Source organism: Budorcas taxicolor, chromosome 5 (assembly GCF_023091745.1).
Source record: "Budorcas taxicolor isolate Tak-1 chromosome 5, Takin1.1, whole genome shotgun sequence".
Lineage (NCBI taxonomy): Eukaryota > Metazoa > Chordata > Mammalia > Artiodactyla > Bovidae > Budorcas > Budorcas taxicolor.
Genome location: NC_068914.1, coordinates 125,775,575 through 126,009,163, shown reverse-complemented (window position 1 = coordinate 126,009,163; position 233,589 = coordinate 125,775,575). Strand labels below are relative to the sequence as shown.

At 40.4% G+C, this 233,589-nt stretch overlaps 3 protein-coding genes and 2 pseudogenes across 5 annotated transcripts; 4 read left to right on the top strand and 1 right to left on the bottom strand.

Moving 5' to 3' along the window:
* The first annotated feature begins 7,396 nt into the window (after nucleotides 1–7,396).
* LOC128047313 (histone-lysine N-methyltransferase SETMAR-like) lies at nucleotides 7,397–8,392 on the top strand (annotated as a pseudogene).
* Nucleotides 8,393–21,947: 13,555 nt separating this feature from the next.
* On the top strand, nucleotides 21,948–62,807 carry LOC128048211 (histone-lysine N-methyltransferase SETMAR-like; annotated as a pseudogene).
* On the top strand, nucleotides 28,951–228,351 carry PPFIBP1 (PPFIA binding protein 1). Of its 3 annotated transcripts, XM_052641465.1 has the most exons (30): nucleotides 28,951–29,063; nucleotides 96,388–96,484; nucleotides 158,021–158,115; nucleotides 162,877–163,082; nucleotides 175,971–176,057; nucleotides 178,183–178,296; nucleotides 180,098–180,229; nucleotides 184,711–184,803; nucleotides 185,886–185,978; nucleotides 187,369–187,483; nucleotides 190,922–190,983; nucleotides 194,271–194,355; nucleotides 197,468–197,622; nucleotides 205,066–205,181; nucleotides 205,750–205,794; nucleotides 208,766–208,826; nucleotides 209,154–209,183; nucleotides 211,712–211,883; nucleotides 212,360–212,392; nucleotides 214,518–214,668; nucleotides 214,927–215,055; nucleotides 217,113–217,263; nucleotides 218,193–218,304; nucleotides 218,449–218,537; nucleotides 222,105–222,227; nucleotides 223,308–223,433; nucleotides 224,027–224,215; nucleotides 225,418–225,597; nucleotides 226,317–226,382; nucleotides 226,509–228,351. In XM_052641465.1, the coding sequence occupies exons 3-30, from the start codon at nucleotides 158,052–158,054 to the stop codon at nucleotides 226,593–226,595; spliced, it is 3,066 nt and encodes a 1,021-aa protein (XP_052497425.1). In that variant the 5' UTR covers nucleotides 28,951–29,063; nucleotides 96,388–96,484; nucleotides 158,021–158,051; the 3' UTR covers nucleotides 226,596–228,351. The 3 variants fall into 3 exon arrangements, with proteins under 3 accessions (XP_052497425.1, XP_052497427.1, XP_052497426.1); XM_052641467.1 differs by lacking the exon at nucleotides 185,886–185,978; XM_052641466.1 differs by lacking the exon at nucleotides 209,154–209,183.
* On the bottom strand, nucleotides 116,018–117,495 carry C5H12orf71 (chromosome 5 C12orf71 homolog). Its single transcript, XM_052640609.1, has 2 exons — nucleotides 116,989–117,495; nucleotides 116,018–116,320 (listed from the first exon to the last, which is right to left on the bottom strand). Exons 1-2 carry the CDS (start codon nucleotides 117,493–117,495, stop codon nucleotides 116,018–116,020), a joined length of 810 nt encoding a protein of 269 aa, XP_052496569.1.
* A 921-nt stretch (nucleotides 228,352–229,272) lies between the features above and the next one.
* On the top strand, nucleotides 229,273–230,488 carry REP15 (RAB15 effector protein). Its single transcript, XM_052641514.1, has 2 exons — nucleotides 229,273–229,941; nucleotides 230,450–230,488. Exons 1-2 carry the CDS (start codon nucleotides 229,273–229,275, stop codon nucleotides 230,486–230,488), a joined length of 708 nt encoding a protein of 235 aa, XP_052497474.1.
* The last annotated feature ends 3,101 nt before the right edge of the window (nucleotides 230,489–233,589 follow it).

Here is a 233,589-nt window from a genome sequence, read left to right as displayed (position 1 = left end):
AGGAGTGGGACAGGAGATAGGAAGGATGTTTAAGAGAGACGGGACATACGTATATCCATGGCTGATTCATGCTGATGTATGGCAGAAACCATCACAATGTTGTAGAGTAATTATCTTCCAATTAAAAATAAAATTAAGAAAAAAACACTAGAGCATGTTTTGTGAAGGACATTATAGTTATGCAGAGATTGGCTGATAAAAGATAGAAAAAAATGAAAGCAGTTATTTTTACCCTCATGACTCACAATGAATCTTTGCACACATTTTTAAAAACATTCCTTTCAAACTACTAGCCTCTCTTCTCCCCCAACCGTGTGGACATTGAGACTACTAAGTATTACTTTCATGGGTGGTTGTTTCCCCCATTTTGACCTCTGATATCTCAGAAAGGAAAGAACAGAATTCTCTCCAGTTTTACTTCAGTTGAATTGGGGCCTTACTATGGTTGTCTAGGGAGGCCTTATAAATAGCTGAGAAAAGAATAGAAGCTAAAAGCAAAGGGGAAAAGGAAAGATGTACCATTTGAATGCAGAGTGCCAAAGAATAGTCAGGAGAGATAAGAAAGCCTTCCTCAGTGATCAATGCAAAGAAATAGAGGAAAACAATAGAATGGGAAAGGCTAAAGATATCTTCAAGCAAATTAGAGATATGAAGGGAAAATTTCATGTAAAGATGGGCTCAATAACAGACAAATGGTATGAACCTAATAGAAGCAGAAGATACTAAGAGGTGGCAAGAATACACAGAACTATACAAAAAAGATCTTCATGACCCAGATAATCACAATGGGGTGGACACTCACCTAGAGCCAGACATCCTGGAATACAAAGTCAAGTGGGCCTTAGGAAGCATCGCTACAAACAAAGCTAGGGGAGGTGATGGAATTCTAGTTGAGTTAGTTCAAATCCTAAAAGATGATGCTGTGAAAGTGCTGCACTCAATATGCCAGCAAATTTGGAAAACTCAGCAGTGGCCACAGGACTGGAAAAGATCAGTTTTCATTCCAATCCCAAACAAAGGCAATGCCAAAGAATGTTCAAATTACCACACAATTGTACTCATCGCAAACGCTAGCAAAGTTATGCTCAAGTTTCCAAGCTAGGCTTCAATAGTACACAAATCGAGAATTTCCAGATGTTTCAAGTTGGATTTAGAAAAGGCAGAGGAACCAGAGATCAAATTGTCAACATCCGTTGGATCATTGAAAAAGCAAGAGAGTTCCAGAAAAACATCTACCTACTTCTGCTTTATTGACTGTGTCAAAGCCTTTGACTGTGTGGATCGTAACAAACTGCAGAAAATTCTTCAAGAGATGGGAATACCAGACCACCTTACCTGCCTCCTGAAAAATCTGTATTCAGATCAAGAAGCAGCAATTAGAACAGACATGGAACAATGAACTGGTTCCAAACTGGGAAAGAAGTACAACAAAGGACTGGTTCCAAACTGGGAAAGGAGTACATTGTCACCCTGCTTATCTAACTTTTTTGCAGAGTGAAAGTGAAAAGTGAAAGTGAAAGTCACTCAGTTGTGTCTGACTCTTTGCTACCCCATGGGCTATAGTCCATGGAATTCTCCAGGCCAGAATACTGAAGTGGGTAGCCTTTTCCTTCTCCAGGGGATCTTCCCAAACCAGGGATTGAACCCAGGTCTCCTGCATTGCAGGCAGATTCTTTACCAACTGAGCCACAATTATGTGAAATATCGGGCTGGATGAAGTACAAATTGAAATCAAGATAGCCAGGAGAAATATCAATAACCTCAGATATGAAGATGACGCCACCCTTATGGCAGAAAACGAAGAACTAAAGAGCCTCTTGATGGAAGTGAAAAAGGAGATTGAAAAAGCTGGCTTAAAACTGAACATTCAAAAAATGTAGATCAGGCGTCTGGTCCCATCATTTCATGGCAAACAGATGGGGAGAAGTAGAAGCAGTAAAATAAAAGCAGATTCTATTTTCTTGGGCTCCAAAATCACTGCAGATGGTGACTGCAGCCAGGAAATTAAAAGACGCTTGCTCCTTAGAAGGAAAGCTATGACAAGCCTAGACAGCATATTCAAAAACAGAGATAACACTTTACCAACAAAGGTCTGTCTAGTCAAAGCTATGATTTTTCCATTAGTCATGTACGGGATGTGAAGTTGGACCATACAGAAGGCTGAGCACTGAAGAATTGATGTTTTTGAATTGTGGTGCTGGACAGGACTCTTGAGAGTCCCTTGGACTGCAATGATATCAAACCAGTCAGTCTTAAAGGAAATCAATTCTGAATATGCATTGGAAGGATTGATGCTGAAGCTGAAGCTCCAATACTTTGGTCATCCAATGTGAAGAGACGACTCACTGGAAAAGACCCTGATGCTGGGAAAGACTGAGGATGAAAGGGGAAGTGGGCAGCAGAGGATGAGATGGTTGGATAGTATCACCAACTCAATGGACATAAATTCAATCAAACTCTGGGAAATAGTGGAGGACAGAAAAGCCTGGCATTGCACAGTCCATGGGATTACAAAGAATCAGACACAACTTAGTGACTAAACAGCAACAACAATTTGATAGAATAGTTTTGAAAGCCAGACTGGGACATTTTTATCCCAAGTTTTGTAGATAATATTGAAAAAGTGAACATTATTTGCCATATGAAAAATAGCTATAATGAATTGTGCAAGATTAATAGAACCATGAAGAATAAATTGGAGTATGTGGGCAGATGGAGTGTGAGAGATTTGTTAAAAGGTCATTCAGTGGTTCAGCTGAGCTAAAGAGGTGAGAATGGGGGTGAAAAGGAGACGATGGGTGAGTAGATATGTAAGGGTGGGTTTTATGATATTTGTTTCGGTAACAGATGTGGGGTTGGAAGAGTGGTGACAGGGAGGTATGGAATCCAGCCTAGTTCTCTTCACATTATCCATCTTGAAGGCTGGATACTATTTTCATGACAAAGATGAGGAAAAGATATTTCAGAGAAAAAAACATTATGAGTAAAACTTAGGAGCCATAAATGGAAGGCAGAGTCAGGAACAGACTTTGTATGCTTGTGTGTTGTTTTTTCCTTTAATTAAAGAATTTTTTCAAATATCATTTTTAAAAGTTACTTTCCATTTATAGTTACTACAAAATATTGGTTGCATTCCCTGTACTGTATAATACATCCTTGAGATTATCTTATACCCTATAGTTTGTGCCTCACATTTTCCTACCATATTACTCCCGTCTTGCCACTGGTAACCACTAGTTTGTTCTCTATATTTGTGAGTCTGCTTCTTTTTGTCATATTTTTAAGATTCTACATATACATGATATCATACAGTATATTGTCTTTCTCTGTCTGACTTACTTCACTTAGCATAATGCCTTCACCGTTCATCCATGTTGTTGCAAATGACAAATTTTCATTCTTTTTTATGGCTGAGTAGTATCCCACTCTGTGTGTGTGTGTGTGTGTGTGTGTGTGTGTATCACATCTTCTTTGTCTTTTCATCTGTTGATGGACAGTTTATGTTGCTTCCATATCATATCCAGTGTAAATAATGCTTCTATGTACATTGTGATGCATATATCAGTAGCTGGAAATGTGAAATTCGCTTGTGAGTAGTTCTCAAGCTGTGATGTTTAATAGGATTTCACAAAGAGACTTTTAATTGCATATTTCTCTGGGGGCTTCCCAGGTAGCTCAGCTGGTAAAGAATCTGCCTGCAATGCAGGAGGCCCCATTTGATTCCTGGGTAGAGAAGATCCCCTGGAGAAGGGAAAGGCTACCCACTCCAGTATTCTTGGGCTTCCCTATTCGCTGAAACAGTGAAGAATCTGCCGCAATGTGGGAAACTTGGGTTGGGAAGATCCCTTGGAGGAGGGTATGGCAACCGACTCCAGTATTCTTGCCTGGAGAATCCCATGGCAAGAGGAGCCTAGCAGACTACAGCTGTGTCGTGAAGAGTAGGACATGAATGAGCAACTAAGCACACACAGAGCACAGAGCATCACTTCCAGAAATTCTGAATCTTTAGGTCTAGTGTGAATCTCTAATAGTTTCTATGTTGATCATTTCCTCTAGTGATTCTTGGGACTCAGAGTTTAAGAACTACCATGCTATGCTATGGGCAATAGTTACCTGGAATTTTAATTTGACTGAGATCTCATACGAGGTTAAACAAGAGGTGAGTAAAGTTATGGGGCAGGCTAGGAGTCAGGGGGATGAATGAGGGAATTTCCAGGACATACAGAAAGGGAAAGAGCTAAAAGCTCTGGGAACAATGAGTAATGTATTCAAAAGGTCTTGTGGTAGTGAGAATATGCTGACAGAATGAAAAAACAGTCACAGACTTGTTTATAGATAAAAAGACTGTTCAGACCAATTTGTAGACAGAACTTGGAGTGTGTTTTTTATAAGCTTCAGGTAAACTCTCACTGCCGGGAATAGTATCAGCTGATTTATTTCTAATACCAAAACAGAAGCATGGGGTTTAGCTCAAATAAAGCTACTTATTGCAATAAGTATATAACACAAATAAAGAAGCAATGTAGAGGAACTAGATTCTTTTAAAGAATAAATTAATGTTTTACTAACTTCCAAGATATGTTTTATTAGGATTTTCACTAAGATGGAATCATTTTCCCTGTGGGATGAAGATCCTGAAAGTAGAAATGGTGCTATTTCACATCAATTTATTTCCCATTTGTCAGCTTCTCAAGCTGGAGAAGGCAATGGCACCCCACTCCAGTGCTCTTGCCTGGAAAATCCCATGGACGGAGGAGGCTGGTAGGCTGCAGTCCATGGGGTCGCTAAATCGGACATGACTGAACAACTTCACTTTCACTTTTCACTTTCATGCATTGGAGAAGGAAATGGCAACCCACTCCATTGTTATTGGCTGGAGAATCCCAGGGACGGGGGAGCCTGGTGGGCTGCCATCTATGGGGTCGCACAGAGTTGGACACGACTGAAGTGACTTAGCAGTAGCAGCAAGCTGGAAAGTTGGATATCACAGTGCTCTCTACTGAGAGAGGGAAACATTTTGTAGAGCAATGTAATATTAAGGTGATATAAATGTCTCCGTGTGGTAATTCTGTTTACTGCTTTGGTTGGTGTTTTATTTCAGATCTTTAAAATGCCATATTCAATTGAGTCAACTGCTATGCTCAAGGTCACTTACAAAAAATGTTGGAATCACTTTAAAAATATGGCCTTGGTTTTGGATTAGGAGAAAAGAAAATGAGTGGTCTCAGACTCTCCATTTGTCACATTTTTTTTGAGTGAACACAGCTATGCTGGAGCAAAAGGAGCTTTAAACTTGGATTCCAAGTTGAGTTCAAGTCACGATCTGCTGCCAACTGTATGCCAGTCTCCACCTGTCCCCCACCCCCACATCCTCACTCAAATAGGACTGTTCCCCAGCTGCTCAGAGTGTTGGCTGCTAAGAGCTCACAGCTAGATCTTCCTTGGGATTTGCCTTTGGTCAGAGAGACCTGTTTCACACCTAAGTTTCCTCTACCTTTCTTATATCCAATGACTGATCCAGGCCAGGGTACATTTCTGAAGGGCCATTCCAGACTCAGAGTTCCCATGGGATTGCTTAAGTTCTCTAATGCAAATGTATGGCAGTCCAACTTCTCCCTCTTTTCAGTCCTGTTCCCACCACTTTCTTTAAATGTTATGATCTTGAGAATATTCTCTTATAAACATAAACTGGGGCTTCCATTGTGGCTCAGATGGTAAAGAATCTGCCTGCAATGTGGGAAACCTCGGTTTGATCCCTGGGTTGGGAAGATCCCCTGGAGAAGGAAAAGGCTACCCATTCCAGTATTCTGGCCTGGAGAATTCCAAAAACTGTATAGTCCATGGGACCGCAAAGAGTCAGACACGACTGAATGACTTTCACTTCCATTTTCAAATCTAAACTGAGGCCTTCATTTCAAGCTCCACTTCAGGAAACTTGACTCAAGACACCTGTGGAAAAGAATACTAACCAAATGAGAGCAAACAAAGGCTTATGTATTTATGGCTTGCTAAAGCAACGGAGTCAATCACCATTACATGTGTTTCAGCAGAGACTCAAGAAGGTAGAGGACTGGGAAAGCTTTATAGGGGAAAAAGAGGAAGGCTTTGATTATGCCCTAATTGAAGATTATTGGCCTGGGGAAGATGTTGATGGACTAACCAGAAGCAGGGCATCCTATGTAGTGGTTGGCTGGTACATGTTTGGCTTTTTCTGGTTGGTCTGAAGTTTAAAAGGGGAACAAAAATTAGGGAAGATGTTAACCATATCTTTGTTTACTCATTAATTAATTGAGGAAAATAATATCTGCCTCATGAGATAGTTGGATTAAAGGATCTGGTGTTTAATAGGTTGTAGGGTGTTATTGTTATTGTTGTTATTATCATGGACAATATTTTAAAACATGTTATATTATCTAATTAAGAATTTGGGGCCTGAACTAAAAGAGAAGAAATGATTTTGACATACTATTTCCTGCAGTAAAAATGAATGAACCACAAATTTTGACTTTTGTTTCATATTTTGCTCACAGTCTGGCAGAAAATCTTGTCGATTGTATCTTAAAGACATATGCAGAGTTCAGCCACTTCTTGCCACCTTCCTGATACCAACTGCCTTGCAAGCTGCAATTACTGCAAATATCCACCAATTCTCTGTTTGATTCTCCGTGATTCCACCCTTGCCCACATATAATTTAGCAGTCAGAGTGATATGGTAGGTCAAATCGCATCACCCCTCTGCTCCAAAGACCTTCAGTGGCTTCCCATTTCAGTTCAGGTCAGTTGTTCAGTTGTGTCCAACTCTTTGCTACCCCATTGACTGCAGCAAACCAGGTTTCCCTGTCCATCACCAACTCCCAGAGCTTGCTTAAACTCATGTCCATCAAGTCGGTGACGCAATCCAACCATCTCATCCTTTGTCGTCCCCTTCTTCTCCTGTGTTCAGCCTTTCCCAGCATCAGGTCTTTTTCAAACTACTTCATTATTCTTGCCTTGAGAACCCCATGAACAATATGAAAAGGCTTCCCATTTCTTTCAGAATAAAAGCCCAAATCTTTACAATGGCCTTCAATGGCCTATAACCCAAAAGAACTGAAAATTTATATACACACAAAAACCTGTATGTGAATGTTCATAGCCGAATTTAAGAACAACTGAAAAACAGAAACAATTCAAACACCCATCAACTGATGAACAGGTAAAGCAAAATGTGATATTTAGGTTGGTGCAAAAGTAATTGCAGTTTTACATAGTTGAAATTTGACGTTTGATATTAGAACACATTCTTAAATAAACGTGGTTATATTATACATCATTTTTAAATGCACATTCCTCACTTTATGTTTTTTTGCTAATGACTTATTACTTGCTCTTCATTTTATATTTATTTTAAAGGGAAATGATGTTAGACAAAAAGCAAATTCAAGCATTTTTCTTATTCAAGTTCAATTGGGTGGTAAAGCAGCAGAGACAACTTGAAACATCAACAACACATTTGGCCTAGAAACTGCTAACAAATGTACAATGCAGTGGTGTTTGAAGGAGTTTTGCAAAGGAGATGAGAGCCTTGAAGGTGAGAAGCACAGTGGCTGGCCATTAGACGGTGACAATGACTAACTGAGAGCCATCATCAAAGCTGATTATGTGAAAAGTTGCCCCAGAACTCACCATCAACCATTCTGTGGTTGTTCAGCATTTGAAGCAAATTGTAAAGGTGAGAAAGCTCAATAAGTGGGTGCCTCATGAGCGGACCCAAAATTGAAAAAATTGTCGTTCTGAAGTGTCTTCTCTTACTCTACACAAGAATGAACCATTTCTCAATCGGATTGTGAGGTGCAACAAAAAGTGGATTGTATATGACAACCAGCGATGACCAGCTCAGAGGTTGGACTGAGAAGTTCCAAAGCACTTTCCAAAGCCAAACTTCCACCAAAAAAAGGTAACTTGGTGGTCTGCTGCCAGTCTTACCCACTACAGTTTTCTGAATCCCCGTGAAACCATTACATCTGGGAAGTATGCTCAGCAAACTGATGCGATGCACCAAACACTGCAGCCCCTGCAGCCGGCGTTGGTCAACAGAAGGGGCCAAACTATTCTCCACGACAACACCTGACCACGTGCTGTACAGCCAACGCTTCAAAAGTTGAATGAATTGGGCTATGAAGTTTTGCCTCATCTGCCATATTCACCTGATCGCTCACCAACTGACTACCACTTCCTGAACCACCTCGACAACTTTTTGCAGGGGAAATGCTTCCACAGCAGGCAGAATGCAGAAAATGCTTTCCAAGAGTTCACTGAATCCTGAAATATGGATTTTTATGTTAAAGGAATAAACAAACTTATTTCTAATTGGCAAAAATGTGTTGGTTGCAATAGTTCTTATTCTAATTAATAAACATGTGTTTGAACCTAGTTATAATGCTTTAAAATTTACAGTCTGAAACCGCAATTGCTTTTTAACCAACTTTTAATGTATCTGTACAATGGAGTACTATTCAACTATGAAAATATTGAAGTAGTGATACACATTATAACATGGATGACTCTTTAAAAATTATGCTAAGCAGAAGAAATCAGACACAGAAGGTCACCTGTTGTACAATTCCATCGATGTGAAATGTCCAGAACAGGCAGATTCATAGGGACAAGGTAGATGAATGGCTGAGGTTGAGGAGTGACTGCTAATGAGCACAGGATTTCTTCTAGAGTAAAGAAATGCTTTGGAATTTGACAATGATGATAGTTGCACAATCTTGTGAATCTATTAAATAATCACTGAATTTTACACTTTAACATGGTGGATTTTATGTTATATGAATTATATCTCATTTTTTTTTAATGTCATTTTCTTAATGAGACCTCTTAGGACTGTCATGTTTAAAATTGCAGTCCTCTCATCCTCTCCTTGTCCCTCCCAATTGTTCTCCTCTGTTCTATTTTTTTGCCGTGACTTCTAACATAATATATAATTTACTCATGTATCAGGTTTATTGTTTATCTGTCTCTTCCCACAGAAATGTAACTTCCACAAAAGCAAGAATCTAAAATGGGACTACTAGACACCACATTATCTATATGTATAATAACAGAAATTATTTGCCCATATGACCATGGCAATACTAGCAGCAGAATCACTAAGAAATATTTCCTCAAAATGATTCAGTTCAGTTCAGTTGCTCAGTCATGTTCAACTGTTTGGGACCCCATGGACTGCAGCACGCCAGGCTTCCCCATCCGTCAACTCCTGGAGCTTGCTCAAACTCATGTCCATTGAGTTGGTGATGCCATCCAACTATCTCATCCTCTGTCATCCCCTTCTCCTCCTGCCTTCAGTCTTTCCCAGCATCAGGTCTTTTCTAATGAGTTGGCTGTTTGTATCAGGTGGCCAGAGTGTTGGAGCTTCATTTTCAGCATCAGTCCTTCTAATGCATATTCAGGTCTGATTTCCTTTAGGATTGACTGGTTCAAAAGCATCAGTTCTTCGGTTCTCAGCTTTCTTCACGGTCCAACTCTCACATCCATACATGACTACTAGAAAAACCATAGCTTTGACTAGATGGACCTTTGTCAGCAAAGTAATGTCTCTGTGTTTTAATATGCTGTCTAGGCTGATCATAGCTTTTCTTCCAAGGAGCAAGCATCTTTGAATTTCATGGCTGCAGTCATGATCTGCAGTGATTTTGGAGCCCAAGAAAATAAAGTCTGTCACTGTTTCCATTGTTTCCCCATCTATTTGCCATGAAGTGATGGGACCGGACGTCATGATCTTAGTTTTCTGAAAGTTGAGCTTTAAGCCAGCTTTTTCACTCTCCTCTTTCACTTTCATCAAGAGGCTCTTTGGTTCTTCTTTGCTTTTTGCCATAAGGGAGGTTATTGATATTTCTCCTGGCAATCTTGATTCCAGCTTGTGCTTCATCCAGCCCAGCATTTTGCATGATGTACTCTGCATATAAGTTAAATAAGCAGGGTAACAATATACAGCCTTAATGTACCCCTTTCCTAATTTGGAATCAGTCTGTTGTTCCATGTTTGGTTCTAACTGTTGCTTCAGAATATTTAAAAGCTGAAGGGTAATAAGCTATGGATATCTGTGTGAGAAATATGTGCTAGAGAAGACTCTTGAGAATTCCTTGGACAGCAAGGAGATCAAACCAGTCAATCATAAAGGAAATCAACCCTGAAAATTCACTGGAAGGACTGATGCTGAAGCTCCGATACTTTGGCCACCTGATGCGAAGAGCTGACTCATTGGAAATGACCCTGATACTGAGAAAGACTGAGGGCAAGAAAGGGGTGACAGAGGAGGAGATGGTTGGATGACATCACTGACTCAACAGACATGAGTTTAAGCAAGCTCCAGGAGTTGATGAAGGACAGGGAAACTTGGCGTGCTGTAGTCCATGGGGTTGCAAAGAGTCGGACATGACTGAGTAACTGAACAACAGCAACAACAAGGGCGAGATGGTCAAAGTTTAAAATAAGGGGTAGGGCATCATGAGGGAGGAAAAAGATCTGTGAGAGGTTTGTACCTGAATAAAAGATTAAAGGGAAAAGAGGAAAACATGTTCTGTGTATGGCAGGTGAGTTTCCCAGTTATGCTAGCTAAAGTCATTCTTACAGAGCCTGAAACCATCCTAGGCTAGAGAGGAGAGAACAGATTGAGGCAACAAATGTAGTAAGATGTCCAGTTCTTACTGGGTCCCAAGGAAGCAAAATTAAATTAATTGGCCAGTGAAATTTCACCTAACATTGTACTGCTCACCTTGGATTAGGGCTGAATGAGACAGTATCTTCAAATCAAGGGTTCCCAGGTTTATGGCCAAGCAGAACTGGAGAAAGTTAGAAATTGCCCACAGGACACTTAGTTTGAAATGGGGGATGGTGTGTGTGAGGGTGGACCTGTTAGTTACCTAGGAGATTAGTTTCAATTTTCGTATAACTTCATGAAGTGTAAATCAATTAAGTTTTTGGTTTTTATGTGTTTTCTTTTCTAATTTCAGTTTTTGGATCTCTTTTTCTATCAATCATGGTTTTTAGGAGACTGATTAATATTCAGTGTCACAGAATAGTTACTAACCAAGTGTTACATGGTTTTTGTCTCAATTTGACTGCTTAGGATGATGGTTTTTTTCTTTATTTCTTTTAATTTGTAACTGATATTTTATTATTTTATTTTTGGCCATGTCACACAGCTTGTGGGATCTTAGTTCCCTGAACAAGGACTGAACCCAGCCCTTGGCAGTGAGACCACGGAGTCCTAACTACTGGGCCGCCAAGGAATTCCTGACTGATTTTATAGATACAGACTAATTTCTGATTACTTTGCCAACAAAGGTCCGTCTAGTCAAGGCTATGGTTTTTCCAGTAGTCATGTATGGATGTGAGAGTTGAACTGTGAAGAAAGCTGAGCGCTGAAGAATTGATGCTTTTGAACTGTGGTGTTGGAGAAGATTCCTGAGAGTCCCTTGGAGTGCAAGGATATTCACCCAGTCCATTCTAAAGGAGATCAGTCCTGGGTGTTCTTTGGAAGGAATGATGCTAAAGCTGAAACTTCAGTACTTTGGCCACCTCATACGAAGAGCTGACTCATTGGAAAAGACTCTGATGCTGGGAGGGACTGGGGGCAGGAGGAGAAGGGGACGACCGAGGATGAGATGGCTGGATGGCATCACTGACTCGATGGACGTTAGTTTGAGTGAACTCCGGGAGTTGGTGATGGACAGGGAGGCCTGGCGTACTGCGATTCATGGGGTCGCAAAGAGTCAGACACGACTGAGCGACTGAACTAACTAATTTTTGAGTGATGTTGCTTAACAAACAGGGCAAAGCACAAAATACTCTAGCAAAACCTCTCCATTCACTATTTCCCACTTCCTCCTCTTATTGCTCAGGTATCTACCCTTGTTTGATGTGACTCTGGATTAGAACCTGATCGACCAAGGCAATCATAGTGGCCCCAATCCCCTTGCCAGTGATTGGTTTAGATGTAAACATGTGATTCAATTCTGACCAATGAGATTTGAGGACTTATTTACTGCGGGGAGGAATGTTTCTGAGCAAAAGTTTTCTTTATCTTAAAAAAGGTGCTAAGTCACTTCATCATGTCAGACTCTTTGTGACCCTATGAAATATAGTCCAGCATGCTCTTCTGTCCATGGGATTCTCCAGGCAGGAACACTGGAGTGGGTTGCTGTGCCCTCCTCCAGGGGATCTTCCCTGGAGGGACGAACCCACTGCCTTACATCTGCATTGGCAGGTGGGTTCTTTGCAACTAGCACCACCTGGGAAGCCTGAAGGAAGAAAAGTGTGGTTTCTTTCGTTGTTATTATTTTAGGTGTCACTGTGTGTAAGTGAAATTTGGGTCTAGGTAAAGGATGAAACTAAGGGTACTTGAGTTAAGGGAGTTCTTTTAGTGATTGAACTACTGCTTTACCAAATGCCTGTGTTGTCTGTGTGGTTGTTTTGCTTTCCAGAATAAAAACAAGCAGTAGTGTCTATGGTGACATTTGAGTTTACTAAATGAAGAGCATTTGACTAATAAGCAGCCCCATACAAGGCCAAATATCCTACTGATGGCACTTGATGAGATCCAGGCATTTTCAAAACAATGCCAAATGTGATATTCTGACCACACTACACAGTTAAATTTCCTTCTTGTGGATACAAAAATAATTTGTTTCTTATTTTCATAATTTCCTCCTTGAGATATAGTCTGTGAGGCACTAAGGGGAAAGAGAAAAGTCTTTTCTGAAAGACCTCTGGCTTGGGGGTACTTTTAATGATACAAATTGCTTCCAAAGTGAGTGATGTTTTCTGTGCATTTGGAAAAGTGCATTGTTACTTCTCAGGTTGAGGTAATCTTTCCAGGAGAGATTATGGCTGATTGGAGAGAGAATACTCATGTGACTCTTGAGACCTTCACAGCCTGTGACATTCAAGCTCTCAGGTGCTTATGTGAAAGGTGCTGAGGAAGAGAGCAATGAATGCTTTTTGACTCCAGCATTAGGAGCACATGAACTCAACCCAACCTCCTTTGGTGGTCTTGCAGAAATGGCTACATTCAATTTTAGAGTAGATTAATTTCAGCAAAATTCTATCCTCTGTAGTGGTGGTGGTGGTGATGATTTAGTTGCTAAGCTGTGTCCAACTCTTTCAATCACAAGGACTGTAGCCCACCAGGTTCCTCTGTCTATGGGCTTTCCCAGGCAAGAATACTGGAGTGGGTTGCCATTTACTTCTCCAGGGGATCTTCCCAACCCAGGGATCAAACTTGGCGTCCCCTGTAATGGCGGGCAGATTCTTTACCACTGAGCCACCAAGGAAGCACATCCTCTTTAATACAAGAGCACAAATGTGAATAATTATAATATGAATAACAACAGTAACAATTATTGTTATTAATTAATAATATAGCATGAGATACTTAGTCAGTATCACTGACTCCTTGGACATAAATTTGAGCAAACTCCTGGAGATAGTAAAGGACAGGGAAACCTGGCGTGCTGCAATCCATGGGGTCACAGAGTCAGACACGACTTAGCAACTGAACAACAACAATAATATAACAAAATGTTAAAAAAAATGACAGTAAGAACAAGAGTCATGTTGTTTAGGAAATGGTTCCTATGATCCATGTACTGTGTTAAACACTTCACATGCATTTTATTATTTAATCCTTACAAGTATTTTGTGGCCAGGTATTGTTATCATCCTCATTTTTATACAGAAGGTAACTGAGGCACAGAGAGAATAAGTAGTGTGATCACAGTCCCATGATAATTGGTAGAGGCAGGATTCGAATCTAGATCTGTCTGGCTACAATAATCCTTTTCATGTGACACACAGCCCCTCAAAACTAGATTGTAAGCTCTGTGAGAGCTTAATGAATCAATGAATTAACATTTGTTGTGTCAAGCACAGCTTCCACCAGTACTGAAGCTTCCACATACCACCTGCCGTGATCCCCCTCTCCAGCATCATGTCCACCATTGATCACTACTCCCAGGAGTCATGTCGATGCAAAGGTCATTGATGTACTCTTGGAACAGCCAGTGGTCCACTCTTCACCCAGCCTGTCTGGTGGCCACAGATACTGAGCCATTCCAGGGACTACAAACTTTTCTGCTTCCTTCACTGTCTACTGCCCACACTGAATCTTCTTCAGGAAGCCAAAGCAAGTCCAGTGACTTTGTCTAGTACTTAGGGCCTCTCTGCACCAGAGAGTAAGATTGGACCTTCCTTTCTCATTTTCTGGGCATGAAGCCACACAGTATCTGTCTTAATCTGGAATCTTGTGTTCTCTTTAGCTTCTAGCTGGTGAACTGGCCACATGCTCAAAATTCAGATTTGGTCCCACGACTCATTTTCCTTTGGAAGAGCTTTTGCTAAATGTGATTGATAGACGAGCAAAGCAAATGGTTGACTGTCTTTTTTAATAGTAGAGGTTTAACAGGTGGAAGGCAATGGTATACCTAGATAATATTGGCTAAAAGACTAAAGATGTTTATTTTTTTATAATTTTATTTACTGGATATCGAGGTCTTTGCTGTTGTGCAGGCTTTTCTCTAGTTGCGGTGGGAAGGCTTTTCATTTCGGTGGCTTCTCTTACTGTGTAGCACAGGCTCTAGGGCATCTGGGCTCCAGTAGCTGCAGTTCCTGGGCTCTAGAGCACAGCTTCAATACTTGTGGTGCACTGGTTTAGTTGCTCAGCAGCATGTGGAATCTTCCTCGACCAGGGATGGAACCAGTTTCTCCTGCACTGGCAGACGGGTTCTTCACCACTGAGCCACTAGGGAAGTCCAATCAGAACATTTATTACCTCATGTGATGAATTATCTGCAGCTAAGGTGATTAATTAAGCAGCTCAGTAATATCAGTGTTTTGAATCACCTTATCTTACATTTTCTTGACTTTCCCCTTTTGGTCTCAAGGTGGTTACTTCAAACATGTCCCCATGATACAATGCAGAACAGAAGAAAACAACAGAGGAAAAAAACATCTTTCCCAGAAATTCCCAGCAGACTTCCTCTTGGGAACCCTTGGCCAGACTAGATCACAGGCTCCAACAAACCAATTACGGTCCTGATCTGCCACCCTCCACACTCCCCTGTACTTGTGAGCACAACAAATACTCATCCTGTGCAGCTGTCACCAGTGAATTTCCTCCAAAGAAACTCCAGATATACAAAAGGTTACTGTTTATCTCTGGCTAGAGGGATTGCAAGTGATTTTCCTTCTTCAGAAGATTTTATGCAGTGAACATGTATTACTTTTAAAAAAGATTTCATCTTAAAACAATTTCAAACTTATTGATAATTTGCTAAATGAGTAATCCTACATATCATTTACCCAATTCACCAATATTTAACATTTTGCCACTATTTGTTTTATTAATTTCTTTCTCAATAAATTTTCTGAACCATTTGAAAGCCTTCCCATATCATTCTTTCTACTCTATAATAATTGAATATATATATCCTAAAGACAAAAATGCTCTGTTCCAGAGCAACAGTATGGTTATAAAATTTAGGTAATCTAACATCGATACATTACTTTAATCTACTATCCATATTCTAATCGTCAGCTGTCCTTTACAGAAATTCTCTAGCAGGATCTAGTTCAAGGTCATATATAACTTGTCTTATTTGTTCATCTGGATGGCTTTCTCAGGTTTCTTTGTTTTCCATGCCACGGACATTTTTTAAGAGTAGGCAAATTATTTTGCATTATGTCCTCAGTTTAGGTTTGTTTAATGCTTCCTCATGATTAGATTCAGATTTATGCACTGGAGGCCAGGATATTACCGAAGTGTTAATGTATCTTCAGTGTATCTTATCTTTAAGCATATCAAGTCCAACTGGTCCTCATTGGTGATGCTAATTTTAATCAGTTGGTTAAGATGTTGTCTGGTTTACTCACAGATATAAGAATTTCTTCATATTTTCATAATTTAATAAAAATAATATGTCATGCTCTTGGTTGTACAAAGAACATTCTGTATACCCTATCAACGATCGCTGAGTTTGAGAAATAGAATGGGGCTTTAAAGCATCAAGTTGCAGAGAAGAGACTAAGGTGTGAGGAGGTTAAGTAACTTGCCCAATGTTAGTCTCTAAGACCAGAGCATACTCTTGTCTGAGGTCTGCCACCCTTGCCATCCCACTATACCTGGAAGCAAAGCACAACAAAAGCTTTCCTGGCCCACCTGTCACCAAAGAACCTTTCCTTGGAAAGAAGAAATCTGGTGGCTCCCCTCCTTGCCACTCTGTACTATAATACTCCCAGGTCTTCCGCCCAGAGTCCAGATCTGTTCACATTAAAACACTATCCATGTCTAAACTAGAAATGAATTTCCTGTTTTATCATTAAATGAGTTACCTTACTCTCCAGTTATCTCAGCAAACTTCTCACTGCTTACTGCTTACAGCTTGGAGCTGGTAAAAGAATGAGATAAAGAGGCTACACTCTGGTATGCTGGTTCCACTCCAAAGAGGTGCCTTTGTGTGAGTAGAAGAGCAATGTGATTCTTTTTTTTTTTCCTGGCTAGAATCAGAGTTAACTGTGCTATTTTGAAACCTACCAAAGGCAGAGACCGTCCAAGAACCTGTAATTGTAGAGAGGGACTGTCTTTTCTGGCAGTGGTGTCTGGGTGTGCAGGTTGTAAAAGTCAGGAGGGGCCCAGCAGTAGATTCAGTGCCAGGAGAGCTGAGGTTTGGACCCAGCGCTATCATTATACTAATATAGCTCCTGCATTGCCATGTTGTTCAGCCAGAGCAAGTACTGACCTTTCAGTACCTCTGATTTTCCTCCTGGTGGTAAGAAGAATCAATCTTACAGATTTATACGGGCGTAAATATTTATATGGGCCCTTCACTGGTGGCTCAGGCAGTAAAGAATCTGCCTTCAATGTAGGAGAATCTGGTTCAACCCCTGAACTTAAAGATCCCCTGGAGAAAGGCATGGCAATCCACTCCAGTATTATTGCCTGGAAAATCCCATGGACAGAAGAACCTGGTGGGCTACAGTCCATGAGGCCTCAAAGAGTCAGGCATGACTGAGTGACTGAGTGCTGGCGTGCACGTATACACACACACACACACACACACACACACACACACATTTATACAGGTATTTGTGAAGACAAGTAGAGCAGAGTGAATGAAACGAATTGTATACCCTTTTGCAATTCAGATGCAGCAGTCCTAATCATCCCTTAGAATATGAGGAAATTTGCAGATAGAGTATTTAGAGAGATAATAAAGTTAAAATGAGGTCATTGTGTGTGTGTGTGTCACTCAGTTGTTTCCAACTCTTTGTGACTCCATGGACTGTAGTCCACCAGGCTGCTCTGTCCATGGGATACTCCAGGCAAAAATACTGGAGTGGATTATCATTCCGTTCTCCACGGGATGTTCCCCACCCATGAATAGAACCTGGGTCTCTTGCATTATAGAAAGATTCTTTACTATCTGAGCCACCAAGGAAGCCCAAAATGAGATCATTAGGGTGGGCCTTAATCTCAAGACCAGACTTCCCTGGTGGCTCAGACGGTAAAGCATCTGTCTACAATGCGGGAGACCTGGGTTCCATCCCTGGGTCAGGAAGATCCGCTGGAGAAGGAAATGGCAATCTACTCCAGTACTATTGCTTGGAAAATCCCATGGACAGAGGAGCCTGGTAGGTTATAGTCCATGGGGTTGCAAAGAGTTGGACACGACTGAGTGACTTCACTTTAATCCCAAGACCAATTGATGATACAGAATGCAGCCATCTACAAAACAAAAAGAAATGCTTCAGAAGAAACCAGTGCTGTCGATACCTTGATCTTAGACTTCTAGCCTCCAGAATTGTGAGAATTCTAGGACTAAAGCTCTCAGTGAACATGAATGGTGATCAAGAAAGATGTTCAAAGTTTAACATTAAATGTCTTGCCTGAGATGAGCTCCAGGATCAAAAGAATAGTTTGTTTTCTTTATTTATGGCCAAGGAACCATCAGTCAGGAGGAGCAGAGAGTGTGTGTGTGTGTGTTGGGGTGGGGACAGTGGAAGGGGAAAGGGACAGGGATATCTCAGAGCTGAGAGACTCTGCTAGGGTGAACGGTGCAGACTGTCTGATAATTTGCTTATTTATGGTCTTAGGATCTCTGCTGCAGGGCATGAAATTTCTTTCTCCTCCCGTCTCTCTCTTCCTGCTCCCGAGGAAGTATGCTCCACTGAAAGTGGCATTTGAATCCCCAGAGCTTCTGTATTGCTGCCTGACTTTCTGACAAAAGTGTTATTATTTCCACACATATGACTCTTTTACTCTATAAATAAATAAAGCTTTAGAAGGCAACTGAACACAACCCTAATGCCTAAAATAGGGCAAGACAAATAAAGCTGATCCTCATGAATTTAATCCTCATTAGGAGGTAAAGAAAGTCATGGGATTCTGAGTGGCACTTTGGAAAGGGGCAGATAATTTCTTTGACATATTCATTACCTTTTGAAAGCCAGCTGGTTTGAATGGATTAGAATAAAATGCTCAACACTAATATTTTTTCAAGCAATAATATCATATAGAAATAATTTCTGGTATAAGACATAAAATTCTTAATCTTCTGAAGTATTTCAGTAGATTTCAATTTTTGGTAAAATAATCCTTCTTAAAGCAGGGTCAAATCTAGGTTCCAATACTTTTTCTTCTTAACATGATGCTGGAATCACTGATTCATAATATGCATTGATTGCCCTTTTGGTAGCAAACCTTAGACCTTTTCAGATGAATCCTACTAGAAAACTGAGTCTGTCCTTGGACAAGTGGTCACTCTCACAAAGATACTCAATGAAAGCAAATTGGGGTTGATTGAGAGAAGGCTTTATTTTTAAGGAAGAAAGAAGATGGTAGTAAGATATATCCTGACTTTGTTCTCATTGTAATTAGGATACATCTAAAACTCTTTTAAGGCCCTAAGTGAGCTGGCTGCTGCTATGAGAGGTGGTAGAAAGATAAAGCAATATTTAAGCTCCTTTTCCTTTGGCCTTTGTTCATTGTCCCTGTAATCACAGGCTCTTCATTCTAGTTGCTTAGAGAAGGAATGAGGTAGAACAGGGTCATGTAATTAATATAATCATATTTAATTAATATGTAATGATAATTACATGTTGAAAACAAATATGTTCTGAAATTCCCACAGCATGTGGCAAAATATACCTCCAAGACAGAGGCTGGCCCACCATAGTATCAAAAAGGAACAGGATTTAGAGACAAACAGTGATCAGTCTTGATCACTAGACCACTTCTTCAGAACTTTTATCTCATTTCAGAATAAAAACACTTCACTTGCCCCATTTATTCCAGGGAAGGTAAAATGCTCTCATTTATTATCTCATTTGAAGTCATGGTATTAGCCTCTTTCAAGTGGGAAGGCATTAGAGCATGATCAGTTTATCTCGGGTGACAGAGTTTTAGCGTGAGTTCCTGGGGAATGAAGGAAAAGCCAGGGAATCATTGGACCACCAAGCCTGCCCATGGTTAGGGATTCAACAGGATCTCTACATGTCTATCATCCTTGTAACTCTGCTTCTCTCTCAGCATAGACTCTAATACCAAACTGGGTTGAGTCATATTACTTCCTACTATGTGACCTCTGGTGTGCATGCATGCTAGGTCATGCTTGGTTGGACTTCAGTCATGTCCAACTCTTTGCAACCCTGTGGACCGTAGCCCGACGGACTCCCCTGTCCATGGGATTATCCAGGCAAGAATAACAGAGTGGGGTGCCATGCCCTCCTCCAGGGATTTTCCCATCCCAGGAGACTGAACCCGAATCTCCTGGATCTCTTGCATTGGCAGGCAGGTTCTTCATCACCAATGCCACCTGGGAAGCCTGTGACCTTGGGGAAGCTATTTAAACTCTCTGGCTTAGTTTCCACACCTGTGAAATGGAAACAGACTTCACAGGTTTGAAGTTAATATATTTGAAGCATTAAAAACAGTACCAGGCACACAGAAATTGGAATTTCCTATTATCATTATCAGTTTTATTATTGTTGTTATATTTTTTATTACTTCTGTAACTACTGTCCACTGCCCTCACGGTGTCTACCGCTTCATCAGATTACTACCTTCTCTGTGTGAGACTCTTTTACCCACTTTTTTGTGAGACTCTCAGCATCCATCCCTTTCTGCTTTATGTTTTACTTGAGTGACTTTCTTCTGACCTCATTTTCTTTATATCATGTTTCTAGTTATTCATGCTTCTGTTTATTGCCTTCATTCTGCAGGCCCCTTTGCTCTTTTTCTGCTCTACTCTATCATCTGGTTTTGTTTTCTTTTTAAAGATTTATTTACTTATTTTATTTTTGGCTGCACTGGATCTTTGTTGTTGCACGTGGGCTTTCTCTAGTTGCCAGGGTGAGTGGGAACCACTCTTTGTTGGGTGGAGTGGGCTTCTCATTGTGGTGGCTTCTCTTGTTGCGGAGCATGAGCTCTAGGGTGCTCTGGCTCAGTAGCTGTGGCACACAGCTTAGTTGCCCTGGAGCATGTGAGATCTTCCCAGAAGTGAAGTGAAGTGAAAGTCGCTCAGTCATCTCTGACTCTTTGTGACCCCATGGACTGTAGCCTGCCAGGCTCCTCTGTCCATGGAATTCTCCAGGCAAGAATATTGGAGTGGACTGACATTCCCTTGATCAAACCCGTGTCCCCTGCATTGGCAGGCAGATCCCTAACCACGGACCACCAGGAAAGCCACTATCATCTGGTTTTCTATGTGTCTCACATGCAATGTCTTGAGAGAGGATTTGATAGGGCTCCCTAGGAAATATTCAGTACAGAGCTCTGCAGAAGAGTCCTATGCTTGTTTGTCCCAGGCTGCTGCCAAGTTTATACTGGATTGTTTTGATTTGAGTGGGCGTCTATGGTCCAACCTGTACTGTTCACGGTGGTGAGGGTCTCAGGATATTAACTGAGAATCCTGTGTGTAGGGAAACATTTTAGACTCCTCCAGAAGAAGGGTATGGAGAAGGAGATGGCAACCCACTCCAGTGTTCTTGCCTGGAGAATCCCAGGGACGGTAGACCTGGTGGGCTGCCGTCTATGGGGCTGCACAGAGTCGGACACGACTGAAGCGACTTAGGAGCAGAAGAAGGGTAGTCTCATTCAGAGTGTCATGGCACCACTCTGAATGCATTTTTTTCTTTAGAATTATTGCTATCCCATTTATAGATGAAAAACTGAAACTCAGAAATGTCAAGTGGTCCTAGGTCTTATAACTCAGTGTACATGAAGTGCTTTATTTAATTTTGCCAAATAAGAGGTGCTATTTTTTACACTTCCTTTATTTAAGAATGCGTGATGATCTTTTTCAGAGACGGCATCTTGTAATGTAAAAGGTAGTTTTTCTATGGCTATTCTGTTACATCTAATTCAGAATTTAAACAATGTAGGGTCACATGGAGATTATATAAGGTAAAATAAGAGGGAAGAGATTTAAAGTATTTTAAACACACAGAAGTGATAGCCGTCATAATTCCTCTTTGCTTCTTGCATACCTTAACTAGTTTAACAAACCACAGTACTAATTATCTGGCAATTCAGATGTTACACAATCAGCATTCATCAGTGGAAAGGCTCTTCTGGAGATAGAATCTGAAAGAGCAAGGGAAAGTAGCAGAGAAACATATTTTTTATAGGATTTGAGTGATAAGATGCTCCAGCCTGAAGATTAGTTTATCAGCAACTTGTTTCAACTTGCAAGAAAGTTCCTTTAATGAAAACATTTGTCTAAAACAGTTGTCCCATCCTCATCTTATATCTGTTTTAGCTAAAACTCATTCCTCTTAATCCTTGTAGATAGAGGCTTCTGGATTGAAGTCTGACATGCCATTTTAAAATATAAATTCTAGTTATGTAGAAGAATTCTAGTTAAAGATTAGGAGAGACTAAATAAAGCAACAGTAACTTAATGATGATCCAGGTGAAAAGGTAAGTAAGGAGGAATTAATGGGTCAGTTGGAGGCCTGGGCTTCCCTTGTGGCTCAGCTAGTAAAAAATCTTCCTGCATTGAAGGAGACCTGGGTTTGATCCTTGGTTTGGGAAGATCCCCTGGAGGAGGGAAAGGCTACCCACTCCAGTATTCCAGCCTAGAGAATTCCACGGACTGTATAGTCCCTGGGGTCGCAAAGAGTCGGACACAGCTGAGCAACTTTCACTTTTGCTTGGAGGCAAGGTCCAGAGAATGGGGCACACCACTACGTCAAACTAGACACATTTTGATTAGTAGTGAGCTATGATATATTATTTGAAAAATGAGCCTTAGTTATATTGTAGCAGGTGAAAAATCTAGGTGGGAGTTACTGGTTATGAGTAATGCCCTATTGTTGATCGAGCATGTTCCCAGGACCTCTAAAGAAGTCTGTGCACAGTGCATGTTGGGAGGAAGAAATGGCAGTGACTTGTCACCCCAGGAAAGACCTGACAGCCTGCAAAAAGGCTTGACTTGCTTGGGAAGAATGCTATGCAGACCATCCGCCTGGAATGGAAAATAAGAATTACTATTATATACTGAATGGTCCAACTCTCCATCCTGTTGACCTCTCTTTGAATAGAGGAATCAGACACACTTTTATGAAACTGAATTAACTGTATTTATAAATGGGATGGATTGTTTAAAGGAGTTTTAATTTGTTCAACTGAACCATTAATTGAACATTAATCAAATACCATGAGAAGAAATAGTTTCTATTTTTAGTTTAAAATTTTCCTTTTATAAATAGAATAATATAATGGGGATGTTGAATGTAACTAGGTATTTAGATTTCTCTGGTGGGTAATCAAAGAAACCACCACAACCTGGATTGCAAGGAAAGAGTGATTAAAATAAGACTGCTGGGACTTCCTGGCCATCCAGTGGTTAAGACTTGGCCTTTCAATGCAGAGGCTGTGGCTTCAATCTCTTGTCAGGGAGCTAAGCTCCCACGTGACTCATGGCCAAAAAGCAAAATATTAAAATAGAAACAATATTGTAACAAACTCAATAAAGACTTAAACAATGGTCCACTTAAAAATGTTTAAAATAAAATAAGACTCTGCTTGGATTGAGATGTTGGGCCTATTTCTAACCTGTCCTCCATGGGCAGGCAGGGAATGGGGAGGAGAACTGGGCTCATAAATGCCAGTGGTGACAGCTGAGCAGTAACTCAGTGTTCAGCTGAAGGATATTAAAATGGTATCTGGGTTATCACCAACATCGTGCATAGAATCAGACAGAATAAGCGGCAATTTCCTCTAAGAAGGAATTCTAAAGCTAAGCTTGTTTCATCTGAATTTGGGTTCATGATTTATACCATGTGTTCAACCCCCTCTATGTTTGGCAGTGTGACTAGGATGAGCACAATTTGAGGTACCCAGGTCCTCTAGGATCATACTAGTGGGGGTTTTTCTTGAACTTCTAAAGATACAGCCTACAGTAGGTTAGAAATCTTAATCAAAAGGCAGCTTCATTCATTCATTTGGTGAATTTTATTGAATGTCCATAGGATGATGAATGGTTCTAAATTCTATAAAGAACATAAGGATGAAGAAAATTGACATCTTGCCCTTAACTGTAAGGCACTTACAGTCAGTGAGAGCCATAAGCCATATATAAAAGTAATAGTACAATTGTTTTCTGTCCTAAGATAAAGGAAGATGTTTACTAATGACTCATTATGTGTCAGGTAACGTGTTCTGTTATCTTGCATATGACATCAGATCATCACATCCACCCTGGGAGGTGGACTTTAGTAGAAATGGACAAGGATCTTTCTTAACTGAGAAAGATTCTTAGAGAATATGGGTACAAAGTCATGTATTTGCAGAGTGCGTGAGTATGAAGCAGAGTAGACAATACATTCAGAAAGGTAGGTTGGTGGCCACAATGTAAGGATCTCTGGATGACAGAGAGGGGTTTGGGTGACGTTCACTTGTTCTGAAAGTACCAAGAGTGGTCATGACTGCTTTGGAGAGCCAAAGATGGAAGCCTATAAAGACCAGTCAGCGAAGGACATAACCTTTATGCGTGGGGTCAGCCTCTACTGGTATCTGTTTCTAAACAAACTTTGGGCCTGTACCGGCTTGGGGGTGGGAAGAACAGAAAAAGCCAGGCTGTTCTCTGCTACTCCAGGGCACAGAGCTGAAAGAGAGCAGATTGTGGACAATCAGTGCTTTGGAGAGATAAAGAAAAGATGGCTTGCAGTCAAGGAGACCTTGGTTTTCATCCCAGTTCTGGATGTCCTAGAGCAATTTACTTATGTAACCATGCTGAACCTTTGATTCCTTGTGTTAAAATGGGGCTAATGACACTCACCTTATAGGATGGTTGTGAGGATTAAAAGAGACACAAGACAGAAGTCTTTGGGAAAATAGTCAGAAAAGCAGGATATGGGTTTCCAGGAGAAAGAATTTCAGTGGTGGTACGTTCTCTCAGCTTGTGTGCCCCTTGTTGCCAGAAAAATTCAGAAGGCCACTTGTCAGGACCACAGTAGAAAGGGATCTGGCATCCAATAGGTGGTTATATCAGATGACCTTTAGGGTCCATTTCAAGTTCTAGTGTTGTTCTCTGCAGGCTTCCCCCCCCCTGCTTTCACAGTGTCCCCTTCCCAACCCCACAGTCATTATTATCTGACAAAACTCTTAGGTACTATAGGTCAGGCTGATCATAGGAATAATTTGACAGAAAATACATATCTAGATCCTCAGAGTTAATTGGTGTTGAAACCACAGGAGCTGTAAATGAACTTTTCCATTAAATAAGTTAAGATCCAGGATAATGGGTAGACTCTGGGTACTTGCGCATCGGGCATCCTATTTTGCTCCCCGCAATGTCCTGATTTTGGGGGGCTTCCTCAAGATACCCAGAGGCCAGCAGTTTCCATCTGTTTATCGAAGAGTTAGATCTCTTTGCAAAATGAAGCACTAGAGTGAAGCCTGAATGAATGGATGGGCTTCCCAGGTGGCACTAGTGGTAAAGAACCTTCCTGCCAATGCAAGAGACATAAGAAACGCAGGTTCCACTCCTGGGTCAGGAAGATTCCCTGGAGGAGGGCATGGCAATCCACTCCAGTATTCTTGCCTGGAGAATCCCATCCCATGGACAGAGGGGGCTGGTGGGTTACAATCCATATAGGGTCTCAAAGAGTCGGACAAGACTGAAGTGATTTTGCATGCTTGCAAATGTATTGATAGAATAGCTATGAGCTGTAACTCTAATTAAGGGGGAGGGGAGGGAGCGGTGGGGAGGAGGCTGAAATCTCACCCACTGGGTTCCTTTCTCACCCACTCTGGAACCGCTGGTCGGAACACTACTGCTCCAGCCCCGGCCTATTTGCTGTTTTCCTCTTGAGTCTTCTGTTTTCTGGACACAGATGACAGCTGTTATCACTCCAGCTGCAGAAGGGATGGGAGGCAACTTCCTGTTATTCTATCCTGCCATCCCTGTGGGGGTGGGACAGTCCCTCCCCCATCTCCTGCTGCTGGCTGTAGAATGTGAGCCAGGCAGGCTTCCTATGACTGGGGCTGGAAGAATGACTGGTAGCCATCCAGCCGCTGTTGGAGAGCATCTGGGAGAGCAAGGCAGAGCAGGCTCCAGACAAGTGGGTCCCTGACTGAGGGACAAGGAGGAATGGGTGGCTAAGAGGCAGGTTAAGTGGTTGGTGCAGAAAATGCCTGAGGCCGTGAAGGGTTGCATGAATAGTGGGAGAGTAAGAAGAGGGGATTGTTGCCAGGACATTAAGATTGAGAGAGGGAAATGGGGAGAGATAGTTAAGGTAGCTCAGCTGGTAAAGAATCCACCTGGAATGCAGGAGAGTCCTGTTTGATTCCTGAGTCGGGAAGATCCCCTGGAGAAGGGACAGGCTATCCACTCAAGTATTCTTGGGCTTCCCTGGTGGCTCAGACGGTAAAGAATTGCCCTGCAATGCGGGAGACCTGGGTTCAGCTCCTGGGTTGGGAAGATCCCCTGGAGGAGGGCATGGCAACCCACTCTAGTATTCTTTCCTGGAGAATCCCCATGGACAGAGGAGCCTGGCAGGCTACTATCCATAGAGTTGCAAAGAGTCGGACATGAGTAAGTACAGCACAGTTAAGTAGTTATGGCTTCTAGCTATGAGATTGTTTGGGGTTGGGTGCATTTAAGGAAGGGAGCAGGGTTAGAGGTGATCTGCTAACCCATTTTCCATCCTATATTTTTATTGAATGTTCTTCTTGAATTGGGGGTAAGGAATACAGAGGTATTAGGCATGGGCAGCCTCCTCAGAGTCTGGGAAGATAGGAAATGAATATAACTAGTCCATGGGGTCACTAAGAGTCAGACATGACTGGGTGACTTCACTTTCACTTTTCACTTTCATGCATTGGAGAAGGAAATGGCAACCCACTCCAGTGTTCTTGCCTGAAGAATCCCAGGGATGGCAGAGCCTGGTGGGCTGCCATCTATGGGGTCGCACAGAGTGGGACACGACTGAAGTGACTTAGCAAGGAAGCAAGACATAGATAACCATACATTAACACATCTATACAACTTCAGTAAGGATTTTAACAACCTTTGATGTGAGTATTATTAGTCCCATTTTATAAAAGAGGTGATTAGGTTTCTGATGGATATTTTAATGACCAGGTCTTCCCAGGTGGCGCTAGTGTTAAAGAGCTTGCCTGCCTATGCAGGAGATGTGAAAGACGCAGTTTCCATTTCTGGGTCAGGAAGAGCTCCTGGAGGAGGAAATCACAACCCACTCCAATATTCTTGCCTGGAGAATCCCAAGGACAGAGGAGCCTGGAGAGCTACAGTCCACGGGGTTGCAAAGAGTTGAACATGACTGAAGCAACCTAGCACAGCACACCACAAAGTTACACAGCAAGCAAGTGCAGAACTAGACAATGGACCCCTTTTTCTGTCCACTGTAGGGCACAGCAAGGACAAGGACTTAAGGCTTTGAGAGAAGGGGATCAAAAGGTAAAAATTTCCACTTACACAATAAGTAAGCCATAGAGATGTAATGTACAACATGGTAACTATAGATAATAATACAGTATTACATCTTTGAAAGTTACTAAGAGAACATATCTTAAAAACTCTCAAAACCAAAACAAAACACTTCACAAAGCTCTCCCAAACAGAAGAGTGGGGATTCCAGGTAGGCCAGTAGGTGAGATGCAATCAAGAATCTGGGAGTAGACCAGTTTGAAGTGAAATGTTTCCCAGGAGTGAAGGGGGTGACAAGGTGGGAAAGGTGCAGAGAGCCCAGATAAGAGAGTTTTAAATGGCCAGCAAAGAACTGCATGGCAAGAGGGACCTGATTTGGAAGAGGAAGATGCTGACAGCAAAACCAAACAGGGTTTTAGCAAACTCATTTGGAAGTAGTGCATAGAAGGACTTAGAGCTGGAGGGAAATGGATTCAGTAAAGTTAGGAGCTTGGAGCAGTGTAGGCTTGACAAACAGCACAATGTTGATAATATAGAAATTGGTCTGTGAGAGCAGTTGCTGGGGTTGGTGGATTTTTTTTTTTTTTGTTTGGCATTATATGTGTGTAGATTGTGGGCAATCACTGCTCTAGAGAGAAGAAATAGCTTCAGAATCCAATAAACCTTGGTTTCAACTGCAGTTCTGGAGCAATTTACTTATGTAACCTTGCTGAGCCTTTCATTCCTTTATGTTGAAATGGGGCTAATGACACTCACTTTACAGGATGGTTGTGGGAATTAACTCAGACACACTGGTGGACTCTGTGCATCCCTTCTACAATTTGTGGCAGAATGGCAAAATAAACACGTCCTCATCCATCAAAAAAACAAACAATAAAAATGAAGAGAAAGTCAGTAATCAGTGCATTGTAATTCCAGAAGATGACGGATAATCTATCTTTATCTCGTATAAAGACGGCCACGTTTCACAATTCAGTCCTGCCTTGGGGCAGTTATTAGGCAAACTGAAAGACCCATTTCCTGAGAATCTCTCTGTTCTGTTAGCCAGGGTATAGCCTGATGGCTGCCAGGGTAAATGTTAGTTAATTCTTAATTGATAGCTCAGCCACTGCAATTGATTCCATTCAACAATAATTATTCTCCTGTGGCTTGTTGAACTCAATTGTGAGATTTCCACCCCTTTTCAGTTGTGTATAAAAACAGCAGCCCTGAGGTCTTTAAAAAAAGGTAAACAGTAATTTTTATTACTTCAGAGGTTCAATTTTATTTGCCTGGAAGCTCGCGTGCTGTGATTTTCGTCACTAAAAGCAAAAGCAAACCGCATGGTCGATAACGCCCCAGGGTTAACAATCTAGAGCTGGGTCGCAGTTTCTAGGATTGTCCTCCCTATCTTCTCGAAGAGCTTTTGAAGTTCTAAATTTCCCGTTCTAAGGGAACGCCCAGCAACCCTAAGATAAAAGGGGAGCTGAGCGAGCTGGCGGTTTCCTTTATTTGTCTGACTTCAAGCTAGCCATTTTCTGCTGCACGCGCCGCGGGACTCGGACTTGCCCGTGACACACAGGCGACAGTTTTTCCTTCAAAGGGGGGCTTGGATAGGTTAGTTTCGTTTCTGACCTGGGGGATTGGGAAATGCGCCAAGAAAAGTTTAAAACACCACCTGCAAGGATCTTCCTCGTACCATGATTCTCCTTCCCTTACAGATAGCAGGAAAGGCAGCATTTTTTTCCATCAACACCCACTTCCAGCCCAGCGCCGGGCTCAGAGAGGAATGTGTAAAATTAGTGGGCTCCTCTGAGTGACAGTCCGAGGGCCCAATCAGCGCGAACCGCGGCGCGCCGACGCCCCTCCCGCGCGCTCTCTTTGGCTCTTTCCCGCGGGGAGGGAGGTGGGAGGGCGCGAGGGAGGGGAGGTACCTGGGACTGGGAGTGATGTCAGCTCCCAGCTCGGTGCTTGCCCGGATTCCTGACATGGTGTAGGGCCGAGAGGGTGGGGAAGGCGGGAGCGGGGCGAGAGAGGACTCGGGGCAGCCAGCCTGCGGCGGGGCCGGAGTGCCGGCGCTTTGAACTCCGGGCGAAGGTGAAGCACAACTTTTGCAACTCGTGCTGGCGGCTCTCCTCCCCCCAGGTAAGGGCGCTTGGCTCCTCTCGGGGACCGGAGTGTAGTGGCACCGTTGTGTGGTTGCAGCTGCTCCTCCTTTTCACCGCCCGATTTTCTTTTCCAGCTCACTCCAGTTTCCCAGTGGGAGCAGGCACTTTTTGGTGGGTGGGGTAAGGCTTAACTCCTGGGGCTCCCAACTAGCTTTTAGGTGAAAAATACCTCCAGGATTGGACGTGTGAGATCTTGTCTGTGTCCTTAAATACCGCCCCCTCCCCACTCTCCTAATAATACTTGAGAACCCCAATCAGAGAAGTGTGGTGTCTGTGTGTGTGTGTGTGTGTGTGTGTGTGTGTGTGTGTGTGTGTGTAGGGGTGTGTAGGGGTGTGTGTGTGTTATTTTAAAATGTCACAAAAAGTTTATGAAATATCGACTTAAAAATTATGATGAGAGAACAAAAGTTTCTGTGTTTTATTGGCTCCCCTGTGGTGTATTACATTTAAATGAAAGTCTGTCATTGTTATTCATATTTTTTATATCATAATATAAGAAATCCTTTTTTATAGTTCCGTCAGAACGTGAGAAATTCACTTGGAGTGTATTAATTATGAGCTTGTGGGAAAACCGGTCTCTTGGGGGCATGCTTCAACGCCGGTTCTTTTTCTCTCACATCTTAACGGAGGATCCCTTTGGTTGCCAACGTTGTGATCTGGAAAGGTTAGAAAGGCTGTTGAGAACCTTCATATCTGTTTTCTGTGGCTGTTTCAGAGAAAGACGAGAGCTGGTAGTTGTTTTCATGGATCATTTTTAGAGAAGGGAGTTTTAACTGGGAAATGTGGCTGAAGGCGTGGCAAACAAACTCTTAATTATAGGAACATGAATTTTTCAACATGTGGGGCCAAAACAGATCCTTATTTTCAATAAGAATTGCAGGGAGCAATAGAGAAGAACTTGATCTCATGTCCCAGTTCGGTATGTAGGGAAAGGAACTGCCTGTTGGGAGCAAAAGGATATTTAGATCAGCAGAAGTACACAATTCTGTTTTTTTGTTTATTTCCGGTTTCAAACCCTTTAGCTGTTTCTTGCTTGGTGTTTGTGTGCCCAGGTCACTAACTGGGTATGATTGACTTTCTGGGGAAAAACGACCTCATACACTGATTGAGAACCCTCACTTATCAGTGCTGAAGGCTCTTTCTTTTGGGGAAGCAAAGAAAGTATTTGGGCTGGGACTCCTGAGTCAAGTTTCCCTTTCTTTCACCAGAGTGCCTCAGCAGTGAGGATCCTTCTGTTGCCAGGTCGGGAGGAAACGGGCGTGGACTTCTTTGTGAATCAAAAGCTGCATCCCAGGTGCCTGTACGTCAGGACATTTCCGGAGAGGAAAGAAAGAAGCCACAATATTGCATCTAATCAACCTAGGTCGGGAAGTGTGGAGACACGGGACTTTGTTGATGGGGTTCTCTGTCTTTCTAGCCAGATACCAGTTAGGTTGCAGGGCAAAAAAGAGGTGTTTTGTTTGCTGTTGTTTATAAAACACCTAAGGGCTTCCCTGGTGGTTCAGTGGTAAAGAATCCACCTGCAGTGCAGGAACCACCAGAGACATGGGTTCAATCCCTGGGTGGGGAAGATCCCCTTGAGGAGGAAATGGCAAACCGATCCAGTATTCTTGCCTGGGAAGTCCCATGGACAGAGAAGCCCGGCGGGTTACAGTCCAAAGGGTCGCAAAAGAGTTGGACACAACTGAAGCGATTGAGCGCACACTCATGCATGCATGCATGACACCTGGATCTGTATTGTTCTTAAAATTTTTAATTTGCACAGGATGGATGAAGAGTAGATTATTTTTGCAAAGAGGAGGTGTGCTTCACTGAAAAAGCCTATATATTTTAATTTTGGGCTGTGTTTTGGACTGAGAAACAGAAATTGGCTAATGTCACTGAAATAATGGTGACCGAGTCTTTGCTATTTATGTTCTGTGAAAGTGAAAGAGTTATTTGTTCAGTACAGTCTGACCCTTTGCGACCCCATGGACTGTAGCCCCCCAGACTCCTCTGTCCATGGGATTATCCAGGCAAGAATACTGGAGTGGGTAGCCATTCCCTTCTCCAGGCGATCTTCCCGACCCAGGGATCAAACCCAGGTCTCCTGCGTTACGGACAAATTGTTTACCATCTGAGTAGAAGTACATAAAACACACTGTATTTTCCAATGCACTTTTTCAGCAGGAAAGTCCAGGAGGTGAGGTGGAATTCCTGTGGGCTGGTGAGAGCTCTCTGAAGCCTTGACTGATGGAGTATTCAGACTGCTGTTTGTAATACCGAAAGAAAGCTGCAAAAACCAGTCAAGTAGTATCATTAGGATGTTATCTTGTTTTCCAAATTCAGATTTATAATTCTTTCCAAGAAATGAGTCCTTGCTTACTGACTTGAATATAACAAAGCTTTAAATTGCATTCGCAGTTTGAGTAGCAACCTTTAAGTTTACATACTTATTTTTAACCAACATTTCTCTTTCTCCATCTGTGTGTAGGAGGCAGATGTGGTATACTAAAACACAGTGTGTTCAAAGGACAAAACTTGAAAGATGTTTGAGTTATTGAGAAAGGTAGAATCAGGTTTTGGTTAAATTCTTTGACCAGCTACGATAGCTCCTTTAAAAAATGGGATAACCTGGCCTTTGCGGACAGATGTTGACTTGATATTCAGGGCACACTGTTGTTACATATCAATAGTGCCTAACTTCAGGGGCATTCTAGTCATTTTTTGGAATCAAGTTCAGTGAGAGAGCGTTCATTAACTGTTTAGGTAGTCTTTTTGTTGCGCACTGTGCTTGCAGGAGATAAATCAGAACAAGGTCAATCCCCGCCCCCCCCCCCCCCAAACCCGTTACTGACTAGCTGACTTCTTTTGAAAACCTTTCATATTCATGAACTATTTGTACTTTTGTAGTTAATTTAGATTATGTTGGTAATTTGTCACATTAAAAGTAACTTTTTGAGGTTCTCATCTCCCATTTTAAAAAATACCTATATCCTCAAAAGCGCATCTTTTAAATTGTTAACTAAAATACCTCATTCATCACTCATGTCTTTTCAGAGATATTATTACATGTTTCTGATCTGATTTGAATTACCTTTTCAAAACAGTGAATGAATGAGTGAATGAATGTATGAATATCCATTCACATTTGGGTCTGTGTCTTGATTCTTTACTAAAGAAATGTTCCTTTAAGGTGCACACATAGGCAAGAGATATCATTAGGTTGGCCAAAAAGTTTGAGTTTCTCTGTAACATGGAAAAAACCTAAACAAACTGTTTGGCCAACCCAATACATAATTATGACATTTTTTTTATTCCCAAAGATTTCCTTAGAAAGTCACATTAGTTTTGAAAGTAAGAAAAAAATCCCAGTTAAGCATCTGATTGTGAAATCGTTCAGGAAACCATGATTTTATTGTTTTTTAACCATGGTGAAACAGATGGGTTTAAGTATGCGATCCAAAGCTGTTAAGGTTACTGACACTGGGTGTTGTTTTAGGACAAAGGAAACAAAGTGTCTGTCCTCTAGCCAGCATTTCCCTTCAACTAAAAGTTGATAATTTCACAATTAAATCAGTCATCCAGCTGCCCCCATGTTGACACTATCCAATAACTGCTCTGGGCTTATGTAGTTCCTTGAATCTATAGTGTATTATGTCATCACTTTCTCAAATTCATTGCCATGCATGTTAGAATGATTTTCCTAGCCAAAAGCCTATAACGTTTGTCACATATATCACTACCATAAAGACTGATGCGTCATTAAATGGAGCTAATGGATTAAAAAAAGAAAGCTGAACTAACCTACCCTAGAAAATACAAAGACTTTTCTATTTTTTTACACTCTTTATTTAAACAGTAATTATTGATGCCAGTTTGGCATTGGTTGATGTTTCAAAAAGCCAAGTGGTGAGGGTTTCTTTTACATCAATACTTTGCCCCCTATTTAAGGATCTAAGACACCAAACAACTGGATTTTAGATGAAAAAGTGGGCCTTTCCAGGAGTTTTAAGTTTACACACTCATTAGGCAGCTTTTGAAGAAGAGGAGGGTTTGAGTGAAACCTCTACCACTTCTCTTTGCAGAGCTTCTATTTCTGAAATGTGGGTTTGGACTCTGAGGGATCCAGGTGGGTGTGTTGTCTTAGTTTGTGACTGAACTTTGGTTGCGTGTCTCCCTGGAACTTGGTGTGACTCACAGTTTGACTGGCCTACATTCATATCCTTGTTTTTCTTGGCGAATGTAATGAGTTCAGAATAGAAACATCAGGTGGCGGTTTCCGTGTGGTGGTGCACCAAAAAATGCCCATAACCGAAGGAATTGTGCGAACTCAGATTGCATTGAATATCAGTCATTCTGGTAAAGACTCGTTTCACTGATATGAACCATGAAGGAAGAAGATCAAATACCATTACTTTGGGGACTGGCTGAGTAAGGCGAGGTCTTTTCACCTCTCCTTTAACTTAGAGAAATTCAGCATTTGACAGAAAAACAAATGCAAGTTCGAGAGCCAATATGCTGATTCCTAGTGTTGCGTGTGGGGTAGCAAAGGAAAACGTAATTTTACCTGATGAGAGAGAAAGACTGAAGATGCTGTTTTCAGTGACAAGTCCATTCATAAGTAAGTGGCCAAATTCTTTAGGCACACAAGGTAGTTCTGGAAAGAAGTAGGCAGGCCCATTGGGAACTCTTACCACTTCCTTGGCATGCATGTTACTCTGAACTGTATAACTGAATGTGATTTCATGTCATCTTGTATTTCCTGTGAACCTAGGATATAGCTCACAGAAGTTCTTTTGCTGGCTTTCTGTCACCCTTCTCTCCATATATATCTTTTCACAAATACAATCTTCTCATCGCAGAATTGTTTGAGGTTTTTATGAGAAAAGTTTGAACTTTGAAATAAAATGTAAACAGCCTAAAGCTCTATGGCCTACTTTCTTAATACAGTGACTTGAGAGTGTGGCTGTGGTTGCATAAATAATATCCCTGGAACCATTATCTTTTTGTAAAGATAATGCTTCTCATAATAACACATGGTCGAGGATTTTATTTTGCTTGAACTGAAATTTGAACACACTCTACTTTTTATTATGAATGCTGGAAGAGTCGGAGGAGCCTGTAAGCTCTCGTCTAAAGTAACTCTACAGCGAGTGAGTGGGAGGAAGGGAAACAGTGACGACTCACAGGAAACAGTGATTGAACCTGTGAGTCGGCCAGGACAGTTTGTGTGAAGTCACCTGGGTCTCAGTGTTTTTCCTCTGGATCAGCTGCTTGGATGCGTCTGTAAAACTTTCACATTCTTCCGACCTCCACCCCCATCAGTGGGTGACTTTGCCCAACCAAGAGGGCTTTTAAATGTAGACTTAAAGTTCTTTTATTGCTTTCTTCTCAAGGTACCTTGATTCTCTAGGATGGCTTGCACTCTACATTACCCTGTGGAGCAGACACAGCTAGGTGCGCAATCATTTCCATCCTTCCCACTTTTTAGTGGTGGTCAGGTAAAAACAAAACAAAACACATACACACCAAAACTTGATTTCCCAGAATCCCTTGCAGCTGGGCGATGTCTAAGTGACATCGTCCTGGCCAATAAGGTAGCTGGGAGGGGTTCTCCACAGACTCTCTTGCGTGTTAGGCTGTTGCTCTTTGTGCTTCTCGTTCTCTCTTCCAGGATAATGGATGCTGTTTTCTAACCGCAGAAGCCGTCTTGTGACCAAATTCTAGAAGCTTGAGGGGTAAGTGGGCTGGGAAGCTTGATGGCCTTCTGGAACGCTGTACCAGACTTGGTCTGCCCAGCTGTTGATTTGTTTTGAGAAAAATAAATCTTCATTTGATTCAACCACAGAAGTTGGGTCTGATACTTGAAGCCAGAGGGAATCCTGACTGAGTTTAAATTTTAAAGAAGTCATAGTTCTTTTCGCTCAGAATTGAAAGGCACCATCCTGGATGATTAAAAAAAGGGTCGGACTTTGGAACCCTGCATACCCTCAATTTGAATCTTGGCTTTGCTATTCATTACAGACTAATCTTGACAAGAAATTTAATGGTTTGGGGTCTCCGTTTTCCTATCTGTAAATAGTGGTGCTGGTGTTTGTCTTATGGAATTTTTGTCAGTATTGAAGTGAAGTGAAGTTGCTCAGTCGTGTCTGACTCTTTGCGACCCCATGGACTGTAGCCCAACAGGCTTCTCCGTCCATGGGATTTTCCAGGCAAGGGTACTGGAGTGGGTTGCCAGTTCCTTCTCCAGAGGATCTTTCCGACCCAGGAATCGAACCCGGGTCTTCTGCATTGTAGGCAGACGCTTTACTGTCTGAGCCACCAGGGAAGTTTGTCAGTATTAGAAAATGTTAATAGAAATAATAATGAAACATTTGGCACATAGGTTTTTAATAAATGATGGCAGCTACTACTAAAGAATACCATAATGAGGAGCCTGAAGAAGGGGAAGTAAGTAATTTAACTTTTAGTAGGTTCTCAGTAAACATGGTTTGAACAACTGAATGGTGGGTTAGCCTTATGGCTGCAGCCACTTGCCTCCATCTACTTACCATTCATTCCAAGGCCCATCTGTTTATCTTCGGCCCCATCTGCCTACACTGGAATACTCGGAACTCTTATGTTCTCCCAGCTTTGGTTGAAAAAGCAAAAGATGTTCTTATGACAGTTTTATTACCTATAAGCAAAGAGATGAAGCAGATGTGCTCCAGAGTCAGATAAATGTAAATTAGACTCTTCTGTCCTTAACTATGTGATTTTTGTCTTCTGTGAAATGGGAATAATTGGGTGGGTTATGAGAATTACATATGATAATATATGTGAAGCATTAACAGTGGTTTTCCTGGCATACAGTGAACACTGAATTAATGACAGATATTGTTACTATTTTGTTAAACAGTTCTTGGCCTTGGTACAAGGTCCTCTTGGAGATATAAGGGCAAATAAAACATGGTCTTTACCCTTAAGGATATTCATATAGAGAAGATAGGGGAAGAAATGGAATGATCTTCCTTACACATAACCATAATGAAAAATAGATTTAGAAAGCTACTTAGCTGTTAGAAAGTTGGGGGAAAATATACGGATTTAAACAAATGGTTATCATATGTATTTTAAGGAAAAAAGTCACCAAGCATGCATATAAAAGTTATATTTGTCAGTGCAGGAAAAAGTTGCTAAATGGAGTGATTTGTGGAGGATAGGATGAAGATGATGGGAAAGATGAGGGGCCTTTGATTTTTTTATGTCTGTTTTACAGCCTCATGAATTACTCTTGAAATATAAAGAGTATTAAAGTTTAAAGAATCAGTTTGTGGGGCTTCTTGGAGGTAAGTGGTAGAAGATGGCGCTATGAAATAGTAAAGGATTGGATTTAGAGGGGTCCTACTAGAGAAGGTGGGATTTGAATGGGATGAGTAGGAAATGTTGAGACACTGGGGGGACATGAACATCCTTGGGTTTGGAACAAAATGTAGAATATAGTTTTAGAGAAAGATAGGAAGATCAGTATTGTTAATAGAGGTAAGATATTCTAAAGCCAGATCTTAGAGGGATTTATAAAAGAGTGACAAGACTATGCTTTAAAATGAGTTGTGGGTTTTTTTGTAAGGTAGGGAGGGATCTAAGAACTATTATTATTTTATAAAAATGACTCTTGAAATAATATGTTGAATGTTAGGAGGGGTATATGTGGTGAACGGAGTGAGGACAGATAGAACAACTTTAATCAAGAAAGGCACACAGCAAAAGTTGAATTTAAATGGGAAATATGATGAATTCAGATTTAAGCATCTGAAAAAGAAGATTTAAACATCTAGAGTTTGCAATTCATTGTGACCCATGATAACTTACCTTCATTTTCTCATTGTCTAAATGGGTTAAATCATAGAACCTGTCTCATTAGGTTTTTAGGAGAACAACAACAACAGTATTAATAATAGCTAATGCCTACTAGGTGTGTACTAAGCACTGTTCTAACTGTCTGACATATTTCAACTTAGATTTAATCCCTACATCATCCCTAAGAAAAGGTACTGTTCTTATTCTTACAAATGAGAAATCTGAGGCACAGAGAGACTAAGTGACTTTCCCAAGGTCACACAGATTGTGTGTTGGACAGGGATTTAAATGCAGGTAGATACAGTCTCCAGGGTCAGTAACCTCAACCACTTCATATTACTGCCTCTGGCTTAGTTCTGTACTTGACATGTTAAAAGCTGCTTAGAATTGTTAGTTATTCACTCTATTCACATCATGATGTTAAGCACGAATTTAGACATTAAGGTTTAGAGTGTAGGCAAAACCCTCGAGTGATAGACCATCTCTGTAGGATTGTTACCTAAAGAGTAAGAGCGTGTGAACTTGCTGAAGAAGAGAATGCAGAATGAAAAGCAGAAGAAGGTACACAGCCCACAGGGAACTCGACATGTAGACATGGTCAGGCCAAAGAAAAGTTATTAAAGGTGATTGAGCAAGAATAACCAGGGAGGTTGGAAGGGAAGAGGTTGCTGGTGGCAAGGGAATGAAGCACGCCCAGCACAAGTGGCCCATCCCCTCCATCCAGTGCTGCAGACCTCTTACAGGACGAGTCTGAGAAATGGCCCCGAGTCCAGCTGCCCTCATCTGTGGCCTAGGAGAGCAGTTTCAGCACAGTAGCCGTGGAATCCAGAGTACAGAAGATTGAGGAAGACATGGGAGGTGATGAACCCGACGCTGTCCTGTTAGCCCAGCCTTTCAAGGAATTGAACAGAGAGAGATGTGCTCTGACAGTGTGGGTTTGATGATGGTCCAGGCAGAAAGGGTAACATGAAAGCAGCAAACAAGAAGAGGGAAGGAAAGGGGTAGATTGAAATTAGGTAGAGAATGCGGGTTAGCTTTGAAATCTGTAAAAATGCTTCTTCAGATAGAATGAAAGAAAGGATGCGGGAAATTGAGGAAAGAAATGTGATGGAAAGAGATAAGAGCTGAGTGAGTTCACCCCAGGCAGTCTGCCTTTTTTTTTTTTTTCCCCCCAGTCTAATAGGAGGCTGTGAGAGGAAATTCATAGACAAGTAACTCAGGCTCCCCAGAGCTCTCAGGATTATTGAGACAGAGGAAACATTTGAAAGAATGACAGAAGTCTCTCATCTAACCAATGCGAGCTGACACATTTGCCAGGATGTATCTCCAGGCAGGAAATTAATTTATTGAAGTGGAAAGTAGTGGTACAAAACAAGAAGAGGGGAATGAAATGAGACAAAGGGATACCTGGCTGTATGTAAAGAAGGAATTTTTAGACACCAGACTAAATGGTTCACAGAACAACTTCCCAGGGGAAATCTGAGAGCTCTGAGTGATGGGGAAGCAGCCTGGGTCTGGGACCACAGGCTGGGTTTGGTTAACACTGAACCACAGAGCACCAGGGAGTACTCTGAAAGAGGCAGGTGTCCAGCAGAGAGACCTCCGCATCATTACGTGCTCCGGTTTAACTGGCTCTGTGCATCTTCGTTTGATAGGGGGAGAGAGGGGTCTGCCCAGCCCGCCCAGCCCGGGACCCTTCCCCAGAGTGTGGAAGTTAGAGATGACATAGGAAAGATGAGGATGCCAATGTTGATTGCCTTTAGAACGTAACTAAAGTGTAAACTGAATGCAAGAGGTCATGAGAGGAACTCAGAAAGATCTTTGGCTGAAAGACATTGGGTTGCAGTGTTTCAGCAGATTTGTTGTTGCAGTCATGTGAGTGGTATGAGAAAAGGACTGAAGCAATCTAATAGTTAAGAGTGTGGGACTAAAACTCAGCACCACTCCCATCAGCCCATAGGTGAGTTCTTTGGGGGTTGCTTTGACTGATGTCAGTGTAAATGTATCCAAGTGTGGGCAGCACATTTAGATCTGGGCATAATGTTCTTGAGTTCAGTGATTCTCAGTGGGGCCAGCTACATACTTTGTGGAGCCCAGTGTATGATGAAAATGTGTGACCCTCTTGTTCAAAAAGCAGGAAAAAGTGCTGTAAAAGGTACTAATAGGAAAAGCTTTTCTTTTTCTTCTGTAGTCTCTCTTTACTTGTCATGGTGTTTATGTGCTTTAATGTTATTCTGAATGAAGTGAAAATAAAAATCATCAGTGTGAATTTTATTGTTCATCTTTTTATCATGCAATGCCAGTGTGAAATGCAAATATAAGAGCATTTAACAACTATGCAGAATTACTGAAATCACGTTTCGTAGTGTTTCGTGGCTTGTAACTGCATTTGTATATTCTTTTTATCAGAACAGAGGAAACCCTGCACAAACCTGGCTACCGTTATTTCACATCTCAATTTGCACAGGCTATTAGTCTTGGCTTATGGAAGGAAAGACTGAAAGGAAAAAGAACCATGGAGTTTCTCTGTCTTTCCTTCTCCTGTGCTGTCATTGTCAGCTCAAGTGGTTGGTTAATGCAGGGGAGTGGCAGGAGTAAGCGAGGATATGAAAGGAGTGTTTGGTTGTTTTTGTTTCTTAGAAACATGCTGCCTCGTTTTTGCATGTGCAGCGGATTCTGGATTGAAAGGAAAGCATGGCCTCTTGTGGCTGTCAGCACCCACCCACCTGCTCACTCAGTTGTTTGTAGCACATTTGCCTTGAACTCGCTTTGAGTCCTGCTGAACTCGATGCATCGTGAGCCTGCCAAAGTTCTGTGCTTATGGGGCCTTGCAAACACTGTGTATGAATCGGGCGGCAAGGAATGGTGGCCACTCTTATTAAACAGATCCCCTCTGCTTACATGCACGCTCCATTGTGCCATCTGACCTTGTTTATAGAACACAAGTTTAAATTATGAGGCATTTTGACCTCATTTATGAAAAGAAATTCAAAGTTTAAATTATTAGGAATCTTGATGGTGACAGCAGAGTGTTAAACCAGATATGGGGTCTTTTTGAGCATGGGGTTCTGTATGTGACTACAGGTTACAAGTTCATGAGGATTGCCCTGGTTCTGGGAAGTTAAAGAACTCAGTTTTAAGCTCGAGCTACCCTCTGATCTTGAAGTCTCAGCTTCATTATCAAAGTTTACAGTGGGTCAGGTTTGTGTGGAGTGTCCTAGAGACCCTTCTCCTGGCATCAGCCCTGTCATTTTTGCCTTTCAAGTGTTTTCTGAATGACTTTTCCTTCTACCAGTGCCTTAGTTTACATCCTCATCATCTCTGATACAGACTGTGCAGTTAGTCTCTTGCCTATATTCTGCACCTTGTGGCTAGAAAGATCTTCCAAATAAACCTTTAGAACAAGGCCTGCCTGGTCCTTTCTCTGATCTCCTGTGGGCTCAGCCTTACAGCAGAATTCTCAGACTCGTTGGTCTGGGATGGAGACTGCCTACAGACAGGTATGGTTTGAAATACACAGTATTTTAAGAAATTTGTGCCAGTACTTAATTTTTTTGGTAACTTCACCAATGGAAATTTACATTTAACAAAGAGAAGATCTGGCTGCTCTGGGCTCCAGTTTTCAAACAGGAGGACCACTTGTGGACTTGAGGAGGAAGATTGACTTAAAAAATATATATATATTTATTTGGCTGCGCTGGGTCTCAGTTGCAGCATGTGGGACCTTCATTGTAGCTTATGGACTCTCTAGTCATGGGGCGGGGGCTCCAGAGGGTGCAGGCCCTGCAGTTATGCCGCACAGGCTTAGTTACCCCATGATGTATGGGGATCTTAGTATCACAACCAAGGACTGAACCCACATCCCTGCATTGCAAGGAGGATTCTTAACCACCAGGGAAGTCCCAAGATTGACTCTTTATTCTGGCAAAGCCTTCACTTTCATGGATCTAGAGCATGCATTTGCCTGTTCTCAAGGAATGCTGTGAAGGAATTAGAATGCTGATTTTTTAACTTGAGAAATTAAGTTCTCCAACCTCATAGTGTAATTTGGGTGTATGCTTTGTAGCAGCCCTTGTTTCCTTTTTTGTTTTGTTTTGTATTTTAGCTCTTGATTGCTTTTTTAGGAGAAACACTTCCCTAGGTCTCACCTGATCAGTGTCACCACTGTGTCACTGTGGTGTCACTGTGTCACTTGTGATCTCATCTGATCTCGATTCTTTCTCTAAGCTTCTCTCCTGTGCTCACACCCAGGCTCTGCCCCCCTGGCATGCTTTAAGTTTGCTCAGCTCTCCTACTTTTCCTACTGTTTGTCCTTGCTTAAACCCTCATCTTTCCTCTAGGCCCCCTTAAAGCAGTTCATCAGGATACCCTTGCTGAGAGCCTCAGTCTGAGCTCAGCCTACAAACTCTTGCTGGAAGCAGGTAATAAAATCTTTAGAATTATAAATGCTAAAGGTAATGGCAACCCACTCCAGTATTCTTGCCTGGAGAAACCCATGGACAGAGGAGCTGGTGGACTACAGTCCATAGGGTCACAAAGAGTCAGACACAGCTGAAGTGACTTAGCACTAAGTGGACAGTGAGGTCAAGTTGCTTGTGAAGGTTCCTCCCAGCCCAGTGATTTTGAGAAGCCATAATTCTTCCAGTGCTTGTACCTATATGTTACTATGCATTTGGTTATCTAGTTGTTTTTTAAACTTGTGCTTTGTGATAGGAACTGTGCTTATGTCATCTAACTTAAATTATGAGTGTGGCACTAGCATTATCTTCCTCTTACTGAGGAAGAAACTGAGTTTTCCTCCAAAACTGGTGCTCCAAATGGCTGATCTCTAGTTATATCTTATTTCTTCAAATAGATTATATACTTGTTGAAGGCCATGACTCTGCCTTTGTTGCCAGGCCCTGCTACCCAGTCAGGAATCAGTAAATGTTTCAGTGATGAGAGTAATGATTTTTTTGGCTAGTGTGCGTTGAGGCCTAGACAAGCCTCCATGGGAATGCCCAGGAGACTTGAGTAGTATCTTATACTCTAAGATTGACCTTTTACTGTGCACAAAGACAGGATAGGGTTTTGATCTTGGGCTGTGGATTTAGATGGACCTATGTCTGTGTCTCAGTTTCTTCATTTGTAAAATGGGGTCAATAATAGTATTTTGTAGCAGTGGTTTTAAACTGGGGTGATTTGGGCCTGTAGGAGTCATTTGGCAATGTCAGAAAACACTTCTTGTATTACAGCTGGGGGTGGAGGCAAGATTGGCTTTTAGTAAATAAAATCCAAAGATGATGCTAAACATCCCTGCAATGCACGGGTGCTTCTCCCCCCATCAGCAACAGAGAAATACCCGGTCTCAACTGTCAGTAGGGCCGAGGATGAGAGACCCTTTCTTGTAGGTTCCTAAAGATGAAACAAGATAATGAATGCGATGAGTTTGGCATAGTTAACTGTAACTCTAAGAAAACCATCTCAAAGACTGAGAAACCAGCTTTTGTGGGTGGGGGGCAAACCCTAAAACATTTCACTTCAGAACATCTGTGATTCTTGCCTTATGCTAAGGATTTCACGCTTTCCTGTTTAGAAGTGACAGACTCACTGGAGATTGTGTGTGTTACACTGTGTACTAACATGAGCTGGCATGGATTTATCAAGGCCGTAAAAACAATTATTAATTTTTAGGGTGTTCCTGGTAAACTTCCTGCTTCCTTGACTAGAGATAATTTTGGTGTGTGAGTTTAAATTCTCTCTGATGGAAAATGTTTTGATTAGTGAATTTCCAAACTGTGTTTTGATAAGTGGGACATGAGAAGTTTTTGTTTTCACATCAAGAAGCCTATTGTTTTCATAACCCTAAGTTTAAAATGAAGCCGCTTTCTCCCTGTTTGCTGCCTTACCTGCTTGCTGCACAGTTTTGGCATTTGTAGGAGTGGCTTGAAGAACTGTTGGATTTCTATCTATTGTTTCTTTTTTTAATAAATTTGAAGTTGAGACTATTCTTTAATATTTTTATAGTTACAAAAATAATATATGCACCTTCTAGAAGATTTGAATGATATGGAAAAAACATAAAGAAGATACAGTTAAAAAAAATCGTCCTCAGTATTCTGCCACACAAAAATGCAGCTCCTGTTGCTGTGTTTCCTTCCTTTTTCTCCATTCATATATATTTTTTCATATTTGAAGTATTCTGAATGTATATTTTGGGCCCTGTTTTTACTTACATTGTTTTTTTGTTTATTTAATTTTATTAAAAAAATTTTCCATTGTACTGCTCAGCTTATGGGTTCTTAGTTCCCCGACCAGGAAATGAACCCTGAGCCCACGGTAGTGAAAGCACTGAGTCCTAATCACTGGACCGCCAAGGGATTCCTCTTAATGTTGTTTTATTTGCATGTTCTCACTCGACTACAGTACCTCTAAATGTTATTTCTAAGGATTGTAATATCTTCCATCTCTGGGTGTTTCATGGTTTATTTAACCCTATCACAGCACACACAGCCTGTTTTCAGTGTTTGCTGAGCATCTTTCGGCAGTCAGCATTTTCTGCATTTCAGATCCTTCCCATCTTTATAAGAGATGACAAGAACCAGCATCAAAGGGTGTGGGTCACTGCATGGATGTCTTGGCCCATGTTGATATCAATTACCAAATAATAGCAGCGTGGTATTCTCATTTTAATAGCGTTTGTTAACTTTCTAGGAGAAAAGATATTTTCTTTTTCATTTATTTGATATTTATGAAGTCAACCATGTATATGACTGTTGGCTGTATTTCCGGTTTAACTGTTCATATACTTTCCCAATTTTATCTATTGGGAATTAGTATTATTCTTATTTGTCATGAATTCTATGTATTTCACTTATTAATCCTTTCTGATAGTTACTGCAAATATTTTCACTTAGTTTTTTAACCTAATTTTTGTGATAAAAATTTTTTTGTTTTTAGTGATGTAAAAGTTTAAAAATTTTGTGTAGTCAAATCTATTGATTATTGTTTTCCGCCTGGGGTCTTCAACCTTCCTTCACCTCTACTCAGATGAACCCTTTCTGCTTTGAAAGTCACTGTGCTGAGCCATCAGTGTTTAAAATTCTATCCCAAAGTAGATTGCTATTGAGTTTCCTAATGAGGATAAAAGTGCTGAATCTAATATGGACACCCATTGTATACCATGGAAAACCCTTCACACCAGCATGTGTGTGGATGTGTGTGTGAGAGAGAGGTGGGTGGAGAGGGAGAGAATAAGGAAAATTGATGAGAAAGGATGAGGCTCTTGTTAGGCCCCTGCTCATTTGGTTTTGTTTTAAATTTCCTTTCCCTCAGGATGGGAGTGATCTTGTTGCCGGCAGGGGGGCTCCTAGAGGTTCCCAAATGGCTGAGTGCCAGGGACCAGCAGCTGAGCAAACAGTATTTGTACCTGGGCACAGAGTTGGCCCACAACAATTTGTTTATTTAGTGCAGAAGAAGGTGGACTGAGCAGAGATGGGCCCCTCCACACCTCACCATCGTATTCCACTCTCTCAGGCTCCAGGCTGTATGCTGCTCGGCCTTGTGGAAGTGGCTCCCTTCCCTGCGGATGGACTCATATGAGCCCACAGCCCTGCTCATCTGCGCCCACAGCCCTGCTCATCTGCGGGTCACCAGCTGTATTAGCCGAAGCCTGAAGAGGGAGATAGTGATAACAGCCAGTGCTCATTTGGTGGTTCTTTCTGCAAAGCCCTTTTACTCGGGCTTTTTAATATGCTTCTCACCTCAACTTTATGAGGCTAAACACTATTTTCATCTCCATTAACTTGGAGGAAACCACCACTCAATGGAAGCATAATTAAAATCTGGAGCTTCTGACTGCAGAGCCGATCCTCTGGTTATGAAACAATTCCTTCGTTGTAATTTCTGGGTGTAATTTCTCGGCGATGCCATTGCACAGAGGGTAGCAGCTACTGTTTTAGATCTTCGAGTCAGACATGTGTTGGATGGAATACCAAGAGTCATGTCATAACACTGTGACTTGGTTTTCTCATCTCTAAAGTGGAAACAACAGTGTCTGCCTTGTAGGAATGTTAGATTAAGTGGAGATAGTACATGCAAGCCACCCAGCACAGCACCTGGCCTTTTTATTGTGGGAGCTCAGATGTAATATTGTTTCCTAGTCTCAAAGCTGAAAATGCTCTTTTTTTGTTTAAAAATTTCAGAATAGCTGGTAAGTCTGCTCAGACTTGTGAAATTTTAGTAAATATTATTTATATTTAAATGCAAGAAACATTTCTTTATATGCCCTACTTATTTTCCTGTTCAGTAGATTTTCTCTTCTGGTGTGGCTAAGTCACTTACTTCTCTGAAATCCTTGTGCTTGGAGAATTTTGTGATGATCCCCCAGTTAAGAACTATATTCGCAGCCAAAATAAAACATACTTTGTCTATGTGTTTATGTAAAAAGCACAGACAGTTCTTTAGAGGAGCAATAACCCAGGCATTCCTTTACACATAGTTGAGAATTTTGGCATTATTCATGGAGTTGTTACTTGTCCATGAATCGTTAAACATTCAGGTAACAGAGCAGCCTTAAAAAAAGTTACAGAAAATCATAAGAAAAGACAAAGTTATCAAATAAATCAGGAGAAAAGTTGTTAAATAAATCCTTTTTTTTTCATACCATATAAAAGTTAGGTTAGATCTCATCCTTAGGCTAGACCTTGTGAACCACTTAAAAAAAGAAAAAACTTTGCTAATATTATTGTTACTTCTGCCTAAAGACTTTCAACATGAGAGTTGTCTTGCCATTTGACTTATGTTGTATGTTTATTCTGACTTTTCCATTTTAATAAATTGAGTCAAGTAATTACAAGAGTTGTTATTGTAGAATTATATTATAACCCAACACAGTTTTATCTCTGGAGTTAAAGATAACACTTTCAGGAATCTTCTTTAGAATATGCCTTGGGTCTTCTTATTTTTTTCTGTCCCCCAAGCCATGGTTGCATTTTCAACAATACATCAACCTAGTATTGGAATAGGGAAAAGTGAATGAGAATGGGGCTTTATTGGATTAATAGCTGATGCTCTTGTTCCTTCTCTGAGAAGTTTAGGTCTGCAGCCAGGTAATTTTCCCATTCCCTGCCCTTGCTTTGGTAGCATTGGAGAGACAAGGATGGGAAAGCATTTTTAAAATTTAATTTATATAAATTCATAAATTAGAATTGTACTTTTATATAATTAATACCATATGTATATACTTTACAGGAAACATGGTTAAAGTTAAGTATCAGTGATTAAGTGAAATTTACATGATTTCTCAGTTCCCTTTTATGTCTCAAGTTAAGGATCAAAGTGAGTGCACTGTTGGCCCAATCTTTTGACTGTTGCAAACTGAGCGCAGTACATTGTAGAACGCCACACCTCATTTTAATGGTCAGTAGGCATTTGTTTTCCTAAAATTCCAGGTCTGTTGTTTGATTTCTTAATAATCAGCGAAAGTGGGGGCAGAGGGGTTAGCGTTATTACTGGTGAAGAGAGTAGGTTAAGTCTGAAAGAATAAAATTGGTGCTGACCTGACTACTGATTTACAGGATACAGAGAACTTAAGACGAGGCTTTGTGATCTTGAGATAACAATCCAGTTTAGCCCTGTGTCAGTCACTGCAGCCAAATCTCTGTGGCACCAGCCCTTTGATCAAAGCCTGAGAACCCAGCGAGTTTTACCAAGCGTTTCTTGTTGCTGCTGCTTGGCTTGTGGAGTAGGAAGAGTAATAAGTGCTCATTAGCATGCCCGCCTCTGTAATGCATCCACCTGCAGCACAGATATGCTTGCCTCTGGTCCTGAAACCGTAGCATCCCCACCTGATCTCTTCAGCCCCGGCATTTTTGTACTGCAGAAACAGAATGCCGACTTGGCAAGAGTAGAATCCACCAAGTGCTTCAAATAACGGTTGCAAAACCTATCGACCAGGATAGGAAGGGTTTGCTAGGAAGAATTACTGTGTCTAAGAAATTAGTGAACTGTTCAAAGCTTTTTCTTCTCTTCCCTCCTCTTGTGTATGTGACTGACATGAACCCGGATAGTCAGAGACCCTGAATACTGGTCATCTTATAACTTGATCCCTTATCCTCTTGTCAGCCATACTCCAGAGGCTGTGGTCTGTATCAACAAAGAGTTTGAAGTGTTTGGAGTCACTGAGAGAGAGAGCTTTGATGGTGATTTGTGACCCTGTTCAGGACTCATGTCATCAGTAGCCTTTGTTCCCATGAAATAGAGATGTGTATATTGAGGGTGGAGGCTGTAAAGACAGGAGGAGAGAGACAGGTTTGGGGGCTTTGTACATAAGCCTGGAGAAATATGTAGTCATGCTGCAAATTGGCAGAGTTTTATATGAAAGGACCCTGGGACCAAGAATCTGCCAGTCTGATCCCAACATTGATCAGCAGTGTCATCCTGGGCAAGTCACCTGTGGTGGTGGTGGTTTAGTTGCTGAGTCGTGTCTGACTCTTTTGCAACCCCATGGATGGTAGCCTGCCATGCTCCTCTGTCCATGGGATTTCTCAGGCAAGAATACTGGGGTGGTTTGCCATCCCCTCACCACAGAATCTTCCTGACCCAGGCATTGAACCTGCGTCTCATGCCTTGCAGGCAGATGCTTTACTGACTTCCCTGAGCCACCAGGGAAGCCACACATAAGTCACTTAACCAGATAAAATGTTGAGATTATAGTAACAGCCCAGCCCTCAATAGGAGGAGTTGTGAGGGTCAGAGGAGACAGTGCTAACAGGCTAGAAACCATGAAGCAGTAGTATGGTTTAAATTTTTTTTTTTTTTTTTGGCTGCACTGTGTGGCATGCCAGATCTTAGTTTCCCGACCAGGAATCGAGCCCCTATCCCCTGCACTGGGAGCGTGGAGTCTTAACTACTGGACCACCAGGAAGTCCCTGCAATAGTTTTAAGCTGAGTGTTTCATAGGGAGTACATTATCTACATTTTTAACATTCTGAATCCACCCCTCTGGTGATAAAATACACTGTGCAGGCCCCTGCTTTTCCTCTGACTTCTACTCCTGACATATCTCTAATCTCATCCCTGGACCCTAAGCTGCATTAGAGCCTGGATGACAAGGTAGTTCCTTGAGGTTTTCTGGGAGATGGTGCTATGCCCCCTCGGCAACACGGTAGCAGTAGCTCTTGCTGCCTGCTCAGGCCTGTCTGCCATCTGTTTTCTTGGGGTTACAGTAAAGAGTACAAAGTCATCAGTAATCAAGTCAGCTCTAGGAATTGTTTCTTGTTCCTAAAAGTTTGGAGTTTTGAGGATAAAGTGTTCAGGTCTTACTGTCATACTTACATGTAGGCCCCTTCAGGTAGCTTTAAAGATTTCCTTGGATGTGAGGATATCACGTCTGACATGTGGGGAGGGGTACACTCCAATGGTCAAGGGTGACAACTTCGGCTCGGCACCCCGTGCTTTGGTGTCAGTGTCCAGGGTCACATGATGTTGTGATACACAGATCACTCACCTGGTGATGTTTCACCTCCCTGACTTGTGAAGCTGTGATGCTCCTGGGCTATTCAAACTCCTGTCCCTGTTGACCGCATTGGGCTGGTGTTCAGAAAGCAGCCTGAGCTGGTTATGAAAAATGTATAATTTTTGAACAGAATCACAGGTAGTTTTCAGAGACTGTTCAGCCTTCACAGGACATCTGAGAGAAAATGTCTCTCTGGGACCTGTAACTTCCTTGGCATGATTTAAGAAATGACTTTCTACACTTAGAAAGCAGCTTGTCTTTGGCTGGAAGCACACCAGAAGGTGGGTGCTGAAGGAATTTAGGGGCCAGGAAAAGCAGGTGGCAGGATTGGGCAGAGGACACGCTGACTGGCAGTGTGGGAATGACTGAAGCCCTGAGTGCCCTTATGGGGAGCTCTGGCGCTGGGGGGGGCCTGCCCAGTTGTCTTCAGTTGAGGCGAAGGGCTGGACCTGTGTATTCTTGAGTCAGCCAATGGTTGGCAGCTGGCTGCCCCTTCCAGGGGCATTACCTGAGGACCTTCTCTGTGAGCCAGCAGCAGCCAGGGATGGGTACACTTGCCCTAAAAGTGAAATCTGGCTGGAGCACAGTAGTGACCACTACCCTGTCCCAAAGAATCTAACCAACCCCTTAAGAGAGAAATCAACAAAATACGTAGCACCAGATTTCCAGTGGTATGGTAAGTCCTTTTATCTGCAAGTTAGAAAGTTTGATCCCTTAGCAAAACTGAAGGAAGAGGTCATACCCCTTTGTTACTGATAAATCAAACAGATCTCTAGCCTCTCCGAAGTCTGAGACACTTGGATAATATTTATACCTAGTTACGGTGCCAGGGCCAGCTTCTGTACTTGTGAAATGGCTGACCCGCAATTGAGTAATTTTTCCCAAGTGTGAATTATTTTGCATATTTGGAATATTAATTGCAGCTGTTTCTAGGATCTTTAATTCATGGTGAATTTATAGGATCGGTGGGTTACCACCACAAAAAGCAAGTAAGGCACGCAGACTGTGAAAATCAGAACATTCCAGGCGACCCTTGGGATGGAGGGTAGACATGGGAGAGCTTCTGTTGAAATTACCTGATACAGCACTTTAGTCGTGGCTGAGGATAATGATTTAGGAGTCACGTTGCCAAAGGACAAGTTAATGTGCTTTGAAAAAATGAATCAGTTTTCTGGCATTTCCAAAAGCCAGTTGTGCTCAGCAAGCGTCTGAGACTGTCTGGCATGGCTTGTGGTGTGAGTGGGATGAGTAAACAAGGCCAGAGTCAGTCAGTCATAATGTCTTTCCAACTGCAGATCAAGTCATCTGCAAAACTGAACACTGCGTTTTCTTTTAGTAAGTGAAGGTGGTGGTGGGTTCTGCCCACTCATCATCTCAGTAGTTTGGGTGTGTGTGGATGATCTGGGCCTGGCACCAGCAGAAGTGGTAGAATTTGTGTATCCTGACCCATGGACCTTACTTCCAGTGAATCCAGTTCTAGAGTAGCCCTTGTATTCTTTACTTCAATCTGCATTATCATCTGTGCTGTGCTAAGTCACTTCAGTCATGTCTGACTCTGTGCAACCCTGTGGACTGTAGCTTGCCACAGTTCTGGAGTAGCCCTTGTATTCTTTACTTCCGTTCTGGAGTAGCCCTCGTATTCTTTACTTCAATCTGCATTATCACCTGTGCTGGGCTAAGTCACTTCAGTCATGTCTGACTCTGTGCAACCCTGTGGACTGTAGCTTGCCACACTTCCTTGTCCATGGCATTCTCCAGGCAAGAATACTGGAGTGGGTTGCCCTGCTCTCCTCCAGGGGAATCTTCCTGACCCAGGGATCAAACCCATGTCTCTTAAGTCTCCTGCATTGGTAGACGGGTTCTTTACCACTGTTGCCATCTGGGAGGCTCAATATTATCACCTGGGAACTCTGTAATGCCTAGTCATGGGAAATGTTACCAGCCTGTTTCCATTATGGATGGAGTGGAGAAAGAAATAGGTCAGTGTCCCTTACTCAGAAACTGAGCAATTCAGCTGCCTTGGCCTTAGCTTCTGTATTAAAAACACACATCTCTGACCCTCTTGGAGGAAGGCAATGATTCGATGGCTGCGTGATTTACCATCTGGTTAACTTTATTGCGTAGAAATGGTAGACAACATGAAATAAAAAGCTCTCCGAGTTTTCCTCAGCTGAGAAGGAAATTAATGCAACGTAGCTTTCCAGGTGGCTCAAGTGGTAAAAGAATCCACCTACCAGTGAAGGAGATGCAAGCAGGAGATGGAGGTTTGATCCCTGGGTTGGAAAGAGCCCCTGGAGGAGGAAATGGCAACCCACTCCAGGATTCTTGCCTGGAGAATTTCATGGACAGAGGAACCTGGTGCACTATGGTCCATAGCGTCACACACAGTTGGACACGACTTAGCGACTGAGCACGCACACAGTGATCTCTGTAGAGGAAGGGCTGAAGGAGAGATTGTGGAACATGGGCACTTGAGGTGTATCTTCCTGAAACCTCCACTTGGAATGATCTTTCCCTCTGTGATCCTTGGTGTGGAGATTTGATAGTGCAAGGAGCACACATCCTACTTGGGGCCAAGGAAAGTGATATGTCTTCCTCTGGCTTCTCCATTTTTCTAAACATGCCTGCACATGTGCATTTATCATCAACTTTCTGGAAAGTTCAGAAGAGGAATCTCCAGCTGTGGCTTTTCATTGTGACTCACGTCTGCAAAGGGTGAATAAAGAAGAGTTTCTTGACCAAGAAGTGCAGTCCTGGTGAGAGAGAAATAATTGCTGTTTGGAGAGAAACTCTCAAAGAACCAGAAGTTTAAAAAAACAGAAAAGAGGACTTCCCTGGTGGCACAGTGGATAAGAATCTGCCTGTCAGTGCAGGGACACAGGTTCGATCCCTGGTCTGGGAGAATTCCACTTACTGAGGAGCAACGAAGCCTGTGCGCCACAACTGCTAAGCCCAAACTCGGGCGCACGTGCCACAAATAATGAAGCCCGTGTACCTAGAGCCTGTGCTCTGCGACAAGAGGAGCCACCGCAGTGAGAAGCCTGCACACCACAAGGAGGAGTAGCCCCTGCTCGCCACAACTGGAGGAAGCCCACGTGTAGCAACAAAGACCCAGTGCAACCAAAAATAATAATAAATAAAACTTAAAAAGAGAGAGAGAAAAGAGAAAGATAGAGGAAGCCTATTGAAGAAAGGAAGGACCAGAGGTGAGCTACAGGGTGCTGCTTGGAGCTATGGGAAATAAATCTCAAACAAGTGAAATGGAAAAAGTCAAATGTAAAACATTGCCTGTTAGGGCTGGCTAGAGTCCAGGGCAGAGGCAGCACCACTGGGCTTGGAAACCCACTGAAACTCATTCCACGCAGAACTGCCCCACCCATCTACCCCATCTGCCTCCATCCACCTGGAGCAGGAGGTCTGACATGTTCCTGGGAAGGATACTCGCGGGCTGTTCTGAAGTGAGACCTTTGGGAGAGTCTTGCTTCCTTCTGCAGCCGATGTTCATAACCTCCTCCAGAGAAGGTGTGGTGGTTAAGCACACAGGCTTGGGGACCAGGCGGATTTCTGCCCCTTATTAAGTTGTGACTTAAACACTGGGCCTCAGAAAGCAGGAATGCTGATGAAGTCAGTTATGTTTCATAGAGTTATTGTGAAGAGTTTAGTGGAGCTTAATGAAGTAAGTGCTCCAAACTATGTAACTGTTATTACTGAAAGAATTATAACTGGATTTGGAAAAAGCACCTCCCTGAAATCTCTGTCCCTACCATACGAACTTTGAACCTGACCTTGGTATCTGCAGGGATTTAAACACTAGCAGAGGCCCTGTGTGGAGCTGGACAGTAATCCAAGGCCCTGGGCGGGTTGTTGAAAGCTTCTGCATGTCCTTGCACAGGGTTCTGGGTGTCCATCCATGGCCCTTCCTGAGGGCTCTTGTTCTTAAAGCCCCTGACCTTTTCTATAGGCAGTTCCAGCAGGGACATCCAAACACATTAGTTTGGAATGGGTCTGGGTCCTGTTTTTTAATTTCCATGGATAATGGGTTGTTCCATTAAATATACGTAAATATTGATTCACCACCTAAACATTTCCTATGTACAGGGCACTGAACCCATAAAGGTGCAGAGCAAAATGTATGTCAGGGCTGCCTGTTATATGTTAGGAGGTTGCATGATTATGTTATTTGTGCCTTACTGCAACCCTAAGAGAGGAAGGTAATATCAGTAGTTTTACAGAGATTAAATAACTTAAGATTGGAGATAAAGCCCGCTTTCACTGCATGTAAGACACATTTCAGTTTCAGTGAGGTTAAAATGGGAAAAAGTATATGTTTTTAACTAATGAAATGTAGTAAATAGCAGAGTCTGGATGCTACCCGATTCCTGTCTGATTTCAAATCCTGTGGATTTTTTTTTTCCCCATCACAGGTAAAAACTTATCTTATCTGACTGGTAAAGATTTAAAGAAGCACAGAGAAGACAACTAATGTGTTAGTTAGGGCTTACAAGGGCAGCAGTACCGTGAGAGTTGGTGTTTATTGACTACTTAGGATGTTGCAATGCTTTTCTGTGCTATAATTCACAAGAGCACTTTAATCTTTACAATCACTTTGAGGTGGATACTGTTACATTCTTTTTTATAAACAAGGAAACTGAGATAAGTACTCTCATCCCCATTTTCACATGAGATAACTGACCCAGAAAACTTCCTGAGGTCACATACCTCACACTAAAGGTGAATTCTGTAACGTGGTCATTAAAAGTTCAGATTTATTTACAATCATGACAGATCTGACTAAGGTTCCAGAAGAGTGTGATCTGACGGAGGAGTGCTCATTATCCTCTGGGAACACTTACCCAGCCCTGGGTCAGGAAGAATTCTCAAGGGTGTGGCACCTCAGCCAGGATGGGAATGTCCATCTCTCCATTCGCTGCCACGGTGATGCCAAAAATAATCGTGGTTCCCCTAGGTTACAGACCTCAGCCAGTCCCATTTTTCCAAACCTGGCATCGACTAGAAGGAACTGACTTTATTTATAATTTATATCCTCTCCATGTCCAAAGAGCAAGTGACGTAGTTTAAAAGGAACACTGTAAATTAGGAAGTTGTTTGCAAACTAGAAGACTGGCTGCATGGAAGTTCTTGGAGTTCCCCAAATAGGAAAATAAAACCAAAACATTTGATGACATTGTGTAATTTAAGTTACCTGCAGATGACCGGCCAAGTCATCATTTGATAGCTTTCATGTTGAGTCCTGCCTTTTCAGGCCCCGGGAGAACCCTGTCTGTGTGCTTACCCACCACCAACTGACCAAAGTCTCTGTAGCAACTCAACTAGTACTTGGCTTTTCATTTTTCTCCTATTTTTTTTTTTATGGAATTAGTAGTTTTTATCTCAAGTTGATGTGTTGCTAAAGAATGTGAAGATTGTGTGCCAAGCTGCCATCTAGAAATAAAGCAGAATATATTTAAATGGATAGATTTTTCTGTCATTTAAAAATAAATTTTGAAAAAAAAATTTTTTTTTGACAGATTCCAGTGCATAAGTAGACAGATATTTAAAGACATTGAAAGTGCCTGTAGAACATGGAGTTCTGAATTCTGATTAGCAAACTGTATTCCAGGTTTGTTTTTTCTCCTCAGGAACCGCGGACCCCTAGTTTCCTTATCTTTAAAACAAGGGAGGTACATTAAACATCCCCAAACTTTTCAGGCTCTAAAACCTTTTGGTTCAAACATTTCTAATAAGTTCTAACATGGCTTTTGTTTTGATTCACCAGCGTGCCTGCCTAAAGCCAATGTTGAATTTGTTCCTTTGTGAATTGTATTGTCAGTGAATTGAAACGGATACTATGTTTTTAATTCTGATCACCTGTAGACTGCCTTTCAAAGGGAAAGTGTTGTGGACATTTTTCTTCCACATCTTTTGATTCACCAGCATGCCTGCCTAAAGCCAATGTTGAATTTGTTCCTTTGTGAATTGTATTGTCAGTGAATTGAAATGGATAGTATGTTTTTAATTCTGATCACCTGTAGACTGCCTTTCAAAGGGAAAGTGTTGTGGACATTTTTCTTGCACATCTTTTGAATAGAGCGACTCATTGTTAATGAAGAGAATTGAGCTACAGTAGGTTTGCGGGGTGGTCAAGATGCTCCTTTGCTACAGTAATCCCTGACAGTTGTCCCCAGGCCAGTGTCTCGCTGGGCTGCCTTGAACTGCGGTCAGGAACACTGATGCTGTGGGTCGGCTTCAAGGAGGGGCAGGAACGGAGAACAACTGTTGGGGTAGCTTTGCCTGAGGTCCAGCTGGGCAATGGCGCCTGGAAGTCAGGACGATGGTGCTGAGGATGGGAGAGGAAAATGCATTCATATTCAGCTCACTGGACCAGAGTGTGATTCCAAGTCCATGTCTCACCGGGAAAAGGTTCTTCTCCTTTCCTCCGGTTCAAGGCTGTTTGGTAACACTGAGCATACTGTGGCATGACCCTGGTCACTGCTCTGGGTGGGGGCAGCGCAGAGGGCAATTGAAAATAGAGATGAACTCTGGCAATGCTTCTTCACATTGGTGACTGACAAGTGTGATGGCTCCTGCGGGCCCTCAACAATGCTGCCTCTATCATGGCTTAGCCCAGCTGGGTTGGGGATTGTGCTCACCAGGGCGCTGTTTGAATGCTGTTTTGTGCCCTGCTATATTGCGTTTTCTTGCGCCCTTTCTGGCTTATAGATAGCATGCCCCTACTGCTCTCTTAGCTGTCCGGAGGCTGGAGGCCTTTGGCTGCCCTGCTGGATAACCAGCCCATCTGCCATGTACAAGCAGACTTCATAAATTGCCCTGCAGAAGCCAAAGCGCCCGGCATCTTATGGGACATGTTGCACAGTGTGTGATGGGAAAGTCCCCATGCTTGGTGAATTCTCAGTCAGCAGCCTTACGTATTATGTGGCTAACTCTCTAGGGATCATGATTACCTATCAACTGGTGATTTGTGAATTGAAAACAATTCTTGTCTGCAGAGTTTATCTGCAATGATATGATAAAAGAAAAGATCCTTAAGAATGCTCCTTGATCACTTTGGGCCTGATACTCAGGGACTCAGCATGCACTGGGGGAGCCATTCACATCACTTACGTCACTCATCCGATTTCCTTAGTAATTCTGTGTACTTTTGAGACCATTTTCGAGTGTCCTCTGTTAGAACAGGGAGATGGAACTGGCTGTGTGTGTTCAGTCACTCAGTCGTGTCTGACTCTTTGCAACCCCATGAACTGTAGTCGCCAGGCTCCTCTGTCCATGGAAATTTTCAGGCAAGAATACTGGAGCGGGTTCCCATGCCCTCCTCCAGGGGATCTTCCGGACCTAGGGATCAAACCCGCGTCTCTTGCATCTCCTGCATTGGCAGGCGGATTCTTTCCCTCTGTACTACCTGGGAAGCCAACATCAAATGGTTCTGATCTCTGGTGGCCTCCGCCTGCAGCTGTTTGAAGCAGAGTTTCAGTTCCCACCCAGAGACTGAGGTCAGGCTGAGGCAGTGAGAGCACTGAATCTAATCAATAGACCACCAGGGACCAGTGGTCAGTGACAAGGCCCTGGCCCATCACTGTGTAGAAATGAATTTCCACCTAGAGACAAATTGTAGTGAAACAAGTAAAGTGTTTATTAGGAGGAAAATGAGTACAGTAGGTGTGGATAGACACAGGCAGACTCATAGAGTCATGCCCTCGTGGTTTGAATCACTTTTAGGGGACGTTTCTTCTGGGTTTCCTTTGGCCAGTCATCTTGCTTCACCCAGTTCTAAGTCCGTATTTGGTATAGCTCGGGGTCCTCCCATGTGTGCAGATAGCTCTTAGCCAAGATGGATTCTAGCCAGGAGATCTATGGGTAGGTTGACATCACTCACTATGAGGTAACACCCCCTCCCTTTTGACCTCCAGGGAGCCTTTCTGTGCATGTGTAGTCAGAAAGATCTCTATAACTTCAAGAATGAGAAGTATGCGGTCTCTGTCTCTTCTTTGGGCAGTGCCCAGCCACCTCCATCATCCTACTTTCATGGAGTTTCTGATGTTACGGGGTTTCTGTCCACAGGAAACGGTTTAGCCTGGGGCCCTTCTATCTCCTGCCTCAGTTCCTACTGTTTTTCTCTCCTCCAGGTCTCCCAAACTGAATAGCTAGGATGCTTTCTGAATTATATACATTATTTAAATAACTGGAGAGGCAGTTTATAAGTGCCTTGCTAGGTGCGCTGGATAAACCTGCTGTCTTACAAATGAAGGAGGACACAAAAAGGCCACTGTGGGAAATGCCAGTGTTTCAGCAAAGGTTAACTTGATACCAGGGCTGCTGAACAATCCCCATCTGGTTAACACTGAGTGCTTAGATGCGTGTTATGGTAAATGCGTTAAAACTGGCAACTTGTAGACATTTGCTGGCCGTCCTGTGGAGGCTCCGGTTGAGCTCTGGAGATAATGCGTAGCCAAGGGAAGACAACGCCAGGGACTTCCCTGGTGGTCCAGTGGTTAGGAATCTGTCTGCTAGTGCAGGGGACTCAGGTTTGATCCCTGTTTAGGGAAACTGAGATCCCATGTGCCTTGGAGCCACAAAGCCCTTATGCCTCAACTACTGAACCCCTGTACCACAACTAGGGAGTCCTTGTGCCGCAACAAACACTTCCTACATGATACAACAGAGATCCCAAGTTCCACAGATAAGACCCGAAGCAACATTTTTTTTAAAAAGTCAGTGCTGGTGCTGGTGAGAGAGCTCCACACTGGGACCAACAAAATTGTTTTTTATCAACTATTCCTTACATGTTGCCATTCACCAGTTCTCTCAGCCTCGTGAAGCTGATTGTTCTATTTAAAATGATTGCTTAATGAAAATTTGTATTTCCTTTGGTTTAAAAAAAAAAAAGATGTGCATTAGGAGGAAATGACTTGGAGGTTAGCTCACCACAGTGTTCTTATTCAGCATTTTCACCAGTATTTGGAATTGTGGTTGAAACGTAGCTGGGACAGACAACTGATGACAGTCAGAATCCAGAAGATAATCTGTACATGACATGGTAAAGTGAAGCTGGTAAGATTTTATTTTTTGAGCTGGTAATATTTTAATTAACAGGGTTATATGTCATGTTGTGATTTTACATCTTAAAAAGTTAAAAGTGGTGTAACTTGGTTTGACAAGCTTCCTGGGGGTTGTTTTTAAGTGCAAAGATGGTGATGCTATGCTAACAGAAAGTTAAAGGAAGGGGACCTCAGGTTCAGCAGGTTTCATGTCCAGTTTCTTGGAGACAGTGGTCCTTTTGTGCTCCAGGTCAGAGATCCTAGTGCTGGACTCCATACATCCCATTTTAAGAGGAATGTTGCCAAATCGGAAGGTTTGCTGTGGTGGGATATAGAGACAGTGTGACCAGGGGTCTGGAAATCATGTTCTGTTAGGAGTGGTTTGGCGAACTGGGACTTAATGTCCTAGGAAGTTAAGGGAGACAGGGCTGCTATTATAAAACTTGTCTGCTTGCCAAACAGAAGAGGGAATAGGCTTGTATTGTTTGATCCCCAAGGACAGTCCTAAACGGTCAATGAGGCTGGGTGGGGCAGGCAGACTGACTCAGGGAAGGCAGGCCCTTCCAGTTAACTGAGTAAATCTAGCCCTTTAGAGGAGGTGGTAGGATTCATCCAGATGTAATAGAAAACATTCAGGCTTTGAGTGGGAGCCTGAATGTAGATGTTGGCTCAGGTCCCCTCAACAGTAAGGTTCTATGATTTTTGTAAAATGGCCAGCTCCTGGTTCTTTTCCAAAATTATTTTATTTGGAGAGCTAGCATGGTGGAAGAAAGGCATGGTGGAAGAAAGGCATCGCTTTCCTGTGGCACTGGTTATGGAAAGTACAACTGCTTGTTTCTGATGAGAGCTGGAAAAGCTCTGGAAATTTCTCTAAACATGACTTTTCTTGTTTTTTAATTTCTGCAGACCCTGTTAAGACTATATGTTCCTTATTCCTTTCTTTGGTTTTATGTTTCACTTGAATGGGCTAAATAATAGTGATTGTTACATGCAAAAAAATGTTGCTACCGGTTTGTTTGTTTGTTTTCCTTCCTGATGTGAAAGCTAAGCCTTGTTTTCCTCTTTTTGGCAGAAAATTGTGCTTTTCTTTAGAGGAAATCATAAATCAGGGTTGAAGGCAAAAAAAAATTTAAACCCAACTTTCCCCCTTTCTCTAAGGAGTGACAGTCACTTGGCTATGATACAGCAGTACAAAACAGAATTAAAGCATTAAAGCCTTTTACCTATTACCAAGCTTGTATTTTCATTGGCTTAAATCCTTTTAAGGAATATTGTTTCGGGGGAAAAAAGCCCCTTTTTTATGTTAATGGTCTTTTATCAAATATATTTACTTTTTTAAGCATGCTGGATACCATTTTACATAATATTATGAATAAGTTAAATCATGGTCTTATGGTTGAAAGAGGCTATGCATTGGAAAGAAACTCCAGTTATTCATTTGTCAATGTTATTCTTTCATTCACTGTTTAAAACTTAAATTGTGAGACAAGTTGAATTATGAGAAGTGAATACAGAATATTTTGAAATTAAGAACTATCCTACTCAAATAAAACTACTTCCTGAGTACATCTGTTGCTTTTGGAGTATATTTTGGTATAATAACATACCAGTTTTGAGTCATCTTGTTGTGGTTGATATGCTGGTTCCAAGATCTGCTTGGAGAAATTGAAAGTTTGATGCAGGTTTTGGTTTTCTACATGCCTAAATGTAAGAATTCTGACATACAGGTAACTTCACTTTCACTTTTTACTTTCATGCATTGGAGAAGGAAATGGCAACCCACTCCAATGTTCTTGCCTGGAGAATCCCAGGGATGGAGGAGCCTGGTGGGCTGCCGTCTATGGGGTCACACAGAGTCGGACACAACTGAAGCGACTTAGCTGCAGCAGCAGCATGGCCATTAACATTCATTTCTGTATTTAAATGAAAAAGATATTGAAAGAAAGAGACTTAAGTCTTTATGAAGTTTTCCATTCTTTACCAGTGATAACATTATCATAGAATGAAAACCCTGTTTGGGGATATCCTCGCACAGAAGCTATCATAGTAATACCCTTAATTGATAAAAGGCTAGGTGCTGTGGGCTTAGCTTACATTACTAGTTATACAGATTTGTGAAAGCTTTGATTTGAGGTTAAGTTTACAGGAGGTTGGGAAGATCCCCTGGAGAAGGAAATGGCAACCCACTCCAGTATTCTTGCCTGGAGAATCCCATGGATGGAGGAGCCCGGTGGGCTACAGTCCATGGGGTCGCAAAGAGTCGGACATGACTGAGCGACTTCACTTCACTTACAGGAGGTAGGAATGCAAAATGGAATCTCATGTTTATTGTTTCTTTATCCTGAGAATCTGGAATGTTGTCCACAATAGGACTGTTGTCATTTACTGAAGAAACAGGAAATGTCTGTTGTGCTTTGCTGTTGGCAGTCTGGATTTGTCTTGATTCAGAAGAGTTTTCTTCTTGTAGGCTGCTTTCAGGCAAACTCAGCCCTGACATCCACCACTGACCAGGAAGAGGGCACATTGGAAGAATGGCTCGCAGAATTGCTCCTAAATCATCTAACTTCTCACTTGGAATTATTGGAGGCAAATAAATTAATCTACACAGGTCTGCCGTTCTAAGATTATTTTACATTTGCTCAGGCATAATATTTGGAGGAAGGGGGAAAGGGATTAAGAATCTCGAAATTTCAAAGACCTCCCTTTTACGAGTCCCCCTGAGCAACAACAACCAAAAAACCACTTTGAGACAAGGCTTACTGACTTGTCCAGGTGACCTTAGATTTTAATTTCAAAATCTGAAATTGCATTAAGTTATCTCATTTGATAATTCCCTGCTTTGGGCTGCATATATATTTCTTGGGGGGGGAAAAAGAGTCTGCTTTATAATCTCTTAATAGCTTGAGTTATTTTTAAGTTAATAAAGGTAAAAAATTTTCTCCTGCTGAACTTTTTGTATCAAAATAAAGTTTTTAGAAGTAACATCATGGTGATAATACTTACTTTTCCGTAAGAAAAAGGAATAACCAGAAAAAACTGAAATGTGTAGATGTTTATCAAGTACCTAAAAAGTCTGTAGAATGATAGTCCATATCGATGTTTACATGGCTATATTTACCACCTACAAGAGCTCTGTCTTTCCCATATCAGTTTCTATACTCATGCTATTTTTACAGATTGGTCAGTTCATAAAAAATTTCCGACACTGTAGATATACTTTGTCTAAGTGCTAAATACCTCCATAATAGTTTTATATGTGAAATGAGTGATGTAGATTCACTGGGGACAAACCTGAAACTACTAGGATGTGACCTGCTTTCTTATATTTTCATGTATTCAGAGAAGTTATAGATTTCTTATAGATTTCTAAATAGTTTTCTCTAAATTAGTTTGTTTTCTGGTAATTCTGGATGCTAAGAATCACTCAGTTCTTTGAAGTTTTATTTCTTTGTTTCTTGGAGTCATTTTGTTGCTTCAACAAAGCCCCACCATTCTCCATGTGACTTTGAGTAGTTGTCTACACTTCATACAGCAGTAATGAGTGAGTATGTTTGAGTGGAAGTTGGCTCTCAAAATATTTGGGGATAAAATTATTAGGCATTTTATATTTTACAAATGCTTTATTAGCATGTTCACATATGCTGTTTCTCATACTTTTGCCCTTTCCCTAAAGAATTTCCCAATCTTCCCAAGGTTATTTGGTGTTTAGAGCCTGTAATTGATTTTAAATGAAAAGGGCTACTTCCAGAAATAAGATCGTCCACCCAAGAATTGAGAGTGCTTATTTTTTGTTTTATCTTTCTAGAATGGAAGCAGTTCAGAAAAGTAGGAATATGTGTAATTATATAAGATATTTTATATTGTATATCACACACTATCCTATGTGAGTCAATGTTGCTGCTGCTAAGTTGCTTCAGTCGTGTCCGACTCTGTGCAACCCCAGAGGATGGCAGCCCACCAGGCTCCCCAGTCCCTGGGATTCTCCAGGCAAGAACACTGGAGTGGGTTGCTATTTCCTTCTCCAGTGCATGAAAGTGAAAAGTGGAAGTGAAGTTGCTCAGTCGTATCTGACTCCTAGCGACCCCATGAACTACATCCTACCAGGCTCCTCCATCCATGGGATTTTCCAGGCAAGAGTACTGGAGTGGGTTGCCATTGCCTTCTCCGCAAGAAATGTTAGGTTGGTGCAAAAGTAAATGTAGTTTTGAATTGTTGGACTTTGCTATTTGATATTGGAATACATTCTTAAATGTGGTTATGTTATACATCATTTTAATGCACATTTCTTGCTTTATGTTTCTTTTGGTAATGAATTTATTTTAGACTAGAGAAATTCTGATGTTAGACAAAAAGCAAATTCGAGTGATTTTTTTACTAGAGTTCAAATGGGTCGTAAAGCAGCAGAGATAACTCGCAACATCAACGACACATTTGGCCCAGGAACTGCTAGTGAATGTACAGTGCAGTGGTGGGTCAAGGAGTTTTGCAAAGGAGACAAGAGCCTTAAAGATGAGGAGCCTGGTGGCTGACTATTGGAAGTTGACAGTGACCAATGGAGAGCCATCACTGAAGCTGATTTTAAAACTGCAGAGAAGTTGCCTAAGAGCTCAGTGGTGACCGTTCTATGGTCATTCAGCATTTGAAGCTGGTTGGAAAGGTGAAAAATCTCCGTAAGTAGGTGCCTCATGAGCTCACCGAAAATAAAAAAAATAATTGTCATTTCGAAGTGTTGTCTTTTATGCTATGTAACCATGAACCATTTCTTGATTGTGTTGTGACCCGAGATGAAACATGGATTTTATACAACAGCGACAATCAGCAACAACCAGCTCAGTCATTGGATCAAGAAGAAGCTCCAAAGCACTTCCTGAACCCAAACTTGCACTAAAAAAAAAGTCATGTCATTGTTTACTGGTCTGCTGCCTGTCTGATCCACTGTAGGTTTCTGAATCCCAGTGAAACCATTACATCTGAGAAGTATGCTCAGCAAATCAGTGAGATGCACTGAAAACTGCATCTCCAGCAGCTGGCATTGATCAACAGAAAAGACCCAATTCTCCACAATGCCTGACCACATGTCACAGAACCAACACTTCAAAAGTTGAATGAACTGGGCTATGAAGTTTTGCCTTATCCGCAACATTCATCTAACCTCTTGACAACCGACTACCATTTCTTCAAGCATATTGACTTTTTGCAGGGAAAATGCTTCTACAACCAGCAGGAGACAGAAAATGCTTTCCAAGTGTTCATCGAATCCTAAAGCATGGATTTTTACACTACAGGAATAAACAAACTTATTTTTCATTGGCAAAAGTGTGTTGATTGTAATGGTCCCTATTTTGGCTGATAAAGATGTGTTTGAGCCAACCAGTCCATCCTAAAGGAAATCAGTCCTGAATATTCATTGGAAGGACTGATGCTGAAGCTGAAACTCCAGTACTTTTTGGCCACCTGATGCGAAGAACTGACTCATTTGAAAAGACCCTGATGCTGGGAAAGATTGAAGGTGGGAGGAGAAGGGGATGACAGAGGATGAGATGGTTGGATGGCATCACTGACTCAATGGAGGTGAGTTTGAGTACGCTCCGGGAGTTGGTGATGGACAGGGAGGCCTGGCGTGCTGCAGTCCATGGGGTCACAAAGAGACAGACATGACTGAGCAATTGAACTGAACTGAGCCTAGTTATAATGATTTAAAATTCATGATATGAAACTACAATTACTTTTTCATCAACCTAATATCTTACTCATTTCTTGAGGGCATTTGGGGAAAATAGTTTCAGTATATACTGCTCCTCCTGCCTCTCACCTCCACATGAAAACCACCTACACATAAACACAAACATGGTGCTTAAGCTTGAGTACGACTTTTAAATTGTATGTGTGTCTCTTCTCAAAATAATCATAAAGGACCATGTGTAGAGGGCACTGTACTATGTCAACTAAGAAGTTACGTTATTGCCAAGTCTTATTAGCATCACTGGAGGTAACAAGGTTAAAGGTACTTACCTTATCTAAACTTGCCATTAACTTCTTTTGCAGAATATAACTCATAGCCACCATAATGATTTTTTAAGCACCACAAGTATATATGAAAGTCTCATCAGTGCTGAGTAATAGTAATGGCTTTGTATTAGCTTATTATTTTTTTTTTTATCTTTAAAGAAAAAAAAAAAAAACCTTTTCAGCCATAAGATTTTCTCATTCTTCCTGAGGTTAGAGGAATGTGATGGTTCAAGGGGGAAAAAAAGCCAAGCCAGTAACACAGTACCAGAACTCTCTGTTATTTCACAATTGGATCATAGGGATACCTATGGTATTTGAGAACCTAATTATAGTTATACCTCATGGTGTAATTATAAGCTCCTTTCCTTCCAGACATGAAAATTAAATGGTGAAATTTCTGTGCACATACCCAGCACCCATGTGAAACAAACCCTGCTATTTCCCTACATGAAAAATAAATGTAATTGAGCCAAGTTGACATTTAGAGAGGACACACAGACTAGGAGATGGTAAAGTTGTTTATTCCTCCCCCTCAGAAAACAAAACACTATAATTGTCATTTAAACTAGAATGTTGAATGCAACTAGCTGAGACTTTTCTTAATGATAAAGTCTTTGTAATAATGTTCTTCATCTGTGGAGAGAATTTGTGTTGACAGCTAAAAATTACACACGGGAAGCTTGACACATCTGAATGTTTTCAAAATTTGCACCCAGAAATTGATCCTCTTGTAAAATATATTATTGCATTTAATTATTTGAAAATTAAAGCTTTTTCTTTTCTTCTCAACCTGCAGTCAGTAATCCTGCATTTTAAATATAAATTTTAAATGTAAATATGAATTATTGGCTGTCTCAGATCTTGACAGAAAAATAAAGACTAAAGGAATAAAGGATTACAGATTTGCCTGAGAGCTGAGTTTACAAAACCTCAGGAATGAATTAAATGTGAAATAAGTTCATTTGTTTCTGTGGTTTAGATTTGGCCTCCTTTGCCGCAGAGCCTCATGGATTCTCTCAGTTTGGGTTTTGGAAATTAAGTTGAGCTGGACTTGTGTTATCTCTTGGATTGCACTGGTGTTCAGAGGGAGACGCCAGGAGGAAGCCCAGGTTAGGTTGACATATCGCCTGCATCCCACGCACGCTACAGATGACGGGCACATTTTAGCTGTTCCATACATAAAACAGACCTGGCTGAATCTGTGCTGGGCGGTGATACTAACAGATATAGGGCCCCAGGGACTCTTACTGTGTACTCAGTACTGTGCGAGTGCTTTCCTTCCATCAGAACAGCCAGAAGAGGTGGGTATTATTACTTAAAATTTAAGCTAAGTGGACTAAGGTTTAATGCACATTGGGTAAATCGAATGGACTCGAAGTGAGGAAACCAAATTCAGCTCTCTTGATCCAGAACACGGGAGCCTAACCACTGTCCCCAAAGCGGTGCTGATTGTTCACTTCTGTGCACTTGAAAACTAACTTGACAGTCTACATACCAAACCTTTTCTTTTGAATAATAAGTAAAACGGGAAAACAAAAGTTCCTAAGTTATCATCCCATTATGAAGAGGTAATTATTTCTAGATTGAGGCATCCCTGGTGGCTCAGAAGGTAAAGAAAAAATCTACCTGTAATACAGAAGACCTGGGTTTGATTACTGGGTCAGCAAGATTCCCTGGAGAGGGAATGGCTACCCACTCCAGTATTCTTGTCTAGGAAATCCTATGGACAGGGGAACCTGGTGAGCTATATTATATAGTCCATGGTGTCACAAAGAGTAGGATATGACTGAGTGACTAACACTTTCACACTTAGTATTTTTGAGTTTCAGCTCTTTTTAAATGCCATTTATATATTTTATTTATTTGGCTGTACCAAGTCTTAGTTGTGGCATCCTGGATCTTTAGTTTCAGCATGCAACCTCTTAGTTGCTACATGTGGGATCTAGTTCCCTGATCAGGGATTGAACCTGGGTCTCCTGCATTGGGAACACGGAGTCTTGCCACTGAACCACCAGGGGAGTCCCTTCAGTTCTTTATTTATGGATAAACTATATCTTTTTTCTTGTATGCAGAATCCTCTGATGCCTTCTCATTTCCAAAGTCTTTAAAATGCCACAGAAGTCCTGGCCTTCTCTGACCTCTGCCCCTTCTCCTTCCCTCCTGGTTTACTTGGTTGCAGCCACAATTGCATCCTCTCTGCTTCTTTAGTTTTTCTGCCCCAGGACACTTGGACTTGCTGTTCCCTCAGCTTACTCTGCAGGCTTACCCCCAGAGAACCACATGGCTCACTCATTTCCTTCAGAGCTGTGTTCTGATGTCACCATATCAGAGTCACCTTCCCTGACCAGCTCACACAGAATAACAGCCCTCCTCTGTGAGTTCCTTGTTTCCTTACGCTGCTTTTTTCTCTCCATGGTATTACCACTGTCTCTTATATTTTCACTTGTTTATTTGTATATTTGCTGTTTCTAGGCAGGGACTTTGTTTTGTTTATTGCTATATCCATAGCAACTAGACACATGTTTCGCACACAAGTGATTCAATATTTATTGAATAAGATAAATGGAAAGGGTGTGACTGTGCTCACATGCATGTGCATACATGTATGTGCACAGTCTTATACATGGTGTTTTGTAGCCTCCTTAGTATGTTAGGGCTAGTATTCCATTGTATGACTATTTTGTAATTTTCAAAATTATTAGGACTGTTGGTAATATAAATGTCTTCCACATCCTCTGGGTAAAAATTACTCAAGTTTCTTTGGACTTATATGATTTGTTAACCTCAGTTTGTCCTTCAGATAGTAGTTGGCTTTGATTTTATTTTTTCCTTCACTTTTAATTCACAGAACTGATTAGTTGCTAACTCCTATTTGATTTCCTCCCTCTCCATTTTAAACATCACTATTCCTTATTCTCATTACTATTAAATTAGCCATTCTTTTGTTGAAGTCATAATTGTGCCATGTTTTCAGAAATATTAGAGGAAATGGGCTCTTTAGATGCTAGCACTGGGCTTAATTCCGATTTGTCTAACTTGCAGTGCTCACTGAGGCATCAGTTCAGTTCAGTCGCTCAGTCGTGTCCGACTCTTTGCGACCCCATGAACCGCACCATGCCAGGCCTCCTTGTCTGTCACCAACTCCCGGAGTCACCCAAACCCATGTCCATTGAGTCGATGATGCCATCCAACCATCTCATCCTCTGTCGTCCCCTTCTCCTTCTGCCCTCAATCTTTTCTAGCATCAGAGTCTTTTCAAATGAGTCAGCTTTTCGCATCAGGTGGCCAAAGTATTGGAGTTTCAGTATTTCTCAACATCAGTCCTACCAATGAACACCCAGGACTGATCTACTTTAGCATGGACTGGTTGGATCTCCTTGCAGTCCAAGGGACCCTCAAGAGTCTTCTCCAACACCACAGTTCAAAAGCATCAATTCTTCGGTGCTCAGCTTTCTTTATAGTCCAACTCTCACATCCATACCTGACCACTGGAGAAACCATAGCCTTGGCTAGACAGACCTTTGTTGACAAAGTAATGTCTCTGCTTTTTAATATGCTGTCTAAGTTGGTCATAACTTTCCTTCCAAGGAGTAGGCGTCTTTTAAATTCATGGCTGCAATCACCATCTGCAGTGATTTTAGAGCCCCCCAAAATAAAGTCAGCCACTGTTTCCACTGTTTCCCCATCTATTTCCCATGAAGTGATGGGACCAGATGCCAAGATCTTAGTTTTCTGAATGTTGAGCTTTAAGCCAACTTTTTCACTCTCTTCTTTCACTTTCATCAAGAGGCTCTTTAGTTCTTCTTCACTTTCTGTCATAAGGGTGGTGTCATCTGCATATCTCAGGTTATTGATATTTCTGTTGGCAGTCTTGATTCTGGCTTGCATAGTTTTGTTGATTATGAAGATGGTTATGATAATAATTTAGTAGAGTTATTTTCTGGTTTAATTGAAATAACTCAAGAGCAGTGCCAGTTTATTATTATACACTGATAAATCCAGGTAGATTGGATTACTTGTGTCATCATCTTTTTTTAACCTCAGAATATAAATGAGTATGGTAGGCATAATCCTAAAGGTGTCCTCCCAGGATTTCTGTCGTTTGGTTGTTCAGTCAGCACTAATCCAAGTACAGTTGTGAAGGAATAGCATGCTGTAAGGTAGGGAGAGAAGCCTCAATTGTCTAGGTGGCGGAATTCAGCATTAAATAATTTTTTTGTTGAAGTATATTTATTTTACAATGTTGTGTTAGTTTCAGGTGTATAGCAAAGTGATGCAGTTATACATATGTTAATATATATTCTTCTTCAGATTCTTTTCTGTAATAGGTTATTATATTGAATGTAGTTACCTCTGCTATTTCTTTTTGTAAAGACGTTCTTTTGTTTCATTTTTTAAAGATTCCACTTACAAGTGCTATTACATGATAGTTTATCTTTCTCTGACTTACTTCACTTAGTGTGGTAATCTCTAGGTCCATACATGTTGCAAATAACATTATTTCATTCTTTTTTATGGCTCAATAGTATTCCGTTTGTATATGTCCCATGTCTTCTTTATCCATCATCTGTCAGTGGACATTTATGTTGCTTCCATGTCTTGACTTGTAACTAGTGCAGCTGTGAACATGGGGTGTATGTATCTTTTTGAATTAGAGTTTTTGTCTTTTCTGAAGATATACTCAGGAGTGGGATTGCTGGATCATATGATAGCTCTGTTTTTAGTTTTTTATGAAATCTTCATACTGTTCTACATAGTAGTTACAGCAGTTTACATTCCAGGTGGGCAAACTTTAAGTAATTACTGAAGCCTTTAAAAACAGAAGACTCAGAGAGATGGGAGAAGGCAATGGCACCCCACTCCAGTACTGTTGCCTGGAAAATCCTATGGACGGGGGAGCCTGGTAGGCTGCAGTCCATGGGGTCGCTAAGAGTCTGATACAACTGAGCGACCTCACTTTTACTTTTCACTTTCATGCATTGGAGAAGGAAATGGCAACCCACTCCAGTGTTCTTGCCTGGAGAATCCCAGGGACAGGGAAGCCTGGTGGGCTGCCGTCTATGGGGTCGCACAGAGTCAGACACGACTGAAGTGACTTAGCAGCAGCGGCAGAGAGATGGGGCAGAAGGAAGGAGGCAGGAGGAGAGGCGAGGCAGGAAGGCAGCAAAGAGGGACCTGACCCGCCATTGCTGACTTTGTATGAGGCACCGAGCCAAGTGGTCTCTAGAAGTTGAGAACAATCCCTGGCCCATAGCCAGGAAGGAAATGGGGATCTCACTCCTACAACCACAGAATGAATTCTACCCACACTCTGAATGAGCTCATCCACAGAGATTCCAGAGAGGAGCACAGCCTTGCCGCTATCATGATTCTGCCTGTGAACCCTGGGGTAGACCCCCAGCTGAGCCACGCTGTGCCCTGACTTCTGATCCACAGAAACTGTGAGATGACAGATAGGTGGTGTTTCAGGCTGAATTTGTGGTCATTTGCTGTGGCAGCAGTAGAAAACGAGCATTGTGAGTTTGAGAAATAAGGCCAGTATTGGAAGGAGGTTTGGCCACTGCTGCAATAATCTTTAGCTGTAGCATTTCTGAATGAACATTGCCTCAGCGTTTTCTCCTTCGAGAGGTTTATCTGCTGGAAAGCCTGGGAAACTTCATGGAATCAGTGAGTGCATCTTTTCCTCATGATCAATGCTGAAGATAGAAGGACACGCCACGCGTTCTAATCATCTGTCCTTTTTTTGTCAGCTTTTTCATCGTGTTACTTTCTCATGACCAGTGTACTGTGTGTTCTTGGATTAAAGTTTAAATTCTACAGTTGATGCCCACCTCTTCAGAAAGAAAGTTTTGGCTTCTGGCTGAAATTTAGAAAATGGACCTTGGGATTATTCCTGGAGATCATCTGAAATCCCTAGATTTTGCAATCCCTTTATTTACTTAGCTCTTCTTTTTTCCATGTCCATTACCTTTCTTTGTCCACCCTCAATATTTTCAGTCACTTTTTGAAAGTTATTGAGTTTGAGTCTATAAGAAGAGAAAAGAACTTGCATTTTGTGGATGACTGGGCCCTTCTGACTTCGCTCCGCAGCTTTGGGACTCTGTGTCTGGCAGCCCTTAGAATGCGTGATTCTTATTCATCCTTCAATATAATCATGTGTTAGTTCATGCCTGGGCCTTAGGGGCAGCTCTTGGCAGTTAAATCCTTACGTGTCATATCTTAGTCTTTTTAATAACATGCATGCAAAAATATTTTTACAGATGATTATTTTCATCCATGTAATACTGATTTCTGTCAGCTTTATTTTTTTACCTTAATTCTTAAAACTCTTAAGTTACAAAAGTATTATGCGCTCATTGTAATGCAAATAATATCATAGTATTAAAAAACTGAAACCGTTCCCTATTCTTTTTTTCCACTCTTTTCCCCTTCCAAATCCTCTGTAATTAACACTATTAAAGATTGTTTGAATATCCTCCTAGACATAAGCAACATTCATACACACAGATAATGCAAATCCAGAATTTTTTATTAACTTACAGAAACACTGTCATACTGTTGGCTTTCTTGGAAGCTCCCTTTTTTCCTTCTCCAATGTGTCATGAAACATCTTTCCATGTTTATATACAGTTGACTGTTGAACAACATGGGTTTGAACTGCACAGGTCCACTTACACAGGAACCACAGGAACTTTTTTCACTAAATATGTACCACACTGTTTACCTGATCCCCTGTTGACAGAATCCTTGGATGCAGAGCCACAGATCCCAAGGGCTGAATGTGAGTTATATGCAGATTTTTAAATGTGCAGGGAATTGGTGCCCCTAACCTTCCCACCTCCATGTTGCTCAAGAGTCAACTGTATATAGAGCTCTCTCAGGTCTGATAATGACTGTACAGTGTCCTATTGGAGAAGGAAATGGCAACCCACTCCAGTATTCCTCCCTGGTGAATCCTAGGGACAGGGGAGCCTTGTGGGCTACAGAATGTGGGGTTGCAGAGTGAGACATAATTGAGTGTGCACATGCGTGTGTGCACGTGCACACACGCAGTGTTCTATTGGGTGTGTGTGTGTGTGTGTGTGTGTGTGTGAGTGAGTCGCTCAGTCATGTCCAACTCTTTGTGACCCCATGGACTGTAGCCCACCAGGCTCCTCTGTCCATGGGATTCTTCAGCTATTGGACGTATATGCTGTATTTTTTATATTTATGTGGTTTCTAATTATTCATTACCTCTGAAGTGTTGCCATGGGCATTTAGATACCTAGGTCATTTTTTTTGTAGTGTCTTATGGTTGGAGTTGAAAGCTAGTAAGGTATGTGTATTTAAAGTGTTGATAGATACTGCTAAGCTTTCTTTCAATAAGGTCTATTGATTTATACTCCTACCCGTGATTTAGTAGACTCTTTGAAGGACACCTAAGAAACTTGGTAGTAGTAGCTTTTAAGAGGAGGAACTGGTGTCTAGGGTATAGGAGAGGGATGAAAACTTAATTTTTTAAAAAAAGTCTTCTTTATTGTTGTCTGCGTTGGGGCTTAGTTGCAGCACACAGGCTTAGTTGCTCCACAGCGTGTGGCCTTTTAGTTCACCAACCAGGAACTGAACTCACGTCCTCTATACTGGAAGGTAGATTCTTAACCATTGGTCACCAGGGAAGTCCTGAGACTTAATTTTTAGAACAGGTTCTTTCGTACCTTTAAATGTTGTGCTTTGGGCATGCATTATTTCTTCAAAGAAAAACAGCAGTGGCCACACTGTTGCATTTCCTCCGGTCCCACAACTTGCAGGTATTCTGCCTCACCAGTCTCTTTAGTAATATTTGAAATAAAAGATCTCATTTAAATGTACATTTCTTTGATGATTAGAAAGGTTGATTTAGTTTCATTTTACTGAATTTTAATTAAAATTGTTTTAAGTAAGGAATACATTCTCACCATAAGAGCAAATAACCCAAACATTGAAGATAAAGCCTTAATCGCCCATCCCTGCCCCTTCGTGGTGCTGCCATGCTTGCTGTTCCCAGCAGAGCTGCTAGGCTGCCAGTTGGGGTGTAACTTTGTAGGATTAGTCTCTGCATTTAATATGTCATTTTGTTTTGTGTGTGTTTCTGTTCAACATAAAGGTACTTAGGGAATATGTAGACTCCGCAGACTGAGGCACCAGGCCAGCAGGTGTGAGCACTGACTGGGTCCCTTCCCTCTATACGTGCATGTGCTGTGGGGGACACCAAGAACTTACTGAACTTCAAACTTTTGATCTTCTTTCTTCTCGAAAACTTGAGATAATGTATACAGTCCTCTGCATATAAGAACAAAGAATGAGTGTATTTTTATCTCCAAAATCATATTTGAAAGGAAGTCAAGTGTGTAGTTGAAAAGCAATTGACATTCACATGGCTCATTTCACAAAAATATAATTCTTTGAACTTAATTTATCATTGGTTAGCAAGCTTGGTTATATTTTCACTTTTTCTAGGAGTTGAATAGCAGGGAGAAGATGTACTAATAAATTTTTGCAGAACTAACTTTTCCCTTTTGTACTAATCATACTAGTTGTTACTTTCCTCCCAAAGTCTCCCATTTCTTCCACTTAACCTTTGATGTGTGGTCTGTCCTCTAATATTTTTATACAGATGATAACTTTCAAGTTCCTGCCAGAAGAGTTCCAGGAAGACTCTTTTTATCTTGCCTTCCAGGTCTCCTCCATCCCCCCTCCCTCCTCCTAATCCACTCTTTGTTCCCCCAATGTGTCCTCTGCACTCTCCCAGGACACCAACCCCTTTGGACTCTCCATCAAGGGCAGGTCTTCTCACTGAGGTCCCCCCATCACCCCAGGACCCTTTGTCCTCCTGTCCTCTGCCACAGCTGTCCTGAGGTCTCTGCTTTCAGGCTGTAGGGCACTGCCAGGCAACATGATGAATCCCTGCTCTCTTTAGCGGACCAACAGACAACAACTCTTTGGTTATTCATCTCCTGTTTGACTTCCTAACCCATTTCCTTCGATGACTATTACAATGGCTTTTCACAGTTTTCAAGTCTCAGTCTAGCGTCCTCACTCTCTAAGGATGACATCATCTCCTTTTTTTAATTGAAAGGATGTAGGTCAGGGATCACAGACTCAACTGCCCAGAGAGGCCTTCTGAATTACTAAAATGAAAGAGGAGATGGGCAGGTGACAGCCACATTAGTTGTCCTGTGGAAGCCTGACCTGGTGTTGCCAATCTTTCTCTTTTTTCTAGAAAAGTCAAGAGTCTGGTTTTCTAGGTGAAATCTCTACAATTTAAGTCATAGTTTTTTGAAACTCTTTGGAGGATGACAAAGCACATCTGACAGCTGGTCATCTTTACTTTCAAGCTTCATTTCCTTTCTCTGCCTTAACATATTTCTGTCTTTTCATTTGCCTCTTTTTTTTTTTTTTGTCTCCAGGGTCACTTGTTTTCTTTCTTGAGTATTCAGTTGTTTCCTCACCATCACCTTTTTTTTCTTTTCAAAAAATAAAAGCTTTTTGTATTATATTAGAATATAGCTGATTAACAGTGTTGTGATAGTTTCAGGTGGACATCCAGAGGGACTCAGCCATATATATACATGTATCCATTCTCCCCCGAGCTCCCCTCCCATCCAGGCTGGCACATAACACTGAGCAGAATTCCATGTGCTATACAGTCTGTCTTTGTTGGTTATCTATTTTAAAGATAGCCGTGTGCACATGATCATCCCCAACTCCCTGACTATCCCTTCCCCCCATCCTTCCCCCTGGCAGCCGTAAGTTCATTCTCCAGGTCTGAGTCTGTTTTTGTTTTGTCTGTACATTTGTGTCATTTCTTTTTTGATTCCACGTATAACTCCATATCACCTCTGATCTGCATAAGGACCTTCAGAAGGTCCCCATTCCGGAAGAACAAATAATTCTTCAATGTTCTTGTCCATATCTCATCTTTTCTTTCTTCTTTTGGAGTTTGTTGAATAAGTGGTAACATTCATCGCTTTTACCTCCTCACTCACTCCTTTACCCTCTCCCATCTGTCTGTTGTCTTCACGACTCCTCTGAAGCTCTTTCATTCTTTGAATTCAACCATCTGTAGTAACCTGAATATTCTTCTCTAAACAATACTTCTTCATCTGTTTTCACTAGCCCGCCTTACATATTGCCTCTCTGAGGTTTTCTCACTGGCCCACTCTCGACACTTCTCCTGTTGGTTCTGGTAGCCCACAGTTTGTAATATGCCAGTCCATCAGATTCAACACATTCCAATAGGATTTATTATATCACTTCTCTCCCACCCCCAGCTCTTTGAACTGATTTCTATCAGTATTAATGGCACCGCTATTTTCACTAGACATTTAGGTTCAAAACTTTGCTGCTATGTTTGAGTTCTCCTCCATCTCTTCTCTCATGTTATGTTAATATTTTCTCCATACATAATATAACTGATATTTGTGTCTTCTTTTCTTTTACTTGACTAAATTAGGATAGAGGTGGTCTTCTCCTGCCTTGGCACATCCATGTTAATTTATATAAAATGAAACTCTGACCATGCCACTCACTGGCTGAGGAAACCTCTGTTTTTTGCCAAATCTAGTCCAGTCTTTTGACTACCACTTGTCAAAGGCTTTTAGAATCTAGCCACCTCTCTCACTGCCCTTTTACTCCATCCAATCGGAACACTGCCATTCTCTGACCCCCACCAGGCTCTTGTTTTCTCTGAAATTCTGTCTCTTTGTTTCTTCTACTCCTTTCTGTGGTCTATTAAACTTCTACACATTGTGTAAACTTTCATCCTACCCATCATCTCTTTTTTAAAAAGTGCCCCCCATAACTACCGTTAACTCTGAGTTACTTGCCCCACCTAATTTTTTTCCCAACCATTTTATCTGCCCCTCTCATGTTATATTACATTATGGATAATTAGTATACCTCTCTTCCCTCCTGTTCCTGCTGCTAAGTCAGTGCAGTTGTGTCCGACTCTTAGCGACCCCAGGGACTGCAGCCTACTGCTCCTCCATCCATGGGATTTTCCAGGCAACAATGGAGTGGGGTGCCATTGCCTTCTCCGCATCCCTCCTGATGGATTATAAACTTCTTTTAAAGACTGTGCTTTTAAGGTTTTACTCCCTGCAGCACATATCCCAGTGGTAGGTACTGAATATATATTTTAAATGAGAACTTTGGGGTTATTACTAATTAAAACATAGACCATTGAATGCCCCCCATCCCACTGAAATTTGGCAAATAATTTGTGAAGTGTCTGTGCTAAATAAGCATCATGCTTGACACATGATAGGCTCTTTGTGAAAGTAAACAGAAGTTGCTGCGCCTCACTTGAATGCTTCCTAGACGGGCAAGTAGATTAGTTCTGTGGTTGTTCAAGGAGAGCTGATTCTGCCTACTGTTTGCAAAATATGGAAGATACTTTATCACACAGCAGGGGTAGTTTTTGTTCAGAAGTGCTGTTTAAACAGAAATTGGCAAGAACTCAACGATTTAGAGTAGTCACTTAGTTGGAGAAGAAAAGAGGGGACACTTTAAGGTTGAGCTTTAATTTTGAGGAGGAGACTTTCACTTTAATTAGAGGTAATCATGATTTAAAAAGGATAATAATGACAGCTTTGTTTGTTTGTTTGAGAGCTTACTGTGTGCTGGCTTCTTTTTCTCAATGAACTCAGAGAATCTCCCATAGTAGTTGTGAAGTTGTGCATGCATGCATGCTCAGTCGTTTTTGACTCTTTAGTGACCCCGTGGCCTGCAGCCCACTAGCCTCCTCTGTCCATGGGATTTTTCCAGGCAAGGATACTGGAGTGCTTTGCCATTTCCTCCTCCAGGGGATCTTTCCCTCCCAGGGATCAAACCCGCATGTCCCACCTTGGCAGGCAGATTCTTTACTACTGAGCCACCTGGGAAGCCCAGTTGTAAGGCATTATCTCCATTTCACAGATAGGACCCTGAAGCACAGAGAAGTAAGCTGGTTAAAGGCCACACAGCTGGAGAGTGGTAGAGCTGGGGTTCAGCCCAACGGCCTGTTCTAGAGCCGTGCAACCCCAGCCCCTGTCCACTTCATGCTGGTTTTCTTCATTGTACCATGTGATACCTGTATCTACCTAATTATCAACAAAGGGCAGGAAAAAATTAACCAACTTGAATATTTAAAGTGAACCGGATCATGTTAAAATTGAACTTGGGAATGCAACGAGACTGTGGGACACTCTACAGGAAAAATAACCCAGTTTCTTCAATAAATAACTTGTCAGGAGAAAGAACAGAGATGAAGGAGGAAACCTATAGATTAAAAATTCTTAGGAAAGCTTCATAGGAAATGTCTGTATGCACCTTCCCTCAATTTTGTTACAAAACTTACAATGGCTCTTAAAAAGTAGTCTTTAAAAAAATGAGCGCCTCCCCAAATTCTTAACAAACCTATCAACCAACCACCATGGTGGACTCTGAGGCGTTCCTAATGCAAACAAAGAAATAGTCTTTTAAAATACAACTTCTTTGAGACAGTTGGAAATATGATTAACTGGAAATGTGGTGGTATTGAAATAGAAATTCCTCTTCCTAACAATAAAAAGTATTGCTAATTTGGGGGGATATGATAATAGTTTTATAGTTATATTATATTTTAGAGATGCAATAGTATCCATGGATGAAATGTTAGAATTTCTGGGATTTGCTTCAAGGTAATATGAAATTATGAGCTTGCAAATGTTCAAGCTGATTTTAGAAAAGGCAGATCAAATTGCCAACATCTGCTGGATCATCGAAAAAGCAAGAGAGTTCCAGAGAAACCATCTGTTTCTGCTTTATTGACTATGCCAAAGCCTTTGACTGTGTGGATCACAATGAACTGTGGAAAATTATTCAAGAGATGGGAATACCAGACCACCTGACCTGCCTCTTGAGAAACCTGTATGCAGGTCAGGAAGCAACAGTTAGAACTGGACATGGAACAACCGACTGGTTTCAAATAGGACATGGAACAACAGACTGGTTTCAAATAGGAAAAGGACTACGTCAAGGCTGTATATTGTCACCCTGCTTATTTAACTTCTATGCAGAGTACATCATGAGAAACGCTGGGCTGCAAGAAGCACAAGCTGGAGTCAAGATTGCAGGGAGAAATCTCAATAACCTCAGATATGCAGATGACACCACCCTTATGGCAGAAAGTGAGGAGGAACTAAAGAGCCTTGATGAAAGTGAAAGAGGAAAGTGAAAAAGTTGGCTTAAAGCTCAACATTCAGAAAACGAAGATCATGGCATCCGGTCCCATCACTTCATGACAAATAGATGGGGAAACAGCAGAAACAGTGTCAGACTTTATTTTTGGGGGCTCCAAAATCACTGCAGATGGTGATTGCAGCCCTGAAATTAAAAGATGCTTACTCCTTGGAAGAAAAGTTATGACCAACCTAGATAGCGTATTGAAAAGCAGAGACATTACTTTGCCAACAGAGGTCCGTCTAGTCAAGGCTATGGTTTTTCCAGTGGTCACGTATGGATGTGAGAGTTGGACTGTGAAGAAAGCTGAGTGCCGAAGAATTGATACTTTTGAACTGTGGTGTTGGAGAAGACTCTTGAGAGTCCCTTGGACTGCAAGGAGATCCAACCAATCCATTCTAAAGGAGATCAGTCCTGGATGTTCTTTGGAAGGAATGATGCTAAAGCTGAAACTCCAGTACTTTGGCCACCTCATGCAAAGAGTTGACTCATTGGAAAAGACTCTGATGCTGGGAGGGATTGAGGGCAGGAGAAGGGGACAACAGAGGATGAGATGGCTGGATGGCATCACCGATTCGATGGACGTGAGTTTGAGGGAACTCCGGGAGTTGGTGATGGACAGGGAGGCCTGGTGTGCTGCGATTCATGGGGTCGCAAAGAGTCGAACACGACTGAGTGACTGAACTGAACTGAATATGGGATTATGGGTGGAAGAGAGTGTAGATAGAATGGGATTGGCTGTGGGTCGTGATTGTTGAAGCTGATAATGGGCCCCTGCACTCATTGGATTAATCTGCTTATATTTTTATATCTTTGAAAATGTCCATAATAAAAGTTGGGGGGGAAGGGAGCAGGTAAATTCAACTTATGGTGCTATTTCTAAGTCCAAGCAGTTGTTTAGCCTTCTTCAGGTTTTATCCTGACTCAGTATTCAGACCAAGTAGAATTAGACACTGATTCAAATCCAAGATAAAGTTTGTATCTCTTGATCATTTTGGAGAAACTCCAAATTTAAAAAAAAAAAATTAAGGGCATTGGAAAAATAGTAAAATTTGCCTTCAATCTGGCTTCTGTTTCTTCTTAAGAGAGGACACTGAACAAAGTCATGGTTGCTTCCAAAAGCCAAAGCCTATCCTCACATCACAAAGGAGAGTTGTTAGGGTCTGATGGGAAAGAGGAATCAGTTACGGCTGGTCAGACAGCTGAGCATATGTAACAACAGTAGGATCAGAAGTTTTTTTTTTTTTTTTTCCTTCATGTTTTCTGGATCTTTGGGCTTCCCTCATAGCTCAGAAGGCAACGGCACCCCACTCCAGTACTCTTGCCTGGAAAATCCCATGGACGGAGGAGCCTGGTGGGCTGCAGTCTGCGGGGTCGCTAAGAGTCGAACACGACTGAGCGACTTCACTTTCATGCATTGGAGAAGGAAATGGCAACCCACTGCAGTGTTCTTGCCTGGAGAATCCCAGGGACAGGGAGCCTGGTGGGCTGCCGTCTATGGGGTCGCACAGAGTCGGACAGGACTGAAGCGACTTAGCAGCAGCAGCAGCAGCAGGAACAACAGCAGCAGCATAGCTCAGTTGGTAAAGAATCCGCCTGCAGTGCAGGAGACCCTGGTTCTATTCCTGGATCGGGACGATCCACTGGAGAAGGTATAGGCTATCTACTATAGTATTCTTGGGCTTCCCTTGTGGCTCAGCTGGTAAAGAATCTGCCTGCAATGTGGGAGACCTGGGTTCGATCCCTGGGTTGGGAAGATCCCCTGGAGAAGGGAAAGGCTACCCACTGCAGTATTCTGGCCTGCAGAATTCCATGGACTTTACAGTCCATGGGGTCACAAAGAGTGAAACACCACTGAGTGACTTTCACTTTCTGGGTCTTGGGCAAGTTTCATTCTTTCTCTCAGAAAGCATTTCTATATTTTTTATTGCTGACTGTTAAAAATCAAGGTTTTTAAGGAAAATGTTCTTTTTCTAATAATGACATATTGCTCAAAGTGGTTTCTGACAGCTTGATTCGATTGTGAATTATGCTTCCTCACTCATTTCTGTAGAATATCAAGCTGCCAGCATCCTGCCTTTCTTTACTGAGCTCCTCTGGTTCAGCTTTCTAAAGATGTTTAGGGTGAGTAGCGGTGGCTGAGAGGCCTTAGTTCGCTCTGGAAGCAGGTGTGATGCCAGGATGTTCTCTGCTCACTGATGGTGTGTGAGTGTGCTGGGTCAGACAGCCACACAGCCTTTTCCCAGCAGCCTTCGGCATCCTTTGGTTCCTGGCCTCTCATTCTCATGCCTCCCTCTCCAGGACCCCTTCCTTCTCCCAGGCCCTTCCTTCCTTCCTATGGTCTTTTTTTAAAGTTTTTATTGGAGTATAGTTGCTTTACAGTGTTGTGTTTCTGTTGTACAGCAAAGTAAATCAGCACATATGGTGGTGGTGGTTTAGGTGCTATGTCATGTCCGACTCTTTGAGACCTCGTGGACCGTGGCCTGCCAGACTCCTCTGTCCATGGGATTATCTCAGGCAAGAATACTCGAGTCGGTTGCCATGGCCTCTTCCAGGGGATCTTCTTAACCCAGGAATCAAACTCAGGTCTCCTGCTTGGAGGCGGATTCTTTACCAACTAACCCATACCCCCTCTTTTTTGAATTTCCTTCCCATTTAATCCTCACAGAGTACTGAGTAGGGTTCCCTGAGCTATGAAGTTGATTCTCTTTAGTTATCTATTTTATGCATAGTATTAATAGTGTATATATGTTAATCCCAATCTTCCAATTAATGTCCCTCCTTTCCACCTTGGTATCCATACATATTGTTCTCTACTGTCCGTGTTTATATTTTTGTTTGCAAATAAAATTCTTCAGTGGCTTTGTTATTGCAAGTGGTTTTTTCAGCCCTGGCACCCTTTTGTCTTTAGGTATTCTCCCTGGCACTTCGCAAAAGCCATCTTGTCAGTGACCACTTTCAAACTGATGGAGCCCAACCACAAATGAACCCAGGCTTCTTTCTTGAACTCCACACCTGTTCTCCCAACTCCATTGTATGTATTTACCCTGTGGCTCGATGGGCCTTGCAGTTGCAGTATGATCAACATTTAATTGTCACCCCCCATATGATACACACGCATGCACGCACTTTGTTTTCCATTCTCTTCTGCGTTCTGTCACGAGACATCAGAAGCCATAGAGCCATTGTTGACCCCCGTCCTTCATCCCTTGATAAGTCTCCTAAAGCTTCTCTCAGCCTCCTTCTCCCCTCCATTTTCTCTGCTAGTTCACGCCTTTGGAAGCCAGTTGTTGCATCCTGGCTTCCAAATTTGATATTGTTTCCAGAGTGATCATTTAAAAATGAAATTTGACTATGTTTTTCTCCTGCTTTAATGCTTTCTGCAGTTGTCTCTAAAACTTTGTTAGGAAACTGCTGTCACTAAATTTGTGAGCACCTCTTCCAGTCTGTGTATATTTATTATAATTAATATATACATTATTGCATGAATATATTAGATATTATAAACACATAGTGGTAGGAATTAATAGGATATAATGTTTTAAAAGAAATACTCTGTTTTTAAAATTGTTGGCTATTTTTCCTCCCTCTCAATCAATAATAATTTTAGTGAGAATAATGCTTCTTTATTAAAAAAAATCAATTTCTACTTTGTTATACAGTAATTTTAATATCTGTTTCAAAGTTCAGTTTATTTATATAATTATAAAATTTTAAGTTGTCATTATTGAAAAAGTTAATTTAGAAGACATATAGATCCAAATGGGAGGCATGCAGTGACTGCTACTTGTTCATTTTTAATCCATCCGCTCCAGAAAAGTTTGGTTGAAATCAGCCAGTCAGTTGCAGTCTAGTGTAGTATTCTGAGGGGTTAAGACGAGAATCCTGACTTGGCTGTTACTAAATTAGGTACTTTGCTTAATCTGTGTCTTAGTTTTTGTATCTGTGAAATGAGGAAATAATATTCTCTACGTCAGGGACAGATTGAATGATTAACGCTCATCAAGCACTGATGCCTGATCCACAAACAGTGAGCGATCAGTAAGTGGTAGCTGTTATTTTCTTCTTTAATGTTAATGAATTATTTTAAAAAAGAATGGGAATATGCCACAGTTTCCTACTTTTAATAGGGCTTTAAAAAGTAAAACTCTTAATTTTGTACTTTAAGACAAGATTAGATAGATTGTTTCTTTTGATATGTGTAAAATGGTAACTCAAGGCTGCTTAATATACATTTTTGGTTACCATTTTGAATGAAAATTTCCCTATGTTTTAATTTATATTTTTCTCATATGAGATTGGGGCTTAAAATTTTTTCCTTAGAAGTATAAACACTTAAGTAAAGTTGTATTTTATATCATCTGTAGTAGTCATTTCTTTTATCCAATATGGCATTTCTATTAGCATCTGTAATAAGAGGATGCCTATAATGTTATTCCTCCCGTTTGATGGATGAAGAAACTTGAGGCTTACTTAGTTAGGCTAAGTAACTTGACCCAAATCATATAGATGAAAAGTTATGGATATGAAATATTAAAACCCAGGCTGATCTATGCCAAAGTCTACACTTTCAGTCATCATGCTCTGCTCCCTTTGACAGAAATAATATATGATCTTCATTGTAAAATTATATAGATAATCAAAAAGGCAAATAAAACTATATTCATCTGATATTCCACCACTGTTGGCATGTTAGGCTGTGATAGCATATCGCAGAGGAAGAGTGAAGACCTATCACAGACAGACTCTGGGAGTAGGAGAGGGTTTTTTAAAAGAAATAGTTACTTGTTTTTTATTCAGCTGTGTCAGGTCTTAGTTGTGGCATGCAGGATCTCAGTTGTGGCATGCAAACGCTTTGTTGCGGCATGTGGGATCTAGTTTCCTGACCAAGGATCGAACCCGGGTTCCCTGCATTGGAAGCTCGAAGTCTTAGCCACTGAACCACCCACGAGATCCCATAAAAAAACATGTGAACACCTGTCCCTTCATTTGCCATTGTGTGTGTACGTGTGTGTATGTGCACGTGCGTGTGTGAGCTCAGTCACGTCTGACTCTTGACAAACCCAAGTATTGTAGCCTGCCAGGCTCCTCTGTCCATGGAATTTCCCAGGCAAGAGTGAGTTGCAGTTTTCCTCCTCCAGGCAATCTTTCCTACCCAGGGGTCAAAGCTGCATCTCCTACATTGGCAGGCAGATTCTTTACCACTGTACTACCTGGGAAGCCCTTGCCACTATACCCTCCTTCCCATTTCTCTCTAGTGAAAGATACGTGACTGGTAGTAGACTTTTGCAGGGTCAGTGATGAAGAGGAAGAACAAAGTATTGAAAACCATAGACGATTATCCTTCCTGATTGTTTACCCTGTGTACCTGTATGTTTACAAAAATCAATTAATGTCTCATGAAGGTCCTTGGTGTCATTAACCCTTGGTAACCATAGCCCTCTCACCTTGGCTTGCTTAGTGTTCTGTCTAATGGATGTACTTCAGTGTAGCTATTGCTAGATACAGTTAAATTGTTGCTATTTTTCTTAAGATTATAAATAATATTGTGAAAATTAGATACAAAAATTTTTGCTCACTTGTTGAAACAGTTAGTTTAGCTTAGTTAGTATGGAGTGCTGGATCAAAGACTATTACATTTTTAAGGCTTATGATAACCACTGCCAGTTGCCAATATTCCCTAGGAAAAACCATCTCCCAATTTGGCTCCCATTAAAATGGGAAAGAGGAAAGGATAGGAAAAGAAAGGGAACAATATTTTAATGGCATGAAGAAGATGGAAAAGTCAGGGTGTCAGCCTTGGATGGTGTGATTTGAAAGAAGTGGGTTGCCTTTTTGTGGACTGGAACCTCTCATGATAAAGGTAAACTGCATATTGTCCCTTGTATTTGTTTTCTTTTTTATTGAATGTTAGGGGTACATGAGGACTGGAGCACTAAATGTTTTCTCCTATGTCCTTTTTTAGAATTGCTCTGGATTCTCTTTTGAGATTTAGAAAATTTATAGGTCATTGTGTCTTTCTGATTATGGAAGCTGAAAATCAACTAGGTATTTTAACTGGTGTTTTTCTAAAATAATACTAAGCTCCAAGGTGTTATCTTGGTTGACAGGAATTTTAACAGGAGGTGGCAGAGTTGGACTTATCTTAGGTAAAAAACCCTTGGCTTTGGATATACTAGGACACTTTTAATTGAAGGATAATTGCTTTACAGAATTTTGTTGTTTTCTATCAAACCTCAATATGAATCAGCCATAGGTATACATATATTCCCTCCCTCTTGAACCTCCCTCCCATCTCCCTCCCCATTCCATCCCTCTAGGTTGATATAGAGCCCCTGTTTGAGTTGCCTGAGCCATAGAGCAAATTCCTGTTGACTGTCTATTTTACATATGGTAATATAAGTTTCCATGTTACTCTTTCCATACATCTCACCCTCTCCTCCTCTCTCCCCGTGTCTATAAGTCTATCCTCTATGTCTGTTTCTCCATTGCTGATCTGCAAGTAAGTTCTTCAGTACTTTCTTTCTAGATTCCATATATATGTGTGTTATTATACGATATTTATCTTTCTATTTCTGACTTACTTCACTCTGTATAATAGGCTATAGGTTCATCCACCTCATTAGAACTGACTCAGATGGTTTCCTTTTTATGGCTGAGTAATATTCCACTGTGTATATGTACCACAACTTCTTTATCCATTAATATGTCAATGGACATCTAGGTTGCTTCCATGTTCTAGCTGTTGTAAATAGTGCTGCAATGAACAATGGATACATGTGTCTTTTTCAATTTTGTTTTCCTGAGGGTATATGCCTAAGAGTGGGATTTCTGGGTCATATGGTGGTTTTATTACTAGTTTTTTAAGGAATCTCCATACCATCTTCCATAGTGGCTGAATCAACTTACATTCCCACCAGCAGTGCAAGAGCATTCCCTTTTTCTCCACACCCTCTCCAGCATTAATCGTTTGTAGACTTTTTGATGATGGCCATTCTGACCCATGTGAGCTGATTTCTCATTGTAGTTTTGATTTGCATTTCTCTAATAATGAGCGATGTTGAGCATCTTTCATGTGTATGTTAGCCATCTGTATGTCTCCTTTGGAGAAATGTCTGTTTAGGTCTTTTCCCCACTTTTTGATTGGGTTGTTTTTCTGGTATTGAGTTGTATGAGCTGCTTTGTATATTTTGGAAATTAATCCTTTGCCAGTTGTTTCATTTGCTATTTTCTCCCATCCTGAGGGTTGTCTTTTCACCTTGCTTATAGTTTTCTTTGCCATGAAAAAGCTTTTAAGTTTAATCAGGTCCCACTTGTTTACTTTTGTTTTTATTTCCATTACTCTAAGAGGTGGGTCATAGAGGATCTTGCTTTGATTTATGTCATTGAGTGTTCTGCTTATGTTTTCTTCTAAGAGTTTTATAGTTTCTGGTCTTACATTTAGGTCTTTAATCCATTTTGAATTTATCTTTGTGTATGGTGTTAGGAAGTGTTCTAATTTCATTTTTTTAACATGTAGCTGTTCAGTTTTCCCAGTACCACTTACTGAAGAGGCTGTCTTTGCCCCATTGTGTATTCTTGCCTTCTTTGTCAAAAATAAGGTACCCATAGGTGCATGAGTTTATTTCTGGACTTTCTATCTTGTTCCATTGGCCTATATTTCTGTTTTTGTGCCATTACCATACTATCTTGATGAATGTAGCTTTGTAGTGTAATCTGAAGTCAAGAAGGTTGATTCATCCAGCTCCGTTCTTCTTTCTCAATACTGCTTTGGCTATTCAGGGTCTTTTGTGTTTCCACATGAATTGTGAAATTTTTTGTTCTAGTTCTGTAAAAAAAATGCCATTGGTAATTTGATAGGGATTGCATTGAATCTGTAAATTGCATTTGGTATTATAGTCATTTTCACAATATTGATTTTTCCTAATCAGGAACATGGAATAGCTCTCCATCTGTTTATGTCATCTTTGATTTCTTTCATCAGTGTCTTGTAATTTTCTGCATAGAGTTCTTTTGTCTCTTTAGGTAAGTTTATTCCTAGATATTTAATTCTTCTTGTTGCAGTGGTGAATGGGATTGATTCCTTAATTTCTCTTTCTGATTTTTCATTGTTAGTATATAGGAATGCAAGTGATTTCTGTGTATTGATTTAGTATCCTGCAACTTTGCTAAAATGATTAGCTCTAGTAATTTTCTGATACTATCTTTAGGGTTTTCAATGTACAATTTCCTGTCATTACAAACATGGAGAGCTTTACGTCTTCATTCTGATCTGGATTCCTTTTATTTCTTTTTTTCTCTGATTGCTGTAACTAGGGCATCCAGAACTATGTTGAATAATACCGGTGAAAATGGACACCCTTGTCTTGTTCCTGATCTTAGGGGGAATGGTAAAAGAAACTAAAAGTTTTTCACCATTGAGAATAGTGTTTTTGTGGGCTGATCATATATGGCCTTTACTGTGTTGAGGTAGGTTCCTTCTATGCCGTTTTTTTGAAGAGCTTTAATCATAAATGGGTGCTGAATTTTGTCAAAGGCTTTTTTTGCATCTATTATCCTATGGTGTATATCCTTTGCTTTGTTAATATGGTGTATCACATTGGTTGATTTGCATATATTGAAGAATCCTTGCATCCCTGGAATAAACCCAACTTGATGATGGTGTATGAGCTTTTTGATGTGTTGTTGAATTCTGTTTGGTAAAATTTTGTTGAGGATTTTTGCATCTATGTTCATCAGTGATATTGGCCTGTACTTTTCTTTTTTTGTGTTGTCTTTGTCTGCTTTTGGTATCAGGGTGGTGGTGGCCTCATAGAATGAGTTTGGAAGTATTCCTTCCTCTGCAGTTTTTTGAAAGAGTTTTGGAAGGATAGGCATTAGCTCTTTAAATGTTTGATAGAATTCTCCTGTGAAGACTTCTGGTCCTGGGCTTTTGTTTTTTGGGAGATTTTTGATAACAGCTTTGATTTCAGTGCTTGTAATTGGGATGTTCATTAATTTCTATTTCTTCCTGGTTCAGTCTTAGAAGGTTGAACTTTTTAAGGATCTATCCTTTTCTTCCAGGTTATCTGTTTTATTGCCATATAGTTGTTCATAATAGTCTTTTATAATCCTTGGTATTTCTGCATTGTCTGTTGTAACCTCTCCTCTTTCATTTCTAATTTTGTTGATTTGATTCTTCTCTTTTTCTTGATGTGTCTGGCTAAAGGTTTGTCAATTTTGTCTATCTTCTCAAAGAACCAGCTTTTAGTTTTATTAATCTTTATTGTTGTTTCTCTTCTATTTCTTTTTCATTTATTTCTGCTCAGATCTTTATGATTTCCTTCCTTCTGCTAATTTTGGGGTTTTTTTGTTCTTTTTCCAGTTGTTTTAGGTGTAAAGTTGGGTTGTCTATTTCATATTTTTTGTTGTTGTTTCTTGAGGTAGGATTGTTATCGCTATAAACTTCCCTCTTAGAACTGCTTTTGCTGCATCTCATAGGTTTTGAGTTGTTATGTTTTCATTGTCATTTGTTTCTAGGAATTTTTTTATTTCCCTTTTGGTTTCTTCAATAACCTGTTCATTATTTAGAAATGTATAGTTGAATCTCCATGTGTTTGTGTTTTTTTACAGTTTTTTTTTTTTTTGTAATTGATATCTAGTCTCATAGTGTTGTGGTCAGAAAAGATGCTTGATACAATTTCAGTTTTCTTAAATTTACTGAGGTTTGATTTGTGAACCAAGATGTGGTCTGTCCTGGAGAATGTTCCATGTGCACTTGAGAAGAAGGTGTATTCTTCTGCATTTGGATGGAATGTCCTGAAGATATCAATGAGATACATCTTGTCTAATGTATCATTTAAGGATTGTGTTTCCTTATTAATTTTCTGTCTTGATAATCTGTCCATTGGTGTGAGTGGGGTGTTAACGTCTCCTACTATTACTGTGTTACTGTCAATTTCTCCTTTTATGTCTGTTAGTGTTTATCTTATGTGCTGAGGTGCTCCTATGTTGGGTGCATAGATTGCAAATATTGTTGTCTTCCTCTTGGATTGATCCCTTGATCATTACATAGTGTCCTTCCTTATCTCTTATAATATTCTTTATTTTAAGGTCTACTTTGTCTGATACGAGGATTACTATTCCAGCTTTCTTTTGCTTCCCATTTGCATGGAATATATTTTTCCATCCTCTCACTTTCAGTTTTTAGGTCTGAAGTGGGTTTCTTGTAGACAGTATATATATGGGTTTTGTTTTTGTGTCCATTCAGCCAGTCTGTGTCTTTTGGTTGGAGCATTTAATCCACTTACATTTATAGTAATTATTGATATATATGTTCCTATTGCCATTTTCTTAATTGTTTGGGGTTTGTTTTCGTAATCTTTTTCTTCTCTTGTATTTCCTGACTATAGAAGCTCCTTTAACATTTGTTGTAAAGCTGGTTTAGTGGTACTGAATGCTCCAAACTTCTGTGTGTCTGAAAAGCTTTTGATTTCTCTATCAATTTTGAATTTTTAAGTTATATATATATTTAATATATATATTTTATTGAAGTATAGTTGATTTACAGTGTTTCAGGTGCACAGCAAGGTGATTCAGTTATACAAATACACATATATTATTTTTGAAATTATTTTCCATCATAGGTTATTATGAAATATTGCCTATATTTCCCTGTGCTATACAGTACATTTTTATTGCTTGTTGCATATCTGTTTTTAATTAGAAATCTAGCATTCTATTCATACTAAATTAAGCAAATGGAATCAAAATGTCATAATTTTCTTAGGCAAAAATTCATAAGATTTCTAAAATATATGTTATGCATATATATATGTATGTATACAAAGCTTTTCCCTACTTGATAAAGACTTGAGAAAGAACAAGCCAAAAAAAGAGATGGAGAAATTGAAGAATATATATATATATATATATATATATATATATATATATATTCAGTAACTTATGTTTCAGGAGTGTAATTCTCAGGGAGTAGGTCAGTGAAGTCACCAATCCATTTCTTTCTAAACACAGATGATACAGAGATCATGGTCCTAGTCTGGTAAAGCAAACACATCTATTCCTTGTGGGGCAGTTTAATGGGAAGAGTGCCTACTGCTGGGTCAGCAATGAAAGAGTTCATAATGGGCCAACCCACGTTTTAAGAGCTATAATTACCTCACTGGGGTATGTTGGTTCACAGAGTTCTACTGGTGTGATAAAGTGTTATATACCACTGAGCTGGTAATTGTTTTTATTCAAACAATCACTATACACATTTAACAGTAGTTCAGGATATTCTTTCAGGATGTGATGGGATCGAAGTGGTTTGACTTTATATTTTTTGAGTGATATTTTCAGTAGCACATTAAATAAAGATGGATGTGGAAGGATTTGATTCTACAGGATTTCTTGGGTATGGAGGATAGAGTTGTAGGGGTAGTATAGTTGTTTTTCCTACATTTTTGTAAAAGAACATATTTCAGAATATGTATATAATATTTTCCCTCTGAAGACATGACTGACTATAGTCAGCAGTCTGATTTCTACCAGACTACCCCTCTGCTTCAAGAAGTGTGCAAATACAATGAAACAAAGTAAAAGCAAGGTGAAAAGACAGCCTTCAGAATGGGAGAAAATAATAGCAAATGAAACAACTGACAAAGAATTAATCTCTAAAATATACAAGAAGCTCATGTAGTGCAATGCCAGAAAAATAAACAACCCAATCAAAAAGTGGGCCAAAGGACTAAACCGATGTTTCTCCAAAGAAGCCTTCAGAGGGCTAATAAACACAGGAAAAGATGCTCAGCATCACTAATTATCAGAGAAATGCATATCAGAATCATGAGGTACCATTTCACACTGGTCAGAATGGCTGCCATTAAAAAGTCTACAAACAATAAATGCTGGAGAGAGTGTGGAGTAAAGGGAACCCTCTTATACTGTTGGTGGGAATGTAAACTAGCATAGCCACTATGGAGAACAGTGTGGAGATTTTTTTAAAAACTGGAAATAGAACTGCCTTATGACCCAGCAATCCCACTGCTGGGCATACTCACTGAGGAAACCAGAACTGAAAGAGACACATGTACCCCAGTGTTCATTATAGCACTGTTTACAATACTTAGGACATGGAAGCATCCTAGATGTCCATCAGCAGACAAATGGATAAGCAAATTGTGGTACATATATACAATGGAATATTATTCAGCTATTAAAAACGCTTTTGAGTCAGTTCTAATGAGGTGGATGAAACTGGAGCCTATTATACAGAGTGAAGTAAGTCAGAAAGAGAAACACCAATATAATATATTAATGCATATATATGGAATTTAGAAAGATGGTAATGACGACCCTATATGCAAGACAGAAAAAGAGACACAGATGTAGAGAACAGACATTTGGACTATGTGGAAGAGGCAAAGGTGGGATGATTTGAGAGAATAGCATTGAAACATGTGTATTACCATATGTAAAATAGATGACCAGTGCAAGTTCGATGCATGAAGCAGGGTGCTCAAAGCTGGTGCTCTGGGACAACCCAGGGGAATGGGGTGAGGAGGGAGGTGGGAGGGGGGTTCAGGATGGGGGGACACATGTACACCCATGGCTGATTCATGTTGACGTATGGCAAAAAGCAGCACAATATTGTCAATAATTAGCCTCCAATTAGAATAAATTAATTAAAAATAAAAGAATTGTGCAAATAATTGGAACATCTACTCTAAAATTCTTGCCCCCAATTGAAATGGAACCCCCTGTTTAAATATATTAGGTACATTTTACATTATAGCTCATAATGTTTTTCATATGGAATTTTAATATATAAGATTTTCACTGTGGTCCATGATATTTGTTATTAAAAAAATGAAGTTTAAATATTTGTCACAAAGGAAAATTGGTGTGTTTGGAAGCTGAGCTGTATTCATTCTCTCATCCCCACCCCCTGCCTTATACAATTGCATAACACATGCAATTGTATATAGATTTATTTTTATATAAAACTTCATGGTGGACTTTCATCACTTCGATCAGTTCAGTAAAAGTGTTCAAAGAATAACAACTTTTGAATTCTGAAATTGCTTAGAATTTTTGAATTAGAATCTTTCTGTGGGAAGTAAAAAATATTTGCCAATACTGGAAAAACTGGGCGTAAAACTTTAGAATGAGATAAACAGCAAGCCATTACTAAACACTACAAATATGATTGTGAAGCAACATGTTAATTTAAAAACATGTGGCCCTTATTTGATGTAACATGTCAGTAGATATTGTGACTACTACAGTTTTAGAACCTCAAGGGAAATTTGACTGTATTAAATTTGATATTGGCATGGAGAAAGTGAGTTCATTGAGGACTTTGGGACATCAGAGATTATCAGATTATTCATTCACCTGGTATTTAGAGCATAGTGCTTAGTACTGTGAGAAGACACAAAAAATTGTACACTTAATCTTTTTAACACTGAAAAGATTAGTTTGAAGCTTTTTGTCCAACTTTAGATTTGTGAATCAACTCTAACATGTAATTTCTTCAACTCTTTAGTATCTGTTTATTTTTTGGCCAAGAGTCATCACTTTGTTGTACTGCTTCACTTGATCTTTACTTCTATTAGTAGCCCTAAGCGATGAGCTTTTTGACCATCCCCCAAAGAAATGTTTTCAGTCTGTTCATCTGAGTTACTGGATAGCCTGGAAACAAAACCATGTTGGAATACAGATGTTTATGATTGGCTGGGCCCCATGTAACTAGCCAAACAGCCCAAGCTTGTAATTTACATTTGCTTCTCAGCTCAACTAGCCTTACTCATCAGGGACCTTGCTCCTAAAATTTAAAAATGCCAAGAGTCTCTTTTAAAGAATCTATTCTTTGACAACAAAGTCTTACTGAGGAGGCAAAACAGGGATATTTAAACAGTGGAAATCAATGATCATTAGATGCCCAAATGAATGCATGGGTTGAAACATGAAATGGCAGTGAGAGATGGGAAGACGACGTGGGGGCATAATATGAAAGCCTTTATTATTTGAACAAGACATGAGGACTGGCTACAAATATGATTTTGAGCATGGTTAGGCATCCACCTGATTTATTTGATTGTAATTCTTACACACCCTATTTCTGGTCAAAGGGAGCCAGGATTTTGGACCCAGGGCTCTCTGACTTTAAAGTTTATGATGTACACCTTTATCCTATATGGTGACTCCTACAACTTTTTATACTCAACTAGTCTATAATGAAGGACTAACCGCTGAAGCTCCAATACTTTGGCCACATGATGGAAAGAGCCTACTTTTCCTACATCAGGAAAAGACCCTGATGTTGGGAAAGATTGAAGGCAGGAGGAGAAGGGGGAGACAGAGGATGAAGGTGGTTGGATGGCATCATCAACCCAATGGACATGAGTTTGAGCAAACTCCAGGAGATACTGAAAAACAGAGAAGACTGACATGCTGCAGTCCATGGGGTTGCAGAGTCGGACACGACTGAGCGACTGAACAACAACAATGCCTCCTTCAAGGTCCACACAGTGATGGCCTTTCCCTAAAGTCTTTTTAGATCGCCTGATCTGGGTCCTGTACCACTTTGAACCTTCAATATACAGCTTTAGTTTAGTCTTTTATGTACTCGTTTCCCCTCCTGGATTGTGAAGATCCAACCTTCATGGGAAATACAAATTATATCCCATAATATTCAGTACAGAGATTTGGCCTGTACCTTGGATGTGAGAGTTGGCAGTAGAAGAGGAAAAAAAGGTAGTATGAAGTGAGTATTGCCTTAGAAGCAGGAGTAGGTAGGATGAAGCCGAAGTTGACATGAAAGAGAAAAGACCATCCAGGTTACATTAAAGACCAAAAACAGAGTGAGATTGGAAAAGTAGGTGAAGGATAAAATGAGGATTTGGACTTTACTCTGCAGACGTGGGAACCAATGAAAAACTAGCTTGATTAAGAAGATGACTAAGACCATCTCTAAGTGTGAAATTGATGATGAGTAATTTAGCAGTATATTTTCCCCTTATTTTATTTGGATCATGTCAACCTATCAATCAGTACAAAAGAGCACTGGGTCATATTTTAGGTGACACATTTCCCTAGATTTCCTGGAGATTTTCTGAAAGTGTTAGATAACTCATGAAGGGAACGTCTTCCTGAGTCATGTGATGGTGGTAATCTGGATAGCGCTGTCTTGCTGCCAGTGTGAAAAGTAGTCATACCAAAGTTCCTGTTAACGCTCCCTCAGCCTTTTCCCAAATGGAAAAGAGGTGGAGGATAAGATGGGATGGGAACAAATTTGGAAGATTCAGGATGCGCTCTGAAAGTGAAAGTGTTAGCCGCTCGGTCCTGTCCAACTCTCTGCACCCCCATGGACTGTAACCCACCAGGCTCCTCTGTCCTTGGAATTTTCCAGGCAAGAATACTGCAGTGGGTTGCCATTTCTTTTGCCAGGGCATCTTCCGGACCCAGGGGTTCAAACCCGGTCTCCTACATTGGCAGGCAGATTCTTTACCATTTGAGCCTCCAGGGAAGCCCTAGGATCCCTCTGGTAAATCTGTCCTGAAGGCTTTCTAAAGGGCCTAAACTACCTGGAGAGGCCTTGTTTACCAAAGGAAAGATAGACGTTGGTCAGTTCATTTGATTCCTTCATTACTCATGGTAAATAATAAAGAGTATTGTAACTTTTATATTCCCAGTATGCCAAGGTTAGCAAATCAGAAAGGTCTCTAAGTGTCTATGGCTGTGCATGTATATTGTATTTTAGGTATCTTATCCTAAACCATACAGGGTATACTTCACTGTACTCGCCTAATATTTCTAACTAACAAACAATTTGAGATTTCCTTTTATTATCTATGACTTTCATGAAATTAAATTATTATCAATAGAGCACAGAGATTAATTATACCAGTTCAGGACCCGTGTTGCCTGAGTTGTGATCCCAGTTTCTCCACTTAACAGCAATATAATCTTTTGTAAGTTATTTAACCCCTTTCCCTCAATTTCCTCATCCGTTTGATGGGGATAATAATTTGCTTCTCTCTGTCTTTGCCAGAATTAAGTGAATGAATTTATTGTTCATTTATTAAAAGTAAAATTGTTAGAATAGTATCTGGTACACAAGTTATCAATACATATGACTTCTTATTGTGTTGTAAATGAGGGAAAGCAGCTAAAGGTGAAGTGACTCAGGTAGTTACCGAATAAGATTACTACACTAGATTGTTGTTGTTTAGTCACTCAGTTGTGTCCAGCTCTTTGCAACCCCATGGACTGTAGCCTGCCAGGCTCCTCTGTGATGGAGTTTGACCCAGTGATTGAACCCTGGTCTCCTATATTGCAGGCAGACTCTTTACCATCTGAACCAGCTGGGAAGCCCCACTCTAGGATTAGTGTTTCTCATTTCAGGATTTAGTCCACAGAAATAGCTGTTTCCTAGACCAAAGGTCGGGAAACTTTTCCTCAAAGGGCCAGATCAGATAGCAAATATTTTATACTCTGTAGACCTTACTGTCTCTGTTGCATCTTCTCAACACTGTCATTGTGTTCTGCAAAAGCAGCCACAGACAATATGTAAACTAATGGGCTTGACTGTGTTCCAATAAAATTTTATAAAAACAGATGGCAGACCACATTGTCCTGCATACAGACTCCTCCTTTAGATGCTTGTCTAACATGAATAGAGCTTCAAATTCCATTTAAAGTATGAAATATGGCATTATTATAATAAGCAGTAACTTCCCTTCCTAACTCCTAGAGAATTCCATGGACCGTACAGTCCATGGGGTCACAAAGAGTTGGACACGACTGAGTGAATTTCACACTTTCACTTCCCTTCCTAATGAATATTCGTCTGACATGTTACTTTCCGTTATGATGGTCATGCTTTACAACATCAAAGGGGTTTAGAAGATAAGCAGTAGTGGTAAATGTGTTTTCCATCTCAAAGGGATATACGGAAGTCATTTATTTAGTGGTTTGGAGAATTTTCTTGGTATTTGAAATCTGAGATTTGGGCAGGATGTTAAGGGTTCATGTTATTAAATGCATGCAAATATACTGGGTTTTGCGCTTTTTTTTGGGTAATCTCTGAAAAGGAAAGGTTTGTGAGTCATATAAAAAGTTGTTTGTAATTATCCTTGTCATTACACTAAGGGTTTTTCTGCTAGGAATGTAGTTTGCATGGGTTTCGATTTTTTGATGGCTTAACTTTTCAGTTTAATAATGTGTTCTTGTTTTTAAATTAAACTTGTCAGTCAGCCTCTTTGTGAGCAGCTGACTGTGTTGGTTAGTTTGTATTTATAGTTACTCTGTTGCTGAGGAAATGACTAAAATCTCTTGAATTTGGTCAAAACTGCATCACAAAGGGTATCTTTGACTTACTTAAACAAGGCTCATGATGGAAACTCAAAAAATCTCATAGTTCATGTTTATAAATGTTATTATGTATTCAGTCCTGGTTGGGCCAATAGTCAGAGTTCTGTGCTGAGGGAAGGCTTGAATGTTCCCAGTGCTTCTTATTAATAGTTAACATGAATTCCTCTGGAGCAAGTTCAGGCAGCACTTTCTTATGTAATACCCTTGTAAAAAATCGTTTTCTAATTTTACATGTGACTTTGAGGTGAGTCTTATAGAACATAGCTAGGTCTTCTTCTTCTCCTTAAATTGTTTCACTCTTTTTCCTCCTTCTTTATTCCTGTTCAGGTAGTCCTGACATGTAAAGCATCTAAACCTTGTACATGTAATTTCTAACAAAGACCACCCCCCCACTGCAGGTCTCCCCACCTCTGCAATATCCACGAGTCCTCCACAGCCTAGCTTCATGCCCTCACCGTGAATCAGTCGTCATAGCAGTGGAGGGGGCCCGCATTCTGCTCTTTGTTCAGGGCACTGGGTGGGAAGGAAGGGCAGGCCTGGCTTTGGTCGGCTCAGACACAGGCTGACCTGTGCTCTGGGACCCAGGCTGGAACCCAGGTTTTCCCATAATGGGCTCTGTTAGAGATGGTGGTTGGGATTTGTGTGATTATGCTTCTAATCAGCAGTGTTATGAGCTCATTGGGATTTCTGCCCTAGCTTTTAACACAATCCCTATTTAGTTTGAACCCTTCTGTAAGCAGCTCAAGAAACCAATTCTCCAACTTAAATCTTGGATCAAAGTATAAAACAGTTAAAAGTGCAATTACTCTGCCCGCTACCACACATCTATTCATCTCTGCCTCTGTTCTTAGAAACACCTATTGGGTAGGGTTCCCAGACACTCACTTTAAAAACTGCTGATGAAGATTCCTGTTTACTTTTGGAGCACACAGTAGTCTTTAAATCAGGTTTGCTTATGTATGCATCATTAATTGCTTAAAATTTACCTGGATTGGTGTGTATGTGTGAGTCATATATGAAATCAGCTTTTGAGGAGGTTGAATGGACAGAAGCTTACCTGAGCTGAGAAGTTCCTTCAAGACAGCCTCTATCCACCATTCATGCCTAAATTCCATTGCATTTTATTTCAGTGTTAAGCTCCTGCCTCTTCTGAAGCTCTTTGTTTGTTTGTTTAATGAAAATGTTCTCAAGATCCATATCCATTAAGGTGTTGGACTCTTTGAGCTGATCCTATTGCTTCTGTGTTTAATTAAGCATGTGAGGTCACTGGCTCCTCAAAAGGACAGAGAGAAGGACACAGCTAAACTCCTACTTCATAATTTTGTCTAGAACTGGTCCTGATCATATGTACATTTGAAAAGCACATGTGAGATCATGCCTCTAGCATTTGACATGGAGACACTCAACTTTCTCATTTGGATGGAAGTAGTTATGAGATATTGGGACATTTACTATTCCTCAGTATTCCTTCACGACCAGAATATATGATACTACTGTAATGGTGAGGATATTCATGCCCAAATATATAGTACTGGGAATTTTTTGGTAAGTATATGCTATTTAAAAGAAATATGGGAATCAGAATCACAAGTCTAAAAAACAGTATGTTTCTACATACTGTTTATGTATTATTCTTGTTGGATAAGAAAATAATAAGTTCCTTCCTTTTTTTAAACCTTAACAACTAAGCATTGGTGAACTATGATTAATTCATTTACTCTGGAAACATAAAGCACCTAACCTATTCCAGATACTTTGTGATATAAAAACTAATGATGGTAGTTTTCGCTGAAATTCAGGTTTCAGGGAATATATGAAGTTGTGGCCAGTAACTGAGGAAGTAAGGAAGAATGAATGCTGGAAGGGGGGAAGGGAGAAAAGGAAGGGAGAGGAAAGAACAGTGGAAGGATAGGTGGAAGGAAATTAGTTAAATCTGTTGGTCCTTAACACATTTTATTGTTGTATTCATTTTTAATTTTTATTTAATTTAAAATGTATCTATTTGACTGCACTGGATCTTAGTCGTAGCACACGGATTCTTTGATCTCCATAGTGGCGTGCAGGATCTTCAGTTGCAGCATGAGAACTCTTGTTTGCAGCCTGTGGAATCTAGTTCTCTGATCAGGGATCAAACCCAGATCCCCTGCATTGGGAACACAGAGACTTAGCCACTGGACCACCAGGGAAGTCCCACATTTTTTTGTTTTTTTTTTTAATTGCACACATGTTATCTAGTTTGATGTTCTTTGCTTATATAATAATTCACCATCTATAAGGTCTTTTTATGGTGTGTCATAGTTTGAAGTTGGTTTTAATTTATTTCCTTTGTATTTGTTTCTTTTCAGTATAAAAAGAACTTCATGGATCAGATTGCTAACAAGTACATGGAAGATTTGAAGAGCTGAAGAAAAAAAATTCACTGTTCAACTTGTTTTTTAAAATGTAAGTAAACTCTGCTCACTGTTATTCATTTGTGTCATCTTCATAGCCTGCAATGACCTTTCTGTACTCAGTGTGTAAATTTTTTTCCCAGTAGTAAAGCTGCTCATCTGCATGGTCTGCTCATAAAGTCTACAATAATTTATGACCCATTCCTCTCCTTAAAAATTTTTTAAATTCTAAAAGTAATATGACTAACATAGGTGGTTGTAGAACTTAGTCACGTTGTGACAGTCAGTGAGTAAATCTTTCTTTGGCATCAAGAGGGAACATAGACCTGGCAGCACATAGAAAGCACCGCCCTTTTCGCAAATCCTCTGTTGCTCCTTACCCTACAGGTTCTTTTAGTGAACCATGTAAGTCAGTGAGAATTATTGGTCAACCTGTTAATGAAGCCATAGACTTAGAGAAGTGAGGTGTTCCCAATATAAGCTTATTTATCTTTTCCTCCTTGTTTCTATTGCTCTGTAATAGTAGTGATACTTAGCTATGTATTGAACTTCTATTAAAAGACAAGCACTCGACTGATTCAATTCAATCAGTGTTCATTCAGCAAATGCTTTTTCTGAGTGCTTGTCATGTGCCAGGCACTGCTCTGACACCATCACCTTGTGCTACACTTGGGGCAGCCTTGCAAAGTAGGAGCCCATATTTTAGTGATGGTGATCCAGGTGAGTATACTGAGGTTCAGAGAGAGGTAAGGAGGCTACAGACGATCACACAGCTAGGAAGGGGAGGAACCTAGAGTGAACACCATGCTGTCTGACTTTGCTCATTTGCCATTTTCTAAATAATGTTGAAATCCTCAACCTGGCTCAGTTGTTGAGTTGAACTCCAGGTTCAGAATGGAACCTTCTGGGTTGTGTTCTTAATAGGAATGTGGTCGTGATTCTTCTAAACCTTGGCTATAGTCTCAATAAGAAAGGAAGTTAGAGAAACATCTTCCCAAGTGTGAGAGGTACTTTTGGTATCTGGAAGGGGAGTTAAGAGATCTAATGTCTAGACTGACCCTTACCTGAATTTCTGTGTGTCTTTGGGTTACTTAACATCCTCGGAAAACAGTTACTATTATGCCTGTTAAGGAGAGCAGACCAGATGTTCTCCAGGGTCTCTTTCAGTAGGCTTTTTATTGAAGTAGCTTATACACAGAACAAAGTACGCAAATTGTAAGTGTTTGGCTTGATGGAATGATTGTTACAAAGTGCACACATCTGTGTAACCAGTGCAAGAAAACAGAAAATTACCAGCCCCTCCAACTCTCCTCCCCTAATGCTCCCATGAGTAACCAATTTCCTGATTTCTAATGCCGTTGATACAATTTTGCCTATTTTTATCATTTATATAAATAGAATCATATAGTTTATATTCTTTTGTGTCTGGCTTATTGTGCTTATTATGTTTGTGAAATTCCTGTATGATATTGTATATAGTTAATTTATTTCATTCTCCGTAACTATCATGGTATTCAGTTGTACATGTATTTTATAGTTGCTGGCTATTTCAGTAGCTTCCAGTTTGAATGTATTACAAATAGTGCTCTTTTTGGTCAGGGACTAAATTCAAGCAATTTGAATTCAGCAGCCCCGTGGAGTGATGTTGAAGTATGCGTCTTTGAAAGCAGATAAGTGGATTTTAGGAAGGCAGGTGATGTGTCTGCTTCAGCATGATGTTCTGAATGTTGCTGGTCAGGAATTTGGAATCCTCTTGAGGGTGTGGCTGGGCAGAAACCCTCTATGATAAGTGTGTGATGATGTAAGGTTTGCTCTCCTGGCAGTGGAGGGCTTTGATTCGTTTCAGGAAGGTACGATACAGCAGAGAAGTCAGATCCAGAAGACAAATGTGTCTGGGCTGCCCTAGAAATGATTAGGATATGTCACCCGCCAGATCAAGAATCTGGAAAAGTGATAACCCAGGGGAAGAACCAACTTATGAGACCTAAAGAGTCTAGGAAATGAACAGAGAAATAAAAATTGATTTCAGCAGGCAGGTGGGAGCTCTCAAAGCATTTTTAAACAAATTTATTAAGTCTGATGAAACTCTTGGTCTCTCAGTTATGTCCAACTCTTTGCAACCCCATGGACTGCAGTCCACCAGGCTCCTCTGTTCATGGGATTCTCCAGGCAAGAATACTGAAGTGAGTAGCCACCCCTTTCTCCAGGGAATCTTCCTGACCCACGGATTGAACCTGGGTCTCCTGCATTGCACGCAGATTCTTTACTGTCTGAGCCACAAGGGAAGCCCTTGTTAAGTCTAACTCCTGTTTTAAGGAAGCTTTGAAAAACCAGTCCCTAAAGTATGAATCTTGAGTCAAGAATGAACTTAATGAAATTACCAAACTAAGAACAAGTGTATTTTTCAAGTAAATACAGGATGTGAGTGTGTGGGCTTTGCCGGGAGACTGTTTTGTGTCAGATCACAGCTCACTTTCTTTCCCTGTAATCTTTCCCACCAGCTTCCTGATCTGTAAAATGGGGATATTGACACACCCACCTTGTAGATTTCCTGTGACAGGATACTTCCATAGTGCCAGGAGTGTGCTGGGTGCATTGCACTGGCACTAAGAATGATAGCCATTATTCTTACTATTTGTCTGATTTTTACTGTGATATTACGTGTTTGACTGCATCAGATACTTGGTAGAAGCTTTCAGATTATTTTTTTAAAGTATGAGATTAATATAGTTTTTTTTTTTAAGTGTGGAGAACATTAACAAAAATATTTTCCGACTTGCCTCACCTTAAACTGAAACTCAGAGGAAAGCTGAAGGGAAACACTGTCTGTGTGTCCTTGGCAGGTCCCTCCCCAGCGTGAGTCAGTAAAGACACTTCTGGTTGTTGCAACTGCTTTACTTGGTTGTTTCAAGAAGAGACCAGACGAGCTAAGATTCACAAGAGAGCTGGGTCATTTTGCACAAAGGAAAATCATGATTTTATTTATTTCACTGTCAACTTGTATCAGGCATTTTGCAAGTAAGTGTATGTATGTAGCAGGGAGCTTTAGTGAGAGGCTCTGTGGGTGATTCACTGCAGACTGCAGCTGGTATAGGGTGTCGATTCCAACTGACTGTGGCTAGTGACGTCTTTCCACCTGTTGGTAAATTCTGGACTAACTTTTGGGGCGTCTGTTGTAGATTAAACATAATTTTGCCCTCAGTGAGATTATGATCTCACAAATGAATATTTGTTCTATGAAGGAAACTTTTAGAGTGAGTTGAGTCTAAGACAACATTTGACCCAAGACTCTGAAATTCTAGTTCTGACTTCTCTATAGATGATCTGTGGGACTTCAGGTATAGCATTAATCCTGGGTCTTAGTTTTCTCATCTGTAAAATTAGAAAGTTAGACTTTGAGGCAAAGGAGGATTCTGTGAATCTCTAAAGTTAATAGTATCTAGTTTGGGGTGTAGTTTTATTTTTCTAAAAGCTGTATTCTTTCATGGGTTTTCCCAAGTCAGAAGGTCTTATGACAGCAGATTTTGGCACTTAACAATAGTAGAGGAAGGAACAGTTTTAAGATATGACCTAAGTTCACGAAACAGTTAATGTCCACTGCAGATAAAAAACAAATGACCTGACTGTTGTGACTGACGTAAAGTTATGTGAGTATATATAAATTCACTTTCACACTCGCATTTACTTTAACCAACTTTCATACACTTGCTTTATTCATTAAAGGATATTTATGTTAAACAACATAAATAAATATTCAAGACACTGTATATGGCATAACTGGATTATGGAAACTGCGTTGGCTTTATCTCATGTATATATGTAAATTCTCAGTTCTCTCATTACAGTCCCACAGTTGGGTGTGTCACAGATTTGAGTTTGTTTTGTTGTTCCACATGTTGAAGAAATTATATGTTAAAAATTATATTTGAAAATGAAACACTGGATTCAATTGAATTAATAAGAATCCTAAATAGTGTTATCACTATTAACTTTTAAGTAATACTCAAAATAATTGCTTTTAGGTTTTGAGCTCTATGTTCTTATACCCAAGGGTTCTTATTGTTCAGTCCCTAAGTCGTGTCTGACTCTTTGCGACCCCAGGGACTGCAGCATGTGAGGCTTTCCTAACCTTCACTATCTCCTGGTGTTTACTCAAACTCATATCCATTGAGTTTGTGATGTCATCCAACCATCTCATCCTCTGTCACCACCTTCTCTTCCTGCCTTCAATCTTTCCTAGCATCAGGGTCTTTTCTAATGAGTCAGCTCTTCACATCAGGTGGCCAAGTATTGGAGCTTCCGCTTCAGCATCCGTCCTTCCAGTGAATATTCAGGGTTGATTTCCTATAGGATTAACTGGTTTGATCTCCTTGTAGCCCAAGCAACTTTCAAGAGTTCTCCAGCACCACAATTTGAAAGCATGAATTTTTGGGAACTCAACCTTCTTTATGGTCCAAGTCTCACATCCGTACACCCAGGCATATGCTAATAGCTGATGCAGGAGGACATATAGGAAATATTTAAAGTAAACTGAGAACTTTGGAATATTTGTGCTTTGACCCATTTAGTTGTTCTGGCAAATGGCAAACGAAATACCATTTGCCTAGTGTGCAGGCAACACCCTGGTCTCTCTGATGTAATCACGGGTGATGGTGGTGAAAGCTCTCTGGTTATACTAGCCTTGAGGCTGAATAGACCAAGTACAGGAATGAGGTGGGGGCTCATCAAAGCCTCTTCATCAGGCGGAGGAAGGCTCTGGGAATGTGCAGGTCATTCCTCAGGCTTCCCATGGGATCATTCTACCTGTTCGTGCAGTGGTTTCTAAGAGGCGATTTGCAGCCACTGAGGCACTGTCCTTTCCCAGAGAACTTCCCCTTTTGTGCTCTCTGTCTGTACCCTTCTTCCAGTCTCTATCATTTTATTTATTCATTTTTCTTTTGCCTGTGCTGGGTCTTCATTGCTTGTGGCAAGTAGGGGCTACTGTGCATTGCGGTGCACAGGCTTCTCATTGTAGTGGCTTATCTTGTTGTGGAACACAGGCTCTCGGCATGGAGGCTTCAGTAGTTGTGGTGCATGGGCTTAGTTGCCCCGAGGCATGTCGAATCCTCCTGGACCAGGGATCAAATCTGTGTCCCCTGCGTTGGCAGGTGAACTCTTAACCTCTGGACCACCAGGAAAGGTCCCTATCACTTTAATTATTACGGGAAATTTGAAGTTTTCTAACTCCTGACTACATATTTTGGACCAGATATTCCTTATTCTAGACAATTTGTACTAAACATTCTGAAAATACTACTTGGACATGACTATCTTGTTCAGAGTCCTGTGTCACATATGTGGTTTTGTCTTGTGCTTCTTTGATTCCTCATAGCCTGAGATAATACATAAATAAATTTGTTCATTAAATTTACGGAAGCTTTTCCTTTCCATTTTTCTTCCCTCTAGTAATCTCTCCCTGTCTCGTGAAGTATCTAAGATCAGCTTTGCAATCAAATGGAGATTTAGTTGGGCTGTTAGAATCCCTTAAGCATCCCTGAGTGTGAGCGTGAATAGATGGAGTTCAAGGGCTGCTCGAAGTTCTTGTCTGAACTGGCTGAAGTCATAGTCATCTATTTATCCTTGGTTGTTCCTTTTCCCTTCACCTCTTGGGAAACTGGTGGTCAGTGCCTTTGACTTTCTCTCTCCTTAATCCAGATGTGCAAGAGGGTAACTGTTAACAGAGAGAAGGAAATGTTTACGTATTTAAATAACCAATATGTAGGGGGCATGTGTGCAGGCTTGCGCATGCACAGGCTCTGTAACTGCAAGGTGGTGTCTGTTTCTCTTAAGTCGCCATGCATATCCACAGATGATGAGGAGGCCCTAGCATCTATAATGGCACTCAGGTGTGTATTTTCATCAGTGTTTTAAGGAGGAATTAGGTTGGTGGGAGTTCTAACTCTTAGTGGATCTATGGCTTAAAATTATGATATTTTCACTGATATATTTAAAGTGGATAACCAACAAGGACCATGGAACTCTGCTCAATTTGATGTGGCAGTCTGGATGGAAGTGGAATTTGGGGGAAAATAGATACAAGTTTATGTATCTTATGGCTGAGTCCCTTTGCTGTTCACCTGAAACTATCACAACATTGCTAGTGAGCTATACCCCAATACAAAATAAAAATAAATAAAATTGTGATGTTTTGGGGAAACCTGGGTTCTGGCACCAGAATTTCAGTTAGCCAGGATCTCCATTGCTTTGAGAGTAAAGTGAGATAAGTATTTTCAGTCATTCTTAAATCCATTACTTAGTAGTAGCTCAGGGCTTTGTGCTGAAGTTAAAGCTCCAATACTTTGGCCACCTGATGTGATGAGCCGACTCATTGGAAAAGACCCTGATTCTGGGAAAGACTGAAGGAAAAGGAGAAGAGTGCGGCAGAGAATGAGATGGTTGGACAGCATCACTGACTCAGTGGATGCGTTTGAGCAAGCTCTGGGAGCTAGTGAAGGACTGGGAAGTCTGGCATGCTGCAGTCCCTGGGGTTGCAGAGAGTCCGGCATGACTTAGGGACTGAACAACAACAAACACAGGACTTTGTGCATCAGAATCACAGAACTGAAGTTGGATCCTCAGGATGTGTTCAGTGTTCCTTACATACTATAATGGTGGCCTCTCCCAGAGATGCCCCAACCAAGAGGCGACTTAAATTAGGGGTGTGGCAGTTCACAGCCACTGTAGCAGGAGCCATTTAGTCTTCAGGCAAAAAGAAAGTGTTCTATCTCCTTTCAAATATTACATTGCATTCAGAGTTTGAAATAGCCTTGACAGTTTCCTGTGGCCATTACCTTGAACCGAGGTGTAATGCCTTGCTGATAACTGACTCCCAAGTTTGGTACAATAATTGTGTTTGTTGTCTGTGTTTTAAGTTTGTATATCTAAATACATGTTGTTATACCATCATCTTTTCTTGTTTGTATGTTCGTCTTTACTTTATTCTCTTACCTTCGTAGTAGTAATTATGCTTGGCTTTGGATACTTGTGCCATTTGATACTGTGATATTAAGAGATTTTAAAAGAAAAGGTCATCAGCTGTCTTTCTGGGCTATTCTGGGCATTTTGTACTATATTTATTTTGGGCCCAGCTTTTCTTGCCCTTGGTTTTTGATTAGCTGTTCCTCTTCCTTGCCTTGGCCTCTCATCTTGCCTGGAAGCGTTTCAAGAGATCTGTTTGGATGACTGTTTTGTTTAACAGATAAACACTACCTCAACCTTGGGAGAGAGTCAAGATGACAGGATGGAACTCTCCATTAATGCTTCTGGATCTAAGGCATGAAATCCCTGGAGCAGAGAGTCCGGCCTCTTAGTATAGTACACTCATGTCGGGAAATTGTTTCATGCTTTGAGATTAGCTTTTACAAGGGAAATGTGGGATTCTGGGGCATTCTCAAAAGTTTTGCATAATTTGGTGGGACTTAAAGTGTCTTACTGTTTATAAATTAAAGAATGATAATTTGACTAAAAAAGTGGGCTTTTTGGTTCTTCAGGGTCTAAATTGATCTTAGCTGAGGTCTGGCACAGACCACTCCTTTCAGGGAGCTTTCACTAAGATTATTGGGGTTCTCAAAAAACCAAGTATTGTATAAAGCAGAAAATAAATGGTGTTCAAGGAGTATCAGGCCATTAAGCATAAGACGTCTCCCAAGAGAAAACGGTAATGCCTCCAATACCCATTTACTTTGACCTTCTTTGAGAGACTGTGTCTGAGTGACTCTTCAGGGACAGAAAAAAACAACTAATTCTACTGAAGTGTTACAATACCCAGAAAGTGGTTTCTTTTTTCTTTTTTGCCATTTTTTAAAAAAATTGAAATACAGTTGACATACAATAACGTTCGTTTTAGATGTACTTACAAGATGGTTTGACATGTGCATACATTATGAAATGATCAATGGACATGAACTTGGGCAGACTCCGGGAGATAGTGAAGGACGGGGAAGCCTGGTGTGCTGCAGTCCATGGGGTTGCAAAGAATCGGACACAACTGAGCAGTTGACCAACAGCAGCAACAGTGAAACGCTCACCATGATAAGTCTGGGAACCATCTGTCCCCACGGTTGTTATAACACCATTGACCATAATTCCTTATGCTCTGTGTTACATCCCCATGACTTACTTGTTGTATAACTGGAGGTTTGTACCTGTCAATCCCCTTCACCTATTTCACCCACCTCCACATCCTCCTTGCTCTGACAGCCAGCCATTCATTCTCTTTGAATCTGTATTCATTTTGTTTGTTTGTTTTTTAGGTTCAACATATAAGTGAGATTATGTGATATTTGACTTTTTTCACTCGGTAGAAAGTGATTTCTGCTTCCTCACTTTGTGGTCTTACTGAATCCTCAGGAGGTAGAGCTGGAAAAAAAAAAAAAAAACAGTGTGTTATGGCTGGTTCTTTGCACTGAAAATCCAGCTGATTCTTGTGATTTGTAGTAGTTACTGTCTGTAAAATTGCCAGAACTCTGAAATAGTGCTTACTGAGGCATTGCTCCTAGCGGATACACAGGCTTAGGTTCCTGTGAGCTTCTGTCACAGTGTTTTCCCAACTGACCAATGCATAACCTTGTTTCTGTTGCAAGGGACCTTATTTCATGTTGTTGATACATTAACATTGAACTCATGATGAACAGCACTGTAACTCATGCTTGAACGAAACTTATGTGACACGTGCATTTTCTGTCCCAGGCTCATCACAGCTTTTCTTGGATTTAGAAATGCTGAAGTGCTTGGGAACCGTCTTAAACACTGAAATCACCAACCAAAAGCATGTGAGTGTGAAACATGACACGGGATAGATCATGGAACACTTACTTAGTTTTTTTTGGCCACACCATGTGGTATGTGGGACCCTAGTACCCTGACCAGGGATCAAACCTGTGTCCCCATCAGTGGAAGCTTGGAGTCTCAACCACTGAACTGCCAGGGAAGTCCCTGGGACACTTATTTGTAGTGGGAGAGCTGAGCTGAAACAAGAAGGCAGAGCATTGCCTTGTTAAGCCTCAGCTGGGACTGCGCACATGGGCACTTAAATTTTTTGCTGCTCTGTGTATGGCCATGAACAACAGCAGAAGCACCATTGATAATGGTTTTGGGGTTACAAATAAATTTTAGCTAGTGGAAAATTCATAAACATCTACTCTATAATATAAGCAAAATAATCCCAGATATTGTAGCAGGAATCTCCTTCAGCTCAGCTTTATAGCTCATGTAGAAAGCCAGTCATTCAAGGTAAAAATGTATTTCAAGTTGGTGCTATAACCAATATCCAGAACACATTTTTTAAATAGCGTCATGTAAAAGTGAAAAAGTGAAAGTGTTAGTCGCTCAGTCATGTCCTACTCTGCTTAACCCATGGACCATGCTCACCATGCTCCTCTGTCCATGGAAATCTCCAGGCAAGAATACTGGAGTGGGTTGCCATTTCCTTCTCCAGGGGATATTCCCGACTCAAGGGTCAAACCTAGGTTTGACCGGCATTACTGGCAAATTCTTTACCATCTGACCCATCAGGTCATCCCAGCTTCAAGTAAAATGAAGGCTAATTAGTAACTCCTTTTGTTGACTATAAACGACAGTTAACTCTTCTGATGCACTTTGAACATCCTGTAGAATAGGAACAACGTCTTGTGTATCCTCCTGTTCCTGGCATGAAGGGTAATGCCAACACATAGTGGCACCTCAGTAAGTGAATGAATAATAAACAAATGAAAGAGCCAGGAGAAATCTGTTCCATGGTGCCTGGGTGCCTGAGGACACAATAGGAATCTAATGCATCATTTCAGCTTAGATAATTTCCTGTCCATTAACTCATGTAAATGCTTATTAACCATCAGAGAGAGTAGTGTTTTGGATCTGGTGTAGCATGGAGGGCATCATAGCTGGGCCTGAGGATGGAACAGGAGTACCACCAACCATTTTGAGAAAACTACTAAAAAGAGCTGGAACTGCATTGGACTTCTTCCATCTCACCATGGAGCTAGGCTGGCAGCATTTTTTTCTCTAATATTCCTGACACCAACTTCTCTCCACTTTAACCTCACTCCCACACTGCTGTTATTAGAAACCTCTCTCTAGGTCATGGATTTGATCATGTCAGTCTCTTGCTTCAAGAACTCCTTTCTCCCCTAAGAACCAGTTCAAAGCTCCTTAGTAACCTGGCTCCATCCCTCTACCTCAGACTTCAGACTCTTACCATTGCACCCATGCTCAAGCTAAACTGGACCCATCCCTGGAACCCAGCCATGCCTTTTAGGATTTACAGTCGTTGCATAGTGTTGTCTGCTCCTTCACCCAGCTCTTGCTTTCAGCCCTAGCTCAAATTACAGCCCCTGTGCTATGTCTGGCAAGATACCAGTCTCTCCCTAAGTAGACTCACATGTTAATGTTCAGTAAACATATTTGAATGAGTCAGTGCATCTAAATATTATGCAGAACAGTGGTCCCCAACTTTCTCGAACCAGGGACTGATTTGGTGAAAGAGAACTTTTCCAGGGAGCAGGGGTTGGGGTGAGGGGTGGTTTGAGGATGATTCAAGTGTATTACTTTTATTGTGCACTTTATTTCTAATCTAATGCTTCTGCTGATCTGAAGAGAGGTACCAGTCCTCAGGCTAGAGGTTGAGAACCCCTGATCTAGAGAAAATAGGAAGCTTTGAAATGTCTTTAAAGCAAAAAGGAGAGGCTAGACCTCAGTTTCTACTAAGGCAAGTAAAAAGCTGTGGCTGCCTTTTTGTTAAGTTGCTTTGTCTGTTGTACAGAACTGAGCTTTTCCACTCAGGAAACACCTACACTTGGCCACACTCCACAGCCCCCAATATAAACATCCAGGGACTAGACTTGATTAAAGTAGAAGCAAGTGAAATTTTATGTGTGCAGAAGTTACATTCAATTTCAGATATTATCTGTTTCAATTATTTCCTGCAGATTAGCCATTTCAAATATTCCAAATATTTATCGTGGAGCTACTATATATTAGAAACTTGGCCAGGGGCTTTGACACATGAAAAAGATAAGTAGAACGCAGGGACTTTTGTCTAGTGGGATGAAAACCATAGAAGCACATTTCTGTAAAACAGGATAAATTGTACACTTACTGCAGGTAGTGATGGTAGCACAAAAGAAGGTGAGACTTATTTTCAACCTGTTCAGTTCCATAGAAGAGCTTGGATTTAATGTGAGCCTTAAAGGGTACATTTGGGAGTAGGTAGGTAGCAGGGTAGACTGAAGGAAGAGCATGGTTAGAGCGGTTCCAAGGGGAGGGAACCATGTGAACAAAGGCACTGAGGCAGGAAAGTACAGGGAGCAATGGCAGGGATAAGTACAGGGACAAGTAGGGCAGGGAACGCGGGGGTGAGGGAGGAGCATTGTTAACCGAGACTGGGAGAGCACATCACAATCTGGCGGAAAGAAACGTAATGGCAGTGTGCTTGGACTTAATGCTGTAGTCGTTAGGACCCATGCACAGTTTTAAAACAAAGGAAATATAAGACAGCAAGAGCAGCTGCTAAAATTTGTCAACATTTACTAGGTGTCAGGCACTTTTACTTAATCCTTACTGTAGCACTTTGAGATGAGTACTGTTAGTATCACATTTTATAGATCGAATGGAAAACCCAGAGAATTTAAGTAACTTTCCCAGGATCTACCACAAATAAGTGGTGGACCTGGGACTTGAAGCCTGCAAGTTTTATTTAAGAACTTGGTTGTGAACCTGAATGTGTAGGGTTTAGGCAGTCTCTGAACTTTCTCAGTTGTTTGCAAAGTGTTTAGTATATATGAATGTGTGTGTTTGTTTAAGAGAACATCTAAAGCTTTAATCATATGAAAAGTATGTTCCATAAAAGGTTAATTAAGAAAGACTATGGTAGCCCTCTCTTTTGCTCTCTATAGTCCCTCAGGATGTTCATTATATGGTGACTTTAGGCTTATGTTGCTTCTTACATTGGAAGAAGCAGAAGAATATAGCACCAGTCAAAATGAAACGTCACAGCATATATAAGAATTGTTATTATAGTGTTATAAGTGGCAAGCTCTTCTTGATCTGTGAGAAACATGGAAAATGCTCAAGAAGTTCTTTGAAGAGTAAACATGAGCTATCCAGATCATAAAACTTATGATAATTTTTAAAAGAGTTTTTTGATGTGGACCATTTCTTAAAATCTTCATTGAATTTGTTACAATATTGCTTCTGCTTTATGTTGGTCTTTTGGCCATGAGGCATGTGGGATCTTAGCTCACCAGCCAGGGATAGAATGCACACCCCCAGCTTTGGAAGGCGAAGTCTTAACCACTGGACTGCCAGAGAAGTCCAAAATTTGTGATAATTTGAAGGCAGAAAGCCTGGGTCTCCATTAGACAAACATCATTCTTACAAAAGCTAAATAAACTCCTGAAATTTGAAATGTTTTTGAAAAATGCCTAGATGCTAATCTTCTTCAACTGTTCCAGTTTGTTTTTTCACAGTTAGAGGGACTTAGGGGATGAATATGTATTAACCTATGAGACTGTAAATTCCTTGTAGCTAGTAGTAAATTCAAAGGCAGGTGTCCGGATGAATGAATCCACATTAAAGAATTGCCCAGTTTATATCACTTGAGAAATCAGACTATTACCTAAGTTTTGTTTAGAGTGAAAAATACTAATGATTTAAATATGTACATCTTTAAGATGTTCAAGCTGGTTTTAGAAAAGGCAGAAGAACCAGAGATCAAATTGCCAACATCTGCTGGATCATGGAAAAAGCAAGAGAGTTCCAGAAAAACATCTATTTCTGCTTTATTGACTACGCCAAAGCCTTTCACTGTGTGGATCACAATAAACTGTAGAAAATTCTGAAAGAAATGAGAATACCAGACCACCTGACCTGCCTCTTGAGAAACCTATATTCAGGTCAGGAGGCAACAGTTAGAACTGGACATGGAACAACAGACTGGTTCCAAATAGGAAAAGGAGTCCGTCAAGGCTGTATATTGTCACCCTGCTTATTTAACTTCTGTGCAGAGTACATCATGAGAAACGGTGGGCTGGAAGAAGCACAAGTGGAATCAAGATTGCCGGGAGAAATATCATTCACCTCAGATATGCAGATGACACCACCCTTATGGCAGAAAGTGAAGAGGAACTAAAAAGCCGCTTGATGAAAGTAAAAGAAGAGAGTGAAAAAGTTGGCTTAAAGCTCAACATTCAGAAAACGAAGATCATGGCATCTGGTCCCATCACTTCATGGGAAATAGATGGGGAAACAGTGGAAACAGTGTCAGACTTTATTTTGGGGGGCTCCAAAATCACTGCAGATGGTGACTGCAGCCATGAAATTAAAAGACGCTTACTCCTTGGAAGAAAAGATGACCAACCTAGATAGCATATTCAAAAGCAGAGACATTACTTTGCCAACAAAGGTCCATCTAGTCAAGGCTATGGTTTTTCCAGTGGTCGTGTATGGATGTGAGGGTTGGACTGTGAAGAAAGCTGAGTGCCGAAGAATTGATGCTTTTGAGCTGTGGTGTTGGAGAAGACTCTTGAGAGTCCCTTGGACTGCAAGGAGATCCAGCCAGTCCATTCTGAAGGAGATCAGCCCTGGGATTTCTTTGGAAGGAATGATGCTGAAGCTGAAACTCCAGTACTTTGGCCACCTCATGCGAAGAGTTGACTCATTGGAAAAGACTCTGATGCTGGGAGGTATTGGGGGCAGGAGGAGAAGGTGACGACCCAGGATGCGATGGCTGGATGGCATCATGGACTCGATGGATGTGAGTCTGAGTGAACTCCGGGAGTTGGTGATATACAGGGAGGCCTGGCATGCTGCGGTTCATGGGGTCGCAAAGAGTCGGACATGACTGAGTGACTGAAGTGAACTGAACTGAAGATGTTACTATCACTGATAACTTAGATGGTAAAGAATCTGCCTGTAATGGAGGAGACCTGGGGTTCAATCCCTGGGTCAGGAAGATCCTTTGGAGAAGGAAATAGAAACTCACTCCAGTATTGTTGCCTGGAGAATCCCATGGACAGAGGATCCTGGTGTTCTACAATCCATGGGGTTGCAAAGAGTCAGACACCACTGAGCAACTAACACATCACACAGGCACAGCAAATATGATACTTTAGTAACAGAGATCTGGATTCCCTACTTACTGGATTTTTTTTTTTTAATGTTTTTTCCCATCTTTGTTTTAACGTTCTCTATTTTATATTTTTTTTCCTGAACTGCTTGAAAGTGTTTAATATACAGCCCCCATTCAGATTTCTCCAATGATTAAAAAATATCTTTTATCATAGTTTTGTAGATTTGGAGGATTCAATAAGGATGGTAAATAGCAACTGGTTGTCAGATCTCTTTTTGTCTTTTTTGAATTATCTTGTCTCCCTCCCTCTTTTGTTTTTTCTTGTTTTGTATTTCATGATGTTAACATGTTTGAAAAGTCTAAAACATTTGTCTCAAAGTATATCTTTCAATACGGGTTCATCTGACTGTTGGTTTCCTAATGATTAGATTAAGATTCAACAGTGCTAGGAAGAATACACCGCTTCTCTTTACAAAGTATATGATAGTGGTTAGGCTGGATTTAATCACTGGATTAAGTTGGTGTTCACTGGACCTCTCATTGTACAAGTACCTAATCCCCTTAATAAGTTATCTATCAGGTAATCCTTCAGGACCATGTATATATTTTGTTCCCTGACACTCGGTCATTCATCCAGTGTTTTTAACATTCATCTTGAATCTTTATGCGAATCAGTGACCAGGTTGGTGGTTGCAATATGGTAAGTAAGTAAGTAAGTAAAGTCACTGAGTTGTGTCCGACTCTTTGTGACCCCATGGACTGCAGCCCACCAGGCTCCTCCGTCCATGGTATTCTCCAGGCAAGAATACTGGAGTGGGTTGCCATTTCCTTCTCCAGGGGATCTTCCCGACCCAGGGATCGAACCCGGGTCTCCCACATTGGAGGCAGACGCTTTAACCTCTGAGCCACCAGGGAAGTCCACTAACTGAATTTTTGAAAGTTACTTTACTAAAGAAAATTTCTCCTTTTTACCCCCATCCCTGTTTGGAAAAAATCTAGACCCCACAGACAGGTGGCAGAGGAGCCGACAAAAGTGAAACTCAGGAACAACTGTCCAAACACATATTATTACTTTCAGTGTCAGAAGTGTTTTATTTTCTGAGTGGATGTATAGGAAGAAAGTTCTAGAAAAGAGAGAGAAAGAGAAGTGTGTCTTTTAGTTTGGGGGATTTGTCCTTAAAGTAATAAATCTTTGTTGGTGCAGATGAAGAACAGCAAAACAAATCACCTTTCTGATTTCCTTCTAGACTGAGAGCATTCAATTAATAATGAGATGAATTTTCTTTTTTTTTTTTTGAGTTCTTTTTATTTTATTTTAATTTTTATTTTTACTTTATTTTACTTTACAATACTGTATTGGTTTTGCCATACATTGACATGAATCCACCACGGGTGTACATGCGATCCCAAACATGAACCCCCCTCCCACCTCCCTCCCTACAACATCCCTCTGGGTCATCCCCGTGCACCATAATGAGATGAATTTTCATTCAACAGCCACAATCTGAAAAGATATTTCATGTCTGCCTTCCTATCTGAAAATATTGTTTATAAATAGTTCTTTAAAGGTACGTTAGTTGAAATCAAATGGGCATCTCAACCATGAAATTCCTGTGAAAGGTAGATAGTAAAAAGAATTGTTTAGGAGGGGGGATTCCTTGATCTAGACTTAGAATTCTTTCAAGAATTATCCTAAAGCATTATACCTCCCCTGCTCATGACCAGCTCACTCAGTGACTTGGTGTTATCTGATGAGGATCTCATTTCACTTTTGAAAGCAAAGTGTTGTTCTCTTTGTTGAGGTAGTAAGAGGAGGCAGGAAAAGATTGACTCTGGACATTGCAATTGAAACCCCTGCTCCCCACGCTGCCCCGGCCATCTTGAGATTAGCAGGTACCCTGAATGCAGTATCAGTTCTCTTGTTTGCAGTTCATGATGAAAAGACCTGTTTTTGAAGCTTGTTAACTATCCCTCCTGCCTAGACAAAACTATTCTTGAATACTGGGGTCATTACCAGAACTCTATGAATTCAGTTATAATTTGCTTTGTTTTTCTTTTCATTGTTTTGTAAGAGGATTTTGTACATTATTGTTGTGATCAGGTAGACCTTGGACCCCTTGCTCCCTTTGAGCATTTTCATGTTATGTTCTTGAAGTCTGGAAAAGTGATTTGCCCCTATTTTGCTGGTATGGTATGATCACATACTTTTTTCTCTTGTTGAGATCTTGCTGAGTGAGAAATTGGTGTGGCATGAGGTGGTCTGTGAAATTTACTTTAACCAATCCTAATTCTGTGTTTGGAGACAGCTGAATACTCCTTACATTTGTTTGATAATTTCTTACCCTGCATGCTGGATTGTATTACTGTGTTGTTACAGAGTCTAGAATATGAATAAGGCAAAACCTTGCTAATTCAAGCATCTGAACTTTATCACAAAACTGAGACGTTCACTTGAAGAAATTAGATTAGCACATTGCCTGGCAAGCACAGTCATTCTCCTTGAGTCTTGAGGTTTCTGCAGAGCTGGAGTCGCTCCATGACCATGCCAAATTTGCTCTCAGTTCTCTTGCCTTGTGGTAGTCTCCTCCAGCCCCAGTCTGTTGGATACAACACAGAGCAGAGAACCTGGTCCTGGTTTGGCATGCAACTAAGAGCTTCGTAGCATATTTGACACTATAATAAATGAGGAGGTACTGAAATATTTCCTGTTTTTAAACACTTTGACTTACTTTCTAAGATGTAGCAGAACAATCTCAAAGAATATTTGGAATTACAATTTTTATAAAGAATATTTATTATTTAGGCTTGTAAAGTACATTGAGTCATAGAGGTGAGTTCATACTTGTCAAACAGGTTTATACAACACTAATTATTAGAATAAACACTAATATATTGGAAATAAACACTAATATGTTGGAAATCTTCCGAATGAACAGGGCTACTTTTTAATGTGGGCAATCTTATAGTAGTTCACTTGGGGTGAGTTTTCCTCAGAGGTTGACTTATTTAATAAAGAATTGAACAGACAGTAAGAGTGGTTACAAGTTCCATGATGGTAGGAGTTGTCATCTTTCTTTTAGGTGTATTCTAGTGTCTCATCTAAGGCAACAGTAAGGCTCCATATATATTTGTTGAATTAAATTTTCAAATTAATGTTGCTAAGTCACTTCAGTCGTGTCCGACTCTGCAACCCCATAGATGACAGCCCACCAGGCTCTCCCATCCCTGGGATCCTCCAGGCAAAAACACTGGAGTGGGTTGCCATTTCCATTTCCAATGCATGAAAGTGAAAAGTGAAAGTGAAGTCACTCAGTTGTGTCTGACTTAGCGACCCCATGAACTGCAGCCTACCAGGCTCCTCCATCCATGGGATGTTCCAGTCAAGAGTACGGAGTGGGGTGCTATTGCCTTCTCCGTCAAATTAATAATAGTTGCTAAATTCTTCTGGCCTTAGTTTTTCTAGTCTGTAGGTCACCACCTCCCCTGACCTTCTGCAGATTGCCATTTCCTCTTCTTCCTGTCACCCCCAACCCTCCTTTCCTACTCTTGATCCTGCTGACCAGTAACTTTTTTTACTTAAGGAATAGGAAGTCTAAGCTATTGTGTTTCATTAAAAAAAAAATATATATGTAGGAAAAAAAAGAGAAATAGAATATATTCAAATCTTAAAATGATTATATAGAGATAGAGCACTCTATAGCAGACTCTGTTAAGATCTTGCAGTAAAAACCAAAACCTGGTGCTTGTCTTCAAGAGGTCAGAGTCTAAAATAGTCATATCAAGAGAGCTGAAACATACAAGCCATGGTGTGAAGGTGGGGACTGGGGGACAGCTTAAGTAAAGTTGTCAACTGCAAGAATCACTTTTGGCCTCTTAGCAACCCTGGAGCAGTGTCTTTAAGGATGAGTGCCTCAGACAATGGGGGACTTGAGAAGGCATTGCGGGAATTCTCCAGAAAGTGGAGAAGGTAATTCTGTGTTTGTGTGTTGGCTCTTGTGAGAGAAGGAAGACTGTTGTTCTGTTGGGGAATTTGGTGAGTGTAGATTAAAAGATCTGGGAAAAGAAAAGGGCAGTCATTGTCAGTGCCCGTGGATGTGGTGGATGTGCCATGGCTTGAGAAGGAGGGGCAAAGTCTGCTCCTGGAAGGAAGTGAATGAAATTCATGGGATAATGAACTCAAAGTCTTGGTGAAGTCAGGAAGCAGCTGAAGGTGAAGGAGGGCATTCATATGAGCTAGTTGAATTGGGAAATTTTCTCAGAGGTAGATAAAGTGAGGAGTCAGCTGTGCAGAGACTCAGGGTGTAACCATGGACATAGATTGCTAAAAATGCACTATTCTTTGATTTCTTCATTCCCATGGTACTTTCTTTCCTGGGACAACACCCTTGCCAGTGTCGGTCATGTATAACCTGCCAGGGTTGCACACTTTAACTCCATGCCAATTTGTAAAGTCCTCCATTTTAGACTAACCATATTTGTGAATCAAAGAATCTCATATGTGAAACCTTTTAAAATCAACCTACCTGTGTTGAATTGGTTATTTAGTATTCAAGGTCCGTTTAGTCAAGGCTATGGTTTTTCCTGTGGTCATGTATAGATGTGAGAGTTGGACTGTGAAGAAGGCTGAGTGCTGAAGAATTGATGCGTTTGAACTGTGGTGTTGGAGAAGACTCTTGAGAGTCCCTTGGACTGCAAGGAGATCCAACCAGTCCATTCTGAAGGAGATCAACCCTGGGATTTCTTTGGAAGGAATGATGCTGAAGCTGAAGCTCCAGTACTTTGGCCACCTCATGCGAAGAGTTGACTCATTGGAAAAAACTCTGATGCTGGGAGGGATTGGGGGCAGGAGGAGAAGGGGACGACCCAGGATGAGATGGCTGGATGGCATCACTGACTCGATGGACGTGAGTCTGAGTGAACTCCGGGAGTTGGTGATGGACAGGGAGGCCTGGCGTGCTGCGATTTATGGGGTCACAGAGTCGGACACAACTGAGCGACTGAACTGAACTGAATGGACCATGTGCATACTCTTACTTGCCATAACCCTTTATAGTCATGTGTTTACATGGCTTTATTTCTTAAATAATAAGTCAGCTGGAGGCTTCCTTGGTAGCCTAGTGGTTAAGAATCCACCTTGCAATACAAGGGACATTGGTTCGATCCCTGGCCTGGGAAGATCCCACATACTGCTGGGCAACTAAGCTATTGAGACTGTGCCCTTAGACTCCATGAACCACAACTACTGAGCCTACATGCAGCAATTACTGAAGCCTGTGTTCCCTAGAGCCCATGCTCTGAAACAAGAGAAGCCACCGCAGTGAAAAGCCCCCACTCACCACAACTACAGAAAGCCCTTGTAAAGCAATGAAGACTCAGGGCAGCCATAAATAAATAAATAAATAAATTCTTTAAAAGAATATATATTTTGTTTATTGGGGAAAACAACTTGTGGGGATTGTAGAATAGGGACTATCAAAAAGTTTAAAAATCTGGTGGTATGGGGTATCCTAATTCGAAGGATTCTTGAGGTTGGATTCTCTTGCTTCTGCGAGAGAATCTTTTCTTTTGTACCAGTTCACGGGGGTGCTCAGTGGCCTCCTTGGGGTCCTCTCTCCCCAAAAGTGAGGAGCGGACTTGGGGCCTTAGCCAGCGGAAGACCCACCCGAACTTCAGACACGAGAGGGCTGTGCTGGAGTGAGTGTCCTCCTTCTCTGGTGGACCTGATAAGACTGAGGAGATCTCTGCAATATCTGTCCCTTGGCTGCCAGTTGCCTCGCTTATTATCTGCCAAGAAGACAAATGTTAGATGTTGTGTAACCTGGACGACAGTGGGGCCAGTATATGTCCATTTAGGGAGCTCAGATCCTTCAGCTGGCTTCCCTGGTGGATCAGATGGTAAAGAATCTGCCTGCAGCACAGGAGACCTGGCTTTGATCCCTGGATCAGGAAGATCCCCTGTTGAAGGGAATGGCTACCCACTACTCCAGTATTCTTACCTGAAAAATCCCATGGACAGAGGAGCCTGGGAGGCTACAGTCCATGGGAGTCACAAAGAGTCAGATGTGACTGAATGACTAACACACAACCCAGCTATATGTGCTCAGTTTCAGTGCTCATTCACACACACACACACACACACACACACACTCGTATTTTGGTCATAATTGTTGTCTTTACATTGCTACCCTCTTCTCTGTCTCAGGACTCCTCAGTATTTTGCCTTCCCCTCTGCTCTGTCCCTTCTATAGTGGGGAGTAATGCTCCATGCGTTCCCACCTGGACCCTCCACCAGGCCCATCCTGTGCTTGCCTGTGAGGTACCTCTCTGCTCACCTTAGCAAGCTCCTGGTTCTGAAGCCTTGGAAGAATCTCTGGAAACTGGTTGACATCTTCATTTTCTAGTGGGTGGAGCTTGGCCAAGTCTTGACAGCTACCATATTCTTGATGACTAGCCTGAGCCATACCTGGAAGGGAGCTGCTAGGCAGCTGGGAGTCTTCCTCCTGAGCAGATTCAGGGAACACAGAGTCATCATCTTTGTCATCTTTCTGGTTCTCTAGAAATTTCTCAAGCTTTTGCACAAGACCATCCAGTTTGCTGAGAGTCATCTGTGTCTTCTCTTTGGGGTGCTTGTCTTTGTTGTCTCCACTTGGGTCACAGTTAGCAGTCGAGTCTGAATTGTTAGAGGTCACGTCAACATCCCAGGCCAGGGTGATGCTGAGTTTGCAGAACTGCTCTGGGCCATCCTGTATTTGGTCTCGTCTCGCCAGGCGCCTCCCTGTGTTTTCAGTCCACCATGACCCTTGGATAGGAGGGACAAAGTGGACTGAAGAACCTTCAGAAGATGAATCTTCGCAGGAGAGGGTGTCCTCACAGGGGAAATAGCCCACAGAGAGACTCAGGTTTGATTCAGAACTGCTGGAGAATGAGTGCACCATGGAGTTCAGAGGCTCAAATCTCATGTCTCCCTCATCCCAGGGATCTTCAAAAGAGAAAATCTAAGTGGGACTGGGGAGAAGAGGAGGGTAATATGGTACTTACCCAATAACATTATCCGTTCTTTTTTCTACTTGAAACTATCCCACTCTGAGAGAAGTTCATCTGTTTTACAATCTCCAATGAAGAACAAAAGAGGCAGCCCTCTCCCTTTAAAAACCTGCTCTATGCAATCTTCTCCACTAAGCATCTTCATTGGATGCCTCCTATCATCTATGACTACAGTTGAAAAAACTTGTATCGTAAAAGAAAAATGATCATGCTGTGAAATTTGAAAAATATAAAAAAGTGTGAAGTTGAAAATAAATATGCTTGTGATTCCCCTGTCCAGAGATAATGATAATCATCATGAAAACACTTTGGTGGATTTCCTTATAATCTTTTCTTTTTATTTATATGTACTTACGTGTATACAACAGTATATATATGTGTGTATATATATATGTACCATCATGTGTATATGCAGATATGAAAGTCACATCAGTTGAAACTGAGATGATTATGTTTTATGGCACAACGTGAAAGTAGCTCAGTCCTGTCCGACTCTTTGCTTCCCTGAGGACTATACAGTCCATGGAATTTTCCAGGCCAGAATACTGAAGTGGGTAGCCTTTCCCCTTTCCAGGGAATCTTCCCAACCCAGGGATTGAACCCAGGTCTCCTGCACTGCGGGCCGACTGGACTGCAAGTGGATCAAACCAGTCTATCCTAAAGGAAATCAGTCCTGAATATTCATTGGAAGGACTCATGCTGAAGCTCCAATACTTTGGCCACATGATGCAAAGAACTGACTCACTGGAAAACTGACTAACCCTGATGCTGGGAAAAATTGAAGGCAGGAGGAGAAGGGGACGACAGAGGATGGGATGATTGGATGGCATCACCGACTTGATAGACATGAATTTGAGCAAGCTCTGGGAGTTGGTGATGGACAGGGATGCCTGGCGTGCTGCAGTCCACGGGGTTGCCAAGAGTCGGACACGACTGGGCAACTGAACTGACTGAACTGATGGCACAACCTACATTAAACGTGTATATGGCTATTCTGTCTTTTTTAACCACTTTCTTATTAATGACTTAGTTATTGTCTTTAATAGACACATCTGCAGTAAAACCCCTTGTTAATAAATCTTTGTGTCTCCCTTTATGTTTTTATAGGTGGGTTTAATCGATCAAAGGCCACAAATGTATTAAAGGCTCCTAATAGTTGATACCAAGTGGCTTCCCAGAAAGGTTATAGCCATTTAGATACGCGTCCTTCCACCCTCTGATGGCACTTTTTCTATGATGTCCCATAGAAACTGGGGGAGAGGGTAGGAATACACAGGCACACATGCATTCACCTGTTGTAGTCTCTGTAATGTTCTGCCTTGGTGGCTGCCCACGTGAGAGGGGTGCTGCCAACTCCTGAGCCATAAACTGGGGACATGAAAAATCCTTCAGGTCCTGAGTCTCAGTAGCTAAAAGTCCAACTGCCAGAAGTCTGTGTTCTGGAACTGTTGGTTACCATGGTAACAGAAGGACCCAAGTTAGAGTCAGCAGTGTGGGAAGAGAGAAGAAAGAAATTGAAAGCTACAGGAGCCAGTGCCTTGCTCCCAAAATATCCCATCCCCTCATCAACTCAGCTGACAAGACTCCTTTCAATGGCAGAAGGACAGATGCCATGACAGTTCCTTTCATGTTGGTGTCCAGGATGGTTCCTGTCTTGAGGGAATTTAGAACCTATTTGGTGAAATGGACATAAACAGCCTTTTATAGGACAGAATGGTAACTGCAGCAGCAGAACTTAAAACTAATGTCATGGGAGAACGGAAGGAGGTACCTGTACCACTGGGGTGGAGATCTGGGAGGGGGCATCAGGAGAAGCCTCCCAGAGGAGATTCCGTCTGATCTCAGCATTTAGTGGGGTGTGGAAGTTAGCTGAAAAGGAGGGAGTGACTGGGGGAGAGGACCTTATAAGCAGATGGGACACGTGAGCAAGGACTCCCAGGTGAGAAACAGCCAGGTGTGGGGTGGAGATCAAGCATGAAGTGGTAAACAGGGTCACTAAGATCATGGAAAGCCTTCCACCCCTGTTAGGGAACTTGGCTTTTATCCTGTGAGCACATACTCAGGTAGTGGTTTCATTTATTAGGCATTCTTCTGGTTAACTCAAAGTATATTGAATGCTCAACATGATGAAAACAAGCAAACAAAACAACTTCCAGTGCATTTGGCACAGCATGAATGTTATTGGTTGGCTCTCACGAGAACAGACTGAGTAGCTTTGCCCTGGGTTGAGAAATGGACGGGGGGAGACGAGGTGGTAACAGTGGACCTAGACTCTACTTCATCTGTGTCAGAGTGAGAAAGTGAGGGAGGAGGCAGAGGCCAGCTTAGTTTCTGCACCCACTCCCCAAATACAGAAGAGGGCACAGTCAGTACTAGGGGACAGTTTCAGAACTTAAAAGGTTGGCTGCTGCTTTCGGAGAGTAAGGGTGGGATACGTGTCATGGGCAGGGGGCTTGATTGTAATAATACTTGGTTATTTCCCGGTGTTAGAAGAAAAAAACTTGAAGGTGGATGTGGACAGGTATGGAGGAATGCATTGTTGAGGACCTCGGTATTCTGAGCTTCCCAGCTAGGCTTCGGCCTTATTCCTGAGGTTGTTTGTATTATTTTACGCCAGTTCTGTTACCTGGATCTCTGTCCTTGTTGTCCTTGTTCTCCTTTGACAGTCTCTTCAATAACATGAGGTGCCTTGAGTTTTTCTAGACTTGGAGCTTTGCTTTCCTTGTCATCCTCCTCTGCTGACACCCCTGCTGACCTCACTAGGTCCTCCTACTTCCTGGTCTACCCTCCCCTTCCCAATGGCATCATGGAATTATGAGGGGATTGGTGAGATATCTGGGGGGCACTTTATGGGTGGAGGTAGTAAGTCTTTCATTGTCTGCTTCCCAAATGTGCAAATTCTGAGGACAACTGAGTTATGTAGGATTGAAGGCAGTCAGTCAGTTGCAGAGGCTAAACAAAAATTAACCTTTCCAACAGCAGAATCATCTTAACAAATGTAGTTACAGCAACTGCCAGCCTGGTCTAAACTGTGGGGCTGTGGGGTACTGTTTCTGGGTCAATCAGTGATTCTCAGGAAGGGAGTAGGGCTTCCACTCAGAGTTTCCAAGGAATGGAGTGCATATGTAATTGGAAAAAGTACATGTTATGTTTAAAAAAAAATTTTTTTTTCACTTAAGTATAGTTGATTTACAATGTTGAAAAAGCATGTTCCTAAATTAATATTGTTTAGAACTTTTTTTGGTCACTTTAAAAAAAAATTTCAAGTTACAATCAGTATTAAAAGAAACCAAACGGTTTTTATATTTATCCAAAAAGAAGCATAGGTTTCAACACACACACACACACACACACACACACACACACACACACACACACGAAAAGGAAAAAAGCCAAGAAACACTGGTCTGATTTAAAGAACTCGAGCTCATTGGAATCTATTAGTTGCTAAAAGATCTTTTTTAAACTTTTTCTGTCTTTATTTCCATTTAACAAGATTATATTTAACGTTTGCTACGTTTGCTCAGTATCAGTACAATGCTTTTGCTGTTGTACTGGTTAAATTTCTCTTGCTCTTGCTTTGTCACTCAATCGTGTCCGACTCTGCAACCCATAGACTGTAGCCTGACAGGCTCCTCTGTCCATGGGGTTCTCCAGGCAAAAATGCTGGAGTGGGTAGCCATGCCCTCCTCCAGGGGATCATTCTGACCCAGGGATTGAACCCAGGTCTCCTGCATTGCCAGGTGGATTCTTTATCACTGAGCCACCTGGTCAGTCCCACTGGTTTAATTTCTAGGTTTTGTTAGATTATTTTTGGTCAGTCTGTTTCAGGAGTTATGGTGTCCTGGTGTGAAAAATAGGCAGAATTGGAATTGGGGAGACACCATCTATACTCTACAGAGGCCACATGGCAGGTGACCACAGATGCCACACATTCCATGAGTGTTTGGGGTCCTAGGTTAATTCTGGGGAGCTCAGGTCAGGAGCAGCCTCCTCTGTAGCATTTATTGCCCACTTACTGCATGCCAGGTCCTAGTCTAAGCACTTTATAGGTACTTATTGTTTAATCTTCACAGCTCCTCAATCAGTTAAGCATCGTTAGTTGCCCTGTTTTACAGACAAAGTACCCTGGAAAAGGTAATGACAACCCACTCCACTGTTCTTGCCAGGGAAATCCCATGGACAAAGGAGCCTGGTGGGCTTCAGTCCATGGGGTCCCAAAAGTCAGACATGACTTAGCAACTAAACCACCACTACCCACAGACAAAGGAACCAAGGCCTGAGCAGTTACGTACCCTTCTCACATCACGCTAGAACCTGGGTTCAGACAGAAGCAGTCTGGCTCCAGAGCTCGAACTCTTACCCTCTACACACTCCTGTCTTTTGGGAGGCTGGCCACCTGCCTCCTCCCTGAAAGATTCCTGGGACTTAGGCCAAAATTAAACCTGTGTTCTGGTGCCTTGGAGGAAACTCCTTTGAGTGGAACTGTGTATTCTAAGTACATAGACCATAGGACTGGCCCCAAGCAATGGCATCCACATTTGGAGCAGGCTAAAATGAGATTTAAAATAAATATTCAGCTTCCTCTTTGGCATGATGAGATCTGGATTCCTCTGCTCTGGCTTTTCATAAAAACTCTATGACTGCCTCCTAGGGCACTGGGAGCCTAGAAAAGGATTCATGAGTTCCTTTCTTTCCATGCAGCTGGAGTGAAGTTCTGGGAGAAGCTGTGTGCTATACCATTACCCATGCCAACGGAATGCTTTGAAGTAAACATAAAAATTTAAGTGGGAAAAAATTATTTCTCAGCCTAAACTAAAGTATAGAATCATCCTGAAGATAAAAGAGCTTCACACAGGGGAAGCATGAGAGAAAACTTGAAATCTTATATATTTGTACATGCTGCCATTTCTCGGTATACTTTTTCTCTCTCTCAGTATATATATGTGTGTTTGTATATATATGTATACATATAGATTTCATTATAAATGCATATGTGTACATATATATTTAATATACTGCTCAAAGTCCTTGAAACTTGCCTTCTCACCTACCCCAGAAAAAGGATAATCACAGTTAATTGCTTGTTATATATTCTCCAGGCCAGAGTACTTGAGTGGGTAGCCATTCCCTTCTTGAGGGGATCTTCCTGACCCAGGAGTCAAACCTGGGTCTCCTGCATTGCAGGCAAATTCTTTACTGTCTGAGCTACCAGGGCACCCCTATGTATTACATGATTTATTCTGATATTTTTTCCTAAGGCATCATTGAAGTAATAACACATCTTCAGGATGCCATGCTGAGGAGTGTAATCAATTCTAAAAGGTGACTTAGCTTTTACTTCCGATAACAAATCAGAGGATTCAGGGTCCTCATTAACAATACCAGTTGTGTTCATTTCTTTCCTAGGGCCTTATTTTGACTTGGTGACCTACCTTTCCTTGGGTCACAGGTATATTATCTAAATAGTATAGCTGGCTCATTACCTTTTCTCTTGAAGCAGAATCATCTATAATAAAGCTCTTGAGGTTTTAAAAATGATAGTATGTGGTGAATTTACAGTGTTTTAGAACTGAAGCCAATAATAATGACAAGTTTAAAAATTGGAATGCTTCCTCAAATCCATTTGACTTGATGGGATTTAGAGCCTAAATATCTAAAGTGGAAAGTTTCTGACTTAGAAATTAAGCTACTATTATGGTTCATTTTATGTGTTGACTTGACTTGGCCACAGGGTACCCAGATATTTGGTTCAGCATTATCCTGGGTGTGCCTATGAAGGTGCTTCCAGATGAGATTAACATTGGGATCAGTAGACTGAGTAAGGCAGATGGCCCCTGCCTAGTGTGTGTTGGCCTCCAATCCTTTGAAGTCAGAATAGAACAGAAAACTGAGGAAGGGAGAATTTGCTCTCTCTGCCTGATTGTCTTTGAGCTAGGACATTGGTTTTCTCCCATCTCTGGACTCAGACTGGAACTTACATCATCAGTTCTCCTGATCCTCAGGCTGCGGGACTTGGACTTGAACTGCTCTATTGTCTCTTCTGGGTCGCCAGCTTGCAGAGGGCACACTTTGGGACATTTCAACTTCCCTAACTTGCATGAGCCAATTCCTTATAATAAGCCTCTTTTGTCATTCATATGTGTGTGTGTGTGTGTATGTGTTGATATACATACACATTCATATGTCTACTGTTGGTTCTGTTTCTCTGGAGAACCAAGACTAATATAGCTACTGATTTTTCATCTTTGAAATTATGAAATATTTTGACAGTATAAAAAGATATCACAAACCTATGATATGGTACACTAAGGACACAGCATCATTTTTGTGGTAGTCTTGCCCATAATGTGTAATCACAGCCTAATAATGAGACAATATCGGACACACTTCATTTTTGAGACAGTCAACAAAATAATCAGTGTCAAGGCCATAGAGGGCAAGCAAAGACTGAGAAACTGCAGAAGACTCGAGAGAAATAACTAGATGGAATTATCAGAATGGGAAAAGGACATGAATGGGAAACCTGGGGAGACTTCATTGTGTTTTTAATTTTAGTTAATGGTGTTGTCCCAAAGTTAAATTTCTGGTCTGTTTATTGTACTATGGATGCATAAGATGTTAACATTAAGGGAAGTACGGTGAAGATACATGGATACTGTATTTGCAGCTTCTCTGTACATCTAAAATTAGGTCAAAATAAATTTTTGAAAAATAATAGATAAGACTATAGTCAATGATTTAATACCTATAATACTTACAACTAAGTTTGGTCAAGTCAACATTTTGGCATATTTGACCCATTGTTTTTGTGAAAAGGAATGAAATGTTGGAGATGAAACTTAAGTCCCATTGTATTCCTTCCCTGATCCTCATCTTTCCCCACATCTCCCAGGAACACTGTCCTGAATTTGTTTTATTTATCTTGTGCTGCTATAATGTGGTTTTACATATTAATGTATTGTTTTACCTTCAGAGACAAAAACCAACATATAGATTTACTTGGACTATGTAAATATAACTTAAATGGACTACAGTTCATGCTCTTCAGAAAAGAGGACGTCCCCATGGTTTATTTTGGTTATAAGAACTATTGTGACAAGGATATCCTTTTTCCAGATTGAATTCTTAGCTGAAATTACTTGAGGGATTAGGGAGAGGATGGGTATAATTTCCTACGTTCTATTTATATGTCCATTCCCAAACAGATAAAGCCTTATTAAAGCTCATGTACTTAATTAAAGAAGGATGGTGGTGAAAATAGCATTTTGGTGTTAGCAAAGTTCAGTGGTGCTTTCACAGGTGTGGTCATTTAATTTTCAAGACAGTCCTTTGAGTTGTGTATTTTCACCCCAGTCTTAGCTTTTGCAGTTTCTGTTACCCAGTTCTGCCTCCGAAGTCCAGAGGTCCCCTAGGGCCAGGCTGCTGCTACTGGGTACCAACTTCAAGGAATCTGTTTATACATCATAAATATTGAATATTGTTAGTCGACAGTAGCAGTGGTGAGAACTATAGGTCTCCTCTCCCACAACTTCACCAACCAGTATTGCCATGAAAGCAACTCTTAGATTGAATTTCTGCCACAGATACAAGTGTTTAATGGCAGGCACAAAAACATCATACCGTCTTGTTTTGTAAACCCCAGAACTGTGCTGTGCAACAGGGTAGCCGCATGCGACCATTAAAATTCAACTTATAAAAATGCTTCTTCAGTCATTTTCATCACATTTCAAGTGCTCAGTGACTACCTGTAACTAACAATAGCAGTGAGAACTGTAGGTCTCCTTATTGCTACCTTATAGCAAGCTCACATGCTAGCAGAGTAATGCTCAAAATTCTCCAAGTGAGGCTTCAGCAGTATGTGAACCGAGAAGTTTCAGATATTCAGGCTGGATTTAGAAAATGCAGAGGAACCAGATGTCAAATTGATCCAACATCCTGTTGGATCATAGAAAAACCAAGATAATTCCAGAAAACATCTACTTCTGCTTCATAGACTATACTAAAGCCTTTGACTGTGTGGATCAAAACAAACTGTGGAAAGTTCTTAAAGAGATGGGAATACCAGACCACCTTACCTGCCTCCTGAGAAATTTGTATGCAGGTCAAGAAGCAACAGTTAGAACCGACATGGAACAACAGACTGGTTCAAAATTGGGAAAGGAGTACATCAAGACTGTATATTGTCACCTTGCTTATTTAACTTACATGCAGAGTACATCATGTGAAATGCTGGGCTGAATGAAGCACAAGCCAGGATCAAGATTGACAGGAGAAATATCAGTAACCTCAGATATACAGATGACACCACCCTTATGGCAGAGAGTGAAGAGGAACTAAAAAGCCTCTTGATGACAGTTAAAGAGCAGAGTGAAAAAGCTGGCTTAAAATTTAACATTCAGAAAATGAAGATCATGGCATCCAGTCCCATTACTTCCTAGCAAATAGATGGGGAAACAATGGAAACAGTGAGACTATTTTCTTGGGCTCCAAAATCACTGCAGATGGTCACTGCAACCATGAAGTTAAAAGATGCTAGCTCCTTTGGAAGAAAACCTATGACCAACCTAGACAGCATATTGAAAAGTAGAGACAGTACTTTGCCAACAAAGGTCCATCTAGTCAAGAGTATGGTTTTTCCAGTAGTCATATATGGATGTGAGAGTTGGACCATGAGGAAAGGTGAGTGCCAAAGAATTGATGCTTTTCAGCTGTGGTGTTGGAGAAGACTGTTGAGAGTCCGTTGGACGAGGAGATCAAATCAGTCAATATTAAAGGAAATCAGTCCTGAATATTCATCGGAAGGGCTGATGCTGAAACTGAAACTCCAATACTTTGGCCACCTGATGCAAATAACTGACTCATTGGAAAAGACCCTGATGCTGAAAGATTGAAGGCAGGAGGAGAAGGGGAGAACAGAGGATGAAGTGATTGGATGGCGTCACTGACTCCATGGACATAAGTTTGAGCAAGCTCTGGGAGTTGGTGAGGGACAGGGAAGCCTGATGTGCTGCAGTCCATGGGGTCACAAAGAGTCGGACACGACTGAGTGGCTGAACTGAAATGAATCTTAGTAGCTTCTGGCCTACCTTATTGTGCTGTGCCATCGTAGAAAGTTCTTTTGGACAGAGCTACTCTGGAACTTCCTGTGGTCTGTCCTCTTGTTCATTTGGATAACACTCTGAAAGAAAGTTTTGTTAGAGCCAGATGGAACAATACTCTAGCTAATCTGTTGGGATTTAGTTAACTTTCTTGTTAGGATTGAGGGGCAAAATTTCCTTCAAAGTGTCTAGAAACAGAACTAGTGGGAATCTTTAGATGAGTACACTGTTTTGCTTTTTAAAAAAAAAAAAAAAATTTACGTATTTAGGCTGTGCTGGGTCTTAATTGCCGTGCGGGCTTTTCTCTAGTTGGATTGCGTGGGCTTCTCACGGGGGTGGCTTTTTTTGTTTTGGAACATGGACTCTAGGGCACTTGGCCTTCAGTAGTTGTGGTTCCTGGGTTCTAGAGCAGAGGCTCAGTTTTTGTGATGCATGGGCTTAATTGCTCTGAGACATGTGGGATCTTCCCAGACCAGGGATTGAACTGGTATTTCATTGGCAGGCAGATTCTTTACCAGTGAACCACCAAGGAAGCCCATCCAGGGTACCGTTTTGAAAGATTTTGACAACTGGTTTGCATAGAGTCTTAAATTCAGTTTATGCAAGAGTGGGAATGTCTGTACAGTGCTTAGAGTCCATCATGAAGATCATTTGATTGATGAAAAATCATGTGCAACAGCCATTAATGCTAAATAAAAACCCTGTAGTTTTCATCAAAGAGAACTATAGTTGACTTTATAGTCAACTATATGAGCTTTTGATTAGTTCTTCAAATGCCAACTGCCCTAAAGTACAGGTTAAAAATAATTATCAGCTTTGCTAACTTGTTCACGTTGAAGTATTTTGAAATACTGCAGACAGTATGAACACTTTGAGTATAGATTGTCTCATTCAGTCTTTACAGCATCCCTTTCTAGTAGGCATTGCAGTTATTAACCCCATTTGTGGCTTGAATTCCCCAACGTCCTGTAGCCAGGCTGTTACGTGATAGCATCAGCTTTTTTATTTATTGAGTGAGAACTCAGTGCAAATCATTTGTACAATTGCCAAACATAAATGTATAACTTTTCTTGTTTTATTCCTTAATGTCAAGGCTCATACCTACTTCGGGCCAAGACTGATAGTGCCTTGTGTAACACCAGATGCAGAGAACCTATAGTCCTTTCCTACCTCTCTGTTAAAATATGCCCTCTATTTTTCAATATTTTGAAAATAAACAACTGTGTACATTTTCAGTTGAGAGCCTACCAAGTTCCAGGCCACTTCTAGCAGCATCTAAGTCATTTTTAACCCAGCTTTGCTTCATCCATAAACTAGAGATAGTAATATCTTCCTTGCAGAGTTTGTATAATGATTAGATATTATATATAATGGGATGCATGGCAGATGGTTGTTTTCATTCATAATTGAGGAACCTGAAACATCTTCCTCTTTCTTTGGCATTGCCCCTATGGGCAAAATGTTTTGGTTTTATTTTAAAATTTCAAAAATAAATCCATTGCCCATTCATGTGTACATTTAATAGTCATACTTGGTTTTCTGAATGTCTTCCCCCAAGTGAACCGGAGCCTCCAGGAGAACAAGGCAGGTCCCTGTCTGTCGTTCTGGGTAGTGTCTGCATCTGCCAGCATGGTGGCAGATCTGTGAACCCTGCTGGGATTCTGGTAGTCATGGGCAACCCTCCTTTCCCAGGGTGTCACTAACATGGGAGCCACCCTGAAGACTTTTCCATTTCTAGTGCATTTTCCAGTTGGGGTGGAAATACGCAGAAGGATCTTTTGGGGCTAAGCACTGGTAAAATGAGTGTCATCTGCTTTGGACGGGTAGAGTCCCTTTGGTGGAAATTTCCACAAGAAATCTATGAGGGAAAGGTGGGAAGATATAATCTCTGCAGGTGCTCTTATTTATTTTTTTGACCACACCACACAGCTTGTGGGATCTTAGTTCTCCAATCAGGTATTGAACCTGGTCCATTAGTAAAGAATCCACCAGCAAAGCAGAAGACCTGGGTTCAATCCCTGGGTTGGGGATTGAAGGAAATGGCAACCCAATCCAGTATTCTTGCCTGGAGAACTCCATGGGCAGAGGAGCCCGACGGGCTACAGTCCTTAGCAACTGAACAACATCAACAACATGGCAGTGAAAGCAGAGTCTTCACCACTGGACCACCAGGGAATTCTCCACTGGTACTTTTAATTATCTCAGAGGGAAAAAGAAACCCCAGCTCAAAGAACCTAGTTAGCATGTTACCACCTTTCCTTAAAGGACTAGCAGTAAAATGTTCAACATGCAAAGGCCTTTGTTCACATTCTCTTAAAGATTGCAAAGGAAAGGAGAAGAGGTGGGAGCCAGGGATAGAAGTCTAAGGAGATGTGCCTAAGGTTGATTATCCAGAAGGACCCGAAGAGTTCAGAGGCAGATAGACTGGCACTCTAAGTAACTCAGTGGGAGAAAACATGGATAGGAGCTCATCTACAATGTTGTTCTTATATTCTGGAAAATCAGAAAGATGGTGTACAGTGTCTGAAGAAGGAATGAATCATGAATGTGAATAGGAGCAGGAAGTGTGAAAGCCTGCTATAAATACTAATTAACTTCAGTTTAATTTGAAGGGAATCAGAAGAAAAGCAGAATGGGAACAGTGGGGTCTGGGGTGGGTTGTGGACTGGATGTCTCTCTCCATCTCTTTGGCCATTTTCATCAGCCACTGCAGAGTTCCCACCGGTAGATACTCCCTGTAGCCCCCACTTCTGTCTCTCTTCCTCCTCCCACCTTTAAATGATTTACCCATTCAGTGCCTTACATTTTTGTCCAATATTTTCTTAGCACAGTTAAGGCTTTCTCTCCACTTTCCTGAGGCTGAATACAATTATGCTATGGGAGGTTCTTCACCTCTGGCTCAGATCTCCAGCAACATCTGTGAATGGATGCTGTTGTGTGTCTGCACAATGGTCCCCATTCAGTTATGAACCACTTGTGCACATCTCCTTCTGGAAAACGGTTTGTTACCCAGAATGCATTTGTCGTGGCCTACTGGCTTTGGAACTGGTTAATGAAAAGGATATTGGTTAATTAAAATTATAAGAAATTATCAGGTAAGATTTTTTCAAATCTTTTAATTTTAAAAGTAGTTTGTTTTTAAAAGCTCTAAAAACATCATGAGATAATTATGGAGAAACACAAAAAGGAAATTTGGCATTGGCCAAAAAGTTCATTCTAGTTTTTCCGTTAGATATTAGGGAAAAACATGAATAAACTTTTTGACCAACCCATTGTTTTTAAAAGCAAAACTTTAGGGATGGAAATCAGTCATTATTAGAAGCCAGGAAAGTGGAAATGGTATGTGTTGTAAGGAGACCGAGGGCGTTCTTTGGGGAACAGAAATAATCCATTACTGTATCAGTATTGTCCAATAAAAATGTGACTTGAGCCACAAATGATAGCCAGTTACTTTTAATTTTCTTAAAAGTACATTAAAAAAGGGGGAAAAAAGTAGAATTAAACTGTACTATATTTAACCCAGTATATGAAAAATATTATAATTTCACCATATATTAATAAGATCTATGCATTTGCATTTTTAAAAACCAAATCTTTGAAGTCTTATATTTTACATCTCTGATTTTGCGCCAGCTATGTTTCAAGGGCTCACTAGCTACCTGTGGCAACTGTGGCAACACAGCTCCATACTGTTTTGGTGGTAGTTACACAACTGCATGCATTTTCAAAACTCATTGAATTGCAAAAAGATTCATGCACTCCAGTGTTCATAGTAGCATTATGTACAGGAGCCAAGGCATGGAAACAACCTAAATGTCCACGGACAGATGGATGGCTAAAGAAGATGTGGTATATATGCAATGGAATATTAGTTAACCATAAAACAGAATGAAAATTCCATTTGCAGCAACAGAATAGACCTAAAGATTATCGTATGAAGTGAAGTAAGTCAGAGAAAGACAAATAATCATATGATGTCACTTATATGTGGAATCTTAAAAAAAAGATACAAAGGAGCTTATTTACAAAACAGAAATAGACTCATCAACATAGAAAACCAATTTACATTACCAAAGGGGAAAGAGGATGGGGGAGGGATAAATTAAGAGTTCGGGATTAACAGATACACACTACTATATATAAAATAAATAAATAATAAAAGACCTACTGTTTAGCATAGGAAACTATATTCAATATCTTGTAATAACCTATAATGGAAAAGAATCTGAAAAAGAAAACATACATAACAGTCCCTTTGCTGTTTATCTGAAACATTGTAAGTCAACTATATTTCAATAAAATAAAAATTTAAAAAATTAATGATTATGAACATTTAAAATAACCCGAGCTGTGTACCTAAAAAGGATTACTTTTACTTTATTTAAATTGTGTATCAATTAAAAAAAGAAACATTTTCCTGCTAGCCAGAATGACCCAAAATAGGTTCTGTCCATGAACAACTATTAAAATTCTTTTAAAACACATCTCAGAAATGGAATTTAGCAATTTAAAGAAAATAAAAGTTAACATACATCAGAACCCCCAAGGCTATTAATTTTTGTAGATTTCAGATGTGTATGTGTCTGTTTTCCACTTCCTACCTCAGTTAAGAAAGGGATAGTAAAAATTGAATTAGTACAGTTTAAAAGCAAAGGATTTGCATGTGTTTGACAAAATAAAGATGAACACAAATTGTTTTAAGAAAGACCCAAGCTAATTCTAGAGAAGAGCTTGTCATTTTTTGTTTCATAGCTACTTCTCTTACAATGCTATTAAAAATCACATGTCTTTTCCTTCTGCTTCTGTTATATAACATGCTCTGTAGCAACTGTTTCGACCATGGATTTGTCAGTCTGCAGGCATTTTGGGGGTGTTGGGGAGATCAAGGGTGAAGCTCATGTACCCACTTGATAGGAGGGAGTGGTGGGGCAGTTGGTTGTGGGGAACTAAATTTAACTTTCATAACTTAAGCCAGGAAATATTTTTGGCTGTGAGAAGATGTGCCACTACTTATAAATGATGTCATTTGCTTTTTGACAGCTATTTTGGTATTTTCTTTTTACACTTAAAATTCAATGTTTACATTCTGTTGAAGCTTACATTAACAATTTACAAATGAATACTTCTAAGAGAAATAGATGAAAAAGATATTTTCTAAGTGGTCTTAAAGCCCTGGTATCTGGACCAACAATTAAAAAATAAAATTCATTAGGACTGAAAAGTCAGTTCCGTAAGTGTAGGCTAGGGAAGAGACCCTGGTAAGGAATTATTTCACAGTATTTGTTGAGGATAAAGTGTGATTATCATTGTTTTAAAACTTTATAGTTTGAAGAATACATTTACGGTGTGGATCACAGGTTAGGAACAAGATAAGCTCTTGTCATTTCGTTTCATTTTAGTTCAGGGATTCATTAAGTGTTCTGTACTCAAGAAGCAGTTCTTCTAAGCCTGTAGTTAACAAGTTGAATCTCATCTACAGCAGGGGCGGTGGAATTTCAGTGTGCACTGAAGTTGCAGACCCCAGTATGTAGAAGTTGCTAGTTTCATAGACTAGAAATGGGGCTAAGACCCTGTCCTCTCAACCAACATACACTTGCCAATAGATTCCACCTTGAGAAACACTGATCTGTAACAACCATTTAGATTTGATTAGGTTTTCTCTTTATATCAGACACTATGCTGAGTTAAAAAAAAAAGGCAGGATCCCAGTAGGAAGGTGCTAACTTAGTGTGTAATACAAAGCAACATTCTGAGTGGCCCAGCTGGAATGAAGTGAGAGAGCTCAGAGCAGGAGGGCAGCGCCACCAACAGTGGACTTGAAGTTGTAGGTAGGGTTCAGGTTAGTGGAGGCAAAACTGGGTGTCTGGACACCTTGAGGGAGATAGTGTGGGACCCGAAAGAGAGATGGCCTCACCTGGAGAAGGAGTCTTACTTAGATGTTGACTATAATTTTGGAGGACCGAGGAAATTGTAGCACGAAATAGAATTATGGAATTTAGGAAGCAAACAGTTGTGGGAAATCTGATTGGATTTTGTCAGTGGTTCTTAAACTTGAATGTGCTTTAGAATCACCTGGAGGCCTGCTTAAAGTATAGATTGTTCAGGTCCACCTTCAGTGTTTCCGATTTCGTGGGTCAGGGCTGGGGCCTGAGAATTTTCATTTCTGTTCCCAAGTTTTGCTGATGTTGCCTGGGCTGGGAACCATACCCTGAGACACTGTTCTTCATGAATTTGGTGTCTTGATTTATCAGTAATCCACAGATGAGGACTGGGACAAGTTGTGGAGGCAAGACAGAGAAGGGGATGGCCGTCAGCATGTTACGTGACCTAGAATGCCTACAAGTGGGCTGTCTTTCCCCCTTTTTCTTCAGATATTTCTTTACCCTCGGAGCAAGTGGTCAAACCAAAAATACCCTGAGGTGGGGTCAGGAATGTGGTCATAGACAAGAATTTGAGAACTATAACCTTATATTCAGCCCAGAATACTTCCAAAACCATGGTTGACACTGTATTTCTCAGATTTTATTTTAAACACATGTAAGTATCTTACTTGAAGACTAGCATTTACTAGCATATTCACCCACTGCTTTATGGAAATCTCTAAAACTGAACCTATGACCATAATCTGTCAAACTTACTCCTCACAGTGTTCTTTATATATGACATCCATCATCTGCCCAGTTTTTTGTACATCATCCAGGACATTTTTCCTTCTCTCTCATACTTTCAGCCTCCATCTAATCATTCCCAAAGTCCTGTCAATTCAGTCTCCCATTATAGTTTGTTCAGTTCTCTGTCATCACTTGATCCATCCACCAGTTCTTACCTGGACCTTCCCACACCCTCTCTGGCTCCCTGTGGAGCAAGAGAGATTTGTTTTAGAAACACAAATCATATCAGGTCACCCCCATGCTTAAGACCATTTAGTATCATCCCTCTGGATGTAGGATAATCTTTAAATTCTCAAAATGGCCCACATGACTTGCAGGTCATAGCCCAGACCAACACCTCCTCATTTTGCATGTGTGCATGCTAAGTCGCTTCAGTCATGTCCGACTCTTTGTAACTCTGTGGACCATAACCTGCCAGGCTCCTCTGTCCCTGGGATCCTCTGGACAAGAATACTAGAGTGGGTTGCCACGCCGTCCTTCAGGCGATCTTCCCAACCCAGGGATGGAACCCGAGTCTCCTGCATTGGCAGGCAGGTTCTTTACCACTAGCGCTACCTGCCACTGCTTTTTATCCTCTAAATTCCAGGCACACCGACTATGTCACTTCCTGAACTAAATGTGTTTAAAACCACTGCTTTTCTCTGCAGTGATTCTAGACTTATACCCAAGGGTACCCATGCAGAAGGTGAATGGGGCACTGGTCTTAAAGAGCTTTTGTGCAGTTAGGAAATGGCTGTCCTCCAGGCGGATGTAGCACCTGGGCTGGAACAGGCTGGGGTTCAGCCTTTACTCACTGGGGCAGAGAACCCTGTACAGGATACAACCTGCACAGCCAGAAGGGTGACCCTGACTTGAAGATGTTAGTTGGTTTATCTCCAAATTAAAATAAGTCTCTTTGTCCTATTTAGAAGCAGAAAATTGGACAACTTCTGGAAATCCCTGATAGCCCAGTGACTTAGTAATAATTTTAAATATTAAAAGGCTTTTTACTACAATGCTGTAGAAATTGTTCTTTGCATAATCAGGATGACATGTATGTGTCTTTTCAAGCCAACATGGTTCTATCTGTGCTGCCTAATTAGAGCCTTGTCTCATAGTTGAAGCTCAGGAGGGACTTTCAATCTAGAATGTAGCTATCTGCTAGGATCTAAGTTTGTAAGTGAACCTGTGATGTCCCCGGACTAGTGTGGTTTTCCTATTTGGAGGAAGGCCTCCAACCTGGTGGAGAGGCACAGCATTCCTTCATACGGCGTGTTGGCTCTTGTGAAAGTGACTTCAAGTAATTGAGAGCTGGCAGCAGAAGAGATGGGAGGGGACCTAATTCTTGCTGGGCATGAGTCATCTTATTATACCTTTAAATTGATGATTTTACTAAGCAGTTTCTTTGTTGATTCAAAACTATTCCTCAGTCCTAGATTGTTTGGACGTACGTGTTATGTATCCATGTGTCCTCTGTCAGGATCCTAGCATAGACCTCTCCCTGAGCAAACACTGAGAACATATTATTACCATAATTTTGCCTTTGATTTGGGGGGCAGTTTTGTTTCTTGTGTTTAAAGTCAGTGTTGAATATTCAGGGGAGTTGGTTGTGCGTCTTTTTTCACATTTATGGGAATGCCTAAATCTTACTTGGGGAGGAGTATAAGAAAGTATAAGAAAAAAACCATGTATACTTCATACTTCTGTAATTTCAAAAGACTTATGGATGTTCCCTGCAGATTGTTGCTGGGTCTCTCAGGAGGAATAGAATTTGAATCTGAGAGCAAGCGACTACTCTGTAAATGTTTGTTATGTTACTGCAATTGCTGAGTATGCTGCATCTAATTGAATTTGTGTTTCATGCTCATTACTGGGTCATAAAGACTGTTGTTGAATGTTATCACAGAAAAGAGCAGAACGTGGCCAGCACCTCGTGGCCTTAGAAAACTCACTCATATACAGAGCTGTAGCTGGATTTTTCATGCCAGCTGCATTCTAAACTCTGCCTCCTAGGAAGCCCTGTACCTTTGTAATCCTGTGTCTGTTTACCGTGGCCGTTGGTCAGTTGCTACTGCCATAGTCCAGCGTCTCATGCTAGGCCTCACCACTTGAGATAGTTGGTTAAGGCTGCTGTGATAGAGTAAGCCAACCAAACTGGGTGGCTTCAGCAACAGAAATTCATTTTCACAGTTCTGCAGGCTGAAAGTCCCAAAATGAGAATGTGGGCAGGGTGGGAGTCCTCTGAATACGGGATCTGTTCCAGACTTCTCTCCTTGACCTATAGATGACTGTCTTCTCCTTGTGTTTTCACATCACCTGCCATTATGCATGTGTCTCTGTCCAAATTGCCCTTTTTTATGAAGATGCCAGTCAGAATGAAAAAGGACCCACTTGAATGATTCCATTTACCTTCATTATCTCCATATAGACCTTCTCTCCAAATGAGGTGCTAAGGTGCTGTGGGCTAGAACTTCAACATAGGAATTTGGGGTAGAGACACTTCAACCCATCCCACCAATTATAGCTGAGCTTTGATACAGATGAGCCTCAAAAATCAAGCTATACTTACTTTGGAATCTTCTTTAAATCACCAAAAGAAATCTGTAAATTAGCTGAATTAGTGTTGGTGGTTTTGCTTCTGCAGTTAACAGTTGTCTCAGTCATTTTATGAGTCATGAGGTCAAAAAGTGTTGGATAAATTAACACAAATAAGAGAGCAGCGCGTTTTAGGAGGGGACTTCTGACACACCATTTTCACCCAAGTCCACCACCTGTAAACTGTCTAACCCATTCCACATTTGGAAAATTTAAAGTCCTGTAATATGTTGATCTGTAGTGTGTTTTTACCTGACACTTGCCTTGGCTACACTGCTCATGCATAGCCTTTATTTTCCCCATAAGCCTTGTTCAGCTGAGTGGTTTTGACACTCAAAGCTCTGCAGTACTTTGGACTGACTGCGTATTCCAGGAATTTATGGCGGAATTTTCTGGCAGATCATTGTGATATACTGTGATACATTGTGCAGTCTGCTAATAAAACTACCCATCCCTGCAGGAAGCGGAATTTAGAGCTGGTTAGGGCTTCCCTGGTAGCTCAGTTGGGAAAGAATCCACCTGCAATGCAGGACACCGTGGTTCAGTTCCCGGATCAGGAAGATCCCTTGGAGAAGGGATAGGTTACCCACTCCAGTATTCTTGGGCTTCCCTGGTGGCTCAGATGGTAAAGAATCCACCTGCAGTGCAGGAGACCTGGGTTTGATCCCTGGGTTGGGAAGATCTCCTGGAGGAGGACAAGCAACCTGTTCCAGTATTCTTGCCTGGAGAATCCCTATGGACAGAGGTGTCTGGGGAGCTACACTCCAGTGTAGTTCAGTTCAGTTGCTCAGTCGTGTCTGACTCTTTGTGACTCCGTTTACTGCAGCACGCCAGGCCTCCCCGTCCATCACCAACTCCTGGAGTTTACTCAAACTTATGTCCATTGAGTTGGTGATACCATCCAACCATCTCATCCTCTATCGTCCCCTTCTCCTCCCGCCTTTAATCTTCCCCAGCATCAGGGTCTTTTCCAGTGAGTCAGTTCTTTGCATCAGGTGGCCAAAGTATTGGAGTTTCAGCTTCAGCATCAGTCCTTCCAATGAATATTCAGGACTGATTTCCTTTAGGATGGACTGGTTGGATCTCCTTGCAGTCCAAGGGACCCTCAAGAGTCTTTTCTACACCATAGTTCAAAAGCATCAATTCTTTGGTGCTCAGCTTTCTTTATAGTCCAACTCTCACATCCATACATGACTACTAGAAAAACCATAGCCTTGACTAGATGGACCTTTGTTGGCAAAGTATTGTCTCTACTTTTCAGTATGTTGTCTAGGTTGGTGATAACTTTTCTTCCAAGGAGGAAGCGTCTTTTAATTTCATGGCTGCAGTCACCATCTGCAGTGATTTTGGAGCCCCAGTAAATAAAGTCAGCCATTGTTTCCACTGTTTCCCCATCCATTTGCCATGAAGTGATGGGACCAGATGCCATGATCTTAGTTTTCTGAATGTTGAGCTGTAAGCCAACTTTTTCACCCTCTTCTTTCACTTTCATCAAGAGGCTCTTTAGTTCTTCTTTGCTTTCTGCCATAAGGGTGGTGTCATCTGCATATCTGAGGTTATCGATATTTCTCCCGGCAATCTTGATTCCAGCTTGTGCTTCTTCCAGCCCACCGTTTCTCATGATGTACTCTGCATAGAAGTTAAATAAGCACGGTGACAGTATACAGCCCTGATGTAAACCTATTCCTATTTGGAACCAGTCTGTTGTTCCATGTCCAATTCTAACTGTTGCTTCCTGACCTGCATACAGGTTTCTCAAGAGGCAGGTCAGGTGGTCTGGTATTCCCATCTCTCAGAATTTTCCACAGTTTGTGGTGATCCATACAGTCAAAGGCTTTGGCATAGTCAATAAAGCAGAAATAGATGTTTTTCTGGAACTCTTGCTTTTTGGATGATCCAGTGGATGTTGGCAATTAGATCTCTGGTTCCTCTGCCTTTTCTAAATCCAGCTTGAACATCTGGAAGTTTATGGTTCACATATTGCTGAAGCCTGGCGTGGAGAATTTTGAGCATTACTTTGCTAGCATGTGAGATGAGTGCAGTTGTGCGGAAGAGAAGCGAAAAGCAAAGGAGAAAAGGAAAGATATACCCATTTGAGGAGAGGGTGATGGCACCCCACTCCAGTGCTCTTGCCTGGAGAATCCCATGAATGGAGGAGCCTGGTGGGCTTCAGACCATGGGGTCTTGAAGAGTCGAACACGACTGAGTGACTTCACTTTCACTTTTCACTTTCATGCATTGGAGAAGGAAATGGCAACCCACTCTAGTGTTCTTACCTGGAGAATCCCAGGGATGGGGGAGCCTGGTGGGCTGCCATCTATGGGGTCACACAGAGTTGGACACGACTGAAGCAACTTAGCAGCAGCAGCAGCAGCATACCCATTTGAATGCAGAGTTCCAAAGAATAGCAAGGAGAGATAAGAAAGCCTTCCTCAATGGTCAGTGCAAAGAAATAGAAGAAAACAATAGAATGGGAAAGACTAGAGATCTCTTCAAGAAAATCAGAGATACGAAGGGAACATTTCATGCAAAGATGGACTCAATAAAGGATAGAAATGGTATGGACCTAACAGAAGCAGAAGATATTAAGAAGAGGTGGCAAGAATACACAGAAGAGCTATACAAAAAAAGATCTTCATGACCCAGATAATCACAATGGTGTGATCACTCACCTAGAGCCAGACATCCTGGAATGTGAAGTCAAGTGGGCCTTAGGAAGCATCACTACGAACAAAGCTAGTGGAGGTGATAGAATTCCAGTTGAGCTAGTTCAAATCTTAAAAGATGATGCTGTGAAAGTACTGCACTCAATATGCCAGCAAATTTGGAAAACTCAGCAGTGGCCACAGGACTGGAAAAGGTCAGTTTTTCATTCCAATCCCTAAAAACGGCTGCAGTCCGTGGGGTTACAAAGAATCAGACACAACTGAGCGACAAAGCACAGCAAAGTGCAGTTACTGCATGGCATCGTCGTCATCTCTAACGACGTGGAAGGAGACCAGGGTCAACAGTCTTTTCTGACTTTGTGTGAAAGGCCCAAGTAATACTAAAATGAAGTAGAATATTATAAAATTTCTACTAAATAAGAAATATATATATATATATGTAAAGATATCAGCCATCTTATCTCTCATTTACAGTGGTCTCCAACCTCTTTGGCACCAGGATCAGGTTATGTGGAAGACCATTTTTCCACGGACTGGGAGGTGGGGGATGGTTTCAAGATGATTCAAGTGCATTACATTTATTGTGCACTTTATTTTTATTATTACATCAGGTCCAGTTCAGATCATCAGGCATTAGATCCTGGAGGTTTGGGACCCCTGCTTTAAAAACAGGTTTCTACCCCAGAAGTTCTGTATCTGTCTGGTTTCTTTTTATTTACAGAATCTTGAGCTATTGACTTATCCCCAAGTAGAGAAAGGCCTGGGACAACGGTGAAGAGTCAGAGCTAGATCTGTAGCTTCTGAAGGGCAGGGAAGAATTTGAGAGTTCTTTTTTGAGTGCTGTTTTTAGGTCTAGAAGGGTTTTAAAATGTTTATTGGTTGAACAGAAGGAAGCAGATGAATGCCAAAGACTGAGGATATGAGGGAGTGAGGGAGTGAATGTGAAAAGGCTGGACTGTCATTGAGAACACGGTGGAGAGTTTTCCCATGACAGAAGGAAACAAGCGAATGAGAGTATATAGAGCAATTAGATAGAGGCGAGTGCCCTGGGATTCTCAGCAAGGTAGGATATGAGGGAATCTACTGAGATTAAGCGTAGAAAGGAATAGGAATAGATTAGGGGAGAGTCTGGTAGGAATTTTGAGAGACAGCCAGTATGAGAAATGTGATAGGGCAGGAAATAGTGATGAATAAAGGATCACTGAGTAACATTAAGTGCCCTGCCGAGATTAGATAGCAGGCATTTGAAGTGGAGCCAACCTAGCTTCCTCTAACAGATCAGTAGAATGAAATCAAGACACAGCTGGGCATTTCATAAGGAGAAATACATTTTTAATGGTTATCACTATTTGGCAGAAGGCAGGACTTGAAGGTATCCTGAGATTAAGACATTCAATACACATGGTTTAAACAGCAAAAATGTAAAAAGTATACTTTTACATATTAAAAAAATAGTTGAATACCTAATCAAATATACAAACACTATATATTTTATATTATGTAAAAATAGTATATTTTGTTGAATACATAGTAAAGTATATTTTATATTTATAAAAGTATATTATTCCTTTGCTTTGTTTTTAAGCTCAATCACTATGTTAAGTAGAATGCCCTAGTTTGGGATTGCGTCTTGAAAATAAGACCAGTGCTGTAGTTGGCTAAGGAAAATGTATGTGTCTGGCAGGTGGACTCACCTAACCAGGTGCTTGAGATGGACTTTATTGGAAAGCAGAGGTAGCAGTTGGGGATGGTCACTGGAATGAAAGTTCCTCAGTGCCTAGAACAATTCCTGGTACATGATGGATGAATGACCAGTATCCTTTGAATAAGTGTATATATGTGTGTATGAATGAAAGGATGGATTAGCTGTGTCATTTTGAAGCAGTAGTTATACCAGATAAAGTATGGAGAATCTTGATTATATTGCTTATTTGGTAGCCCTACCCTAGGCATTCAACTTATAGCTATACTGAAAGCAAGCTTTCAGATTGCCGTTGAGACAGTTCAACATATTTTATTTGTTCCATTTTTCTTCTCTGTCTCCCCATTCCCTCTCTCCCAAAAGCTGTTGGATTGCCAGAACTTTTATTAAAATGAAAACAAAAATCTGGGTTGACTGTGATAATCTTGAGGGGTGAGATGGGTGGGCGGGGGGTGGAAGGGAAGTTCAAGAGAGAGAGGACATATGTATAGTCATGGCTGATTCATGTTGTTGTATGGCAGAAACCAACACAATATTGTAAAGCAATTATCCTCCAATTAAAAGTAAGTTAAAAAAAACTGTGCTGATGATCTAAAACATATTGCAGGCAAATTCCTTACAATGAGTCACCAGGGAAGCCAGAGTGAAGAAGAGCTCATCAAATCCTAAAAGCCCTAAGCTTGTCCTGAAAGCCATAGGGAGCTGCTGCAAGCCTCTGAGCTGTTTATCATACAGTCCCACCCTTGTTAGTGGTTGGCCAAACAAGTCCATTAATGTACTGTTCTTTAACATATAATACTCTATAGCACATTTGGTGGTGATTAATGAATAATTTCGTGTTGATGGATGTTTGATAGTGAATGATTGTTCATCTATTTATCAAATCTTTTTTGAATACAGGGCTTCCCTGTGGCTCAGCTAGTAAAGAATCTGCCTGTAGTGCCAGGACCTGGGTTTAATCCCTGGGTTGGGAAGATCCCCTGGAGAAGGGGAAGGCTACCCACTGCACTATTCTGGCCTGGAGAATTCCATGGACTGTATAGTCCATGAGGTCGCAAAGAGTGAGACACAACTGAGTGACTTTCATTCACTTCACTTTCACTTTTATTGAATATATGATCTCAGCTAAGCTTGGTATGGAAGCTTATTATTAAGAGCAGGACCTTCTTTTTAAAATAGTGTTTTATTTATTTATTGGCCATACTGTGTAGCATGCAGCATCTTAATTCCCTCGTCAGGGATCAGACCCATGTCCCCTGCAAGAAGAAACATGAAGTCTTAACACCTGGACCTCCAAATAAGTCCCAGGACCTTAATTTTTAAAAAACTCCATCTGGCAGAAACAGCATTTCATGGACCTAATCAAGTGAGCCTAACTATCAAAGACATCTTTTTTTTTTTTTTTTTAGCCAAGTGCAGTGTCTGTCGAGATAACCAGTGGTCCATATGGTACCTGGTTGTAGAGGTTTAAAAACAAAGAGTGTTATGGGAGTGCTTGATGCTGAGGTGGGGGTTTTTCTTGGGTAATCTGCCATGATGCACAGCTTTCATATACAAGATCTGGCTATTTCATTAGGCTTTAGTGTAAAGGATGGTGGGAATGACTCTCCTTGGATGATCATTTTATAGTTCTTGCTTCCTTCCTTTAGTAGATGGAAGGACTACTTGTCATGCTCAGTTTGGGAGCAAGTGGTTCACCTCACTAAATGGCCATCCATCTCTCTATGGATTAGGCCACCGACTCGGGTCCTTTATTTTTCCTAAACACTCATCAAATTTTATTAGCTTTTCCATCAAAATAAACACAAGATGTTAGGAAAGTTGTTACCTTGTTAGAGTGTGTGTTACTTAGGTGTATACACTGCTTAGAACTCATCAAACTATGTAGTTAAGCCCTGTGCCTTTCACTTTATGTAAATTGCCCTTTGGGCTTCCCTAATGGCTCAGTGCCTGCCAATGAAGGAGACACAGGTTTGACCCCTGGGTTGGGAAGATTCCCTGGAGAAGGAAATGCCAACCCACTCCAGTATTCTTGTCTTGGAAATCTCATGGACAGAGGAGCCTGGGGGGCTACCATCCATGGGGTCACATAAGAGTTGGACATGACTTAGTGACTAAACAACAACAACAAAATTCCCCTTCTCGGTTCCCCTCTCCCCACCTGGGCCTCAAGTACCAAATACATGAAACTGTCCTTCCTCAGGGCCTTCACACTGGCTATTGTTGCAACCAAGAAGTTCTTCCTGTATATTCACATGAATTTCTCTTTGACCTCTTAAGGGCTTAGTTCAATATCATTCTGTCAGTGGGGTCTTCCCTGAGTATCATATTAAAATAGTAGCTTCCTCTCAGTCTCTTTCTGCACAAAGAGCCAGCAGATTGTACAATTAAAATCATGGGCTCTGGTTTCAAATCTGTTTTCTAGCTGTATGACTCAGGTACCCGTTCTGTGCCTCAGTTTTACCACCTATAACATGGATGAGGGACCTCCCTTGTTGTCCATAGGTTAAGAATCTGCGTCTCAGTGCAGGGGATGGAGGTTCAGTCCCTGATCAGGGAACTAAGATCCCACATGCCATGGTGCAACTAAGCCCACATACCACAACTCGAGGCGCCTATATGCTGCAGCTACAAAAAGCCCTCATAATTGCAGTGAAGACCCCGCACAGCCAAACAGAAAAGAGAGAAATGAATATCATGTCAGAAGGGTTGTGAAAGATTAATGTATTCATACATTAAAAGCATGTAAACCAGTTCCTGATATGTTGTAAGCTAGTGTGATCCTACCCGCTTTGTTTTACCCATATTTTTATCATCATCTGAGTTACTGTAGAGTTCACCCACTTATTTGTTGATGGTTTCTTGCCATTAGAATGTATGCCTTATCAGAGCACCAACCTTTTATTTACTTTTTTTCTTTCTTTTTCTTTACTTCTTTACCCTCTTCCCTTAGAATAGTGCCTGATATATTATGCGTGTGTGAGTGCACAATCGTGTCTGACTCTTTGTGACCCCTGGACTGTAACCTGCCAGACTGCTCTGTCCATGGGATTCTCCAAGGCAAGAATGGTATGGTGGGTTGCCATTTCCTACTCCAAGGGATCTTCCTGACCCAGGGATCAAACCCTTATCTCCTGAGTCTCCTGCATTGGGAGGCAGATTCTTTACCACTGAGCCACCTGGAAAGCCCTCTGATATATTATACATTGTCAGTAAATATTGTTCTGGCAATGAGAAAATGTGCAAATAGGAAAGGGGCTGGGGCAGAGGTCTGCTAACTTTTCCTGTGAAAGGGCCGGATGGTAAATATTTTAGGCTTTGTGTTTATAGCTGTTCAAATCTGCTGTTGTAGCATGAAAGCAGCCTAGAGGATTACAGAAACGAATGAGTGTGACTGTGTTCAGGGAAATTTTATTTACAAAAACAGGCAGAGGGCCAGATTTGGCTTATGGGCTATAGTTTGCTAACCCGTGAGCTGGGAAATAAATTTTGGCTTTGCTTTTATTTATTTATTTGTTATCTATCTGTCTGCCCTAGGTCTTAGTTGCAGCACATGGAATCTTTATTTGTGGCATGTGGAGTCTAGTTTCCCGACCAGAGATCAAACCTGGGCCCCCTGAGTTGGGAGTGTTGCTTTCCTCATTTTCATCATCCCTCCCTTAATCAAATCTCCCATTGCAGCAGTTAGTGCTAGTCACACAAACCTGAAGTATTAGTAATTTGAAAAGCATTATATTACCTCTTATTACGTGGCTCAGTTCAGTTCAGTTGCTCAGTCATGACAAGCTTTTTGTGACCCCATGCACTGCAGCACACCAGGCTTCCCTGTCCATCACCAACTCCTGGAGCTGGCTCAAACTCATGTCCATTGAGTTGGTGATGCCATTCAACCGTCTCATCCTCTGTCGTCCCCTTCTTGTGCCTTCAATCTTCGATCAGTTACTTGGCTCAGTCTTCATTAATTGTACACAGTTTCCATATGTCTTATTTTTTTAAAACTTTTAATTTTGTATTGGGGTAATCGCTTTTAACAGTGAGTAACAGTGTTAAGAATATATTTTATACTTTCAACTGTATAATTTCAGGGCTCTGGTTTTCCGTTTTTTTCCTACAACAGCTGGAGACATATCTGCACTGCTGATTATAGCTAGAGGCGTATATGCTATAAAGGGAAAAAATGATGACATTCTATTTATCATACAGCTAAGAATGTAACTGCCACTCAGTTGAAATAGAAAAGCAATAGAAATTACCTATTAGACAAACAGTTTAGTTTTTAAAATTATTACAGTCTTGTTTCTGTATGAAACTATTCCCTAGCCCACAATTTTTACCACTCTTCCTGGTATGCTGGCAAGATTCTTCCACTTTAAAATGAAAAAAAAAATTTTTTTGAGCCATGTTGTATGAAATGACAGTCTGTGAAATTTTAGTGAAAAATATAATAGCTTTTATTGCTTTATTAAAACAGAGATGATCAGGATACATTCTTTGTGGCTGTGATGTTTTGTAATTAGACATGTAAGTGGTTCCTTACAGGTGTACATTGGAGATACTGTGAGTTCAGTTCCAAACCACTGCATTAGAGCAAATATCAAAATAAAGTGAGTCACAGGGAATTTTTTTGTCTCCCAGTGCATATGAAAATTATGTTTACACTGTACTGTAGTGTAGTAGACTATAGTCTTAAGTGTGCAAGAGCATTTTGTCTAAAAAAAACCAATGTACATACATTAAGAAGCACTTTTGCTAACAATGCTGTCATCTGAGCCTTCCAGCAAATCATGTTTGTACTGGTGGAGGGTCTTGCCTCAGTGAGATGTTGGTGGGTGCTGACTCATCAGATGGTCGATGGTAAAGGCCGGGGTGGCTGTGGCAATTTCTTAAAATACGACAATAGCGAAGTTTGCCTTGTCCATTGTCTCTTCCTTCCATAAATGGTTTCTCTGTACCATGCAATGCTGTTTGATAGCATGTTAACCTCAGTAGAACCCTTTTTGAAATTGAAGTCAATCCTCTCAAACCCTGCCACTGCTTTATCAACTCAGTTTATGTAATATATGTAATACTTTACTGTCACTTCAACAATATCCACAGCATCTTCACCAGGAGCAGATTCTGTCTCAAAAAGCCACTTATTTGCTCATCTATAAGAAGCAGCTCCTTATCTCTTCGTGTTTTATCATAAGATTGCAGCAATTTAATCATATCTTCAGGTTCCACTTCTGATTCTGTTCTCTTGCTGTTTTCCACCGCATCTGCAGTGACTTCCTGCACTAAGTTTGAATCCCTCAGAGGCATCCAGGAGGATTGGAATCAGCTTCTTCCAAACTCTTCTGAATGTTGATGTTTTGACCTCTTTCCATGAATTACGAATATTCTTAAAAGCATCTAGAATGGTGAATATCTCCAGAGGTTTTCAATTTAGTTTGCCCAGATCCATCCCAGAAATCACTGTCTGTGGCAGCTTTAACCTTATGAAATGTGTGTCTTAAATAATAAGACTTGAAAGTCAAAATGACTCCTTGATGCGTGGGCTGCAGAATGGATGCTGTGTTATGGAAGCAACATTAATCTCATTGTACATCTCCATCAAAATTCTTGGGTGACCAGATGTGCTGTCAATGAATAGTAATATTTTGAAAGGAATCTTTTTCTCGAGAATGGCTGAAGAATGGATCTCAAGAATGGGCTTAGAATATTTGGTGCAACGTGCTGTAAATAAATGTGCTGTCCTCTAGACTTTGTTGCTCTATTGATAAAGCACAGGCAGAGCTGATTTAGCATAATTCTGAAGGACCCTAGGATTTTCAGAATGGTAAATGATCATTAGCCTCCACTTACAGTCACCAGCTGCTTTAGCTCCTAGAAAGAAAGTCTCTCTTCTGAAGCTTTGAAGCCAGGCGTTGGTTACTTTTCTCTATGAAAATCTTAAATGCCATCTTTTTCTAACTGTTTTTTCTCACTTTTTTTCAAAGCTGTTTCATCTTCATTAGTGTTGTGTAGTGTAGCCACTTTCATTAATGATCGGAGCTGGATCTTCTGGATAAAACTTGCTGAGGCTTCTACATCAGCACTTGCTGCTTCACCTTGCACTGGTATATTATAGAGAGGGCTTCTTTCCTTCAACCTCCGCTAGCTGCAAACTGAAATTCCGCAGCTTCCTCACCTCTCTCAGCCTTCGTAGAACTGAAGAGAGTTAGGACCTTGCTCTGGATCAGGCTTTGGCTTAAGGAAAGGTTGTGGCTGGTTTGATCTTCTATCCAGACCACTGCAGCTTCCTCCGTATCAGTCAGCAATAGGGCTCTTTTACTTTCTTATCATTCGTGTGTATACTGAAGTAGCACTTTCAATTTCCTTCAGGAAGTTTTCCTTTGCTTTCACAACTTGGCTGTTTGTCACAAGAGGCCTCGCTTCCAGCTTATCGTGGCTCTCAACATGCCTTCCTCACTGAGCTTAATCATTTCTTGCCTTTGACTTAAAGTGAGAGACATGCGACTCTTCTTTTTGTGAACATTTAGAGATCACTGTAGTTATTAACTGGCCTGATTCCCATTGTTGTGTCTTAGGAAATAGGGAGGCTCAAGGAGGAAAGAGAGATGGGAGAAAGGCCAGTCGGTGGAGCAGTCAGAATACACACAACATTGGTCAATTAAGTTTTCCATGTTACCCAGATGCAGTTCGTGGTGCCCCAGAGCAAGTCTGATAGTAACGTCGCAGGTCACTGTGAGAAGATTTGAAATATTGCTAGAATTACCAGAATGTTACACAGAGTCATGAAATGAGCAAATGCTTTTGGAAAAATGATGCTGATAGACTTGCTCTTCGCAGAGGTGCCACAGACCTTCAGTTGGTAAAAAAACACAAAGCTGTTGCTCTCTGTGAAGCACAATAAAAGTGAAGCAAATTAAAGAGGCATGCCTGTGTATGACTGCCATTGATGTTACTTTAAGAGAAATGTGTTTTTTGTTTCACTTCTTCTGAATTTAGCCATATAGCATCGTTGTCAGTGCCAACACTTTTCTACTTTGCATTGAGTTATTTTAACCATTTGACGTGTATGGAACGAGAACAAACCTGAACTATTTTCCCTGCTTGTTGCAGTCCTCTTGCCAATGCGTCACTCCTTCTGTCTGTGCTCTGCGGTGACAGTTCTTGTGTAAAGTCCTGTGTGCACACCCGCTCCCCAGACCCCCACCCAGTGTGTCCTTCATAGCAGTGCTTCTCCAGCCATCTCTGGTGAAGATGAAGGTTGTTTTTTTTTTTCCTTATTTCCAGTCCATCATGCATTGATTCTTTTTTTTTTAATTCAATTTGAAAATAATCGGGCAGCAAAATTACCATGAAATTGGATATCACAGCAAGATGACGTTGCTATAAAATTTCTGAATACTTACTCTGAATTTCTGACTTATAATAGACCAGTACAGTTGGTGAATTAGCACCAGTTCATAGACCATGTTTTACATAGCAACACTTAAGAGAAAGAGGGGCTTCACTGGTAGCTCAGAAGGTAAAGAATCTGCCTTCAAAGAGAAAGAAGTAATTTTCAAATGTTTTTGACCCAGTGTAAGATATACTGTCTTATGTCATGATGCAGTACATATACACGTATGTCCACATACACACACACACACACACACACACACACACACACCCACTGGAATGTCACTTCCCTAAAGGCAGAGTGATTTTTCTTTTTGCTTCTCTTTCCCACTATTCTGTTACTAGGCCATGCACATGATAGGCCTTCCATCATTTGTTACATTTGTATTTGTTACAGGCAGGTATATGTATAAAATGAAATCAAAAGTTTCACAAAATTATACTTTTACTTCTTGTGAGACATTTTGATGTCTTCTATTTTATTAAAATAAATGTTGATAAGACTAAACTTTTTCACTACCTTTTAATCTGAGTGGTTTATAACACACTTCTTCAGAGGCTGCTCACGTATAGGCAGTTTGTCCATTCCCTCCCTTTTGGAGCTTTGAGTAGCTGTTACCCATCCCTACCCTCCTCAGGAGTATGAGTCTGGGTGTCATGTACCCCAGAGCTGCTTTCCTCTGAGCCAGCTGAGGCGAGGTTGGTAGACCTGGGTGGGAAAACAGGAGAGAGATGAGTCACCAGGTTATAAGACCTAAACTGAAGAGATTAGAGTGGGTGAAAAAATTAGAAGTTGAAACCTGCTCAGGCCCCAACGTCCATCATACGGGGAACGAAGTTTATAGACGTAAAGGAATAGCATCATTCCACAGTAACACAGTAAACTTGGTTCATCTGCCTCCTAAAAAGCATGAACACTTATTTTGTGAGATTGTAGTTAACAAGGGTGATAGTAGTGATCAAATTTATCAAGATTTATCTTAAAAGTTAAAGTGAGAAGATAGTTTTCTGGCCTATGCCGCTCAGAAGAAGCTCATGCTATTCCCCAAACCAGGGAGCATAGGAGCAAGACTAGTTATGACATGACAATGTGCATGTTTGAGGGGCCTCTGGGCATGAGCATTTGTGCTGCAAGCATTTGATGTCCATCACTTGAGACACTGGGGTTGCAGAGATCAGGAATACAGTCTCTGTAATCAAGGGAGCTCACAGTGCAGTCACAGAGACAGATACTGTAAAATTAGGGCTCTTGTGAAGTCATCCTGGTAGGATGTTCCTGGTGGGCTGAAGAAGGCCTTGGAGGAAAGGATGCCTGAACTGTCTTGAAAGTATGTGTCCCAGGGTTTAGAAGGGGTGGTGCAAGGAGAGAGGTGACAATACAGAGGTAAGAGAGCAGGGTGTGTCCAGAGCAGGGTATGTTGTGCAGAGAGACAGGCAGGAGTGGGTGTCCTCCTGCAGGTGGTATATAATGTGGACCAGAAGCGAATGAGAGGTCAAGGTTGGTGGTCCTAGTCAGGGCATAATAGCTATTTGATAAGCACCTGTTAAATGAATGAGAAGTATACTTGGGTTTTAGACTTAAATCTCTTCTTGAGTGACATTGGGCAAATCCATAATTTTGTGCAGTCATCATATAATGGTAGAGTGATGAGATGGTTAGATAGCATCGTCAACTCAATGGACACACATTTGAGCAAACTCCAGAAGATAGTGGAGGACTGAGGAATCTGGCGGGCTACAATCCACGGGGTGGAAAGAGTCAAACATGACTGAGTGACTGAACAACAGCAGCCGCAGCAGAGAGAAATAGGGTATTCTTTCAGTTTATCACAAGATCTTCCGATTTACTGGCATCTAATACACATTAGTCTTTCAAATAGCAGCAACATCCTTTTATGCAAGAAGTAAAAGATCTTGGCTTATTGTAACGAACTTTTGAAATCATCTGTCTTCTTGTTATCATTCCTAAATATTGATAGCAAAGAGCCAAAACGTTCGTTTCCTTTTATTTTGTCCTGTTTTCCTTGCTGCTTTGTTTGTTTGAATACTTAACCATTTTTTATGGCTCTTCATTTTAGTGAGCATGAAAGTAATCTTTTTCTAACACACAGTCATGAACATGCCCTCTTTTGTGCTTTGCCTTACATCTCTCTGTGAGAGGCTATTCCATTTTCTGAGTGTGCGTTTGTGTTTATGCAGGTGGTTAACATAACATGTACTTTCTTATTTGATTTGTAAATATTTGGTGAGCTCTTGATATGCTTGAGGTTATGCTAGAAAAATAAAATATTTAAGCCAATTATATCAGGGTCAAGAGTGTTTGAAAATCCTATTGTCCGAAGACATGGGTAAAAAAGTTTAAATACTTTATTATGGAAATTCTCAAATATATGAAAATTTAGATAAAATAGTATAGTGTTACCCCTATGTACTTATCACCCATCTTCAACAATTTTCAAATCATGACTAATCTTGTGTCATCTATATCTCTACCCTTTCTTCCCTTCTTTTTGTTTTATTTATTTATTTTAGTTTTATCCTAATTTTTTGGTTGTGCTGTGCAGCATATGGGATCTTAGTTCCCCAACGAGGGATCAAACCCATACCCCCTGCATTGGGAGTACAGAGTCTTACCATTGGACCACCAAGGAAGTGTCCTCCTTCGTTATTTTAAAGCAAATTCCGGATGTCGTATCATTTCATCCATGAATATTTGGTCATCCCTAATATGCCATAAACACTAAAATAATTCCTTAATATCACCAAATACACGATGTTCATATTTCCAGTTCTGCCATCAATATTATACTTATTTTTACAGTTTGACCAGACTTTTTACATGTGTGTTATAACATCGACATCAACCCCACTGCCAACATCCCTGCTGTTTTCAGCACTTTTCCTGCCCCTCAACCCCCACTCGTTACTGTGCTGCCCTTTTCAGTTGCTTCTGAATTCATTTTCTAGGGATGTTAGAGCAGACCAGAGGTGAAAGGATTTGGGCTAATAATACTGTGTGGAGGGGGAAATATGTGATACATAGCAGAGAACCAGAAAGCGAGGATTCTATAAGAATCTTTAAAGTTGTAGGCATAACAACTTAGTAGTTGAAGTTTAAAGGGAGAGATTTTACTGGTTAAAACCTGAATTGCCTCTTCAGAGCTGTTATTTTTTAGATCAAAAGTAGAAGCCGGAGGTGGGGAGAGGAGCTCTGCCCTTGTTTACCTTGGTAGCCTGTTCCCAACCCCTCTGGGTGGGGCTTGGTGTTCCAGGAGGAAAGAGGACTTTGCTTGTGCTCTAGCACAGTGACGGAGTGGGCATCAGAATCACGTGGCAGCTCATACAAACCTTGCTCCTAGAATTCGGATTCAGTGGATCTTGGCCAAGGATTTACATCTGAACTAGCTCACAGGTGATGCTGTGCCACTGCTGGGCAGTCCCCACACTTTGAGAAGCACTCAGCAGTCCTTCCTAGTCCAGTTTTTAAGACATTTCTTTGCTAAGATTGTATTGCTGCCTGCATGGGAAATAATCTTGTAATTGATTGACATCCCTTGTGAGCATCTTGGGGGAAAAAAATTGATGAGAGATCTTGGGTAACTTACATGAAACCATATTGTTTTCATAATGGCCACATATAATAACATGGTGCTCCACCAGCCTAGTTGAATGTGTGTAAACATTCTCTCATTCACTGAAGGGATTTCTTCTTTTATGTGTCCTTAGTATCTGTCTCTGGGCATGGAATTCATAGTTCTCTTTCAAACTTAAAACATTTTACTTAAGGAAAGCTGAGAAAGTTAGGACAAATGTCATTCTCACCAAAGTTTAGAAACAGATTCTGTAGTTTTCTTACAGTCTTTCTTTCATACTTCATGGAGAAACTGGGCAGCTCTTCCGACCTAAAACACCAGTTAGTCAACAACCCTGTAAAAGTTGTGGTTTTCTGCCAACCTTTAAGCCACCACACCCATTGCTAAAACTTTCCCTGATATTTTACCTTACTCAAATCTGCTCTAAATGGGTCCTGACCAAGCTTGAAATACCCCCAAAATATTTCTTCATTGGTAGTCCTTTACCATTACTGTGAAATATGAATGTTACCTCCAGGAGCTTGATTTTCCAAGACTTTCTGAACTTCTTTTCATTAAACGGTTAGAATAGGAAACCACTAGACTGAGGTCTCCTTAAAGCAGAACTGATCTCTATTTACATCAGTTCAGTTCAGTTCAGTTCAGTCACTCAGTCGTGTCCAACTCTTTGCGACCCCATGAATCGCAGCACGCCAGGCCTCCCTGTCCATCACCAACTCCCAGAGTTCATTCAGACTCACGTCCATCGAGTCAGTGATGCCATCCAGCCATAGTAAAGGCTTTCTTCAGTTTGAACTATGACCTTGAACCCAAACCACACTCCTTTGTTGTTGGTAGTTGTATTTTCTGGTCCCTTTTCCGTCAACAGGTCATTCAAATAAGTGTATATTAGCTATTTAGAATCCAGAAATAATTATGGTATTGTGTGGGAATTATTAGATGGTAAAGTTTTTATTTTCTAAGTGGTTTTGTGTGTCCAAAAGATGACAGCAGGTTTCTAGGTAAGGAAAGAGTCCAAACATAGGAAGCTGGATATTCTGAGTTTAATTTTAGACCTCAGGTGCATATAATTGGATTATTCATTATTCTTTATTCATGATATATTATCATATAAGGCCTGCATATCCTACTTACATTCATTATTTATTCGGTTCATTTTAAAATATTGTTTCAAAAAAATAAAAATATTGTTTCATTTCTAATTTCTAACAGCCATCTTCAACCCTAATTTTAAAAATTTGAGGTGAAGCTTACATACAGTGAAATGAACACATCTTAAATGTACAGTTTGATGAGTTTTGACAAATGTATAAGCTTGTATATATCCATCAAGATATTGAACAGAAAGTCCCCAGAATTTCCTTGAATCATTCACCACTTCCTGCAAGAAACTATTGTTCTACTTTCTATCACCATAGATTAACCATTTGGAATTTTACATAAAAGGAATCACACAATGCATAGTCATTTATGTCTGACTTCTTTTGCTCCAGGTAGTGTTATATTTGTCTTTTTCACTGTGGAGGAATAATCCATTGTATTAACTATGTGAAGATGCCCTGGGGAATCTTCCTCTCTGAAATGTTTCTGAGAATATAGGAAAATTTTGATATAGCATGAGATTTTCTGAGGCCTTTTATTTAAGTTTTCTATTTTTTAAAATAGTTTGACTCAGGCATAAAAATTGACATAACCTTATCAACACAGATGCTCATGAAGTTAGGTGGCCACTAAAATAGCTCAAGCGTGGACAAGTCAGACTTTTAGTAAATATGGAAGCTCTGTTCTTAACATTAGTACTTTACCACTTTTGGTTGCTGTTCTTACTCCTCTGTATAATCCTTTAATTTCCGTGTGGAATTTGTTGAGACTTATTTTGTGGCCTTGCATACACGCATGGCCTGGCCTAGTGTGTATGACATGTGGGTTGAAAAGAATATGTTCTGCATTTGGATGTTTCGTTTTATGAATTGATTTAGGTCAAGGTGGGGGATAGTATCGCTAACGTCTGTATTATTACCTGACTTGTTTTCCTGCCTTGTCTGTCATTCCGAAAGAAGGCTGAAAAGGAGGGACAAATGAAAGGTGGGATAAACAGAGAAAAATGGCAGGACAGCAGATTTACATCCAACTATATTGACTATTGAATATAAATGGACTGAATTTGTGTAATTCTCCCTTAGCTGTGTCAGTTTTTGCTTCATGTTATTTGAAGCTCTGTTATTAGTTGCAGAAACATTTGTGATAAATTGACTCTTATCATTATAAAAATCCCTCTTTCTAGTAATACTTGATTGAAAGTCACTTTTCACATATTAATATGGCTAATCCTCCTTCCCCAGGCTTATTTACTGTGTGTGCAATATCTTATTTTTCATTCTTATATTTTATATGTCTTTACATTTAACTAGTCTGACAATCTTGGGCTTTTATTAAAAGTTTATTCCGTTTACATTTAATGTAATGGTAAATTATATGATTGAGTTTAAGTTTATCACTTGCCATTTGATTTCTTTTTCTCCCATCAGTTCATTGTTTCACCTTTACTTCCTTCTTTTAGATTAATTGAGGATTTTATTAACATTCTATCTCATCAACTCAACTGGCTTTTTACTTTGTCTTTGTACAGTTTGGATGGATTATATTATATATTCTTATCACAGCCTGATGTGAATTGGTATTGAACATCTTTGTGCATAATGTAAGAACTTTACCCTCTTCTATCCATTGAGCCAGTAAGATTGTGATTTCCTTCATAAGCCCTAATCACTTTGCATCATGTGGATGGGGGAGTGCCCACAAGTGAAAAGATGTATGAATGTGAACCTCACTTGTGATGTATGGTTACCTTTACTCAAGAGCTAAATCCCCCATAGTTTCTACCTGTTTTTGTTTTCATTTTAGCCCATTTTGCATTCCCATTACCATTCTGTTAGAGAGTCTGTGAATTCACATCCTTGTACAGTACTTAGTACTGTCCATTGTTTTGCCAACGGACTGAATATAAAATGATACCACATTGGTATCTTAAATTCTTTGAGTATTGATAACATTAAGCATCTCTTCATATTTTATATTGGTGAAAATGTATCCCTTTTGTTATATGTCTATTCATGTCTTTACCTGTCCTGTTTTTAAATCAATTTGTAGTGATTTTATACTTGGAAACCACTGAACTACCACCTATATTGAACTAAATTTAAAGAAGTCTTTGATCTTTGAATCTGTCATTCTTCCTGACAACTCGATTTAATTTGTATGCGCGTGTGTGTGCCCAGTCTTTCAGTCATGTAGAATTCTTTGAGACTCCGTGGAATGTAGCCTGTCAGGCTCCTTTGTCCATGGAGTTTTCCAAACAAGAATCCTGGGGTAGGCTGCCATTTCCTCCTCCAGGGAATCTTCCACACCCAGGGATAGAACCTGTATCTCTTGTGTCTCCTGCATTGGCAGGCAGGTTCCTTTACCACTGAGCCATCAGGGACCTCTCCAAATTCCTGACCCCTTGACTCCCTGAGGATAACTGCTCAAATTTCCTCCCTTAGCACCTACCACCTTTGCCATATTATGTACATATTTATTAATTGTGTTTACTGTCTTGTCTTTTCCTTATTATTACATGTAGGCTGCTATGTGATAGGTATAGAGATTGAGAGTAAGCATCTATAAACTTCTATAGCACTTTAATGTTTACATCATATTATATTAAACAAAGACTTGGTCTCTAATAAACTGGAAATTTTTTTAAAAATTGGTTCTTCTCCAACATTTTAAAAAGAATCACCTAGGTTCTCATACCTCCGTGTCTTAGCATTTGAAAGGTTCACTGGAACAGAGAAGAAATAGATAACTACCTGTCTTTCTTGAAAAAGTGTTCTTGCTCTACACAAATTGCAGTTACCTGCAAAGATTTAGTGGGGTGATGAGAGCTTTTCTAATGTGAGCATAATTTTATTTTATTGATATTTCCCATGTTTATAGCTGAGCCTGGCATGTATCTGTCTGTCTCTCTTATTTATAAACACACACACAAATACAGGTAGATAGAGAGCATCTATCTAGAGCTCTTTGAAGTTCGACTTTAAAATGAAAGGAAATGTAGGCTACTTAATTATGTGAAATTCAAGGACCATACACTCTTTGGCTTAATCCTTCATGTCTCTTGAGTATTTAAGGCTGAAGTGTGATCATTAAATTTCTGCCCTACCTCTCGGGACTGTGCACTAGCTAAATGTGGTATTAGATTTTTGAGAACGCCTAGGTTTATAACCTAACTTATTAGCCCCTTGATTTCTGGGTGACTGTAAATGCATGCCTTGGGTGTTTTTGTGCTGTAGTATTTATACATAAAATGATAGTGATATTTTATACCTTCTGAAGGGAGTAAATTCTGGGAAATTCTTTGTTATTGTTCAGTCACCAAGTCATGTCCAACTCTTTGCAACCCCATGGATCGTACCACACCAGGCTCCCCTGTCCTCCACTATCTCCTGGAGTTTGCACAAATTCATGTCCATTGAGTTGGTGATGCTAGCTAATCGTCTCATCCTCTGCCACCCTCTTCTCCTTTTGCCTTCAATCTTTCCTAACCTCAGAGTCTTTTCCAATGTGTCGGCTCTTTGCATCAGGTGGCCAAAGTATTGGAGCTTCAGCTTCAGTATCAGTCCTTCCAGTGAATATTCAGAGTTGATTTCTTTTAGGATTGACTGGTTTGGTCTTCTTGCTGTCCAAGGGACTCTCAAGAGTCTTCTCCAGGAACAGTTCGAAAGCATTGGTTCTTCAGTGCTCAGCCGTCATTATGGTCCAGTTCTCACATCCATACGTGACTACTGGAAAAATCATAGCTTTGACTGTGAAACTTTGTCAGCAAGGTGATGTCTCTGCTTTTTAATACTCTGTCTAGGTTTGTCATAGCTTTTCTTCCAAGCATCTTTAGCAGGCATCTTTAGCAAGCATCTTTTAATTTCAAGGCTGCAGTCACTGTCCACAGTGAGTTTGGAACCTAAAAAAACAAAATCTCCCACTGTTTCTACTTTTTGCCCTTCTATTTGTCATGAAGTGATGGGACCGGATGTCATGATCTTTGTTTTTTTTAAATGTTGAGTTTCAAGTCAGCTTTTTACTTTTCCTCTTTTCCTTTTTCACCCTCATAAAGAGGCTCTTGAGTTCCTCTTTAATTTCTGCCATTAAAGTGGTATTATCTGCATATCTGAGGCTGTTGATATTTCTTCCACCAGTCTTGATTCCAGCTTGTGATCGATTCACCCCAGCATTTCAGATGATGTACTCTGTATAGAAGTTAAATAAGCAGAGTGACAGTATACAGCCTTGTCATACTACTTTCCCAATTTTAAACCAGTCAGTTGTTTCATGTCCATTGCTAACTGTTGCTGCTTGATCCACATACAGGTTTCTCAGGAGACAAGTAAGGTGGTCTGGTAGTCCCATTTCTTTAAGAATTCTCCAGTTTGTTGTGATCTACATAGCCAGAGACTTTAACCTTTGAAATTCTTAGATGAAATATATGAAAACTATCCAATCAGAGTAAGATTTCACAATAATTAATGGCATTTTATGAGAGTGAACGCATAATAGAGAATTGATCTAAGCAGCTGTTTATCAGAGCTGTAAATATGTTTGTAAAAATAAAGTGGTAAGACCTAGGTTGCTTGGAAACAGAGGGCAAAGTTTTCTGTTAAGCAGCATATGCTTTATTTCCCAGATGTTTGTTCTACCACAGTAACTGCTAAGTAGCAGGAGCTGTATTTGAGTGTGTTGGGAGAATGTATTTGGATGGTTAGCTGGTACCTGAAATGTATTAATTAATATTGAAAATCATATAATTTGCCTTTTTTCCTGTTAATGGCCAAATTTTTTGCAAGAATAATTTTAAATTATTTTTTTAGCTGGTAAAAGAGTGAGTAGATTGTGACACAGTTTCAGCCTAACTCTATTTCTCAGATAGGATTAGAGAAACAAAAATTTAATATTACAGTGGAAATCAGATAGACCTAGTTCAAAAACTGGTCTTTGTAAACTTGTTTTTGTTGTATTTACTTGCAGTCTTTATAGGCAAAGATCATTATGAAATGAAGAGGGATTTGTGCATTTAATAGGGTTTCTCTCATGACTAAGGATTATGGGTAATTTATATTAATGTCTGGGACTCAATACAGGATATACACTCATAGGCACTCAATACAGGATAGCCATTGTCACAGTGCAAAATGCCAGTAGGTGTGTGTGTCCTTGTTATGTATGTTCCGAATCATTTTCTTAGACAAATCTCATCGTAATTCCTTATTGAGGAAAAAAATAAAACTAAAGGCAAAATTGACAGAGCAGAATTGGGTGAAGCCAGTGTAGATAGAACCAAGTCTCATCTATCTAGCATCCCTCATGGCCCTGGGCAGGGTTCCACAGCCACCTCTGTTGCCCTCACAGAGACCTAGAGCTCTCCAGAGTACAGCATGGAAACCGTCCTACTGGAGTCTAAACGCTGTGGGTGCAAGAACTGAATCATACTTACTTTATTAACTGATCAGGCATAGCATGAGATCTAGCAGTAGAGTAGGCACACAATGACTGGTCATAGTTTATTAAGTGATTCATTTAATTCAGCTCTGATACTTCACAAATTCTCTGTATGTCACTGCTAGGTGGAGCTACAGTTTAATGTTGAAGTATCAAACCCACCAGGAAGCATATATCATTTGAAGGATGTAATGATAAACATCATTGTTTTTTCAGATCTAGGTTCGAATTTGCCCTTGACAACAAGATGATGAGTGATGCAAGTGACATGTTGGCTGCAGCGCTGGAGCAGATGGATGGGATTATAGCAGGTAATCTGCATCCTCTAAAAGACGCAGTCATGGCATTTACTTAGCTCTCTTGGCGTTTTTTATTGCAACTATTACCTCTCCACTTTGATATTTTCATTTATTGGCTTTCTCCAGTGCCTTTAGGTTCACCATGGTTTCAGTCTTTGCCCTTCTTCCCCAATTCCTGCCAGAATTATTCTTAAATTTTGTTTTAAAATGTCAAAAAATTCTGGTACCTTCCTGGGCTTCCAAACCAGAGTAAAGGTGACTCTGGTCCAGGTGGTCTGTGGACTGCATTTGGAGGGAGGGATTAGTGCTCTACCCAATATTCAGGAATGTTCTCATCTTTTCCCTTAAGTTTAACATTCACTTTCCCAGCAATGAGTCTCACATCTGTTTATTTTTCCAATTCTTTGCTAAGCTTCAGGACCTTATCTCTACCAGCCAACCAGATAACCCCCTGCAATGTCTTATTATAGACGCATCTTGTCATCATTTAAAACATTGAGCTCACCATCTTTTCTCAGAAGCCCCTCTAGTTGTGTGTGTGTGTGTGTGTGTTTTTAATTGGAGGCTAATTACTTTACAGTATTGTAGTGGTTTTTGCCATACATTGACATGAATCAGCCATGGGTGTATATGTTCCCCATCCTGAGCCCCCCTCCCACCTCCCTTCCCATCCCATCCCTAAGGGTCATCCCAGTGCACCAGCCCTGGGCACCCTATCTCATGCATGGAACCTGGACTGGCGATCTGTTTCACATATGGTGTCTTTTTCTTGGCTAATCTCATAGTCCTCCCTCTATACACTTTCATAAACAGTTTAAATCGTTCTAGACACGCCCCTTATGTTCCCCCACTTAGTCAAATTCTGTCAGTTCTGCCTCCTACCAAATTCTCCCAGTCCCTTTTTTCCTCTCTAAAATCTGTTGTGTTTGTGCTACCGTTGTCCTGCTCTATCTAAATAACCCTCCCACTTGATGTCCTTGGCACACTTGCTTTCCTGCTCTAGTCCACCCTTTTCCCAGACCACCAGAATCTTTTTTCTGAAATGCCAGTCTCGGCAATGGAGACGCAGACATAAAGAACGGACTTGTGAACATGAGGAGGGAAGGCGAGGGTGGGATGAATTGAGAGAGTAGCCCTGAAACACATACATTATCATATGTAAAACAGATAGCCAGTGGGAATTTGCGGAATGGCTAATTCATTCAATTTGGTGCTCAAATCTGGTGAGCTCAAATCTGGTGCTCTGTGACAACCTAGGAGGGTGGGAGGTGGGAAGGAGGTTCAAGAGGAAGAGGACATATGTATACCTATGATTCATGTTGGTGTATGGCAGAAACCAGCACAGTATTGTAAAGTAATTATCCTCCAATTAAAAATAAATTAAAAAATAAATGATCATCCTTTTTAAGAATCTTTAGCAATTTTCTGTTGCAGAAGCTGAGCGAAAGAAGTAGACTATTATCTCCTTGTGTTCTCACCATGGTGAGGGGACTGACTCGTAGATGAGCCCCTTCATCCCCCGGCAGATGCCCCAGGAGTAGTGCGACCTAAGCTCCTCTGTCTTCCATGGGCTTCCCTAGTAGCTCAGTAGGTAGAGATTCTGCTTACAATGCAGGAGATCCGGGTTTGATCCCTGGGTTGGGAAGATCCCCTGGAGCAGGAAATGACAACCCACCCCAGTATTCTTGCCTGGAAAATCCCATGGACAGAGGAGCCTGGCAAGCTACAGTCCATGGGGTTGCAAGAGTCGGACATGACTTAGTGACTAAACCACCACCAAACCAAGCTCTCCTGTAACATTTTGTGTCTTGTCTCAAGAAAAGGACTTTCATGTATTTGGGAATGAGCCAGTTACAACAAGGATATGTCTGAATGGGTTGGCCTGCATGCACCTGGTGGTCAGGGTCCTGTTACAGTTGGCCTTGACCAGTGACCAGGGTCAGGATATAGTTGTCCTGGCCCCAACTGCTTCTCTTTTCTGGTCACAAATTGGACCCACTCGACTTTGGTAGTTTGGAGAAACCAAAGGTGTTTTCCTCTTCAGAAGGTTCTTCTCTTCAGGGAAGCGACCTGCATGGTCTCTTTATTATACTTCTATGTCTTGGAGACCTTCTTTCAATTTGACCTCCTTTGTAGATCAGACCACATTTTGAATAATGTATTCAGTTCTTAGAATATTGTTTTCACAGTGTCATTGGCAAACTAAAACTTATCTAGAGAATGTGCATGAAGGTGAAGAGTTTAACAAACTAAGGAGCTGGTTGTTTAATCTAGGAAAGTGTATTCTTGCTTGGGGAATGATACATGCTTTTATTTTTTTAATTCTTGAAAAAAATGTCTGTTTTAACTGCCTTTTTGAAAATTGAAATATAGTTGATTTACAGTGGTATGTTAGTTTCAGGTATACAATGAAGTATTTCAGTTACATGTACATATACTTGCTTTTTCGGATTCATTTCCATTATAGGTTTTTATAAGATATTGAATATAGTTCCCTGTGCTCTACAGTGGGTCCTTGTGTTTGAGTCACTCAGTCATGTCCAACTCTTGGGGGGCAGCAGGGACTGTAGCCCACCAGTCTCCTTATCCATGGAATTTTCCAAGCAAGAATACTGGAGTGGGTTGCCATTTCCCTCTCCAGGGGATTTTCCCGACCCAGGGATTGAACCCTCATCTCTTGCATCTGCTGCATTGCAGGCAGATTCTTAACCACTGAGCCATCAGGGAAGCCCCATTTTCTATGATATATGCTTTTAAATAGTTTAAGGACTGTTATATGAGAAAGAGAATGGATTTACTCTGTCACAATTTCAGAAAATATAACAACTAGAACCCATTTTAGGTTCTTCTCGGGGATTATATACAACCTTACCTCTCATCAGGAAGTGATATTTCTGAGGGATTGCGTGTTACGCATTCCCTTAGATTGTGTCCTTGACCCCTCAGTCCCAGCAGGGCCTCGGGAGCAATACTAGAGTCATTAAGACAGCAAGATTCCCCAGCTCTCCCCTCACACTAAGTCAGTCAGAGCTTTGTGGGTGGATCTGGATTCATATTTTCAAATTACCATCAGTATTTCTCCAACTGAGGTAAAGAGCAAGAAGAGGAGACCTGAGAGCAAACATTTGGGACTTTTCTAAATACACACCTCTCCCCTCTTCCCACTTTGTTTTGTGTTGAAGACTGAACAGAACAGAGGGTTGCCATGGGCTCACATGTATTTCAAATCATTGCATTGTATGATCCTAATACTTAAAGCTGCTGGAATATAGGACGTTATAACGTCCGGGTTTTGCTGCTTTTCTGTTCTTCCCTCCTCCTGACTTGCTCACCTCTTTTTTTTCTGAGTTCTCATCTCAGCTGTGCAGGGTTTCCTGAGGAGGCTGATTTACATGGTTATGTGGCTCCATTAGCATTCATCACTATACCTGTCAGTGGCTACCATTATCACAGTTTGGCAGATACTTGATCCAAATCTTGTGGTCCACTATCAGGGATGTCAATGGAATGAAACAGCTGAAAGCGAATTCCTTTCCCCATTGTTAGAACTGATCAAGCCCTGTGGCCAACTGGAGAGAGAACTTACATGTTGGCTCACAGGTCTCATCCAGCTGTAAGACCTTTGGATTTGTGAGAAATGAAGTGAAAGTCGCTCAGTCATGTCCAGCTCTTTGTGACCCCATGGACTACACAGTCCATAGAATTCTCCAGGCCAGAATACTGGTGGGTAGCCTTTCCCTTCTCCAGAAGATCTTCCCAACCAAGGGATCAAACCCAGGTCTTCCGCATTGCAGGCAGATTCTTTACCGGCTGAGCTACAAGGGAAACCTGGATTTGTGAGGTGATGGCCTAAATATCATAGTTGTTGAAATTTAAGTGTAAAGTTAATATGTATATTTGATGGTAAGTTTGATAGACCAGAAAATAAAAATCAAAGAGATGTAGAAGTGTCTATGGGTGCTTTCAGAATGCACTGTGAGTCAGTGTATGTATTTAAGTAGTAGAGTGTTCTGTAAAAGTAATAGAAAACAAAAATGGCTTTAAAACTATGTTTGGAAGCTAACATTAGCAAGAGCATTTGATGCTAGGCTGCAAACAGAATTGTGGGGGAAAGTGTTTATCCACACATGCTCCCTTGTACATATACAATGTACATGTGTAAGTTATTGAACGTCAGACATTGAATTCTAGGCAGTTAACTGGCTAGGCAGTAAGCTGGCTCTCTTACCTTTGAAATTATGCTATGCAATTTTTACCTCAATATGCAACTTCTTTCTAGGGGAATTTAAAAACTTTATGCTTTCTAATTTTTATTTTGGGGAATGCATGGCTCCACACAAACTGATCTGCTCTCTTCTTAGCCTGTGTTTCTTGAGGTCAGCACATCTTATACCAAGACCCATCCTACTCTTACTATGCCACACAGCTGGCCTCCCTGTTAAGTGTTTGACCACTGATATTTAGGAAATGGCAACCCACTCCAGTTTTCTTGCCTGGAAAATCCCTTGACAGGAGGAGCTTGGTGGGCTGCAGTCCACAGGGTCGCAAAGAGCTGGACACAATGACTAAACAGCAACAATCTCTCATCAATTATGTAATACTTATTTTTTCACCAAATGACTATCCCTTGGAGAGATTTACGTGATTGAAGTCTCTTTTCCCTAATCCTTGTTTGGTCATTCCTCACTGTGACTAGACTTGCTTGTCACCTTCACCTTTGGTATATTATCCAGCATAAATCCCATTGCCCTATGATTTTTTTTTTAAACCTAGGTTCTAAGGCCCTGGAATATTCCAATGGGATTTTCGATTGCCAGTCCCCCACCTCCCCGTTCATGGGAAGCTTGCGAGCCCTGCACCTTGTGGAAGACCTGCGCGGGTTGCTGGAGATGATGGAAGCGGATGAGAAGGAAGGCTTGAGGTGCCAGATCCCGGACTCTACAGCGGAAACACTCATCGAGTGGCTCCAGAGTCAAATGGTAGATATCCGCTTGTTACCAGCCCCACACCGTGAATCTTCTGTTGCTTAGGCCAAAACTTAGAACATAAAGTAGCTGATCAGAACAGGAATAAAACAGCTACAGGGTGACAAGTTTGCCCCGACTTTATCCATTAAGAGATTCTGATTTCCTTTTGACTCTAAAAATCGTTTTTTTAAAAATTGCTGTTAGTATACATTTCCTGTGTTGCCAGCTGGTCACCTGATTTTGCCCATAAAGGTGGACTAGCATTTGAACTGTGCTTGAATGATCTGCTGAGGCCCAAAACAAATAGTCCTGTGAGGAAAGAGTTTTGCACTTAATAGATGCTTTACTGGTAATACTGGGAAGTTTATTTGAAAAGGGCCAATATCGATTCAAAATAGGGAGTACAGTGAATTGTTCAGTTGCTCAGTCGTGTCTGACTCTGCGACCCCATGGACTGCAGCACAATCAGTGAAAAGATACTTCTAATAGCAAGGGATGTTGGTAGCAGTATGTGGTATCAAGTGCCATCTAGTGGTTGTGACAGTCATTTCGATTCCAGTACATGAGTTAATCTGTGGATTGGGCTCTGAATGGTGTTTAGTCACTGAACAATGAGCCTCTTTCTAGGCATCCTTCTCGAAAACTGATTGCATGGCAGATCTGCCCTTTCCCTAAAAACAATGCTAAATGCTGTTTTAGTATGTGTTAAACACAGAAAATCCACAGAATGTCACAGAAATATTCAAAAGAGAAGCTAGAAAAAGTGTTTATTTTGTAAGTATTTAATGGATATTCAGTTTTTCAGGAAAATGCATGAATAAGCTTCTAAGTTCATTGCTTTTACATAAAAGTTAATGAAAATTGTATGAAATAATGACAGTCTATTTTTGGTCTATGGTGGCAATGTCAGTTGTTTGCTTTGGGAACCTTAATGGTATCAGTACATCCTGTACCTGAAGCATTTTCATGTGACGTGACATGAACACCAACGCTCCCACCCTGTTCCAGCCGGTGTACTTCCCCATTTCAAGTGCAGATGGTACGGTTCATCTTTTAGCGCATCTCTGCAACCTTGACAAGCATAAATATTTTACTTTATATATCTTACTTTGAGATAGTTTACTTTGTATAATAGTATTTTAGATATTTTATATTGTATATTTTACTTTGTATAATAGATATATTACTTTCAATACCTAATTATTGCACCTTTAGTTTTTCTGCAAGTTTATCCTCTGGAGATTTAAGTATCCAGGTCTGCTGATTTCTTTGGGGAACTGCTTCATGCTCTGAAACCAGAGATTTCCTGGCATATTTCTCAGGCTGTTTCTCCCTCCTCCCTTGCCCCTTCTTTACTGCTTGTTTTCCTGACCATTCAGCACACTTTGGGAAGGGAGCTTAGAGGAACCCATTCCCACCCTGCATTTAGAAGCAGCCAATGCAGCCATAACATGAGGGCTCTGTGGTTAAGTGTTTCACTTGTGTCCAAAGTATCTCCATTAATAGGTGCTCAGTCTGTTAAAGTGTTTCTGGAAAAGACTGAAAGTGACGTGATGGTTCCTGAAACATAAATCATGTCATCCATGCCTTTCTGAGAAACCTACAGTGGTAGTCACATGTGACTTAGAGACAGAAACCACAGTGCTTGCTGGACTGCAAGGCCTTTAGTTTCGTACTAGCTCCTTGTTGCCTTCTGACCTCAGGTCTCATTGCCCTTTTGCTCCACTTCAGGCATGTGGGATTCCTCACTGATTCTCAAACATGTTGGTGAAACTGGGCCTCAGGGCCTTTGCCCTGGCTGTGTACTCTGCCTAGAAAGTTCTTTTCTCAGATTATCTGGATGACTAGTTTCGTCACATTTACGTAAAAGTTGTGCTCTCCGTGAGGCCTTTTCTGCCCACCTGATCTAAAATTTCATGTAGTTATTCTTCATAGTGCATATCCCTATTTTTATTTTTTTACTAAGAATGCACCACTTTCTTATGTACTATGTATTTGCCATATTTATATGTATTTTTTTCTCTCTCCAACTGGAATGGAAGTATCACTGAGACTTTTGACTATATTTAAAACAAATCCAAACAAAACCACTGCATTGATGGTCCCTAGAACAATGCTTGGCATGTAACAGGTGGTCAGTAATTATATTTGTGATGAATGTTACTCCATGAATGATAAAATGGTATATACATTTGAATGAACTGGATTTAACATTTATTAAAATAGCATTTATTTATTGTGTTAAATTTATTCATTTGATGGATAATGGCTTATTAATTTGTGGTTTTGGTTGCTGTTTGTCTTAATATCTAACATTTTAAAGTTAAGAATCCACAAAATGGACAAATACTTCACACACCTTACAAAGATTCAGTTTTTATCCAAAAAACAGACAATTAAAAAACTAACCAAATGTTAACTCCACAGAGGTAAGTTTTCTTGGGTTAAACTTATTTATATTTGTACAACCTGATTTATATCTGTCCCCTCATGTGGAATCCAGTCCTTCCAAATTACGTGTATTTTTGCAAGCACATAAATAATGAAATTTTAAAAAAAAGATTGATGACAAAGGGCAAAGCCCAAAGCAAGAAGGGGAGAGTGGGAGTGAGTGTTTGGAATAATGAAGGCATAGGTGTGCGACCTTGTTGTTTATCCTTCTGTATATACCAGTTTACATCTGCTAATCCCCACTGGAGGACACAGGAGCCTGGTGTGCTTCAGTCCATGGGATCACAGAGTAGGACACGTCTTAGTGACTGAATACCAACAATAGTCCCAGCTACCATAAACGCAGGGAACTATATTCAGTATCCTGTGATTATCAATAATGGAAAATAATATAAAAAAGAATTTGTGTGTATATATGTATATAACTGAGTCACCTTGCTATACTGTAGCAATTAACACTGCATTATAATTCAACTGTGCTTCAGTAAAAAATACACTAAGCAAAAAGGCATAGGTATGACATGAATAGTCAGAGCTTAGCCTATCATAGACTAATTTTAGAACCAAAGGGAATTGAGGCAGTATTAAGAATCCAACAGGCAGAAGGTCTTATGCTTGCAATTTAATGATTTGCTGATAGTATAGCCTTGTCCCATTTGATATCTCAGAAGCTGTGATGTGTTTTATGATCTTAAAAGTGGTATCTGTACATGTTGGGGCTTCCCTGGTGGCTCAGATGATAAAGAATCTGCCTGCAGTGCAGGATACTTGAGTTTGATCCCTGGGTTAGGAAGATCCCCTGGAGAAGGGAATGGCAACAAACTCCTGTATTCTTCCCCGGGAAATTCCATGTCAGAGAGGTTCCTGGCAGGCTGCAGTCCATGGGGGTCGCAAAGAGTTGGACATGACTGAGCATGCATGCAGATACCTAGAGTAGTCAAATGAATTCATAGAGAGAGAAAATAGAATAGTGGTTGCCATTCGCGGGGGAAAGGGTGGGATGTGGAGTTAGTATTTAATAGATACAGAGCTTGAGTTTTGCAATATGAAAAGAGTTCTGTAGATGGATGATGGTGATGATTCCACAGACCTGCGAGTGTACTTATTGCCACTGAACTGTACATGTAAAAATGGTAAATTTTTATGTGTATTTTACCCTATCAAAAAATTTTAAATTAGTAATATGATAAAATGTGGTGGCATCTTATAATCGAAGGAACACAGAATTCTCCCGATTGTATCTTAAGCTGTTTGTCTCAGTTTCCTCATCTGTAAAATGGGAATGGTGGTTTCTGCCACACAGGATTGTGAAGATCCTATTAGCTAATGTATGTTGAGTGCTTGTCAGTGAGCCTGGCAGAGGATTAGTCAAAAAAGTCATAGTGAAGAGTGGATTGTAGAGAGTAGAGGGAAACATTTAGCAGGACCTTTTGCAATGAAGGAAAGAAAGGGTTGAGTCTGGTTATGGGGCAGTTAAGTTTACTTCTTTGACAGAAAAGTGCAGACATTTCTCCGACTATGGAGAAACTTCCACAATGTTTTAGAAAAACTTATTAATGATATGAGTTAAATAATTAATATTTCATTCATGCTTAATTATGGCCAACCTGAAAGTCCATTTACTTAAGAGTGACTGATGCTAAGTTTCTCATTACTGCAACTGGGCCTTTGCGTTTCTAATTATTATTTTACCCAAGCCAGGAAGATGCCCTGGTTTCCTGTAGGGTGCAGATTATTCCTTCGCTACTAATTTCTGCCGCCCTCTGATCAGAAGTTGGATAAGAAAGTGGAAAATAGTAAAGACTGTTACAGTGAAGTGAAGTTAAATCTACAAAAATGAATTTGTTTTAATTGGGTAGCTAAATATGTAGGAAGGAGTAAGTTTCTTTTAAGACTCGAAAGTTTGTCTCCTGTGGTAAAACAACAGCAGCAACAAATCAATTGAATATGACATATTTATTCAGCTACTGAGGTATAATTCTCTGTTTTCATTGTGAAATGTGTGTTAACACAAATACTAATAACAGAGAATTATGTACAGAGAAATAACAGAGAAAGTTTAAGAGGGCAAATAGAAAAAAGTCTTAATTTTTTGAGCCTAGCAAGTAGTTTTTGTTTACTTTAGATCTGACTTGATCCACTGCCCTAAAACATTCTTACAATGCTTTCTCCAGTAGATGGAGGCAAGGTTCATGACCTTGAGTGGATCCTGAAATACCAAAGTGTCTGGTTGTCTGGCAGCTTTAATTATGACACAATCTCAAAGTTAGCAGAAATTACAGAAAAAGACAGTTTGGGGGACTTGCCTGGTGGTCCAGTGGTTAATAATCCACCTTGCAATGCAGGGGACGCAGGTTCAATTCCTGGTCAGGGAACTGAGATCCCATATGCTGTGGAGCAACTAAACCCACGTGCCACAACTAGAGAATCCATGCACACAGCGCAAGATCCCATATATCGCAACTAAGACCCGACACAGTCAAATAAATTAATTTTGAAAAGAAAACAAAGTGAATGAAAATACTCATGGTAAAAACTACAAATCAGGCATGATAACCCAGTAGTATATCAGTGGGGGAAGTGAAGTGCTCTTGACTGACTTCTGACCTGTTAAATCATTATAATGCATTTTTATCTTTTCTCTATGTTGAAAAAGATAATATTAATCCTAAGTGTCCCTTGGGTTAAATGTTTCATAAAAATAACAATACTCATAATTTATTTAGAGAGTTCAGACACGGGGCATGTTCTCTCCAGGGCTTCTAGCTGTTCTCCCCACGTCCTTGACCCCCAGCCACACACTCCATCCCCGCCCTGCCACCCTCTGATCCCCGCTGTTCTCTGCCCAGCTACTTTCTCTTTTCCTGTGTGCCTCCAGGGAATGTTTTTCCAAGCCTTGGCAAGCAAGATAACATCTTAGGTTGTATCCCATATGTGGTCACAATTATATGAGCTGTGCCTCATCTCTCACTGAGACATCTTAGCTGAGGTTAAACCTGTTTTTCCCTTATGCTTCTGGAAAACTCCCAGGAAAGCACATGGACCAAGTCAGCAGAGTTCTCCATCAAAAGATGCCAGTGTGTGGACAGTGAGAGAGGTGCTTTCAGTGGAATCCCAGGTGCCTTCAGTGGAATCCCAGTTGTTCGGGTTGAATAGAAAGATTCCTCTATTCTTTTACAAAAGTAAATTATAAAAGAATAGTGTTGGTTTAAGTTAAAAAAGAATAGTGTTGGTCACTCAGTTGTGTCTGAGTCTTTCTACCCCGTGGACTGTAGCCCACCAGGCTCCTCTGTCCTAGAATTCTCCAGGCAAGAATACTGGAGTGGGTTGCCATCCCTTCTTGCAGGGGATCCCTGGAGGAAGTGGCAAGAAAAGTAGACACAGCATTTTTCCTTGATCTCAAGTTCTCCTTCCCAAAGTAAAAGAGATTCTTCTGCTAGCTCTGCAACCTGTCACATTTCTGAGTTTTTAAAAAATAAGCTTTCATTGGAGTATAGTTGCTTTACAGAGTTGTGTTAGATTCTGCTATACAACAAAATGAATCAGCCATGCATATACACATATTATCTCCCTTTTGGACTTTTTCAGGTCAGCTCAGTGCATTAAGTAGAGTTCCCTGTGCTATGTGATAGGTTCTCATTAGTTATCTATTTTATACATAGTATCAGTAGTGTATATATGTTAATCCCAGTCTCCCAGTTTATCCCACCCTCCCTTAACCCCTTGATATCCATATATTTGTTCTCTATGTCTGTGTCTTGGATTTTTGTAAATACTGAATACAGGAATGAACAATGCGTGAATGAATGAATATGTTTTACTCTTAGAATAGGAGCTGGCTTTATTTAGCTTTGGGGAACTTCTATTTTCCATCCATCTGGAACTCAGGGAACTTTGGAGCATACCTGTGACTGGGATAATGTTGCAGTCTCAGTGTGTACTCCTCTCCCCACTACAGAAGCTTCGGGAGCATTGTGATATGCCTGAAAATAAGGTGAGGAAGGGGTAGAGCGCATCTTCCCTTCTCAAGGATCTAAAAGAACTCTTTAGGAGACACTGAAGCAGACTGTCTCTTCACCCGGTGCTGGCCATGGATGCACAGACGAGGAGATGCAGGTGTGCCCTGGCCATGTAACAGGACAACCACTGCTCGTGGCCGTGAATAGTTTAATGTGGCACAGATGCTCCGAGGGAAGCGCTCTCATGATACTTCTAAGAAGATTGGCAGATAAGCGCCCTTGGCATCTGCTGTTCTCACCAGCATTTCAGATATAGTTACATTTTTGGAGTAGTGAATCTTAGAGGCTGACCCACTACTGTGGTTTTTCTTGCTCCAGAGCACTTGTTTTTGCTCCAGTTGACTGTTTGGTTAAGAAGATGCCTTCTGTCTCTGGGAAACAAACACTGTGAAAATTAAAACCCAGAAAAACAAAACCCTAAAGTAATCTTGACTTGGAAAGTACAGCATACATTCAGGATCATTCTGAGTTTCAGTCTTTGATGTACTTTCTGACAACATTGAATAAACTGATAACTTTCTAGGAGAGGGTCATGATTGAGTTTTGGGGGTATGATAAAATGCATGTGAGATTTATTTCCCTTTTTGGGTTTCTTAGCAAATGATGAGATTTTGGAATAAGTAGAGGGCTTCCTGAAGAGGCTGTTCTTTTGAACTTCAGTAGAAATTTAGGAGGAAAATATAAGTGGGGTGTTTGCAAGATGGACCTAGAGTCAGAGGTGCCATAGTACAAAGGGGCACTGGCCAGGTGGAGGGGTGCTTCAGTGGCCTTGAATGGTAGTGGTGTTGCCCTGAGATGATTGTTTACAGCCCAGGAGCAGGCCTATCCATGCTAATCACACTACATCGAGTGTGAGGACCAGATAGCAGAGCACTGCTCCTGCCTGGTGGATTGATTTCCAACATTGTTGGTATTGTGTTCTTTGACTCTTTGTACAAAACAGTGTGAGATGCTGTCTTGTGTGTCAGACCCAAATGAAGTGTAACTGTGATATTTCTGGCTGAAAGATTCCAGTCTTATTTCAGTCTTTCCTCTAGTGGAAAGCCAGCAATGGATGTTTGCATGCAGTGATAGAAATATTAATACCATGATTAGGACATGAAAGACCCTGTATTAGATATATTATTTGGCAGCTAAAGATAACATTTAATTAAATGAGCTTTAGTTTAACACACCTGCCTTTTTATTTCTTACTTTTTTGTGGCTTGTGGGAGGGTTAGGGTTCAGGGTTTAGGGTTAGGGATCTCAGGTCCTTGACTAGGGGCTGAACCTGAGTCACGCCAGTGTAAGCCCAGAGTCCTAACCACTAGGAAACCAGGGAACTCCCTGCTTTTCTTTCTTGATATTGAATTTTAAGAAATAGAATCATGAAATCGTAAGTGTATGGCAGTTTTAAAAGTATATTTATGGGATTTCCCTGGCAGTCCAATGGTTGAGACTCCACCTTCCAATGCAGTGGGGGCGGGGCGGGTGGTACGGGTTCAGTCCCTGGTCAAGGAACTAAGAGTCCACATGCCACATGGTGTGGCCAAAAGATTAGACAAAAAAAAGAAAAGAAAGGCTAGTATATTTACTGGGTGGCGGGAGAGCGAGAATGAGAAGAGTGTGAGAGTGTGTGTGTGTGTGTGTGTGACAGAGATGGTGTTAGCCTAGCTCTTTTAAAAGACTTGTTGTCTATAGAATTGGACTGATTTTCTTTTCCCTGTTTTAATTCTGTTACCATTCTGATATGGGAATGCTATATTCAAAAGGAGTTCTATATTATAAATAAGTTTAATCATAGCAAATCACTACTGGTATATTGATTTTGGATTTTTTAGAGGAAAACAGCTCGGGAAAGAACACCAAACCAAAACTGGAGGTTGGGGAGAAAAGAGAGCCAGGTGTAGGCCAATGCAAACCAATAAAACTAAGAAAATCAGAGGAAAACACAGCATGGTACTTTCTACAAAAATAACAGACAGAAGACTCCCACCTGTCATGAAGCTGAAACTGGGTGATGAGTACAAAGGGTCTCATCATTGTAGTCTTTATATATATTTGAAGCTTTCTGTATTAAGACATTTTAAAGAAGAGACTCATATAATGCAAAATGCTAACATTTGTAACATCTTTTCACTTGGTTGTGTATTTATATTTGATGATAACAGGGTAATTAATATAAAAAGAAGAGCTTCTATTTAGATGGTGAAGGGTAAAGTAGATGGTGTGTGCAGCACCTGCCATGTGAGTTCAGCAGTTCACGTTCTTGGGTGTGGTTTCTGTCTAGCCTTAGGATTCTGTAATTCTATGAGGAATAAAGCTTTTTAGACAAATCCCTCCACACCCAGTACTCTTGCCTGGAAAATCCCATGGACGGAGGAGCCTGGTAGGCTGCAGTCCATGGAGTCGCGAAGAGTCGGACACAACTGAGCGATTTCACTTTGACTTTTCACTTTCATGCGTTGGAGAACGAAATGGCAACCCACTCCAGTATTCTTGCCTAGAGAATCCCAGGGATGGGGGAGCCTGGTGGGCTGCTGTCTATGGGATCGCACAGAGTCGGACACGACTGAAGTGACTTAGCAGCAGTAGCAGCTCCACACCCATTATGTCAGGAAAATCTGGCAAACTCCATAAGTTCCTTAGTTAAAGTATCACTACTACAATCCAGCTGCCTCTTGTGCCCTGCCCTCTCTGGTGTATTCCAGTCCTGCCCCTCCACACCCCCTGTTAGTTGAAGACTGCATTGTTAAAATCCTCACATTGATTCCAGTTTTGACCTAAACTCTCAGCTGGATTGAATGTGGTCAATAAAAGGTTGCATCATGAGTGATACTAGAAAGAGTTCTTTTGATGGCATCTCTGGGATTTTGAGTAAAATAATTTGGGCTGGCTGGTCTTCAATGCATTGGATGTTAAATTCACCCAACAAGAGTTTATACCAAATATGTTTTTAATTATAGGCTTAGAATTTCATAAGCATTTTGGGAGAATCAAAATAAATGTTATAAAGTTTCTATTAGCACTGAAAGACTATTAGGAAGAATAAATGACTGATGTATAAAGTCACTTGTAAGCCCTCCCTGGCAGAATATTAGCTTTTCAGCAAAAGCTAATCATGATGTTCAAGGCAAGATGTGGAGGAGAATTCAGTAGAGGAGAAGAGAAAGACATGGTATAAGAAAGAGGATGTGGGAAGCAGCTGTGAAAGGTGGATTTCTATAGGCAGAGAGAAGTGGGAGCTGGTACAGAGATGGGCACAGAGCCATGGAGAGTTAGATCTTGGAAAGGAGAATGAAAGCTCATTGAGAGAAAGAAATTGATGAGATAAGGATGGAGGCAATAAGTGAAGGTCTGTTCACAGGGAAAACAGGAAGTCAGGGTTCCAGAGTAGAAGAATGGTAAGCTTGTAAGAAGGAGTTAAGACTCAGTTCTCCCGAGTCTGGCAGGAAGAAAGACAGGGAAGACGTAGGAGGCGATATGTAATACTGTGTGTCGAAGAAGGAAGTACCTGAGGGAGTTCGTGCAAGAGGGCCTCAATTACTGACCATTGAAAAGGTCCTGGAGGGAATTCTCTGGAGGGCCAATGGTTATGGCTCTGCACTCTGACTGCCAAGGGCCCAGCTTCAATCCCTGGTCAGGAAACAGATCCCACAAGCCATGCAGCACGGACGGAAAAAAAAAAAAAAAAGAAGTCACCTCTTAAATGTTGTAGGAAGAGAGGATATGGCTTGAGGGGAAAGAAGTTAGTAATCATGGTGTGTGCATACCAGGTAGTAGAGGAAATGAGAATAAATGTCTTGCTCAGAAGGAAGAAGGCCGGGATAAAACCAAACATTCATTCATCTTTTATTTGCCTGATGTTTATTGAACATCTATCAGTGTTCCTTCATTCAGCCGTTGGTTAGCACCCACTGTGCATCAGATTGAAAGAGGGAGAGTTGTGTATGTAGTCAAGTCTAGCCTAGTCCATTCAGTGTGATGCCTGCTGCAACAAAGGGTCTTCTGGGTGTGGTTAACTAACATATGAGTGAACAGGCAACTCATGGAAGACATTCCAGACCAAGCCCCAGTTGAAATGAATCCTAAGGAATGAGGCGGAACAAGGAGGGAAAGAGTTGGAGATACAGTCCATGCAGAAGGAGTAGCATTAGTGTTTGAGAGAGCATGCTGGGTTTGGGGAGGCATGGAGTGATCTGGGAGGTAGGGCACAGGAGACGGAGGAAGAACAGAGACAGTAGGGTATTTGCCTAATGGAATGCACCTCTTGCTAGCATTTTTCGAGGCAAAGGTAACAAAAATTAGCAGAAACTAACGTGTGAACAGAACAGACCTTTATCTACTTGAATATACCAACAGAATACTTCAAAAGTATATAACTATTCCAGCAGTGGCTCATTTGTCTTTTATTCCTAAAATTATTTTAGTGTTTAAAAATAAACTACTCACGAGTGTTACAACTGCTTGTAAATATCAATACAGTGTTGAGAAACATGAGCATGCTCATTGTGGTCAATTTTTAGTATTTTTTAAACAGATCATTTTGTAGAACTGGTTTGGGGACAGCTTATTTCCATATCATAGGCAGTAGCTTCAAAAAACACTTCTAGAACTTGCTTCTAGAAACAGTTCTGATCTTGCTATAGTCTCCTTCAGTCAGGAGAAAGAGGACTTTTGATTTTTTGTCCTCACTAAGGAGAAACCTTTTTTTTCCCCTACCCAGGAAACCGTGTCTGTTTATAAAACATTGCTTGTGTAATTTTAAAAGCAGTTGCCTGCTAATGTTCATGATTAAAATGAGAGATTTAAAGTCATGTAGGGCGAGTCTCAGGACTTTCTCAGATTGAGAACATGCATTCATTACACATCCTACTTCTTTCCCCAAAAACAATCCTCAAGAGGTTACGGTAAATTTCATTTTCCTGGTAGCCCTCAGGGGTGGAAGTCATCCTAGCCACTCCATCAGACTCCTTCTAATACTGGTAATTTAATTCTGGGTGTGATTATGCTGTGATCATTGTGTAGGTATGTGGTCAAGCAGCGGATGTTAAAAATTGTTCCCACATAGTGCATGCTTACTAACTAGTTTCAGATTCTCCTGTGCCCTTATGGGATGTATATATTTTTAGAAGAAACACCCTGCAGTTTTCTTTTTTATTAATTCTCTGTTTTTGTTTGTTTTTGTTTCCTTCCCAATACATAGCTTTTGGTATTTCCAGAATTTATACTAGAAAATGCATTAAATGGAAAGGTAGAATGATAAAAGCAGTTGATTCTGGAAAAAAAATAGCTATCGCAGCAGCTACATCCTGGGCAGTAAGGATATACAGTGTGTGTTTTCTCTGATTCTAAGTCTGGGGTGGTTTATTTGCTTTTTCAGTTGAACTCTGGTTGGCCCCATTTAACCATTTTGGACTCCACTGGTTTGTATTTCTGTTGTATTTGAAGGAATAATCAGAAAATTCTCTTGGGGTTACACATTATGTGATTATGAACTATTTAAATGAGATACCAAGGGACACATCACATATACTACTGTGTTTCAAAATGATGTTTTTATGTTGTCTGCACTCTGTAAGCCTTTTCAATGTGTCTCCTTAATCATTTGCACATAGAAGATGGCTGAGGGAAAAAAATCTACACTTCCACCCCCAATCTGTATTTCCCTTGGCATTTGTACCATCTGTAAACATACCCAAATCTTGATTTTAAAAAAAAGTGAGGGTGGGCAGAAGGGAGGAGAAAAAAAGAGGGAGCACTAGTGTAAGCAGAGCTCTGGGCTGGAAGCTGTGGAGGTTACAAGATAACACGAGTTTACAGACTGCCTGGAAGCTTGGTGTGATAGTAGGTGAACAAGCAAACGCAGAAGTTGTTGATGAATTCAGAATAGAACATGATAAATCGCCAGTGAACTTGGCTCGTGCTGCCAGTGGAGGACATTGTGGACTCAGTGCTTAAGGTCTTGAAAAGAAAAACAGAGAAAGGCTTCAGGGAGAAAGGAAACATTTGTTTTGTGATTTGGAGACTGGAGTAGCGGGAAGAAGCCTGCAGTCTCGCATTTAAAGGCCAGCATTTGCAGCCCTGGATTTGGGACTGTGAGAGGAGAGGGGAGGATTAGAAGGGCCTCTCAGTACATTCCCACTGATCATGGCATTCAGGAGAAAGAGGGATTTTGTGCCCAAGCACACACTCACAAAGCTTTGCATGTCTCAGGTGGGTACTCACTGTCCCTTTGAGGTCATGATTTTCTGCTTGATGAGAAGTGCTTTGTTGTTGCTGCTGCTGTTTTTATATGAACTATGTTGCATTCTAATATTTTGTATTAATAGTAACAGCTGTGCTGAATTCGATTCAGTTTCCTTGGATTAAAAAATATGCAATTTTTATTTTTCCACAGTAGTTCAGTGTTAAAGAGGGTCAGGCTTACACGTATCACTTCCTTTTTCAGACAAATGGACACCTCCCTGGGAACGGAGATGTGTATCAAGAAAGACTGGCCCGTTTAGAAAATGATAAAGAATCCCTCGTTCTTCAGGCAAGTGATTTTTAAATGCTTGTTTCCCCTCATGACTTAACTTACAAAGACCATTGTAAATTGGGATGGCAAATTCAGTTGCTTACAGGAGCCAGACTGCTAATAGAAATAAGTACGGGGCCATCTATCCACGTTAGGGACTGGTGAGGACTGTGACGGAACGATGGTATGCATACCCAGTCTAGAGTGAGCAGCCCTTAGCCTCTGTTCTTCAAGGGCCAGCTGGGTGATGGGCACAATGTCATCTGATTTTCTGATAAATGATCTTTTTAAAAATATATATATGTAGCAGAAATTCTGACTTTGTAACTATATGTGTATATATATGTGTGTCTATATATTCATATATCTATTTCATAAATATGAATAAGGATTTCTGAATCTGAATATATTTAATTTTTTCAATTTGAAAAATGATGCCATGGACCAAACAACACAAAGTGGGTAGTGGGGTCCTATTTGTAGGTTAAATTAGAGTTTTCCTCTCCTTCACAGTCTTTTAAATCCTTGACAGATAGTTTTACTTTGGTATTTGGAGCTAAAAGAACTGAAGCATAGGGAATCGCCTGATGGTCCAGTGGTTAGGATTCAATGCTTTCACTGCTGTGGCTGGGTTTGATCCCTGGTCAGGGAACTAAGATCCCACAAGCTGTGTGGTTGGTGGGGCGGGGGTTGGGGGGGTGGAAAGCATATTTACTAGGCTGGTGATCCTTGGAAGGAAAGCTCAGAGATTTGTAATAACACTGAGGATGAAAGACCAACCCAGTGGCTCTTCTTGGACCTTTGAGCTACATCCTGGCTTTTGAACACGCTTGTAGACAGTGGGATCATGAAAGATCTCATAGAATTTGGATTCCCAGGATTCTTTTCTGTATTCTTTGTCAGGTATCAAAATTGAATAGTCCTTGTTGTGTGGCAGCCCTGAATGAGAAGGGAGTTTGCAGGACAAGGTATACATGTATTAATATATGTATGGCCGGGTCCCTCGGCTGTTCACGTGAAACTGTCACAGCGTTGTTAATATGCTATACCCCAATACAAAACAAAAAGTTTAAACTAAAAAGAAGAAAAAGGAGATGTGGTATATAGTATATATATTTACAGTGGAATATTACTCCATCATAAAAAAAGGAAATCTTCCCATTTGTGACAATGTGAATGGACCTTGAGGGTATTACGCTAAATGAAATGTCAAGACAGAGAAAGGCAGATACCACTTGTTTTCACTTATATGCAGAATCTAAAAGACAAAACAAATGAGAAAAAAAAACAAAAACAAAACTCACAGATACAGAGAACAGGTTGATGGTTACCAGAGAAGAAAGGTGCTAGCAGATAGTTGAAATGGGTGCAGGGAGTCAACTGTATGGTGGCGGATGGTGACTAGACTTGTTATGATCACTTTGTAGTGTGTACAAGTATCAAATTATTGCATTGAATACCTAAAACTAATATAATGTTTATTTACTTCAGTAAATAAGTGATACAGACCACTTTCAGTCAGTAGTGGAAGTCGCTCAGTCATATCCAACTCTTTGCAACCCCATGTCCATGGAATTCTGCAGGCCAGAATACTAGAGTGGATAGCTTTTCCCTTCTTCAGGGTATCTTCCCAAACCAGGAATCGAACCCAGGCCTCCTGCATTGCAGGCCGATTCTTTACCAATTGAGCTATCAGGGAAGCCCTCCATGGACTGCTTTGGGGGAAAACAAAACTAAACTAAACTAAATAATCCTTGAGGACTTCTGTTTCTAATATTAACTCCATTTCCTCTCTTAAGCTCTAATACTGTCTCCCATCCTCACCGGACCCTCCGAAAAAGATAATTTGTATACATGCTCTTTCTCATATAGAGTTGCAATGTTTTTATCCTATGAAGTGTTGCACATCCCCAATGCAGCCCTAACTTTCTTAAAAATTGAATAGGAATCCTCAAACCAACACACTTGATATGAATAAGCTTGTGAAGGGCTGGTTTCTTATTAATTCTTAGATTTTTTTTTTTTTTTAACAACCAAATGATTGGTAACATCATCCCAGTTTTTGTTCTCTGTAGACAAATAAAAGTTGGCAGTGGGACCCAAATTCTTCCTAACCCATGACAGTATTTTGCTCTGTATACAGGTGAGTGTGTTAACAGACCAGGTAGAGGCTCAGGGAGAGAAGATTCGCGATCTGGAGTTTTGCCTTGAAGAGCACAGAGAGAAGTTGAATGCCACAGAAGAAATGCTGCAGCAGGTATGTTCAGAGGTGGGGCTTCCCTGCTGAACTGCTTGAGATGCTACATTTATATGTTGTGTTTGCTCTGATACAGTGGTGAATTGTATGATTCACTTAGACTGGCTCATTTGAAGCAAAAACCTAGAGTTGTGGGTCTCCAAACACATACACACGATAGAAAGTGTTCATTGTAATTAGTGTCTGGAATAAAATATTATGATTTCCGTTTTCTTCTTTATGCTTTCATATGGTTGCCTCATTTCCAACCATGAGTGTATATTTTAGGATTAGGAAAAAGGGCTTCCCTGGTGGTTCAGATGGTAAAGAATCTGCCTGCATTGCAGGAGACCCAGGTTCGATCCCTGGCTTGGGAAGATTCCCGTGGAGAAGGGAAAGGCTACTCACTCCAGTATTCTTGCCTGGAAAATCCCATGGACAGAGCCTGGGGGACTACAGTCCGTAGGGTGCCAAAGAGTCCTACACAACTGAGTGACTAACACACAAGTACCTTATATGACTCTTAGTGGAAAAAATGTATAACGTATGTGGGCACACACACATGTATGATGCTTGGTTACCAGAGGACCTGTAATATAGTGGGTAGACTACACACTGGAGTAGGACTGTTTAAGTTGAGTCCATGCTTTGCCATTTCTTTGATGTAATGACTTTCTGCAAGTTCTTAACCTCTCTGTTCCTTTGGGTGTGTCTGACTCTCTGTGACCCATGGACTGCAGCATGCCAGGCTTCCCTGTCCTTCACTGTCTCCCGGAGTTTGCTCAAATTCATGTCCATCGAGTCAGTGATGCCATCCAACCATCTCATCCTCTGTTGTCCCCTTCTCCTCCTGCCCTCAATCTTCCCCAGCATCAGGGTCTTTTCAAATGAGTCAGTTCTTTGCTTCACGTGGCCAAAGTATTGGAGTTTCAGCTTCAACATCAGTCCTTCCAGTGAATATTCAGGACTGATTTCCTTTAGGATTGACTGGTTGAATCTCCTTGCAGTCCAAGGGACTCTCAGGTCTTCTTCAATACCACAGTTCAAAAGCATCAATTCTTCAGCACTCAGCTTTCTTCACAGTCCAACTCTCACATCCATACATGACAACTGGAAAAACCATAGCTTTTACTAGATAGACCTTTGTTGGCAAAGTAATGTTTCTGCTTTTTAATATGCTGTCTAGATTGGTCATAGCTTTTCTTCCAAGGAGCAAGTGTCTTTTGATTTCATGGCTGCAGTCACCATCTGCAGTGATTTTGGAGCCCCCCAAAATAAATTCTCTCACTGTTTCCGTTGTTTCCCCATCTATTTGCCGTGAAGTGGTGGGACCAGATGCCGTGATCTTAGTTTTTGAATGTTGAGTTTTAAGCCAACTTTTTCATTTTCCTCTTTGGCTTTCATCAAGAGGCTCAACCTTTGAAGAAGGATAATTCATGGGTTATCCTAATGAGTTTCTATCTCATAAGGTTGTTTTGAGGATTGAACCACTTAGTATATGTAAGAACAGTACCTTTCACATAGCAAACATAATATCATCATCAGTGTTATCACAGGCTTTAAGAATATGTAAGTTTATATATGTGTTTGTCAATAGAACATATGTCTCCTAAAAAAGGAGACATATGCTGCTTATTATTGAACACTGGTTTGGCTCAATGAAGGTTAACTAAAGCAAATAATTCTTCCAGATGTATCTGTTTAGAATTAATCTTCACATCATCTACTTAATAGTACTGTTTTACAGTCATAAGAAAGACACATCCATATGTGACTATTTATAATAAAGCAACTTTTGCATGTATCTCTTCAATTCTAATAGGAGCTTCTGAGTAGGACATCCTTAGAAACTCAGAAGTTGGACCTGATGGCTGAAATATCTAACTTAAAGTTAAAACTGACAGCTGTAGAGAAGGACAGATTGGATTATGAAGATAGATTCAGAGACACAGAGGTAAGTGGTGCCCTTTCTCTCGCTTTATATACATAAACATATACACACACACCCCTGGAGAAGGAAATGGCAATCCACTACAGTATTCTTGCCTGGAGAATTCCATGGACAGAGAGCCTGGTGGGCTACAGTCCATGGGGTCGCAAAGGGTTGGACACGACTGAAGGCATATTTTTAACCACATATATATGTACACATACGTGTATATATATATAGATACAGGGCTTCGCTGGTGACTCAGACAGCTTAAAAATCTGCCTGCAATGCAGGAGACCCAGATTCAATTTTTTTCAATTCAATTCGATTTTCAGCTTGGGAAAATCCCTGGAGAAGGGAATGGCTACTCACTCTAGTATTCTTGCCTGGAACATCCCATGGACAGAGAAACCTGGAGGATTACAATTCATAGGGAGATATCCTACAAAGCAGGAGACCATCGCTCAGTCGACAAGATCCCCTGAAGCGAATGGCCACCTACTCCAGTATTCTTGCCTGGAGAATTCCATAGACAAGAGGAGCCTGGCGGACTATAGTCCATGGGGTCACAGAGTCAGACATGACTGAGCAACTAACACTTTCATTTTAATTTATATATATGCATGCTTATATATCTCACACACATATATTTCTAGAACAAGTTGAAATTCCTTGGAGTTGTGAAGGAGAGGCAGTTAATTACTATATGCCCTCATTATCCATACTTCTTTTTAAGAATAAGCTTCCATTAACTTTTTAATCACTAAATGATAATAGTAACTTTTATTTTGAGACTTTTGATATAAAATATTAATCCTTTCACTCGCCTTTAAAAATACTTTTGACTTTAGGACATTTGGACATCTACCTGTCTGCCATTCATGTATCCATCTGTCTGTCCATTCATCTGTTCATCCATACTGATTCTCTTCTTTGTGGAAATAATGGATTCAAGTGCATGACTTTACTAATAGTTCTTATTTAGGCACATTGATTATGTACTATATAATAAGTAGATTTTTAAATAGGTATAGCAAACATGCTTTCATTATTTCACAGATTTTAGAGGTCATTTAATTTGTACTTTTACTTTTGGTCTATTCCACATGTAAGTCAGTCCAGTTAATAAATACAGCTCATTATAGTTTTGTGAAATTCAGGGTAGATTTTACAACTTGAAGTACCCCTTTTTGTGGCTAAACATGCTTTCTTGTTTGTTCAACTTAGTTTATTGTTACTCGAGGTCTTCTAGTTTGTTAACTGCTTTTTGTCAGGAGGTGCAGTGCAGAGTATATCCATATGAAATCTACTCATTAGAAAAGAAATACAAAGAGCTGTAGAAATTTTTTTCTCTCCTAGGGCCATCTCTTCATTTTTCTTTATTTTGTTTGCTTGGTTGGGTATGGAGAAATGTCATACTTAGCTACAAAATGGGCACCAAGAAGGAGAGAAGAGAAATCATTTACTTACTCTTCCCGTCTGTTTTCATTTCAAATATTTATTTTATGCTGACTGCATGCCATCTTGATATGAGCAATATTACATGTCTTCCACTGTATGAAAGTCCTTCATAGATCTGAATTTAATAAGGTTTATACTCTTAAGTTGCAAAGTCAAACATGACTTGGTGGCTGAACAACAACAACAAATACTTCATTGCTATTTTTCAAGTTAAATTTTCTGTCAAATATATAACTATACTGGAAAGTCTTGGTATATGTATTGTTTCCTCAGTAGCAAAAGGAAATCCCAAGTTAGCTCACATTTTAATCTTAAAGCTCTTTATCAGTCACCTATGTTAGTATGTTTTTCGTTTAACTGAAACTGGAGCTTTTAAAACTTAGAAAACTACTTAGTTTCTTTAAAATTCTTGCTTTTGTGTCTTCTTTAAAAATCTCTTTGGATATTTCTTCTTTTCCCTTTTTGTCCTTCCCTGACTCCACAGCTGCTGTATAAAATGGTGCTAGAATTCAGTCAACAGGTAGATAAGGTGGCAGTAGAGCTAACTCTGGTGTCAGGGAAGAAGGTAGCAGTTTTGGAGCATTAAGTGGTGGGCTTACTATACATACACAGTTTAGGGAAGGTCTTAACCCATACAACTGTGGTTAATTTGGATACAAGATGTTAACCAACCATTAGGACTAAGTTGAAGTAGCTAGCTGTTTTATGATTTTTTTATAAGATCCCAGAGCAATATTTCTATCTCTTGAGTTTGTCTGCATTTTTTGTAAAACCTTTTTTTGTGTGTTTCTAATAAACATTCAGCACTATTGGTAAGATGTAGCATGCGTTTTAGAGATGATTATGGGATATTATAAACTGCTTTTATATATGAAAATAATTGAAGTAGTCTTTAAGATTAAAACTAAAAAAATTAAAATTGAATATGCTCATTTTCCTACCTTTTCGTTAATTGAAATGTTTCCCTGGCTGTTTCATGAATCTAAAATTCTTTAACTTTGTCTTAAGATTTTAGGTTATCTGGAGATTAATTTCTAGGAAAACAGTGGAGTGTGGGGAAGAAGTAGAAGTATAGGCACTTCCAAAAGATTAGGGGTAGAGAAGTCTTAAAACCTTGGAAGACAGGGCTTGCCTATCCCAGGAATTGCTGATAGGTGGTTAGCATCATTCAACAGTGCCCCCTTCTGGTAAGAATACAGATATCAGAAATGAGTTTCTGTGGAGCCCTAGTTTCCTGTGAAGGAAGAGGGAAATAGAACAAGGATTTTCACTTTTAAAAGTACTGAACTTCTGATAAGAAATTACTTGGAAATAATTTGTATTACGTTTTTTAAAGTTTCATATTTGGAGCTATGTCCAGATTTTCTAGCTTGAGTTATCATGGAAAGATAGGGCTTCTTTCAGATTAAAAATTTATGTTCATACTTACAATATTGCCTGAAGGGATAATTGGGTAGTTCTTTTTTAATAGAAAAATGACCTCAATTTATAATTCTGTTTTTCTTCATTTGTTTCTTCTTTACAAATTGCCATTATTTCTAAAGGAAGTGGTAAAATACAACAATCCAAATAGAATTCAAAGCTGAGGAATTCCAACAATCAACAATTCAACAACAGAACTGAAACAATCCGAATAGAATTCAATCCAAATAGAATTTATTTTTAACAATAAGTGGGAAAATATATCTGTGGAAGACCAGATTGATTAAAGAAGATTATTAAGAACTTGTATTATGCAAGAGTGGTTAATAAATGGTAGATAAATGAACAGGAGAAACTGACTTTTTCCTTTTACTTGAATTTTGAACTTACAGATAAACTAAATCACAACTTAATCACAATTAAAATGTTATTATAGATGTCAAACAGTTATTTATGTCATTCATAAACAGAAAATAGCTTCTTATTGAAACACTGTATTAACAGTTATAATATTTAAAAGTATTATGTAATACTAGGTAATAATTTGCCCCATTTTACAAGAAACTACAATTTAAAAACCTGTAGGTTTTCTGAGAAGTATATTTCACTAGAGCATCCTTTACCTGGCCTCTGTGAAGTTGAATCATTACACTTTAATAGCATCATTCTGTTTGTTTTTTATAGCATTCTTGTGTAATTCTTTTCTGTTACCTGTGAATCTGTGGCTCAGGAATAAATATCTTGAGAAGAACAAAAACATGTTAACCATTGGTGGAAGCTTCATACCTTGTTGTTAGAGAAGACGCGTCTTCACAGACTATTTGAGCTCTTCTTCTGGATGACAGTATTGTTCTGCATTCTAATTTCTTTTTCCTACTCTCTGGCCTGTGGACAAAAATATGTCACTATTGCTCAGAATATTTAGACAATGTTTACAAACAAATTAGATTTTCTAAAATAAAAGTAAAAAAGGTATATGTATTTGTATTATGAAAACATTAGGGTTGCTTTCTTTTGCATTTTTCCAAACATAAAATTATATCATGATGCTGAATATATTTGTCAATGACAGGGCTCTCATCTACCCTCAGATTTAGAATCCTTGGTTTAAAGTTCATTCATTTCTCCCAGATTGGGTTGAGGAACAATATATATCTTCTGTAGACAAATTAAGAAATTAGAAAAATATTTTTATAAATATCCATATATTGCTGAAAAGGCCCTAAAGTAAATGACTTTCCTAAAGAAAATTTCTCTGGATTATTTTAAAAAGATGGAATTGATATAGTGATTTTTAATCTAGAAATATTTGCTTAATGATAACAAGTGATCAGTTACCTTTCTTAAAAATTATTGTCACTTTTCATTTCCATAATCAGTCCCATCATTTTAGGGCAGAGGCAATGTTTTCAATGAAAAGATTCAATGGATCTTTCAGTGGATCCATGGAAAGATTCACTGGAAAGATTCTCAAGGAGACGCATTCATTCCCATTTGTCTAATCTCGTTCATCCAGCTATAACCCAAGAGCCACTGACTGAGGATTTCCAAACTGCAATTTTGGTAGGTAAAATAGGTGTTTACTGCTTTCCTAATGTATTTCCTTGTTTCTTTTTGGACAGGGGCTAATGCAGGAGATCAATGATTTGAGGTTAAGAGTCAGTGAAATGGAAAATGAAAGACTTCAGTATGAGAAAAAGTTGAAATCTACCAAGGTAAGTTTTCACAATGGCGAAAAATTTTATATAAGTGGCTCCACTACTTATCCATGATCAATAATATAGATAAAATATGTTTTCTACTTAGAATGTGATAAAGAAGACATTTTAAGGCATTTTACAAGTGAACAAAGTTTTTCCCCAAGCTGGAGACCATCTAGAATTTAAACACTATTGTTTTGAATAAGGGCTTCCCTTGTGGTTCAGTTGGTAAAGAATCTGTCTGCAATGCAGGAGACCCTGGTTCAATTCCTGGGTCGGGAAGATCTGCTGGAGAAAGGATAAGCTACCCACTCCAGTATTCTTGGGCTTCCCTTGTGGCTTAGCTGGTGAAGAATCCGCCTGCAGTGCAGGAGACCTGGGTTCGATCCCTGGGTTGGGAAGATCCCCTGGAGAAGGGAAAGGCTACCCACTTCAGTGTTCTGGCCTAGAGAATTCCATGGACTGTATAGTCCATGGAGTTGCAAAGAGCTGGACACAACTGAGCGACTTTCACATTCTGAATAAGTACAGGGGGGAGTGGAGAAGGCAATGGCAACCCACTCCAGTACTCTTGCCTGGAAAATCTCATGGACGGAGGAGCCTGGTAGGCTGTAGTCTATGGGGTCACGAAGAGTCGGACACTTACTGTGCGACTTCACTTTCACTTTTCACTTTCATGCATTGGAGAAGGAAATGGCAACCCACTCCAGTGTTCTTGCCTGGAGAATCCCAGGGACGGCGGAGCCTGGTGGGCTGCCGTCTATGGGGTTGCCCAGAGTCGGACACGAGTGAAACGACTTAGCAGCAGCAGCAGAGAAGGGAGTGGCACCCCATTCCAGTATTCTTGCCTAGAAAACTCCATGGACAGAGGACCCTGGCAGGCTGCAGGTCCATGGGGTCCCAAAAGAGTTGGACACAACTTAGTGACTGAACAGCAACAATTTTGAACAAGAATCAGGGTTTAACTAATTTGATAGAACATAACCTGTCATTTCTCTCAGTTATCTAACCTCCTTTATAAACTGGTGCTGTGTTCTTGGTTACTTAGCTTGTCTTTTTCTATCTGTAGTTTTCTTTCACTCCTGTCTCTCTACCAGTCTTTAATGGCCAAACTTTCTAGCATGAAAATCAAGGTGGGTCAGATGCAGTATGAAAAGCAGCGGATGGAACAAAAGTGGGAATCACTGAAGGTGTAGTAGACCTTGGGTAATGGGTCCATGGCCTGTTGCTTTCTGGCTTGTGTTGTTTTGCTGTGATGCTGTTTTTAGTGGTGTGTGCATTCATTTTTTTGTGTGTGTCCCCTGTTTTTTTTTTTAATATGTGTAAAGCTAATTAAAGGGACATTGCAATCCCTAATATTGTTTTCAGAAGCATATGAAATAGTGAAAAGTAGTAAACTTGTAAAATAAAAGTATTTGTTTATAAATTAAATCTCATTGTCTTAAAATGAGATCCAAGCATGGTCAAATAATTGCAAACATTCACCTGGGAAAGACTTCTCTTTGGTATCAGTAATAAACGGTCTTATTCTTTCAAGACTTTCTCAAAGGTAAATGCGTACAGCAGTTAAGGCTGCCGTGGTAGTGAGTAGATGATACTGCTTTGTAAGCACAGTAGAACTATAAAGAAGCATAGTAAGCTCGTGGCAGTACTTCCTGACAGTGCTACTGAAAATTCCTTATATTTGGTGTCGATTCCCACCATAAGTAAAACTATAATAGGCCAACTTCTTAGCTACTTTGGAGAGCTACATCTTCTCTTAATGCTAAACGTAATAGGTTTCTTTACCAACTGATAATAAAATGTTATATTGAAAATAAAGGCACACTTATTAGCATTGCATAGCTTTATTTCCTGTGTTAAATATAACCAGCAAAACTTAAGTTTGCTTAAGTTTATAATTCTTTACCAAAATGAAGCTGAAACAAACTTCAGTAAATAGAACATTGGATTTAAGGTCTTAAATAATTGTGTAGTTTTTTTTTTTTTTTAAAGATTAAAGAATCTCTTTTTTTCCCATTGTTGTAGGAGATTCTATTCTTTTACCTTAGTGATGAGAAGGAATTATTTAGTCCCATGACTTAAAGTTGTTTATTGCCTGCTGCCTTATCCACTAATTAAGTTCTATCTTGTCTAGGGAACATGAGTACCATCTTGAAATGCTGAATAAATGTCAAGCAAGTCTAATATATTTTTTCAAATTTGTATTTTGTTTTGCTTTTATGACACTAAGCATCTAATTTGATTATCTTCTTTGATTAACTTGGTCAGATGTTTTACTTAACATAAGATTTAAACCGTAGGGCTGCCCTAGTCCTAATTACAATTTAAAAGATTCATTTTTAATTTGGTCACAAAGAAACTTGAAATAATTATACCACAGTTATTATAAATTGGACTTTTATTAATTGTCTTGCTTCCTGCTTATCATTGCCACTGATTTTTGAAGTTTGCGTCTAAATTCTTGTAGTTTTTTGTTTCATTCATGAAAACTAATTATTGACTCAAGAGTTAACAGACTCTCTGAGTATTCCCTTTTAGTCATAATCTACTGTTTTTGGATGAATTTATCATTTGTAGGAGGAGCTGACATCTCTGAAAGAACAACTGGAAGAGAAGGAATCTGAAGTGAGAAGACTACAAGAAAAATTGGTTTGCCAGATGAAAGGAGAAGGGATTGAAATTCTTGATCGAGGTAAGAATATGTATTAAACATTTGTTTTCTTCTTTTGTTAAAACCATCACAATCTATAAAAGAAGTTGATGTTAGATGATGTATAACTTTAGCATCAAAAGAGAGAGGAGCAGCAGAAGCCATCTGAGCCCGGGATCCCAGGGACGACTCTGAGACTCTTCACTATGCTCGGGCACCGGTTAACTTCCTCTTGAGCAGCTAGAGGAGAGCACCTCTGTACATTTGTGGATGTTTATTTTAGATTAAGCCTAATCATTGGTCTTAGTGTTAGTTGCTCAGTCGTGGCAACTCTTTTGCAACCCCATGGACTGTAGCCTACCAGTCTCCTTTGTCCGTGAGATTTTCCAGGCAAGAATACTGGAGTGAGTAGCCGTTCTTTTCTCAAGGGGATCATCCTGACCCAGGGATCGAACCCAGGTCTCCTGCACTGCAGGCAGATTCTTTACTGTCTGAACCACCAGGGAAGCCTACATGGTTAATTATTACATGGTAAATTCTCATCATGAGAGAGTTCTTGTCCAAATTGCAATTGTCTGTACAGTGAGGGGCTTGAAGAAGATTACCTCCATAGTCTTCTTGGCTCTAGATTGCCCTGGCTTTATTTATCTGCAGGTATCACAACTCCCTATCCATCTGAAAATTCAGTTCGTCTAACATTGAGGGAAATGGATCTTTCGTCTCTGTTTTCACATATATAGAATGTGCTTTCTTTGGGGACATTCACAGGCAGGTTTTGCTTTCAAGAGTCTTAAGAGAAAAATGGATTCATAGGACTTGTGAGCTATAGAGGCTACAATAGAGTAATGCTACCCAAAATCAGATCTGAGGACTAGCACTGGTCTGTGATTAGGATAAGACAGAGGTTGAGATGGTTGGATGGCATCACCAACTTGATGGGCGTTAGTTTGAGCAATGGAAAAGGAAATGGCAACCCATTCCAGTGTTCTTGCCTGGAGAATCCCAGGGACGTGGGAGCCTGGTGGGCTGCCGTCTAAGGGGTCGCACAGAGTCGGACACAACTGAAGCGACTTAGTAGTTTGAGCAAGCTCAGGGAGTTGGTGATGGACAGGGAAGCCTGACGAGCTGCAGTCCGTGGGATCGCAAAGAGTCAGACACGACTGAGTGACTGGAGTGAACTGAACTGGTCTGTGAACCACTTGTTAGCAGTACCCTGCCAGACAAGTACAGGCATTAAGAGCTAGTGTTTAGAAACTTCATGGAATCTGATGCTGACATAACATCTAACTGTGATCAGTGGACTCAGCTTGTTGAACAGGAGATGGATCATTTCAGTGCTGTTGAATTTGAATGGTGAGATGGAGATGACATAAGCAGTGTCCTCATCATTTTCAGGAGGGTCATAGATCAGACTGTAATGGAAATATAAAAAGCAACTGATACAACATTAGCTGGTTTTTCATCACAGTGTTTAAGAAGCACTTGTACATTGAAGGCCCAATTTTAATATGAGAAAATCAAGTCTCAGAAAGATGAAGTAACAGAGGTAGTAACTCAGATTTACGTCTTCTGATTAATTACATGAGGTTCTAACCTCACAGAAAGCATTATGGTATTATAGTGCTGGTCTTAGTCATAAAACAATGTTTCCTATTCAGTCTTTATGAGATTAAAGTCTCTTTATTTTAGGTAAAAAGAGACCAAATTATAGTGTTTTTAAAATATTATCATTGTAATATATGCTAACTTCCAATTCAATGGGTTTTCCTGCACAGATGAAAATTTTAAAAAGAAGCTCAAAGACAAAAGTAAGGTTTTTGGTGTATTTCCATCAGCCTTCACATTCACCCAAAGTACTACTTGGACTGTTCTTTGCATGTGTTTTTAAAACATTTCTCTTACCAAAGATGTAAAATTGCTTCATCAATAAGCTCCTCATTTCTTCAGAATTTACAAAATACAGGATAACTAACAGACGATAGAAGCAGGAGTAAAAGACCATTTTGCAGATTGTACCTGAGTCAGCCCTTTGGCAGATTGTACCTGAGTCAGCCCCTTTGCTCTGCAGGATTCAGCAGCGGCCCTAGACTGGTGGAGGTGAAGAAGCATTTTCTCTGTGGCCTGAGATACAGGGTCAGAGGAGAAAACAATGTTTATACTCCGATGAAAATCTGCTTTTAAAAAAATAAATTTATTTATTTATTTTTGGTTGCACTGGGTGTTTGTTACTACATGCAGGCTTTCTTTGCTGCAATGTGTGGGCTTGAAGGCATGGGCTCAGTAGTTATGCACAGAGTTAGTTGTCCCTCAGCATGTCTTGCCAGACCAGGGGTCAAACCCATGTCCCCTGCATTGACAGGTGGGTTCTTAACCACTGGGCCACCAGGAAAGTCAAAACCTACTGGTTTTAAAATTTACCACAGTTAACAATCATTTTGAACTGGCTTTTGTTTTCCAGTGTTTTGTAGCCCACTTTTTCACTGAGATCTACATTAGAGGGTTCTGTAAATACACCCTCTTGTGTTACAAAAGAAATTGTACCCAGGCTGACTAACAGAGCCTAGATTATATAATGCAGGATAAAGATAAACCCTTATTGGGCTTTCCTCCAGATGTTAAATTCTTCAGGAAATTTGCCATTTAAAAAATAATAATAAAAGCAGTTCCTACAGAGTATACTGTAATTGAAAATGTTATATCTCTGCTGGATGATGCATCATTGTGCTAAAATTCACCTTCAGCAGTATTTTTTTCTCTTGGAAGCAGACAATTTTAGCTGAACTTCTTCTCTGTTTTAATTTTTTTAATTTGTGATCTCATTTTGGATTGACTTTTCATATTTAAAATATTTGTTTTTATGATTAAAGTAGCATGCTTTGCTATTTGAATATCAAGTTTTAAGGAGAATCACTTACTTTGGCCCTTATATTTTAAGATAGTACTGGAAATGAAGTTTATAGATGAAGCAACGTACTTATTATCCTTTTGTATGGAATCTACAGCTAGCTTCTTAGCATGACACTCATGTAAATATCACATTCCATCAGGCTGTTACCATTTGTGTCTCTGTCTTGGTTATAACTGAACATTTTCTCAGCTTTTGTCATATATATGCCATTCATCACTTTCACCTGCTTTATTATAAGTTTCTTCTTTTAAAACTCCATGTTTTTACTGTTATGGCACTGAAATTTCACCTTCAGCGTTCTTATCAGGATTTTGCTCTTGCTTTGAGAGAGGGCTGTTGTTGTTTTTCTTCTAGGATGATGACTATTAAGGTGAGCTATAATAGAAAGTGTTCGTTTTTCAGATTTTCCCTAAAAGAGAATATAAATGGTAAATGTGCCTTAAAAAAAAAAGCAGAATAAATTATTAACATTTTTACCTTAAAACATTTCAACATGAAGAGTCAGTAGTTTCTTGTTATTTTCACACATGTTTTAAAAAACACATTTCTGATTTGATGTTGTGATATTTCAGATATTGAAGTACAAAAAATGAAAAAGGCTGTGGAGTCTTTGATGGCAGCAAATGAAGAAAAGGTATGTAGGTGAAATTTAACTGTTTATTTGGATATGTTACCTCATCATTTTGATCATTCCATGCATTTTCATCAGATACCCTAGTCTGAAAGAACATCCCCTAAACAACTGACATTAAGGGGAAGCATTCTCCCTTCCTGCCCAAGTGGACCTGCTCTCAGTGGGTCAGTGACATACTTGTGCTATGTGGATAGCGCAAGTAGAGCCAGCAGCTCTAGCTTTACTGAGAATCCATCCCTCCAGCCCACTGTCTTGAATTGAGAAAGTGTTCAAGCTATCAGATCAGCTTTTTACATTCAGGTGACAAATGAGAGAAAGGACATAGTCCATAGTACATCCTTTCTGTGGTCCCTGGAAATTCTGGCCACCATATGAACTCTAAAGGAGGTAGCCATGGCAGTTTTAGCTTCACCATCATGTTGACTTTAATCTCTATGAACATGTTGCTTCCTTCACACTGCTGGCCTCTTTCCCATCTGGGATTGTCTCTGCTCTCCGGCGTGGTGAGATGCCAGGAAACAGGCACAGGCACCATGATCAAGATGGCACTAGGCTTTGTTTGAGATGCACTGGCCTGATGCCAACATCTCCAGGAGGGCTCCTCCTCCAGCCGTTGCTTCTCTCTGCATTCTGCTCAGAGCAGGGACACAGGGCCTTAATAAAGTAACGTGTCTCTTCAGCTTCCCTGACCAACCACATACCAGCAGGCAGGTTCAGATCCTGTCACCAGAACTGTCCCCCACCATGTCCCTTAATGAGTAGAACAAGGAGACATTTTCCCACAGAAAGAGTTAACTTCGAGGAAATAAAAACCAAGCCAATGCTAAAGAACTTTGTCTTGATCTTTTTCTCATCATAAGCTTCCTTCTCTTTCTTGCCTAACTCTGTTTATTGCCTTTCATTCTTTTTGTTCTTTATTCAATGGAAATAAACTCATTCTACCCACCCACCCATATATAGGTTTATCTGTGCTAGTCCTCCCCACATCTAATAAAAAAGTCATTAGCAAGCTGTCCACATAGATTGAATTTGAAAAAAAAAACAACAACAACACTAAAATTCATTTTGTTTTCATTTCTCTCTCTTAAAAAGCAACAATAACAAGCAAAACTCCCAATGTTGTATGAGGACTTATTAGATGCTCAGACTTCTCTAAGAGCACCAAGAGTGACCTGACTTCTTGGTGGTTCCAAGAAGCCCTCAAAGAGGACATATTTGGGCAAATCCTGAGTGAGAGCAAGAGTCATTCATCAGGAAAATGAAATGTTCTGGGCAAAAGATCCATGAGCAAAAACACAAGTCAAAACCAAGTCTTGAAACAGCCATGGCATACTGGGCAAGTTCTGGATCCATGAGATAAAGGTGGCGGACATGAGTGTATGAGGGGGTGCTATAGTGAAGCTGATGATTTAACAATTTGGGGTCTCAGCTTTAGACCTGGAACAGTGACATAATTAAATTGCCATGTTAAAAAGCCAATTCTGGTGGCAGAATAGAAGCAAGACTAAAAGAAAGAGAATGAAGACAACAATTAAGAGGCCGTTAAAATAGGTGAGAAATGAAGATGTGTAAACAAGGCAGTGGCGGTGAAGTGATAAGGAGAGGGGGGATTTTAGAGAAATTCACTGGTTAGCAAGATTTTTAAATCTTTGGATTTGGGAAAGATTTTCTGGTTTGGGCAGTGGGTTGAATGAAGGTACCCATAAAAGAGTTAAGGGAATCCAAGCAGAGACTCAAGTACTAGGGGCGAATAATGAGCTTCATTTAAGATGTATTCAATTTGTGATGTGTTTGTGGGACATTAAAATGAGATTTCTCATAGAAAGTTGGAAAATAAATCTACATTTTAGGATTAATGTAGGATTATAAGTTGGTGGGCAGTGAATGCTGTCAATTTTAGGAGAAATGATAGAGTTGAATTATGTAGATTGGTGGGGACAAAACTATAGTTGATGTATCAGTTTGCTTTTGCTCCATAATAAATCACATTTGTTAATTCTCATACTTGTGTAGATTGGCTAGATTGTTCTAGTCTGGGCTGACTTTGCTGATCCTCTGCCATTTGCTGGTGACTGGGATGGGGCTGGATAGTTTAAGATGGTGTAATTCACATGTCTGGTGATTGACAGACTGGGTTGTGTCTTCTCCAAATGATCTCCCTATCTCCATTAGGCTAACCTACGCATCTTCACGTAGTGGCCTCCGAGTTCCTAGGGCAGCAAGAGAGGGAACGCCCCAGTGTGCAACTACTTTTCAAGCCTTTGCTTTGAACCACATTTGTTATATATCATTAGCCTAAGTAGGTCATATGGTCATGCCCCGAATCCATGTTGGAGGGAGCTAGGGAGCCCATGTTTATAATCTACCACACTGAGGGCCTAGGAGAAGAGAAGAGGGTAAAGGAGAAAACCCTGAAGCTCTAACATTTCATATTCTGGGTTAGGATGATAGCATGGGGTGGAGTGGGGGGTAATGGAAGTAGAATATTCATCTGCTCAAGGATTAACAAATCAAGAGAGAAGAAAGGAAAGAGTGGAGAGGAAAGTGAAAGAAGGAAAGTGGGGGTCAATCAAGTGCCACCTGGAGATCAGATTCGGAAAAGGATGATAAGTGTCCATTGTTTTTAGTAAAGAGAAGGTCGTGTGCGTGTGCTCAGTGCATCCGACACTTTGCAACCCCATGGACTGTAGCCTGCCAGGCTCCTCTGTCCATGAGATATCCTGGGGAAGAATACTAGAGTGGGTTGCCATTTCCTACTCCAGGGAATCTTCCCAACCCAGGCACTGAACCTGTGTCTCCTGCGGCTCCTGCATTGGCAGGAGGATTGTTTACCACTGCGCCACCTGAGAAGCCCCGAAGAGAAAGGTCCCTGATGACTAATGGAAGCAACTTTGATGGAGTGTTGTGAGAAGGGAAAAACCAGTTGGAGACTGATGGTGGCTGATGAAGATAACAAGTATAGATCTTTCTTTCCAGCTCTGACTTATGTTAGAGAGGAGAGTAATTAAAGTTGATTTTTTCCTCAGCTTTTTTTTTTGTATCTTATTACCTTGTTTTGTTTTTGTTTTTTAAAGATGGCAGCTGAAGGATAGGATCTCTAAATTTAGAGGTACTTTTTCTATATCTCTGATGTATGTAGGAAAAATATTCTAGACATTAGCAGCTTTATTAAAGTTTAGAACTATTTTTTGAATAATGTAAATAATTCACATCTGTTCATTCTTTGTGTCACAATTACTTTTATTGTTTTAAAATCATAATATTAAAATTTATTATTTTATTAATAGGATCGGAAAATAGAAGATCTTCGACAGTGCCTGAACAGGTACAAGAAAATGCAAGAAACAGTGGTTTTGGCTCCAGGTAAAAAAGGTATGTAGTTCTAAGAGCTTTTCTACTTGAGTTGATTTTATGTGGCTGTAAACTTTTTACATTTGGCCTCAATTGCTATTATTTCAAATTAGGTGGCTCATCCATTCATTCAGCAAAGTTCTTAGGCATCTCTTCTCTGCCAGGAAAAGTGTAGGCTGCTGAGTACAGTGTTGTTTGGTTGTTCAGACAGAGCCATCCCCATGTATAGGGGACATTCACAGCATGCACGAGAGCCTGAGTAGAGAAGGACCTCAGTGTGTGTACATAGAGCTGATTCACTTCATTGTACAGCAAACTAACAACATTGTAAAGCAATTATACTCCAATTAAAAAAAAAGGAGACACATGTGCCTGAAAGGTAGTGGGCAGAGGGGAGAGTGAGACAGATGAGATAATAGAAGAGACACAGCCAGATCATGCAAGGTGAGGAGTTCAGCTCTCATTCCAGCCCAGAGGATCCACTGGAGGGTCTTAACAAGTCAGTGACACGACAAATGGAGCATCATGGACTATGGGCCACTGGGACTATTCCAGCAGTGTTGGAAGGAAGGGAGACCAGTCAAGAGAACCTTGCAGTATTACAGTGGGAAGATTTGATAGTGCTGATTGGAAATCTATTTTGGTGTTCAGTTCAGTTGCTCAGTCGTGTCTGGCTCTTTGCGATCCCATGAATCACAGCACGCCAGGCCTCCCTGTCCATTACCAACTCTCGGAGTTCACCCAAACTCATGTGCATCAACTCGGTGATGCCATCCAGCCATCTCATCCTCTGTCGTCCCCTTCTCCTCCTGCCCCCAATCCCTCCCAGCATCAGAGTCTTTTCCAATGAGTCAACTCTTCTCATGAGGTGGCCAAAGTATTGGAGTTTCAGCCTCAGCATCAGTCCTTCCAATAAACACCCAGGACTGGTCCCTTTAGAATGGACTGGTTGGATCTCCTTGCAGTCCAAGGGACTCTCAAGAGTCTTCTCCAACACCACAGTTCAAAAGCATCAATTTTGGTGTTCAGTTCAGTTCAGTCGCTCAGTCGTGTCTGACTCTTTGCGACCCCATGAATCGCAGCACACCAGGCCTCCCTGTCTATCACCAACTCCCAGAGTTCACTCAGACTCGCGTCCATTGAGTCAGTGATGCCATCCAGCCATCTCATCCTCTGTCGTCCCCTTCTTCTCCTGCCCCCAACCCCTCCCAGCATCAAAGTCTTTTCCATTACCCTTGACTTAATAGTGTGATGAGTTAGATTAGCAAAGTGAAGGAGAAGAAACCATCAGGAAAGAACATTTCTGGCTAAAGCAACTAGCAGAGGATGGCTCCACTTACCAAGAGGGGGAAACCTAGAGGAGAAACATTGCAGGGCTTGAGGGGTTTGTGTTCAGCTTTGAATACTTTTTTTAAAAAGTCTGTAAAACATCTAAGTAAAAATAGCCTGTATTTTGTTCAATTTATTATTATTTTATCTGCTGATGGGCCAATTGGCCATCCTCAAATACAGCAAAGCTTTGAAGGTCATTCAAAATAAGCAAAAATGTTAAGAGCTTTGAAGTTCTCTTGTTCATTCGCACTGCATAGGTGGGGCTATTTACTTTACAAGTAAGTGGTGAAAATAAGTCTTTGGGAAGGTACTTGTGGAACACTTGGGATTTTCAAATTTTAATTTTGATGGGTTCACAAAGAAAGAAAATCCTTTGGACCACGATCTTTGAACAAAATGGATCTTCATGTTTTTGTCCATGAGGCCTGGCATGTATTAAGACTTTATAGTTATCTGAATGAGTAAATAAACCTATAATTATCATGACAGTTCTCATCACTCAGCATTTTCTATGCCTTCACAAGAGTCTCTTTTAAGGAATATTACAGATTCTCTAATTAATTTTTACATAAAATTATTATGTAAATATTTTACATAGTAGTTTTGCATAGTCATAGTATTTGTAACATTGTTTGATTTTATAGAATCTCAATACTATAATGTTTCAAAATGAAAGAAGAGCAGATTAATTTCTGCAATTAGACTACATTGTAAAACTTTTAGAAAATAGAGAAAAGGGGTAAAAATCACTCAAAATTGCACTGGCATGATCGCTACTGGCATTTTCATGTAATTCTTTCTGCCTTTTTAATCTATGCATATAATAGTCTAGTTAAAAGAGAGAGTTTTTAACCCTGTACAGAAGAATTTTTATAAACCATTGGAAATTATGTCCTGTTCTAATGAAGAGTTTCATCAACAGTGCTTTCTCAGTAGGATTTATATTTACTTAGAAAATCCTCAGGCAATTCTAAGAATACCTCAATTCTAATAAAATTAGAGTAAAAATCTAATAAAACCTAAATTAAAAAGCTATGTCTAGTTAGTATCTTTAAACAAGTAAATGATTTGCCGTTCGGTGTTAAAGAGTAGTTGGAAGGACCATTCTGTTTTTTAAAAAAGAATGTCTGGCACTGTTGTTCAGCACTTAATCCTTTTCATTTCTAGACACATTAAAAAAAAAATTCTCAGTTGCTACTTTGCTGGTTATGTGATTGCTTTTTTCCATTAGATCATTATTCTTTCTGCTTTAAAATGAAATGAATGGCATAAAGAACCCTCTTAAGAAGGACCAAGAGTCATCATCTTTTCTCTTTTCTCTTTTCGCTTTGCACATTTTTTTCAAGAGCATAGTGGTGATGGAAATGGAGTTGTGTGTGACTCTGTTGCTGTTTAGAATCACTTTTGTACTACTGGAATTCCTCCACAAGTTATTTCTGAAGTGAACTATTTAAAGCCCCAAATGCTGCCACAAAATTATAGAAGGCTTGTCAGACTAAATTAGCTTTAATGCCAGTACTGTGAGTCCCTAGTCACATCTGTTAGACCACTATTGATTAATTGATCACCTCTATTAATACCAGTGCTGGGTACTCATGTGGCCCAAGAGCCCCTGGGCCTTAGGTGCTCCCAGTTTGAGATGCTGCTCCTAGGGCACATGTTGTTGCCCTTAGGGATGCCAGAAGTTGACTCTGATTTTTAAGGATCAGAAAACTCTTTATGTTCAGGATCATTGGGGTTCTTATCTTCCTCCAAGAGTGAAAAGCTGTTGCTGTCCACTCTGTGCTTCGTTGTTTCCTAGGCCAAGATGGCGACTTTGAAGACCTGCTTCCTTCCAGCTCATTCTCCACCCTGCTGGACGCACAGGGCTTTAGTGATCTGGAGAAAAACCTGTCGCCGACGCCAGTAAGGGGATCTCCCAGTCATGACCCATTTAACACAAGTGCTCCAGAAGAGGTATTTACAGACTTATTGTTTCTTCATGTTAAAGAGACTCTGTCACTGAAAGTTAAAGTGCTATTGACAGCATCAAAGACATGGATTCTTTTTTTTTCTTTTCTTTTTAATAGAAATTTATTTATTTTAATTGGAGGTTAATCACTTTACAATATTGTATTGGTTTTGCCATACATCAACATGAATCTGCCACGGGTGTACATGTGTTCCCCATCCTGAACCCCCCTCCCACCCCTCTTCCCATACCATCCCTCTGGGTCATCCCAGTGCACCAGCCCCAAGCATCCAGTATCATGCATCGAACCTGGACTGGCGATTCATTTCATATATGATATTATACATGTTTCAATGCCATTCTCCCAAATCATCCCACCCTCGCCCTCTCCCACAGAATCCAAAAGACTTTTCTATATATCTGTGTCTCTTTTGCTGTCTCGCATACAGGGTTGTCGTTACCATCTTTCTAAATTCCATATATATGTGTTAGTATACTGTATTGGTGTTTTTCTTTCTGGCTTACTTCACTCTGTATAATAGGCCCCAGCTTCATCCACCTCATTAGAACTGATTCAAATGTATTCTTTTTAATGGCTGAGTAATACTCCATTGTGTATATGTACCACAGCTTTCTTATCCATTCATCTGCTGATGGACATCTAGGTTGCTTCCACAAAGACATGGATTCTTTTCTCAGTTGGATCACAGACTTGCTTTGTCTTGGCAGTCATTATGACCTCTGGGTCTTTATTTGAAACATCTTTTTTCCCCCCTCTCTTTAATAAATAAAAGTTTGGTCAATTTGCAGCAACGTGGATGGATCTAGAGAGTGTCATACTGAGTGAAGTAAGTCAGACAGAGAAGGAAAAATATCACATGACATCCCTTATATGTGGAATCCAAAAAGAAATGATACAAATGATCTTACTTACAAAACAGAAATAGACTCACAGACTTGGAGAACAAGGTTATGGTTGCCAGGGGAAAAGATCAAGGAAAGGATACTTAGGGAGTTTGGAATGGACATGTATACACTGCTATACTTGAAATGGATAACCAACAAAAACCTACAGTATAGCACATGGAACTCTGCTCAGTGTTATGTGGCAGCCTGGATGGGAGGGGAGTTTGGGGGAGAATGGATACATGAATATGTATGGTTGAGTCCCTTTGCTGTTCAGTGGAAACTATCAACATTGTTTGTTAATTGGGTATCAGTTCAGTTCAGTTCAGTCACTCAGTCATGTCTGACTCTTTGCGACCCCAAGAATTGGGTATACCCCAATACAAAATAAAAAGTTTAAAAAGGAAAAAAATAAAGACTTGGACAATGTCAAAATCACTTATATAATTCGGGAAAGACATATGAATCCTTTGGAGGTGGATGTGGTCTTCAATATGAGATTATAATCTACTTACTAAAAACTAAGTAGGCAATGAGTAAAGTGGGGGCAAAGTGAGAGTATATAAATTTTAGTCACTTGTGATGGTAACACAGAAAGGTGATGGACTTCGGTTAACAAGCTAGGTATTGTGGAGCCAGGTATTGCGTGGAGGTACCCAAACTGGATGTCAGCAAATGAATTATCTACTAGCTTAGTTATGGCAAAACAATAAGAAGCAAATTGCCTTGACAGATTACACATTGGTTGCTTGATCACTTGGTAAATATGGTATCATCTGCATAAAAGATCTGCTTCGTGGGATCTGTAGTATTGGAAAATGCTTTAAAGCCGCAAACACCTTCCTATGGCCCTGTAAATTATCTTCACAAGGTGGAATGAAGAGAAGGGCCACATATTTTGTAGAAGGTGGAGATGCTGGCAGTACAGTAGACCAGATCCACAAGTCTTTTGAACTAGGGTGTCTACCATGATTATTTTTGTAATCTGATCAGTTAATAAATAGTGACTACTTTCAAATTAAAAAAAGAAGAAAATTTCCCCTTCAATTTGTTAAACTTGAAAAAAGCAGCTTGAGGGAAATGAACAGTCTTAAACTCACTTATATTACTTTCACTTCAAAGTGGCACCAAAATCTATTATTGTTATCCGCTGCACACCACCCCCAAAACTTTGTGGCTTGAACCACAACATTGGTTTTGCTGATGAATCTACAGTTTGGGCAGGGCTTGGCAGGAACATCATGTCTTTGCTCCCCTGGACATCAGCTGAAATGGTGAGAAAACTAGGGGCTTGAGTCATCTGAAGCCTACTCTGTTCACTTGTCTGGTGGTTGAGGCAGACTATTGACTAGGACTTCAGCTGAGACTCAGACTGGAACAACCGCGTGTGATTGCTTGGCTTCCTGTCGTGTACTGGTGGGTCTTAAGAATGAGCATCCCGAGGAGAGGACTGGGCAGATTTTACCACCTTTTGTGACTTATCTCAGAAGTCATGTAGAATCTCTTCTCCTATGGTCACAGGTCCATCCAGATTCAAAGAGTGGGAACATAGACTCTACCTCTTGATGAACAAGGGCCAATATCATAAAAATACATAGGATGGGATATATTGGGGCAACCATATTTGGCTGTCTGGCTCCAACAATTTATATCCCTCTCCCATGGAAAATAACATTCATCCCCTCTTCAAAGACCCCTCAGCCTCTTCCCAATTTGGCATCAGCATCCCTGGATCTTGTCATACAGATCAGGTCAAGTTATAGATGAAGCTCTTTGGGTCCATTTTCTTGGGCACAGCTTTGTGAATACCATTCCATTCTGTTTAAGGAACCTGGAACTTAAAGGACAAGCTGTCTGTCCTCCACACATCCAGCACACAGTGGTGGGATAGACATAATGTAGCTGCTGTATTCACTCCCATTGAAAAATAGAGAAATTCAAGACACATGTGTGTCACTAGTCCATAGCAATTCCATGGAGCCTAGTCCTCTAGGCGCTTGGCTTCCTTTTGAGCCATCCTTCTTTTTAATAAGAAGAAACCTGTATTTGCAGATGAGTAGTTTTCTGTTGTGGAGAAGGCAATGGCACCCCATTCCAGTACTCTTGCCTGGAAAATCCCATGGATGCCTCGAGGAGCCTGGTGGGCTGCCGTCTGTGGGGTCGCACAGAGTCGGGCATGACTGAAGTGACTTAGCAGCAGCAGCAGTTTTCTGTTGAATGTCCATTTAGGTCACAAAACCTTCATTTCTTCTCATTTTCTACTAGCTATATTCCCTTCAGTCTAAATTAACAGAATATTTTAAACATTTAGAATTTCTTATGAATCAATGTATAATTCACTGCATTAGATGAAATCATATCCACAAATATCTTCACAAAAAAGCCTTCATAACCTTAGGTTCCCTGTGAGGCCACTATGAGATATCCCTTTATCTTTAGAGTTTTTTGACCTGTTTGAAAGGTTCAAGGAGAGCATCACCTCAAATTTTCCTCTCTTAACAAAGCCATACCTGTGGCTTCATCTTAAGGCTGTTTTCCTGACAACACCTGTGCTTGATCTCGGCCTTGAAACCATTTCTTAATTTTAATATGTAGTGTTCCATCTAGGGAAACTAGGAATGAGAAACAGTTTAATTTTTCAATTAAATCTTGGCTCCTTTATATTTAACAGATCCTTCTTTGGTCATCTCTCTTCTAACATTTTATTATAGGGAATTGTGAGAAGGAATCAAATAGCATCTTTACTTTTTATATATGTTGCTCATAATTACATAATGAAAATACAAAATTTCAATTGAATGAGAAACAGTTCAATGAGAAAACAACATTTCTCTTAGCTGAAATGTGTCATTAAAAAGGTATTAATGAGAAGGGGAACTGCATGAAGGTAGTCAAAAGGTACAAAGGCTATTAGTAAGTACTAGGATGTGATGTACAACGTGATGACTACAGTTAACACTGTATTGTGTATTTGAAAGTTGAAAAGAGAGTACATCCTAGAAGTCCTCATCGTAAGGGAAAAACTTTTTCTTCACCTATCTATATGAGGTAATAAATATTAATTTAATGAAACTTAACTATGGCAATCACATAAAGTGTATGTAAGTCAAGTCATTATCCTGTACACCTAAAACTTTCACAGTGGCTATATGTCAGTTGTTGTTCAGTTGCCAAGTCATGTCCAAAACTTTTCAATCCTGTGACTTGCAGCACGCCAGGCTTCCCTGTCCTTCACTATCTCCCAGAGTTTGCTCAAACTCATGTCTGTTGAGTCGATGATGCCATCCAACTGTCTCATCCTCTGCTGCCGCCTTCTCCTCCCACCCTCAATCTCTCCCAGCAGCAGGGTCTTTTCCAGTGAGTTGGCTCTTCGCATCAGGTGGCCAAACTATTGGAGCATCAGCTTCAGCATCAGTCCTTCCAGTGAATATTCAGGGTTGATTTCATTTAGGATTTACTGGTTTGGTCTCCTTGCCATCCAAGGGACTCTCAACAGGCTTCTTTAGCACCACAATTCGAAAACATCAATTCTTTGGCACTCAGCAGTTTTTCTGGTCCAGCTCTCACATCTGTACATGACTCCTGGAAAAACCATAGTTTTGACTATGTAGACCTTTGTTGGTGAAGTGATATCTCTGCTTTTTAATACACTGTCTAGGTTTGTCATAGATTTTTTTAATAAAATTGATAGGGAAAAAAAACCTATGGAATTAGTTAAGGAATAAGAATTATTTTAGAGGGAAAAATTCTCTAGTTGTTAAATATTTACACTAAAAGAAAAAATACTGTATGATGGCCACGGCATGTGCTCCATTTGTTTAAAGCAGCTGCTGTTCCATATGGGACATACCCGGATAACCTCATATCTTTACCAAAAAAGTCTTCACTATGTGAATTGTAGGTTAATGACAGATACTGTTTGGAAGCACAAGCTGGAATCAAGATTGCCAGGAGAAATATCAATAACCTCAGATATGCAGATGACACCACCCTTATGGCAGAAAGTGAAGAGGGACTAAAAAAGCCTCTTGATGAAAGTGAAAGAGGAGAGTGAGAAAGTTGGCTTAAAGCTCAACATTCAGAAAATGAAGATCATGGCATCTGGTCCCATCACTTCATGGGAAATAGATGGGGAAACAGTGGAAATAGTGGCTGACTTTATTTTTCCGGGCTCCAAAATCACTGCAGATGGTGACTGCAGCCATGAAATTAAAAGACTCTTACTCCTTGGAAGAAAAGTTATGAGCAACCTAGGTAGCATATTGAAAAGGAGAGACATTACTTTGCCAACAAGTTCTGTCTAGTCAAGGCCATGGTTTTTCCAGTAGTCATGTATGGATGTGAGAGTTGGACTGTGAAGAAAGCTGAGTGCTGAAGAATTGATGCTTTTGAACTGTGGTGTTGGAGAAGACTCTTGAGAGTCCCTTGGACTGCAAGGAGATCCAACCAGTCCATTCTGAAGGAGATCAGCCCTGGATGTTCTTTGGAAGGAATGATGCTAAAGCTGAAACTCCAATAGTTTGGCCACCTCATGTGAAGAGTTGACTCATTGGAAAAGACTCTGACGCTGGGAGGGATTGAGGGCAGGAGGAGAAGGGGACGACAGAGGATGAGATGGCTGGATGGCATCACCGACTCGATGGACGTGAGTCTGAGTGAACTCCGGGAGTTGGTGATAGACAGGGAGGCCTGGTGTGCTGCGATTCATGGGGTCGCAGAGAGTCAGACACGACTGAGCGACTGAATTGAACTGAACTGAAATGAAATTTGGAACAAGAATGATTTTAGGATGACTGAAGATGTTCAGCCTCATCTTTAAAGAAAAGTCAGGAGGGCAATCTGAGGTTGGAGTGAAAGCCCTAAATTTTGAAAGGAAATCTAGAAAATGGGTCAATTTGCTAGTATAGCTATTTTTCCCAAGGAAGGAACCCAAGGAAATGAGTGCACGTCCGAAAATGGGTATGGTGGTTAAATAAATTGCCTAGAATGAATCATAATGATTCAAACTGAAAAAAGTGATAATGAAGTAATCTATTTTATAATAATATTACTTGTTAAGGAACAAAATTCAGCTGGGTAAACTTTAAAGATCTGTTGGCTTTATTCAGTGATTCATGAATCCAGCAGCATCCCATCAGCTGTTATAGTCAGAGTGGAGCAGAAAAGGGAAGTCTTACTTGGCCTGTGCTGATTGGTGTAACGCAGGGTTATTCCTTTACATAGAATAGAGGTCTTGGGTCCCAGCCAGGTAACTTGTGCTGAACAGGAAGTGCTGACTGGTTGACCTAGTCCTTCCTTGTCTTGGAAAGCTGAGCATAGAAAATGTAGTTATGTCCAGGCTTGCTAATATAGGGCTTAGCATGAGTGACTCCATCTTGTGCCCAATCCTTAACAGACTTCACATTTTATAACTTTTTCTAGTATCAGAATGGGACTGCCACTCAGTAACTGAAACAAATCTCATAAAGCTGTTTTTGTTGCCTATTTAAGTAAGTGAGTTTGTTGGTGGGTCAGGGACATTGATTGGGCTTTCAGTGGCAGGAGTGAGCTGGCATCAGTTGTGTGTGGTTGTGAAGGTGAGCCTGTTGTTGACTGGTTGGCACTCAGAAGTGTGTTCCTGGCCTGGGTCCCTACCTGACTAACTTACTCCCAGAAGCCAAGAGCTGTCTTGGATTGTTGACTTTCAAAAGTGAGTTCATTGAGGTAAGTTTTTTCCATTTTATACTGGAATTTTTTTTTAAGTGCTTCATTTATTTCTTCATGGCGTGGCTCACAATCTAACTGCTCTCTAGTTGTCAGAAATTACTGAAAACCTGTGTTTAGAAAGCCTTTCACAAAATCCATCCTTAGAATATACAAAGCATTTGGGGAAGAAAATATATTATGCTTTTTTGTTGTTTTTGCTATAATATTGTTACTACTAAGCTTTGTGTTTTAAGTAGTGTACCCACAAAATCTATTATAATTTGTTTTAATGACACTTTTCATCAGTTCTGTTAACTGAAGTTAGTTAACCTGTGCACATATAGAATAATTAACTACCATATTAGACTAATGGTAGAAATTAAAGTGAAAATAGTGCTTTGTTTACAAAACTCTTTAACCAAATTTCATCTACAATTATTGCAACCCTGTAAGGTAGGCATTGACATTATCATTTTATAGGGGAGAAAATGAATGCACAGTTAAGTGACTTGCCTAAGGTCAAGTTCGCTTAGTCAAGTGTGTCAGGGCCAAGATGTCAATCAGGGCTTAACGTGGTTAGGATTTACTGTTAACTTCTTAATGGTATTTATTATGTCTTCTTCTCAATATTCGGTGTCTTCTTCAAATGCACATTAACTTCTTCTGAATGTTTCCTCTGATTACCACATCTGGGTGTTTATGTCCTAAAACCATTTTATCAATATAAGGATAGAGTTCTAAACACAGGTGTATGAAATTTTAGCAATAGACCACTTGTCGTATTTATCTCTTTGTTACTCTGTGACTTATGTTCTGTTTGATGGATTGATTTGAGGTTTTTTATTATTACATTACAGTTCCACACCAGCATCTTGCAAGTTTCAATCCCTTCATTATTGCCAGCATCTAAAGGCTTGGAAACTTCTGAAAAAGCAAAATTGCCTTCTAAGCCAGAGACTTCATTTGAGGAGAGGTATGTCATTTATGACCTAACACTGCAATATGAATACTCAAAAAAGTAGATCCACCAAAAGCAGGAGTGGCCTGCATTTATTTATAGACGTAATCTTTTACCCAGAGAAGCAAGAAACAGCAAGACACAGGCCAGGGAGGCCCACAGCAGTTCTGAATTATTAAAATAAGAGGTGTGAAGCAGGAAGTAACTGGAGGTTCGGCCGGGGAAGTATGCTGATCAGGTTAGAGAGGGAACTTGGCTTGTATATCCTAGGTCCCAGGTGGTCATCAAAGGGCTGCAAGGAGAATAGCAACAGTCATGTTCCTGAGGCTGTTTGAAAGATGTTGTCAAGGAGCCAAGACAAGGATCCGATAGTCTCTCCCTGGGCAAATGGAATGTGGGGAGAATGTGTTCCCAAATTAATTGCCTAATCTTTCAATTAGACTAAATAAAATTAAGTAGAATATCAAAAGAGAGAGAAGTAACTGTTTTTGCACAATTTTTTCATTGACAGTTTTGTTCACTTGGAATATATAGTCTTTTTTTTTTCATAAATCTCATCAATTTTTTTCTTGCAATATTTTAGTGATGGAATTGGTTCTGCTGAAACTCAACTGTGTGATAGTCTTGCGTAAGTTCTGTTTTATCAAATATGAAAAATATGATTGCTGCTTGGGACACAAAAAGTGTCTGTTACACTAACAATGATTAGTATTAGAAGCAGGTGACCCTGAGGCCTGCATAAGTGAATGCAGCCATAATGACTGGAGCGGGTGGGGGTGGGGGTTGTGAAGAAACAAATAAATACTTGCTCTTTTACCATTATTTCATGCCAGCTTTCTGCTGATCTTGAGCCTTCCTTCATCAATTTTCATGTGAAGTTCAGTGCTTTAATTTTCATTTTTGTACTGACCTATATTTTGAGTATGTCTGTCAGAAAAGCATCACAGCAGCTGGTAAGGCTGCTCTGGTATTTTGTACTTTCAGCTTAATAAGCTGACCTAATGGCTACATTTATCCAAGTTAAAGTCTGGGTGAAATTAGGAAAATATTTTCAGAACTATACTCAAAGATGGCATCTTTTTTCTCCATTATTATTTTTTTATTTAGTAGTTGACATTTCTAGTAACTTATTTACACATAAATACATGAGAAATGCCTTTTAAAAGTTTGTTAGTATATTCCATTATTCTGTATCTTCAGTTCACTTCAGTTCAGTCACTCAGTCGTGTCCGACTCTTTGTGACCCCATGAATCGCAGCACGCCAGGCTTCCCTGTCTGTCCATCACCATTACCCGAAGTTCACTCAGACTCACATCCATCAAGTTGGTGATGCCATCCAGCCATCTCATCCTCTGTCATCCCCTTTTCCTCCTGCCCCCAATCCCTCCCAGCATCAGAGTCTTTTCCAGTGAGTCAACTCTTCACATGAGGTGGCCAAAGTACTGGAGTTTCGCTTTAGCATCATTCCTTCCAAAGAACATCCAGGGCTGATCTCCTTCAGAATGGACTGGTTGGATCTCCTTGCAGTCCAAGGGACTCTCAAGAGTCTTCTCCAACACCACAGTTCGAAAGCTTCAATTCTTCGGTGCTCAGCTTTCTTCACAGTCCAACCCTCACATCCATACATGACTACTGGAAAAACCATAGCCTTGACTAGACGGACCTTAGTTGGCAAAGTAATGTCTCTGCTTTTTAATATGCTATCTAGGTTGGTCATAACTTTTCTTCCAAGGAGTAAGCATCTTTTAATTTCATGGCTGCAGTCACCATCTGCAGTGATTTTGGAGCCCCAAAAAATAAAGTCAGCCACTATTTCCACTGTTTCCCCATCTATTTCCCATGAAGTGATGGGACCAGATGCCATGATCTTCGTTTTCTGAATGTTGAGCTTTAAGCCAACTTTTTCACTCTCCACTTTCACTTTCATCAAGCGGCTTTTTAGTTCCTCTTCACTTTCTGCCATAAGGAGAGTGTCATCTGCATATCTGAGGTTATTGATATTTCTCCTGGCAATCTTGATTCCAGCTTGTGCTTCTTCCAGCCCAGCGTTTCTCATGATGTACTCTGTATAGAAGTTAAATAAGCAGGGTGACAATATACAGCCTTGACATACTCCTTTTCCTATTTGGAACCGGTCTGTTGTTCCATGTCCTGTTCTAACTGTTGCTTCCTGACCTGCATACAGATTTCTCAAGAGGCAGGTCAGGTGGTCTGGTATTCCCATCGCTTGAAGAATTTTCTGCAGTTTATCGTGATCCACACAGTCAAAGGCTTTGGCATAGTCAATAAAGCAGAAATAGATGTTTTTCTGGAACTCTCTTGCTTTTTCCATGATCCAGCAGATGTTGGCAATTTGATCTCTGGTTCCTCTGCCTTTTCTAAAGCCAGCTTGAACATCTGGAAGTTCACAGTTCATGTATTTCTGAAGCCTGGCTTGGAGAATTTTGAGCATTCCTTTACTAGCGTGTGAGATGAACACAGTTGTGCGGCAGTTTGAGCATTCTTTGGCATTGCCTTTCTTTGGAATTGGAATGAAAACTGACCTTTTCCAGTCCTGTGGCCACTGCTGAGTGTTCCAAATTTGCTGGCACACTGAGTGCAGCACTTTCACAGCATCATCTTTCACGATTTGAAAGAGCTCTACTGGAATGCCATCACCTCCACTAGCTTTGTTCATAATGATGCTTTCTAAGGCCCACTTGACTTCACATTCCAGGATGTCTGACTCTAGGTGAGTGATCACACCATCATGATTATCTTGGTTGTGAAGATCTTTTTTGTACAGTTCTATATATTCTTGCCACCTCTTGTTAATATTTTCTGCTTCTGTTAGGTCCATACCATTTCTGTCCTTTATCGAGCCCATCTTTGCATGAAATGTTCCCTTGGTATCTCTAATTTTCTTGAACAGATCTCTTAGAGCAAAGTTATTTATTCTCTCTTGTTTTTAAATTGGTCACATATTCCTGCTTTCAGTTTGAGTAACAACAGCTGCATATAATTGAATGCAGCTTATGAGAAGAGCAAGACTTTCCCAGGTGTTCACACTGTCACTGTGCTTTCACTAAGGTTTTATACAAATTTTTATCACAACAGGGATTCCTCTATTATGCTTCAGTAGGACTGTAAAATAAAGTGCTTTGCCAGACTCAGAAAACTGATTCCTTTGTGAACTGAAAAGTAATACTTTTTCATCCTTTATATTCATTAGAAGGATTAATATAAAAAGTACACAACCATTTTAAAAGTTCCTGGTGTAAATGTGTATATGCAAAGGAGGCACCACTAGCCTGTGGAAAACACTGGTTTATTTTTGAACATTGACATCACAGGATAGTCCTAAGTGTTTTTCCAGCCATTCTAATGTTCGCAGGACAGTTAGAGTTATTGGCGGGACAGTTAACCACCCCTGCTTTTAAAAGAACTAAACATTATAATTTAGTTAAGCACATAAATGTCTGTCTGAATCCAGATTTTCTTTTATTACCAGGACTCCATTCACATGCAATTTTAGTTTCTTTCTAAGGCATTATACTTAGAAGCAGTGGCACCAGAGCCACTTACTATTAATCATAATTATTATTGTTGTTATTTTTAGAATTTCGAGTTTGCAGAAGTCTAGCAGCCTGGGCAATCTGAAGAAAGAGTCATCAGACGGGGTTGGTCCTGTGTTTTTTCTGTCTGTTACCCTGAGGTGAAATATTTAGGGATCTTCATCTTGTCCCGTTTGTGGTTTCAATAATGGAAAAGTATTAGATACTGCAGTTAATGATAAATAATAAGGAATATGAGTGTAAAGGATTGAAAGTAGAACATAAAGTCAAACGTGGAGACATTAATAAAGTATTGCAGAAAGTAAGTAAAGATGAGATTTTGTAGCCCTGAAATAGATGTAAATTTATTTTAATTTGTTGAATTATATGTGAGAAATTCTAAATCGATTAATTCCTATAACAATATTTAACTACTATTGTCCTTTTGAACAGGAAAAGGAGTCTATTCCAAAGCCTTCCGAAGTAAGTTTTATGTCCAGATTACAATGTAGAAATGTTTGAGAAGTCTAATACATGCGTCAGACTTCTTAATACATAATGCATAAGATTGCTTAATATATAAAACATAAGACTACTTAAATGTCTCTAATAAAGCAAAATTCTTAGAACCTGCAAAACAAGCCAAATGAATCTAGCTCAACACAAAAGTTCACATATTATATGATCTCACTTATGTAAAATACCAGAATAAGTAAATCCATAGAGATAGAACACAAATTGGCTGTTGCCAGGAGTGGAGGAGAGAGGATGGGGAGAAACTGCGTAGTGCATAAGGGGTTTTACTTTAGAATGATGGAGATGTTTTAGAACCAGGTAGAGGTGTTGGTTCCAACACCATGAATGTACTGAATGCCTCTGCACTGCTCACTTTAAAATCATTACTTTTGTCTTCGCTGGTCCAGTAACTGAGACTCCGCACTTCCAATGCAGGAGTCATGGGTTTGATCCCTGGTTGGGGAATCAAGAACCCACAAGCCATGTGGCACAGCCAAAAATTAAAATAGTTACTCTTATGTTATATGACTTTCACATCAATAAGAACAAAATAAAGGCGAAGCTCCGAACTCTTGGCTATGCTAGTTGATGACAGTAACAACCAAACCTGGGTTTCCTTACACTTCACAAAAATTCCTTCTTAGAAAGATCACCAGCTGTTTATAACCAGTGTCTATCCACAGCAGACATGCTGGTATTTTAAAGGCATCGTCAACATGGGTTCTGGCTCTTCTTTATTGTTTTTCAAATGTTAGCCTTGCACAGGTCACAGTCTGGTAAGCACGCTCTCTCCAGATGCAGTCTCTCGACTGTTGGCTCTTACTGCCTTGAGTCATGAGTAGGTGTAACTGACAAAGCACAGAAAGTAGATCCAGTCCCAATTCAAGTCATTATTCTTTTTGTCTTGCTAATTCAGTAAGTGATGTGAAATGATTTTGATATAGAGCATTGAGACATAGATAACAGAATCAATGAGTTGTGGCATCTGTACCTGTTTAGTTACTATGAATGGTAGAAATGTAGAGAAAAATAGCTACCTTAAAAGCTTGTTTCTCTCTGTTTGCTCTTCTTTCTTGCCTTTCTCTTGTCCTTCTCTCTATTTTTGCAAAAAAGAGAGAGAGGACAAGAGATGTTCACGAAATGAGAACATGCAGACAAAAGAATCCTTGGATAATACTGAAACAGTATAATTATCAATTTAAATAACCAGAAAGCTCAAAATTAAGTTACAGGCAGACCTCGGAGATATTATAGGTTCAGGCCCAGGCTGCCACAATAAAGCAAAGATGGCAGTAAAGTGAGTCACACAGATGTTTTGGTTTCCCAGTGTGTATAAAAGCTATATTTACATTATACTACCATAATCTATTACATCTGCAGTAGCATGATATGAACAAAAACCATGTACATACCTTCATTAAAAGGTGCTGGAAAATGCTAACCATGATCTGAACCTCAGCAGGCTGTCGCCTTTTTACAATAGTAACATCAAAGGTCACTGATCACAGATTTCCCTAACAAATATAATATTAATGGAAAAGTTTGAAAGATTGAGAATTACCAAAATGTGTCATGGAGACACAATGTGAGCACATGCTTTTGGAAAAATAGCACTAATGCAGGGCTGCCACACACTTGCAGTTTGTTAAAAACACAATATCGGCAAGGCACAATAAAGGGTGATGCAATAAAATGAGGTATGCCTGTATTTAAAGTCACAGTTAAAATTCTTGATATGGATTTTGAAATATTGTGAGGATCTGAAGTGGCTTCTGAATCAATCAAGATAAATTTAATTTCAGTGTATATAGTTTTAATGGTTAATCAAATTTGAATGTATCGCAGTCATTGAAAACTGGTAATCCATGTTTGGTAACTTGAAGGTGAGATATGAATATAACCCAGAACCCCATTTCAGAATTATATATCTTAAATAGTTGCTGATTGTGCTTTCATTTTATCATTAATTCTTTGAGAGGAAATATTTAACTGGAGTAGAAAAGTTCTTATACTGCTGGTATAGAAGGTCAGAACTAATGTCTACTTTATAGAATAATTACATTGTATTGGGATTTTATTGTTGTAATTATAAAGACTATGAACTATATCATAACCAGTTCTTTGTCATGATTGTTAGGAAAGTAGGAAATCTACCACTACTCCAGTGATGTAAAGTTTTATCTCTGCGTCTTTGAGGGAATGAGGCAAATAAAATTAAAATTAAATTCGAGAATATCTATATCTATCCTAAATACTTAAAGCCCTAGACACATGGATTAAGATTGGTGATGACCACGTTTGTGTTGTTGTTCCTTAAGTAAAAATCAGAATTGACTTTTTAAACTTCTAACAGGACATTTGACATTCATGGTGAATGTGTTAGTTCAGTAATCCTTTGTTAACTAGAGTCACGTGTGTAACGTATTTGGTACTGCTGTGTACCAGTAATTATGCGTGTTCATGCTGTGTCACAGTCGTCACTACTTCTCTCTCAGGATAAAGCTCCGGTAGAGAGCAGTCCCTTTGGGACCCTCCCTCCCAAAGCTCCAGGACATGATGCTTCCGGGGATGACAATCCCTTTGGCACTCGGAAAGCCAGATCTTCCTTTGGTCGTGGTTTTTTTAAAATCAAAAGTAACAAGAGGACAGCAAGCGCGCCAAACTTGGGTATGTGTGGCCAAAATGCCATTTCCTTAATTCTTCCAGAGTCAGGAAAAGATCAGTCTCTTTCCTTATTCATCTATCTGTACATTTCTTTTTCTCAGAAATGAAGGTGAATGACTTGGGGGGAAAAGTAAATAAAAAAATGCTTCCACAGGCTTATTTCAGAGGTAAAGATAGCTTGGTGTGGACTCTCTCACTCTGCTCCCTGTTCTGGGTGTAAACTTAGAGGAAAAACCAAAACCTGTGGCTCTCTCTGACATCATTACAAGCAGCTTCCCATCTACTCTGAAAGCGGATAAATTCACCCCGTATTGACACTGCTAATAGAGTCTGTGTGTAGCATCGGAAGCACAGTGTGGCACCCCTCTCACTGTGTGTATTTTGTGAGTAGGAGTTTGATATGTGTTTCATTTTGTCATTCCCCTGTGTTTTCTCCATTGGGCTGCGTGTGATTGTGTGCGTTGTTGGGATTTCTGAAGATCGTAAACGAAGTGCCAGTGCACCCACCTTAGGTACCGTACCCCTGCATGCCTGCCTTTGCCAGCGCTGTGCTCCCAACCGAGCTAATCCCTGCTCTTGGCATCTTGATCACTAGACAGCGAGCTGGCAGCATCAAAAAATGGAGTCCTCTACTCCAGAGGTTTCCTTCCATCTTCCGCTCACCAGGACTCTCTGTAGAGCCTCCGCTTCTAAGCCTAAATGCTGCTGTAACCCATGCTAATGGCACCTTGCAAGCAGCTCTGTGAAGACCTAGATGTGCCCAGTGGCCGGCAAAGTGCAGGGCAGGAGTGTCCTGGCGTCATAAATCGAGCTCCTTCACCCCAAAGTACATCACATCACACTAACTCCCAGGGCCTTGCACTTCCTCCTCGATGGTAACATTTCCCCAGACTCCAGGAAGAAATGTTTTTAGCTGAACAGGTCTGTGGAAAACACTGAAAATGATCATTTTAGACTTACTTCTCTTAGAGGAACATCCTTCTGACATATTACTTTGAAGATGGAGGTGACATTTAGTTATAGCAATATCTGAGGAATTACCCCCAAAGCGATTTTAGGAGAGGGAAAGCTCAGTTTTCCTTTTTAAAGAATACAGTGGTAGGGAGGTTATCCTCAGAATAAATAAAAACAGGATGCTTTTAAAATGAGGGAGAGCTGGGCAGCATTTTCAGAGACCCCAGTACCTCTATCGTGGCTGTAGGGTTTGAATGGATAGATTCCTTTGGATTTTCCCAGTGGGTCCTGTTACCTTGTATAGGTATCCATATATTAATATGGGTCAACAAAAGTGACTTCTCTCTCTTCATTGCCTTAAATGTCCAGCATATACACAGGATGAATGAAAATGATCTATCCAGACAACTGTTCTCAAATGTGTTTGCATCTTTCTTAGGAGAAATGTATTGTTGATACTGAGAGGCCAGTCAATGCTGCTTACCATAACCTGTAATCACAGCTCTGCTTCATAGACAAGTCAGCCTCTGCAACTTTTAGATCTTGCTGAAACACTGTCCCTGTGATTTTTGTACTTTTACTTTGCTCTGTAAAAGTGCGTGTTCTCACATCGAGGAATCAGCATCCTTGTGTTTGCTAGTGTGAGATCGACACCTAAACAAATGAGGAGAGTTGATGCTGGGAAGTCTGAGGATAACAGATTTGGGTGTTACTCTTTTAAAGCAAAATCAACAGGCACTAGTTTCCTATCAAAAGAAAAATAATTTTAATAAGAAAAATTTATGACTATCCAGTTCATTCTTTTCTTAGTTCCTGGAACATAACAGGTTATAATTAAGAATAAATTTCTTAAATAAAGAATTCCCAGAACTTGGTAACCAACTTGATGTAAATGCCAAAGGGGAGAAGGGAATGAAAAGCAAATGACAAAGAGGTTAGACTGGAGTAACAGGCAGAAAATTACCTGGTATTAATGAAATATGAAATAAGAAAATGTAAAAGAAGACTCTCAGGAAAATTGGATGGATTTGTTAAGTCCCAGGTACTCTTGGCACATCAAATTGGGAATATCCACTGACATTCAGATACTGAAGCTGGGGGGAGAGATTTTTAGGCTCAGAGATTCTGATACCAGTTGCTTTGTTCATGAAATGAGCAAAGCCATCATTTCGTGCTGAGCATAGAGTGAGTGAGTCTGTTAAAAGATCCTGCAGAAGGAACCCAGGAGAGAATCTTGGAGTGAAAGAGGAAGAGAAAACAGCGCTACAGCAAAGAAATTTTCAGATGGCAGATCTAGGAGCTTGTTATGTCAGGAAGCTAAAGGAGGTGATGGCTTTGTAGGAAGTAGTCAACAGTACCAAGCGCTGCAGTAATTTCGAGAATGATTTCATTATGGATTCAAATCAGTTAAGGAAAGAGTATGGTAATGCTATTTTACCTTTGATCTCAAAGAAGATATAATTTCCAAGTTAATAAACTTGATACACAACACAGTAGATGGTAGAGTAGGATGTAGATTTGTATTCCATTTTTAATATTTGCAGGGTGCTCTTTCTAAGTCACTGGTTTATAGATCAACAGAAGAAGAATTCTTAATAGTTGCTTAAACCGCGGCAGTTAACATCTAGGCATGTTCACCCATGTTTTAAAATTCATCAAGTGTGTATTCTGTTCTTGGAATAGCTGAAACAGAGAAGGAGACACCGGAGCACCTAGATCTGGCTGGTGTATCTTCTCGGCCGAAAAATTCACAGGGAAGTAGTGCCTTCCAGATGTCTCCACCATCTCCAGATTCCAAAAAAAAATCCCGGGGTATTATGAGACTCTTCGGAAAGTAAGTAACAGAGCTTTGTCTTATATGTGGCTCAAATGTAGGGATGATTGGCAAACTGGCTAAAAATGGTTACAACATTTTAGGGCTTTTGTGATCCTTTTACAGAGGGAAGATTGTGACGGGATTCATTAACTCTTTGAGTCTCAAAGTTTAAATCCAAATGTCTTTTCTAACCATACATACATAAGCATCAGTTTAAAATGTTCAAATTAAAGTCAAAGACATCTTCAGGTCTAATGTGCTGTGTCTTCTTTACAGGCTTAGGAGAAGTCAGTCCACTACATTCAACCCAGATGACATGTCCGAGTCTGAATTCAAAAGAGGAGGGACAAGGGCAACTGCGGGGCCCCGATTGGGTTGGTCTCGTGATTTGGGACAGTCTAACAGGTAGGAGCAGCCACATGAATGGACATTTGCATCACCTCCCAAGCATCAAGATCTTGTGAGCATCTGCAGTGTTATTATTGACCCTGGGTTAGACAGCTGAATCCATTGCTTACTGCTGCACCTATGGAAGCTTCTGTCATCTTTAGACCAGTGCTGTTTGGCTGTGGTTAATGAGGAACTATACAGAAGATGAGGGCTCTGTGAGCTAGGCGAGTAACCTGAGCTGAAATGTCAGCAACATCTGTACTAGAATGGCTCTTGGATTTAAATTTTACATAAAAAATAATTATAGGAACTCTAAAGCATAGCTCTGGAAAGATGGGAAAGTGTAGTGGTTAAGAATAGGTTCTACAGACTTGTGGTTGCCAAGGGGAAGAGGAGATGGGGGAGGGATGGAGTGGAAGTTTAGGATTAGCGAATGCAAACTAGTATATATATGATAGATAAACAACAAGGTCATACGGTATAGCACAGGGAACCATATTCAAAAGCCTATAATAAACTGTAATGGAAATGAATATGAAAATATATATATATATTTATATATCTAAATTACTTAACTTCACACTAGAAACTAACACAGCATTGTAACTCAACTATAATTAAGGGGGAAAAAAAAAAGAGAGAATAGGTTCTAGAGATAGACTACTTGGACCTGATTTCTGACTTCACCACTTCTTGTAAGCTGAGTGGCCTTAACCAATTACTTTCATGCTCTCTGCCTCTGTTTCCCATAGTATGAGTTAGTACTTACCCCCAAAAGATGATTGTGATGATTGAATGAGTTGATAAGCTCTAAGTATCTGGCAAAAAAATAACTGTTCAGTGTACATTAACAGGGCTTCCCTGGTGGCTTAGTCGGTAAAGAATCTGCCTGCAATGCAGGAGACCACCTGCAGCACAGGAGACCTGGGTTTGATCCCTGGGTCAGGAAGATCCCGTGGAGAAGGAAATGACAACCCACTCCAATATTCTTACCTGGGGAATTCCATGGATAGAGGAGCCTGGCGGGCTACAGTCCATGGGGTTGCAAGAGTCGGGAACGACTTAGCAACTAAACCACCAAACATTAACAGTTAATATATAATGTGAAAGCACTTAAAAGACATACATGCTTTCAGAATTCAGTTTATCAGGACTGTGTACTGTTAAGACTCTTAAGAACTTTTCCTACACCTTTATCCCAGTTTAGGGCTGGTTTGGAACTGCTCCACAGACTTGCTAAACATCAAAGGGTGTGGTTGGCAAACATATAGCACAAGTCATTGATACTAAATCTTTAAAAAGAAAATAGGCTTGAAACCTTTCACACATGGTCCCTCCCACCAGGCAGAACACTGGGCACCGGTTTCGTCAAGGAGGAAACTCTTTGGCCTTCTTCAAACACGGAGCAGTCTCGTTTGCCATATGTTCTCTTGTACACAGTAGAGGAGCTCTTTGTGCTGTTCTAAAAAGAAATTTTCTTATTCGTTGCCACACTGTTTTTTGTCCAAACAAGAATGCTATTTGTAAAAATAGCATAAGAAGCTAATACAATATTATAAATCAACTAGATTCCAGGTTAAAAATTAATTTAAAAATAGCAAAAGAAAGCAAAAATTTACTTTGATTGCACTATCTCACACTCAGGAATGGCATATTGCCCTCTTTTCATTGAATACCACGTGGAGAGAAATTGTAGTTCTACTAAAGTTAATTCAAGTTAGACTTGAGTTCCTTCAGTCTGATCTAGTGTTCTCTGAAGATTCAGCCTCTAAACAACATTGGTTGGTACTAGTATAATACCTTGATCTGTGCGTTTAACTCAGTCTTCTTCCATAGAACAAGGTCTTCCTAAGTCATGTTGAATCTTTTGTGGCTTTGTTTGACACAAGGGAGCGTTCATCTCCCTTGTGAGGAAGTATCATTTCCTTCACCAAATACATCCTAAAAATTAGACTTTTCATAGTCAGATGGGAATCTCTGTATCTATTAAACATACAGTTGTTCCACTTTCATGATAAGTTACAGGATTGGCTTTGAATTGTTTTTTCATATGATTGTTCATTTTCCCTTAGTGACTTGGATATGCCATTTGCCAAGTGGACCAAGGATCAGGTTTGCAGTTGGCTGGTGGAACAGGGCTTGGGCTCCTACCTGAATTCTGGCAAGCACTGGATTGCATCTGGCCAGACACTTTTGCAGGCTTCTCAACAAGACCTAGAGAAGGTGAATGCCTCTATTTTGTTTATGCATTGGAGACAGAGAGAAAATGTGAACATAGGCTTGTTTTATTTTCCAGAAAGGGAAGTGAGTAGGGCTAGTAAGTACTCTGCAAAAAGCTTGAGTTCCCTGCTTTGTGCTTATTTTATCTCATGGACTTAAAAAGGGAGGACCTGGTCTTAATGATTCCTTTGAGACACTTAAGCCACTGGGCATTTTAATGAAAGAATCATTATAGAGCCATAATCATAAAGTTTCAGTTCATATTCTCAAAACCATTCTGTGGCTTTATCATTGGTCCATCTTCTCAATGTAATATGTGCAATTCAGTTGCACTTTGCACAAGGGAGAAAAGCCCTTCATTTTATGTCCAGTTATTTAACATTTCTTCCCAGTTATTTAACATCTGGTGCAAAATAAGAGTGGGCTTCCCAGGTGGCATTAGTGGTAAAGAACCCATCTGCTAATGCATGTTAGATATAAGAGATGTGGGTTCAATCCCTGGATTGGGAAGATGCCCTGGAGGAGGGCATGGCAACCCACTCCAGTGTTCTTGCCTGGAGAATCCCACGGACAGAGGACCCTGGTGGGCTATAGTCCACAGGATCGCAAAGAGTCAGACACAACCAAAGTGGCTCAGCACACACACACGAAATGAGAGTAGAATTGGTATTATGCATCCTACAGTTCCAGTCTTGCAAAGGAAGGAACCTAGTGGGAATATCTAACATACCACTAAATCAACTGCAGTGGTCTTGGCTTTTCAGGAGCCTTTTATTCAGCAACATTTTATAGCTGGGGTTAGTATTCTGATTTAATGTAATTATTGAGTCTTTAATACTAGCTTGATTTTGGAGGTATTGGCATCCTTTGCCAATGGCCGCCAGCCTATGTTGACAGAGCTGTAATGCCAGTGTTTCTGTTTGCTATTTCAGGAGCTTGGAATCAAGCATTCCCTTCATCGAAAGAAACTCCAACTGGCACTGCAAGCCCTGGGATCTGAAGAAGAAACCAATCATGGAAAGCTGGATTTCAACTGGGTCACTAGTAAGAGGTTTTCAGTTCATGAATGAGTGTGTATAAAATTATGAACACACCCACACATACATGCACATACATAGCTGTTCTTTCTTTTTCATCACAAGAACCGATGTTCCCTGGCTTCTTAACGGAACTCATTTCTATCCATAGGATGGTTGGATGATATTGGCCTCCCCCAGTACAAGACCCAGTTTGATGAAGGACGGGTAGATGGTCGAATGCTTCATTACATGACTGTTGTAAGTGACTCACTCCTGGGGTTTGGGGAGGCTAAAGTTGCTTTTCTCTGAAAAACACAGAAATCGAGTAAGCAAAATACCGTGTTTTCACAATGGTTCTACCAGATTTTGAAGATATTGCTTTAATTTGAGGAGAGGGACAGGCAGAGTTTTCTAAGTTGATGTTGTGGGATTTGGCATTTGTAATAGGCTTGGGAAATTTTGAAACCCTGACTTAAGCTACATAAAACTTTATATATATTCAACAATGTAGACATTGATGTGTACACTTCTGAATGGGTGCATTTTATGATATAGAATAACATCCCATAAAAAGATTTAAAACTGAAACTAGAGTTCTGCAGCCCTGGCGGTTTCTAAGTGGTACACTTCTATTAGTAGTGACCACTGGAAAGGCTGCCCTTCTGATGGTTCCGTTGGAACTGTCTTTTCCCTTCCCCTTTTGAGAACTATTTCCTGAAACCCCCTAGTCCTTCTCACTTCAGCCCAGTTCTGCTGGAGTGAAGAGGAGACAGGGAAAGGTAGGGCTTCACTCGGCTTCCTTCCTTACTCTTGTGTATTTCTAGCCTTCTGTCCAGTGGATAGAAAAATTTTTCCCTACTTTACAACAGCAGGGAGAGATGGGTTGCAGGAGAACTTGTTCTGGACTCCATGGTACTAGGAGTGTCCTGCCTAAGATACTTTTTTTTAAATGGCTTTTTTGTGGTCTAGGATATGGATCCAACTACCACAAGTATCTTTCTTTTTTAAGACAGTGGAAACTGTTAAATTAATTTTATTGACTTGGACCTTGCTGTTTATTTGGTGAAAGCTGTTAAAAATTGCTCTAATTACTTCTGAACAAAAGTTTAAAATTAAATATGAAAGTCTTGTAGTATATTTTTCTCTTAATTTGTATAAGAATCATCTATCCATATTAACTTTATTTTTATATAATAGCTTTATTTTTTAATTGGAATATAATTGCTTTACAATGTTGTAAAATTTCTACTGTATAACACTGTGAATCAGCTGTAAGTATACAGGTATCCCCTCTGTCTTGAACCTCCCTCTCCCACCCCCATCCTACCCCTCTAGGTCATCACAGAGCATTGAGCTGAGCTCCCTGTATTATATAGCAGCTTCCTGCTAGCTTTCTATTTTACACATTGCAGAGTATATATATCAATGATATTCTCTCAATTCAGACAAGTATCTTTTTAAAATAAGTGGAAAGTTTCAAAGAGCTGATTTATTTAGGAATTTTTCAATAGCAAAGAAAGCTGGGGTCCAGCTCATTTTCTTCTCCATCACTGAAACAAAAATTTGAACCATGGTGGGCACATCACGTAAGACGTAGGTAAAATAACACCAGTGGGCGGCATGTTGTACACTTACCGTGTGCCAGGCACTCTTTTAAACGCTTTACTCATAATTAATGCTCAGGTCTCAGCAGTGCTTGAGGTAGCACTCTGTTATCCCCAGCTTTTAGATGAGGAAACAAAAAAACTGAGAAATCAGGTAACTTACCCATGTTGCCACTGTTAGAAAGTAGTAGAAAGTCAGAGTGCATTTGTGGCTGTTGGCCTGCCTATTTCGTATGAGGATGTTCATACTGAGAACAGTGTGAATGTGAGCTGTGAGAATTTGCTCACCTGAGAATGTGAGCAAATTCAGACTGAAAATCACAAAAGGCAAACATAATTTTCATGTCTATGAAAGAATAAATTACCTTAGAAGATTTGACCCCAGAAATCCTAAGTCATAAAAACATCTGTTTGTATGTAGTGTCCTGTATTGAATCCTGGATCAGAAAAAGGGACTAGTAGAAAAACCGGAGAAGTCTGAGTAAAGCCTGGGTCTAATTGAATTTCATTATTGTCTATGTTAATTTCTTAGTTTTGCTGACTATCATGATTATATAGAGCATGACATATAGAGTTAACATTAGAGCAAGCTGAGCAAAATTTGTATGGGACTCTGTACTATCTTTGGCAACTTTTCTGTAAATCTAAAATCACTTAAAAATAAAGGATTTTTTAAAAATCCTCCCCTCAAAAACATGTGTTTTGATTTAAAAGAAAATGTTCCCTACTTTTAAAATCCCTTAAACTAAAATAATTAACATTTTATTTACATTGGAAACATTATGCATTTTGATTTTTCTCTTCAATCTGACAGACTTCAGTTGGTTGAGAATAGTCCATGTGGAAATGTTTTGAATAGGTGTCTCAGTCTTAGATTAAAATATGATAAATGCCCTTTCTAACTTACCATCAAGCACTGCTTTTGAGAAGTCAGTCTAATAACACTAAGATGTAAATCAACTATACTCCAATATAAAATAAAAGTTACATTTAAAAAAAAAAGAACTTAATCTAGAAAAAAGCTCAGGAAATTATTTTTGCTTGGATTTAAGCTGTCTTATCATTTTATTTTTAAAATATCTCTATAATGGGTTAATTTTTCCCATATAGGAAATGTGTTCTTGAAATTATGGTTGCCGGGGGGGAAGGATGAGGGGAAGGGACAGTTAGGGAGTTTGGGATGGACATGTACACATTGCTATATTTAAAATGGATAACCAACAAAGACCTACTATATAGCACATGGAATTCTGCTCAGTGTTATTGTGGCTGGGATAGGAGAGGAGTTCGGGGGAGAATGGATACATGCATATGTATGGCTGAGTCCCTTTGCTGTCTATCTGAAATTATCACAACATTGTTATCAGCTATCCCCCAATACAAAATAAAAGGTTTTTTTAAAAAAAAGAAAAGAAATGTGTTTTCTGTAAGGTGTGCTAAAGTGGATATTTTCCTTATATAGTTTCTGGGTGTGTTTGGAAGTAGACTGGTACTTAACCTTGACACTGCCTCCCCCATCACCTTCTTGTAAAATACTTTGTTTTGGTGTGTTTGAGATGTTCCCTATAGTTACAGATTGGTGAAAGTTATTCCTTAAAGGAATTGTTTGGTGATATAAGTTGGTACTTATAACGTCTTCATTTCTCTACTCTGTCTACCTCTCACCAAAAGCTTTGCATTGATTAAGATAGCTTTTCCCAAACTGTTCACATTGTCTGCTGGATAAAGCACAGTAATCCAGAACCAGAGATTTCTGGAGGCTGGGGGATGGTATAACAGGAACAGTCTTCTGGTTTCCCTGCAAACTGTGATACGCCTCAGCGCAGAGAACCAGCTCTCAGTCATCAGTGAAGATCACTTGGACTCAGCTATCTGCTTTATCACATCACGTCAAAGCGGGTCACTTTTCACTGCTTTTCACACTGCGTGTTTCAGAGCTGTTTGGGCCTAACGTCTTACCTCAGTAGACGAGAGATAAATAGGTAGAAGTCAGCTTCAGTTGAAACAATGTGAATTTTGGTTCTCTTCTATTTGTATATTGGGATCCTGGAGAAAATTTTGTTCAGAACAGGAGAAAGGATTCTGTTACCAAATAAAAGCTTTGAAAAACCTGACGAGCCCTTGAGGCCTATTGAGGGGCCCTTCTACTTTTAGGTGAGTTTTCTGAGATCTAACTGAGAAGGTGCTCCTGCCATCTCAGTTTCTTTGTCTTGTTTTGCAGGATGACTTACTGTCTTTGAAGGTCGTGAGTGTGCTCCACCATCTGAGTATCAAAAGGGCCATCCAAGTCCTAAGGATCAATAACTTTGAGCCAAACTGTTTACGGAGGCGACCCTCTGATGAGGTAGCACCTGAGGCTGAGGTTTCCGCAGCCCGTCCTTTCCATGTGTGTGACAAGTCTGGGTGGAGAAACTAAGACCTATTTTTTTCTTCTCAGCGCCTACATAGAAGGGAAACTTCTGGCTCCCTCAGAACCTCAAATCCAGCCTCATTTACTTCTTAGGCTTTGTGTTTCTGTATCCCTTCCTTTGGGCTCCTCTGGTGGCTCAGTCAGTAAAGAATCTTCCTGCAGTGCAGGAGACCCAGGTTCAATCCCTGGGTTGGGAAGATCCCCTAGAGGAGGAAATGGCAACCCACTCCAGTATTCTTGCCTGGAGAATGCCATGGACAGAGGGCCTGGTGGGCTACAGTTCATGGGGTCGCAAAGAGTGGGACACAACTGAGCGCACACGCATCCCTTCCTTTCCCCCACGACGGGTCTGCCTGTGTAACTGAGCTGTGTTTTAGTTGTACTTCCTCCTTTCTTGGGTACATTTTATACTTCTGCCTCCTTAAGCCACAAAGTTAAGTATCACTGTAAAGACTTCCTTTCCTGGAACACTGCTTTACTAGTATGTGAAAAACTTAAAACTCTGGGACATGCATTCATTAAAAGAGAGTTCAAGTTAGCAAACAACCTTTTTACCTTTATGCTAAACTCCTCTCCATGAGGCAGGTTCTTAACTTTTTTTTTTACTTTATTAAAATACTGAGTTTATTTCACATTATATTCTTATCTCCCCACCATTTCCATTTGTCTGACCATCAGTACTACCATATCCTATCATAACATGGCATACATACTTAAAACCTGGAGTTCCATCTTTGCAAACTAAATTGGCATTTTGGATAACACACTGTTGTCAATGGAACCTAGACAACAATTATCAGATACGACAGAGAAAGTTCTCACCCTTATAAAAAGGACAGCTAGATATCAGCTGTTGCAGAAATGAAATGATGGAAAATTTTAACAAAATATTTAAACTATTTTCTTAAAGAGTCTTCCTCCCCTGAGGCAGGCTCTTTAGAATTGGCAGGCAGGTTTTGTATTTGGAACCCCGTAGTCGTGACTAAAGCTCTGGGTGGTTATTTGTCCCCATAGAACAGCATCACCCCATCAGAAGTTCAGCAGTGGACCAATCACCGAGTGATGGAGTGGCTGCGCTCTGTGGACCTGGCGGAATATGCCCCCAACCTCAGAGGCAGTGGTGTCCATGGTGGGCTCATGGTAAAACTCTGCTTTCATTTAAAATTGGCTCTTTATCATTTTGTTTCCATTAGTCTAATGAGTAGGAGATTATCAGTTGCTTGTCATAATCCTGAAGTCATGTAACTGAACCTTTCTGCACCATTTCTAGTGAATCTTTACTTTCAGAGTATTCTTCCCCATATTTTAAAATTAATATCATCATATAATCTAGATTGAATTTAACCTGATTTCTCTTTCACTGTCTTCACTAATGTTGGAAAACATCTGGCCATCGGCTTGCATACGATCATGTTGTAAAACCCCTGGAGGGATATTGCATTGCTGCACCTTGATGTTGTATAAGGAGTTGGTTCCCAAAGGTGCCACTTCAGAGGTAGAAGCCCCAACTTTGTAATGCTTGGGTGTCAGGACCAGCCCTGCTTCTCACTAGCTTAGGCAAAACAAAGAAAAGATCCTTCAATTGAAGGTCAAAGTCCACAGTTTGTCTATCCTCACCAGGCTGTCAAGAGAGTCATTGGAGATAACTAAAGGAAAGAGCTTTGCAGACTATAAGGCACAATCCAGGCATGTGTGATCCATGGTGCCTTCAACAATCTTAATTTTTCCTGTAGGTTCTAGAACCTCGTTTTAACGTAGAAACGATGGCTCAGTTACTGAACATCCCACCAAGCAAGACCCTGCTGCGAAGACATCTGGCCACTCACTTCAACCTTCTGATCGGTGCAGAGGCCCAGCACCAGAAGCGGGACGCCATGGAGTTACCAGATTATGTGCTTCTAACCGCGACCGCCAAAGTGAAGGTTGGTTCAAGCTCCTACCATTTTATAATTGCCTATAGCAAAGACTCAGTCTTGGCTCTCACCTGGCTATCCCATTTTCTTAGGTTTTCTAAGTTTTGTGAATGGGTTGAAGGTAAGTGATTCTTTAAGAGTAGTTAGGAAAATGGATTTTTGAAGGCTTCTTTCTGGAGGGATCTTTGCTCAAATCACTTATTTTATTAGAGTGAACAGGAGTAAAGAATATGATGTTGGCATCTACCACTGATTTTTTTGCCAATGCGGAAAGTCCATGTCTTAGGCCCAATATTGATTGCCGTTATCCTGTGGATAAATCAAGCATAAGAGGAGGATTTTTTCTTCTCATAAATAACCAGACTTGCAAGTTAGGAAAGGATACTCAAGCAGTGATTCAAGGTAGACCAGCACAGAGTAGAAATCTTCAGATTTACCTGGATCCATGGATCATACCAAGTTCAGATCACTTTTTATTTTTTAAATCACTCTTCTGTGAGCTCTTCTGAGTCTGTTATATCAATTAAATTAATGTGAAGATTGGGTTTATCAGTTCCTCCACAAACGTGGCTCCTCCATGAACCCCTTTTAAAAGAAAAGAAAAAAAAAACCACTCCCCCTACCCACTCAATACTTTCTCTTTAGCTCCCTTTCTCCCTTAAAAAAATGTATCAGATTTGAAACCTCTGAAAGAGTCTGTTCTATATAAATTCTCAACATCAGCATCTCCTTGAAATACAGTCTCAGGTGCTATCCAGTGAAAAGATGGATTTTTTTCTTCTCTTAAAGTTTTCTCCCTGAAAATGAGGGCTTCTTTTAGCAGTTACTGGTATGGATAATCATAGTCTCACTCAAAAAGAAAATACAGTAATGGCTCTTTCCTCTTTTTGACCTTGCAAAATTGGATTCAGCCCTGAGAAATCTCATTGCATTAAGGTCAGTCACAATTAAGGCTCTTGGCTTTTCGCAGTGACTACCCAGCTAGTGATGTGAATAAGGAGAACAAGCTTAATTTTCTGAGATTCATAATGAGGATCATTTATCATATTTGGGTGTTAATCATATGCTTGAGATGTCTTTGTTTTTCTTATACCCACTCAGTCATCAAATTGCATTTCTTGGTGGTGTGAATACTTAAATTATATGTGTTACTGGTCCTTTGTCGTGTGAATTTTATCAAGTCCCTGGTTGTTCTTGTTTTTCTTTTAAAGCCAAAGAAGCTTACCTTCAGCAATTTTGGGAACCTGAGAAAGAAGAAACAGGAAGATGGGGAGGAATATGTTTGTCCGATGGAGTTGGGACAGGCATCAGGAGGGACATCTAAGAAAGGATTTAAGCCTGGTTTGGATGTACGCCTGTATGATGAGGATGACCTGGACCGATTAGAGCAGGTAAACGTAACACCATAGTTAAACGTAACACCACTGTTTCAAAGTTCTTTCACTATTAAAACACTAAGTGAAAACTTTGTGTGCTGTCTACTAACTAAAGATGTTTTCCTCAAATACCTAATAATAAAGATAATAGTAAGATAATAGCAAGCACTTACAGATTGTTTGCTATATCCCAGGTACTATCCTAAGCACATTACATGTATTAATGTTCAGGGTATCCTAAAACATAGGGAGCATTGTTATTCCCATTTTAGAGATAAGGAAACTGAAGCACAGAATGGTTTAGTAACTTAAGACAGAAGAGCTGGTAGAATTGCTGGGATGCCAAGCTGGCTTCAAAGCTTGTACTATTTACCTGTGTTATGCCTATCTCAGTATTAAGGAAATCTACATACTAAAACAAGTCAGGAATGGACACCTCTTACTCCTTAGCCTTTTCAGTATCAGGTCATGCATCTGAGTATTGCTTTCAAATGAATATTCTTTGGTGCCATTGTCAACATCAGAGCTTTGGGCTCAATGTGCCAGCAAAGTGTTTTTCTTCTTGTTTTTAATGTCCAGTTGCAGTCGTAGGAGGAGATGGCTTCGGAAGTATTCTGTTGCTCCCACCCCATTCAGTGCCACTTGCGTTGTTTCTTCTTAGACTTGTGTTCATTTTGCTGCATTTTTCTTGAAACTGTGCAAATGAATGTCATGTCGTGGTATGTTCATTGCAGATGGAAGACTCAGAAGGGACAGTGAGACAGATAGGTGCATTCTCTGAGGGCATCAACAACCTAACTGTAAGTTGTAAAATGAATTTCAAATGTTCTAAGAATAAGCTTGACAGTCACCCCAAGGGGGACTGCCTGTGTAGTGGAGAGCTCAAGGTGCCTGGTGTGTGTGACTCCCACCTCCTTGTCTTCCAGCACATGTTAAAGGAAGATGACATGTTTAAAGATTTTGCTGCCCGTTCCCCCAGTGCCAGCATCACTGATGAAGACTCGAACGTCTGACCATAGCACCTGGATGAGAGCAGGGAGCCCTTCATCTTTGTTCCACTTTATTCCTCAGACACTCACAGTATCTACAGCAAGCCACAGACTGTGTATTGTTTATCGTTCCCACTTCTCATGTGGAAGTGGAGATGGAAAGCAGGGACTAGGTGCTGATTCTAAAGTTGCCATGACAATTGAGACACTGGTGAATGAGAGTATAATTGTTTCTCCTCTATTTAATGTAAAAAAAAAAATCTGTGATATATTATATTTAAAGTGTTGACTTTAATATGAGTATTTTACCATAGTCTTTCCATCCACATTCACAGCATGGAGGATTTGGGAAGCAGTGACCAGTATGTGAATGATTTTTGTCACATCGATGTGATAGCACTGCGGCCCTTGAAGCAGGATGTTACATGCTTTCGAAATCAAATTGTGGAATTTCTTAGGCATTCAGTGTGCCCACTATATGCCAGCCACACCTCCACTTGCCTTTTATTGTCCTATTTTTATATATTTTTCTAAAATATATGTATATACTTAGTACATAGAAAATAGAACTTTTATTTTGTAACATAAGGAAGGTGGTAAAAAGATCACGTTAAAAAAATACAATGATCAAAATTTTTGTATACCAGCTGTTTCTTGGAGAGGTCCAATGATCTTTCTTTCCCCCAAACTGAATTCTAATGCTGATCATTCAGACTAAATTAACATATGTGAAATACCCCTTCTTTGATGACACCTCACAAAATTTTTGAACAGCTTTTTAGAATTTCAGCCTTAGTCTTGGATCCTCTTAACTCATAAGGAAGAACCTGAGGGACATTTTAAGTGCTATTAACTTGAGTACATTCAAGAAACTCCCCCAAAATTTGTAGAAATAATTCCTGAAGAAACCAAAACAAAACCCTTTACAGTATTAAGCTTCTTATCTTCCTCTTTGCTAAACATATCTTGCATCAAAATACTAACAGTCTGCCTAATGTTATTAATTGCACATTTCTCAGACTATCAGCAAATGGATTTTTTTTAAAAAGCTGAATACTTGTTTGAACATTTTGTCTCAGATTTCAGTAACTCAAAGACTGCAAAATTAGTTTCATAATGGCTATAGTGTGATGATAAAATGCAGTTCACGTTTTTCTGTAGCACAGGGCCCAGATATTCTTTATCAAGAAAATTAAAAGCTGCAATAAAAACTGTTATTGTGTTTATTATTTTCTAGAGGTATCAGAAAAATATCTGATTTTTTGTTCACTACTGTCTCATTACTTATGATAGTCAGTGGTGGTAAAGGCAGGTTTTTAAAAATTAATGCAGGGTGGGCAGTTCAATATATGTCAGAAGGCTTGCCTAATAAACTATATTTGAATGTCAGTGGCATGACTTTTCAAGTTAGCAAGTTTCCAAGTTTCTTATCAAGGAACCCTGTGATACTAAATTACTATTTATTCATAATTAAAACGACTCAATGCTTATAATATTTTTGCTCCCTATCCCGTACTATTTGGTAACTGTATTGAACTCTTTCTGTATTTGTGTTTTATTTTAATGTGAACATATGTCACCATTTGAAAAACCATTTGTTATTCAATCCTGGTTAAAAATACCAGGAGACTGTTACAGATGCCAAATATTCCTTATTCAGGACAGTGTAACCTCACTGATGATATGTGATAAGGTTAAATTTTTTTGATGGTATATATTCTTTTTACAAGATATTTACACTGCTGGTATTACCATATGAAAAGAAATAAAGTCAATTGATAAATGCCTCATATTTTTATTGTGTGTTACTTTGTTTTCCTTTTCTGGGAATAACCAAATAGCCTTTGTTTTGGATCCAAAGAATAGTAACACCAACTCTTTACAGCTCACAAACTCTCAGAAATTTGTTTGAGGGGGGTCTATAACCTGTATCAGGGCTTCCCCGGTGGCTCAGCAGTAAAGAACCCCCTGCAAAGCAGGAGAGGTAAGAGAGATGGGTTCAGTCCCTGAGTCGGGAAGATCCCCTGGAGGAGGGCACAGCAACCCACTCCAGTACTGTTGCCTGGAGAATCCCATGGACAAGGGAGCCTGGAAGGCTACAGTCCATAGGGTTAAAAAGAGTCGGACACGACTGAAGCCACTGAGCATGCATAGCCTGTATCAACAGATGAAAATTTAAGACCTTTACTTGAGAAACTTTCTCATGAAAGGAAACACAGGCAGCTGAGCTTGGGGGATGAGGAATCATGGCAAAGGGGTATCAGAAAAGCAAACGGAAATGACTTGCCTACAAGTTTGAGGAAGTTAGTTGTAGAAAGGAGTTAGTTATATACATATGTTTCTTTAAGGAATTAAATAGTATTTTTTAATAAAACTAAAACTTGAAAAAAGGATACTTGTCTCAGAAGAGGTTACCGAATATTTAAAGTTAGGTGAATATAACTAGAAGACAGATGATTTTTTGTGAAAGCTAGTATCTCTGACTTAATAAACCAGCAGGACTCGATATGAGTACAACACACCCAGTTGGCAAACAGGAAGGTCTAACATGTTTGTTTAGCTGTGTGTATATATGCTTACTTGTAGAGTTCAAAAACTGGGACTACATTCACAGATGTGACTTCACTGCAAAATTTTTACTCTGAAAAAGAACAGTTCACGTGCTCAATTTCTAGAAGTAGTGTTGAGCGTGTGCAGGGAAATGGGGCAGAAACCATCACAACAGCTGGCTCCAAAGGACAAAGAGGTTCTCAGCGTCTGTGAGGTGGTCAGTGGAGCTATCATCCACGCAGCTCAGAAACTGAAGGCCTATCTTGGATTTGAAGACACACTGAGCAGTCTGTGCCCGGATCCAAACACTCTCAATGAGATCTTCTTAATCCACTTCGTCACTTTCTGCCAAGAGAAAGGAGCTGACAAGTGGCTCACCACCACCAAGATGACCAAGCACCAAGCCTTCCTGTTCGGGGCAGATTGGGTTTGGACCTTCTGGGGATCTGATAAACAAATACAGCTTCAACTGGCCGTGCAGACACTGCAGATGGCTTCTCTTCCTCCTGTGGAATCTGACCCCTCCAACCCAGATTCCAAGGCGGAAAAGTCTTCCAGCAAGAAAAGTAGGTTTGACAAGCTGGAAGAATTCTGTAACATGATAGGAGAGGACTGTCTTGGCCTGTGTATCATCTTTGGTGTGCCAGGAAACCCTAAAGACATCCGAGGAGTTGTCCTGGACAGTGTCAAGAGAGAGAGAATGAAGGGTCATCTGCCAGGAGGGACAGCTGTGGCACGATTCATCCTGGAAACAGAAGATTGTATCTCCATCAGGGAGCTGCTTGGAAACTGTCTGAGTAAGAAAGACAGGCTGAGAGAGGTGGGCAAGGTTTATATTAGCATCCTCTGAACTGGCCGTGTGAGATGAGACTGGCCTGTAAGATAAAAAGAAAACAAAAATATGTTCTTCTAATAAGTTTATCATGGGATTTTTTTCCTCCCCTCCCCCACCCCACATTGAATGAAAACCATCTCCTGGGTCAAAACATCCTAGTGTCATGATTATGGACAGAAAAAAAGCCTACCTGTATTTCAGGGAAAATGGGAAAATTTAGCTTAATCTTTTATTTATTATTCAACAATAAAAGTGGGAGGAAAGGATAATAAAGTCACCCTTAAAGTTCAACTTGAAAACAAATTGTGTTTGATAAGAGTAATTCTAGCATTTAAAAGTGTAAAATGGGTTTTGACTGCTATGGGTTGGAGGTGGGGAGGGCAAGGGGGTGCAAAGGACTACAGAAGTTTTAGTTGTATTTATTAATACAAAACCAGTTTCAATTCAGGACACATAAGCAAAACTGAGCCTGGTTCTCTTCCTCCCTATCCAGGCTCTCACCTCATCCCAAGCTGCTTGCTCTCTGCACTGAGGACCTTGGTGGGATCCCCTGGGGACTTGTTTGAGTGTTAGCTTTTCTTATGATTTTAACGCATATCACAATCCCTTGTAATAATGATTAACATCTATTTAGCATTTGCAGTAAGAAAAATATATATAAAAACTATCTTTACCTAAAAGCTGGGGTGAATTAAAACCACTCTAGGGAAGGAAAAATAATTTTTCCTCTATGCTTCTAGAGGACAGAAGCAAAAAGAATGCTTAAAAGTGTAAAGGGAAGCTTGATTCATTCACACATGATTGTTAAATGCTTGTTACTTGAAAGGCCCTGTTCTATGCCTTGCCAGTCCAGCAGTAAAAAGAACAAAGTCCGTACTCTCAGGGAGTTTTCCTCTTAATGGTGGAAGATGGACAATAAATAAATACCTGCATATATTGTAAACGTGTATTTAAATAAATGTCAGGGGTGGTGTAAAGGAAAAGGAGATACTATTTTATATGAGGTGGTTAAGGAAGGCCTCAGAGAGAAGGGGCAATTTACCAGAAATGTGAATGGAGAGAGATCATCAATGCAGGTATCTGGGAAAGAGTGTTCTAGACATTGGAATTTGCAGATGCCAAGGGCCTGACCTGGGAATGGAGTTGATGTGTTCGAGATATAGTAACAGAGGCAGAATGAGCAGGGAGAAGACTGACGGGAGACAGTCAGGGAAGGAGCCAGCAAACAGGAGAAGCAGATCACACTTGTAAGGACTCTGGATTTTATTCTGAGTGATAAGGGGACAGACACGCCTTGATCTGACTTAGACACTAAAACCCTCACTCAGTTGCTGGGTGGAGACTAGACTGTAGGGAGGAAAGAGTAGCAGCAGAGCCCAGGGGGCCACTAGGAAACTATTATAATAACTGAGAGGGGAAAAAAAGACTTGGGGCTTCCCAAGTGGCTCGGTGGTAAAGAATCCTCCTGCCATTGCAGGAGATGTAGGTTCAATCCCTGGATCAGCAAGATCCCCTGGAGAAGGAATTGGCAACCCACTCCAGTATTCTTGCCTGGGAAATCCCATGGACAGAGGAGCCTGGTCGGCTAAAGTCCATGGGGTCGCAGAGAGCTGGACACGACTGAGCATGCATGCGTGCTCACACACACAGTCACATACACATATGAGAGCAAAGAGTAGCCTCGAGCAAAGTGGCAGAAGAGAAGGGGCAAAGAGGTCAGATTAGGAACAGTTGATGGTAAAGCATACATCATTTGCTGATGACTGGATGCAATATATCCCAATTAGAACATTTATTTCCAAACTTCTTCAATATGACATTCCTTCATTCCAGGAAACCAAAAGTTCAAGGAAAACATTTTAGCCTTCTGTCTACAATAAGTAGGTACAAATAGACATGAGAGGCATCTCCTCATGTTGTTAAGCAATAATTATTCCTACTTGGAGTATGCCTGGAAGGTTATACTACTCAGTCAATTTCTGTTTCCTTGTATAGAGTGACCCCTGTCTGCATCAGTGCTGTGTAGGGCAAGCTATCAAGGAGGTGGAATAAAAAGAGTATGCAGCTTGGAATCAGAGGTGGGTTTGAGTCTCAGTTCTTTTTAAAAGTAGAATCTAGAGGTTTAACTCTGTTTTCTTATCTGTGAAAGGGGAATGACTTCAGCTAATTCAAAGGAAACAATGCTTGTGACAACACTTTTCTATTTTGTTGAAGGGTAAGCTTACCAAAATTTTGATGTGTCTAGTACAAATTGTAAGTATTCATGTGATAACGAGCTGGAAGATATAAATCAAAGACTCACCATGTTTTTTTTTAATGAAAATAAAGATGTGAAGCTTTTACTGATTTTAAAAAATACTGTACTCTCATGTTTTTTGAAATCAGCATTTTTGTGTAAAGATTTAAGTACAGAAGAATAGAAAGTTACTTGTCATGAGTCTTACACTGACCGCTGTTCCAGTTTACTGTTTACCATTCCAGAACTTGTATTGTGTATTAAACATATTTTACACAAGTGTAATAATATGATCTACAAATGCCTTATAACCTGCATTTTAAAAAAAAACTTCAAAAAAGAAAAAAAGAAAAAAAAACTTCACTGAATATTGTGGACAATTTTCCATGTTAATACATTTATATTCAGTTCAATTCAGTTCAGTTCAGTTCAGTTCAGTCGCTCAGTCGTGTCCGACTCTTTGCGACCCCATGAATCACAGCACACCAGGCCTCCTTGTCCATCACCATCTCCCGGAGTTCACTCAGACTCACGTCCATCAAGTTGGTGATGCCATCCAGCCATCTCATCCTCTGTCATCCCCTTCTCCTCCTGCCCCCAGTCCCTCCCAGCATCAGAGTCTTTTCCAATGAGTCAACTCTTCACATGAGGTGGCCAAAGTACTGGAGTTTCAGCTTTAGCATCATTCCTTCCAAAGAAATCCCAGGGCTGATCTTCAAAATGGACTGGTTGGATCTCCTTGCAGTCCAAGGGACTCTCAAGAGTCTTCTCCAACACCACAGTTCAAAAGCATCAATTCTTCGGTGCTCAGCCTTCTTCACAGTCCAACTCTCACATCCATACACAACCACAGGAAAAACCATAGCCTTGACTAGACGGACCTTAGTTGGCAAAGTAATGTTTCTGCTTTTGAATATACTATCTAGGTTGGTCATAACTTTTCTTCCAAGGAGTAAACGTCTTTTAATTTCATGGCTGTAGTCACCATCTGCGGTTAGAAAAAAACAAAAAAACTGCATTTAAAAAAAAACTTCACTGAATATTGTGGTCAATTTTCCATGTTAATACATTTATATTCACTTTCCTTGTTTCTGGGTTGATATCAGTGGTTCTGTTCTCAACCCTGCATGCATATTAGATTCACTTGGGAAACTTCAAAGCAAAGCAAAAAAAAAAAAAACACCAAGGCTGCAAACACACCTAGATCAACTGATCAGTATCTCAGAGAGAGGGAGCAAAGACAGATTTTTTTTTTTAATTTCCTAAAGTAATTATAATGTTCAACTAGGATTAAGATGTGTTTAAGTAGTCCTCTCTATTGTACGTATACACCATGATATACTTAATGTGTAATGTCTGGATGGATATTTGAGTTCCAAAGTCCATCCACATACCTG

Excerpts from the sequence above, each read along its gene's own strand:
- C5H12orf71 (XM_052640609.1), bottom strand. The coding sequence starts at position 117,495 with ATGAGATTTGAGCCTCTGAACTCCATGGTGCACTCATTCTCCAGCAGT. Across the intron at positions 116,321-116,988 it reads CCCTTCCAGGTATGGCTCAG|ATAATAAGCGAGGCAACTGG; the intron begins GCTAGTCATCAA and ends TCTTCTTGGCAG.
- PPFIBP1 (XM_052641465.1), top strand. The coding sequence starts at position 158,052 with ATGATGAGTGATGCAAGTGACATGTTGGCTGCAGCGCTGGAGCAGATG. Across the intron at positions 194,356-197,467 it reads TTTGGCTCCAGGTAAAAAAG|GCCAAGATGGCGACTTTGAA; the intron begins GTATGTAGTTCT and ends GTTGTTTCCTAG. Across the intron at positions 215,056-217,112 it reads GATTTGGGACAGTCTAACAG|TGACTTGGATATGCCATTTG; the intron begins GTAGGAGCAGCC and ends ATTTTCCCTTAG.
- REP15 (XM_052641514.1), top strand. The coding sequence starts at position 229,273 with ATGGGGCAGAAACCATCACAACAGCTGGCTCCAAAGGACAAAGAGGTT. Across the intron at positions 229,942-230,449 it reads AGAAAGACAGGCTGAGAGAG|GCTCTCACCTCATCCCAAGC; the intron begins GTGGGCAAGGTT and ends CTCCCTATCCAG.